Below are 288,358 nucleotides of genomic sequence, written 5' to 3'. Positions count from 1 at the left end.
CCCCTTCCTAACAATCCCTAACAGTCCCTGTTGCATTGGTTTTTTCCCTTGGTGGCAGAAATTGAAATACAACACCAAAAAGAGCAGTTCAAGCACAGTTCATACACAACAGTCATCTTGTCTTCAAGGTATTTTGTATAGCAGTCATGGCATCTGAGCATTCATCGGACTATGAGGTAGAAACCCAAAGTGACTCTCCCTTGGAAGAACAGGCACCCCGGAGGCCTCATAAGAGTGGCAGACATGTTAGAGAAGAACCGACCACCCTTACAGAATTGCAGGCCTGCCCTCTTGCTATGTCTTGTTTTCAGCATCAGTCATGCTATGAGTTTTGTCAAAAGGTGGCTAGTGTCCAATTTCATCATGAGTTGGCTCGTCTTTTTGTGCTGCACTTGCACGGAGATCAAGCTATCTTGGCTGGTGGCACCTTCACACTTACACCAGAATCGTCTCAGTAGCAACCAGTATACCGAACATTGGTGAACCATGGCACAAGAAACAGAAGATTGACCGGCAGCATTATGAGCCATACATCAAAACCAGTTTCTTAAGGCAGCTCAAGAGAGTGTTCCCGTTCCGATATCTGAAGGATGAATATGCTCCACTAATGAGATTGATCATGAAATATTTCAGCTGTGAGGGACGGTTCTCTCATCTTTATGCTTACCACATCAGGTTGCTCATGCATTTCACCAGGGTACGGATGATGAACATTCCGTATTTCATTTGCCAGAACATAGAGAGGATGACCACCTTTATACAGTGCAAAACACCTCAGTAGCAACTTAACAGTGTCTATCATTTTGCTCTTATTAAGATTTTGGTGGTTCATCAGCTTGGATTGCAGGGCATCACTTGGGATGATTTCATCTCGCGTGATTTCTTCAGAGCTTCACGGGGAGTATCAGAGGTTAAGCATGAGGGTGAACCTTCTCATCGGTATGAGCGCCATGAGACTACTAGTGTGTCGGTTTTCATCACATATCAGAAAGGCACCAGACGTTTGTTTGCAGCGGCAAAGCGAGTGTTATCTCCACCCGGGGTGGAAGGGGCCTCGCTTCCTCCGTCAGCATCACAGGAACAGGACAAAGGCAAGGAGCCAATGCAAGATGAGGGGCCTTCAGGTGAGTCATCAGGTGAACAAGAGACCGACTTCATTCTCCTTCATGATGATGATACAGATACAGGTCCACAAAACGCCAAACTTAGAGAGATCATCCAAGAGCAACAATCAGATATCGAAGCCTTATCCCTTGACCTGGAGAGGGCTAATTGGAACATGAAATATCTGGAGGAAAGGAACAAACAGTTTGAGGATTAGCAGGCAATCATGGAGCTACAAAACATTCGTGAGAATCGCCAAGCTGCGCAAAGGAGAAGAGTTGAGCTCACGTCATTGGAGCAAGAGATTAATGAGGATCGGGAGGCCAATCTCGAGAGAGTTAACATGCACTTAGAGAGGCTGCTGGACAAGGCCGACAAGGACCATGCATTGCTGAGACACATGGCGTTCCACTACATGGCAAAGATTATTTATTGTATTAAGAGTCATTTTGTAAAGGGTTGGAATTTCTAGGAAACTGTGCGAGAGAAACCCAGTCACTCACTGTACATTTTGACAAAGAATTGATGAAAGATTGCAGCTCTGGTTCATGAGATTCCTGTGGCGTGATTTTAGCAAATGTATCTTCTTTATGTTTCATATGTATTTCGTTATGTTTCGTATTTCCATTCATATTCATTTCCATTGAAATCTTTCTAAGTAAAAAAGGTAGAATTCAGTGTACTACTCGGCCTTGGGATAGTTTTCACGTTCTATGTTTTCTTCTGTTGAAAAGGATTCATGTATTTATGCCCTTTTCACACTCTTAAACAATCTCTCCACTTCATATTATTTCGAATCTAATTGCTAGACTTTCCGCCTGTCTTGCCTCACGAAATAATCTGCGTCTTTGAGTTAAATTCTCTGCTCATGTTGTTCCTTGGCCCCACACATCCCAGAAAACTCAATCATTCTTCAAAATACCTCCATCATATTTGTTTACCTAGCCTAAAATCAGTATCCATTTTTGCGTCATCTCAGACCCTATTGTTTATTTTCCTGAGCGTGACCCGGAGAGAGCCCTCTCCTGTTCTGGTAGGGCTAGCTACCAGACTGAGCGTGGTTTGTGGTTACCCTGAATTTTGCCTTCCTTCAGCCTAAGGCAGATTTAGGCCCTAACATAGTGGCGACTCCACTGGGGAACGAAATTCTTTGTTTGTTAGTCTTCTCCGTTGCGTAAACGGCAGGCTTAACCTACAAACACCCCATACTTCTGATAATTCTAAGCTTCCGGATGATAAGTTTAGGATTTGATAGGCTGAGTAAGTTGTTCATGTCCTTCTGATTTTTTGAAAATAGCACGCTGGCTTCAAGAAGATATACCAGAGCCAATCCAGATCCTGACCCTCCTCATATCTACGAAAACCCCAATTTGATTCCAAGACTCCTTTGTCAAGAGAGCACTATAACTCCCGTGTTCATATCCCATTCATGTCTTGACATTTTTTAGTATCTTGAAGAACTTGAGTTTGATGAGCGGTTTGAAATATCATTGTTCGAGACCAAATCCGAAAGGGTTGTTGACTCTACTGTCCTCGATCCATAGTTTCTTGTAGACCTAGAAACTGAAAGGGCTAACCGGTCAATTGATAATTATATTGCGACACAGCTTCAAACTCAAATTGTTAATTCCCTACAAACTACACACACCCATCCAACACCTCCAAGACCAAACCCACCAAGAGTGATGGCTGCCCGTTTTGCACCTCTTGTGCTGCCTCAAGTTCTAGATGACATGCCTGCAGATTATCAAAGCAAAATCCCTTTGTTTGATGGCGCTCCTAACAGCATTACCACTCAGCAACATGTGGACAGAATGGCAGATTTCTGTGACCTTCATGAGATTGATGCAGAGAATGTGACAATGAGACTCTTTGTACAGACATTTGCCGGTGAAGTTAGGAAATGGTTCAGAGGTTTGTCGGCTGCACGTATCGCTACCTTGGCCGAACTGCAAAGACAATTTTTAGACCGCTGGGAAGTAAAAAAGAATCCTCTTCAAATTCTGGCTGAATATGAGCAGATCAAACGAAATGCTGGTGAGTCGGTCCAAGACTACTGCATTAGATTCAATTCCGTTTATAATGAAATTCCTGATCATCTAAGGCCACCTGTGGGACTAGCCATGATGAAATTCCCGGATGGTTTTGATGCTGACATGGCTTATCAACTGAGAGAGAGAGAGAGCCGACCACAATGGAAGACATGCAGAAAATCGCGGTCAGCGTTGAAGCAAATCTACTGTCCAAGAGGTCTAGAGCAAAAGCAGAAAAGAAGGTCACAGTCAAGGAAGAGTCTTCCTCGATGGATCAATTACTCAGGAAGGTAGCGCAGATGCTTGAAAGGGTGAAACTTGACAAACGTGAGCCACAATTTAGAAATTCTAACTTCCGTGGCCAGCAGCAACCACAATATAGGATAAGGCAGAGAGATCAGCGAGCCCAAGATCAGATAGCACAGCAGCCAGTACAACCACCTCTGCAGCAAAATTTTGTGAATGGACCGAAGTCTGATGAGGAAGGGAAGGTAATAGGGGAAGAGAACCACTTCTTTACTCTGGATGATTTGCCTACTTACATTACTGAAGAGGAGGAGTATGTGGAAAGTTCAGCGGCACACAAAGACGCAGATTTCATTCTAGCAAGTGACACAGTTTTAGAAGAAGAATCAGAGGAGTATCAAAGAGGCTATATGAATGCTCTATCCGCTCAGCATCGGCAATATTCACTTAGAAACAGAGATGTGCCAGTTAACACAATTCAGAAGAGGAAGGAAGTTTCGGCATCAAAGAATGATTCGTCAGTTGCACAAAAGAAAGGCAAAGAGGCACTTGGACCTGACAGCAGCAATCACCAACAGCAGAAAAATCAAATCAGCAAATTGTATCAAGAGAAAAGGAAAGGAAAGAAGTCCCAGTCAAAGAGGTAGAAAAGACTTCTGTCTTTAGTTTAGAGAATGAAATTTCTAAATTGAAGGTATCCATTCCCTTGACTGAAATAATGAAGAAAAACAGTTATAGAGGGCAGGTTTCTAAAATTTTAAACTGTGATCCAATGTCTAATATGGTGAATGTCGAAGATGATCAACCCGAAATGATTTTTGGGCCAGCATTGAATGGTGAGTCTCTAGATAATGATGTGCCACCTTTTTATATCAGTTTAAGATTGCATGATTTTGTGTTACACAATGCCATGTTCGATTCCGGAGCTTCTCACAATCTCATGCCCAAGGCTATCATGGATAAGCTGGGTTTGGACGTCACCCGGAAATACCATGATCTCTATTCGTTTGATTCCAGCAGAGTAAGATGTATCGGGCTCATCAAAGACTTGGTTGTAAGTCTGGATCAAATCCCAGTGAAGAATGTTTTGATGGATATTGTGGTAGCGGATATTCCTCCCAGGTTCGGCATGCTTCTTTCCAGGTCTTGGGCAGCAAAATTGAAAGGGACATTACAACTAGATTTCTCCTATGCAACAATTCCGGTGTTTGGTCAAATGAGAAAACTGTATCGGGAACAAAAAATGAAATACATGATCACAAGCAAGGAGAAACCCATTAATCATCCAATTAATTATGTACATACAGATCTAGAGTCTTTTGTTTTGTATTCAGATAGTTTTAATGATGTAGATAGTCAGTTAGTTGAAGCAGAAAGTATTCCAGAAATAGTAGAAAATTTCACAGAAGTTTTGAAGAAAGAAGGACGAGAACAACAAAACATCGTTGAGAAATCAGCTGAAGGTAACGGACAGCAAGCAGGAAAAACAGAGCCAGCAGAATTTCGGCACTTGGAAGAAGAGGAAGAAGGTTTGTGGACCATGGATTTTGACGGTGCAGTGGGGAATGATGGTGCTGGGATTGGTATTTGGGTACGCAGTCCTTTCTCCGCCCCGAACAAGGTGCCTAGTAATGTGTGGGTATGCTCCTACAAATTAGCTTTTGATTGTTCGAACAATGATGCTGAGTATGAAGCTCTGATTGCTGGCCTAAAGATTCTAAGAAAGTTTAATGCTAAGAGGATTGCCATATATGGTGACTCCGAATTGGTGATTAAGCAGGTCAGAGGCGAATATCAAGCAAAGCATCCTCGGATGTGGGCTTACCGGAATGCAGTCCTAGACATCCTGAAATTATTTTCAGAATATACCTTGACATGTGTGCCTCATGTTCAAAACAGCGTTGCTGATGCTCTTGCTATGGCAGCCAATAGTTTGAAGATTCCAATGAACTCCAGTAATAAATTCAAAATCCATGTCAAGCATCGTCCAACTGTCCCCGACAATCAGAGGTATTGGCAAGTTTTCCAAGATGATGAAGAGATTGATGATTTTCTGCAAAACAAAGGTAAGTTGAAAGAGACCTCAATTGATGAAGAAAATGATGATGGCAAATATGAGGTGCAGATCAATCAAATGGACGTGTTGCAGCTAAAGGATAACATTATTCCTAAAGGCTTGATACCTTTAGAAGAACTCTTTGATCAAGATGACGTAGCCCGCAAACCAACATTGCAACCAACAGAGAAGGGTGTTGAAGAGGTCAATATCAGAACAGCTGCTAATCCTAAAATGGTAAAACTGTCTAAAACATTGCCACAAAAGATGAAAGCCAAATATATCAGTTTGTTGTCTTCATTTGCTGACGTGTTTGCTTGGGAATATTCTGACTTGAAGACATACGATACCAATATAATTCAGCACACTATACCCATTAAGCCTAATCATAAACCTTTTAGACAGAAGTTGAGAAGGCTAAATCCGAAATTGTTGCCATCAATTGAAAAGGAGATAAACAAGTTGTACAAATCAGGAATCATCGTTCCCATCAGATTTTCGGATTGGATCTCCAATTTGGTGCCCGTGCGGAAGAAGACAGGTGAGATTCGCTTGTGCATCGATTTTATGAATCTCAATAAATTTTCATTGAAAGATAACTATCCACTACCCAAAATGGATCATATACTTCAGCGAGTAGTTGGGGCATCTCGTATGTCACTACTTGATGGTTATTCTGGATATAACCAAATTTCTGTCCATGAAGATGACCGAGACAAGACAGCGTTCACCACTCCATGGGGAACTTTTCATTACGCTAAAATGCCTTTTGGTTTGAAGAACGCGGGTGCCACCTTTCAGCGGAGAAGGATGTCTTTTTGGTCGTATACCTTGATGATCTGACGGTGTTTTCCAAATCTGATGAAGAACACGTGTATCATCTAAAAACTGTCTTTCAAAAGTGTAGAAAATATGGTCTATCTCTGAATCCGAAAAAGAGCTTGTTTGCCATGGAGGAGGGCAAACTACTTGGGCACATCATCTCAAAAGAAGGCATTCGTATTGACCTAGCGCATGTGCAAGCAATTCAGCAAATCGATCTGCCCCGGAATAAGAAGGAGATTCAGTCTTTCAATGGTAAAATGAATTTTTTACGCCGCTTTGTACCTAATCTTGCTGAGCACCTACGAGAGATCACAAACATGCTCAAGAAGGACAGCCAAGTGAAGTGGACGGAAGAGGTTGTAAAATCTTTCAATTTGGTCAAATTGGCTCTTTCCTCGGCTCCAGTTCTAATCAGCACGGAATACACTCGGGATTTTATATTGTTTTCATTCGCTTCGGAGCATACTATAGCAGCGTTGTTGATGCAGAAAAGAGATGATCATGAAAGACCTATTGCTTTTTTCAGCCGAATTATAAGAGATTCAGACTTAAAGTACAACATCATTGAGAAGCAAGCCCTCGCACTTGTGAAAGAATTGAAATATTTTCAGGTATACATTCTGCATTCTCATATTTTGGCTTATGTTCCTAACGCTGCTGTCAAAGATGTTTTAGTGCAGACCGATACGGAAGGAAGACGAGGCAAGTGGATCGCAGATTTGTTGGAATATGATGTGGAGATAAGGCCACAAAGCTGGTTAAAGGACAGGGATTGGCAAAGTTAATGGCCGAATCAAACTTGCACGCCTTAGACATAAATCTGATCGCTGCTATGTCTGATGAGAATGAGGAAGGTTCTTCAATTCAGGTATCTGAAATGTTTGCTCTTTCTCCGTGGTATTCAGACATCATATATGTGCTTCAAAATTTGTCACCACCACCCGGCATGACTAGAAACAAAGCTAGAACTCTCAAATTAAAGGCTGCCAAGTTTTGCATTCTAAATTCTGCACTTTATTGGAAAGATCCCGGTGGCGTTCTTTTGAATTGTTTGGTGGAAGAAGAAGCAAAGCAGGTCATGGAGGATTTCCACGAAGGAGATTGTGGTGGTCACCTTTTTTGGAAAACAACAACAAATAAAGTTCTGAGAGCGGGATACTATTGGCCAACATTGTTTGCTGATGTATATAAGGTTGTCAAGAGCTGTCATAAATGCCAGATTTTTGAAGGAAGGCAGAAATTACAGCCTTTGCCACTTAAGCCCATTGAGGTGAGTGCCCCTTTTCAGCAATGGGGGTTGGATTTCATTGGTGAAATTCATCCCGCTTCTTCCGGTCAGCATCGATGGATTCTCACGGCAACAAATTACTTCACGAAATGGATCGAAGCAATTCCCACCAGACAAGCTACAGATACAGTAATTATTTCATTCCTTGAAAATAACATCTTGTCTCGCTTTGGTTGCCCGAATAAATTAATCACTGATAACGCAGAAGCTTTCAAATTGAAAAGGATGGTAGAGTTTTGTCATAAATATCACATCATTTTGGGTCACTCAACTGCCTATCATCCACAAGGCAATGGATTGGCAGAGTCTTCTAACAAATCTTTGGTCAACATCATTAAAAAGCTGCTGGAAATCAACAAGAAGAGCTGGCATAAGAAGTTGGTCAATGCACTTTGGGCAAATCGGGTCAGTCAGAAGAAATCCATTGGTATGTCCCCCTTTGAGCTTGTGTATGGAGTTGATGCCTTGTTTCCTACCTCTCTTGCAGCCCCGGTAGTCAAACTTCTTCAGGAAGCCGGCAGTGAAGATGATCCTATGCAGAGAAGATTGAATCAAATGATCCATTTGCAGCAGACCAGAGAAGAAGTTTTCCAAAACACATCCAAGTTGCAGGAGAAGATTAAGAAAATTTATGACAGAAAAGCAAAGGCGGACAAATTTCAGCTAGATGATGTAGTGCTGAAGTGGGATGCAAGGAATGAGGAAAAGGGTAAGCACGGTAAATTCGAGAATCTCTGGAAAGGTCCCTTCAAGATTCCAGCATATCGGGGTCAGAATGCTTTTCTTCTGAAGGAAATGAACGGGGAATATTGTCTAGGAGGGACGATCAATGGTCGGCTGCTCAAGTGGTACCACTTCTGAGTTGTTTCTACTGTTTCCATTGTCACTGTAAATACCATTTTTTTTCAGTTTTGGTTTGAGTTTGTCCAGTCAGTCTTTGAGTCATTTTAAGTCCAAATTTGAGTCAATCCGAGTCAAGTTTCAGTTAATAAATGAGTCAAGCGTTGTGTGTCGTTTGTCGAAATGAGGACTCCATAGCCCAATGGATGAAGGCACTGTCTGCTCTCCCAAAGATCTGTCGTTCTTGGCACCTCCAAGGAGCTACCATCCCCCATTGGAGCCAATGTTAGAGTCGGTCTTGTCAGTCCTCCGTCAGAGATCAAAACTCTTTCTGCATTTCATTTTTAGGTGTCTCGCTCCATTCACTCAGCTACATTCCGCTAGGGGCATGCCATAATCTGACGAAAGGGCCTTATCATTCATTCCCCTCATGTCTTGTACCTGCTAACTCATGTCTTTTCATCAATGTGTATTAAAGTCCAAGACAGTCAATGTTTGATCTTTTAATGGACAAGAGTCATTTCCGTCATTAAGTCTAAGGATTAGTCATTTGGTCTTCAAACAATGTCCAATAAAGCCAGCAAGGCCAGAGGGAGGCTCTTATAAAGTTGTGATTCAAAGATTTTCATCGTCATATCGATAGATTACGACTGTTCTTAAAAACTATGTTTTGAAGAAAAGTCAATAGTTTGCCATTTGTAATAATTTTCAAAATTTTCTTAGTGAATTTCTCCAAGCGCAGCCCTGGTATCCTTAGCCAAATTCCATGTCGGCTACCCCTGCAAAAAATTGCCAAAAATTTCATCATTTTAGTCAAAGAAATCAAAAGGAAGTGTGAAAAGCAGAGTTGTATTAATTGTGAAAAAGTGCCAAAGTGAAAACATTACAAAATGGGTTTTGGAGAAAGAAAAAATCAAATCCAACTCTTGCAAGATATTTCTCCAAGTATATAAATCATTTGTACCAAGTTACATTCATGAAATCTTATAGCAAAGTCGAATTTGGAGGTTGAAGAACAAAACGCAGTTGAAAGGCCGTGACTGTGTCAAAGGTTGGAGCGCGGCGCACAAGTGGAGGAGCACGACGCACTGGGGATTTCCGCCCAGTGTTAATTTGAACGGGTGTAACGCACATAGAGGGCGCGGCGCACTGGGTTCTTGGCGCGGCGCACACAATTCAGAGCCCGAAATTGTGTCAAATCTTTTCAAATTTCTCATCCCTTGCGTGGAGTTGTCAGGTAGGGCCTTCTATTTTGACATTGCCTCAGATTTTTTGATAAGAGATGGTGGTGTAAGGGTGAATAAAGGTTGAAACAAAAATTCATACCCAACACAAACAAATTTGCTGCCAGGGTTTCAGAGCTCACAGTTTTGTCACCAAGGACTTTCCTCCTTCCCCATTCTCCCTTGTTGCCTCATTTCCTACCCCCCCACCAAGTTGATCAATCCTACATTACATTCAACATCCCAAAACCCTAGCCCTTATTACAATCTCCTCAACCCTATATAACTAATCCCAAGCCCTAAACCTTATTCCCATATATAAAATCCCCCTCCTCTCCCTAATTAAAATTATCCCAATAATTCCTCAATATTTTTTCCCCTTCCTAACAATCCCTGTTGCATTGGTTTTTTCCCTTGCTGGCAGAAATTGAAATACAACACCAAAAAGAGCAGTTCAAGCATAGTTCATACACAACAGTCATCTTGTCTTCAAGGTATTTTGTATAGCAGTCATGGCATCTGAGCATTCATCGGACTATGAGGTAGAAACCCAAAGTGACTCTCCCTTGGAAGAACAGGCACCCCAGAGGCCTCATAAGAGTGGCAGACATGTTAGAGAAGAACCGACCACCCTTAAAGAATTGTAGGGCTGCCCTCTTGCTATGTCTTGTTTTCAGCATCAGTCATGCTATGAGTTTTGTCAAAAGGTGGCTAGTGTCCAATTTCATCATGAGTTGGCTCGTCTTTTTGTGCTGCACTTGCACGGAGATCAATCTATCTTGGCTGGTGTCACCTTCACACTTACACCAGAATCTGTCTCAGTAGCAACCGGTATGTCAAACATTGGTGAACCATGGCACAAGAAACAGAAGATTGACCGGCAGCATTATGAGACATACATCAAAACCAATTTCTTAAGGCAGCTCAAGAGAGTGTTCCCGTTCCGATATCTGAAGGATGAATATGCTCCACTAATGAGATTGATCATGAAATATTTCAGTTGTGAGGGACGGTTCTCTCGTCTTTATGCTTACCACATCAGGTTGCTCATGCATTTCACCAGGGTACGGATGATGAACATTTCGTATTTCATTTGCCGGAACATAGAGAGGATGACCACCTTTATACAGCGCAAAACACCTCAGCAGCAACTTAATAGTGTCTATCAATTTGCTCTTACTAAGATTTTGGTGGTTCATCAGCTTGGATTGCAGGGCATCACTTGGGATGATTTCATCTCGCGTGATTTCTTTAGAGCTTCACGGGGAGTATCAGAGGTTAAGCATGAGGGTGAACCTTCTCATCGGTATGAGCGCCATGAGACTGCTAGTGTGCCGGTTTTCATCACATATCAGAAAGGCACCAGACGTTTGTTTGCAGTGGCAAAAAGAGTGTTATCTCCACCCGAGGTGGAAGGGGCCTCGCTTCCTCCGTCAGCATCATAGGAACAGGACAAAGGCAAGGAGCCAATGCAGGATGAGGGGCCTTCAGGTGAGCCATCAGGTGAACGAGAGACCGACTTCATTCTCCTTCATGATGATGATACAGATACAGGTCCACAAAACGCCAAACTTAGAGAGCTCATCCAAGCGTAGCAATCAGAGATCGAAGCCTTATCCCTTGACTTGGAAAGGGCTAAGTGGAACATGAAATATCTGGAGCAGAGGAACAAACAGCTTCAGGATCACCAGGCAATCATGGAGCTACAAAACATTCGCGAGAATCGCCAAGCTGCGCAAAGGAGAAGAGTTGAGCTCACGTCATTGGAGCAAGAGATTAATGAGGATCGGGAGGCCAAACTCGAGAGAGTTAACATGCACATAGAGAAGCTGCTGGATAAGGCCAACAAGGACCATGCATTGCTGAGACGCATGGCGTTCCACTACATGGCGCGAAACAAAGTGTGCAAGGCCCGAATCAGGAATTTGAAGGCGAAATTGAGGAAGGCAATCAAGAAGCAAAAGAGGGGAGCTCGATCGACTTCAGATATTGGACAAAGCCTCTTTAGCCCAGCATAACACTTGATAAGGAAGCTCAAACCCAAATTTCAAGAAATTTGGGGTAGTTTTGGTATTTTTGGAAATTTTTGTGTAAAAAACAGGGTTTTTCTCCCTGTGCGTCGCGCCACGTGGCGCGCGCTTACAATAGGAAGCTCCAAATGACAAAAGGTTTACATTTTTGGATTTTCCATGGAAAATCATGACTTTTGGTGCATGGCCAAGAAGTTTGGGCCAATTTTGAGTCCTCAGGAGGTCAAAAACACCCAAAAATGACCTCTCTGCCCCTATTTTGACACACAAGAAGCAGTCTTGGGAGATTGCAGCTTTGGAGGGGTAAATGGGCACCAAATTCAGAAATTTCACTTGGGTTGGAGAGTAGACAGGTAGGGCTTTCCAACAAGCACACTTGGGGTCAATTTGGACTTTAGAAGGTTCCTCAAAAACAGCTCCAAATTAGCGCGACGCATACAGTTTTTGGCGCGGCGCACAGAGACCCAAAGGCCAAAATCACTCCCACTTCGCGAAATTCCGATTAGAAATTTTCTCCAAGTGGGCCCGCTCATTTACAATACATTTTTCCCGGCATCAAAGGCAAAGTTTAAAAAACATTTTTGGCTTCTATCCAAGTGGCCAAATGAAGGCGAACAGCCACAGAAAAAAATCTACGCTCATATTTGCTTTTTTCTAATTGGTCTTCATAGAAAATTAAATGTAATTGCTGATGGTTGGCTCTTCATTTCCTGGGTTGATCGACTTTCTCATGGCAAAGCTTATTTATTGTATTGAGAGTCATTTTTTAAAGGGTTGGAATTTCTGGGAAACTGTGGGAGAGAAACCTAGTCACTCACTGTACATTTTGACAGAGAATTAATGAAAGATTGCAGCTCTGGTTCATGAGATTCCTGTGGCGTGAGTTTAGAAAATGTATATTCTTTATGTTTCATATGTATTTCGTTATGTTTCGTATTTCCATTCATATTCATTTCCAGTGAAAGCTTTCTAAGTAAAAAAGGTAGAATTCAGTGTACTACTCTGCCTTGGGATAGTTTTCACGTTTTATGTTTTCTTCTGTTGAAAAGGATTCATGTATTTATGCCCTTTTCACACTCTTAAACAATCTCTCCACTTCATATTATTTCGAATCTAATTGCTAGACTTTTCGCCTGTCTTGCCTCACGAAATAATCTGTGTCTTTGAGTTAAATTCTCTGCTCATGTTGTTCCTTGGCCCCACACATCCCAGAAAACTCAGTCATTCTTCAAAATACCTCCATCATATTTGTTTACCTAGCCTAAAATTAGTATCCATTTTTGCGTCATCTCAGACCCTATTGTTTATTTTCCTGAGCATGACCCGGAGAGAGCCCTCTCCTGTTCTGGTAGGCTAGCTACCAGACTGAGCGTGGTTTGCGGTTACCCTGAATTTTGCCTTCCTTCAACCTAAGGCAGATTTAGGCCCTAACAGATGGCATGGAAGCTAATATGAATGGCATGGACACTAAAATGGATGGCATGGATGATAAGATGGAAGAATTGAAGATAAATATGAATAAGTTGCTACAAGAAATGGTCACTAATGGTGAAAAGGTAGTAAAAGAAACTCATGATGAGAACAAAAAAAAATGTTAATCATGATTCCATAGACTCTAATGTTGGATCGAAGACCCACCATATTCCAAAAATTGATATGAGTAAGTTTGATGGCAAGGATCCCGCAACATGGATATTACAGATGGAGCAATTTTTCAATCTCAATAATGTGCAAAACACACAAAAGGTACGTATTGCAACTTTATATTTGGAACCAAATCGGTTTGTATGGTATCAATGGCTTTTCTCTCGTAAACAAATTATCTCTTAGGCAAATTTTACAGAAAAATTGACAGCACATTATGAGGATACAAAAAGCAACACTTTTTTTAGCCAATTGATAAGTCTCAAACAAAAGGGTTCAAAAATGGAGCATATTGAGGAGTTCCAAAAATTGAACATAAGGGTAAAAAATATTCCAGAGGAGCATAGGATTGATGTGTTCATGGTGACTTTAAAGGATAATATCCAACATGATGTTCGCCTTTGGGAACTTGATTCATTAGAGAAAGCATTCAGGTTAGCAAGAAAAATGGAAAGCAAAATTATGGCAACCAGGAAGCATACCAGTCACAACTATAAAGATGGAAGTGTTGTTACCCCTAGCCTTCCACAACCTATAAGGTTGACACCACAACAATTGGAAGAAAAAAGAGCAAAAGGGATTTGTTACAGTTGTGATAGCAAATACACTAAAGGTCATAAGTGTGCTGAGAAGAAATTATTCTACATAGATTGTGAAGAAGAAGAAGAAAAGGAGCAAGAAAGGTCAAAGGAATAGGATATACTCCAGTAACAAAGCCTAGATAAAGAAGAAATGAATCCGATCATATCTTGTAATGCATTGGCTGGAATTACCACTCCTCAAACCATCAAGATAGAAGGACAAATCAAGAAGAAAAAGGTAATAGTGTTGATTGATTCAGGAAGTACCCACAATTTTATTCATTGTAAGGTAGCAAAAGAATTGAATTGCTTCCTATATCCAGCACCAGAGTGTCAAGTGATGATTGCAAATGGAGGAACGATAAATTGCTCTGGAAAGTGAGATAATATCAAGCTATCCATGGGAGAATATGTATTGACTAGCCCAATGCTTTCCATTCCAATGGGAGGTGTTGATGTTGTACTAGGAGTCCAATGGTTACAATCCTTGGGTATAATAGCTTTTAATTTTCAAGAAATTTTCATGAAATTTTCTGCCAAAGGAAGGGAAGTTGAATTAAGGGGTATTGCAGGGAAACCGAGAAAGATAATCAGCTCTAACGGTATGACAAAGCTTCTAAAAAAGGAACAAAGAGATGTAATTGCTCAATTATGTTCACTAGATGTTTCCACATCAGAATCATCTATTTCTCCAGATCTCCAAAAAGTCTTGGACAATCATTCCAAGGTATTTGAGATTCCCAAATCTCTCCCACCTATTCGTGATCATGATCATGCTATTCATCTGATTCCAAGAAGTGTTCCTCCAAACATCAGGCCGTACAGATATCCCTATGCCCAAAAGAGTGAAATTGAACGTATGGTTGCAGGAATGCTAGAGGTTGGTATAATTCAACCTAGTCAAAGTTCTTTCTCTGCTCCAGTAGTATTGGTGCACAAGAAGGATGGATCATGGCGCACGTGTCCAGTTTATAGGGAGCTCAACAAGCTCACTATTAAAGATAAGTTTCCCATTCCTGTCATTGATGAATTACTGGATGAATTAGATGGATCAATTTACTTCACCAAGTTGGATCATCGTTCAGGATATCATCAAATCAGAATGAAGACTGAAGACATTCCGAATACGGCATTTAGAACTCATGAGGGTCATTATGAATTTTTGGTCATGCCTTTTGGCCTTACCAATGCACCTTCTACATTTAAAGGTTTGATGAATTCCATTTTCAAACCCTTCCTTAGAAAATTTGTGTTAGTATTTTTTGATGATATACTAATCTACAGCAAGTCTCGGAAGGATCATGTTCAACATGTTGACATGGTGCTACAATTATTGGAGGAGAAACAATTATATGCAAAAGATCCAAATGTTTCTTTGGAGTACAAGAGGTGGAATATCTGGGTCATATTGTATCTCGTGAAGGAGTTAAGGTAGACCCTAGCAAAATTAAAGCCATTAAGGAATGGAAAATCCCCACATCCATAAAGCATATGCGAGGGTTTCTCGGGTTGACAGGGTATTATCACAAGTTTGTTAAGAATTATGGGAGAATAGCAGCACCTCTAACAACATTATTGAAGAAAGATGCATTTTCATGGACTCCAGAAGCAACAAAGGCCTTTGAACATCTTAAAGAGGCAATGTGCCAAGCATTGGTCTTAGCTACACCAGACTTCACAAAAACCTTTATTGTGGAATGTGATGCTTCAGGAAATGGAATTGGTGTTGTTTTAATGCAAGATGAAAGACCTATTGCTTTTGAATGTCGTCCAATCAAGGGAAAGTTTTTACACAAAGCTATTTATGAGAAGGAAATGTTGGCAATACTACATGCATTTCAGAAATGGCGACCCTACCTAATGGGAAGACACTTCAAGGTAAAAACGGATCATGATAGCCTTAAATACTTTTTAGAACAAAGATTATCCTCTGAAGAGCAACAAAAGTGGGTCACAAAGATGTTGGGTTATGACTTTGAAATCATCTACCAAAATGGGAAGCAAAATGTGGTGGTAGATGCACTCTCAAGAAAGGATGAGGATGTGGAAGCATTGTTGTGCGCCATTTCTATTATCCAACCAGATTGGATAAACGAAGCAAGGGAGGAATGGAAGAATGATGAAGAAGTATGGGAACTTATTCGAAAGTTACAACAAGATTCTAGTACATCTGATACATTTAGCTAGCAAAATGATTCGTTATGGTACAAAGATCGCTTATACCTCTGTAAGAATTCACAACTCAAACAAAAAATTCTTATGGAATTGCACACTTCTCCCTTAGGAGGGCACTCAAGATTTTTAAAAACTTACCACAGGGTTAATAAGGAATTTTTTTGGGATGGCCTTAAATCGGATATTCAAAAGTTTGTGGCAGAATGTTTGGTTTGCTAACAAAATAAAGTTGAAACAATTAAGACCCCGGGTCTATTACAACCTTTATCCATTCCAAGCCAACGTTGGGAGGAGGTTTCAATGGATTTTATCACAGGTTTACCCACATCTGAGGGAAAGAGTGTCATCATGGTGGTAGTTGATAGACTTACCAAGTATGCAAACTTTTTTGCATTATCACATCCATTTAAAGCCAGTACAGTTTCTACTACATTTATGGAAACAATTCAAAAGCTACATGGAAACCCAAAGATTATTGTAAGTCACAGAGATCCCATTTTCAATGGAAATTTTTGGACAGAATTATTTTCTTGTCTTGGTACTCTGTTATCTCATAGCTCATCTTATCATCCTCAATCTGATGGGAAAACTAAGATAGTAAACAAATGTCTGGAAGGATATCTTCGTTGCTTTGTCTTTGATAAACAGACACAATGGGTCAAATGGTTGCCTCTAGCTGAATGGTGGTATAACACTTCCTTCCATACAGCAACAAAAATGACCCCATTTATGGCACTTTATGGATATCAGCCACCATCCATCACATCATATTTAAGAGAAAAGTCTAAGGTTCAAGCAGTGGAACATCACATCGAACATCAACAACAAGTCCTCCAACTCTTAAAGGATAACCTCGTGTCGGCATAGAATAGAGTGAAACAACTAGCAGATCAACATCGCAGCGAAAGAAGTTTTGATGTAGGTGATTGGGTATTCCTATGGCTACAACCATATAAACAAATGTCCCTCAAGCAAGCTAAGAAGGATAATAAATTATCACCAAAGTATTATGGTCCGTACAAGGTGTTGCAAAAGATTGGTACTATGGCATACAAATTGGAGCTTCCTGCAGCGTCTCGAGTGCACCTAGTTTTCCATGTTTCATGTTTAAAGAAGGTTATAGGCGACAAGCTCCCAGTTCAAACAATATTGCCAGAACTTGACGAGGAAGGAAAAATTATATTGGAACTAGAAGTAGTCACAGAAACAAGAACTCGATAGCTAGAAAATCGATCAATTTCGGAGTATCTCATCAAGTGGAAGAACTTATCCACTGAAGATTCCACATGGGAGGATGAGAATTTTATACAGAAGCATCCATAACTACTCAGGCGTTGAGGACAACACTTTTTTTTAAGGAGAGGGGCATGTTAGGTCCTTATAATACTAGTGATTACCCCATTACTATTGTAGTTGTGTCCCTTATTAATATTGTTGAGCCCCTATTGTCCCCATATTTTTATTACTATGCCCCATAGAATCCCTCTATTGTTATTTTTGTGGCTTTATATTATTATTGTTTGGTCAGCTGGGTTATATTGTGACTCCATAGACTCCTATATATAGAAAGGAGGTTTTGTCATTTGAATCATCCAAGAATTGTTCATTTGTGTAATGTAAAGGAGGTTGCCCCCTCGAAGAGGCTGAATTCTAAGACGTTGATCTCTCTTTTCTATATTTTTGTGAGCTAGTTTCATAACAGTATTGAAGAGAAAATGGATGCAGTCCTTGAAGTGAGAAAAGTATTGACAAAGAGAAATTTGATGCTACAACTAGAAAACAAATGCCAAAACCTAGAAGTTCAGATCAAGAGGTTTCATAAAAAGTTTTATGTTCTTCAGCAAAAAGGACTCCCATCATTAAGGGATTCTTGTGACAATTGGTCCAACAAGAAGATTATGAGAAGAAGTTACATGATATAGCAATAAATAACTCAAAATTTGCTAAAGTAAAAGGAAATGTTGGTGGTAAAACTTTTCTCCAAGGTTTAGAAAATGATTTATTCATTTCATATGAAGTTCACCATCTTTTTGTAACCAAGCCCACATTTGAAAAATACACTGAGGTAGATGAAACATATAGGAAAGTAATTAAATTTTCATATCTAGATGATGATAAGTGGGATAAGTTCCATGAACTTATCGAGTAAATAGAAAGCAGATTTCGAGGTAGGATTTGGGCAAAGCAACATGAGCAGAATCAACAAAATCAGATTTAAAGGAAGCAATTGGAAACTAAGTCCTCAAATAGTGTGTTGATTACACTAAATCAGTTTCAGAATTTCTATTTTGAGTTGTATTAATTAGAGTTATCCAAATTATTTTGGATAAAGCTTTATTTTTATGTAAAAGATTGTAATAAATTAGATATTTTGAGAAGAACCTATAAATACTTTGTACTTTGAGGTAAGAAGGGTTGATATTTTGATAGAACCAGAGACATTATGGAAATTTTGAAGGTAATCAAAGGCTTTTGCCTTCAGTTTCCAGCATTATTTGTGTTCATGTGAGTCTCCTTTATGTAATCATTTATTTTATTCTTCATGTATTAGAGGTAATATAGAAGTATTGTGTAAGGCTAGGTCGAGTTTTGACTTACCTGATAGCCCTTGCAAAGTTACTATCATCACTGAGATTAGATAATTAAACAGTTTATTTAATTTAGTACCTCTGCATCATTAAATTATTGCCTTTTGTCATCTATCAAATGTACAATTGTTAGCTATAAAAATATTTCAATACACCTCTGCTTTGTTTGATAATATAAATATTGCTATGCAACTAGCTCACAAAAAGATAGATCAACGACTTAAAAATTATCCTCTTCGAGGGGGAAACCTCCTTTACATTACATAAATGAACAATTCTTAGATGATTCAAATGACAAAACCTCCTTTCTATATATAGGAGTCTAATGGGTCAAAATATAATCAGAGCTTACATAACAATATTAATGTAAGGGCACAACAATAACAATAGTGGGTTTCTATGGGGCACAATAATAACAATATGGGGACTACTTGGGAAAAATATAACAATAAGGGGGCTACACTAACAATAACAATAAGGAGCTACACTAGTATTATAGGGACCTAACATACTCCTTTCCTTCAAAAAAGTGTTGTCCTCAATGCTTGAGTAGTTTTGGATGCTTCTGTATAAAATTCTCATCCGCCCATGTGGAATCTTCAGCGGGTTAGTTCTTCTACTTGATAAGATATTCTGAAATTGATCGATTTCGTAGATGTCAAGTTCTTGTTTTCGTGACTACTTCAGGTTCCAATATGATTTTTCCTTCCTCATAGGGTTCTGGAAATATTGTTTGAATTGGGAGCTTGTCACCTATAACCTTCTATAAGCATGAAACATAGAACACAGGGTGCACTCGAGAAGATGCAAGAAGCTCCAATTTCTATGCCATAATAAAAATATTTTGCAACACCTTGTAAGGACAATAATACTTTGGTGATAATTTATTATCCTTCTTAGCTTGCTTGAGGGACATTTGTTTGTATGGTTGTAGCCGTAAAAATACCGAGTCAGCTACATCAAAACTTATTTTGTTGCGATGCTGATTTGCCTATTGTTTCATTTGATTATGTGCCAGAATGAGATTATCCTTTAAGAGTTGGAGAACTTGTTGTTGATGCTCGATGTGATCTTCCACTGCTTGAACCTTAGAATTTTCTCTTAAAGATGATGTGATGGATGGTGGATGATATCCATAAAGTTCCATAAATGGGGTCATTTTTGCTACATTATGGAAGGAAGTGCTATACCACCATTCAGCTAGAGGTAACCACTTGACCCATTGTGTTTGCTTACCATATATAAAGCAACAAAGATATCCTTCTAAACATTTGTCACTATCTCAGTTTTCCCATCAAATTGAGAATGATAAGATGATCTATGAGCTAATTGAGTACCCGGGCAAGAAAATAATTTCATCCAAAAATTTCCAATGAAAATGGGATCTCTATCACTTACAATAATCTTTGGGTTTCCATGTAGCTTTTGAATTGTTTCCATAAATGCAGTAGCAACTCTATTGGCTTTAAATGGATGAGATAATCCACAAAAATGTGCATACATGGTAAGTCTATCAACTACCACCATGATGACACTCTTTCCTTTGGACTTGGGTAAACCTGTGATAAAATCCATTAAAACCTCCTCCCAACGTTGACTTTGAATGGATAAAGGTTGTAACAAACTCAGGGTCTTAATTGTATCAAATTTATTTTGTTAGCCAACCAAACATTTTTCCCCAAACTTTTGAATATCAGATTTAAGGCCATCCCAAAAAAAATTCTTCTTGACCCTGTGGTTATTTTTTAAAAATCCTAAGTGCCCTCCTAAGGGAGAGGTGTGCAATTCCAAAAGAATCTTTTGCTTGAGTTGGGAATTCTTACAAATATATAAGCGATCTTTGTACCATAATGAATCATTTTTCTAGTTAAATGTATCAGATGTACTGGGATCTTGCTGCAACTTTTGAATGAGTGTCCACACTTCTTCATCATTCCTCCATTCATCCCTTGCTTTGGTTATCCAATCTGGTTGGATAATAGAAATGGCATAAAGCAATGTTTCCACATCCTCATCCTTTCTTGAGAGTGAATTTTCAACAACATTTTGCTTCCCTTTTCTGTAGATGATTTCAAAGTCATAACCCAACATTTTTGTGACCCATTTTTTTGTTGCTCTTCTAAAGATAATCTTTGTTCTAAAAAGTATTTAAGACTATCATGATCTGTTTTTACCTTGAATTGTCTTCCCATTAGGTAAGTTCACCATTGCTTTAGTGCATGTAGTATTACCAACATTTCCTTCTCATAAATAGGTTTGTGTAAATACTTTCCTTTGATTGGATGACTTTCAAAAGTAATGGGTCTTCCTTCTTGCATTAAAACAACACCAATTCCATTTCCTGAGGCATCACATTCCACAATAAAGATTTTTGTGAAGTATGGTGTAGCTAAGACTGGCGCATGGCACATTGCCTCTCTAAGATGTTCAAAGGCCTTAGTTGCTTTGGAGTCCAAGAAAATGCATCTTTCTTTAGTAATGTTGTTAGAGGTGCTGCTATTTTCCCATAATTCTTAACAAACTTGCGATAATACCCTGTCAACTCGAGAAATCCTAGCAAATGCTTTGTGGTTGTGTGGATTTTCCATTCCTTAATGGATTTAATTTTGTTAGGGTCTACCTTAACACCCTCATGAGATACAATATGACCCAGATATTCCACCTCTTGTACTCCAAAAAAACATTTGGAAGTTTTTGCATATAATTGTTTCTCCTCCAATAGTTTGAGTGCCCTGTCAACATGATCCTTCCAAGACTTGTTGTAGATTAGTATATCATCAAAAAATACTAACACAAATTTTCTAAGGAAGGATTTGAAAATGGAATTCATTAAACCTTGAAATGTAGAATGTGCATTGGTAAGGCCAAAAGGCATGACCAAAAACTCATAATGACCTCATGAGTTCTAAATGTTGTTTTCAGAATGTCTTCAGACTTCATTCTAATTTGATGATATCCTGAATGAAGATCCAACTTGGTGAAGTAAATTGCTCCATGTAATTCATCAATGACAGTAATGAGAAATTTATCTTTAATAATGAGCTTGTTGAGCTCCCTGTAATCCAGACACATGCGCCATGATCCATCCTTATTGTGCACCAATACTACTCGAGCCAAAAAAAAAACTTTAACTAGGTTGAATTATACAAGCCTCTAGCATTTCTGCAACCATACGTTCAATTTCACTCCTTTGGGAATAGGGATATATGTAAGGCCTGATGTTTGGAGGAACACTTCCTGGAATCAAATGAATAGCATGATTATGATCAAGAATAGGTGGGAGGCTTTTGGGAGTCTCAAATACCTTGGAATGATTGTCCAAGAATTTTTTAAACTCTAGAGAAATAGATGATTTCGATGTTTGAACCTTTAGTGAGCATAATTGTGCAATTATGCCTCGTTGTTCTTTCTTTAGAAGCTTTGCCATGCCATTAGAGCTAATTATTTTTCATGGTTTCCTTGTGATACCCCTTAATTTAACTTCCTTTCCTTCCCATAAAAAATTCAAGAAAAAGTTCTTGAAAATTAAAAGTCGTCGTACCCAAATATTGTAACCATTGGACTCCTAGTATAACATCAACACCACCCATTGGAATGGAGAGCATTGGACTGTTCAATACATATTCACCCATGGTTAGCTTGATATTATGGCACTTTCTAGAGCAATTTATAGTTCCTCCATTTGCAACGATCACTTGACACTTTGGTGTTGGGTATAAGAAGCAATTCAATTCCTTGGCTATCTTATAGTGAATAAAATTATGGGTACTTCCTAAATCAATCAACACTATTACCTTTTTCTTCTTGATATGTCCTTCTATCTTGAGAGTTTGAGGAGAGGTCATTCCTGCTAATGCATTACAATATATGGCCAGATTCATTTCTTATTTCTATAGGGTTGGTTCCTTGTGTATATCCTCTTCTTTTTAATTTTCTTGTTCCTTTTCTTCTTCCTCTTCACAATCTATGTAAAATAATTTCTTCTCAGCACACTTATGACCTTTAGTGTATTTGCTATCACAACTGTAACAAATCCCTTTTGCTCTTTTTTCTTCCAATTGTTGTGGTGTCAACCTTGTAGGTTGTGGAAGGCTAGGAGAAACAACACTTCCACCCTTATAGTTGTGAGTGGTAGGCTACCTTGTTGCCATAATTTTGCTTTCAATTTTTCTTTCCAACCTCAATGCCTTCTCCAATGAATCAGGTTCCGAAATGCAAACCTCATGTTGGATGTTATCCTTTAAAATCCCTATGAAGGCATCAATCCTATGCTCCTCTGGAATATCATTTACCCTTATATTCAATTTTTGGAAGTCCTCAATGTGCTTCACCATTGAACCCTTTTATTTGAGATTTATTAATTGGCTAAAGAAGGTGTTTCTCTTTGTATCCTCATAATGTGCTATCATTTCGTCCGTAAAATTTGACCAAGTGACAAGTGTCTTACGAGAACAAAGCCATCGTTACCATACAAACTGAATGGGTTCTAAATATAAAGTTGCAATGCATACCATTTGTGTTTGTTGCACATTATGGGGATCAAAATATTACTCCATTTGTAGTATCCATGTTACCGGATCCTTGCCATCAAACTTCCTCATATCGATCTTTGGAATATGGTGGGCCTTCAATTCAACGTTAGAGTCTATGAAATCATGATTAACATTTATTTTTTTCTCATCATGAGTTTCATCTAAAACCTTTTCTCCATTAGGAAGCATTTCCTGTAGCAACTGTTGAAAATGCAACAAGAAAATCCTAATTTAATTTTGTCATTGAATTAAATTGTAATTCCACATCTCATGACAACTTGTAATAGTTACCTAAGTTAATTTGACTCAGTTGGCTCAGTTAATTCGAGTTAGGGGTCTAACTAGAGTCATATAGAGTGTCTCTTACTTCTTAGGAGCCTTGGTTGAGTTTATTTTGAGTTGTAATTACTTAATTCAGTTTAACTGAGTTAATTTCAATTAAACTAGTTCCAAGTGATGGAGCAATTAGTGGGAGATCCAGTATTGGGGTGTAACCTGCAGTAGTTGGGTGTAATCAACAGTGATCAATCAGTAAACTGAAGATTAACTCATGCATGTCAGATTAGAGAAAGACCCAGTTGAGATTAGAGTTCAGGGACAATGTACTATCAGTTGTATAATCATCTGAATTGTACAGGTGGTGCATGCAATCAGAGGAATGCCTATGAGAATTTCACAATTCATATTTTTGGAATTTCCCAATTAAATATGGGTTAATTCCCTAGGAAACTGCTGAAGTAAATAGGAGCTTGGCAGGCGGCAGAATTGGCTAGGTATTGGCTTGAGATTGTCTGAGAAGCAGTGAGATAGATAGAGATAGTGCAGAGGTTGCTCGGGCTTGAGAAAGACATTGTAATCTTTTCATGTTTCCTAATTAATGCAATATACATATAGCAGGGGTTTTTAGTTGTGGCTTTCCCCAGAAAAATATTGTCTTATCTGTGATTGAATTCTTTCTCTTTTATGCTTCGTGATTTCATCGATTGTTTATTGTTTTTGCTGATGAGTAGAGTAGATTCAAGTCAATTGTTTTAGCATATTACAGTCTGTAGTTTGAATCCAAAAGGAATATATATATGGTATCAGAGCCGAAATCACTATAGAAGAGGAGAATATGAGTTCGTCTTTTGCAAGAGAAATTGAATTTGCAATATCATACTTTAGAGGCAGCAAGATGTCATTCTATGGATTGAGACTTGAATATGCCCTTGATGGTAGTTCGAGCTATAATGCTTGGAAGGACAGGATGGAAGCAGTGTTGGAAGACAACAATCTTAAGGAATTCATAGACAAAGATATTCCTAAGCTAGTTGATGCTCAAGATTTGACAGAGTGGAGAAAATGTGTGGCAAAGGCGAGAAGGATTCTCCTAGAAGGAGTTCGAGATCATATTATCTCGAACCTCCACAGTAAGGAAACTCCAATTGTAATGTGGAAGGGCTTGACAGACCTGTTTCAAAACAACAGTGGCCACATGAAGCTGGCACTGAAGGACAAGCTTAGAAAAATCAAGATGGAGAAGGGGGATACAATACTGAAGTACTTGACCAAGTTCACCCTATGTCAAGATGATATTGGAAGTGTTGGTGTTATAGTTGTTGAAGATGATCTGGTGAGCCTAGCACTTCTAGACATTCCCACAAGCTGGCACAACTACTAGGACTCGGTTAATGGGAGGGAGAAGCTACCATAGTGGGAGCGATTGTGGTCCGACTTGGTACAAGAAGAGATTCAGCGGAACACCAGAGATGGATCCTCATCTAAGCATGATGATGAGGAGAACTGTGCATTAGTTAGAAAGGAAAAGAAAGCGAAGGGGAATTCATCCCATTCGAAATCAGATTCCAGCCAGGGTGGCAAGAAGAAGGACATGTCGAAGATTAAATGTTTTCACTGACACGAGTTGGGACACTATGCCACAAAGTATCCACACAAGAAGGTCAGTAAGAAGCCCTCAAGAGGAGTGGTAGGTGAAGCTCTTGCTTCACAATTCGAGCTAGATTTCGCCCTCATCACTTGCATGGTGACATCGATGATGGGTGTATGGTACTTGGAGAGTGGAGCCTCATTCCATATGACCGACAACAAAGAGTTTTTCAGCGACTTGGAGGAGAAGGGCCTCCAGATGCACATCAAGATGAGAGATGATGGGAGGTATAGCGCGACCGACATCGGTACTATTATCTTTTATACGGATTTTAGTTCTCCTCTCACATTAAAAGATGTCATGTATGTTCCATATTTGAAGAAGAATTTAGTTTTAGTTGCCATATTGGAGGACCGTGGCTACAATGTGATATTTAGCAAGGGAAATGTTTTCCTTCATCACATAGCCTCAGGACAAGTGAAGCAGGTCAGGGTTTGGGTGAAGAACCTCTACAAATTGGATGTATAAGATTGCACTGCTTTGAGCACAAAAGCAGAGAAGGTGCATAACCGAGACATCGGTGAGTTGTGGCATAGAAGATTGGGTCACTTGCAACATGGAGCTTTGAATATCATGAAACAATTTTATACAGGACTTCCCAAGGGTAAACTAGAGCAGAGAGACACATGAAAAGGGTGTACATTGGGGAAGTGCAATAGAGCTTCATTTCATGATAAAGACAGTCGAGTGCAAGTGATCCTTGATAGAGTTCACTCATATATGTGTGGACCGTTCTCGACAGCATCCATGACCAAGCACAGGTAATATGTAATATTTGTTGATGATTTTTCTCATAAGTGCTAGATTTTCTTCATGCAAAATAAATATCAGACGTTCACTAAATTTTGCGAATTTAAAGAACTTGTCGAGAAAGATGCTGGTAGGAAATTTAAAGCTCTCAGAAGTGATAACGGTGGAGAATATGTATCGAATGAATTCAAAAACTTATGTGCATCAGAAGGCATTTGACTGGAGTTAATAGCACCACATAACCCACAATAGAATGGGGTGGTTCAAAGGAAGAACAAAAGTATTGTGGGAGCAACACAGGCAATGTTACATGATTAAGACCTAAAATTGCACTTGTGGGATGAAGCATGCAACATAATTGTTTATTTTCATAACAAAAGCCCTCATCGAATTCTCGATATGAGTACACCAGAAGAAGCTTTTTTAGGTAAGAAACCAGATGTGGCACACTTCAGGATCTTTGGTTCATCAGTCTACTGTCATGTTACAAAGGATGCACGGAAAAATCTAGAGCCAACAGCTGAGTTGGACATATTTGTGGGGTACACTAAGACACATCAAAACTATCGGGTGTACCTGTCATCCAATAGGATGACAGTGGTTCGTAGAGATGTGAAGTTCGATGAAGATAAGGCCATGAGATGTTCCCTTGAGAGAGAGATTCATTTACAAGTAGATGAAGATCTTTTACCTCTAAACGAGGAACCTCATGATGATGTGGAGCAGCCACATGTAGAGGAGCAGAGAGTGGAAGAACCCACTCATGCGGAGACTTCCAGAGATGGAAGGAAGCACACCAAAGAGGATGACATGTTGATGCATGATGCTAGAGAGAATGTGGGATTACCCAAATCACAACACAGGTAGATGATGTCATCAGATCGGTACATTGGCTACATGGATCTGATGAGCGAGAGTGTGGAGGTTGAGCCATCCCCATTCGAGGAAGCAGTGGAACAACCAATATGGGTTGATGCCATGGTTGAGGAGTATGACTCCATTATCAGAAACAATGTTTAGGAAGTGGTGAGTTCCAGATGGTTTTACAAGGTAAAGCAAGCAGCAGATGGGAGTGTGGAGAAACACAAGGCCAGATTTGTGGCCAGAGGATTCTCTTAGGTGAAGGGAATTTATTACAATGAGACCTTTGCTCTAGTAGCAAGGTACTCTTCAAATAGATCTATTATAGCACTGATAATGCATATGGGATGGAAGATCCTTAAAATGGATGTGAAGATAGCATTCCTCAACGACATGATTGAGGAAGAGGTGTATATTGAGTAGTTGAAATGATTTGAGACCTTCAACAGAGAGTCGCATGTGTGAAGACTGAAGCGAGCGTTGTATGGACTAAAATAAGCACCTCGTGCTTGGTACACCAAGATTGACAGTTATTTCACCGGGTTGGGCTTCACCAAAAGTGAAGCAGATACGAACCTTTACCATATTGTTGTTGAAGGTAAATTTTGATTATAGTATTATATGCCAGTGATTTGATTCTAACAGGTGATGAGAAGTTGATAAAATCTTGCAAAGAGGATCTTGCAAGAGATTTCGAGATGAAGGGCCTAGGGCTCATTCATTACTTTCTTGGTATGGAAGTATGGCAAGGAGATGAGGAATTGTTTGCTTCTCAAGGAAGTTATGCCAACAATATATTGAATAAGTTCCACATGGAGAGCAGAAAACCCATGGAGAAACCTCTAGTAGGTAATTAGAGGAAGGAAGATGCTACTTCAGGTGAATTAGTGGAGGCTACTATTTATAGACAACTTGTGGGTTCACTTATGTATTTGGTGAAAGTACGACCAAACATGTTGTTAGGGCCCCACCCTAACCCCCTTATTTATGCCATGGGATCACGTCATAGTCAAGAGTCAATAAAGCCCATATTAATAATTGTAAGTGGTTAACCCGCAATTAGTGACGGGACCACAGTTAGTTGCAAATGGGCGGAAGTATTAGTTAGATGGTAAATAGGCGGTAGTATTAGATAGGTGGTATTAATAAAATCCACGATATTGGCTCGTGGTATTGCATGTATGAATCATATATAAAGGATAGAGACTCCCTGCGAGGAGTATTGTGTCTTGTTTGGTAATCGAGCTCTGCTCTATTGGAGGTTGCCCCCTCGAAGAGGCCTGTGAACATTTCTCTCTGGATAATAAAATCTTTGCTATTCTGTGCTCTGGGTATATTTTCTTCGCATATTTTGTGTCTCGGTATCTTTTCTTCGCTATTTCTATGTCTGGGTCTCGCTTTGCAGGATAAGAAGCATAACAAGTGGTATCAGAGCACTTTCCAGGGCTCGGTGGGATCGCCAAATTTTAGCAAATTTTTTTTAGGCTAGAGACGTGTTCCGGCGTCTTTAAACCACGGGATCTGTCGTTAAGCGCATAAACCTGCGGATTTGGGGAGGCATGCACGCAGGAAATACAAGAGGTGGTCACGTCTGTTGGACTCCCTTGTAACCCCTGTGGGTACCCCTTCGAGTAGTAGCGCATTAGACAGAACCGCGCACGGACTGTCTTCCACGTACCCTCTGGGTATATAGGAAGCCCCCTAGCTCCCTTGAAACCTCGCCTTAGATAATCCTTCGGCCGTCTTGTTGCTACAGTACACCGAGAACAGCACTCGGAGAGATTACTCGCCCGTACGATAGGGTAGTCGGGTTGTACGGCTAAGGGTACGGTCGATCCTCCTTAGTTAGAGCCCTGAAACATTGGGCCGAGTACTACTGTCAGACCCTTATGTATATTGCGATCTGTAGCACCTGACACTCCCCAAGACCATAGTTCCATTTTCTATTGGGGGATCACACATTATCTATTCCAGTCAGGAGCGGCAGTTGTTCAACCATTCAGATCTCTTAGATCGGATATTTCAGATCAGCAGCAGCAGTGTTCCACCATTCAGATATCTCAGATCCATCAGATCGGAGTAGTTGCGAAGGGTTCCTGTACCTGCATATGATTTTCGCAGGACTTTTGGTGGCATTGACATTTTGAGGATTTGGTGACTGCAGTATTGATCAGAAAGGAGTAAAACTCCGTTAGGAGTTTTCCAAAAAAAAAAAAAAAAAAAAAAAAAAAAAAAAAAAAAAAAAAAAAAAAAAAAAAAAAGTCTGAGATCTTCCAGGGCGCTTATTGGTAACCTAGCCCATCAGAATCGGGACGACGAGCTGAGCAAGGTGGTACCATTCAATTTTAAGTGAAATTTTTCGGCGGTCCCAAATTTTCATCAGACGGGTGTATGGTAGAAACTCGTGCTCAAGCAATGGCCAATGAAAAGATAGACCAACTAGAAGCAAAGCTGGACCACCTACACTCTACAGTGGCAACCCTCGAAAAGCATCTTAGAGGATTCGAAGGCATGATGAACGATCTGAAGGACAAGGAGCCAGCACACGATGAGGCGTATAAGGGTCATGAATACCATGAGGGGGAGTCTAGCCACTCTCCTCACCTCTGGCACACCCATCCACCACCCAATCAGAGACCTCCCAAGTTGGATATGCCTAAATTTGACGGATCTCACACGTCTGCATGGCTAGCACAAATGGAGCAGTATTTTTTTTTGAATCATATCATAGAGGAGGGGACTAAACTTATGGTGGGCACCATGTACTTGGACAGTGAACGTTGGCAATGGAAGGAATGGTATGAGCGTTGCAATGGACAATTTAAGAATTGGGGCCAATTTACCAAAGCTCTTCGAAATCGCTTTGAACAGGAAGACTCTTTTTTGGGTCGTCTCACTAAGCTCCGACAAACAGGTTCAGTGGATGAATATATTACAGCTTTTGAAGCATTAGCTTTCCGCACTAAGGGTCTCACAGATGAATTCTACATGGAATGCTTTGTCAGTGGTCTTAAAGAAGCCATCAAAGCTCAGGTTTTACTCCACCACCCCCCCACATGGAACGAGGCTTGCCAGGTAGCCCGTAAAGTGGAACGATCCTTAGCTGCTCAATCCAGCCGCCCCAACTTTCCCGCTAAAGGGCGTTCCCTACAAGCCCCCAATATGACCCAAACACTCAAGATTCAAAAGGTGACACCTGCAGAAATGGCCGAAAGAAGGAAGCAGGGACTATGTTACTACTGTGATGAAAAATATTCCCCGGGTCATAAATGCAAAGAGCACAAGTTTTTTCAAATAGATGCCACTGACTCCAGCCAAACCGAGGAAGATCCACCACTTGAGGAACCAGAGGAGACCGACGAAGATAACCAACAGGAGATGGTATCTGATGAACCCATGATTTCGCTACATGCACTGGCAGGAATTTCTTCACCTCAAACTCTCAAAATCAGGGGTTATCTTAAACATCGGCCACTAATAGTTTTGATTGATAGTGGAAGCACCCATAATTTCATCCACCAAAAGATCGCTGAAGCAGCACATTGTTATGTCCGAGCAGTTTCTAACTTTCAAGTCCAGATTGCAGATGGAGGCACAATGAAATGTGCAGGTCGCTGTGACAATGTCAAAATTCAAATGGGGGATTATCACTTGAAAACCCACTTGTTTGCAATACACATGGGGGGTTGCGACATTGTCCTAGGTGCGGAATGGCTCCGCACTCTTGGGCCAATCACAATGGATTTCAAGGAGTTATATATGAGTTTTAAGCAGAACGACTACACACATACTCTCCGTGGGCTACAAGCGGGAGACCCTTCGATCATAAGCTCACATCGTATGGAAAAATTGTTAAAAAAGGGCCATCATGGAGTAGTAGCTCAATTTAATGCCATCCAGGTGGTAGATACCATGTCTTCACCAATTCATCCAGAGATGCAACAGATTTTGAATAAACATCGGACGATCTTCGACAAACCTCATGAACTTCCACCCTCGCGAGGGGAACATGACCATAGCATCACATTGGTCCCAGGGGCCCAACCCCCAAATGTGCGGCCGTACAGACATCCGTTCACCCAAAAGAATGAAATCGAAAAAATCATCAAGGAATTGCTGGAAGCAGGTGTCATTCGTCCTAGTATTAGTCCTTACTCATCTCCAGTCGTCATGGTCCTCAAGAAAGATGGGGAGTGGCGAATGTGTCCCGACTTCAGGGCCCTCAATAAGTTAACAGTCAAGGATAAATTCCCCATTCCAGTGGTGGACGATTTGCTGGACGAACTCAATGGGGCCCAGTTCTTCACCAAATTAGATCTTCGCTCAGGCTACCACCAAATTCGCATGAAGGAAGTTGACATCCCCAAGACAGCTTTCAGAACTCATGAAGGCCATTATGAGTTCTTGGTCATGCCATTTGGTCTCTGTAATGCCCCCTCTACTTTTCAGAGCCTTATGAATCACCTCCTCAAACCATATCTCAGAAAATTTGTCCTGGTCTTCTTCGATGACATCCTCATCTATAGTGGCAATTGGGCGGCACATCTTAAGCATGTAGATATCCTCTTGCAACTGCTCAGCAAGCATAAACTATTTGTCAAAATGTCTAAGTGTGCGTTTGGCAGGGAAGACGTGGAGTATTTAGGCCACATTGTGGGCCGGGAAGGTGTCAAGGTTGATCCCAAAAAGATCCAGGCAATGCAAGAATGGCCTCAACCTAAGACCTTGAAAAGCTTGAGAGGATTTTTGGGCCTTACAGGCTACTATCGTAAATTTGTCCGCAACTATGGCCGCATAGCGAAGCCCCTGACACAACTTCTCAAGAAAAATTCCTTCTTCTGGAATGAAGCAGCACAACAGGCATTTACTGCTCTCAAAACCGCCATGTGTTCCACTCCGGTCTTAGCACTACCGGACTTCACAAAAACATTTGTCATTGAATCTGATGCTTCGGGAACAGGTATTGGAGCAGTCTTAATGCAGGAAGGGCGACCATTGGCCTTCACTAGCCAACAACTAAGTGGGAAGAACTTGGGCCTATCCACCTATGAGAAGGAAATGATGGCCATCTTACATGCAGTTGAGACCTGGCGACCTTACTTGTTGGGGCGACGCTTCCAAATCTGCACAGATCATCACAGTCTTAAATATTTTTTGGAGCAACGCCTCTCTTCCCCCCAACAAAATAGATGGTTAGCCAAAATGTTGGGTTATGATTATGAGATCATTTACAAGAAAGGGAAAGACAACAGGGTAGCAGATGCCTTGTCACGCCAATTTGAGGAGGAAAGTACTCTGCTTGCAATATCCCTCCCCATTCCAGACTGGATTGAAGAGGTTCGCAGGGAATGGTTTTCACATCCTGAGCTCTCTCAACTCATCTCTCAATTACAGGCAGATCCTAATTCCAGCAAGGGCTACTCATGGCAGAATGATATTCTTCGCTACAAGGACAGAGTGGTCATCTCACCAACATCCACCCTCAAAACTCGCATTTTGGCAGAATTGCACTCCTCTCCCATTGCAGGACATTCGGGCTTTCAGAAGACATACGCTCGCACCAGAAGATCATTTTTTTGGACTGGCATGAAACAGGACATCCTTACTTTTGTAGCAGAATGTGACGTCTGTCAACGCCACAAGGGGGAAACAGTCAACACACCAGGTACATTACAACCATTGCCCATTCCGGCGTCAATTTGGATGGAGGTCTCCATGGATTTCATTACAGGTCTTCCGAAATCTGGGAACAAATCCGTCATCATGGTGGTGGTGGACCGACTATCAAAGTATGCTCATTTCTGCGCTCTACCACAACCATTCACACCTACCTTGGTTGCTCAAACTTTCATGGATCAAATCTTCAAATTGCATGGCATGCCCACTTCGATTGTGTCCGACCGCGACCCAATCTTCACCAGTAATTTTTGGCAGGAACTCTTCAGAATACAAGGCACTCAACTCAAACTCAGTACTTCATATCATCCGCAAACAGATGGTCAAACCGAAGCCGTCAACAAATGCCTAGAAACTTACCTTAGGTGTTTCACTTCAGAAAAACAACACCTTTGGGCACAGTGGTTACCTCTAGCGGAATGGTGGTATAACACCAACTATCATGCCACCACCAAAATGACTCCCTATGAAGCAGTCTATGGACAACTTCCGCCGTCCCCTACTTCTTATCTCACGGGGTGCTCCAAAGTACAAGCAGTGGATCAACTCTTACAACACCGTGCAACCATGATGGCCCACTTGCGCGAGAATCTTCATCAAGCTCAGAACCGTATGAAGCAACAGGCTGACCAACATCGCTCAGAGCGCCAATTTCAAGAAGGGGATCAGGTCTTTTTGAAGCTGCAACCATATAAGCAAACATCACTCAAAGACAAGGGCTGTCAAAAGCTCTCTCCAAAATTCTACGGACCATATCAAGTACTGCAGCGCATTGGAGAAGTGGCTTACAAGCTGGCTTTACCACCTACAGCAAAAATCCACCCAGTTTTCCATGTATCGTGCCTCAAGAAAGTGATTGGGACCAATTGCCGAGTTCAAACCAGTCTACCTGAATTGGATGAAGAAGGAGCAATCTGGCTTCAACCTGAACAAGTTCTAGACACACGAGACAAGCACCTGCGTGGCCGCGTGATTAAGGAGGTCCTAGTCAAATGGAAAGACACCTCGCCAGAAGATGCAACTTGGGAACCAGCCGCTATTCTTCAGCAGTTTCCACAGCTTCAGCCTTGAGGACAAGGCTAGTCTTAAGGGGGAGGGCATGTTAGGGTCCCACCCTAACCCCCTTATTTATGCCATGGGATCACGTCATAGTCAAGAGTCAATAAAGCCCATATTAATAATTGTAAGTGGTTAACCCGCAATTAGTGACGGGACCACAGTTAGTTGCAAATGGGCGGAAGTATTAGTTAGATGGTAAATAGGCGGTAGTATTAGATAGGTGGTATTAATAAAATCCACGATATTGGCTCGTGGTATTGCATGTATGAATCATATATAAAGGATAGAGACTCCCTGCGAGGAGTATTGTGTCTTGTTTGGTAATCGAGCTCTGCTCTATTGGAGGTTGCCCCCTCGAAGAGGCTTGTGAACACTTCTCTCTGGATAATAAAATCTTTGCTATTCTGTGCTCTGGGTATATTTTCTTCGCATATTTTGTGTCTCGGTATCTTTTCTTCGCTATTTCTATGTCTGGGTCTCGCTTTGCAGGATAAGAAGCATAACACATGTGTTTTATGGCTAACCAACTTAGTCAAGCCATCGTTAAGTCAACCAAGTTCTATTGGAAGGTAGTTAAACATGTGTTGAGATACTTTAGAGGCACCACTTAGTTTGGTATTTGGTACAGGCGGACAGAGGTAGTGAATATTCAAGGCTTCACAGATGCAGATTGGGCAGGGAGTCCATCTAACAGAAAGAGCACATCAAGGGGAATCTTCAGTATTGGGTCAGCAACAGTTTCTTGGTACAACATGAAGCAGAGATCAGTTGCACTCAGTTTGGCAGAAGCAACGTACATGGCTGCTAGTCAAGTAGCTTGTGAGGCTGTCTGGATGAGGAAGATCCTTGTTGGGTTATTTGGTCACCAGATGGATCCTACAGTGATTTGCTATGAAAATCAAAGTTGTATCAAACTCTCTGAGAATCCTATTTTTCATGATTGGTCCAAGCACATTGACATCCGTATCACCATCTACAAGATTGTGTTTAGAGGAGAATCATGTTGCTAGAGTACATTCCTATAGAGGAGCAGGATGCAGATATTTTGGCAAAGGCATTATTAAGATGCATATTCGAGTTTCACAAAGGCAAGATCGGGGTAGCAAATAATCCCTTTCTTATTGAGAGGGAGTGTTGAAAATGCAACAATAAAATCCTAATTTAACTTTGTCCTTGAATTAAATTAGGAATTACATTGTAATTCCACATCTCATAACAACTTGTAATAGTTAACTAAGTTAATTTGACTTAGTTGGCTCATTTAATTCGAGTTGGGGGTATAAATAGAGTCATGTAGAGTGTCTCCTACTTTTTAGGAGCCCTGGTTGAGTTTATTTTGAGTTGTAATTATTTAATTCAGTTTGACTGAGTTAAATTCAGTTAAACTAGTTCCAACAAATGGAGGAATTAGTGGGAGATCCAGTAGTGGGGTGTAACCTGCAGTAGTGGGGTGTAACCAATAGTGATCAACCAATAAACTGAAGATTCACTCATAATTAACTTATGCGTGTCAGATCAGAGAAAGATTGGAGTTTAGGGACACTGTATAATCATCTAAATTGTAGAGATGGTTCATGTAATCAGAGGAAGTCCTATGAGGATTGTGAAATTCATATTTGTGGAATTTCCCAATTAAATATGAGTTAATTCCCTAGGAAACTACGCAAGGAAATATGAGCTTGGAATGTAGCAAAATTTGCTAAGTATTGGCTTGAACTTGTCTAGGAAGCGGTGAGATAAATAGAGATAGTGCAGAGGTCGCTCGAGCTTGAGAAAAACATTGTAATCTTCTCATATTTTCTTATTAATGCAATATAGAGATAACATGGGTTTTTAGTTGTGGCTTTCCCCAAAAAATTATTGTGTTATGTGTCATTGAATTCTTTCTCTTTTATGATTCGTGATTTCATCGATCATTTATTGTTTCCACTAATGAGTAGAGTAGATTCAAGTCAATTGTTTTAGCATATTATAATATGCAGTTGGAATCTACAAGGAATTTCTACATCAACTTTGTCAAACCTTCCTTCAATCCTTCCATGTCGGCTTTTAAACCATTCTTCAAATATTCCATGTTGCCTTTCTTTTTTGCTTCTATACCATTCATATTAGCTTTCATGTGATCCTTCAAACCTTTCATGCCTGATTTTAAACTATTTTTCAAACCATGCATCTTAGCTTCCATTTCATTTTTGGTTACTCTTTATGAGAGCGAAAATTTTTGCACTTGGTCTCGTAATTTTGATATATCATGTTGCATTTCTTCCTCTTCTTCATGCGTCATAGTAGAGCTTTCTGGTTTCTTACTAGGTGTTTCCATTTTCTTTCTTCAAGTCATTTTGGAATCAAATAATGATATTTATGCTTCACTATGCCTCTTGAATCGCTTCAAACTGATTTTTCAAAAAAGACTTATGCAAAATGTAAAAAAAATACACACCTTTATCTTGTTATGTAGGACCTCGATATTGAATTTGTTGTATCTTTGTAATTTTGGAGCTCCAAGGTTTGAAATTTCTTCTAATGGTAGCCCTCTGAGTTTTCTTTCTAACCCCACAAGTTTTATCGTGATTGGAATCTCAAGAAAGAGTTATACCAAATCTCCCACGATGACCTGATTATGGACTAGTTCAATAGAGCGAAGTTGTACGGGATGACACGTGTCACTGCTTCAACCTTCAGCCCTAAAATTGATACACGTGAAACTACAGTCTGTGCACTTTCAACAACTTTTTACAGAATTCAAATCTGATTCCTGAAATGAAAGTTATGATGATTTTCCCTCGATCACTTGTTTGAGACAGAATTCTAGAGCCTACAAAAACCCTAACTTCCTCAGATCATTTCTCCGAAATATAGTGAACCAAGCTCTGAAATTTGTATACGAAGTTAACCAAAATTTCAGCTCCACGTGATAAAAATTTCAACTTCTGAAGCCTCGTAGAAAAAATGTTATATTGAAAAGTCCAAGATGACATGTTTGAAGAAGCGAAACCCTAGAATCCAAAGCTCTGATACCATATGTTATGCAACCAACTCACAAAAATATGGATCAATGACTTAAAAATTATCCTCTTCGAGAGGGAAAACTCCTTTACATTATATAAATGAACAATTCTTGGATGATTAAAATGACAAAACCTCCTTTCTATATATAGGAGTCTAAGGGGTCACAATATAATCAGAGCCTACATAACAATAATAATGTAACGACACAACAATAACAATAGTGGGCTTCTATGGGGCACAATAATAACAATATGGGGACTACTTGGGAAAAACAATAACAATAATGGGTTGCACTAGTATTATAGGGACCTAACAAATATTCAGGAATAATATTTAATTATCAGATATATTCATTTTCATCTATCATAAACTTTTAAAGATTGCATGTTGTTAGTACTGGAATCAACACTTTGAGAAATATTTAAGATATTTGGGTTATGTACATGTGAATGATTTGATTCATTTATCATCCCTTTAAATCCTTATTTAGATGCTTTGACACATTCCAGGCATTTCACGAGCCTAGAAATGTCTACAAAGAAACAACGGGATTAACAATCGTAAGCCTAGTGCATGAACACTAGTAGGGAGAATGGTGGATTGGATAAGCACTAGGAACATACATTCTTAAGTCATGTATTGTAGTTGATTAGGATTGGCATCCTAAGTTGAATATATGGACTTGGTAAAGAATGGTGGATAGGACGTACTTTTCCTTTGGAATAGGAAATGGTCCTCTGAGATCATACCTTGGGAACACTTGGTTGGGGTATGTACCTCGAGGGGCAGTGGTGTCCAAATTAATGCCTCCTAGCATTGTGCTCTGATAGAGAGGAGAGATACAACGTACTTGTCAAGGCCTTGGTAGTTTGGCAATGTTGGTTATGATGATGTAATCATCATTGATGCTTATGAATCTGGATCCTTTCTTATATGAATATTCAATTTGAGAATATCTTGTTGAGTCATTATGAATACCTCCCTAGTTAAGAGCAAGTGTTGAAATTATAACTAGTGTTGGTCTTCATAATGTAAATGTATTATTAACATATTTATTATATTCATTATTATATATATATATATATATATATATAATTGTCAAAGTATGTTCTTCGTGCTCAAAGAGTCAAAAGGACTCAAAATAATTTCTGTTTGAGTCATGTCCCATTTGGAAATTTGTAAGAAAAAGGAATTTGATCTTTTTGTTTAAGTCAAAGTCCACCAAATGAGCAAGTTGGCCCTCCTTGGAACAAGTTAGCCCGGTCCTCTAGCACACACATGTTCGAGCTCCCGGAGATATATATATATATATATATATATGAGGCAGCTCAACTCATTTGAAGAATTATCCATGGACATAACAAGGAGTACATCTGAACCATACGAAGGAGAACAAAAGCAAAATTCAAATGAGAGAGAATAAAATTCAAAGAAGAAAGAAATATTCTTGCTTGACCGAATTCTTCAAAACTCGCACATGTGAAAAGGATGATTTTTTTTTTGTGCTACTATAGGCCCAAAATTTAAGCGCTGAAATTTTAGGAAGTTGACCAATTTGACGTATGTTGATTTTGACTTTAGAGGTGACTTGAAGGAATGTCGAACTTGAAGTTTTTGGTGGCAATTTTGGTCTTGTTCTTGGCCTTGGCTATATCATTTTGATTTGATTCTATAAGAGAAGGATTGTTTGGTTTCCCCCCTTGTGGGATTTTTCCATAGGTTGCAACCTAATTTTGGTGCCTCTTGTCTCTTTATTTTCCTAGTTGATTGAAAATTTGTATAATTGCTTGATGAAGAAGACATAACACATAATAAAAAGCTATCTAACATTCACGAGTAGAATCAAGCTTTAAACTACTCTACACTTGGTTTCTTAACACATGTGTCCCAATAGATCTATCTGACAACTCTCACATACCTACCCAGGTAATAAATGACCAACATGGTGTCAACTTGATGCCCCTAAGAGGAAGTTAGCTAAGATATAAGAACAAGTAATATTGTGAAATGGTGACGTAGAGGACAAAATATGACTAACCACAAAGGGTTTGGAGATACCACCTAGGTCAAACACTTTTACATAGATAACCTAAGCACAACCTAATGTAATAGCCCAATACAAAGATGGTCACATGTTTCATTAATCATGATACAATAATGAAAAAACATCGTGGTGGCATATCTTATCATGTTACTCTAAGCTCTAACATCATCAAGATATGCACAATTATTTGCTCATATAATAGGTCACACCGGGTGAAAATTATGAGGTGCGATGAATTGCATTTGAGGTGTAACACACCCAATGAAAGGGCTCAATTAGAACATCCTTTGTTGAAATGCAAACCCTCTAATTGTGGCTTATCTTTCCGTTGGTTCTTAAACGCTAATTGTTAAGGCCTGACTTGTCATATTGGTTTTGATGTTTTTAAATGAGATTCAACTAAATATCCAAATGCAAGATGCAACAAATCTATCGCTATTTTAGCTTACTTATATTATCTATCTTTCCTAGCTATGAGCACTATAAAGAATTAGATCACAAGAAATAAAAGGAGGGTATAGAGAATAAGGAGATTATCCCACCAACTAACGTTGGCACCAAACTTCGAGGCAAACTATAAGGATCAAGGATAACCTATAGATTGTTGAGAGACAATTCATTTCACATAAAAATGTTAGGCATAAAGAAAAATGAGACATCTAAAGATTAGAGAGAATAGTCCACCATCTACTATTTTCCAAAAATCTTCAGCTTTTTTTAAGGACCAAGGATAGGGTACAAGTTGTCAATAATTACAACCATCTTCTAAGAAATGTATATGATAAGTAAACCCTAGACATAGTGAGAAAGAGAGTAAACAACAAGTTTTGACATATATTTCTACAAGTGTCATGAAAGACAATGAATGGGCGAATAATCCACAACCATCCAACACTTGGAAGAATATGAGAAATTTTTTAAAGATTGTCACTCTATTCAACATCTAAATATATTTCACAATGCCAAATGAGGTAACTTTTGCAAGATTGTTTAAAATGGGCCTCATAAGAAAAAAACTTATCAATGAGTTAAAATTTTAAACCCAATAGAATTTCAAGAAATCGGGTCGCTGAGAATCATCAAGTTGGATTCAAGGATGACTATGTGTCATATTTTTATTTGGAATTTTTAACTATATATATATATATATATATATATATATATATATATATATATATATATATATATATATATATATATATATATATATATTAGCTCAATTTGTCTACTCCCCATCATTAAAGCATCTTTGTTATTGAGAGGCCACATGTTCAATTCTCTTGACACTCAGTGGCATCAGGCTTTATGGTTGAGCTGGCAAGAAGTGATCCCTTCGAGTATATCTGCCTGGTACAAATATTCCATGGATGTAATGGTTATTAATCTCCGGGGTCCATGAACTACATAGAATATATATATAGAGAGAGAGAGATATATATATATATATATATATATATATGATGTGTGTGTGTATTAGCAAAAATACACACTTGGGTTGTATCAAAAGTACAACCCAAGTTTCTTGATACAATAAGTAGCCAAAGTTATGAAAGCTAATAAATATTGTCCTTTCAAAATTTTATTACATCCTAACACTATGATCCATGTATGCCTATAAGGATACAACTTGAATAACTTGCCTAATAAAAATCCACATTTAGAAGGCTTATATCAAAATTTAAAACATAATATAACTCCTAGTCATCTATTGTGATGAAATTGCTTGCTAAAGCTGCTTGATTTAGGTAGAATTGTCCTGAACCAATTTCAATGAGTTCGCTGAAGATGTCTAAGCTCCTAAGCCTTGGACTCCTTCATACTTGGAAGCCATAACAAACTGAATTTGGGATTGAAGGCGTTGTACTTCAGTGTTGAGCTCGTGAAACTACTAATGGTGAGAAGATAGAATGTTTTTCAGTGTGCCTACCGACACACTCAACCTATCAACTTTTTTGCACATTGAACCACTATCCAAATGGAGCTCCTTCTCTATACTCATGGCTTCAAAATTTGCACCCTGGTTTTTCACCTTGGTCACCATTCCTTTAGAGTATATTGAGCCCTCACTCTGTTGTTCGTTACCCCTACAAAATAGATATTCAAATTCATCTTTCCATGCTTAGATGAAATACACTATTACCACCCTTAGTTTATCTTCCTCCCACACTATAATGGACAACCAAAAACTTAAATTATGCACATCGGGGGAAATTTCCACATAAATGCCTCTCAATCATATCAACCTTAGCACTGCCTCCCTACTCCACATCATCAATATTCCACACAGAGCTTGCACAAGGTGAATTCTAATGGATAACACAAAGTCTTGTCTTTTCCACTCCATTCGCATGGTTTAAGCCATTATCCCTCCATTAAATTCCATTTTTGTTGCAGGAATTCGAACCCGAGGCACTGCCCATGTCACAAAGATTAGGATTCTCATCATCTGTTGAATCTCCTTCATATGGTTGTGAAATCTCCCACAAGCACCGCATTTGTTATATGCAATGAGTTTACACCTTTCACTAATTAATTTCCCATGAGACTCTATTGTCATATTAGAGGCTCTATGTAGGTTCCATTGACAGTCATGGTTCCAAGGACCAACAACAATTTCTAATTTTTTAAGTAATATGTTGTACATTTGAGGTTCCAAAGAATGTCTTTGGCCTAGACATTTGGAATTGGAGATAATAATGACAAAATTCTTTTGAATAGATGATCTTGTTTTGCATCAGAGAGTTTGGTTCCTATGTTAGATGTCTTATTGTGTTGTTTGAATCACCTATAATAATGAGTGACCTAATTGACATGGGTGTGGCCAGAAGATTGCCTTGAACTAGCACATGCATCTGGGATTGATTAATTGAAGTTACTCTTATATTCCATGGAAATTCATATTCTGTTTGTCCTCATGGCCCATAGAGAACCCCCACCACACTTGTTGCCCTGATATATGATAAATATTCTTGGAATACTAAATATAAAGTATTTATATCATCATTACTTCCAATCCTTAAAAAGTAAAGCTTACATTGATTAAAATCACAATAAAGTCATCTTAAAATATTATAAACATTTTAAATCACACACACACACATATATGTGAGTGTGTGTGTGTGTGTGTTTCACACTATCATTTATATATATTTCCAGTAGGGGGGACTCTATAAATAAAACATACAATCATTACTACCACCAAGGATCACAAGAATTTGACTACTAAAGTCTATGGAGGTGTGCATATTGTTGGGCTAAAGAAATAATATCTTTTTGACAACTTGTTACTTTGCTTTCCACTTGTTTTTTGTAGAAACCCTCATGACTCACTTGTCTTTGTATCATCCTATTATCCTTCCATGGATAATAAGCCATCAGAGCTACAAAATATATAACAATGTAAAAGTCTGATATCTTTCTAGTTCTATATGTTTTACTTTATAAAATTGGGTTAATTTGTAAACGTTGCAGAAATTGACATATTTTGTAGCCCTGATGACATTCTGTAGCTACATCCAAGGTTCAAATAGACTTCGAAGTGAACAAAACAACTCAAGCACATAGGTAAGTGTCAAATAGCTCCAGTATGTTGTTCCATCTGTTGGGCGCAAGGAAAAGCTCATCAGTTGACCACAATAGCACGATCAAACACTTAGTCAACCATTGTGTGGCACATGGAACAAATATTAAGACTACTTGGTAGCAGATCAACCTCAAGCAATTGTGAATAAATCTTGAGGAAGCAAAAGATCAACAAATGAACGATGACGTGTCAAAGAAATATTTATATGATTCACTTAATCATCAACGAATCATAGGAATGATTTCTTCGATAGAAATAGGACACTTAGTCATCTTTTATCTGCTCATATTTCCAGCAATAGTTTTCTCAGTTGATTATTATAAAGACACTATAAATAGGACTTGCTGAGAAGCAAGAGAAATCATCTTTTGTATCTCTTATATTTGATCAATCCAAAACTTTATGATTATGTAAGCACTATTTTGATTTAATATCAAATATTGTCTTCCATTACCATTGTGCTTTGATGAGAAAGCTACGCGAGTGATAATCATTTTTTTCTGAGCATTTTTAAATCTCATGCACCGGCAAGAGGGCCCCTTGTTGCATACAAGAACTATAGTGTAGTTATTTCTTTTACTTTGCCTTACTTTGTTTCGTTTTGTATAACAATCACTTTGGTTTTCGCCAACTCAATTTGTAGTTTTTTCTCACTGCCTAATTTGCTTTTACAAATCTATCAAGTGCTTAAACTAAAATAAATAATACAATAACACTTATCTCTCTAACTTCTTTCATTCACATTCATCTATATTCACATTCATAGGCATATTACAATATTGTTGCATAGTGTAGTTTTTTCTCAAACAACATTTGTAGGCATATCATGGTTTTAATTTAAGAATGAATTCTAAGTTCTTAACCCACACCTTTCAAAATTGTTTCATAGTGCTTAAATTCTCAAGATCGGTTTCATTACTTCCATAGTTAGTTGTATTGCTTTCATAGATAGTTGTCATCTCTTCTTTAGATATTTGTCATTTTTTTCATAGAATAATTGTCTTTGTTTTCATAATATAAATTGTGTTTACCTTTCATGGATCAAAATTTAAATGCTTTCTTAGAATTAGTGTACCACTTTACTAGTTTAAATGGTTAGATCGTATTTACTACTTTATTGGGTTAAAGAGTATATTAGATTAAGAGTTTATTGGTTTCCTATATTAGAAGTTTATTGCTTTCTTATAATAAATTATCCTTGCTTTCACTAGTTGTAATAGTCATCTTTATTGCCTTTACTTTCACGATAAGTGTGTGTGCTCTATTTAGATTCCATCTCATAAGTAGAATTTCATTACTCTAATTACTTCTTAGATTAAGATTTGTCACTTTATTGCATTTTTTGGTCATTTGTTTCTTACTTCTAATAGAATAGAATTCTTCTTTAGCATTGAAATTGAAAAGTTAATCTCCTAACACATATAATATAGTGTACTTCACAAGTGTACAGAACTGGATTGGCATTTTAATGTAAGTGATTTAAAGCACAATTAAATTACCCAATACATACTCTGCACTTGAACCTATGACCTCTTATGAGACCATTAGGCCTGCTCAAGTTGTATATATATATATAATGTTTTTCGTTCATTAACCTATTCACTTTCTTATCTGTTTTATGAATACTTATTGGAATTTTTATTTTTAATACTCTTATACTCATATTCATTAATTAAATTATTTAGATATTTTTTGTTTAAATTTATTATTAAATATTTAAAAAAATAACAATAAATTTTTACAAGAGTCTAAATCTTTTATTATTGTTCTAAACCTCACCTCTTTACTCTACATTAACCAATTTTTGTCACAACTTTCAATAATGAAACAATATAGATTGATAATCACTATATAACACCTCTAATTTAGTGTGACATGGAATATACTTAGTGCGGTGCAAGTAAATTCTCAGTGTTGACACAAACAATTCCTCTGGCCCGAGAGAGCAGGTCTAGCCACAAACAAACAATCTATGGAAAGTCTCCTTAAGCTAGAATCAATTAAGAGGGCCTACCTCTTAGAACGCTATTCCGCTTAGTGATGATCCTGCTTCCTCACTCCGGCTATCTTTCGTTTCCTTCCTTCGAATACCTAAAACAACCAAAAAAAACAACAACAAATGTGATAGCATACAATATTATATTCAACCTACTTAATAGGTCAAGGAACATTAATCCATAAAGATGTAAAATGACACTTCATGTAGGAAATCAATCAATAGTTGCATTTATATAAATCAGAAAGAGATTACAACCGGTGCCTTCACGTTGTTGGTCTCCTCTGACATATCCGGGTTCCCACACTTCTGAAAGCACTTCATGGATAGCACCAACAACAGAAGTTTTAAGGCATCTTTTCCTCTAGTCTCAATCCAAACCAAAATCAAACTATTCCTCAAACATATACTAGAAAGCTACAAGCTATAGATGACTTGTTGGTTATTCAAACTTGCTCCAAAACTCCAACTAGCTTTTGCTTGGGAAAAATAGAGGTTTATATAGCTTGGATGGATGGGATATGGTTCCTCTCATCATGGGAGAAGGTCTCATCTCTTAAGGTTGTTCCATCCTAATAGAGGAAAGGATCCCAAACTGATTTCCTCGGCTCTATCCGGCCCAACCATCCACCAGACTTCCATTATGAAGCTTCTAGACATGGAAGCTTCACCTCCTTATTTAAAAAAACCTTCCAAAAGAGGATCGATGTGACTAGAAAATGGCTCAGTCAATCCGAACGGCGCGAGGGTTAGTTTTAATCTTTGTAAATCGGCACGAGGAGAAAACTAGTCAGTAGCGTTGGTCTTGTAAACTGGGATAAACGGAAGATTTTGGGGAAATTATGCAAAGGGGAATTATTCTGCTCATGAAGAGGGACATACTGGGAGTTTCTTCATGATGGGAAAAGATGTCGGGTACGTTGTAGAGGTCCTCCAGTATCGTAGACAGGGAGTACAAGGACAGTGACAAAATGATGTGTAATAGATGCCCCCTAAAGCATGAAGGTTGAACTAGAGTGAGGGGTGAAATGCTTTACAAGTGGAAGCGAGGAACCAGAGTCCATCATCAGAAAACCTGCAAGCAAGCATAGATACATATACATCACTGAAAACTATGAATAATGATACATGAATCGTGGTATGGACGCAGCCATCCAGAGAATGATCATGTAGATGGATCCAAGACATGGGCACAACCATCTAGTAGAAAGGATCATAACGAAACCAAGGTATGGTCGCAACCATCCAATAATGAGAAGGATCACATATAACAACTCATGGTATGATCGCAGCCATCCATCTGAAAGAGACATGTATATCAACATGACCATGTCACATCGCCTCGCAACCTGGACTTGTGTAATCGTAGCCCAGGGTCTTGAGCTCCAAACGACCTAATCAAAGTAAAATTCCTAACATGTGAATGAATGTGTTGAAGTAGAACATGCTAGGAAGTCGCTTGATTACCGGTAAATGATGTGAACCGTTAACAAGCGCAAGAGAAACCACCAATAACGACAATGGATCTCAAGGGTGTGAAGAACTTGACATTAGGGCATGCAAGCTCTAAGGTACTGGAAGGCAGTCTCTCACCCAGCTTCCTGGATAATGAGTTGAAGTCGACAGGAAGAGACCATATCAAAGGAGGGCCATGATGTATCCCACATCATCGGCACAAGACAAAGGGATGTGAATGATTTCAGATGATATAGAGAATCAGGAGTAAGTGTAATTGGAGAGGGATTGACTCTTGAACATATCGATGACATGATTTCGGAGTTTGGCAGCTGTTGGATCCATAGGATCGGTGGTCATGATGACGTGGCAGAGATCAAATGGAAGGCAAAAATGAGCAACCCAACCCAGGAAGGTCAAATGAAAAGGAGGATATCCCAACCCAACACGAAGCAAAAAGTGTCATGTTCAAGAGTGAGCTTCCGACACGACTGATAGAATTTCCAAATTTTCCCCCACCATTTCTGGCAGGTACCCCAATTATTTTTTATCGCAAGCTTGAAGGGGATAGCATATGCTTGCACTGTAAGTTCATCCTTCAGACGAATCCAACCTAGTAAGTTTAGTGAGCCCTAGGAAGGAGAAGCTCACATTCGTCATGGGAACGAATCATGGCAACGAATCCAATGTTGTTTAATGTTTTAACGAGTCCGACAGAGGGATAACTCGGTATCTTTTTCATGTTTAGAGAGTTTGAAAAAGACATGGACAAGAAAACTCCACATGGTCCCTTTTCGTACATTGGTGTCTCTCGAGCCCGAAAAGGTAGAAAACGATACTTGAGAGAACCGCTTGACCATTTTAGTCAACGAGTACCTTTTTCATAAATAGTGCATCCCAGCCCCGAAAAAGTGGCAAACGTATACTGCGTGCACGACGTTTCATAGCCTTTAACAAGTTCAAAACGATAAGAGCTCGACAATATTTTCGGGTTTAAAAAGTCGGAAAAGAGCTTGAAAGCGGACCCCCCATTTTTATTCTCTTTTACGAGTCAAAACAGGAAAAATAATTGGCGATCTTTTCATTTGAGTTTTACGAGTCGAGAAAAGAGCTGAAACATGACTCCAGTACCATCATCGACAATCTGTCAACTGTCGCTGCACAAAAAGGTAAATGCATTATCTAGTTCTGAGGCAAAATAGGTCAAAAAATACTAAAAACCCTAATATTTTACGAAAAAATGAATAAAATGGGGCAAACGTAATTATCTTTTACCATTTACCATTTTACCTTTGTATGAAGAGCTTTTTACCCACTTGTGCCCTAATTTTTCTGGAGCAGATTGTGGGAGATCCAGGAGGTCATTCGCCGAGCCATCATTTGCAGGTAAGAGCCAAGTCCTTAAGCTCCATTTTCATACTGATTTTATCTATTTTTATCCATTTTTTGGATTTCATGGGGAGATTTTGGCAAAACTTTTTCGCCCTCAGCCGGTATGATTTCCAGGCACAAAATCATGTCGATCGGGGGTTGCTAAGACTGCCAACCGTGCCGTTGGTGCCACTATTTTTAAAACAGTTGCGTCGGCACCGTGAGCAAACAATTTTCATGTTTCTTTCTCAATTCGACCGTTTGAATCCAAATTTTTTCGGCCAAAGATGATCATTGACTTGATTATATAGTTTTTGCAGGGAAAAAATCGTGAAAATGGTGAATTGGAAAGAATGCGAGCATGAGGATATTAACACTCAAGCAATAGTTGACCCAAATTGCTTGGAGGCTTTGAGGAACTGTGGGCTCCTTAAATTCTTTCTTACACCAGGTCTACAGGCTCAACCCAAGTTGCTACGGTACCTTATCAGTCTCTGGGACGTGAATCAGGAAATTTTCATCATTGGTGACCAAGAGATGGATTTGGAAACTTCAGACATTTATTTCATCACAGGACTGTCCCGGAGAGGGGAACTAGTCAATCTATATGGGTTGAGGCTGATCGGGGCAAGTGTTACCATGCTACTTGCCGTACAATGCCTAGAAGCTCTCAAATCAAAAAGTGGCAAGATCGAGATTATGACTATCCGGGATCTCGTGTTGAGAGTGTTATTGCTGACCATCAACAGAGCGGTTGGGTCCCAAGCGCCGCATGAGCAACAAGTCGAAGTTTCAGTATGCTATTGACTACATGGTGCCCACTATCTTTAACTGGGTGTAAGCTATGAAAGTCAACATGAAGCGCCAACTATCAAAAGTTAAGGCAGGAAACCTGAAGCAATATTGCTTCGAGTCTGTGCTAGGGACCTTCTTCCTGGAGTGGGTTCCACTGTTCTAATACCAGTTAACTAAGGTGGATTCGACAATGCCATGAGACCCACAGATGGTCTGTTGGAGTGAGTTGATGCCCAGGGTTACCAGGGGCCAACAGATGTCCTATAAGCCCGCCTTTTTCTCGTGGCTATGACGACAACTAATCGTAGTGGAGGATTGGCATTACAGCGGTACTGACGTCCGCGGAGATCAAGATATGCTGCTCCTAGAGGGGGAGGATTTTGATGATGGAGGTAAACAACAAACAATTTTTAATATTTTGATGTGTTTTATTGTTTTTGAGATATATGTGTTCATGAAATTTTGATTTTATGAATGCAGATGTTGGACCAGAACGCCCTACTAGGATGTCCCCGATTGCCAGGTGTGTCACTCGGCAGTTTGATGTCGCTCCTTATCAGGAGGGAAGTGAAAACGAAGAGGAGATTGCGCATAATCTTGAGGGTTTAACCCATGGGATCCCAGAGTATGCCTAGACAGGTGATGTCCCACGCCAGTACCAGAGGCATATGATGGGGGTGTCAGATCAGATCCACCGACTACTGACTCACGTAGTCCAAGCAGTTACATGCTATCACGAGCATCATTTTTTTTAATGCATAGGTATAGCATTCCACATTTTTTAGGCCTGCAATCCACGGATGTATAAGGCCTGCGAGCCACCGATGTATTTTGAACACACATATTATTTTTTGAGGTTTTGATGTATGACAAACATTACCAGCACACACACACACACAAATATATATATATATATATATATATATATATATATATATATTACTTGCTTACTATAGTAAAAATGTTTCATGTGTCTAGGAATATGATGATATGTAATGTAATCAAAATCTCTCTAGTAGATGAATACGTAGATACATTCTCAATATCTGAGGGTTTCTGACATAATATTGCCCGTTAAGTTGAAGAACAACAAGCTGTGAATCAAGGTTGACAACCAATTCTCGAATGCCAAGAGCGATAGCTTCTGACAACAATTCGATAACCACGTTATACCCAGCGATGCTATTAGTTGTTTGACCTAGACATATGCCTTGAAGATCAATCAACTCACCATGGGGGTCATAAATGGCCCATGCCATGGATGATAGATTCTGGGTACTACGGCAAGCACCATCAATGAAACCGATGTGAGGAGACACCGACATCTGCAAAGCAAGCCAAAACATAATAAGCAGGAAAGTTGCTTGTAAAATAACACACCAAACCACACTGTACAAAAATGAATAACACACTATTGTACAAAAGCAACCATGCAAGATGATCTAAGCATAGTACTTTTTTAGAGAGTCCATGCTTGGACTCGGGTAACCAATCAACATAGATGAAAACCAGAGTTTTATCGTTGACATGACGAGTAAGCATCGACTTGGCCAAATAATAGAGTAGAAATCATATAAGGCAATTCCCCCATGCCCCTTGGGCGAGGGAGGGTTACGAGTCAAATGACAACCCCATTGCAATAATGGGCAATCGGTACAAACGCGGGGAGAGAGAAAAAACCTGAATCCATGAAGAGATAAAAGTGCCCTCAGTTGAAAGATCTTGAGAATGGCAGGAGAAACTGACATGTCAATAGGCAGTGGAAAAGAGAACTTATCAAGACACATAGACATGACCATCGGGCCAAAGAAGAATGAGGAATGATGATGAGTGTCGTTCCAAGATACTTCCTCCAGGGACATTACTTCCATGATACTCTCGTCAGAAAGAAAAGTCTCGGCTAAGGGATCGGGAGATTCCGAAGAACCAAGCCACGAGGATTGAGAATACGCATCGAGAGATGTTCTCAAAACAAGATGATCAGAGGATACCGAAGGTGAAGTCGAAAAAATTTCACGTAATCAATTTCAACTAGACTTAACGGCATAACCTCACTCGATGTATCAACAAGATCCCATGAAGGAATGAACCAAGGATCAGACTTAACTGAAATCATGTTGACAGAGGCAACATGAGGAAGTGGGAGTGGAAATATGCCCATCAAGACAGGATCTTTGAAAAGTCCTGCACCCACACTCTCATAAGGAGCACTGGTGTGCTTGACATACGGAACATTTCATCCGAGGAGGAAGAAGCAAAGAAGGACAGTTGGTCGACTGTGACTATCTTCCCTTGATGGGGAAAATGAATCATGCATAAAAGGGAGGAGGCTACAGCATGCATGGCATGGGTCCATCTTCGTTTGAGTAGAAGATTGTATTTAAGATTATTGTTAACGATCTCTACTTCGACATGTATCGTCTTGCCCTCCAACGTAATGGCAAGGTTGGGAAGGACATCGTATGGTCACGAATCGCATCGTCAAAAGCTTCCAAAGTGTTAGGGGACTGGTTCAGAGTAGGAGAACCAATTGCCTTCCAACAAGCGACAGACATGATGCAGGTAGAAGCACCTTCATCGATGACGGTCCTATGAATGGTTTTCTCATTTATGATTACCTGAATGAGAAAGGCAATTTGATGAGGTAAACACGGAACGTGATTTGTAGGTCAAAACAGATGAGATTAAGGTCAGCTGGATCAAGACCTCCAATAGCCGACAGTAACGATTTCCGCTAAGAAGGACAGCTTTGAAGGACCTCGAGAGCAGACATAGCTGATGGCGCTTGAGCCAAATCTTCAACAATGTTATAATGTTGAGTGGCTCGAGCGTTAGGATTGTACGAGGACTTTCGAAGCACACCTTGAGAATGTGGTCGAATGGTGGAATCAGGATTAGATCATTCTATATAGAGAGGACTAGAACTGGATGGGGTGGAAGAAGAAGGGGTGCCTTCTTTCTCTTTCCCTGCCGACGAGGTAGGAGTTTGATAATCTTTTGACCTGGTAGCCATGTTCATTGAGGTACTCATCATGAACACTTGTGAACCCAAGGAAGCGGATGACTGAGGTTGGTCTACCATTTGAGTTTGTTGGGATGGAAAGGGCTCTTTCAGGATAGCGGGGGTCCCTTTGAGCAAACAACTAACTTCGGACCATCTAGGACAATCCTTAGTATAGTGATCCTCCTCATAGATGAGGCATGGATACTTGGGTTTCCGTTGGGAAACATCACCAGCAGATGATTTAGGAGGACCCTGTTTTTGGGCATCGACTTTACCCTTGCCTTTGCCTTTCTTCTTACCTTTAGAGGATTTATCCGTTGTGGTAGACTGGACAACATGAACCTCCGAGGTTTTACCAGGGCCAGATGCATTGCGAGAGGAATCATTGGGAGTAGTGTTGGAGATCGACTTCTGTTTAGAAGAAGATTTTGCAAGGGTCTTAGAATTGAACCAATTACTCCATCAACAGGAGGGGTAGCCGGAACTTAGATGTTTCCAAATCAGATGATGGTCTGGGTGCATCGGGTAGCACATCATATAATGTGTCGGACTGTGAATAGACAAGGTCTAGATATTGGGCATGCGTGATGGCTTGTTCCTCAGTGACGCATCCACCCATAGCAATGTCCTTAGCAATTTTGTTGACAAATGATTTGGTAAACCGCTTGGTCAATAACTGATTAGAAATTTCAAACTTAATAAGACGGCGCCTACGTCTCCATTCATGGATGTGATCAAAGATGTGAGTCGCAGTGTCTTGCTTTAGCGACATTAACAGAAGGGTGCCAATTTCACAGCGAACTGACAGCTAGAAATGTGTGAGAAAGGCCATGGCGAGAGTGTTAAAGTCATGATAGGTAGTCCGAGGTAGCTCGATATACCATTTGGTTGCAACCCCTGTAAGAGTTTGTTGGAAAAGGCGAAGACGAATGGAGTCATCAACGTAGGAATTCGAGGAGCACCAGAGGTGTTATGTCATCACGTGGGCTTGAGGATCCTCTTTCACTTTTCCTTCAAACTTTGGACAATCGCTCGGAATATTGGACGGAACTGGAGGCCAATATGGCGAATAAAGAATCGAGTCATTCATGAGTCTAGACACATTTGTCAATTCTAGCATAGCCAAGAATGGAAATCGAGTATTGAAAGGCATTTGAGGTCGATAAAGGGGCCCAACTGGTGGGGTTCATCCTTGTTGGTAAGGATTTTGTCCATAAGGCATTTGATTTTTCCCCCACTGTAGGTTACCTTGCCCGTAGGGAGGATTCTGACCTTAAAAGCCTTAAAACTGTCCGGACAGGGGTTGTTGATAAACAACATACTGGTTAAAAGGTTGTTAAGCTTGTTGACATTGGACATATGGATTTTTCACCTGATGTCCCTGAGCATAAGGGTTTTGGACCTGTTGCCCCTAGACGAACGGGTTTTGGACCTGCTGCCCTTGGATGTAAGGATTCTGCACTTGCTATCCTTGGACATAAGGATTTTGGACTTGTTGTCCTTGGACGAAAGGAGGTTTAACCTGTTGCCCTTGGACATAGGGATTTTTCTATTGTTGCTGCAGGACTTGACCCTAGCCTTGCCCTTTCAAGGGTTGACCCTGTTGATATGAGTAAAAGGGTTGCTACTACCCGGGTTGACCTTGCGAGTGTAAAGGCTATCCCTACGGCTGCAAAGGTTGACCTTGCGAAGGCATAGGCTGGGAGGATTGCGGTGCATACTACATTTGCGGCTGCATGGTTTATTGCAACTTTTCCGAGGGTTTCCCCTACGGTTGTTGTAGTTGTCCTTGTTGCGGCATGATCTAATCTTGCTGCTACATGGATGACCCTTGCTGCAACAAAGGTTTCCCTTGCTACTGCAGGAGTTGTCCTTGCTGCTGCAAAGGTACTTGAACAGTTCCCAAATGACAACTTGAAAGTTCTTGAACTGTATCTGGCCATACCCACTGGGCACGACGGATGGACCAGGCTGGACATAAGGTCCAGGCTGAGGGATGTATGACGGATTATCCATCGCTTGTGAACCATATGGAACATAAGGAGGTTGGTACTGACCTTGAGCCATATTGGGCTGCTGGTATTGGATGTGACTTGACCCAGACGGACCAACATTGGGTTGTTGGTACAATACATAACTTGACCCAGACGGACCAACATTGGGTTGTTGGTGCAGGACATAACTTGACCCAGACAGACAAACATCGGGCTGTTGGTACTGGACATTACTTGATCCAACAGGATTTGAAATGGCACTCGAAGAGGGTTGGTTCATCCCAACCATGTGAGGTTGTGAACCACTCACATTGGTTGTGTCAGACATCATAGAAACATTCGGACTCTACCCCCCAGGCATTGGGATAGCCTGCCCACTTACTAGAGGGATTGAAGAACTGACAGCCACATGACTCGAGATCATTGGTTGAACCAGACAGGTTACTTGGACCGACAAAACAAGAGGATTGGGAATGGTGGGTTGCACCGGTACTGAAGTAACTATAGAAATCGTCGTCTATTGGGGGGTCAGGTTCTGAATGAATGGACCTGTGGTAGGCATAGTGCCAAATGCCCAAATACGGTTGTGATACAATGATGAGGCAATAGGCATGCCTAAAACCAACTGAGAAAGTCACGTAATTACGTGGTAACTCAGGATGAACACTAGTCGGAAGCTTCCTATGTAAGGGAAACCTTCAAGAGGGAAGGGATATTCTTGCTCCTTGATTGTGCGTGGAGTGGAAACCTCCGAGTGAACGAGAGAGGAGACTGGGATTTCGCCTTCTGATTCCATGGGTGAAAACAGATGACGACGGACTACCGAAAATGTTTGAGGGGATAATTCTAAAGGAATACTCGGCTAATCGTACTGTACAGATGCTACGGTGATATCACAACAAGATTGAACAAAGGATTTGGAGGATAAACAACTAGTCCAAGCTGGCCTTCAAAATTCAGCGGACTCTCGGGAGTTTGGATAGGGTTATCCAGAGATTCTGGGCCAATGTCAGAAAGTGACCCAGTATTTGAGGGGGGAGGACGAGATGTCAAAGGTTGAATACTCATAACAATTCCAAGCTCAACACCTTGGTCCTCAACCATGCGGCAATTCAGGAAAAGGCTCCTTAGAAAATCTTTCAGACAAAGGAGAGGGAGAGGAACTAGGCGAACAAGTTGGTTCAACCATGATGATTTTGTCTCAAATAACCAAAAGAGAGATTGATTTCAAGGGCTTTAAAATGTATTTAAAGGTATACTCATGATGTGGTCTAAAAAAGACTAATAGGGATGTTATAAGATCATGGGCAACAATTTTTTAAGACGCAAAAACAAACTGGTGCTCTTTCATGTTTTAAGAGTCGAGAAAGAAGCAAAGGTGACTCTATCACTTTTGATTTGAAACGAGCTCGAAAGGACAAGCGCTCGGGTGATCTTTTATATTTATGGAGTCAAAAAGATCAAAATGACTACTCAGGATGATCTAGGTAAAAAGGATTACCAGGTAACCGTGAACTGTAGAATACCTCCCGGCGAACCGAGAAGTACGGGCAGGCAATCTCCCCGAATGTTGTGTTTGGTGTATCACGTTTACAAGGTGGTAGACTTGGATTCCTATGGATAAAGGATTGCAACCTAATGGGGTCTCCCTTTATATACTCGATGGTACGGGGAGCACAAGTCCGTACTAGCGTTGTCTAGTGCCGAAGCGAACGACAACTGCTAGGTTTTAAGACGCCGGAACACGTCTCTAGCCTAGACCTTCTAAGATGTGATCGTTAGGTTTCAAATGCACCTTAGGTTAATTGAGTACATTTTAGAGTTTATCTTGAAATTATATCTCGATTTTTAGGCCTTATCGATGTGACTCAAAAACACCTATATGCAGCTAAATGAGACAAGATCCTTTCAATTCGATGAATTGTCTACACTAATGAGAGTAGAAAACACACTCAAATGCAACAAAACAAGCAATTGAAAGCAAAATGACTTTTTCACTATTTTTCCTTTTGAAAACAAAATGATGAAAAAAACTCTTTCCAATTCCTAACTTTCCTATCAAATGCACTTCAAGTAGTCCTTTCACTAGTAAAGAGAATTCATTTCTTTTCCAATACAAGTGACGATGCAACTCTAGCCTTCAATGATGCTAACTAATGTAACATATTGATTCAACAAACTAGAATTATGTATTTTTCAATGAAATGACAGAATGAATCTTTCACAAACACTTCAATGAAATATTCGCAATACAATCAATCACAAGCAAACACAAAGCACAAAAGAGAATTCCTTTCAAAACTAATGAAGCAAAGATTGAACCAAAAACAAGATGGGCAATGTGATCTATGCCCAAAAAGAGACGCTCAAGCACTAAATGAAACTTTTTCAAACTTGTTAAATGGAAATCAAAGCAACAAAAGGACTAATCAAACTAAATGCAAGAAGCAAATTTGACTATCAACTTGACTTTCTAAGCAGGAAAACAAGTGAATGGGTGACAACCTATATTCCCTAGGGTTATACACCATCCAAGAACTCAAGAAACCAAGTGAACAAAATACAAATCAACCAATCATACAAACCAAGCTAAAAGAGCTTTCTAGCCAGGGAGAACACAGTCAAAACAATCTGAGAGACAGAAATTAGAAGGGCAAGACACACTGGCTATGATCTAGGGTAAACCCTGATCTTCACCTACAAGAATCGGCGCAACCGCCTAACTGACAACATGTGCTAAAAGGGGGTCGAGTGACTGTTTTTGAGAAACTCGCGCTAATCGGCGCAACTGTAAGAAAAATAAACGCGTTGATCGAGGATTCAAGGAAAAATTCAAAATTTTCAAAGGTTAAGACCAAACTTGCCACTGTAAATTTTAGACTCAAACCAATAAACCAGGGAAAGCAGAGAACACTAAAGGGAAATGGTGATACTAGAAAAGTTCACACAAAACCATAAAATGACAATCAATCAAACAGAAGGATTGGCTCCCCAATGGAGTCGCCAATTTGTGGTGCAGGTAAATTCTCAGTGTGGACACAAATAATTCCTCTAGCCCAAGAGAGCGGGTCTAGCCACAAACAAACAATCTATGGAAAATCTCCTTAAGCTAGAATCAATTAAGAGGGCCTACCTCTTAGAACGTTATTCCGCTTGGTGATGATCCTGCTTCCTCACTCCAGCTATCTTCTGTTTCCTTCCTTCGAATACCTGAAACAAGCAAACAACAACAACAACAAACATGATAGCATACAATATTGTATTCAACCTACTTAGTATGTGAAGGAACATTAAGCCATAAATATGTAAAATGACATTTCATGTAGGAAATCAATCAATAGTTGCATTTATATAAATCAGAAAGAGATTGCAACCGGTGCCTTCACGTTGCTGGTCCCCTCCGACATATCCGGGTTCCCACACTTCTGCTAGCACTTCATGGATAGCCCCAACAAAGGAAGTTTTAAGGCCTCTTTCCTTCTAGTCTCAAACCAAACCAAAATCAGACTATTCTCCCTTAAACATACACTACAAATCTACAAGCTATAGATGACTTGCTCGTTATTCAAACTTGCTCCAAAACTCCAACTAGCTTTTGCTTGGGAAAAAGAGAGGTTTATATAGCTTGGATGGATGGGAGATAGTTCCTCTCATCATGGGAGAAGGTCTTATCTCTTAAGTTTGTTCCATCCTAATAGGGGATTGGAGCGCAAACTGATTTCCTCAACTCTATTCGGCCCAACCATCTACCAGACTTCTGTTACGAAGCTTCTAGACATGGAAGCTTTGGCTCCTTATTTAAAAAACCTTCCAAAAGAGGATCGATGCGACTGGAAAAGGGCTCAGTCAATTTGAACGGCGCGAGAGTTAGTTTTAACCTTTGTAAATCGGCGTGAGGAGAAAACTAGTCAGTAGCGTTGGTCTTGTAAACTGGGATAGAAGGAAGATTTTTGGGAAATGATGCAAAGGGGAATTATTCTGCTCATGAAGATGGACATACTTGGAGTTTCTTCATGATGGGAAAGCATGTCTGGTACACTGTAGAGGTCCTCCAGGATCGTAGATGGGGAGTACAGGGACAGTGACAAAATTCTATGTAACACTTAGTGCAATGTGGCATATACTTTTACTACTTAAATATTTTTCTTAGAAGGCCTCATTTAGACCACAAATTTACTCTTAATTTATTGACCTTATGTCAATTTGACTCTTAGTCTTCCATCTTTTTGTCTTGAAATCTTTCAGGTCTTGTAGGTGGGTATCCCACAAGGCAAGCACTAGACCAAGTGACAACAATGAGGTAACGACCCACTGTCGCCATAGTCAATACCCCCTACTCTTTACGTATTTTCACCAATGGGAGGAGTCCCAATATACGGTCAACTACATGATATATTCTAGGCTTAGAGGTTCAAGGTGACACCATAGGCTTCCAAAAAATGGCTCGACTTAAGCACAAGGTTCAAACAATGATGAAGAGCAAATTCACATCCCTTAGAGAGGCCAAATTAGGGCACGCTAGACCTAGGGTTTGAATGATAACATGTAAAACGAATTATCCTAAGGTCAAGGTACCAAGGAAATGGTTTCCAACAATGAATATTAGCAATCCAATGGAATATGAAACCTTCAAAAGGTCCTAAAGTTGAAGCTTAACCAAACTAGGGTTTCTACTACGGTAAATAGCTAGGGCAAGAGAAATTATGGTGGAGAATGGATGGCTTAGCCACCAAGGAGGTTGATTTTGAAGCAACCAAGTGTGATCTCGATGCTAAATCCTTCCAACGCCAAAATTTCATCTCCCAAACGAATTCACACCAAGCCTGGGATGAGGTCACTTATCCTTAAGAGGGCCAAAATTAAAGAAAAGAGGAGAGAAAAATTCAATTTATGGATAAAGTAAGTCTTGAATATCACTAAGACATTAGGTTGATGGAGTCTAAGGATGTTAAATATTAGCTAAATCTTGCAAAGGATTAAGGATATTTTGATGCCTTAGCACCAAAACTCTAGCTATTATACTTGTGAGGGATCAAGGATACTTGGGAGAGATATAACAAGAGTTCACCAAGGAGATTACCATTCACATTCCATATTGTGGTGAAGTAAAATTATGAGTGCAGACACAAACAATTCCTCTAGCCCGATAGTGGGTCTAGCCACAACCGATACATTATATGGAAGATTTCCTTAGGTTAGAACCAATTAATAGGGCCTATCTCTTAGTATGCTTATCTTGTTTGATGATGACCTTGCTTGATCGCTCCAGCTATCTCTCGTTTCCTTCTTCAAACAGCTGAAACAAGTAAACAACAACAAACAACAACGATGATAATAGACAAATTATAATTCAACCTACTTAACAAGTTAAGAAACATTAAGCCATAAACATGTAAGATGACACATTATGTAGGAAATCAATCGATAGTTGCATATATATTGAATCAAGAAGAGATTACAACCATTGCCTTGACGTTGTTTTTCTCCTCCAACAAAACCAGGTTCCCACAAACTTCCGTTAGCATTCCATGGTGACCTCAACAATGATAGTTTTAAGGCTCTTCCCTTTAGGCTTCACACTAAACCAAATTCACACTTCTCCCTCACACAACTAGAGAGCTACAACTATGAATAGCTTGTTGTTTACTCCAAATTTAATTAGCAGTAGCACACCAACATTAACACTAGCTTGTGCTTGGGAAAAATGGAGGTTTAGATAGCATGAATGGATGGGAGATGGATCCTCTTCTCATGGGAGAAGGTCTTATCTCTTGAGGTAGTTCCATCCTTATTGGGGAAAGCAGCCCAAATTGACATCCTCGACCCCATCTAGCCAAACCATTTACCAGACTTCCGTTACGAAGCTTCTAGAGTCGGAAGCTTCGGCTCCTTATTTAAAAAAAATTCCAAAAGAGGATCGGCGCGACTGAAAAAAAGCTCAGTTGCTCTGGTCTGCACTAGGGACAATGTTAATCCCTACATATCAGCACGAGGAGGACAAGGGTCATTAGTGTCAATCTTGTAAACTGGGAAAAACAGAAGATTTTGGGGAAATGGTGCAAAAGGGAATTGTTCTGCTCATGAAGAGGGACACAATGGGAGTTTCTTCATGAAGGGAAAGCATGTAGGGTTCATTGTAGAGGTCCTCCAGGATCAAGGAACGGGGAGTACAGGGACAGTGACAAAATGATGTGTAACAGATGCCCCCTAAAGCGTGAAGGTCGAACTAGAGTGAGGGATGAAATGCTTTATGAATCAGTGCAGGGAACCAGAGTCTGTCGTTGGAAAACCTGCAAGCAAGTACAGATACATATACATAACTGAAAATTCTGTCAAATGATACATGAATCGTGGTATGGATGTAGCCATTCAGAGAATGATCATGTAAATGGATCCAGGCATGGGCGCAGCCATCCTATAAAGAGGATCATATCAAAACCAAGGTATGGTCGCAGCCATCCAATAATGAGAAGGATCACATATGATAACTCATGGTATGGTCACAGCCATCCATTTGAAAGAGACATGTATATCAACATAACCATGTCACATCACTTCGCAACCTGGACTTTTGTGATCTAAGCCCAGGGTCTTGTGCTCCAACACGACCCAATCAAAGTACAAATTCTAACATGTGAATAGATGTGTTGACATTGAACATGCTAGAAAGTCACTTGATTACCAGTCAATGATGTAAACTGTTAACAAGCGGAGTGAAACCACCAATAATGACAATGCTCCTCAAGGTACTATCAGCACAATCCACGAAATGTGAATAGAGGAATTGAAGTCGAACACCCGTGAAATCACTCGATCGAAAGCCAATGATGTGAACTTGTCGTCGAGTGAGAAGAACTTGCGATTAGGGCATGCAAGATCTAAGGTACTGGAAGGGAGTCTCTTAGTCAACTTCCCAGATAATGAGTTGAAGTCGACAGAAAGCGACCATGTCGAAGGAGGGCCATAATGTATCACACATCATCGACACGAGACAAAAGGATGAAAAATGATTTTGGATGATACAGAGAATCAGGGGTAAGTGTAACTGTAGAAGGACAACTCTTGAACATATCGGCGACACGACTAGAAGTTTGGCAACTATTGGATCCATAGGATCGGTGATCATGATGATGTGGTAGCAATTAAATGTAAGGCAAAAAGGAATGGCCCAACCCAGGAAGGTCAACGATAAAAAGGAGGATATCCCATCCCGACACGAAGTAGAAAGTGTCATGTTTAAGAGTGAGCTTCCGACACAACTTATTAGATTTCCAAATTCCCCCCCCACCATTTTCAGCAGGTACCCCAATTATTTTTTAATCGCAAGCTTGAAGGGGATAACATATGCTTGCACTGTAAGTTCATCCTTCGGACGAATCCGACCTAGTAATTTTAATGAGCCCTAGGAAGGAGAAGCTCATGTTCATCATGGTGACAAATCTGATGTCGTTTAATATTTTAACGAGTCCGACAAAGGTGTAACTTGACATCTTTTTCATGTTTAGAGAGTTTGAAAAAGACACAGGAAAGAAAACTCCACATAGTCCCTTTTTGTACATTTGTGTCTCTCAAGCCCGAAAAGGTAGAAAACAATACTTGAGAGAACCGCTTGACCATTTCAGTCAAGGAGTACCTTTTTCGTAAATAGTGCATCCCAGCCCAAAAAAGGGGTAAACTTATACTGGGCGCATGATGTTTCGCATACGTTAATGAGTTCGAAACGACAAGGGCTCGACTATATTTTCGTTTTTAAAGGGTCAGAAAAGAGCTTGAAAGCAGACCCCCCATTTTATTCTCTTTTACTCGAGTCAAAACATTTACAAAACCTAATATTTCATGAAACTGAATAAAAGGGAGGAAAAGTAAATATTTTTACCATTTACTATTTTACCTTGTTGTGAAAGGCTTTTTACTCACTTTTGCCCTAATTGTTTCGGAGCAGATTGCGGGAGATCTGGGAGGTCATTTGTCGAGCCGCCAGTTACAGGTAAGAGCCAAAGCCCTAAGCTTCATTTTCATACCATTTATTTTTGTTTTTAACCATTTTTTGGATTTCTAAGGGAGCATTTGTCAAAAGTTTTTCGCCCTCGGACGACGCAACTTTCAGGAACAGAATCACGCCGGCCGAGGGTAATTAAAATAGCATATCGCGTCGTTGACGCAACTATTTTTGAAACAAGCGTGTCGGTGCCGTGAACAGGGAAAAAACCAATTTCCCCTCAAAACCACCGTTGGAATTTGAAATTTATGTGCCAAAAATGATTATTGACTTAAATATATGGTTTTTGCAGGAAAGAATCGTCGAAAATGGTAGACTGGAAAGAACATGAGCACGAGGATGTGGACACTCAAGCACTGAATGGTCCAAATTGCTTGAACACTTTGAGGGACTATGGGCTCCTCAAGTTCTTTCTTACACTAGGGATGTGGGCCCAACCTGATCTGCTTCAATACCTTATTAGTCTCTAGGACATAAATTGGGAAATATTCGTCATTGGTGACCAGGAGCTGGAGTTAGAAACTTCAGACATATATTTCATCATAGGACTGTCCCAGAGAGGGGAACCAGTCAACTTATATGGGCCACGACCGATTGGGGCAAGCATATCCATGTTGCTTGCCGAACATTGCCCTGAAGCCCTCAAATCCAAGAGTGGCAAGATTGAGATTGCCACTGTTCGAGATCTGACACTGAGAGTGCTATTGTTGACTATCAACAGAGTGGTGGGGTCCTAGGCAGTGCATGAGACTAACAAGTCAAAATTCCTATATGCCATCGACTGCACAGCATCGACGATCTTCAATTGGGCGGAAGCCATGAAGATCAACATAAAACGCCAGCTAACAAAAGCTAAGGCGGGGAATCTGAAGCAATTTTGCTTCGGATCCGTACTAGTGACCTTTTTCTTGGAACGGTTGCCGATGTTCCAGTACCAGTTGACTGAGATAGGTCCTCCCATGCCACGCGACCCGCGGATGGCCCGCTGGAGTCGTTTGATGCCTAGGATCATTGGGGGCCAGCACATGTCGTACAAGCTTGCCTTATTTTCATGGATACGAAGACAACTGATCGTCGTGGAGGACTGGCCATACAGTGGCACCAAATTTTGCGGAGATCCAGACATGCCGCCGCCAAATGGAGAGGATTTTGACGATGAAGGTAAAAAATCAAATTTTTAATTTTGTGATTTTTTAATTATTTTTTATATGTATGTTTTTATAACATTTCGTTTTGTTAATGCAGATGTTGGACCAGAGCGTCCTGCTGGGATGTCCCCAATAGCCAGGCATATCGCCCACTAGTTTGATGTTTTCACTCCTTATCAGGAGGGGAGTGATAACAAGGAGGAGATCGCGAGGAACTTGAGGGGTTGACTGGTGGTATCTCAAAGTATGCTCGGGTGGGAGACATTCCTCGCCAATACCCGAGACACACGGTGGGAGTATCGGATCGGATCCGCCGATTACTGACTCGTGTTATACAAGTTGTATTATGCTACCACGATCACCATGCTGATTAGTTCTTAGGACTAGCATTTTACATTTTTGAGGCCTACGTGCCACGGATATATGAGGTCTGCGAGCCGCCGATGTTATTTTGGACACACCTATTATTTTTTTGGGGTTTTGATGTATCAAACATTATCACCATATATATATATATATATATGCCATCTTTTATTGCTTTCTATGATACAAATGATTTGTTTTATCTTTTCACATGTTTCCTAAATGTTTATCCAACACATAATTAGCTAATGCATCTGTCAATATATTCATACGTCTAGGAATATGATGATATGTAATGTAATCAAAATGCCTTTCCAATAGATGAATACGGAGATACATTCTCAATATCTAAGGGTTTCTGACAGAATATTGCCCATTGAGTTGAAGGACGACACGCTGTGAATCCAGGTTGACAACCAACTCTCGAATGTCAATAGTAATGGCTTCTGACAACAGTTCGATGACCACACTGTATTCAACAATGTTGTTAGTTGTGCGACCTAAACAAATACCTTGAAGATCAATCAACTCACTGTGAGGGTAATAAATAGCCCACGTCGCGGATGATAGGTTCCGGGTATTACAACAAGCACCATCAGCAAAACCGATGTGGGTAGTCACAGACATCTGCAAAACAGGGAAAACATAGTAAACAAGAAAGTTGTTTGAAAACTAACTGTTAAAACTGGAAACTAGGGCCAAACTTCATGTGGGTAATCTTATTCGTGGATGATGATATTTTTATTAGATTCCTCTCGTTGAGAGGTGTAGGATTGATCTAAAGATCATCCGATTCCGATAAGTATTTATGGAGATATGAATTTATTTTGATTATGGACTAATTGTCAAAGTCGGCCAACAACTTATGTAGGCTCAGAAGCCCAACAGTCACATCTATTCAACCCCAACGTTTTGCATATAAATACAAGGAGTATTCTCCTCATTTGCACACTTCACTCTCATCACATCTCTCTCTCTCCTGTGCAGAAAAGAGTCTCTTCTCTCTCCTACGCAGAAAAGACTCTTCTCTCACACGTATGGAAGGAAGGACGCAGATTTTAGGGATACAATTGCAAATCGGAAGTTTGACGAGCGTTGACCATCTTTCTCTCTCTCTGGACTGCGCAGTAGGTGAACCTAACTCTCTTTGGAAGGCCGCATTTTTTGGTGAAGGAATCAAGGTGATCCAACGGTCGGTTTGCAAGATATTGATCTGGAAAGAAAGGAATCTTCGTGGGCTATAGTGAAAATACTAAGGGCTATAGAATCTATGTAGCTGGTCAAAGGGAAGTCATGATTAGTCATGATGTCACCTTTGACGAAGATATGGCTCTCAGCAGGGTGGACAATCTTCCTACTGTGAGGAGCTCTCAAGGAGCTGACATCAGGGAACCGAAAGAAAAAGATGATGAAACAATGCCCGATGTGGAAGAACTCATGGATCCTATTGATCCTCCTCCACCTGAGCCTTCCTCTTCTAGGAAGAGGCCTTCATGGCTTAAGGGGACACTTGATGATGCTAAAGGATATGTTGCACCTGAGGAACCTTCCGTGAAAGTAAGAAACCAAATAGGTATCAGGGATACCTGACCATCATGAGCACGATCATTCAAAATGAGCCTTCATCATTCTCAGATGCTGTCAAGCATCAAGTATGGAAGGATGCTATGACCGAAGAATATGAGTCTATTATGAAGAATGATGTCTGGGAAGTCGTTCCCAGACCCCTGGACAAGACAATTGTCACTTCTAAATGGCTATACAAGATAAGGCTTGTTTTGTCGCTCGTGGCTTCTCCCAGAAGGAAGGTATAGACTATGATGAGATATTTGCACCTGTTGCCAGATATACCACCATCCGCTCCATCATAGCCTTTACAGCTTCACAAGGATGGAAACTACATCAGATGGATGTTAAGACCGTGTTCTTGCATGGTTCAATCAAAGAAGAGGTCTACATGGAGCAACCCGAAGGATTTGAGATTTATGATCGAAAATCTCATGTGTGCAGGTTGAAGAAGGCCCTCTATGGGCTGAAACAAGCACCCCGAGCATGGTATGAGAGGATCGATAGCTACTTGATGAAGCTGGTATTCACTAGGAGTGAAGTCGATCCCAACCTTTACTTCAAGGTTGAAGATGACAAACCTCTCATACTGGTGTTATATGATGATGGCCTCCTTCTAACAGGTGCAGACCCTCTCATTCATAAATGTAAGAGGGGGTTGGCTTCTGAATTTGAAATGAAGGACCTAGGACTGATGCATTATTTCCTAGGACTCGAAGTTTGGTAGAAGCCAGGGGAAATTTTCCTATCTCAAGGAAAATATGTGGTCAAGATATTGGAAAGATTTGGTATGGTGGACTGCTAGCCCATAACTACCCCGATGTAGCTTGACTTCAAAAAGTTAAGTGGTAGTGTTGCTGGACCTGTTTTACGAAATGCCACTGAGTATCGTCAACTCGTCGGAGCATTAATGTTCTTAGCGAACTCCCATCCAAACATATGCTTTGTAGTCAACACGTTGAGTCAACATATGGTTGAACCTCACCACATACATTGGATTGATGCCAAGAATTTGCTGAGATATCTTCGTGGCACAATTACTTATGGGTTAAGATACACTGCCAGAGATGTGAGACTACTTGGATATACTGATGTGGATTGGGCAGGCAGTGTGGTGGACCGTAAGAGCACTTTCGGGTGCTATTTCTCCTTGGGATCTACTTTGATATCCTGGATGAGCAGGAAGCAGAAGTCGGTGGCTTTGAGCACCACTGAGGCAGAGTATATTGCTGCTATCATGGCCTCCTATGAGGCAGTCTGGTTGCAAAAGCTCTTCAGCGAGCTATTTGGATTTACATTGGATACCACCGTGATTCTATGTGACAACCAGAGCAGGATCTGTTTATCAGAAAATCTTGTATTTCATGATCGCTCCAAGCATATCGATATCAAGTACCACTATATTCGAGATATGGTGCAACAAGGAGTAATAAGGCTCCAACATATCAGTATAGATGAACAGGTCGCCGACATTCTGACAAAGCCCCGAGGAAAGGTCAAATTCTCGACTTTCCTAAAACGACTTGGTGTCGTTCAGAGACCCTCTGATGAGGGTCAAGTATGATGTACTAAGCTCTGGGAGCTTTAGGGGGGGGACGAGGTACTTCTTGGAGCAACATATGACCATAGAGCGACTCACCATCCCCTGTTGGTGCACTTGGTACAAGGTAAAAGGTTCAACCTTCCCCTGTGACACCCCGTGGTGACTATGGAATAGGATGATTAGTTCTCCTGTGGGCCTGGATGATGTGTTCTCCATGGCGATTTTGGATAGGATGATTTGCTCTCCTGTGGACAGGATGATTCGCTCTTCTGTGGACAAGGTGATTCTCTCTCCTGTGGACAGGATGATTCATTCTCGTGTGGACAGGATGATTCGCTCTCCTGTGGACAGGATGATTCGCGCTCCTGTGGACAAGATGATTCTCTCTCGTGTGGACAAGATTATTCACTCTCTTGTGGGACAGGATGATTCACTCTCCCGTGGACAGGATGATTCGCTCTCCTGTGGACAAGATGATTCGCTTGCTTGTGGCACAGGATGATTCGCTCTCCTGTGGACAGGATGATTAGTTCTCCTGTCGAGGCATCCTACCAATGCCGTCTGGGACTCATGGGAAGTACCTCTCATCTGATCAATAAGCAGGGAAATGAGGATAAGTACCATAGTAGTATCGATGGATGCATCGTTGTATCTAACGTACTCCCTATGCTAGGATGACCTTCATTGATCTGGGACCAATGAGACTGGTCTAGGACCAGTGGGAGTGGTACACACTCTGACACTGACTTCGGGTCAGTGGAGGATGGTATGATACATCCTCGATCATTTCTTCTTCTTCATAATTTGATCAAAGCAGAGCAGAGCAAAAAGGGTCAAGCCATATAGGTCAGTGCATTTGATGGATGGACAACAGTGATGGTCCGACAGATTGCAAATGAAGTTCTCCCTATTTGAGAGGGAGTGTTAAAATTGGCAACTAGAGCCAAACTTCATGTGGGTCATCTTATTCATGGATGATGATATTTTTATTAGATTCCTCTCGTTGAGAGGTGTAGGATTGATCTAAAGATCATCTAATTCCAATAAGTATTTATGGAGATATGAATTTATTTTGGTTATGGACTAATTGTCAAAGTCGGCCAGCAACTTATGTAGGCTCAGAAGCCCAACAGTCACATCTATTCAACCCCAACGTTTTGCATATAAATACAAGGAGTATTCTCCTCAGTTTCACACTTCACTCGCATCACATCTCTCTCTCCTGCGTAGAAAAGAGTCTCTTCTCTCTCCTGCGCAAAAAAGACTCTTCTCTCACATGTGTGGAAGGAAGGACACAGATTTTAGGGCTGCAACTGCAGATCAGAAGTTTGGCCAGCGTTGACCATCTTTCTCTCTCTTTGGAATGCACAGTAGATGAACCTGACTCTCTTTGGAAGGCCACATTTTTTGGTGAAGGAATCAAGGCGATCCAACGGTCGGTTTGCAAGATATTGACTGCCCTAGTTTAGGGCTGATCTAGGGTTTGTTGCTGCTGATGTAAATCAATTTTTTGTACTATTCTCTCTACTGAATTATTGAAGATAAAAGAAGATTTGATCAAAGGGTTTCCCACATTGGGGTTTGTCCCTGGCTAACCGCCACATCTTGTATCTCTTGTCTTGGCTTGTTTTCTATCGATCATTTAATGTTCTATCTGCACTTTACTTAATGTACATGTGATTGCTAATCTGTGGATAATAATAAGAAAGATAAGTGAACTGCTCTAAGCATAGAACATACCATAATTTAACACTGACACACCAAACCATACTACACAAAAATGAATGACACACTAATGTACATAGGTAACCATGCAAGATGAACTAAGCATAGTACTTCTTGAGGTAAAGCCCGTTTTTAGGCTTGTCCATAGGATTGCCTTCATAATCAATAAGCTCATATGCCCCTTTTTGCAAAACATGTTTCACAATGTAGGGCCCATGCCACATGGGCTCGAACTTGCCTGCCCCCAGCTTATCATTAGCTTGTTCGTATAGTAAAACCAAATCACCCTCAGAGAATGCGCGGGGGGAGACCGACTGATCAAAATGGGACTTGACTCGTTTCTTTTGTGCTTCGATAACCAGAGCAGCGAGACAACAAGTCTCATCCAATCATTCTAAATATAAAAGGCTCTCTTTCTGAGGTGACGTTTCGAGGAGAAGTTCGACAACTAGCTTGAGTGAAGGAATCTCGCATTCAATCGACAATGTTGCTTCCAGACTGTAGACCAGTTAGAATGGTGTGAAACCAGTGGCATCTTTGGTCGAGGTTCAGTAAGCCCACAGAGCTTAAAAGAGCATGAGATGCCAATTTGACTTGCGCATCCCAATAGTACGATCAATCATTGTAACCAAAACCTTATTCACAGATTCAACTTGGCCATTGGCCTGTGGGTAAGACAGGGTTGAACCATCGTGGCGCAAACCTAGTGCAGAAGTTAGCTCAGTCATCATGTAATCTTTGTAATGGGAGCCATGGTCAATGACAATGGCTTGAGGTACGCCGAACCTGGAAATAACATGATTGAAAAGGAATTGATCCGCCATTTTACCGTCTGCAGAGTATATAGGCATCGCTTTGACCCATTTGGTGAAATAATCCACAACAACGATAATATAACCATACCCCCCAGCCGAACGAAGGTACATGTCATATAGTCGATGCCCCATTTGGCAAAAGGACCAACGGTAATGATGGGGTGTAGGTGAGCGGGTGGGGCGCGCATCTTGTGTTGGTAAATTTGGCATTCATGGCACTTGCGAACAGCAAGGATGTAATCCTTAAAAATGGACGGCTAGAAATAACCAGCGCGAAGGATTTGTTGAGCAGTAGCATAGCTAGACATATGACCGCCACATGCCCCAGAGTGGCAGTCATTAAGAACTCTCTCAGCCTCCTCGAGAGTAAGGCATCGGTGAAGAACTGAATCAACACTGACACGGTATAAATCGCCAATAATATAGTAGGGTTGGGAGTGATGCCGGATCCGTTGACGATCATCCTTAGTCAATGCAAACCAGAACGTGGACGTCTGGAGATACACGATGATATCACAGTACCACGAATCAAGGGTGTTGCTCAGGAAAAGAGTCTCATCTGGAAATTGTTCATTTGCACCAGTAGGGAGAGACGTAGAAGGAAGGGAACAAATCAACTCGGCGAAAACTAGTGACTTCTTGGATTTGGTAGTAGTAAATACTAGATAAAATTCTTGCAGGATGACAATCCATTTAGAATATTTGCCCCCCAACAACTAATGAGTTACGATGTAGGTCATGGGGTTGCATTCAGAAATCACAGTAGTAGTGCATAAGAGGATGTAGTGTCGAAAGCGTTGAACAGCCTGGATGACAACCAAAGCCAACTTCTCGACATGGGCATAACATGTTTCAGTGTCGAGGAGATTACGACTAAGGTAGTAGATAACATGTTCGTTGCCTTAGTCGTCGTCTTGGACCAAGACCATAGCAATGGTGGTAGGGGCTACAATGAGGTAAAGGAAGTAATCTCAATGATAATCTGGGGGATGCAACAAAGGAGCATTTGCGAGGACAGCCTTGAGATCATCAAAAGATTTTTGGGCAACCTCATCCCAGGCAAAGGGTGTTCCTTGTTTAAGCAAACGGGTAAATCCCGTAGCTAGCCCAGAAAAATTGGGTATAAAACGACAAAGAAAATTTGTCTTTCCTTGTAGGCTCTGAAGTTGGTGCAATGAAGATGGAGGGGGTAAATTTACAATGGCCTCGACTTTAAGCAGATCAAGGCGAATACTGTCCTTGGAAACGATAAAGCCGAGGAGTCATCCGGATTCCTACGTAGAAAGCACATTTATGCGGGTTTAACCGAATGTTGTAGTGTCTACAGCGAAGAAAAATCTGCCGAAGATGGTCAGGGTGATCTTGGCGCTTACAAGAATGAGTGAGAAAGTCATCCAAGCAAGGCTGAACGATATTGCGAATACCATGAAACACATAGGACATCGTCCGCTGAAATGTAGCCCCAACATTTTTGAGGCCGAATGGGAGGTTTTTGTACGCGAAAGTACCCCGTCGATAGATAAAAGCTACCTTTTATTTGTTGGCATTATGATGCATATGTTGTACTTGATGGCAACCCACTCGTAGAAGAACAACTCACTTATATATAACTAGATGAATCTACAGAAGAGATATCAGATGTGACAAAATACATGGGATGCAGGACAGCTCAAAGGAATCAGATGACAGTTCTCAGTATGACAAGTTAGCTTTGCCATCAAGTCCAAAGGGGGAGATTGTTAGCATTATGATACAAGTGTTGTCCTTGATGGCAAGATGACAAATTATAGTGCAGCAGGTTAGTAGAAAACAATTGATGATCAGACTACAAAGAATGAAGAAAGAAGAGTATATACGCAGGTTCACTATATACCAAGTAGGGTATACACACAGGTATACGCAGGTTCACTATATACCAAGTCGCGTATAGGCAAGTTCCCTATATACCAAGTAGGGTATACACACACTTTCATGCACGGAAAAGCACGTATATGTTGGAGAACTTACTTTTGGTCCGTGGTAGTTAGTCCTCGGTATTTGAACCTATGGTTTTGGACCATATTATCTCGCCAGACGTGTTGATCCCAAGTATTGGGTACTTGGTATTGTTTATTATGGTTTGGACCATGGTATTGTGAAAGGACTAAGACTATAAAAGAGAAGAAGATCATTAGGAAAGAGGTATCTGAAAAGTCTTGAATATCTGAGGAAGGATAAGATCCAGTATGAAAGTTATGGGTTGATGATGCATTGCTTGATCTAAGCTAAGGAGGGATCTCACTGGTTGATGGAGAACAAGATCTAAGGAGAGATCGGGATCAAATGGTTTGAAATGAACTATCTTTATATGGTTGATTATGCTTATTCTAGATCTGCATGCTGACGCAAGTAATGTTCTATAAACATTATGAGTATCATGACTGATGTTTGGTACAGCTGCAAAGTTATAAGAAAATATTTTTAGATCTGTACGCGGGCTGGCCTTTGAAAAAGCGCGTATGTACGCAGGTTTGATTCATCGTAGTAGCGTATACATTGTAAAGTATGATATTTGAAGTTGCAGTTGGGTCTGATTGTTATTGCAGAGTTCTGTGTCTACTCTGTGTTCTGGTAATTGTGTTGTTAACAGGGTTTCAGTGTTTCAGTGATTCAGAAATTGATGATGCTAGTATTGATTGTTTTGTGCTTCAATGATATTTATGGGTCCAGTATGAAAATTTGATGAAACGTGGCCTTCAGATTATAGTGTTGTGCTTCAGGAGTATCCAGTCTGAAAATGTATGAAATGTGGTCCTTGGAGGGTGAAAGGAGATTGTAGGTCGGCGCCTACGTACTAGTACATCAACTAGTACAAGAGCAAAGGGGGTAGTAGCTCCCTTCTGGTAGCAGCTGGAGAACGAGTGAAGATTGGAGCATTCAGTAGGCAGGCACCTACATACTAGTAAATGGATTAGCTAGTACGAGAGCTAAGGGGGTTGTAGCTCCCATCCAGGAGAGTCTGGAAAATGAGAGAGGGTTGTAGCCCTTTGCAGGTAGAAGCCTGCGTACTGGTAAAGGATTGCACCAGTACAAAATATTGTAAAATGAAGTATCTTATTGAAAGAAGATAGAGACGACTTGCAGCAGGTGGTTTTCACCCACATTGGGTTTCCACCTTATATCATGGTGTTCATGTGTGCTTCTTGTGTGTGATGATCTGTTTTGTTTTACTACACCTGCTTACTGTTCATATGGTTAATGAAGTTCTGATACACTAACTAAAGATCAACATTTAATGGATTAAACTGAATCATAAGTATTTTGGATATACACTAGTTGCTTTAGACACAGTTGCGTATACACGTGGGTTCCCTTGAATGAAGTAGCGTATATGTATCTAAGTATGGAAATGAAAAGTTTTTATTGATTTGATAATACTGATTCACCCCCCCCCCTCTCAGTATTATTTTCAACATTCTTGATCGGTCGATGCCATGTTAATCTGGTTGTAACGAGAAAAACCATCCATAAAGGAAAAAAATTCGCTCCCAACACATTCATCAATGATCTAATCAATGAAGGGAGTGGGGTAGTTATCCTTAGGACAAGCATGATTGAGATCACGATAATCAACGTAAACAGGGATTGTGCCTTGGTTTTTCGTCACCAGGACAATATTTGACACCCAATCTATAACAGGGATCGGATAGATGAATCCAGCTTTGAGAAGTTTTTCAACTTCACCCTTGATAGCAACGGCCTTCCTAGGGTACACTAGGCGGAGCCGTTGGCGAACGGGCTTCGCGTGAGGATAAGTTGGTATTTCGTACACAATAATGCTAGGATCAATGCTAGGCATTTCTTCGTAGGACCATGCAAACACAGAACGAAATTCTTGAAACAGACGAGTATAGGTCTTGATCTCATCTGAAGAACAAGTTACCCCGACAGAAATATCAATCGGCATCATTTGGGTAATATTACCCAAATTTCCTTCCAACCATACTTCATCAGTCATGATTGATGGCAGAAGCAGGAGGGAAGGAAACAAAGAAGAGAACTCTTCGAGACCAGTAGACATGATTTTTGGGCGAGGCAGGAACGAGGAACGATGATGCATATCGTTACAAGGTGGTTCATCGAGAGACATTACTTCCATGATACCTTCGTCAGCAAGAAAAGTCTTGGCTAAGGGATCAAGAGATTCCAAAGCGCCAAGCCATGGGGATTGAGAATACGTATCGAGAGAGGTCTTCAAAACAGAAGAATCAGAGGATGCAGAACTTGAGGCCAAAACAATCTCCATGTAATTGATTTCAGCAGGACTAAGTGGCATAACCTCGCCCTAGGTATCAACAAGATCTATTGAAGGTATGAACCAAGGGTCAGATTTGACCGAGATCATGTTGACAGAGGCAACATGAGGAGGTGGGAGCAGAAAAATTCCCATTAAGGCAGAATCTTTAAAAGCCCTGCCCCCACACTCTCATAGGGATCACCAGTGTGCTTGACGTACGGAACATTGCCATCCGAGGAGGAAGAGGAAAAGAAGGATAGCTAGTCGACAATGATAATCTTCCCTTGATGGGGAAAACGAATCACGTGAAATAGGGAGGAAGCTACAGCATGCATGGCATGGGTCCAGCTCTGGCTGAGTAGAATATTATAATTGAGATTAGCATCAACAATCTCTACCTCGACTTATATTGTCTTGCCCTCTAGAGTAATGGCAAGGTTAAGTAAGATATCGAAGGGTCGTGAATCACGCCCATCGAAAGCTTCCAAAGTGTTCGGGGATTGGTTCAAAGTAGGACAATCAATGGCCTTCTAGCATGTGATTGACATGATGTAGGTGGAAGCACCTTCATCGATGATAGTCCTATGGATGGTCTTCTCATTGATGATTACCTTAATGAGAAAGGTAATCTGATGAGGCAGGCGCGAAACATGGTTCTCTAGATCAAAACATATCAATTTGGAATCGATAAGATCAATAACCCCCAATAGCCGACAGCAAAGATTCCGCTGTGATGGGTAGATTTGGAGCACCTTGAGAGCCGACATAGTTGACGGCGCCTGAGCCAAATCCTCAGTGCTGAGTATTTCCTTAGCACACCTCGAGAGGGTGGCCGTATAGAGGAATCAGGGTTAGGGCGATCAATATGAAGAGGGCTAGAACTCAGGGCAAAAGAAGAAGGGGTGGCTTCTTTCTCTTTCCCGGTTGTCGGAGCAGCAGTTTGGTAATCTTTCGATCTAGTAGCCACATAAATAGGCGTACTCATCATGAACACTTGAGATCCTGAGGAAGCAGATGATTGAGGTTGGTCTACCATTTGGGTCTACTGAGATGGAAATGGTTATTTTAGGACAACTGAGGTCCCTTTGAGCAAACGACTAACTTTAGATCGTCGGGGACAATACTTGGTATAGTGATCCTCCTCGCAAATGATGCATGGATACTTAGGTTTCAGTTGTGAAGTATCACCAACAGACGACTTAGGAGGACCCTGTTTTGGGGCATTGAATCTACTTTTGCCTTTTCCTTTCTTCTTACCTTTCGAGGATTAGTCCGCTGGGGTAGATTGGACAACGTGGACCTCTGAGGTTTTACCAGGGTCAGGTGGATTTTGGGAGGAACTATTAGAAGCAGTGTTTGAGATCGACTTCTGTTTGGAAGAAGATTTAGCAGGGGTCTGGGACACTGAACCAATGACTCCATCAACAGGGGGTGTAGCCTGCAACTTCGATGCCGTGGGATCGGATGATGGCCGCGGAGCATCGGGTAATAACTCATACAAAGTGCTAGACTGAGAGTAAACTAGATCTAAGTATTGGGCACGAGCAATGGCTTGTTCTTCAGTAACGCACCCACCCATAGCTATATCACAAGCAATTGGAGCCACAAATGACTTAGTGAACCATTTGGTGAGCAACTAATCAACAATCTCAAATTTGATCAGGTGACGTCTACGTCTCCATTCATCAATGTGATCGGAGATGTGTGTCGTAGTATCTTGCTTAAGCGATGTGAGAAAATAGGTGCTAGTTCATAGCGAACCGGCAACTGGAAATGCGTGAGGAAAGCCATGGCTAAAGAGTTATAGTCATGGTAAGTACTTCGAGGAAGCTCGATGTACCACTTAGTTGTAGCACCTGTGAGGGTTCATTGGAAAAGACAGAGATGAATAGAATCATCAACGTAAGAATTCGAAGAGCACCAGAGGTGATATGTCATCACGTGGGCTTGAGGATCTTCTTTTGCTTTCCCATCGAACTTAGGAAAATCGCTCGGGATCTTGGATAGAACAGGAGGCTAGTATGGTGAATGAAGAATTGGATCATTCATAAGGCGAGATACATCTGGCAACTCTGGTGTGGCCAAGAATGGCAATTGGGTATTAAAAAGCATTGGAGGTCGATAAGCGGGTCCAATCGGAGGATCCCATCCTTGCTGGTAAGGATTTTGGCCCCATGGTGGGGGGATTTTGGCCATATGGCATTTGATTTTGGCCCCATAGTGGGGGGATTTTGGCCATATGGCATTTGATTTTGCCCCCATTGTGGGTTACCTTGGCCATAGGGAGGGTTTTGACCTTGAGTACATTGGAACTATCCAGTCATAGGTAGCTTATAAGCAACGTACGGGTTAAGAGGTTGTTGAGCTTGTTGACCTTAGACATATAGATATTGTACCTGTTGCCCCTGAACAAGAGGATTTTGGACCTACTACCCTTGGTCATAAGGATTGTACACTTGTTGCCCTTGGACATAGGGATTTTGTACCTACTTCCCTTGGCCAAAATGATTATGGACCTGTTGACCTAGGACATTAGGGTTATGTACCTACTGCCTTTGGCCAAAAGGAGTTTGGACCTGTTGACCTAAGACATTAGGATTTTCGGCCTGCTGCTGTAGGACTTGACCCTAGCCTTGCCCTTGCAAGGGTTGACCCTGCTGATATGTATATAAGGGTTGCTGTTGCCCGGGTTGGTTTTGCTGCTACAAGGGTCGGCCTTGCGACTGCAAAAAATGTCCCTGGGGCTGTAGAGGTTGGCCCTGCGAAGACATGGGCTAGGAGGTTTGCGGAGCATACTGCATCTACTGTTGCACGGTTTGCTGCAACTATTGCGAGGGTTTCCCCTGCGGTTGTTGTAGTTCACCTTGTTGCAAGATCATTTGCCCTTGTTGTTGTGTGGATAGCCCTTGTTGCTGTAGAGGCTGTCCTTGTTTTTGCAAGGGTACTTGAACAGTGCCTGGAAAATTTCCGAACTGAATCTGGCCATAGCCACCCTGGAAAGTTGATGAGCCAGGCTGAAGGGCGTAAGGTGGATTAACCATTCCTTGAGAACCATATGGAATGTAAGGAGTTTAGTATTGAACTTAAGCCTCATAAGGCTGTTGATATTGAAAATTGCTTGACCCAGACAGACCAACGGGATTTTGAACTTGTGGTACTGGACATTACTTGATCCAACAGGACTAGCAGGGTTTTGAATAGCACCAGAAGAAGGCTAGTTCATACCAAGCATGTGAGCATTTGAGCTACTCACATTGGTGGTGCTTGATACCATAGAAAAATTCAGATTCTACCCCCCAGGCGGTGGCACAACTTGGCCACTGACCGGAGGGATTGAGGAACTGATAGAGACCGTCGGTTGAACTGGATGGGTAACTGGGATGAACGATACAAGAGGGTTCAGAATGGTGGGTTACACAGGACTGGGGTAACGGCCTGTTGGGAGGTCAAGTTCGCAATGAAGGAACCTGTAGCAGGCATGGCACCAGACACCTAAACAAGGTTATGATAAAGTGATGAGGCACTAGGTGTACCTGCAACCAATTGTGCCAAGGATACATAATTAGGCGGCTATTCCCAATGCACACTAACGAAATGCTCCCTGTATAGGGGAAATCTTTAGGAGGAAAAGGGTGTTCTTCCTCCTTGACAGTGTGTGGAGTAGAAACTTCTGACTCATCCGGAGAGGTGACTAGAGCATCGCTTTCGGGTTCCATATCTAGGAACAAACGACGACGAACAACTGAAGAGGTACGAGGGGATAATTCCAAAGGAACACCTGACTGATCGTACGAACTGTACGAACGATGCATTGATATCAGAACAGGGTCGAACAAAGGATTCAGAGGATAGATAACCAGTCCAAACTAACCGTCAGTGGTCGGCGAACTCTCAGGAGTTTGAACGGGATTGTCTGGAAATTCTGGGGTAAAATCAGCAGGTGACCCAGTATCTGAAGTAGGTGGAGGATGAGATGACAAAGGTTGAATGCTCAGAACAATTTCAAGTTCAACACCTTAGTCCTAGAGTGACTCTGGTAATTCAGGAAACGACGCCTCAGGCAATCTTTTAGACAGAGAAGAGGAAGAGGAACTAGGTGAACCAGATGGTTCATCCACGATGACCTTGTCTTAGTTAATAGGAAAAGAGAGAGATAAACTTCAAGGCTTTAAAATGTTCTTCAAGAGAAACTCACGATTTGGTCTAGAAAAGACTAATACGATGTTATAAGATCGCGGGAAATCAATTTATTAAGACGCATAAAGAGACTGGTGCTCTTTCATGTTTTAAGAGTCGAGAAAGGAACAAAGATGACTCTATCACTTTTGATTGGAAACGAGCTTGAAAGGACAAGCGCTCAAATGATCTTTTAAGTTTAATGAGTCAAAAATATAAAATGACTGCTCTAGATGGTCTAGGTAAAAAGGATTACCAGGCAACCCTGAACTGCATAATACCTCCTGGCGAACCGAGAAGTACGGGCAGACAATCTCCCCGAATGCTATGTTCGGTGTATCATGTTTGCAAGGCGGCCAACTCAGCTTCCTATGGATAAAGGATTGTAGCCTATAGGGGTATCTCATTATATACTCGACGATACGGGGAGCACAAGTCCGTACTAGCGCTTTCTAGTGCCGAAGCTAACGACAACTGCTAGGTTTAAAGATGCTGGAACACATCTCTAGCCTAGACCTTCTAGATGTAATTGTTAGATTTCAAATGCGCCTTAGGTTAATTGAGTTCGTTTTAAAGTTTATCTTGAGTTCTGTCTCAGTTTTCAGGCCTTAGCGATGTGACTCGAAAAACCCTAAATGCAACTAAATGAGACGAGACCCTTTCAATTCGATGAATTGTCTACACTAGAGAGGGTAGAAAACACAATCAAATGCAAATAACCAAGCAACTGAAAGCAAAAATGATCTTTCACTACTTCACTTTTTGAGAAAATAAACTAATGAAAAATAAATTCCAATTCCTAATTTCCTGACAAGTACATTTCTAAAAGTCCTTTCAAAAGAAAAGAGAGTTCTTTTTCTTTTCAAATGCCAATGCAATCCTAGTCTTCAATGATGCTAACTACTGTAGCATAATAATGCAACAAACTAGAATTTTATACTTTTTTATGAAACGATGAAATGAATTTTCCTCATACAACACTTCAATGAAAAAGTTTTCGAGACAATTAACTCTTCAAGCAAATGAAAACACGAAAATAGAATCTCTTTCAAACTAATGAAACACCGACTTTACCAAAAAACAAGACAAGCAATGTGATCCATGCCAGAAAAGAAACGTTTAGACAAGCAAACGAAAACTTTTCAAACTTGTGTAATGGAGGTCAAAGTCGTAGAAGGACCGCAAACGAAATGCAAGGAGTAAATGCACCAACAACTCGACTCACTGAGTTCACAATCAGCTGAATGGATGACAATCTAGATGTCCTAGTGCCACTAACCATCCAATGACCCAAGAAATCAAGTAGAAAGATGAAAAATCAACAAGAAAACAAACCAAACGAAAAGCAACTTTCTAGTCAGGGAGAAGACAGTCTAAAAGGCTTATAGGGGCAAAATCATGAGAGCAAAACACACTGGCCAAGATTTAGGGCAAACCCTAATCTTCACTTACAGGCATCAGCGCGACTGCCTAACTGACAACAAGCACTAGAAGGGGGTCGGCGCGACTGTTTCTCAGCATATCGCGCTGATCGGTGCGACTGTTTATCAGCATATCGCACTGATCTGCGCGACTATTAGCGAATTAAGCGTGCTGAGCGAGGAAGAAAAAAAAAGGTTGGGACTAGACTTTCTACTATGAATTTCAAACTCAAACCAGTAAGCAAAGGAAAACAAATAGAACCAAAGGGAAACATCAGAACTATAAAAGTTCACACAAAACCATGAAATTCCAAGCAAACAAACAGAAGGATTGGACTCCCCAGCGGAGTCACCAATTTGTGGTGAAGTAAAATTATGAGTGCAGACACAAACAATTCCTCTAGCCCGATAATGGGTCTAGCCACAACCGATACATTCTATGGAAGATTTCCTTAGGTTAGAACCAATTAAGAGGGCTTACCTCTTAGTACACTTATCCCATTTAATGATGACCCTGCTTGCTCGCTCCAGCTATCTCTCGTTTCCTTCTTCAAACACCTGAAACAAGTAAACAACAACGAACAACAACCATGATAATAGACAAATTGTAATTCAGCCTACTTAACAAGTCAAGAAACATTATTCCATAAACATGTAAGATGACACATTATGTAGGAAATCAATCGATAATTGCATATATATTGAATCAAGAAGGGATTACAACCATTGTCTTGACGTTACTGTTCTCCTCCAGCAAAACCAGGTTCCCACACACTTTCGTTAGCTTTCCATGATGACCTCAACAATGATAGTTTTAAGGCTCTTCCCTTTAGGCTTCACACTAAACCAAATTCACACTTCTCCCTCACACAACTAGAGAGCTACAACTATGAATAGCTTGTTGTTTACTCCAAACTTAATTAGCACTAGCACACCAACATTAACACTAGCTTGTGCTTGGGAAAAATGGAGGTTTATATAGCATGAATGGATGGGAGATGGATCCTCTTCTCATGGGAGAAGGTCTTATCTCTTGAGGTAGTTCCATCCTTATAGGGGAAAGGAGCCCAAACTGACATCCTTGACCCCATTCGGCCAAACCATTTACCAGACTTCCGTTACAAAGCTTCTAGAGCTGGAAGCTTCGGCTCCTTATTTAAAAAACTTTCCAAAAGAGGATCGACGTGACTGAAACAAAGCTCAATCACTCCGGTCGGTGCTAGGGACAATGTTAATCCTTGCATATTGACGTGAGGAGGACTAGGGTCATTAACGTCGATCTTGTAAACTGGGGAAAACAAAAGATTTTGTGGAAATGGTGCAAAAGGGAATTGTTCTGCTCATGAAGAGGGACACAATGGGAGTTTCTTCATGAAGGGAAAGCATGTAGGGTTCACTGTAGAGGTCCTCCAGGATCAAGGAACGAGGAGTACAAGGACAATGACAAAATGTTGTGTCACACATATATGAATAATGCATACAATGAGGATATCTATATTCTATACAACTTATCTTCAATAATCAATAATGCGATAGAAAAATCCTAGATAACCATTACATTCCATAGATTAAACATTAAATAAAAAAACCTTCAATAACAAAGCTCATTTACAAGATGAAATGCATGATATTTATCCAAGATAACTTCTCCAAGAAAAGCAAGTAACTCCAATATGCAAAGTACTCACATCTCTCCAAATATAGAAGAGGCCAAAAATCTCCTAAGGAGGGTTGAATAGTCCAAGTGATGATGATCCAAATGAAATGATCCTCTCCTCTATTTATATGAGGAGGACAATCTCTAATATTAGCATAAAGGCCCCTGAATACAAGTTTAATCACTAAACATTCTTGGGTTATAAGCCAACCCACTAGCTCCCATCATAAATGCTCAAACAATCCCACACGTGTGAGCCGCTAGACTTCTAGGGCTGACATCATGCTTAAAATGGCCTCCAAATGCCATGTCTAAGTGCTAGAAGGTGCCAAATGTGATGTAGAACCATTTAAAAATCATTATTTGAGGGTTTTCACTCAAATCCACCTCAATGGTTGCTTATGGTCCCATAATACAGCTGAGGCACCACAAAGTAGTCTCTATGGGTCTCCAACTGCCAAAAGTGTCCATCTTTGCTCCAACGTTGAGGGCTTTCCAGGTGCTACTAGCCCATCCAAGTCTTAGAAGGTGAGATCATCCTCATTTCGGCCCTAAATCAACTACCATACCTCAATTGGTGCTAAGGTCGACCTAGGGGCATGCTGGGTCCAGGTGTGTCATCCTGAAGTATCATCAAATCCAATGCAAAGAGGCACAATGTCGTAAATATAATGAGTGCTTTGGTAAATGTGTGATATGTTGGTGCTACTAGGAGGTCCAAGAGTCTCAACACTTCACTTGATAGTGTCAATATGCCTCTCTAATGGCCTGGGTACTTGTGGGTAAGGTTCCCAAAACATGGGTTGTTGAACCACCTAACAATTACAACACAACTTCGAGTGAAAACAACCCATCATTAGGGACAAAAATCATTATTGCATCTAAGTGAACCAAACTTGAGTTTCATGGGCTATTTAATAGTTTAAATAAAGATACCTTTCCAAAATTAGGGCCTTGAACTCGTAGTGGTGTTTTCTCCCTAGGTAGGAGTGATTAAAAGACAACCATATTAGGTGTTTCCATCCCCTAAGGGGAGGTAACATTTCCTTGGCCCTCCCTTCAATTGATAGGCGTAAGCGAATAATAATGATGATATAGAGGGGATAAGGCTTCATGGCTAAGTGTCATGGTCAAAGGGATCGATTGATGGGGATCGACATCCTGAATGTATAGATTTGAGGAGGGAGCAACCATGGATGCATGAGGTACCAACTTGGGCTTTTTTTTCTACCCCTCTTGTGAACCTTTTACTTTTTCTTGATTTTTATTTGTATTATTGCTCATAGCTCAAGGGTTAGAGCTTGCTTTGAATTATAGAATAGTTGTATTACCCCTTAATGATGAATCATTTCATCATTGATCAAGTTTGGGACATGCAAGGGTTCCTTTTTATGATGTAATGGAGCAACACGTGCTCAGGAATCAGGTGATGGCCATAATGAGTTAGGGAAAGCTCATGTTAGGCTTTTGGCCACGTGTTAATGTGTATGTCCTTGCCCATCTTTTGCATTTTGATATTATTTATTTTGATTTTATTATGGTCATGATATGCTCCTATTTACTTTAGCTTCATCAACCTCATGGGGCAAATTTTTCGGGCCCTACCCAGGTATGAGGATGCATGGATGCCAAATCCTAAAGAGCCAATGGTCAATTGAACCGAAAGAATGGATGTGAGATAAGGGATTATAATTTATGCTTGAAAGTGTTAAGTATGACACAGGGATAGATGGAACTACGCTATCTCAATCAGGGCTACCCAAGTAGTTCCCATCCTATACCCATTGGGCCATTAGGGGAGGTCCCACTCGGCTAGGATTGAAAATTAACCCCTCATTTAAGGTGAAAGAACAATATCATAATAAAAACCCATCATTCTTCCAGATCATCGCATATTCCATGTCAAATGCCTAAATTCAAACAAGCATAATCACTCGATTGCGAAATGATTAAAGTACATTTTGAGAGGAAGCCCACCTTTGTTAATGTGATCATGATAGATGGGTGAGAAGCATATCGTTGATGCAAGTGAGGAAGATAAAATGGCATATCATCAACTAGTGGTGGCTGCCAGGGGCTGTTAGCTATGTGACTAGTGGGTTGATTGTCAAGGATAGGAGAAATTTTTTCTCTTATAGGGTTACCCATTTTGGTGGGTAACACATGGCTCCAACTCGGGGACATGAGCTCACTGTAGAGCACATAATCCATATGCTTGAACGAGTAGTTCATGAGAACTCCAACAATCCTTGCGCTTGTAGACCTATATCTTGCACATCACAATCAACTTGTTTGGGAGCAAGTGCACTGGGTGTAGGGGTATCACCCATGATCTATATGTAGAGAATAAATCCATACATAAAATAAAATCTTATCTAGATGTAATCTACTCTAGCATGAAACATGATATGAATGATGTTAAAATGCTCACACAATATGCAATGCAACTAACTACACTATGATAGCATACAATGCATGATCTAAGTATAATCATACAACCAATGAAACCAACATATTATTATATCACTGGTGGGCCCCAGTATTGTAGCAATAATGCTACAACTCCTGGAACTCCCTTCTTTAGTTTTATCAACCCGGTAGTTCGTAACAAACTTGGAAGCGACGGTGCTGTATGCACAAGTACTAGCTCTTGCTGCAGCTGTCACTTGGTCAGCTGGCACAAGTCCGCTAGGGGCTTAAGCCAACCTCTATGAGCTCTTAGAAGAAGCTTTTTAAATGATGGATGAAAGCTAACTCAAAGGAAGCTAATCTACTTGCGGAAAGAAACTGAAAGCCAAAAAGAAACACAAACCCTAGCAAACCCTAATTCTACCAACTAGTCCTACTGACACCAAGGAGAGCATGCAAACTACTGAAAGAGATGCCATTACTTCTATGAAGGTAAAATACATGTGTCTAGACTACCTCTATCTGAAGAAAACATATTTTTGTATTTTTGTTCAAGTTATTAGAATTATCATGCATGTGCTTTTAACTGGCTTTTCACTGTGCAGGGGTGGATCAAGGAGGAGAAATGCTTGGAAAAGGTTGGGATGGTATAGAGAGGGCCTAAGGGGTCCCTAACACCCTTCCAGAGAGTTTCATAGAGTTTGGCTATCAAGAAACCTCATTCGTGAGCTTCTAAAGGAAGTCTGCAGGGGTTTTACAGGATGTTTAGGATTTCTACAGGATGTTCTGTAATTTTTCTACAGGATGTTTAAAAATTGGATTTTGGAGGATGGGTGAGTGAGGTAAGGTGCATGAATGGATAGGGAGGCAGGGTAGGGGCCTGAAATGACCCAAGGACTGATGGATAGAGCTGAGGAGAAGGTGGGGATGGCTGGACTTGTTCCAAGAAGACTGAAGTAATGCTGCACAAAAGGTAGGGTTATGAGGGCAGTATGGCAACGTGAGGCAAGAAACCAAGTTAGGAGACGGAGAAGATGGGTTTGAGGGAGTCTGGGTAGACAAAGAAGTGGTACAGGTGCTCTGCAATTTGTGTTTCCAACTGAACCAACAAAGACATGCAAGAAAACAAAGATCTAGTTATGCTACCCTAATATGATCTAGCTAACAGTAACAAGAATGGACAACAGCTTTATTTGCAAGGAAACCATGTATATTAACTATGCAATGAAGAATTCAAAGATCTGAACATGTAACCAACTTCTGCAAATGAAAACCAAACACTAATGATTGCATGGCAAAGCAAAGTCAGTGTTTTTGTGGGCAGCAAAGTCATCCTAGTCACAGCTCCTGATCCCACTGAGGGAGAGGTGAAACCACAGATTTTTGTTGGCCCTTTTCTTGAAGCTTTTTCTGTTAACAACCTATCAACTAAATCTGAGCATGAAAAGCTATTTTACTCATCAAAAAAACAAACTAAATAGCAAAACAAGATTTAGATCTAAATAGCAGATTTTATTCTAAGAATGCAGCAAAAACACATAAAGATAATCAAAGGAGGTATTGGGCGCTTGAGATGGGCCCAACCCCAAGAGCTATAGCCTCCTAAGAGAGATTTAGAGCTGGTGCAAAGCTGGATTCATCTTTATTGAGCAAGAAAAGAAGAGTTACATCAAAACTGTCCACAAGGAGAACTTGAAAATGAGCTGAAAGCAAAGCTAATCTATTGCCTAAAAATCGAAATACAAACTAGCTAACTTCTGCCTACAAAATGACTAACAATTGGCTACAAAATGACTAACCACCAGCTAACCAAAATCAGGCCCTAAGCCTTCTTATTTATACAAATTGAGGACCCCAACAGTCCTCCTAAACTTTAGGGACTCGGCTGCCCAAAACTTGTAGTTAACAACAGTCCTACTTGACTTGCTTGGCTGCCCTTGTGTTAATTGATTTGGTGGCCCTTGAACTCCAAGCTGATGGTGGAGAATTCGAGGTAAGGGCCCATAAATGAAGGGGACACCTTCCTACAAATCCTCTCCCTTGTTCTCCCACGAATTTGGCTGCCAAGTGCTCATTAAAACCTTCAATTTTGTCTCCAAATTGACCAAAAAGGCTACACAAAGCACCCATTAGACTTGTTGGCATAATGACTAACCCAATTCACTCTATTAGCATAAATATAATTAAAAACATGCAATAAAATAATGAGAATGGTGGATTAAGTCGAATTAGGAGGTTGAATGAGCCCAAATAATTATCCATTTTTGGGGCTCATCAATCACTATCACACCTCTTACGCCTATGACTAATCATGGGATAAGACCAGGAATAATTACAATAATTATAATACTCACATGTCAGATCACAAGGGTGGGAGGTGAGAAAATAATTAACCCATGGATCATGAAGAGGAGTTATGGATGAAGAGGGGAAAGAGGAAACCAACTTGCACCATTAGATCCTTTCTTGCAATATGAAAATATAGAAATCAATGATCAAGCTCAATATTTTTTGCTCAAGAGCTTTCTTAGTCATACAATTGTCACTGATGTCCTTAGGGACATGTTGTGAGTAATAGGAGGAGACAGATGGTTGGAGGAAAAGATCTCGACACCGAGGCTAATCATCACAATAATTAAGTTCAAGAGGGTCAACTAATGCTAGTGCATCATGTTCACAATTTATGCACCCTGAATATGATCAAGGGACGACAACATGAAGATCCAAGGGTCTCTCAAATACATCAACAATTATGTATTCCTGATTATATGGAATGTAAGGCAAGACAAGGTCATTGTTATCATCATTTATCATCATCATCAATATCATAGATGGGATCCTTGTCAAAATGATAACTACTCATATCTCACTTCCCTTCTTCTATATGTAGGAAATCACAAACGTTAACCTCCAGGGAATTGATGGGATCACCTTTTTCAAGGATTTTAGGAACTATATCATCAAGATCAATATCCATGAAAAGGGAAGGGATCGCCTTAACTTCACTTGCCAAAGTGTCATCTTCATCATCACTATGCTCCCTTTCAGGACCATCTTCAAGATCATTTTCAATGTATTCATCTCAATGGTCCGATAAGGATGCTTCCTTTTGCTCATGGTATTCTTTTTCATCACAACCCTGATTTCTTTCATCAAAAGAATGGTTGGGATCTTCTTTAATATGGTTTACTTGATAATCAAGGGTGATGATTTATTTAGGATGGCAATGATCTTCTTCAACTTTTTTCAACATTGTAGGAGGCCCTCTTCTTGGAGAGAAACAATAAAGTATTGAAGGACAACTTCAAAGTGACACATTGGTCCCCAATACTAAAGAATATTCAATCAATACCTCGATAGAAGGGATGTTGTTGGGTTTGCAATTATGCTTAAACCAGTCTTTTTGATCATCCCCAAAGGAATTATTGAAGAATCTCATGAGTGCATCCTCATGAACCATGTTGATCTCTAAAGTATATTTTATAAATTTAACAACATGATTCACAACTAAATAAGGATCACCATCAAATTTTAGGACATTCATAATATAATTTGTATCCCATTGATTTGGATATCCAGGAATATCCTTAATGTCGAAAGCAGGGTATATGTTGTCTAGATCCCAAGGAGCCATTGCCTTGACTTTTGCATAGCAACCAAATGTGGAGTCGCCAAGGTGAAATATAAAATGCCTTAAAAGAGGCTTGCTTCACCCTACAAGCATTGAAACATTGAAGTTCAACAAAAAACTAGGCCTTTGTTCTTCTAATGCAGTCGCCAGATGTGCAGATTTACCCTTCTCTACGAGATAAGCTCCACAAAGAAAATGATCCTAAAGCTTCGGATAACGAAGAGCTTGACTAAATTCCTCCTTGACAGTAATGCAAAAATGTTGCCTTAAAATCAAGTAGATATTGTAGAGGGGCACCCACAAGGAAAGCACTAGACCAAGTGATAATCTTGTATATAACATTGTAGAGAACAATGGGTCTGCAACCATTAGTATATTCCACTTTTTCTTTCTTTGGGACCAATGTTATGAAAGTAACATTTGAATATTTGAGGATGGAATGAGTATTCCGAGATTCTTGCACCACTTGCCATATTTCTTGCCCTATAGTGGCCTAATAGACTTGAAAGAATTATATTGTAAAATTGTTTAGGCTTGGAGCCTTATTGCTTGGCATCTCTTTGACAATCCTCTCCACTTTCTTAGGGGTGATTTCCTAGAGCAGGGCTTTGTTTTGTTCAATAGTAATTAGACATGGAATATTCTCAATGATGCATTGTATCACCCTTGACCTGCTGTTAGAGGGTTTAGTTAGGATGGCTTGACAAAAGTGGATAAGCTCTTGACTGATGCTTTGGTAGTCCATTAATTTTCTCCCGCAAGTTCTTGATAAAAGGCATACTGTTATGGTGCATGTGCTGGAGCATAGAATTATGGACAAATTGAGTGTTTCTCTCCCCTTCTTTAATCCAACGAACCCTCAATTTCTTCCACCACAGGAATTCCTTTTGTTTCCTGCACTCTTCAATATTACTAAGGGTAATAGGTTCTTCTCTATTTAGTTCTTCATATCAAGAGGATGGATTCTTGTTGTATGGCTCCCATTTTTTGTTCCATCTTGTGTTTTTCTTCTAGGATATTGCCAAATTTGGTCTTGTTCCAACCTTTAAGCTACTATTTGGTATATTTCATTTTTTTTTAAAGCTTGTACATAGAAGAACCTCTTAATTTTGGTAACTCTCCCCACCATTACTTTATATTTTCCTAGAAGTCTGGGTGTTGTAACTGGAAATTCTTAAAACAAAAAGGCCTATTACAAGGTCTAGATTGAATATCCACATGTAGACTAATAGGCCAATGGTAGGAGCTGTGACTCAGGAGGATTGAAGCTTCCATAAATATGTCCCAACCCATGATAGATTCCAAAACTAGGAAGTGATCAAGTTTGGATGCCACCTGTTGAGCCCCTCCTCTTTCATTTTTCTAGGTACAGGTGCCATTTGATAGTGTCCAAATCAATTAGGTGCAAGTTTGCCATTGTGTCTTGGAAAAGAGTTGAATATGCGTTAAGTTGTTTGATGCCTCCCTGCTTCTCTTCCAACAATTTGATGAGATTAAAATCATTGCCCAGATTTAAAGGGCGAGGGAAAGGAGGTTACGCATTTGAGCAATATATTGAAGTAAAAGAGGCTCATCTTTAGGATAGGATGGGTCGTATACATTAGAGAGGAAATAGGTCTCCGTGGAACCAATTAGCCTAAATTGTATTATAATAATGTGGAAAACGGAAAACATATTTACAATTTGTATCTCTTAATGATTCTACATGATGGCAAGGCCTCCCGACTAACCTTAATCATCTATAACAACCACACAACAATATCTACGTCATTTACTTATGATAATTGAAATGGCCTCACTAGAAGTTTAGTCTCATAAATCATCATAACTGTGGGGTTTTCTAACTGGCATTTATATTTTAATAATTTCTACTTGCGTCTATAGTTGAGGAATTTGATACTTCATGAGAGAATCTTCATTTTGGGGGTATGTTAGAAGTGGAGAAACAATATGTAATCATCCTTAAACACATTTGAATATACCAACATACCCCCTAATTCCTCTAGAAGTTGAACATTTATTTTCCGACCTCTTCTTTTCTCCTCTCCGTGCGATCTTGATGCATCCTTTGGGGGTAGGGATTGGCCTCCTAGTGACCTAATATTGGATTGGCCAGAGGTGGTTTTGACACTGACTTGGTGCAATTTGAAGTATGCCTTGCCTAACAGAAAAACTAACGCCCAAGAAGGGAAAATGGGTCCTTCCCTTTCCAAGCTTTTGCCAGGTTTCACAGGTCGAGGAATTTGAGCTCCATCTCATCAATGAGGTCGAGGGTAAAATTAGGGTTTACATGAGGGAGGGTCGAGGCACGAGGGTTGGACTGGCAGGGGAAGCGGGGGGTCGACGAAGGAAGTAGACTGCTCAATAGAGGAGGTTGGGGGTTGGACGTGATTTGACATCATAACAATGGAGGGTAGGGGTTGAACAAGATGAGACATAATGATTTCTGAGGCCTTCAAGGTTGGGGGAGGGTTGACGACATTTAAGGATGAAAGGGGAGTGAAGGGATTGTTTGTCGGTGGCCTATTGTTAGAGGACGAGGGGTGGGAGCCAAAATATTTAGGGTTGGAACATTTGTCGTTCACTTTGGTAAAACCATCCTTGTAATGAGAAGGGGGCGCTTTAGAGATGGAATTAGCTGCAAGTAAAGGAAATTTGTGGTAAAGATGGCCATATTCGTGGCATCTTCGACACTTGAATTGGGTTTGTGGGTGGCCTATTGTTAGAGGATTATGGGTGGGAGCCAGAAGATTCAGGGTTGGAGCGTTTTCCATTCACTTTGGTAAAACCATCCTTGTCATGAGAAGGGGGCACTTTAGAGCTAGAATAAGCTGCAAGTAAAGGAAAATGGTGGTAAAGATGGCCATACTCGTGGCATCTTTGATACTTGAATTAGATATGTGCATAATCAATAGTTTGCTTCCATAGCTCATATTGATAATAAATATCAATAGACTCTAGAAGCGACTCACAAATGTTCATGTAAACACATATTAAGGCGTATGAGATATACCTAGCTGTTGAGAAATGGCAACAAGAAATTCCAGTTTAAATTTGTCCTTGAATTTTAAACTGAGAATTAAAATAGAATTATATTCTCATAACAACTTATAAATAGTTAATTAAGTTTAACTGGCTTAATTAGCTTAGGAATTTCGAGTTGGAAGTATTTTGGAGGTCATGTAAGTGTTTTCCCTAAATTTTAGGGGTCCAATATGAGTTCAGATTGAGTTGTAATTAAATAACTCAGTTTACTGGGTTATAGACAGTGAAACTAGTTTTAACTGTTTGTTGAACTAATAGAGGATTAACAGTCAGTTAGTGCACTGGTGCATCCACAGGTGCTACTCCAGATAACTGAAGATTCACTCATTGGAAACTCATGCATGTCAGTTCCGAGAAAGACCTAGTTGAGACTAGAGTGTAGGGACAATGTACTATCAGTTGTATGATTTACTGAGTTGTACAAATCATGCATGCAATCAGGAAGAGGACCTAGATTGGATTGCGTAGTTTTGGAAGCACTGGATTCCCTTTAATATGGGCTATTTAGCCTAGGAATTACGTAAGGAAATAAGGCCTTGACAGGCTGTGGAAATTAGCTAAGTGTTGGCTAAGAGCGGGCTTGTGAGGTAGAGAGTTGAGCATACTTGTGTGGAATTGTTCTAGTGAGAACAAGCTTTGTATCTTCACTCATATTTCTGAATAATGCAATATAGATAAGCGGGGTTTTGAGCAATGGCTTTCCCCATAAAAACTTATTGTGTTATGTGCCATTGATTTGTCTTTTTCTTGTTCATATTGTTTTCATCAATCTATTGGCTTCCGTTCATTGAAAGTAGAAGTAGATTCTTGTCTCTTGTTTTAGTAGATTACATGAGCTTGTGAATCTACAGGAAAATCTACACTAGCATATTTAGTAGCCTTCAATATTTGACATAATGACCAAGCACTTTGCCAATGCCTGCTCGGGTTTCTACGTCCCAAAATTATAGTGGTAATGAGTACATTCTAATCCACACGGGGGCAATTGTGAAGTCCTCCTTGGCTAGCATAAACATTGCATCCAAAAACAAAAATATAACCCTACTAAATTGAAAAAATACGACCTGTTCTCGAATACTCTGGTTCGGTCCTCAAGATTGGTGAAGATGATATTGAAAAAGACTTTCACGCCCAATTCTAATTTTATTTGCCCCTTCAGGTTTGATTTGAGATGGATCCATTGAGAATTTTATTATTATTATTTATTTATTTTTATTTTATTTTAATTTTTTTTTTTTTTTTTTTTGAAGGCCAAATATCGATAAACTTCCCGATTAAGGCATGATCCCACATATATTGTATATAGTCCCCGACGTGGGTGGACTAGACTTCAAATTTTGGGTCTATGGCTGCCTTTGAAAGACAACTTCCGGGATGCCATTTTCCTAAAGAGGAGGGTGAGTGCTAAGATTGTTGTTAATTGCCTTCAGGGTTTTTTCGTGGGCTAATGGGGTTTGGGCAAAAGTTTGTCCTTTCTTGTCATAACTAGCACCAACCTTGTTGTAGGATGTGGATTCACTCCCTCCACTAGCATTTTCCATGGGAAGAGTAGCAAGGAAGACATTAAGGTTTCAACAACTATGGTTTGGTTACATGAAAAATCACATATATCAATGCAATACAAGAATGAAATTATATCTTTAAAGAAATAAGAAGATAACATATATCAATATCTTAATATAAATGTGAGAACTATTAAATTTAACTTATACATTGATGTGTGCAAGTGCAATTAGTTGAGACCCATCTTAACCTCATATTTATCAAGCATGGAGATAGATCAAATGCTTTTATGTCGTTAAAAAAGTTTGAACTTCAAGAAATTTGATCTCACTCAACAATTATTAAAGAGGCTAAGATGAATATAAGCTAATGGACCAAAAACCACTATGGCTCACTTCCTTTTGTTCTTATAATCAATTTCCTTGGGGTTGGTTGGGCATCATTAATCATGTTATTATTAAGTTTTCTTTTGTATGATGATGTGTGAAAAGACATCAAGTATGATATGAAGATTGACCAAAAGAAGAAAAAAGTAGTAACACACTTTTTGGAATTTTTTTTGCTTCCTTGAGAGAGTTAGAAATAACACCACATATGCATATTTGATTTCACATATATATATATATATATATATATATTTTTTTTTTTTTAAGGTCTTATTTCTCAAATTATTCAAATTGAAAATATTAACCCCTTAAGGGCTTTGTAAAATGATGGATGTCTCCGAGTGGAAAGTGTTTGCTAATTAACATTGGGTCCATCCAAATTTGAAACTCAATTAATTATACTTATGAGAAAGATTGAGTTAGACTAAAAAATAGAAAGACAATCCCTTTGACTCAATCCCAAACTTTCTTAATGATAAATGACAAATCTACCATTCTCTTAACAATTTTTTTTAATAAAAAATATATATAAAAAAATAACTTAAATTATCAAAATATTTTTATCTCATACTTTAAAATTATGTTTTAGGAGAATTGAACCTCTCTCGCTATTTGATAGCTAAAATTAAAATGGATTTAAATTAATAAACTAAACAACTTGTTTTAGTTCATTTTTTCTAAACAATTTCCTTCTATTTCATTATCTATTAATAATGACAAGGCCATTTTAAATATGACTGCCACTAAACACACTTCTTGTAATTAAAAAACAAAATACATCATTCTGAATAATATAAACCATTTTTGTGATTAAAAAAATATAATATATCATTCTGAATAATAATTAACCAGATTTTTTTTCTTCAATTAAATCTTTATCTCTATGTACAAGCAAGCTTCCGACATGTTCACATATGCCGTTCCTTTCCCCGGGCCGTGCCACGCCTGCGAGTCCTCGACCAACGCCAAAGTGAACGCCAACGCATACGCATGTTTGTAGTTGGTAAAATAAATACTTTGTTGTTTTTGTCTGTTGTATATGAATTCCCAGCCCTTCAGACGACATATCTGCTGCTACCGGCCTTGAATCAGAAGCTCCCTGTATTTCATTAGGGTTTGCAAATCCCGGGCATTACCAGAAGCCTAAGACAGGCTTGGAATTCGTGGAAATCACCAACTCGTAGATCTTGCCCAAATTCAACGATGGAGGATGACTGGGGTAAGTGTCTTTCACTGCGTATTTATTCTTATCCTCCCGGTCTTAGTCTGATGTGCGGCAGCGGTGGGCTTTATATACAAAATTTTACAGAGACGAAATGCCAAACATGAGATTCTAGCCATGGTTATTATTTCAATTTTCTATGATTTACCCTGTTACTTTATTGGGTCAATAATAAGTAGCCAGAGACCTTAGAAGCACCGTGCCACGAAGCCTAGACCTTTCAGAGTGATTGTCAGAGGTTATGATCCTCTGACCTTTTTGCAACAGCTGCTTGGTTCTACTAGCATTGTTTACATGTTATATTTATTAAGAAAATGCACATCAAAAAGTCACCTCATCAATCTGGATTCTGGCGTGTGATTGAAGTACAAGTTGTTCACATCGCCACGTTACCATTTTATTTTTTTTATTTTTATTTTTATTTTTGTGTTGTGGGTTTGGTTTAGCATTTGTTTGCATCAAACTGAAGCTATAGCCAGCATTGTCTATAGCTTCCCTGACACTATTTCATTTCTCATTGTTGGGAAATTGCGTTTGTGATGGGCAAGTCCATCCAGGCACCAAGTCAGGTTTATTTTATTTTGTTAGATGTGAATGGATTATTCTACTTACGTATTATACAATCTCATGTACCTTAGCATATTGACACTTAGTAAAGACATGCATCTCTTATGCTAGCATTGCAGGAGAGGTTTTGTTATATTGTCTCACTCTGTCTTGAATTTTGAACAGGGAAGATAATTTTAGATCTTGAATTGGTCAAATTAGGCAAAACACGTGGTGTGAGACCATGAAAAAATCACTTATAACCTTAAATTGCCCTCGCAACCTATTTGATAATAAACCTGAAGTAAAGCCTCTTCAGTGGACTCTATGAAAATGACTCTTCAAGATTAAAAACTGTCAAATGTATTTCACGAGCTCAGCAAATTTTAAGCTTTACCCAAGAAATTTAAAATCTGAAGAGTCACAATTTCTCAATGGTTACACCTACCCATAAAAACACGGATCAAGTATAACTGTGGGATGTTGATTTTTGTAGCTCAGGCAGATACTTCTGCACAAGCCTAGGTGTCCAGGCGCGTAGAAGTCAAACAGAGTCTCCTCAGATACTTGCTCTAGTGCGAGCAAGTTGTTTTGTAACTTAGCCTAGGTTAGACTTATGAAAAACACATAAGTATTATGTTGGTTTATTGAGCTAAAGTGAACTTAGGAAAAGTAAAGTAAATTACTTTAGTGATTATGTTTTAATTTCAGTGCTTGATGTGAAGTGAGGTGAGATCTAATCTCAACCGTCAATCACTTTGGAGATTAGGGTTAGGAATTTAACTCAATGTAAAGTTATAAAAACAAAGCTAGGGAGAAGGAGAAGACACACCATACAACAACATAAGATTGTGAGAGGCATCTAGTGAATGTGTTGGGTCTGAGGAAGGGGCAGCAAGGAGATTTAGATCAGCCAAGGAGGGTTTTGATCAGCTGGGTAAAATCCAATGTTGTATGTAATTCCTTCGTTGGGCCATTTTCCCGGGAAGGGAGCCTAAGTAATTTCAAAACCTAATGAAGAACTTTGATCGAGCAGAATTTGTTGTGTCATTTATGTGATTGAGATTGTTACTGTTTGCTTTCCGCTGAATTTATTTTGGTTAATACCTTAGTCGGTGCTTTTATTCAATAGACATAAATCTACTTGGGATTAATCACTAGTTTGCTAGGGTTAGAAAAACTAAATAGTATAAGAGTGTAAACTCTAAAGAGTACTAATATGTAAATCACAAGTGCCGGGTTTGTACTGGATCGTTGGGGCTAGGTTTGGCTGCAATCGTACGAGCATAATTTTTTATTTTAGGGGGAGGCTGAAGAAATTGGTTGTACAACCTAGTTTCTATTTGAAGCATTTTTTTTGAACAAGTGGAGGCTTTTTTTGTTTTGTTTAAATTTTAATTTAATTTATTTCAATAAGGGACGATTTAAAAAAAATAAAGAAAGAAGGCGGTGGCTGACAAGACTGTTAGTCACCTAGCTACCGGTCGAGTAAGGGAACCTGTGGGGTTTTCCTAGTTCGATCTAATTAGCAGCGGTGAAGATAAATTTTTTGGAGCTTTGCTAGTGAGGCAAGCAATTTATGTAATTTCTCAGTAGCAAATTCGTTGAAGATCTTCCCCACAGTGGGGTTTATCTAAGGACATTTGTCCAAAAATATTTGTGTTATTTGTGTGATTGGTTTCTTGTCTGTTTCGCTACAAATATTATTTGTTGAATGGTGTTGTTCATGTTTTTATTCATTACTTTCTAGTTTCAAGTGATAAATTAATTTTGTTGTGTATATAATTGGAATAATTAACTGGGTTAATAACACCTTCTGGGTAGCAGAAATTTCACATGGTATCAGAGTTATCTACAACGCTGGGGTGTTTCTTTATCTGAGTGCGAGGGTTTTGAAGGAGAAACCAAGGGTTTCATCACATGGGTTGATTCTCTTCAGATTTATCGGGGTTTATTGCTCAATCGTTTCAAAAATGGTTTTAGCTGGTTTGAGGGATCAAGATAGACTTGACGGTGCATCAAACTTTGGTATTTGGAAATCCAGGATACTTTTGTTGCTAGAGGAGCACAGGGTGAAGGAGTATGCAACATCTGTTGTTGTCGTATCAACAGATCCAATGCAGTTGATGACCTACCGCATGGAGGATGCTAAAGCTAGATGTCTTATCCAACATGGGTCAAAGATCACATCGTACCCCACATTGTAAAGTTGGATACATGTAAGAAGATGTGGGATGCCATCTTAACTCTGTTCCATATTGCAATTGTTAACATAAAGTTGGTTCTCAAAGAGAATTTGCGAAACATCAGACGGAACAGAGAAAGCATTGTCAGTTACTTTACTAGGGTCAAACAAGTCAGAGATGAGTTAACAACTATTGGAGAAAAAGTGGAAGACGAAGACCTCGTGATAATTGTGCTTAAAGCAGTGGGACGTCTTTGTCCAGGTGATTAATGGACGACAAAACATTCTTGGCTGGGATCGTCTTTGGAGTGATTTCACTTAGGAGGAGCTTAGGAAGAGCTATGTCAACGCTAGTAGCAATAGTAGCCAAACAAGTGAGGATGACGAGAACATTGTTCTTGTGGGAAAGTGCAAACTCAAGAAAGGCTCAAGTAAAGGGTCTAACTCCAAGGGAGAGAAGAAAAAAGAAAGAATCGAGTAAAATCAAGTGTTTTGGCTATCATCAACTGGGACCCTATGTCAGTCAATGTCCGAACAAAAATAAGGGTGAAAAGAAGAAGAAGCAACAGGCAACAACTTCTGCAGACATTGATGAACTGTTTACAAGAATTGAAGATGAGTTCGCTCTCATTGCATGTCTATCTAACTCGACCACCACAGGCGTTTGGTATATCGATAGTGGGGTGTCATGTCACATGACAGGAGTTAAGAGTATTTCTCTAGCTACAAAGCAGAGGAGATAGGCTTCTAGGTACGAATGGAAAACAAGTCTTAAGTGTGCTCCAGTTGGGAGAGGTATAGTCACATTTCAGAGGGAGTCAGGCAAGATCATCTAGATTACATATGTGTTGCATGTGCTAGGTATGCGAATGAATCTAATTTCAGTATCTGCTCTTTAGGATAAGGGGTACAATGTACTCTTTCGAGGACAAAAGGTGTATTTGAAACACCAGGATTTGAAGATCTAAAGGCAACAGATTGGGGTTAAGAGCAACAAGTTATATAAGTTGCAGTTTGAAGATCCAAAGGCACTGGTTAGCAGCAACAGTAGCAGAGATATGAGAGAGCTATGGTATAGGAGGATGGGTCATATCCATCATGGAGCACTTTAAGATGCTCAGGGAGATGGTGAGAGGTATTCCAGAGGTGAGTATAGAACATGATGATGTATGCAGAGTGTGCGTACTAGGAAAGTTTTCAAAAGCAACATTTCCAAGGAGTGATAATAGAACCAAAGGTGTTTTAGATTTGATACCTTCTAATATTCGTGGTCCATTATCCACACGATCTCTTAGGGGTTATGAATATTTTGTGACTTCCATTGATGATTTCTCTAAGAAGACCTAGTTATACTTCTTGAAGACGAGAGATGAATTCTTTAGTCACTTCCAAGAGTTTAAGGCTCTTGTGGAGAGTTCGATGAGAAAGAAGATAAAGGTACTTTTGATAGACAATGGGGCTGAGTATATTCAGAAAGCCTTCAAGGAGTTATGTGCCAAGGAGGGAATCAAGAGGGAGTGGACAAGTCCATACAACCCGCAACATAATGGGGTTGCAGAGCACAAGAATTGAGCCATAGATGGAGTAGCGAGGGCCATGCTATATGATCAAGATATACCTAGATATCTTTGGGCATAAGCATGTAACGCAACAATTTACATTCAGAATAGGGTCCCACATAAGGTGTTAGGAAAGATGACACCCTAGTAGGCATTTATAGGGAAGAAGCTAGGATTTTTGGCAGTATTGCTTAATGTCACGTTCCTGCCAAAAAGCGCACCAAGCTAGATTTCGTTGGTTACAATGAAACATCCAAGGCATACAGGATCTATATTCCAAAGACTCGAAAATCATCATGAGATGGGATGTTGAGTTTCAGGAGGGGAAAGCCTTCAAGAGATCTTGCAAGTTGCCAGTATTTGATTAGACTCATTAGAGTCAATAAGTTGAAGCTCCAAGGGATGAAAAACAATCTTAGGTGTAGGGCACAAGTACAAGTGCAGTGACTAGTACAGGTACAAGTGTAGAGGAGAGTTCGCAAAATAAGGAGCAGGAGTATGATGAGGAGCTTGAAACTCCACCCACGTCAGTTGGCAGGAGGAACTGCGAGGTGCTTCAGACATTGAGAGATGCATAGGAGTTTGTAGGAGCTCCTAGATCAAGCAATAGGGACAGGAGGCCACCAAAGAGATTCAGGTTACAAGGTGTTGATGAGTTAGCTAATTGACAGTGAGCCTTCCAACTATGAAGAGGTTGCATATCACGAGGTGTGCTACGCTGGAGTACAACTCCATCATGCTAAACGACATTTGGGAGGTGGTGCATAGACCGTTGGATAGGACATTGGTTGGTTCTCTTTGGATCTTTAAGATCAAGAACGCTGCATATGCAGCGTTGAAAAATTCAAAGTCAGGTTCATGGCCAGGGTTTCTCTTAGGAAAAGGGAATAGATTATGAGGAGGCATTTGCTCTCATGGCCAGGTATACTTCCATTAGGGTTGTGATCTCACTTGCAACATAGATGGAATGGGAGAGTCATTAGATGTATGTCAAGATGACATTCCTGAATGGAGTCATAGAAGAGGAGGTGTATATCGAACAACTGGAGAGCTTTGAGACGCATGGGAGGGAAACCCACATATGCAGGTTGAAGAGAGTGCTACATAGATTCAAGCAAGCTCTCAGAGAATGGTATGGTCATATTGACAACTACTTGTAGGAGATGGGCTTTGTGAAGAGTGAGGTAGATTCAAACCTCTACTATCTTATGGTTGGAGGTGAACCACTCATTCTCGTTTTGTATGTGGATGATCTATTTTTGATTGGGTCACCAGGGCTCATAGAAGACTGCAAGAGGGACTTAGTAACAAATTTCGAGATGGACTTAGGGTTGATGCACTATTTTCTAGGACTCGAGGTGTGGCAGACAGATGGGGAAATCTTCCTTGGTCAAGGGAGATATGCTTTGGAGATCTTGAAGAAATTTAGGATGTTGGACTGTAGACCCATGTCTACACCTATGATAACCAATTGGAGGAAGATTGATGCATCGAAGTAGGAGGCAGTGGACCCCACCTTATATAGACAACTTATTGGCTCTCTTATGTATCTGGTCAACACAAGGCTGAACATTTGCTTTGCAGTCAACACTCTTAGTCAGTTCATGGTGGAACCAAAGAGAGTGCATTAGACATCAACAAAGCATGTGTTGCGATATCTACAAGGTACAATTCAATATGGGTTGAAATATATTGAAGGTGATGGTGTAAGGTTGATTGACTACATTGATGCAGATTGGACAAGTAATGCAGTGGACTGGAAAATCACTTCAGGGTGTTGCTTTAGCATGGTAATATGGGTTGTCTCTTGGTACAACAGGAAGCAAAAGTCTATTGCATTAAGCTTTGCAGAAGCAGGGTACAAGGCAACGAGCAATGGAGCATGTGAGGCCATATGGCTTCGAAAGTTGCTAGTGGCACTGTTTGGTTAGAGGATAGAGTCAACCATCATTCACTGTGATAATCAGAGTTGCATCAAGCTATCTGAGAATCCAATATTTCATGATCAGTCAAAACATATGAACATATGATACCATTTCATCAGGGATTATGTATAGTGTGGATTAGTTTGATTACAGTGTTGTGCCTACAGGTCACTAGGTGGCAGAGATTCTGACGAAGACCTTGAATAAAGGAAAGTTTGTTTTCTTCAGGGATAAGTTGGGTGTTGTGTAGAACACCTTCCTCGCTAAGAGGGTGTTAAATATTGTAGCTCGGACATGTGTTCTAGCCTTGAGAGGTGTCACTAAGGCTAGGAACATAGAGGAATTAATTATCTCCAAGCCCATGTAATTTTTCTTAAGTTTCACCTAGGGAAAATGTCTTAATTAAGTCAATTAGTGATTTTTTAAATATTTCCTAAGTTAAAACTTAGGGAAAGTGGTTAATTAATTGACATTAGTTGAGATAAGATCGATTTACCTCTAGAAGCTTGTAGAAAGTTTCTAAGATGATCTTAGCCATTGATTGGGACAAGATAACTTCTAATCTTGGTTGTTCATTTGTGAATGAAAAATTATAATGGGAGGTTGATGGGCAGTGTTACAACTCAAACTAGCAAGGGACCTAAAGTGGATACCTAAAGGGTAAATGCTAGACCAATGGCAACAAATGGAGACTTAGCCCATTGTCACCTCAGCTAAGGCTCCCTTCTATTTATAGAATTTCACCGATGGGAGGAGACTCGGTATATTATGGAGTCACCAATGAAGGATAAATCACCTTCTAGAAGAGGTTGAAGAATAAAGCTTGCTTGCTTTCTAAGCAAGGTACAATGTCTTCTAAGAGAAGGATGGGAGGATTTGAGGGTTAGGTTTATGGGATATGACTTGTGAAGGAGTTTCCTAATCCCTAAAATCCTTGTTGAAATTGGTATCCCGGATGGTTCTTGAAGAATTGTCTTTCAAAGGAACGGGACCACATGGGACCAAGTGGACTCGGTCTAGGCCAGGAGGAAGGGGTTTAACAACCAATGGTGTCCTTAGCCTAGACAAGGTAGGGGAAATGATCAAAGAAAGGATATTCACCTAAATATGTTGAATTGATCCAATAAGGTACTAGCCTTTGGGGATGTTAGGGCAAAGTTTGATCTCGGAGCTAAGGCTCGACTTTTCTCACAACTCCACCGTCGGAATGGCCTCAAATTTTGAGGAGGTCTTGAGGAAACACCAATGCAGGAGGGGCTAGGAGAACGAACTTTTTGGAGGGCTAGTTCATCAGGAAAATGATGCCCTAGGTGACCCAACTTGGCTAGACCTAGGAAAAGGTGAAAGAAGTTGTCTTAAGGTGACCACCTTTTGGTAGATCAGTGGCTTTAGTCTTGGGATAATGGAGTCTATGATGAATATGAGTGAGGACCTTTGGTTTTTGGTCAAGGAGGCCTCAAGACTACTTCGCTAGCCTTCTAGGTCAAAGAGAAGCAATCTTAAATTTTTTATACTTCGATATGAAAAAGGTGATGGCTTATCAAGATCAATTCGTCTATAGAATTATCCCTAGGAGATTTCGTTCAGATTACATAGCCCGTACATTGAGAGATGCTATAATAGAGACAACATTTCACAATTTAAAGCAGTAAATGCATGCAACAATTAGTCCTAAGAATAGGGAAAATTTTAGTCCAATGTATATGACAAAGTAAAACGAGAATAACATTAAAAGCATGTACTTACATGTAATAGAATATATCCAACCATCCACAATTTGACAAGAGAGAAGCTCCAAGATAAGATAGACCAAATCCACACATCAAAATTCATCCATAAAGCTCCAATTCATCCACTAAGAAAAAGTGTGAAATTCTTAAGAGAGAGAAGAGATCCAATCCAAAGTGATGATGAGATAATGAACTCATCTCACTTGTATTTATACACTAATGAGGAGTTCGAATTAGCCTCCTTGGCCTACATAAGCCCCAAAAATAAAATAATGTTCTAATAATCTAACTTTTGGTGACAAACCCACCAAACTAGCTCATAAATGAAAGAATAAGCCTCTCAAGAGGTCAAATAATAATCTATGCATGTCGTAGGGCCCTCTAAGAGGCCTAATGAGGTCCATGGGTGCCATAATGAAGAGTAGGACCCTCAAAAGTGATGGACAAAGGGTTGGTCCATTGTTATCCAAACAATAGACCTGTGGTGCTCCCAATGAGTGTGGGGGCACAACAATAACCTCATGGGTCTCCACTTGAGTTGAAGATGCCTGATGGTCTGTAAGGGCTCTAATGATGATGTAGGGAATGCCACATTGTCCTACAAGTCTTGGGTCAACTGCCAAGTGCATGATAAATTTGTGGGGCCGACTAGGCAAAAATGAACCAGGTGCATCTTTCTCATCCAATGGAAGTATCTCGAGCATGACCATCCTCGGGGATCCATGGAGTGCTGTCTACTGCTGTGGAGGCCCATGGCTCTCAACACACAACCTACATGTGCCAATGTAGCCCTCAAGAGGATTAAGACTCCGTATAGGGAGACCAAACCCAATATGGACGCCATCTGCAATCTTGCATAAGATCCAATGCGTCCCCTAGCCTTCCAATACAACAAGTCATTAGAGAAATCGAGTAAATGAGCTTACTAATCATTGAACACAGGTGGGGACTTCATAATGGCCTGCCCTTCTATTGAGTCTTGAAAATGTCATTCATTTCCATTACACTTTCACTATTATGTCTATTATATCACCTCCATTTCACTACTATGTCACCACATTCATCCCACTTTCATTATCATTGGGCCACATTTATGTTTTTCTAATCTTTATTAATTCTAAGCCTTTTAAGTGAATTTGTGGTTAAAAATTAGAAAATAATGTGCATATGCTTATACCTAACAAATGGGTTGAGATTGTTGACATGTGTAGGTTGAAAGGAGGCTTCTAGAAGACACTTATGTGGCACTCTAAGGCCAAATTCGAATTTGAGTGGAAAGAATCATGGGATCATGAGGATATGTGTCACATCTCCTAATTGTATTGTAACTCTAAGAAGACATGTGTCTTATCAGTTCCTATTTTGATTAGGATTCTAGAGGTAGAGGGAGAGATTCATGGACTCTCATTAATGAGATGGCTTCTCATCTTTTTGTATAAATAGGAGATCTCTCTCCTTCATTTGTTAGTCTTTTAGCTTGTGAGTTCTTTAGCTTGGAGTTTGTAGTTCTTCCTTGATGGCTTTTGAAAGCTTTGGATAACTTTGTTGTACTTTGTAATTTTGAAGAATTTGAATAAAGCTTTGATGTTCTCAACATGGAAGGAGATGTGAAGTAGATGTCATGGAGCATATTAGAATGTAAGGTAGAGTAGATTTCATTTTGTAAATTTTGCTTTGATTTCATTATGTCATTTGGTTGCTGTCAAGTTTGATAGATTAGATTTTTCATTCATGCAATTTTAATTCATGCAAGTGTGTTCAACTGGTTGATTGTAGATTAGTAATACACATAGCTTTTTAATGACTAATGACATGATGGAATCATCTTGTCCTTCTGCTGATTTATTTTCTTAGTTCTAATTCCAACACTGTTTATTTATTTCAGTTTTGTTTTGTTCATTTACTTTTCTGCAAGATAGATATTAGATTGCTCATGTCATTTTCAGTTATCTCCTATAGTCAGAGCGACTCAAATGGTGAGGGATTGAAGTATGAATGCGTAGTTTGATATTAGTTTATTTTTCTGCAAGTTAGTTATTGAATTGCTCATGTCATTTTCAGTTACCTCCTATAGCCAGAGCGACTCAAATGGTGAGGGATTGAAGTATGAATGCGTAGTTTGATATTAGTTTATTTTCTGCAAGTTAGTTATTGAATTGCTTATGTCATTTTCAGTTACCTCCTATAGCCAGAGCGACTCAAATGGTGAGGGATTGAAGTATTAATGCGTAGTTTGATATTAGTTTATTTTTTTGCAAGTTAGTTATTGAATTGCTCATGTCATTTTCAGTTACCTCCTATAGCCAGAGCGAGTCGAATGTTGAGGGATTGAATTATGAATGTGTAGTTTAATATTAGTTTTATTTTATGCAAATTAGATATTAGATTGCCCAATTTGTTTATGATTACCTCCTATAGCCAGAGCGAGTCGAATGGTGAGGGGTCAGAATATGAGTTGATGTAATATGATTTAGTTTACTTTGCTTACAGTTTTTGAATTTCTTTAAGTTCAGTTTTCTTTTTATACAGCAGCAAGGATACTGGGTTTCATAGTCACTAGCTCATTGTTTGGTTGTTGCATTCTATTTTGATTGAAGTAGCTGCATATTTACACTTTTGTTTAAGTACTAATTCCATCAATAACATGTTTTAAGATCTTTTGAAGTGCTAAGTTTTGGAAGTTACCATTAGGGACATAGACTTTGTCTTGAAATCTACATCCATACTTGTCCTTTAAAAGTATTCTTAAGACCTTAGAATAGGATTTCCATTTGCATTAGACACTTTAGGAAACCAACAAAAACAAAACCCCAAAACAAAATAAAATCTATAAAACAACGAAGTAAGAAAAAGGTTAACTAAGCACATATGGTGCACCACACTTCATCAGTTTACGATACCCGGATTGATAATTTATGTAGAGCAATTTAAGACGTTAAATTGACTAGACATTTTGGCGCCGTTGCTGGGGAAGTGTAATTAGGAGACCTTATTTCTTACATCTGAATTTTTTTTTAATAATTCTTGAGTATGCTCTCCTCCTGCACTTCGTGTGATCTGGAGGATCAGAAAAAGGATTGTTAAGTAAAAACAATTATTAATAATTCTTGAGTATGCTCTCCTCCTGCACTTTGTGTGATCTGGAGGATCAGAAAAAGGATTGTTATGTAAAAAAAGAAAAAAGAAAAAAAAAAGGGAGACAAAATAAACTTCATCATTTCAATTGATTAAAAAAAAAAAAAACAAACAAAAACAACCAACCATTGTTTTGTTTAATGACATATATATATATATATATTTGAAAATATAACATATAATTTTATTAACAAAACTATCTAAAAAAAATAAAATTACGTTTCATACAATAAAACAATCTTTGCATTTCTTGAAATTAAGCATCAAAATCTCCAGACCTTGATCTCTTAGTGCGCTCTTGTTTTCTGCTCATGCTAGCTGTAATTCGTCAAATCTGCGCAGGCTCAAGCAACAAACATGAAATTTGAATGCATTCATTTAGTGAGCTTAACATATTTGTAAAAATCCTTGTTTCCAGTTTCTTATATAATGCTTCAGCAAGGGATGAAATAATATTGTCTGAGAGTTGCTTACATCCCTGCGCTTGTCCTTCAGCCATGGCCAGTTTTCTAGCTCGGAGTAGCTTTGATGTGCCTGAAACCACAACCATCTGAACTTCTTCATGAAAATAGAACTTCAATAATGGAACAAGCTCATCGAAATTCACTGATTCATATGCTGTGAGTACATCTCAAAACAATTTTTCTCTCCGAAATCAATTTCACAGCTGAAAAGCAGCAACTCAGGAAAAACGTAAAACACAGAAAAACGTCTAACTTCAAATGCACGATTTGCCCAAACGGAGGCGAATTTGAAGAAAAGAAAACATGGGTTTTTTCGCCAGCTGGGTCAATTAGATAACCCAGAAACCGTTTGAAGAAATTTGTGGCGGTCTGGGAGAAATCCTCGGTTCTTTGGAGCCCATTTTTGCCTGCCGCGTGTAAAAAAACGGATTTTCAAATTAGATGAACAAATTGTGATTTAATTCGGTTCTGTGCTGGCACCTACTCTACCTCTACCACGTCTTCCATCCTTTGCCACCACGTCTTCCGCCCTTAATGCCACCCGTTTGCAATTCATTAACGCATGTTAACAACAGTTCCAATTTAAGACGGCTCTCCATTACGTGATCTGGTTAGATACGGCTCTTCACAGCCGATTGATAGACGTGGCATGGAGTAGCATTCAATCTTGATTTTAATGCATAACGACCTCATGATTAATCCTTGGGTTTAACTCGTATTCGACTGCACTTTTACACTCCACCTATAATCATGGGGAGTGACCGATTTCATTACGGCTCCTCTCCACTGCATAATTTTCGCAACCATTTCATAAACGTGTTTACATCTCCTCTGCAGCCGTTTAGTTTAAAGTTCTGTCGGGTTCACTTCATATCTCCACGGTTCTATTGAAGCACAGTTGCATTTCCACTTTGTTCATATCAGTCTCCTCTCCATTTCGTGAATGCACCTCGGTTGCCTGTCTTCTGTTTTCCGCTGACAGTCCCTGAATCTTGTTCACTCACGCTACCTATTATCCGGTTTACATTTTCAGTCACTGTTGTCTTCTCCATAAACCCTGTAACCCAGCCATCTTACCTCTGTTAAACCCTCACACGCAGACAAATTTTAAACCGAAGGAAGGATGGGTCGGTTATTAAGGGCAGAACCGGAAGGGCCTAAGTTTATGGAAGGGCCAAATGGTTATGGTCATGGTTATAGGCTGTTTATCAAACTATAAGTCCATTACTAAAACTGTTTTGCTCCATTAACAGAGTTTTTACATGTAGACAATAATTTTTTTTTTCAAAACTGATGGTTGACTGTTTCAGCCACTTTCCGCAGCTGGTTCAACTTTTCGCAGCTGTTTTGTTAAACTCTAGGTTGCAGGTGTCATCAAGCAAAATAATCCACATGGGTAGCTGGGGGAATGTCAGTACATGGATGATGTCCTATTCATTTGGTCAAATTCGATGAAAAAGACCTCGGTCAAAGGGAAGTCAAGTTGTGTGTTATCACTAAGTCGCCACACTGAGTCGCCACACTAAGTCGCTGCATGTCAAGAAAAAAAATAATAATTTTCAATCAATGAAATGAATAAGTTATTTGCTCACTTTTCTGAAGGTATTGATTAATTTTGGATTGATGATGAAAGATGAATGGCTAACTTTTTATTTAAAATTTTTAGCTACAGAAACTGTGCACATTCCGCAGCTGAAGTCCAATTCCGCAGCCAGAAAAACCTCATTGTTCAAATCAGCCTAACTTTCTCATACAAAATCAGATTTTGATGATTTAAGTATCGTTGGAAAGATCTCAACAATATCTACGCAATGAGAAATCTATCATTAGAGTTTGAAATGGCAAATAATGAAATAAATTGTTGAAAAGAAGCAACATTCAACTTGGAGCACCAATTCCAAAGCAGGTATAAATTCTTTTGATTTTTTCCTTTGAAGACTTGTTTCATTAATACAAATTCTTAGTTTTGTGTGTAAATATCATAATTAAAGAGATTGATCACCTCTCTCATTTGATAATCTTACATTCCATTGCAGAAGAAGTATTAGTTTTTTTGCAGGTTCCAGGAGGAAGAACAAATGACTACAAGAGAATGGTGTCTCTCTAAGAGACCAATTTGTTTCATAAGAGGATTATCAGCAACAAAGAGGAAATATGCTGATGCAAAATCAGATCCAAACACTTGAAAAACTTTCAGATACTATTGTCTCCATCACATCCATACTTCATAATAAACCATTCATCTCATTTTCCTCCATATTTTCCATTTACATTCACATGCACTTTCCATCTCTTTTTGTCCATTCATAACCCACAAATAAAAGCAAGAGGCTCATTCACATGCTTATTGCCCATTGCCATTTCTACTCTCCATTGCCATTTTCCATTTTCATTTTCCATTCATTGTCATTTTCATTCCGCAAATAAGCCCTGCTTTAATGCAAATTATTGAGTCCATAGTCCTTTGAGTCTAAGTTCTTTGTAAAAACACCTTGAAGCTTGCATGCCTTAATGGCAAGTCCTCATGCTGACAAACAATGAGAATATATAAATGTCCCTTGTTGTTAGATCTTCTAGGTGACTCGACATCGACAAATTCATTCGTGCCTAGCAAGATGTGTTTGGGCATCTTGACTCTCATTGTCATCAATGGTGAGAGTTCTCGTGTTGACTAGTGGCACCCATTAATGGCCACTAAGACAACAATTTCCTACTATGTTCGACATCAGAACATCTTTTCACATAGTAGGAATTGTGCCAGTGAGTTTTGAAGACATGAAGACTATTATTTTCAGCATTTTGGAGCAGATTCAGCAAGTTTTAGTAGAAGCAATAAAAAATCATCTTATCTCTCTATCCATGACTCCTCTTGTTCAGCCACTTGAAGAAGAATATGATCAGAAATTTTTAGCCACTACACATACAACTCATCCATTCCAAAGGGTAAGTGAAGGTACGTCATTTTCTAACTTTTGACCATAGAATTCCATAAAAAGCTAGAATGATAATTGTTGGAAAAACATTTTTCTTCCTTATTTCATAAAATTGCCAATACCATCAGTTGGGGGGAATACATTCATATTCATATCTTGCCATGTCCATATCATATTCAGGAGCCCACATACTTCCAACATATATTAATTATTAGATTGCTATTATGAGCATACAATGGCTTTTGAAAAAATGCTTAAAGGATAAATTGGATACAAACAAAATCATGGTTGTCACACAAGAACCAACCATCATGCAATCCAATAAAGATATACTTTGCAACAATAATCAAAATATCATTATGCAAAGTTCAAAGATCAAAATAGAAGGCAACAACAAAAAAAAATGGTTGTAACACAAGAACCAACCATGTTGCAATTCAAGTAAAACACTTTGCAGAAATATGAAGTTATCAAATGATATCATGCAAAGTTAAGCCAAAGCTCAAGGATCAAAAGAGTTAATGTAATATATATTGTATGAGGACATGCAATAGCTTCAGTTGGGGGGTATGTTATGTCCATTATATCACCTCCATTTCGCTACTATGTCACCACATTCATCCCACTTTCATTATCATTGGGCTACGTCTATGTTTTTCCAATCTTTATTAATTCTAAGCCTTTTAAGTGAATTTGTGGTTAAAAATTAGAAAATAATGTGCATATGCTTATACCTAACAAATGGGTTGAGATTGTTGACATGTGTAGGTTGAAAGGAGGCTTCTAGAAGACCCTTATGTGGCACTCTAAGGCCAAATTCGAATTTGAGTGGAAAGAATCATGTGATCATGAGGATATGTGTCACATCTCCTAATTGTATTGTAACTCTGAGAAGACATGTGTTTTATCAGTTCCTATTTTGATTAGGACTCTAGAGGTAGAGGGAGAGATTCATGGACTCTCATTAATGAGATGGCTTCTCATCTTTTTGTATAAATAGGAGATCTCTCTCCTTCATTTGTTAGTCTTTTAGCTTGTGAGTTCTTTAGCTTGGAGTTTGTAGTTCTTCCTTGATGGCTTTTGAAAGCTTTGGAGAACTTTGTTGTACTTTGTAATTTTGAAGAATTTGAATAAAGCTTTGATGTTCTCAACATAGAAGGAGATGTGAAGTAGATGTCATGGAGCATATTAGAATGTAAGGTAGAGTAGATTTCATTTTGTAAATTTTGCTTTGATTTCATTATGTCATTTGATTGCTTTCAAGTTTGATAGATTAGATTTTTCATTCATGCAATTTTAATTCATGCAAGTGTGTTCAACCAGTTGATTGTAGATTAGTAATGCACATAGCTTTTTAATGACTAATGACATGATGGAATCATCTTGTCCTTCCGCTGATTTATTTTCTTAGTTCTAATTCCAGCACCGTTTATTTCTTTCAGTTTTGTTTTGTTCATTTACTTTTTTGCAAGATAGATATTAGATTGCTCATGTCATTTTCAGTTACCTCCTATAGCTAGAGTGACTCAAATGGTGAGGGATTGAAGTATGATTGCGTAGTTTGATATTAATTTATTTTTCTGCAAGTTAGTTATTGAATTGCTCATGTCGTTTTCAGTTACCTCCTATAACCAAAGCGACTCAAATGGTGAGGGATTGAAGTATGAATGCGTAGTTTGATATTAGTTTATTTTTCTGCAAGTTAGTTATTGAATTGCTTATGTCATTTTCAGTTACCTCCTATAGCCAGAGCGATTCAAATGGTGAGGGATTGAAGTATGAATGCGTAGTTTGATATTAATTTATTTTTCTGCAAGTTAGTTATTGAATTGCTCATGTCATTTTCAGTTACCTCCTATAGCCAGAGCGAGTTGAATGGTGAGGGATTGAAGTATGAATGTGTAATTTAATATTAGTTTCATTTTATGCAAATTAGATATCAGATTGCTCAATTTGTTTATGATTACCTCCTATAGTCAGAGCGAGTCGAATGGTGAGGGGTCAGAATATGAGTTGATGTAATATGATTTAGTTTACTTTGCTTACAGTTTTTGAATTGCTTTAAGTTCAATTTTCTTTTTATACAACAGCAAGGATACTGGGTTTCATATTCACTAGCTCATTGTTTGGTTGTTGCATTCTATTTTGATTGAAGTAGCTGCATATTACACTTTTGTTTAAGTACTAATTCCATCAATAACATGTTTTAAGATCTTTTGAAGTGCTAAGTTTTGGAAGTTACCATTAGCGACATAGACTTTGTCTTGAAATCTACATCCATACTTGTCCTTTAAAAGTATTCTTAAGACCTTAGAATAGGATTTCCATTTGCATTAGACACTTTAGGAAACCAACAAAAAAAAACTCCAAAACAAAATAAAATCTATAAAACAACGAAGTAAGAAAAAGGTTAACTAAGCAAATATGGTGCACCACACTTCATCAGTTTACGATACCCGGATTGATAATTTATGTAGAGCAATTTAAGACGTTAAATTGACTAGACACCTTCCATAATGGGTTTCGGGATGTGCCAATGTCTCCTAAACTCCAAACGGGGTTAACCAAGTACCCTATTAGGTGGTTTCTACTTCTAAAGGGGATAATATGTTCAAGGTACATTCTTCAAAAGGTGGTGGCATGTGACATATAGGTGAATGAAATAGGGGATGAGAAGGGGTGGCCCTGGGCCACATGTTGGGGTACAAGGGTAGCTAATGAAAGGGAAGCCCATACTTGGGATTATAATGTATTTCGTGGGGTTTTCCATGAAATACCATTCCTAAAGCCAAATGGTCAGTAAAAGAGATCCCATGGGACTAGAATGCAAGGTTAATACCCAAAAGGGGTCTAGGGAACAAGGGCACAGACCTAACGCATTCTTTCCGCCGAATCCCCCCATTAATCCATGCCCAGAAGTGTCCATGATAAGCAAACTACAATACTCAATTACTAAATGACAAGGCATACCTTTAGGTTTGGGAGGCCCACCTTCAAACATACGATCATGGCAGATGGGTTAGAGACTACATGGTTGGCTTAGGTGGTGGAGAAATGGCACAATGAGCTAGCTGGTGGCTACAAGGGGCTGCTGGCTTAGGACCATTATGGAGAAAAAAATTCTTCTAGGGATATCACCCACAAAATGGTGGGTAACATCTGGCTCCAGCAGGGACGTGATCTCTCTCGAAGTGGGCGAAGCTACTCGAACGAGAGGTCGTGAGAACTCCAACAATCTCTTGGTTATCGTATATCTGTCATCTGCACATATAATAGATGGAAAAACATAGGGCAACATGCTTTCGCGACGTCTCATGATCGCACATGCTAAATGTCAGGCCATAAAATCAACAAAAAAAAAAAATGCAGATATGCATCTATTTACCACGAGAAATATCATATGATGTTATTTCTAATGCAAAGATCATCATGCAATGCATTCTACTCTACCATGCATATGATACAGTGTCAAGTATCAAGGAAGGAGGTGATATGCCTTAATTTGACAGGCTCAGGCCAAAGTTTGTCGTTAAGTTTGGGAATGTAGTAATAGTCATCTCCAGCGTTTCCATGAATCCTGACAAGTATGGGAGGTGAGGGGTCTTTGTCCTTTTCCTTTCGGGAATATTGGACCCCTTTGAATCTTCCCTAGCCATCAGAGTTAAGAATGGATTCTTCCATTTCTTCTTTAAGGGTGACCTCACTAATGGGAGGATGTGTATATGATCCCCCCAGCAAAATGTTGAAGATTTCAGATTCTACAAGATTGGCTTGCTCATTAGTTTGTTCATCCTCACTTTCCTCCCCCTCACTTTCCTCATCCTCAAATGAAGAGTCTGGCTCAACGACATTAGTTGGAGCCAAAGTGTTTGGGATTTGAGAAGAGCTTGGCCTATTCACTTTGCTTTTTGGGAAAAGGCTTTCCTTTAAGGATATAACTTGATTTTTGGGCCCTTTCTAAGGCGATGATTTTGTTCATGATAACCCTGTCACGTGCATTGGCTTCTTTAGTGAACTTTTCCATCCTTTTGAGAATGGAAAGGAGAGTTTCCTCATGTTGATCTTTGGACTTCTCCTTCTTGATTTCAACTTTAGCTCTAGGGTGGTCATTGATATCAACCTTTGAGATTCGTATATTTTCTTCAACTTCCATTGCCATTTCTTTAGCCTCGGCCAAAGTGGAAGGTTTCTTATCCCTTAACACATAGGTGAGGTGGCCACCCACTGCCTTTGTGAATTTATCAAGGATGTTGGCTTTAGAGGGCTTTAAATGATTAGGTATATCTTCGACTACCCCATCAAACTTTTGAATGAACTCTTGCACATCTTCCCTTCCCTTGGTTATTTGGTAGATTTTTTCAATGTTGAAGGTCCCTTGGGCATTGCATGACCACCTTTTCATGAACACGTCTTCAAATTCATCGGTGCCTTGTATGCATGCAGGGGGAAGGCTAAGGTACCAATCTCTTGCTTGTCCCTTAAGTGATAAGGCAAAAAGCATCATGAGCCTATCTTCATCAAAGATCATCCCGGGGGACATCTGCCTTCTTCAATAAAACCATGGGCAGTCCAAGTTGCATCCCCTTTGAAATGGGATAACCATCGGTTATATTTTTCAGGTAGTGGCTTGGGATCATTACTCAATTTCAAAGGGGAAAAGACACTAACCAAGTGTCTTTCACTCTTGGTCATCTTGGGTTGATCTTTTTTGGGGTCAATGTTTGAACTAGATGGTATTTTTGGAGATGGATCACTGACCTTCTCAAATTCAGGGAGAAGAGCGGTTACAACAGGTGATGGGGTTCGCTCTCACCTTTTTGCAACAACCCTAGTTAAAGAAGGAATGTTATCACCTTTAAGTAAACTAGGGGATTGGACAATGAGTGGAGTTGGCATAGGAATATTTTATAAATGTCGTTAGTGAATCAATTCCTCAATGATTCACTAGGGAGGTAGACCTGCTTCCTCCCTGGCAACGACGCAAAAATGTTACCGCTCAAACTAACAGGAGACCTAAAGGGGATCCCTAAAGGGTAAATGCTAGACCAAGGGCAACAAATGGAGACTTAACCCACTGTCACCTCGGCTAAGGCTCCCTTTTATTTACGAAATTTCATCGATGGGAGGAGACCCTGTATATTATGGAGTCACCAAAGAAGGATAAATCAATAAGTGGATATGGAGTGACCCAAATAATCCCTTTCTAGAAGAGGTTGAAGAATAGAGCTTGCTTGCTTTCTAAGCAAGGTACAATGTCTTCTAGGAGAAGGATGGGAGGATTTGAGGGTTGTTTTATGGGATATGACTTGTGAAGGAGTTTCCTAATCTCTAAAATCCTTGTTGAAATTAGTATCCTGGATGATTCTTGAAGAATTGTCTTTCAAAGGAACGGGACCACATGAGACCAAGTGGACCCGGTCTAGGTCAGGAGGAAGGGGTTAAGCAACCAATGGTGTCCTTAGCCTAGACAAGGTAGGGGAAAGGATCAAAGAAAGAATATTCACCTAAAGGTGTTGAATTGATCTAATAAGGTACTAGCTTTTGGGGATGCTAGGGCAAAGTTTGATCTCGGAGCTAGGGCTCGACTTTTCTCACAACTCCACTGTCGGAAAGGTCTCAAATTTGGAGGAGGTCTTGAGGAAACACTAGCGTAGGAGGGGCTAGGAGATCGAACTTTTTGGATGGCTAGTTCATTAGGAAAATGATGCCCTAGGTGACCCAACTTGGCTAGACCTAGGAAAAGGTGAAAGAAGTTGTTTTAAGGTGACCACCTTTTGGTAGATCAGTGCTTTTAGTCTTGGGAGAATGGAGTCTATGATGAATATGAGTGAGGACCTTTGGTTCTTGGTTAAGGAGACCTCAAGGCTACTTTGCTAGCCTTCTAGGTCAAAGAGAAACAATCTTGAAACTTTTATACTTCAATGTGCAAAAGGTGATGGCTTATCAAGATCAATTCGTCTATAGAATTATCCCTAGGAGATTTCGTTCACACTACAGGGCCTGTACATTGAGAGACACTATAATAGAGACACAGTTTCACAATTTAAAGCAGTAAATGCATGCAACAATTAGCCCTAAGAATAGCGAAAATCCCAGTCCAATGTATATGACAAAGTAAAACAAGAATAACATTAAAAGCATGTACTTACATGTAATAGAATATATCCAACCATCCACAATTTGACAAGAGAGAAGCTCCAAGATAAGATAGACCAAATCCACACATCAAAATTCATCCATAAAGTTTTAATTCATCCACTAAGAAAAAGTGCGAAATTCTCAAGAGAGAGAAGAGATCCAATCCAAAGTGATGATGAGATAATGAACTCATATCACTTGTATTTATACACTAATGAGGAGTTCGAATTAGCCTCCTTGGCCTACATAAGCCCCAAAAATAAAATAATGTTCTAATAATCTAACTTTTGGTGACAAGCCCAACTGACTAGCTCATAAATGAAAGAATAAGCCTCTCAAGAGGTCGAATTATAATCTATGTATGTTGTAGGGCCCTCTAAGAGGCCTAATGAGGTCCATGGGTGCCATAATGAAGAGTAGGACCCTCAAAAGTGATGGACAAGGGGTTGGCCCATTGTTCTCCAAACAATAACCTGTGGTGCTCCCAATGGGTATGGGGGCACAACAATAACCTCATGGGTCTCCAAATGAGTCGAAGATGCCTATAGATCATCTGCAAAGGCTCTGATGATGATTTAGGGGATGCCACATCGTCCTACAAGTCTTGGGTCAGTTGCTAAGTGCATGATACATCTATGGGGCCAGCTAGGAAAAAATGAACCAGGGGCATCTTCCTCATCCAATGGGAGTATCTCGATCATCTTTGACCATCCCCGGGGATCCATGGAGTGTTGTTTACTGCTGTGGAGGCCCATGGCTCTCACACACACCCTACATGTGCCAATGTAGCCCTCTAGAGGATTAAGGCCCAACATAGGGAGACCAAACCCAAGATGGAGGCCATCTGCAATCTTGCATAAGACCCAATGCGTCCCTTAGCCTTCCATTACAACAAGTCATTAGAGAAATCAAGTAAATGAGTTTACTAATCATGGACCACAGGTGGGGACTTCATGATGGCCTACCCTTCCATACCCTATTAGGTGGTTTCTACTTCTAAAGGGGATAATATGTTCAAGGTACACCCTTCAAAAGCTGGTGGCATGTGACATATAGGTGAATGAAATAGGGGATGAGAAGGGGTAGCCTTGGGCCACATGTTGGGGGGTACAAGGGTAACTAATGAAAGGGAAGCCCACACTTGGGTTTATAATGTATAGGAGGGAGCAATCGTGGTACATGAGGTGCCCCAACCTTGATTTTTCCATCCTTCTTTATATGCCTTTTGCCTTTTTATGATTTTGTTTGATTAACTGTTCGGGGATCAAAGGGGTAAGAGCATGATGCATAAGATATAGCAGTGAGTACCCCCTTTTAAGGTAGAGCGTTTCATTGCCCACCAGGAGTTGGGACAATCATGGGTTCCTATATGATGAATGAAGCTCATAGAATTTGTAGGAACCAGGGTGATGGCCATGATGATGGGGTAGAGCTCATGTATTGGCTTTTGCCGACATGCTAAATGTGTTTGTCCCGACCATCTTTTGCATTTTGTGTTACATTTTCCTGTTGAATGTGGCCAAATATGCTTTTATCTTTCCTTTTAGCTGCATCAACCTTCGGGCTTCATTCTAGGCTGTGACCCAAGGTGCGGGCAAGGGGAAGGGGCAAGCTAACTCTATGTGGACCCACGTGGGAGAAATGATGAATGGGGTAATAATGAGTGGAAAGAGGGCAATATAAGCGGATAAGGGAGTGGGACCATGCAATCAAAATCAGGGTTTCCCATGAAATACCACCCCTAAATCCAAATGGTCAGTAAAAGAGATCCCATGGGACTAGAATGCAAGGTTAATATCTAAAAGGGGTCTAGGGGACAAGGGCACATACCTAACCCATTCTTTCCACTGAATCCTCCCTTTAATCCATGCCCAAAAGTCTCCATGATAAGCAAACTACAATACTCATTACTAAATGACAAAGTATACCATTAGGTTCAGGAGGCCCACCTTCAAACTTATTATCATTGTAGATGGGCAAGGTATCACATGGCTGGCTCAGGTGGCAGAGAAATGGAACAATGAGCTCGCTGGTGGCTACAAGGGGCTGCCGACTGAGGACTATCTTGGAGAAAATATTTCTCCTAGGGATATCACCCACAAAATGGTGGGTAATGGGCAACATTGGAGATCATTGAGTTGAGTAGAGTTGGGCGAGTTTTTAGAGAGACACTAAGAGGGTTTCAATAGCAATTAAGGAAGAGTTTTGCAGGGTTTATTCTTCGTTCGAGAAGACTTCCAGCTTCTGAGTTTCGGAGGGAGTTTTGTTGGCGAGATTATTGTCTCTAGATAGTCCGAGTTAATTTTCTGGAGGTAGTGCGAGCTTTCTAGAGACAGTGGGAATTTCCAAAATCGCCAGTGTGAGTTGTCAATGTGAGTTTCAGAGGCCATGAGAGTTTTCTAGGAGGCCATGTGAGTTTGCTAGGAGGCGGTGCGAATAGTTGGGAAGGCTGTACGAGTTCCAGGGAGGCTGTGTGATTTGTAGAAGGGAAGCCGTGGGTTTTTCCTAGTTTGATTTGATCAGCAATGGTGAAGATAAATTTGTTGGAGCTTTGCTAGTGAGAGGCAAGCAGTTTATGTAATTTCTCAATAGCAGATTTGCTGAAGATTAATAATAAAACCCTCGATCTATAAATTGGTTTTCCCCAAACCGGGGATTTTCCAGGGACATTTGTACAAAAATGTGTTAAACATGTGATTGGTTTCTCGTGTATTCTGCTGCAAATATTATTGGGTGAATGGTGCTATTCATGTTTTTATTCATTACTTTCAGTGGATAAATTAATTTTGTTGTATATAAGTAATCAAAATAATTAACTGGGTTAATAACATCTTCTGGGTAGCAAAAATTTCACAGGCTGTATGATATCAATGTTGTAAAGTGAATTAATTTTAACTTTATTCATATATTAAAATTCTGGCCAATGTCATAACTTACATTTGTTTATATATTAAAAGCCTTAATTCTAATCCTACATATATATACGTGTTTTTTTATTTTTTATTTTTTTTATTTTTTCCGAGGAAAAAGGTTGGTAATTTTATTATATAAAGATAAAATTACATCTATAAATGCTTTGGCATTCCTGTTGGCCTTTTAGGCCCAAGTATGATACTATCCCCTACATAACAAAAATAATATCAGGGTCCCTGAAAAGGATAAATCTGTCCATAAAACAATGCTGTGTATGCATCATCTATTTCTCAAAAAAGATCCTTGTTTGGATATCCTTGAAATTTGTGGAAATCTTCAGACAAAAACTGCTTGCATATTTTTAGTAGCTGACAAAAAATAGTGTACTTAATTAGAGGGTCATGAAAATATTCTCTTTGAATGCCTGCTTGAGATGTTGTAACTCTCCATGTGCTAGGGTCCAAACTTGTTTTGGATTCTTGGTCTGCTTCTCATTTTTTGTCCCCATAAACATGTGCGAAGGTGAGATGAGAAAAAGAAGAAACCATTTGTTGAATGTTTTGATAGAGGGTCTGTAGTGAATGGATTTGGAGCCTGGAAGAGCCTGTCATCCAACCTACTACAAGTTGAGAATCATCATATATGTGGAGGCAATGTTGCATGAAGCGGGGACGAAATGGGGACGCGGAAACGTCATTTTCCAAAAATCTAGGAAGCGAAGCGTCTAATATAGATATATATATTATATTTTTTTGCATTTATATTAAAAAAACATCCAAAATACCAAATTAGTTGTAGAAGACATGAAGACATGCATATTTTTACACAAATCAAGATAGATATGGCATCCATTGTATATCAATGATTAATTATTCCAACATCAACCATCTACAATCTAGATTCCTCTTCTCTTGTCTAGCCTTTGCCTCTATGTCAATTTTATAGGGATTTTAGTCAACATTGCCTAATTTTGATCAAACAGCTTAATCGAAGCCTTATAATATGGTAGAGAAAGCTTAACATGCCTGATCAATGATTTTGACTTGAGTGAAGGGTACATAATTGCTAAGGCCATGACAAAGGAGTTCAATAATTAATAACACCAACACTGGGGTACATATAGGGCTTGTTGCTCTTGATTAAATGCCAATCACATGCACTCATACATGATATAATCCAATGAAACGCCACAATCCCATTGATCTTGAAAACTGTTAAGTTTGTTGAATTTTGAATGGGATATGAAATTCTATTTTCTCCGTAATGAAGTTTGATGAGGTTGGAACCATTGTCAAACATCGTGAGTCATTTCATGGTAATGTTAAAAATTTAAGTAAAAGGATGGAAATGAAAGATCAAGTAGAATGTTACTTTTACTTTAAGAATTTAACATTACCGTTAGGGAGCATCTAGGAAGCGTCTAGGGAAGCATCAAGGGGCACCTTGGGAGTATTCAGAAAGTGTAGTTCCTCACAGAACAGTTTGAAATTTCGAAAAACAAAAGAAGCCCTATGGAACTGCCCACCTTTTCTCGGATCCGCTCGCGATCTGTGGTGGATACACGCCCGAACCTCCACAGATCCGCACCCGATCCTTTCCGGATGCGCAGATCGGGAATTAGGAACCGTGGATCGAGCAGTGGGAGCCGCGGATCGGGCCCCCATGAATCCAATTTTGCAGGAATCGCCAAAAAAAGGAGGAACCGCAAATCTGATTTTCCGATCCGCGGTTCCGTCGAAGGATCGGTGGCGGATCCGTATGGGACGCGGATCTGCCTTTGGATCCTTGGCGGGGGATGGTTCCTGCAACACTGTGTGGAGCTGGGATATATTTTGTTCCTGAGTAATGAGGAGTATAAGCTTTAAAGTCATAAGCTTTGCTGAGTTGTTTGTGGAGGGATCCAGGTCTTCTCAGAAATAGATATAGTGAGATGCTGTAATATAAATAATCCCTCCAGTCCCTCCTTTAGGGGGGCTCCCTTGAGTAGCTCCATCAAAGAAAGCCCACAGATGATCGACTTCAATTTGTGTTTCAGGTCTGGGAGGATTCTACTGAGACTTGTCCCTAGAATGGAAAGCTTCCATAATGGCTAAGCTTTGAGTGGCAATTTTTAGTGATGATGGCTTCTTATTTCCAAGGATAGCTTTGGTGCGATCAAGCTAGACTCCCCACACTACTGTGAGTGGAAGTGCTTTATGTTGCTTTTCGTGTGTTAATTTTAGTTAACAATGGTATGTTCTATGCTTTTAGCAAAATTACTTTAATGTTCCAGGGAAACACCTCAATGTGGGGAAAACCCTTTGATCAATTCTTCTTATTATTATATCAAAATGTTCAGCAAAGAGAGTACAAAAGTCAAATTGACTTGCCAATTCAAAGTCAAAACAACCCTGTCAAAATTTGCAGTCCACTGCAGTCAAATCAACCCTAACCAGAAAGTCTAAGATGGTCAAAGCAACTGTCAAACTTGCCTCCTTGAGCTTGGTCAGCCACCGTCAAACTCGGCCTCCCTTGTAGGACAAAATCAACCCAAAATAGTGTAGTCAAATTCGGTCAAAGGAGAGAGAAAACTACTGTAATTTTTTGCAGTCAAACCTGAAGTCAACGCTAGTCAAATTGCTCAGATTCCCTCGATTTCTGTGCCTAGAAATGTGCCCTGGAAAGACAAATAACCCTCCAAAAATTGTAGTCAAAGATGGTCAAAGAACCCTTGGTCAACGTTAGTCAAACTTGGTCTGCTTAAATTTTCGGCCTTGCAACTCCACCCAGAAATTCGTCCTTCTTGTTCCACACTTGTGAGAGAGAGAGAATGCCTAATGTTGTATGAACCAATGAGAGACGGAGAGAGAATGTGTGAGTGATGATGATGCCAAATGAGGTGAAAGATCACTTGTATTTATGCAAGTCGTTGAGGGTGAAAAGTCATGTCCATTGGGCTTCATGAGCCTACATGATGATGTGGCTGACCTGAACAATTTGCACCTTTGTGGGCAGAAATTCAAAATCACACTTCTGCTTGTCCAAATGAGATGATTTTTATATCAATTTTGGTCCTCTCGAAAAGAGGAATTTAATGCAATCATCATCTCCATCAAATGAGTTGTCCCAAGGTGGAATTTGGCCCTAGTTGCCAATTTTAACACTCCCTCTCAACTAGGGAGAATTCCACCTGTCAATCATCGATCATCATGCCATCCTGTCGTCATGTACCATCTTTGTGTCTCATCTCATCTCTGCTCTGTTGAACACTGATATGAATAATGAAGAAGAATCGATCGAGAGTGAGTCACAAGACCTTACCACTCTCCATTGACAAAAGTCAGTCTTGATCCTAAATCAAGTTGTTGAACACCATGCATCCTAGACATAGGGAGTATGACAGTACACGATGCGTCCATCGGTAGTGCTATGGTCCCTATCCACGTTTCCCAACTCATTGGCCAGATGAAAGGTACTTCCCATGAGTCCCAGACTACATGGGTAGGATGTATGCTGGGGCATCAATAGGAGAAGGTGAACCACTCATCCTGCTCATATGCCATATTAGAAGGTGAACCATTCATCCAATGCTTATGTTAATCGTAGGGAAGGTGAACCACTCACCCTACACACAGTCAACCATCATGGGGTATCACAAGGGAAGGTGAACCACTCACTCTGTACACAACGCACCAATAGGGGAAGGTCAACCACTCACCCTATGGTTTCTCACAGCTCCAAGAAGTACCCCAAGTCCCCAGGAGCTCCCAGAGCTCAGTGTCCAACTCAAGCGGGACCCTCATAAGAGGGTCTTTCCACGACTCCAAGTCTCTCTCGGAAGGCTAAGAATTTGACCTCCCTTTGTGAGGATGTCTGCGACCTACTCATCAGTCCTCATGTGTTGGAGCCTTATTGCTCCCCACTGTATCATATCCCGGATGAAGTGATTCCTGATATCAATGTGCTTGGAGCGGTCGTGGAACATGGGATTCTCTGAAAGGCGAATCCCACTTTGGTTGTCGTAGAAGATCACGGTGGTATCCAGCACGTGCTCAAATAGTTCACTAAAGAGCTTCCTCAACCAAACAGCTTCACAACAGGCCATACTAGCTGCAATGTATTCGGCCTTGATAGTGCTTAGAGCAACCGATTTTTGCTTCCTGCTCATCCAAGAAATTGAAGCAGACCCCAATGAGAAGCAAAATCTAGACATGCTCTTACAATCCACCACATTGCTAGCCCAATCAACATCATATATCCATGTAGCCTCAAATTCCCGGCAGTGTATCTCAATCCGTAGTTGATTGTGCCACGAAGATATCTCAAGAAATTCTTAGAAGCAATCCAATGTATGTGATGAGGCTCGACCATAAATTGACTCAACGTATTCACAACGAAGCATATGTCAGGACGAGAGTTTGCCAAGAACATCAGGGCCCCCACAAGTTGTCTATATTTGGAAGGATTTGCCAATTCGGGCCCAACAACACTTCCATATAGCGTCTTGTAGTTGAATTCCATCGGAGTAGACACAAACTTGCAATCCACCATCCCACATCTCTCGAGCAACTTCACAATGTATTTTCTTTGAGAAAGAAAAATCTCACTTGGCTTTTTCCAGACCTCTAGGCCTAAGAAGTAGTGCATCAAACCTAGGTCTTTCGTCTCGAACTCGGAAGCCAACTCCTTCTTGCATTGATAAATGAGAGGGTCTGCAACTGTCAGAAAGAGATCATCCACATAAAGGACCAAAATGAGAGGCATGCCTTTTTCGGCCTTGAAGTATAGGTTAGGATCCGCTTCGCTCCTTGTAAATCCTAGCTTCATAAGAAGTTACCAATCCTCTCATACTAAGCCCTAAGGGTTTGCTTCAACCCATAAAGGGCTTTCTTCAACCTACATACATGTGTCCTTTGATCTTGTACTTCAAACCCTTCAGGTTGTTCTATGTAGACTTCTTCTTTAAGCGAGCCATCTAAGAAAGCAATCTTAACGTTCAGGGCCCCCACAAGTTGTCTATATTTGGAAGGATTTGCCAATTCGGGCCCAACAACACTTCCATATAGCGTCTTGTAGTTGAATTCCATCGGAGTAGACACAAACTTGCAATCCACCATCCCAGATCTCTCGAGCAACTTCACAATGTATTTTCTTTGAGAAAGAAAAATCTCACTTGGCTTTTTCGAGACCTCTAGGCCTAAGAAGTAGTGCATCAAACCTAGGTCCTTCGTCTCGAACTCGGAAGCCAACTCCTTCTTGCATTGATAAATGAGAGGGTCTGCAACTGTCAGAAAGAGATCATCCACATAAAGGACCAAAATGAGAGGCATGTCTTTTTCGGCCTTGAAGTATAGGTTAGGATCCGCTTCGCTCCTTGTAAATCCCAACTTCATAAGGAGTTACCAATCCTCTCATACTAAGCCCTAAGGGTTTGCTTCAACCCATAAAGGGCTTTCTTCAACCTACATACATGTGTCCTTTGATCTTGTACTTCAAACCCTTCAGGTTGTTCTATGTAGACTTCTTCTTTAAGCGAGCCATCTAAGAAAGCAATCTTAACGTCCATTTGGTGTAGGCTCCATCCTTGAGAGGCAGCGAGAGCACTAATAGATCGGATATTGGTATATCGGGCAACTGGTGCAAATATCTAGTCATAGTCCACTCCTTCCTTTTGAGAGAAGCCTCGAGCGACGAACTTGGCCTTAATATTTTTGAGCACTCCCATCAACTCCATGTTTAATTTTGTATAACCATTTTGAGGTGACTACAAACTTTTCCTTTGGTTTAGGCACCACATCCTAGACATCATTTTTCATGATATATTCATATTCCTCATTCATTGCATCCTTCCAAACATGGTGTTTTACGGCTTCTTCGAACGTACATGTCTCAGATTGAACAATAGTACTCATATCAACTAAGTACCCTTGATACCTATTCGACTTCTTGCTTTCACGAAATGTCCCTCTTGGAGCAATATGTCTCTTAGCATCTTCGAGAGTATCTTTGAGCCACAAAGGTCTTTTGCTTTAGGTAGAGGGATCACTAGGTGGTGGACCAATGAGATCCATCAGGCCTTCAACATTAGGCATAGGTTCATCTGAGGGAGGTTCATCCTGTTTTTACGCAGCATTGTCATTATTATCATTTGTTGGAATGGGGAGATTTCGGGCCTTCCCAAGGGCAGTATCTTCATCGTAGGTGACATCATGGCTAACTTCCACATCTCTTTGTCCAGGCACATAAATTCTATATGCCTTTGAATTTTCACTGTAGCCCACAAATATACCTTTCTTCCCAGATGCTTCCAACTTGTTTTTTTTTCTCTTTAGGCACATGAAAATACATGGGACAACCAAATATTCTAAGATGAGAAACATTAGGTTTCTTACCAGTGAAAACTTCTTCGGGTTTCTTGAAATCCAATGCTTGATGCGGGCTCTTATTTTGAACGTCCACGACAGTGTTGGCAGCTTCTCCCCATAAGAACTTTGGTAGACCTTGATCATGGAGCATGGCACGGGTGGCTTTCATGACTGTTTGATTCTTTCTTTTAGCAACACCATTTTGCTGAGGAGTGTATGGAATGGTTGTCTCCCTCTTAATGCCAGCTTCTCTGCAAAAGTCATTGAATTCATTTGATTCATATTTGGTTCCATTGTCGGTCCTCAATATCTTGATCTTCTTCCCTGTTTGATTTTCCACCAAGGCTTTGAAAGAATGAAACCATTTGAACACTTCATCCTTCTTCTTCAAGAAATAGATCCACATTTTGCGCGAGAAGTCATCCACAAAAATTGCATAGTATAAGTATCCCCCCAATGATGTTATGGGCAACATACCAGATAGATTAGAATGGACCAATTAAAGAATGTCGGTAGTTGGACTTTCACTTGAAGGGAATGGTCCCCTTGTAAGTTTCCTAGTTGCACAAGCCTGACAAATTCCTTGATCATTCATGTTGAACTTAGGCATACCTGTGACCATCTTCCTTACCCCAGGTAAGGCTTTGTAATGAAGGTAAGCAAATCTTCGGTGCCATATTCAGATTGAAGAGAAGTATCATAAGTCAAGTCTCCCAAAGGACTTCCTCCAACTTGATAGAGACCTTAAACCCTAAATCCAAGTGTAAAGGCATCTTTAGGGTTTCTTTACCAAATACGTACCTTTCTATCAATGAATGCTACCTTGAAGCCCTTGTCTTCCATCGTAGAAATAGACACCAGGTTCTTCTTCAAATTGGGCACATACAACACTTCTTGTAGATGAATGGTTTGACCTTGATTCAAGTGAAGAGTGACAATACCTATTCCTTTCACAGGATAGGTGGCATTATCTCCAAGTATGATTTCCAAATTAGTCTTCCTTTCAACAAAATTTGAGAGGGTCTCATTGTACCCAGTGAAGTGCCTTGAGGCTCCACTATCAATCAACCAATGATCCAAAGTATCCGGAGGAGTGGCAATAAATAAAGTGGAAATAAGATAAAATTCTTTTTGTTTTCCTACAACATTACTTTCCTCATACCTGGTATTTCTTGTCCTTTTGGGAGGTCGACCATTTCCATCTCAAGCAACGACAGCATTCCTCTTCCCTTTATTGTTGAACCTGTTGTTCCTTTGATTGCCATTGCCTTTGTAGTTGTTGTTGTCATCATCCCTTGGAGTATCCTTCTTGTGAGGACACTCTCTAGCATAATGGCCAAACCTTTTGCAATTGTACCACCTTCCTTTCTTCCTTCTTTGAATCCCTGCTTGAATCCTTGACCTTGTCTCTTTGGACCAACATTGTTCTTCCTCTTAGCATAAGCGGAGAAAGTAGTAAGTTCATTTCCATTTGAAGGCTTGTCTCTCTCCATCATTCTCGTCTCTTCTTGAGTGCATCTAGCAAATAACTCATCGAAACTAGGAATCTTGTCATTGTTGAGAATGGTGGTGTTAACACATCCCATGCCCTTGTAAGACCTCCGAGAGCGATGAGAGTGAGCTCCTTGTTAGCAACAACTTATCCAATAGATAGAAGGTCATTCTTGATTTTTGTAATGCTCATGAAGTAGGATTGTATAGACTCCTCTTTATCCATTTTGATATCCTTCAACTTGTTTTTGAGAAAGAGGATTTGATTTGGATTGTTCACTTTGAACATCCCAACCAACTTATCATACATCTCCTTAGATGTTCCTAAAACAAAAATATAAGCAGCCAAATGCTTTTGAGTTGAGTCTATAATAATTCTTTTAACTTTGACCTCATCTTTCTTGTATTTTGTCTTTGCAGCAGCAGGTGCATTTGAAATAGGCTCCACCACTCTTTCCTTCACATAGTCCAAGGCATCATGCTTTTCCAAAGTCAAGTCCAAATTCATCTTCCATGCATGATAGTCGGATTTGCCCTTGAGCTTATCCTCAGATTTGAAGTAAGATGTAGTAGCCATTGAAGCTAGACCAATGTTCTGTCTAACAACTCTTTCTTAGTGATTGCTTTTCTCTCTCTTGCTTGGGATTTGTCTTCACCTTGGCTCTAAAACCATGTTAATTTTAGTTAACAATGGTATGTTCTATGCTTAGTACAATTACTTCAATGTTCCTTTAGCAGCCCGATGACAATTTCAATTTAGTTTTCCAATAGCAATCACATTAACCATTAATCACATCGATAGTAAAAGAAGATAGAACATGAAACAATAGGCAAAAGACAAGGCAAGACAAGGAGAACGCCAGATTTTGCGGATGTCAGGGAAAAACCCCAATGTGGGGAAAACCCTTTGATCACTTCTTCTTATTATTATATCAAAATGTTCAGCAGAGAGAGAGAGTACAAAAGTCAAATTGACTTGCCAAATTCAAAGTCAAAACAACCCTGTCAAAAGTTGCAGTCAATTACAATCAAATCAGCCCTAATCAGAAAGTCAAAGTTGGTTAATGTAGCAGTCAAACTTGCCTCCTTAAGCTCGGTCAACCACAGTGAAACTCAACCTTCCTTGTAGGTCAAAATCAGCCCAAAACATTCCAGTCAAATTTGGTCAAAGGAGACAGAAAATTGCTGTAATTATCTGCAGTCAGAATTGCAGTCAACCTTGAAGTCAGCGCTGGTCAAACTGCTCATATTCCCTCAATTCCTGTGCCCAGAAATGCGGCCTAAAAAGACAGAAATAATCCTCCAAAAATCGCAGTCAAAGTTGGTCAAAGAACCCTTGGTCAACGCTGGTCAAACTTGGTCTGCTTCTTGAAATTTTCGGCCCTGCAACTCAGCCCAAAAATTCGTCCTTGTTCCACACGTGAGAGAGAGAGAATGCCAAATGTTGTACGAGCCAGTGAGAGAAGGAGAGAGAATATGTGAGTGATGATGATGCCAAATGAGGTGAAAGGTCACTTGTATTTATACAAGTCGTTGAGGGTGAAAAGTCATGTCCATTGGGCTTCATGAGCCTACATGATGATGTGGCCGACTTGAACAATTTGCATCTGTGTGGGCATAAATTCAAATTCACACTTCTGCTTGTCCAAATGAGATGATCTTTATATCAATTTTGGTCCTTTCAAAATGAGGAATTTAATGCAATCATCATCTCCATCAAATGAGCTGTCCCAAGGTGGAATTTGGCCCTAGTTGCCAATTTTAACATGGTCTTATGAGGCGAACCAATTTAAAGGCCCATTCTCAATAATATCTTCTTCCCAAATATGTCTTAGACGTTGGGCATGATGAATCTCAGCCCAAACAGGATGCATAAAAGGGAATTGAAGGTAAAGGTGGCAGGTAGATTCCAAATCTTGACGACATAAGAAACACATGCTGGGACCTTGGAAGGTTCTTTTTTAGAGTCCAAAGTTGGGGCCTTGTTCTTGATTAGGAGCCACATGAATAACTTTGCCTTAGCCGAGCATTTTAATTCCCACAAATTTTCCCTAACCATGAGATGGGATTTTGCTGGGGTGCTTGGGCCAAATACATGTAGCTAGTTTTTGGAGTGTAAACTCGAGAAGGATTGTGTGCCCAGTTCAACTGATATCGCTGATCAGACAAATCAACAAAGATTGGAGAAGGGATTGCGTATACATACCCCAGGCCGTGGCCTGTTCACCTTCAATATGCAATTGAAGGCTTGAGGCCCAACATTGGGAGACATGTGATATACCCTTGTGAGATACCTGTCTAAGAAGGAAAAAACTTTCCCTATTGAGTTTACAGATAAGTTGATTAGGAAGGATGTGATTAGTTTAGCTTTTGATCCAAGGATCTTTCCCTATCAGAACTTGAGTGCCATCACCAATTTTCCACTGAAAACCATGACCATTGTGTTGATGTGAGTGGTAGCTTCAAAAGTTCTTCTATATGGGCTTGGTGTCTTAACATGTGGAAGACATTATTTGCCTCTTCTAGTGATTTATGTCTTCCTTCCGAAGTCTAACTTAGGAAAAGTACAATAATTGAGTTATTTTATAAGGATAAATAATTTAATTATTTAAACGACTTAGAAATAATCTCAATTGTTGATCTCCAAGATGGTTCTATAAGGGAGATTGGGATTTGGGGTTTGGACTTAATGAAGATTATAGAGGAAGCCCAGTGAGGAGGTGAAGACATGCGAAGAACACAAGTTGTGTGAGTGAGTCATCATTCAGAGAAAACAATTTTCTCCAAGTGCAAGTGGCACAGTGGACCAATGCGCAAAGAAGAAGTGTGAATGGGTTTGTGCGAATCTAGGAGGGCTGAGTAGGAGGAGATTGTAGGGTCGAGTTACAGGAGGGAGATTTAATTTATCTGGAGGAGGATGAGTTGCTGGAGGGTTATGTTTTCTCTAATGCGCATCAGTGGCAAGCAAGGAGGGCATAGGTCGAGTTGCTGGCAAAGTCTTTGGGCCAAGTTACCTTCGGCCATGTTACAACTCAAACCAACAGGGGACTTAAAAGGGGTTCCTAAGAAGGCAACTGCTAGGTTAAGGGCAACGGTGGAGGCTTAACCCACTGTCACCACAGCTAAGTCTCCCTGCTCTTTACGGATTTTCACCAATGGGAGGAGTTCCGGTAGTGTAGGGATCACTTGTAAAGTATATGTCAATGGATAGGTGAGAAGTGACCCTGGAAACCATTTCCCAAGAATGGAGTGAAAAATGGAACTTACTTGCTCTTTAAGCAAGGGACTTGGTCGATCAGGGGTAAGGGGTGAGGATTGGAGGGTTGAGGGAGAAGGAATAGGCTTATAGGCAAGGTTCTCAATCCCTATAATCCTTGGGGAACTTGGATTCCCAAATGGTCCTTAACAAATAATCTTTATTGGGAAGTGGGACCATATGGGGCCAAGTGGACCCAATCCAGTTTCAGGGATGGAATGTAGCAACCAATGATGTTCCTATCCTGGAAAAGGTGAAATGAAAGGACCAAACAAGAATATTTACTTCGAAAGGTTGAAATGATCCTTTTGAGGTCTAGCATTGGGGATGCCTAGGAAAAATTTGATCCTAGAGCTAGGGCTTGGGATTCCCAGAGATTCCAATGTTAGAATTGCCTCAAATTTGGAGGAGAGGGAGGAGACCCACCAACGCAGTAGCCTGTAGGAGATCAAAGTTTTTCCTTGGGTCAATTCCCGGAGAATTGATGCCCTAGGTGACCTAATGGGGCTAGACTTGGGGAAAAAGGGGAAAATGGTAAAAAGAGTGTTAAATTAATCACCCCTTTCAAGGGAGTAGTGCCTAATTCTCTTGGGGATATGGAGGCAAGGATGGTGATGAGTAAGAACTTGGTTTCTTGATCAAGGAGGCCTAGAAAGTCAGCTTCATCCAATGTTGAGAGAAATAAAAGAAAAGTGACCTTCAAGCATTTATACTTCAAAACAAACGACGCAGGCTTATTGAGACAAATAATCTCTAGGACATGTCATTCATATAACATTGGCCCATACATTAAATTAGCTAAAACATGCTGAATTCCACATTTTGACTATGGAGCAACTAGCCCTAATTTTAGCAGTATGCTGCAACAAGAATAATAACATCAAAATTTACTTACAGCGTTATAGAGTATATCCAACCAACATTTATTTTACAAGACAAAGCTCAAAGACAAGATAAATAGCCCAAATCCATATGTCAAAATTCATCCATCTCCAAAAAATATCCTCCAAGGAAAAAATGCGAAGTTCTCTATGATTAGAGAGATCCTAAGTCAAGTGATGATCCAAATGAATGTATCTAACATCAATATATAGCCTCCTAAGGAGTTCGAATTAGCCTATGGGCCTACATTAGCCCCTAATGATAAAATAATGTGCAAATAAAACCCCTATTGGTGACAAGCCCACCAAACTAGCTCACAAGTGGAAAAATAAGCCTCACAAGGGGCCAAATAATAATATGTACATGTCGTGGGGCCCTCCAAAGGCCTAATAATGTCCTGAAGTGCCATACTAAGGAATAAATTCCTCAGAATATGATGGACAAGGGCGTGGCCCTTTATTCTCCAAGTAGTACACCTGTGGTGCTCCCAGTGGGTCTGAGGGCACATAAATGACCCCATGGGTCTCCATATGAATCAAAGATGCCTTTAGATCCTCTGCAATGGTACGAGTGGTGGAGTGAATGTTGTCATGACATCATACAAGTCCTGGGACACTTGCCAAGTGTGTGGGGCCCCTGTGGGGACCTGCTAGGCATAATGTACCAAGCATATCACTATCATCCCAAAAGTGGATCGCTAGTAGTCTCTGAGCATAGATGAAGATCCATGGAGTGCTGTTCGCTGCTTTGGAGGCCAATGGCTCTCGATGCACACCTTATATGTGCCAATGTAGACCTTTGGGGGTTAGAATCCCGTATAGGAAACCCAAATGGAAACCCCCTGTAATCTTGCATAAGATCCAATGCTTCCCCTAGGCTTCCTGTACAACCAGTCATTAAAATAATCGGGTAAAAGAGTTTACAAATCATGGATAACAAAGTGGGCACTTTATAATGGCATGCCCTTCCATAGTGGGCTTTGGCATGTGTTAGTGTCTCCAAGCTCCAAAGGGTGTTAACCAAGTACCTTATTAGGTGGTTTCAACCCTTAAAGGGGATAGTATGTCCAAGGTACATCCCTTTAATGGCGGTAGCAAGTGATAAATAAGTGGAATGAAGTAGGGAATGAGAGGGGCAATCCTGGGCGACATATTGGGGCATAGGGGTAGCTAGATAAGGGGAAGCCTACACTTGGGTATGTAATGTGTAGGAGGGAGAAATCATGGTACATTAGGTCTCTTGACTTTGATTTTTCCACCTTTCTTTATATGCCCTTTGCATTTTATGATTTTTCTTTAATTAACTGCTCGAGGCTCAAAGGACAAGAGCATGACGTGTAAGATATAATAGTGATTACCTCTTTTAAGTAGGGCGGTTCATTGCCCTCCAGGGGTTGGGACAATCATGGGTTCTTGAATGATAAAGGAGGCTCATCTAGGGCCTATGGAACTAGGGTGATGACCATGGGTTGGGGTAGAGCTCATGTATTGGCTTTTGCCCATGTGCTAATTATTTTGTCTCGGCCATCTTTTGCATTTTGTGGTACAATTTCCTGTTAAATGTGGCCAATTATGCTTTTTTCTTTTTCTTTTAACTACTTCAACCTCCGGGGCATCATTTCAGGCTTGACCTAAGGTGGGGGCAAGGGGATAGGGAGGCTGACCCTATGTGGACCCATAATGGAAATGTGGACCCAGGTGGGAGAAATGATGAACGACCTATAGTGAGTGGAAAGGGAATAATATATGCGGGTAAAGGAGCAGGACTACACACCCAAAGTCGTGGTTTCCCAAGTAGTACCACCCTAGAACCAAATGGTCAATAAATGAGATCCCACTGGACTAAGATCCAAGGGTAACAACCAAAAGAGATCAAGGGGACAAGAGCACAAAGTAAGCTCACCCTTTCTACCAAATCCCCCCATCAATCCATACCTGGAAGTATCCATGATAAGTAAACCCAATACTCAATTACCAAATTACAAGACATACCTTTAGATTCGAGAGGCCCACCTTCAAACATACAATCAATACAGGTGGGTGAGGGACCACATGGCTGGCTCAGGTGGCAGAGAAATGGCACAACGAGCTAGTAGGACGCTGCAAGGGGTTGCTGGCATGGAGAACAATTTCTCCTGGGGATATCACCCACGAAGTGGTGGGTAACATCTGGCTCGAACTGGGACGTGATCTCTCGAAGAAGTGGAAAAGGTTGCTCGAACGGGAGGTCACGAGAACTCCAACAATCTCTTGGTCACTGTAGACCTGTTATCTGCACATGTCGAAGATCAAAGCCATGGGGCAACATGTTTTTTCACGGTGTCTTATGATCACCCATGCTTAATGTTAGCCCATAAACTAACAAGAAATAAAATATGCAATTTTTCTTTTCAACCTAAATCTAATCTATCATGAGAAACATCATATGCGGTTAGTTCTAATGAGGAAAATCAGCATGCAATGCATCCTACCCTAACATGCATATATTAATATTAATACTAAGTGTAATCATAAAGCCAATGCAACCGACATATCATCACATCAATATACATATGCTTGCCAGTATGATTACTCATGTAGCGAATACCAAAGTGAATGCAAACCCAAACACATGGAAGATGCTGTGGGCGAGGGGTGGGAAAATATGATGTCCACACATGGATGATTATGTGAGAAGAGGTGAGAAAATGATGTGATCTAGTCTGTGAGATCTTCTCCTGCAACCAAAATATAGAGATGTCAACAACCAAGCTCATAAACTTTTAATGGATGGCAACCTCTGGCATATCAATTCCACCATTATCCTTTATTATTTACGTCATGGCTTATGGCCTTTATTGGGTTATGATTAGTGGGAAAGGGAGGCCAACAAGATGGAGAAACACAAGTAGGTTGCACATGATGATTGCAGTGGAGAGGGGAGACTATGGAGTGATCAAAACCCTGAAGGTGCATCCAAGGAGGAAAAGTATAATCGATGAGTGGCTTTTCCTTGATACTATACTCGGGCGGGGGGAAGGGCTCACAGTTACTTGACATCATATGACCAGGGGTGAGGGAATCACTTGACGAAGACTCAAGATGATGACCAATAGGAAAAAGGGAGAAAGAAATATTGCATTCAACGGGTTGCGCTTTCCCAAAATCATAATCTAAAGGCTCAAGTGATTTGAACATTGAATAATACTTAGGAGAGGTGGGAGCCTTACCAATTTCCTTAATATCCAAGTTCGGGTCTCTCCTAAAAGGAAAATTGATCACTTCCAACTGCCCCTATTTATGCAAAGGAAAATGGAGATTCTCCTTCCCAGGGGTATCAATGGGTATGTCATCATAAATAGTGCTTGCGAGGAATGAAAGACCAATCTCATCCTCATCCTCCTTGTCGGTGTCGTAAATGGGAGCACAATCAAATTGAGGACCAACAATTTCCCATTTCTCCTTTTCAATGTGGAAATAATCTTCAATGTCATCTTTCAAGGGGCTAATGGGATCATCTCTCTCAAGGTTTTCAAAAGAGGAATCATCAGGAGTAATATCCTTGAGCAAGGTAGGGTTGGTTTCAATTTGACTTCCCATAAATTCATCCTTCCCAGCACACGTGTCCTCAAAATCATCATTTTCATCATTTGGACCCAAGGAGGAGTCGTCTTCTTGTTCATTACCTAGATTCCTAATGTCTTGATGATGATTGATGAAAGCTTCCTCTTGGATGCTTAATGCAGGGTGTACTTGAAAATGTCTAAGAAAGCCCTCAACGAACTTTTGAATACATGAAATGCTCCTAGGCTCATGATCTTGCAACCATGAGTTATGACCACCGAGCGACCCCATGAACAACAACATAAGGACATCTTGGTGGACAACTTTTTCTCTTGAAGTATGTGTATTAAATCTTTCAATGTGGTCAATTACGGAGAGTGGATCACAATCGAAGACGGGCACTCAACGTAACATCCTTCCCGCGACATGATTAGGATGTCTAGGGATGCTAGCATTGTCCAAAGCTGGGCATTTATGAAAGAATGACAACCTATTTTAGGTATACATGAACCATATGTGGGAGTCGCCAGGGTGAAATTAAAGATGCCTAGAAACATGCTTGCTTCACCCTACAAGCATCGACCTTAAAGTTCAATGAAGAACTAGGGCTTCGTTCTTTCAATGGAGTCGCCAAGAATGATATGTCAATATGTCGTATGGGGAACAAAACAGACGTTTCGGTCCCCAACAACGACACTAGAAATGTAACCACTGAGCACTCAAACAAGCAAGGGACCTAAAAGGGGTTCCTAAGAGGGCAATTGTTAGGTTAAGGGCAATGGTGGAAGCTTAGCCCACTGTCACCACAACTAAGTCTCCCTGCTCTTTATAGACTTTCACCGGTAGTGTAGGGATCACTTGTAAAGTATATGTCAATGGATAGGTGAGAAGTGACCTTGGAAACCCTTTCCCAAGGATGGAGTGAAGAATGGAACTTTCTTGCTCTTTAAGCAAGAGACTTGGTCCACCGGGGGTAAGGGGTGAGGATTGGAGGGTTGAGGGAGAAGGAATAGGATTATAGGTGAGGTTCTCAATCCCTATAATCCTTGGGGAACTTGGGTTCTCAAATGGTCCTTGACAAATAATCTTTATTGGGAAGTGGAACCATACAGGGCCAAGTGGACCCAGTCCAATATCGGGGATGGAATGTAGCAACCAATGATGTTCCTATCTTGGACAAGGTGAAAGGAAAGGACCAAACAAGAATATTTACTTCAAAAGGTTGAAATGATCTTGTCGAGGTCTAGCATTGGGGATGCCTAGAGAAAATTCAATCCTAGAAATAGGGCTGGGGATTCCCGGAGATTCCACTGTTAGAATTGCCTCAAATTTGGAGGAGAGGGAGGGAACCCACCAACGCAATAGCCTGTAGGAGATCGAAGTTTTTCGTTGGGTTAATTCCCTTGAAATTGATGCCCTAGGTGACCTAATGGGGCTAGCCTTAGGGAAAAAGGGGAAAATGGTAAAAAGAGGGTTAAAATGATCACTCGTTTTAAGGGACCAGTGCTTAATTCACTTGGGGATATGGAGGCAAGGATGTTGATGAGTAAGAACTTGGTTTCTTGATCAAGGAGGACTAGAAAGTCAGCTTCATCCAATGTTGAGAGAAAGAAAAGAAAAGTGACCTTCAAGCATTTATACTTCAAAGCAAATGATGCAGACTTATCGAGACAAATAATCTCTTGGACATTTCATTCATATAACATTGGTCCATACATTAAATTAGCTAAAACATTCTCAATTCCACATTTCGATTATGCAACAACTAGCCCTAATTTTAGCAGTATGCAACAACAAGAATAATAACATCAAAATTTACTTACAATGTTATAGAGTATATCCAACCAACATTTCGTTTACAAGACAAAGCTCCAAGACAAGATAAATAGCCCAAATCCATATGTCAAAATTCATCCATCTCCAAAAAATATCCTCCAAGGAAAAAATGCGAAGTTCTCTATGATTAGAGAGATCCCAAGTCAAGTGATGATCCAAATGAATGTATCTAACATCAATATATATCCTCCTAAAATTAGCCTATGGGCTTGCATTAGCCCCTAATGATAAAATAATGTGCAAATAAAACGCTTATTGGTGACAAGCCCACCAAACTAGTTCACAAGTGGAAAAGTAAGCCTCACAAGGGGCCAAATAATAATATGTACATGTTGTGGGGCCCTCCAAAGGCCTAATAATGTCCTGAAGTGCCATACCGAGGAATAAATTCCTCAGAATATGATGGACAGGGGGGTGGCCCCTTGTTCTCCAAGTAGAAGACTTGTGGTTCTCCTAATGAGTCTCAGGGTACATAAATGACCCCCTGGGTCTCCATATGAATCGAAGATGCATGTAGATCCTCTGCAAGGGTCCGAGTGGTGGAATGAATGCCGTCATGACATCGTACAAGTCCTGGGACAACTGCCAAGTGTGTGGGGCTCTTGTGGGGGCCTGCTGGGCATAGTGTACCAAGCATATCACCATCATCCCAAAAGTGGATCACTAGTAGTCTCTGAGCATCGATGAAGATTAGTGGAATGTTGTCCACTGTTGTGGAGGCCAATGCCCCTCGATGCACACCCTATATGTGCCAATGTAGACCTCTGGGGGTTAGGATCCCGTATAGGGAGACCAAACCCAAATGGAAACTACCTGTAATCCTGCATAAGATCCAATGCTTCCCATAGGCTTCCAGTACAACCAGTCATTAAAATAATCGGGTAAAAGAGTTTACAAATCATGGATAACAAAGTGGGCACTTCATAATGGCATGCCCTTTTGTAGTGGGCTTTGGCATGTGCTAGTGTCTCCAAGCTCCAAAGGGGGTTAACCAAGTACCTTATTAGGTGGTTTCAGCCCTTAAAGGAGATAGTATGTCCAAGGGGGTAGCAAGTGATAAATAAGTGGAATGAAGTAGGGAATGAGAGGGGCAATCCTAGGCCACATATTGGGGCATAGGGGTAGTTAGATAAGGGGAAGACCACACCTGGGTATGTAATGTGTAGGAGGGAGCAATCGTGGTACATGAGGTCCCTCGGCCTTGATTTTTCCACCCTTCTTTATATGCCTTTTTCCTTTTATGACTTTTCTTTATTTAACTGCTCGGGGCTCAAAGGACAAGAGCATGATGTGTAAGATATAACAATGATTACCCCTTTTAAGTAGGGCGGTTTATTGCCCTCTAGGGGTTGGGACAATCATGGGTTCCTGAATGATATAGGAGGCTCATTTAGGGCCTATGGAACTAGGGTGATGGCCATGGATTGGGGTAGAGCTCATGTATTGACTTTTGCCCACGTGCTAATTATTTTGTCCCGACCATCTTTTGTATTTTGTGGTACAATTTCCTATTAAATGTGGCCAATTATGCTTTTTTATCTTTTTCTTTTATCTGTGTCAACCTTTGGGGCATCATTCCAGGCTTGACCCAAGGTGGGGGCAAGGGGATAGGGAGGCTGGCCCTATGTGGACCCATAATGGAAATGTGGACCCAGGTGGGAGAAATGATGAATGGGGTATAGTGAACGGTGTTAACGCTCCTTAGTTTCCCAAGGTTGAGAAAGGAAACTAAAGAGGTAACCATAGACCAACTTTTAACTTGGTAGTTAGCCCTGCCAAATCAGAGAGGGCTCTCTCTAAAATCAACCTCACAACCATTGAAAGTGACTGGAGAACATTAGGGTTTTAGGCTAGTTATTAGCTCAGTAGGGTTTTGATTAGGGTTTGTTGGATAAGAAGCACAGGGTCTAGGAACTAGGCCAAGTAGGTCAAAAGATTAGTCACAGATATAGAATGAGGCAAGGTAGGTATAATCAGCGATAGAAATGGTTTGTCATTGTAGTATGGTAATGCGGAAAGAAGGAGCAAAATGAGCATACATGTATGAATTCATTTGTTTCAGAGGATGAAAACACTTATATGAAAATCTCAGACAAAAAATAGAGCATTCTAGATAATGTATTCTGTTTAACAACTTAAGAGATAATCATGAGAAGAAACAAAGATGGTTGCCAAAAACATTTAAAATCAAATGCATAAGAAACACTGGAGAAAACTGTGCCACTAACCACAACACATGGATCCCATAATAATAGCTACAACTGTATGTTATTTCTCTGCAAAGGTCAAGTACACTAGTTCAACACTATATGAGCTTCAAGTATCCAACCTTGTCTTTTACTTAATTGTGACTACATATAGATGAAAAACAACATTTCCCCTCTAAGGGGTCGAATCCTCCTTCATAGGAACTGATTACTTGATACTCTCTAACCACAACCAAAAACTAGGGGAGTTAGAAACCACTTCCCCTTTTAAACTAACTGATTCTCAAAGCATTTAATTACAATATTCTTCACTACAATAACCCCTAAAAAGCTCTTTTACATCAGATAAGTTCATAAAGAAACTTTTTACATTAACCTAATTGACCTTTACCAATTTACATGCAGTGAAATTCTTCATTGACAGAAGCGCAACAAATTGCACAGAAGCGCAACAAACTTCAATAGAAGCGCAACAAAACTTTGGAGGATGATTTGGAGGCCTTCCCGGATGAGTTTTTTGCTGCAAAAGATATGGATGGAAAGCTGAAGATGTCCTCTACACAATGGAGTCACTAAGACCTGAAAAAACTTGCTTCAAACCCCTTAAAAATTTACTTGAAGTTAGACTGTCCAAAAGTGCAACGAGTGCCCTGAAAAGGTGGCAAAAAGGTGAAAAATAGGCACTATTTGGTGATTTTATGAAAATTTATGACTCTTCATGCATCATAAGGTACTTTTCTGACATCTTTATGTCTTAAGCTGTCTGCACATGCTTGAAATTATGCATTTGGACATCCTGAGGAAAAGTGCAACAACTACTCGCTGCGTTTCTGTAGACTAGTTTTCCTGTGTGCACAAAAAACTTCAAAATTTTCAAAATTTTGCAAAAATTTGTCTCCTTTCCTTGCTTTCTGTCATGCCTTCAGACAACTAGTGATGCATCAGCTAAGAGGTCAAGGTTATCCCTCTTCTTAAGCTTCCTTAGGGTTCTCTTGAGTTTCTTCTTCATGTTCTTAACCCTAACTTTACACACCATGTTCCTTGCATAGTAGTGTCTTGCCATATTTCTCTGCATGGAAATATCCTTGTTTGCCTTATTCAAAAGCTTCTCTAGGTGCACATTCACTTTCTCAAACCAAAACTCCTTGTCTTCTTCAATTTCAGTAGCTAAGGAGTCATCTAAGGTTTTTAGGGTTTGAGGAGGAGAGGGATTTTCTGCTTGCTGTCCCTTCTTGGCCATGGCTCTGGTTGTAGGTCTCCTTGGCTATACCTGAATGTTCTCCTCCAGTTGTTCTACATCAATGATGGCCTTACCTTTATCCTTTGCTGCTTTGCTTTGCTGCACTAGGGTTTGCTTCAATTGTTTGTTCTCTTGCTGTAAGAAAGCCACCATGTAGTTGGCTTTAGCTAGGTCATCCTTTAGTTCCCTAATCTGTGCCTCTTTCTCCTTGATTATGTCTTCTGCTGCCTTATCTCCATGTTGTTTTGCTAGGTCAACCATCTCTATTTCAGGAGGTACCTCTTGATGATGTTGAAAGGGAGAATCATCTCTATCTCTAGGTGATTCTTCTCTCATTGTTTCAACCTGAATTGTTTCTTCACCCACAAGCTCCCTAGGTAGTCTTTTTTCTTGAGACCTAGTTCTAGGTTTAGGTCTAGGCATCTCCTCTTCTATTTCAGGAGAAAAAACCAACCTCTTACCTCTCTTGTAGGTCTTTGAAATCTCTGCTCTAGGCTGAGTTTTTGTCACTGATGGCATGCTTGATGATCCAACTCCTTGTGGCCTGGAGGATGATGAAGGAGTGGGCTAACTCTTGGGCTAACTTGAGACAGGTAGAAGAGCATCTGCCTCCAAGAAAGTCTCCCATGGCATGTTGATCTGCGCTAGCGGGTGGAGGACTATTAGCTTTACTAAGGCATGATGAAAACGACTAGCTTGATGGTTTCTTCCCTTTGACTGCACCTTCTCTGTCATCTTTACCAAGCTTCTAAACCTCCCCCGAGGTAGCTTTTAGGGCTTTTGAGAAGTGAAATGCATCAACAACCTGATGTGATACTGATATAGCCTACTAAACCTCCCCCACAAATGAAGTACTTCATGATAATCTTCATCAAAGGGTTGTACTTGTCCAAAAACTGTCTGCTAGGAAAAATGTGAGAAGGAGACTCCTTGTATTGTGGTTTCAAGAACATTTTATAGTGCTCAAGGTCCAAGTCCATCCCCTTGAACCAAATCTCACCTTCATTAGGGATAGTAGTGGCTGATGCTATGACTTCTGCTGACATTGAAAAGTTAACCCTTGCTATAGTGACATGATCTTTCCTGAAATTCATGGCAAATAGGCTTGTTAAACCTTGATGATAACCTACCTCTTGCACCTGTAGACAAAACCCAAGGTAGCCTGCCTGCTCAAATGATCTTCTTATGAATTCTGATCCATTGACCTCTTGCATATGAGTTGGCTCATATCTTGAGATCTGTCCTCCCTTAAACTTCCTTTTCTCACTGGTCTTTTCCATGATTTGACTTCACTTTTGACAAAAAACCCTAATTTCACACAAGAATGGGCAAGGGGACTGAGCTGCAAAACAGGGGTAAAAGCGCAACAACTTGAGGTGAGGGAATGAAGGGGAAGGAGGATAGAATAATTTGTGAAAAAATTATGGGGGGTAGGGATATGTGTGAGGAAGGAAATGGAAGTGGAATTTCTCCAATGAGTGAGGAAAGGGGTGAAGAATGGAAAACACAGTCCTACACCAGAAGTGCAATAACTAGCTAGGGTTGTGAGGGAAAATGATAAAATGAGTGAGTTTGAGTGTGGGGAATGGTGGGAAGTGCTTGATGAGGGTAATTAGGGATGTGTGAGCTTAGAAACAAAAGGATTTCTCTGTCAAGTGAAGCAAAAGCCCATAAAAATGAAAAGCGCAGCAAAACCCTAGGCAAGGATTTTAATCATCTTTTTGAGGAAATTGATTGCATCAAGGGTTTGTGAAGGCTCCACTTACTTGTTTAGAGATGCTTTGAAACATTGAGATGAATATTGAACTTGTTCTTTCCTCCTTATGGCCTCCAAATGAAAAAGCGCAACGACTACCTCTAGAAATGCAGCAGAAACACAACAGACTGATGAAACAACAATTGGTTGTGAAATTCGAAATTCTGATGGTTGTGGCATGTGTCACAACGGCAGAAAGGAGCTCTTGGAGCTTTTGGAAGGATAGAATGAAGTTCAAAATGCTTTGATGCTCCTTTGTAACTCAAAAACTCTATTTTTTGGCTTGACGATAAAATGACATCATGTGTACTTTTTGATAAAATGACTATTGATTGATTTGACTGCAGCATTATTTCTTCAAAAGGAAATGTTACTTTGATTCTTTTATTTCCTAATTGCCAACTCCCATGATGATGACCAAAATGGATGACATGACTCCCTAAATGGATATTGATGAGTAATACAATGATGACCATCAAATACATACTCTAGACCACGACCTATTTGGTGACCCACTAGCTCATATGATGACCTATGACAGGAAATGGTGACATGACCATGATGGCTTTTTGTGACCTTGAATACACTGGAGGGAGTAGCAATGACAAGTAGACCATGACTTAGGACCATTTGACAACCAAGAGATGTCAAATTTTATTTGAAAATATAATAATTTGACCTAAGACTCTATAAACAACATGAAAGAGTAAATTTGATCACTGTGACTAATGGACACTAACAAGTTGAAAGGGAATGATATATGCGGGTGAAGGAGCGGGACCACGCACCCAAAGTTGGGGTTTCCCAAGTAGTACCACCCTAGAACCAAATGGCCAATAAAGGAGATCCCACGAGACTAAGATCCAAGGGTAACAACCAAAAAGGGTCAAGGGGACAGTAGCACAAACTAAGCCCACCCTTTCAGCCAAATCCCCCATCAATCCATACCCAGAAGTATCCATGATAAGTAAACCCAATACTCAATTACCAAATGACAAGACATACCTTTAGATTCGGGAGGTCCACCTTCAAACATACAATCAATACAGGTGGGTGAGGGACCACATGGCTGGCTCAGGTGGCAGAGAAATGGCACAACGAGCTAGTAGGACGCTGCAAGGGGCTGCTGGCTGCCGACTGAGGTTCATCATGGAGAAAAAATTCTCCTGGGGATATCACCCACGAAGTGGTGGGTAATAGGCCAAATTCATTCTGAGGGACCCTGGTTGCAGGTTGCAGGTTTTGTATTTTTCCTCATATCTCTATGGGTTAAAAAACCCAAATTTTCTAGATAATTAAATGACAGAGAATTGTTGTGGGTGATTTATTTTGCAATGTGTGATTGATCTCTCTAGCTTATTTTCGTTGCATGTATTTAATTCTAGATGTTAAAATACCAGTTATTTTACTTTTCAGTGATTTTGTAATTATTTGAGTAAATAAATAAATTGATGGGGATAAAATAAATTGCCATGAGAAAATAAATGTGGCTGGTATTAGAAATTTAACATGATATTAGAGCTATCTAGAAGACACTAAAAGGGAGATCTGAGATCATGAGGGTTTGTGACAACGAGTTTTCCTTTTTTGCAGCAGTAGAATTATTTCTTCAAATTTTGCCACTGGGTTTTGTGGTCGCGGTTGATTTGTGGTAGTGGCATCATTGAGAAGTTTGAGATATGAAGACAGGTTGGACGAGGTATCAAATTTCAGTCCTTGGAAGGAGCGAATTACCTGGATTCTGAAGATGAATGGTCTCTATAATTTAGTGAGTAGAGATGTGCAGGGTCCTTTAGATCCGAATCTTGTAGCAAAGCATAAGGCCAAGGATATGAAAGCGAGCTGCATAATTTTGGATGGTGTGAGGGATCATATAATTCCTCACATATTCGGGAAGGACATCAAAAGAGAGATGTGGGTAGCTCTGATTGATCTTTATTAGAGTATAAACGAGAACAAAAAATTGGTGCTGCGAAAAAAGTAAACAATATTAAAATGAACAGATTTGAGATTGTGACATCTTGTCTCATGAGGGTCCAATAGGCTTGTGATGAGCTCGCAATTGTTGGGGAAATTGTGCATGATTTAGAGGTGGTCAAAGTTTCTCTGAAGGGGTGTGTAAAATAGTGGTCCACTTTAGTGGATGGGATTCTTGCTCGTCTATAGCTTCCTGATTGGAGTTGGTTATGGGATGACTTCACCTAGAAGGAAATCTGGGAAAACTCATTAACCGGAGGACAACGAATGGGCGGAGAAGAGAAAGATGAGCTTGCTTTGGCTACATAAGCAAAAAAGGGGAAAGCGAAGGCCAAGCAAAATCTGGGTGGAGGAGCATTTTCACAGAACACGAAGGAAAAGGACATGAGCAAAGTAAAATGCTTTGCTTGTCATAAGTTTGGGCATTTTGCTAGTCAGTGTCCTAACAAAAGGAAGCGCAAGGGTAAGACTGCTGCAACAACTACTGTGCAGATGGAAGAGATGACAAAGAAGTTTGAGAAAAGCTTTGCCTTAGTATTTTTTCTTTATGGAACTGTCACGAGAGGTGTCTGGTTTGTGGACAGTGGAGTGTCTTATCATATGACGAGATCTCGAAACTTCTTCACCAACATGGGCAGGAGGCCTAAAGATGTAAATGTGGAGCTTGATGACAAGGCCAAGTATGTAGTTGAGGGCACTGGGAGTATCGAGTTCCAGATGGACTAGGTGGTATCATGGAGGTGAACAAGGTATTATATGTACCGGGGTTGGAGAAAAATCTCCTTTCAGTTTCGGCCATAGAAGATAGAGGATTGGAGGTCAACTTTTCAGGAGGTGAAGTCGTTGTTGGGTCGAAAGGGGACCGATTTCAGCAAGAAGCGGGTGATTGGTAGAAGGGAGGGATCTCTATCTATTGAGTGGACAATTGGTGAAAGCTCTCATTCATGAGGGTGACAACCAAAGCGAGATTGACATATGAGGATGGGGCACCTACACTACAAAGCTCTTCCGATGGTGCAAATGATGGTTAATGGGTTTCAAGAGATCCAGGTGGAGCAGGATTGAGTGTGTAAAGGGTGTGTGCTTGGCAAACAAGTCAAAGTGGCTTATCCTCATAGCAAGACCAGGTCAAAGGGCTTGTTAGACTTAGTGCATTATGATATATGTGGTCATTTTGTCACAGAATCTAGCAAGGCATAAACTAGACCAAGAAGCAATAATGGGGTAGTGGCCCACTGTCACCACAACCAAGACCCCCCCTGCTCTTTACAGATTTTCACTGATGGGGGGAGTCCCGCTAGGAAATAGATCCCTTATGATAGATGTTCTAAGGTTAATGTGTGAAATGATCTCACTAGGAGCTCTTCAAGAAAGGCGCAATTTAGGTTCAAGGCTCCACAAGGAGACAACTCGCTTTCTATGAGGAGACCTAGGAAAGAAGGCACAAGACCTAGGGTTTGATAATTTTGAAGGGTGTTGGAGTCTCCAAAGGTCAAGGCTAAGGTAAAAGTTTTCCAACGATGTGTACTAGCAGTGCCAAGGCTCATGAAACCTTTGAGAAACCCCTTAAGTTGAAGCAAGGCAAAACTAGGGTTTCCCTCTTAGGCAAACAACTAGGCCAAGAAAGGTTATGGATAAAATTGAATTGGATGCCCACCAAAAGGATATATTTTGAGGTAAATACTATCCCCTTGATGTCTAGGTTCTCATACTACCAAAACCCTACTTGCTTAGGGATTCGCACCAAGCTTCGATTTCCAAGCTTGGCGTTGAAAGGGCCAAATTAGGAGAGAGAAAATATGAATAAGAATAGAGTATGATCACCATCCGACTAGACCAGTTCCTTATTCCTTGGGAATATGGAGTCTAGGATGAGATAGATTAGCCAAAAATGTTCCTAAGGAGGCCAAAATTTGATGCCCTAGCAATAAGATTTCAAGCATTTACCTGTGCAATGGAAAAATGGATTTTCATGGGAGAGCTTCAAGGAGTTCACCACTAGGATAATTCATTACATGTTATGTATGAGTAATGCATGCAACATTTATATAGATAGCAATTCAATTGATCTTCAACAAATTAGGGCACAATTTAGCATAACCTAGAATCAATCATTCCATACATTAGACATTACGAAGTAAATTTTCAACAATTAATTCACTTACAAGAGAACATGCAAGATTTCCATCCATTAGACCAAAGAATAGCTCCAAAGAATATCCAAGATCGACTCCAAATATCAAAATGCATCGAAGATCTCCAATACATCCACAAGAGAAGAAGTCTGAATTTCTCTAATGAGGCCAAAAATCCAAGGGTGTGATGATGAGAAGTTACAATGAATGTCTCTTCTATTTATATGAGGAATAAAGAGACTTAATTTAGCTTACAAGCCCCTCTAATCATAAAATAATGTGCAAATAATAGCCTAGGTCATAAGTCGACCTAGTATCTTTTGTGAAATAAAATAAACCTCCATAAGTGCAAATCAAAGTGCTGACATCATGCTAGTGTAGGCTTCTTTAAGGCTGACGTTGAGGGCTTCAAGTGCCATGTTGAGTGTAAAGGCCCTCTAAAATTACGTTCTAGGGGTTGGCCCCTAGATCTCTAATTGAATCCTCGGTGGGTCCCAATTTTGGGCTCGGGTACAAAAATGGGTCTCATGGGTCTCCAAGTGGTGAATATGCTTGGCTTTGCTCCAGTGTTGAGGGCGCTGAAGATGGTGCTTGCCATCCCATGTCTCAAGGCATAAGACAAGCCTCATTTGGGCCCTGTATCAATTGCCCGACCTTGTAGTACTACTAAGCCGACTAGGGGCATCCTGGTCTAGGTGCATCATCCCATGAATGATATAGGGCAAAGTGCAGGAGCTTTGTGGGTGATGAAGATGCTCATGGATATAAATGATGCTCTACAACTGTCAGGAGTCCCATAGCTCTCAACGCATCACCTGTGGTTGTCAATATTCCCCTCTAGAGGACCTGAACCCTAGTTAAGTTGCCCAAACTTGTAGACGGAACAACTTTCCAATTACACACAATATCTAGTGCTGCAACTTTCACCATTAGGTACGTTAATCAATATTGCATCTAAGTGAACCAAGCTTGAAAGGAATGGGCAAATTAACACTCCATACGAGGCTTCTCTTCCGAAATTGGGGCCTTAGTCACGTAATGGTGTTACCTCCCAAGGTAGGAGTGTTTAATAGACGTTCCTATTAGGTGTTCTCAACCCCCAAGGGGAAGTGACATGTCTTTGGTCCACCCTTCAATCGATAGGTTCCATGTGAATAATGATGGAACGAAGGGGAAAAGACTTCATGGCCAAGTGCCATGGTCAAAGGGACCAACTATAATGGAGTACCTCATCCTGGGTGTATGTATAAATGTGAGGAGGGAGCAGTGGTGGATGCATGAGTTACCTTGGCCTTTGTTTTTCCACCAATCCTCTAAATGCCTTTTACTTTTTCTTTATTCTTCTTTTTCTTACTGTTCACAACTCAAGGAATGAGAGCTTGCTTTGTACAATGTATAATAGTTATTACCTTCTTTAGGACGAGACACTTCATTGCCCATCAGGGATTGGGACATGCAAGGGTTCCTTGTCTTCTATGAAATGGGGCAACATTGGCCCAAAAACCGGGTGATGGCCTTATGAGTGAGGTAGAGCTCATGCTTGGCTTTTGCCCACATGCTAATTTGTCAGTCCCAACCATCTTTTGCATTTTGATTCTTCTTTTGTTTTTCTTCTGGCCATCATATGCTCTTTCTATTTATTTTAGCTGCATCAACCTCCCAGGGTACATTTCCAGGCCTACCAAGGTATGAGGATGTGTGGGTGCTAAATACCAATAAACCAATGGTCAGTTGAACCCGAAGAATGGAGGTGGAATAGGGGCTTGTAATATAAGATGGAAAGTGGTAAGTACGGAATAGGGAGAGATGGAGCTACGCTATCTCAATCATGCCTTTCCAAGTAATGCCTCTCCTATACCTGTCTGGCCATTAGTGGAGGTCCCATTGGATTAGGATTGAAAATTAACCCCCCATTTAAGTTGAGGGAACAAGATCACGACCAAGACCCTTCTTTCTTCCAAGTTACCCCATAATTTATGTCAAATGCCCAAATACAAACAAGCATAAGCACCTGATTGCAAAATGAATAAAGTACCTTTTGATCAGAATCCCACCTTCCAACATGTGCTCTTGGAAAATGGGCGAGGAAATATATCATTGATGCAGGTGGATGAGATATGAATGGCATGTCACATCGACTACTTGGGGCTCTCAGGGGTTGCCGATTGCAAGAGATGGATAGGAGAAAGTTTCTCCTAGGAGCCGCCCATTTTTGGTGGGTAACAGAGCCTATGTTTATGACATCGATCACATGGTCCTTAATACTTCGCGACATTTATAGATGATTATTCTAGCAAAACTTGGATCTACTTCTTGAAGACCAAGGATGAGGTCTTCGATCGATATTAGGAGTTCAAGGCTCTTGTGGAGAACTAGACTTGAAGGAAAGTCAAGGTGTCGAGATTGGATAATGGGGGCGAGTATACCTCCAATGGGTTCCAGTATTTTTGCAGGGAGGCAGGAATTAAGAAGGAACTCATAGTACCTTACAGCCCTTAGAAGAATGGGGTTGTTGAGAGGAAAAATAGGACCATCATGGAGGCAGTGAAGGCAATGATATATGATTAGGAGTTGCTTATGTTTTTGTGGGCGGAGGCCTGCAATACAACTGTGACACACATAACAAGAGTCCTCACAGGGTATTGTAGGACGTTTCTCCCGAGGAGCTATTTTCAGGAGTAAAGCCGGGTGTGAGTCGATTGTGCATATTTAGTAGTCTAGTTTATGTTCATGTTCCTGCAGAGAAAAGGACAAAGTTGGAGCCCTTATCTGAAAGCGACATGTTGGTTGGCTACAACGACGTCTCAAAGGCCTACCGAGTCTATATTCCAGGACAAAGAAAGGTGATCTTGAGTCGGGATGTCAGATTTGATGTGGGTAGGACCCTTAGGAGATCTCATGAGAGGGAGCCAGCAGTAGTAGAGGAGTGAGAGCGAGAGGCTCTTAAGGATGAGTAGGGACCAACAACACCAATAGGGACGCAACTAGAAAATTCAGAGGATGAGCTGGATATTCCTTCGAGCTCTACATTGAGGGACATTGAGGAGCATGTGTAGGCTCCTAGTAGCACTTTCAGGAAGAGCAGACCATCGACCAAATATTCCAGTTATTTGGCACCGATGAACAACGTCAATGAGTTTGAGTCTTCCACTTTTGAGGAGGTTATGGATAGTTGAATTTCCACGATCTTGGGTCTAGGTTAGAATCTTAAAATCTCTGATGCTACCAAACCAAGAATCTCAACAAGAACTACTTTGCACAACGGAAAATATAAAGCAGTAAATTGCATATGCACAAGTATACACATTTTTTAACAAATATCGTACAATAATGTACAACCCAATCTTCATTATATGAAACCAAATCTGAATAATACAACAGTCTATGGTATACAAGATACAATGGCAAACTTCGTTGCAACTTCTATGTTGTATCTTGTCTTGTCGGTCCTTCGCTCCCTTGCTGCTCACTAACTGCCCTTAGTCCTTCAAATGACAAAACATTGAGACTCTAGGAGGGATACCACCTAAAACTGCTGCAAGTCACTTCTGATGCATGTACATAGGCTAATCCAATCTGCTCTCTAGGCTGGCCAATACTTGAGCTCCAATCTGTCTTCTACTAGCCTCTTTCATCCATCAAAGAGCTACTCATAAGGCTGCAAACTTCACCCAATCTTTAGCTATCTTCATCACTTCAAGACTGCTAGTCTAGGGCTACTTTGGGTAGCCAACACACTGCCCTCCACCAGAGCAATGGCGCCCGATCCTTCATTGTGAAATCTGCTCTTCGGATAGGCTTTCATCCACCAAGATAAGCCCTCCAAATGGCTCCCATAGGATGCAACTATAAATGATCCAAAACTGGTCAACACGCTGACCCAACACAAGACACAAATTGCTGCTCCAAGTCTGCTTTGCTGTTGTTATGATAGTGACTGGTTAGGGCACCTCAGACTGCTACAATAGCCCTCAAACAGTCACCCAAACGACCCTTAAATGCCGCTGCCTACCCTAGTGTGAATCCTCTGCCTCCACGCTGAATATTAGGGCACAATACAACCCCAAAACAACCCACGCTATCACCTTGCTGTGATGGTATGGCCTGCGGCCTACCACACAACCTTGTTGTAGCTTACGACCCCTTCTAAACAGTCTCCAGCCCACAAACAAACCCAAAACAACCTTGAAACTAACCTCTCTACCTCAACCCTCTAGGAAGGTACCTCGACCCTCCTTCCAGCACTTCAAACCTCTGCAATGTGACCCTAAAACAATCCTCCTCCATGTTGGTCTGTCCCTTTTCTTGCTGCGGCCAAATCAGAGAGTTATCTCCTCCAACGAGCTGCATATGTGTTTTGGATGAGGAAATGTCCTCCATCTCATCTCCTATATATACACATAAGGAGGGCTCCTTAAAACATCATCCATGGGCTTTGACAACTCTCACATGCCTTATTTACTCCAAGCCGACCTAGACATACATGTGCAAAACCCAATTATAAACTTCAAAAATTCATATCTCTATTTCTACAACTCGGAATCAGATGATTCTCGTTGTGTTAGATTTGTCTCGTCGAGCACTATCATCCTTATCCATCACATGTCAAAATGTGTTCATGGTTTTGGCCCAAATCCTGATGGGTGCAAAACCCCTACCTTGGGTTCCAAGCCCACAAGTGACTCTTGTGGCGTTTTGTCCTCCAATCCCTAAACCCTAGGGCTTGGAGTACCTCCCAAGCTACTAAAAAATCAACACTCCCTCTTAGAGAGACTAGGAAGCATCTCATCATCATCATCACTACTCGCAACACTCGCCCAACTCTTGGCGCTCACAATTGCAGCAATCCCTGTTCCGTGAACTACGCCTCTCTCGGAAGTGTCGCTATCACTGCTGGAAGCACCCTGCTTCTTCTTCTTTTCCTATAATGCCTTCCATTCTCTCCGTGATTCCTTCTTGGTAGCTATAGGAGCACCGTTGCTCCCCGCTGACCACACGCTCTTCTTGGACTGCAAAGTCTCCCTCTGAATCTGCAAGCTCCTTCTAGAACTCGACTCCCTTTGAGTCTCTGGAATCTGGACCTTCTTCTCGGGAAGGTGAACCACCTTCTTAGGACCTGTACTTGCTCCTTTGAAGCCTGCACCTACACCTGCACCTGCTCCACCTGATCCATAGGCTTGCCCGTCAACCTATATAGACCATGCTCTCTAACTCCAAGCACGATACCAACGGAGCTAGAGCCTCTAGAACTGAGTCTTGCCTTCCCATCCTAGAACAAGACCTCAAACCCCTTCTTCTAGATCATCGATATAGATATCATGCTATATCTGAGTCCTGGTACAGATAGTACATCCTGGACCAGCATCACTTGTCCTGTCTCCATCTTGAATGACACAACTCCTGATCCTCGGATCTCCTTCTGACTCTTGTCACCCAACACCATGTGCAACTTCGAGTCCCATTTATCTAGAGTCTCGAAACTCTCCTGTGACCCTATCATATGTTTTGTCGCACCACTGTCCACGTACCATCCATCCTCATCGATAGTACCCTGCGAGAAATGAGAGATCATAGCAAAGTCCTCCTCCTACTCCAATCTCTTGGTAAGATCATCTATCTCAACAAAAGTGGCAACACCGACGACCTGCTTTCCTTTCTTCTTCTCGTCATTTCCCTTCTTCTTCATTAGACATCTCGACGAAAAATGACCCAGCTCGCCACAGTTGAAACACTTGACCTTACTCAAGTCCTTCTGCTTTCCCTTCATTTGCATTGCAAGTGCCACATCATCATCAAAAGTCTTCTTCTTTGGATGAAGATCCTTGTCTTGCAACTCTTCTTGAATGAAGTCGTCCCATAGCCTATTCCAGTCTGACAACTTTTCTCTGGCAACAATCCCTTTTATGAAGGGCTTCCATTACTTGGTGAACACTTTCAAGGCAATCCTCACCATATCTCCATCTGAAATAGTCACACCGATGGCAACAAGCTCATCTTTGACTTGAGACAATCTCGTCAGGTATGAAGTCACGCCTTCAACTTTTATCATCTTGGTGGACTTCAACTTATCCTCCAATACCAATACCCGGTTCTCATTCTTATTCTGGAACAAATTCTGAAGAGCCATCCACATCTCATGTGCGGTGTTCTTCCCGGACAAATGAGGTATTAGGGCATCCTTCACACCATCTAGGATGATCAATCTCGCCCTCGTATCCAAATCCTCGTACACTTCCAGCTCCTTTGGGTCAGTTGGCTTCTTTATGGCTTTCTCGGCGAACTCCTCCATCCTGTTGACTTGCAAGATCAACGTGATCCTTTCCTTCCATGGACTATAGTTGGACAACACCTCCAACCTGTCCTCATACCGGATACCAGCGCGCAACTTCGACATTGTCACCTATAATGTGACCAACTCCCTCTTAAGCTCTACTTCGTTGTGCACAACTCTGATTCACTGACTTCCAAAGTAGCTCAAACATGCTCTGATACCATGTTGAATTTCCACGATCTTGGGTCTAGGTTAGAATCTTAAAATCTATGACGCTACCAAACCAAGAATCTCAACAAGAACTACTTTGCACAAGTATACACAATTTTTAACAAATATAAAGCAGTAAATCACATATGCACAAGTATACACAATGTTTAACAAATATTGTATAATAATGTACAACCCAGTCTTCGTGATATTAAACCAAATTTAAATAATACAACAGTCTATGGTATACAAGATACAATGACAAACTTTGTTGCAACTTCTATGTCGTATCTTGTCCTGCTGGTCCTTCGCTCCCGTACTGCTCACTAGCTACCCCTTAGTCCTTCAAAGGACAACACATCGAGACTCCAGGAGGGCTACCACCTAACACTACTGCAAGTCACTTCTGTTGCAAGTCACCTCTGCTGTGTGTACACGGGCTGATCCAATTTGTTCTCTAGGCTGGCCAATACCTGAGCTCCAATTTGCCTTTTAGTAGCCTCTTTCATCCATCAAAGAGCTACTCATAAGGCTCCAAACTTCACCCAATCTTCAACTATCTTCGTCACTTCAAGACTGCTAGTCTAGGGCTACTTTGGGTAGCCAACACACTGCCCTCCACCAGATCAATGGCACCCAATCCTTCACTGTGAAATTTGCTCCTAGGATAGGCTTTCATCCACCAAGATAAGCCCTCCAAATGGCTCCCACAGGATGGAACTATAAATGATCCAAAACTGGTCAACACATTGACCCAACACAAGACACAAACTGCTGTTCCAAGTCTGCTTTGCTGTTGTTATGATAGTGATTGGTTAAGATACCTTAGACTGCTGCAACAACCTTCAAACAATCACCCAAACAACCCTTAAATGCTACGGCCTACCCTAGTGTGAACCCTCTGCTTCCATGCTGAAGATTAGGGCACAATACATCCCCAAAACAACCCACACTATCACCTTGCTATGGTGGTATGGCATGCGGCCTACCACACAGCCTTGTTGTAGCTTACAACCCCTTCTAAACAGAGTCTCCAACCCACAAACAAACCCAAAACAACCTTGAAACTAACCTCCTTTGCCTTGACCGTCTAGGAAGGTACCTCGACCCTCCTTCCAACACTTCAAACCTCTGCAATGTGACCCCAAAATAGTCCTCCTCCACGCTGGTTTGTCCCTTTTCTTGTTGCGGCCAAATCAGAGAGTTATCTTCTCCAACAAGCTCCTTATGTTGCACTTTTGGATGAGGAAATGTCCTCCATATCACCTATATATACACATAAGGTGGGCGTCTTAAAATGTCATCCATGGGCTTTGACAACTGTCACATGCCTTCTTAACTCCAAGCCGACCTAGAGATACATGTGCAAAACCCAATTATAAACTTAAAAAATTCATATCTCCATTTCTACAACTCGGAATCGGATGATTCTCGTTGCGTTAGATTCGTCTCGCCGAGAGCTATCATCCTTATCCATCACATGTCAAAATGTACTCATGGTTTTGGCCCAAATCCCGATGGGTGCAAAACCCCTACCTTGGGTTCCAAGCCCACAAGTGACTCTTGTGGCATTTTGTCCTCCAATCCCTGAACCCTAGGGCTTGGAGTACCTCCCAAGCTACTCAAAAATCAACATGGATGAGTAGATCTGGAGAGATGCCATGATAGAGGAGTATAGCACCATCATGAGCAATGATGTATTGGACATCATGTCAAGACTAGAAGGAAAGTCTGTGGTCTCTTCTCGAAGGATCTACAAGATAAAACATACCACTGATGGCAGTATCGAGAAGTATAAAATGAGGTTCGTGGCGAGAGGGTTCACCTAGAAGGAGGGAGTAGACTATGAGGACACATTCACACTTGTTTCTAGATATGTATCTATTAGAGCATCTATATCAATTGCTTCTGAGATGGGGTGGAGGATACATCAAATGGATGTGAAGACTGCTTTCCTCAACAGGGTTGTTGAGTAGGAGGTGTATATTGAGCAACCTCATGGGTTTGAGGTATATGGGAGAGCTTGCCATGTACGTAGGTTGAAGAAGGCCCTTTATGGGTTGAAGTAGGCTTTGCGCACATGGTATGCTAGGATCGATGGATATCTTCTTGGTTTCGGCTTCACCAAGAGTGAGGCAGATCCCAACTTGTACTATGTACTCGTTGAGGGTGAATCACTCGTATTGGTATTATATGTGGATGATATCTTATTGACAGGATCAAAGAAGCTCGTAGGGATATGCGAGGAAGATCTTGCTTTTGAATTCGACATGAAGGACATTTGCTTGGTGCATTACTTTTTAGGATAAGAGGTGTGGTAGCAGCCAGGATAGATTTTCCTTGTCTAGGGCAAGTAGGCAATGGAGATCTTGAATTCAGGATGGAGGATTGCAGGCCTATGTCTACACCTATGATCCCTAATTTGAAAGAGCTAAGCGCTTTTGAAGGTGAAATAGTGGATCCCACACTATATAGGCAACTGATAGGTTCCTTGATGTATTTGGTCAACACTAGCTTGAATATATGTTTTGTCGTGAACACACAAAACTAGTTTATGGTGGAGTCGAGGTTCATTGGATGGTAGCGAAGCATGTGCTGAGATACCTGCAAGGGGTAGTAGACTTTGGATTGAGGTATGTCAGAGTTGGAGGATTGGAGCTGCAGAGGTACATAGATTCTGATTGGGCAGGGAGTGTGGTGGACAAAATGTCCACATTTGGATGTTATTTCAGCGTGCGATCAGCCATGATCTCATGGTTCAACAGGAAGCAACAGTGAATGGCACTCAATTCAGTAGAAGTAGAGTACATGGCAGTGAGTATGGTGAGTTGTGAGGCAGTATGGCTTCGCAAGATGCTTGCGAGATTATTTGATTTGCAGATGGGGCCAACAATGAACCACTGTGATAATCAGAGTTGCATTATGCTCTCTAAAAATCATGTGTTTCATGATCAGTCCTAGCACATCGAAGATCAAATATCACTTCATTAGAGACGGGATCCAGAGGGGTGCTGCGAGATTGCAATACATTTATATAGAGGAGCAGGTGGTAGATGTTCTCATTAAGCCTCTAGTGAAAGGGAAGTTTGTGAAGTACCGAGATAAGTTGGGGGTGGTGGAGAATCCCTTCCTTGCTAGGAGGGAGTGTTGATGTGAGTGGTAGCTTCGGAAGGTTTTCTACATAGGCTTGGTGTCTTAGCATGTGGAAGACATTATTTGCCTCTTCTAGTGATTTATGTCTTTTTTTCTAAGCCTAACTTAGGAAAAGTACAATAATTACAGTAAATTAATTATTGTTGACTATTGAGTAATTTCCTAAGGATAAATAATTTAATTATTTAAGTGACTTAGAAATAATCTCAACCATTGATCTCCAAGATGATTCTAGAAGGGAGATTGGGGTTAGGGATTTGGACTCAGTGAATATTATAAAGGAAGCCTAGCAAGGAGGTGAAGGCACACGAAGAACACAAGTTGTGTGAGTGAGTCATCATTCAGATAAAGCTATTTACTCTAAGTGCGAGTGGCTCAGTGGACCAGTGCATAGAGGAGAAGTACGAGTGGGTTTGTGCGAATCCAGGAGGACCAAGTAGGAGGAGATTGCAGGGGTGAGTTGCAAGAGGGAGATTAAATTTATTTGGAGGAGGCCAAATTTCCTTAGTGTGCACCAATGGCACGCAAGGAGGGCGCATGTCAAGTTGCTGGTAGAGTATTTGGGTCGAGTTCTCCAGGCCGATTTCTTCCGAAGGCTAATTTCCTTGAGGCTGAGTTAGCTTGGGCTGAATTCAGTTTGAGGGAGCCGTGTTACAAGTTCTAGGGTTTTGTATTTTTCCTTATATCTCTGTGTCGAAAAACCCAGATTTTCTAGATAATTAAATGACGGACAATTGTTGTGGGTGATTTATTTTGCAATGTGTCATTGATAACTTTGGCTTATTTCCGCTGCATATATTTAATTCTAGAAGTTAAAAATACCAGTACTTTTATTTTTTGATGATTCAGTAATTATTTGAGTAAATAAATAAATTGCTGGGGATAAAATAAATTGTCGTGAGAAAATAAATATGGCTGGTATTAGAAATTTAAGACAATGAGAGGGAAGGTTTGAATTATAGCTTTCCACATTATGGAGCCATTTTGATGTGATTTTGCTGGATCTCTGATCCAATCCGTGATGGATGATGGACTGATATATTTGTAGTGCATGACTCTTGCCCATAATCCTTCACCCTGAACGAGGCTCCTTACACTATTGGCAGCCAGAGCTTTGGAGAACAGAAGGATATTTTTCAGCCCCCATCCACCAAGGGCTTTTGGTACAGCAATTTATTTCCAGGGGTCCTGTACTAAGTGTTTTCTTTTCTCCTTACTAGACCAAAGGAACTGAAGCGAGGGCTTTCTAATTTTTTCCAGAATACCTTTAGGTTCCATGCCAATGAAGAACAATAGACCGGGATAGCTTCAATAACAGATTTTACCAGGACAATTCTGCCTGCCCAAGAAATCCATCTATTGCACCAAACATGAATCCTTTTCTTGATCTTTGCCAAAAGCCAGCCCTAGTCTGATCATGTAGCTGTTTGGTTTGAGAATGAATCCATTATCCAAGGTATTTGAAGACTGAACCGATTGACTCTGTCTGGATATTTAGAAGGTTGGAATTCTTCTGAATTTCTTCTCTGCATAATCCCCATATATACATGGAAGATTTTGAACTATTAATGATCATACCAATAGCCTGGCAGAAAACAAAGAGTAGGGCTTCTAATTGCTCAAGATGTCTCATGTTACCTTCATAGAAAATCAGGATGTCATATACAAAGATTAAGTGAGATAGAATGCAGTTTTGATGTATAACAATGCCCTGAAAAGAACTCCTGGTTTGTGCCTCTATTATAAGTTTGCTTAGCACTTTGGCAACCAGGAGGAAAAGAAGCGCAGAAAGTGGGCACCCCTGCCTCAGACCAAGGCCTGCTTTGAAAAAAGGAGATACAGCACCATTAATTGTAATCTGATATATATTAAATATATTAATATTCATATATTAAAAACCTATCTATAACACTATATCTATAAATTTAATATATACAAAATTTATACCATATTAAAAAGTTATACACATTTTTTATCAAATTTAATGACTAGTTTTATCAATTTTTTTCTTTGAATATTTTTTTCCAGATTACGTTGTGGCTAAATTCAAACACGAAGATGAACTAGGGGACTTTACTTTGAACTGTTTGTGATTTTGATTATATTACAGAATGTTATATGTAATTGACCTTGTTGAATAGAAGATGGTAGGTGTAGGTTTATAATCTGATGAAAAGGTGGAGCTATTTTACATATCAGTATTTATAAAAATAGTTAAGTGTGAAGCAGGGAAATGATGAACACAAAGCTGGAGTAAATATTCTTTGTACATTGAATGCTGTATTTATTTATACAAATTACTTACAAGTTGTTCTTTCATGAATAACTTGATTCGTGATTTCACTCCTTTCAGAATGTGTTTGAAGAAGAGTTTGCATTGATTTGAATGAACCTGTTCATGTTTTAGTTTTAAATGGATGGTTTTCAATCAGCAGGGGCTTGGATCCTTGGAAGGAAATATGTCAACCATGAATTCACAAACCTCCAACTCATGGGAATGCACTCTTTAGTGGAAGTCATTAGAGGTTTTATGGGCTTGCAAAACTACAATATGACCATTGCAGGGATTTTGATTTTAATAACCATGACCTTAGATTGAGTTCAAACATTGTTAAGGTGAAAGGTCATTTTGGGTATCTGTGGCATCAAAAGATGAAATATTGGAAGAAGTAACAGATTAAAACTGCAAACTCTTCTGAAAATTCTGGTGTTTACTTAACATGTATGCGACGAAGTCCAGGAAGAATCATGAATGGAGCTGAGAAAATCTTCCATAATTGATATATTATTGAGATTGTACTTTGTATTGTGGTTTTCTTTTTATGTGATGGTATCTAGTGATATCAGTATGGTATATCCCTTATATTAATCGTAGGATGCTAAATGTTTTCTTCATGTTTGCATACGAAGAAAGTTTTCTGGTTAAAACGAAATCAATTTTGTTTTTAATATTACATAAGTGGTCTGCCAAACTTGATTATCTGCCACAACTTCAAGAAGTTTTCAACATTTATGCAATTCTTTCAGGGTCTCTTGCAAGTATTCATTAGCCAAAAATGTTGATATTATGCAAAACAATTATGCAAATGATAAATACAAATACCATGATGGCGGTAACTTTGCATGACTTGGTAGGATTGATTTTTATTGTTACTTATTAATCTTGTAGAAGTATCTGTTTTCACCTGTCATGGGAACAAAATATTTTGATACTCTTCTAGGTGTTAATATGTATCTTCCAAGATATTGGTACGTCTAATAATGTATGACTTACATTATACTGGATTAACAAGGAACAACCATACATTTGGTTAAGAACTCACATATGTTCACCAGATTCCTTAGTAGAAAAACAGGTTTTTACAATACTAATTCATTTCAAAGATGTGGACAGACAAATTGTATATCTAACTCTGTTAAGATCATTACAAGGGAGCTACTATATCTTTTGCTAGTATCTCATATAACTTACATTTTTTTCCTATAATCATTTTTTGAAAGCACTATTTTGTAGGATTTCTTGTATCAATAAGGATTTCTGAGTTTCTGTCAATGGTCACATATCTTCTTGGTTGGCATATGTGTCTGTTGTTTTTATCCTTGACTTGCCAGCTGTTCTTTATTTGTATGCGCTTATAGGTAGGCCAATATGTGCTCTTATAATGGGTTATGTTCGAAATCGCAGAAGCTGAGGATTTTGTGCCAGTACCTCCAGTCATTGCCAAGGAGAAACCAAAAGGCACATGGGATGACGAAGATGCTTCAGATGAAGATGTTAAAGAGTCTTGGGAGGATGAAGAAGCTATTGTAGTAAGTAGTCCTTTCCTTGCCTACATAAATTAAATATATGGAGGAGGCTTATGAGTGAGCCATTGATTTTAGATTAATGTTTTTTTTTTTTAAATTTTTCTAAATACCGCATAATGATCCAAGTGTTTATTTTTCTAAATACTGCATAATGGTCCAAGTTTTTTTTTTTCCTAATTACTGCATAATGGTCCAAGTTCTTTGGGCAACAGCTATTGACCAATCTTCTGATATGATTTGTGTCATGAGCACATAATTCGTTCTTGTTTGCCTACTTTTTCTTGTTTTCCCTTCTGAAAAAATCTTCTACTAGTTCGTTACTGAAAATAAAAAATAGATCAATAATTTTACATAATGGAGCCAAATCGTAAGCATATAGTTTACCCTTCCCTAAATAGACATGAAGAGCTAGCATGCCAGCTTTGGCTCTGATTAAAAGATAGTCAACATTTTACCTGAAAATGCCAGTCCTGGCTGAAATTTGAATAGCTAACTCTAATATAAAATATATGACTTCTCCCAAGTGAAATTAATTAGTTGCTCCATTATAGGTTGCACGACATCACTCCTTTTACAAATGAAATAATGGCAATCAATTTGATGATGCCTAGAACGTTCCTGCATGCTGTTAGACCATCCATTTGCTGGAAGAAAGTATCCTTTTTCTCAATCTATGTGAAAGAGAGGTGTGTTCAACATCAACCCATCTTGAAGGCTCTGGCAAGTTTGCAACTCCACATAACATGCTTAATAGTTTCTTATTTTTGGAAAATCATGCAACAACCATCTATAAGGTCAGAGTGATGAGCCCTATCTTTAACTGCTAAACAATTATTAATGACCAACCACCCATGCACTTGTCCTAAAGGAAGGAAGATTAGGATTTCTAAATATCTTGACACCTCTCAAGCTACTCTAGTTTTGAAGGAAGAAGGGAATTTCCAAATGCCTTGACGCCTCCTAAGTCATCTTATTTTCAATGTTCCACCAAGTTTCTGGGACAGGGGGATGTGGGAATGGGGAGACATGTGGGAGCACCCCACAATTTTTTGGGGAATGTCGGGGTATATATATATATATACATATATATATATAAACATAATTCAAAGTCAAATTCAATACTGAAATAGATTGGTTCATACATCATAAACGAATCAATGAAATAGAAATAGTAAAATATTGTATACATTGATTTAAATATATCATTCATCATTCTAGAATCTACATTGATTTAAATTCATTATTCATTATTTTAGAATCTGATGAGTACTTAGCAAATTAGTAGATACTAAAGTTTGAAGACCGGATTAAAAAATCAAAGTTACTCAAACTCAAAAATAGTAAAAAGTTACGAGTCAAAGACTTGGTCTGATGTCATCAGTGTCTAGACTCAAGACTCAAAAGTTAAAACTAAAAATGAACAATGGAGAATGAACCAATCATAGCAAAACCAGACTGGTCATCGAAATGGTCAACCCCATATCAAAACCAGACTGGGCATCGAACCGGTCAACCCCAAAACCAAGAACCGAAAACAAACGGTTTGACCAAAAAATACATAGATATTCAAATTTTGAAAAAAATACATAAATATTCATGTACATCCATATGAATCCAAACCATTATACACAAATATGCAAATTTTCTCATATATATATCAAAGGTGCCTATAATTAAAATAACATCGAGTGCAATCCATCTTTGAACCAAAAATACATCAACAAAGAGGCTCTAGATGGCCTCTATAGTCCAAAAAAATCATCCTACAACAAATATCTACATATCATCAAAACCATTGCCTATATTGGGATACTCATTATGAATATCATCCTATAAGCATTCAAATAAGATAGAAAAAAAGCTTAACATGTCAAATCAAGATATTTTGAGTGATGGGCACTGTTGCCACACAATCTAGTAGGGCACTGGGATGGGAACCTATGGGAGAACTACTATACCAAGTGACAACAATGGGACAAAGACCCACTGTCACCTCAGTCAATGTCCCGTGCTTTTTACGGACTTTCACTGATGGGAGGAGTCTTGGTAGGAAAGGAATCGCTCTAAAAGGGAAGGATCAATATTTGTATGAGTGAAGTGATTCTACTAAGCCCATTCAAGGAGAGGCACAACACTAGTTCAGTGCTTTGAGGAAGCTAAAGGCTTTCCAAGAAAACCCAGGACAAAGATAGATCAAGACCTAGGGCTTAAAATTTGCAAAGATGATAGGTATGCCTAGAATCAAGATTCCAAGAGTGAAATAGGACCTCAAAGGAAGCTAGCGAAATGATTTGATGCTTCAAATAGGCTCTTCGCTCCCTTGAGGGACCTAGAAAGAGCTTATGCTAGACCTAGGGTTTAGGAATAATCGTGCGTGAAGTTGCTCCAAGCTATTCTCTAGGTCAAGGTAAGACAAAGATAAGGGTCTCTTATGATTTATTCTATCGAGTACTAGGTTCATATGACCCTCAAGGAAGCCACCTTATCCAAGGAAATTCAAGCTAGGTTTCCCTTCTAGGGCACACCTAGGGCACAAAGATCTATGGAGAATTCACTGTGGGAAGTCAACCAAAATTGGAGATCACCAAGAGAAAACACAAAGAAAGAGTTCTATTCGAATAAAATCCCTAAATTCTCACTCCAGTAGAATTCACCGGATGCCCTAGTTAGTTGTCCTATGGAGAGCGGCCAAAATTTTTAGGAGAAGAAAAGAGATGGAAAAGAGAGGGTGATCACCAATGTTCTTGGACTAGTGCGTATTTCCCTTGGCTATGGAGTCTAAGATGATTCGAGATTTCCAAAAACGTCTTAAAGGAGGCTAAAGATGGATGCCCTAACAACCAAGCTTTAACGATTACCCACCCAAGATGTATGGATTTTCATGGAAGAAAAACAAAATTCATCTACTAGGAACATTCATCTATTGTCATGCATTGAGTAGCATATGTAATTGCCAACCAAAATAACCTTTTACAATGATATTCAATAAACTAGGGCAGAATAGCATTAATTAGTTGCAACAATTCCATACATTAGACATCATTTCAAAAAGAAAATATTCATCAAAGAACACTTACAAGATGACAATGAGATATATCCAACCACAAATCAAGAAGTAGTTCCATGAAAGATCGAAATTCTAGCTTCCAAAGATATTGAATTGCATCAAAGAATCTCCATTTCGTCGAAGAGAAAAAAAATGTGAATGGCTTTTACAAGAGAAATCCAAGAGATGATGATGCTTTTACAATGAAAGCTAGTTCTATTTTTATGAGACCTTTGGAGGTTGAAATCCTATTCTAAAAGCCCCTAACATTATTTTAATCTTCAAAAATAATGTCTTGGTGACAAGCCCACCAAGTAGCTCAAAAAATTATGAATACACCATCCAATAGTAGGCCGAAATGATGATGTCATGATGAAATGAGGCCGTTGGAAGGTCGAGTTGAGTCTTCTAAGTGTTGAGATGAGAGAGAGGGCTCCATAAATGATGCATAAGGGGATGGTCCCTATTGCCCACCATTTTGTGGGTAATATCCCTAGGAGAAATTTTTTCTCCAAGAGGGTCCTTAGCCAGCAGCCCCTTGCAGACATCAACTAGCTCATTGTGCCATTTCTCCGCCACCTGAGCCAGTTATGTGGTCCCTTGCCCATATGCCATGATTGTATGCTTGAAGGTGGGCCTCTCGAATCTAAAGGTATGCCTTGTCATTTGGACATTGAGTATTGTGGTTTTCTTATCATGGACACTCCTGGGTATGGATTAATGTGGGGATTTGACGGAAAGAGTGGGCTAGGTCTGTGCTTCTATCCCCTAGACCACTTTTAGGAATTAACCTTGGAACCTAGTCCCATGGGATTTCTTTTACTGACCATTTGGTTCGAAGGATGATATTTCACGGGAAACCCTTATTTTGGTTGCGTGGTCCTGCTCCCTTATCTACTCATATTACCCTCTTTCCATTCATTACTACCCCATCCATCATTTCTCCCACCTGGGTCCACATTCCTCCATCGGGTCCACATAGGGTCAGCTCGCCCCTTCTTCTTGCCCACACCTTGGGTCATGGCCTGGAATGAAGCCCAGAGGTTGATGCAGTTGAAAAGAAAGTTAAAAGCATATATGGCCACATTCAACAAGAAAAGTACCACAAAATGCAAAAGATGGCCGGGACAAAAACATTTAGCACGTGGGAAAAAGCCAATACATGGAGTGCTACCACCCCCATCATCATGGTCATCACCCTGTTTCCTTCAGGTTCTATGAGTCTTCTTCATCATATAGGAACCCATGATTGTCTCAACCCCTGGTGGGTAATGAACCACCTCACCTTAAAAGGGGGAATTCACTTCCATATCTTGTACATCATGCTCTAACACCTTAAGCTCCGAGCAGTTGATCAAAGAAAATCATAAAAAGGCAAAAGGCATATAAAGAAGGGTGGAAAAACCAAGGACAAAGCACCTCATGTACCACGATTGCTCCCTCCTGCACATTATAAACCCAAGTGTGGGCTTCCCTTTTATTAGCTACCCTTGTACCCCAGCATGTGACCCAGAGCTGCCTCTTCTCATCCCCTATTCCATTCACTTGTCTGTCACATGGCACCGCATTTTGAAGGATGTACCTTAACTATATTATCCCCTTTAGAAGCGGAAACCATCTAATAGGGTACTTGGTTAACCCCATTGGGAGTTTAGGAGACATTGGCACATCTTGAAGCCCATTATGCAAGGGTAGACCTTTATGAAGTGCCCACCCGTGGTCCATGATTAAGTAAACTCATTTGCTCGATTTCTCTAATGACTTGTTGTACTGGAAGCCTAGGGGACGCATTGGATCTTATGCAAGATTGCAAATGGTTTCCATTTGGGGTTTGGTCTCCCTATACAGGGTCCTAATCCTCCAGAGGGCTACATTGGCACATGTAGGGTGAGCGTTGAGAGCCATGGGCCTCCACAACAACAGATTGCACTTCATGGATCCCCACAACCATTCAGAGATTGCTTATGGTTCACTTATTGGACGAGGAGGATGCACCTGATCCATCATGCCCAGCTGGCCCCAGATCTACACCATACACTTGGAAGATGATCCAAGACTTCTACGATGATGTGGCATCTCCTACATTATCATCCTAGCCCTTGAGGGCAACCTACAGGCATCTTCGATTTGTTTGGAGACCCATGAGGACACTTGTGTGCCCCCACAGTCATTTGGAGCACCACAGGTTATTACAAGGGGCCAACCCCTTGTCCACTGCTTTTGAGGGTCCTATTCTTCATTGTGGCACCCATGGACCTCATTAGGCCTCTTAGAGGGCCCTACGACATGCATAGATTATTATTTGACCTCTTGAGAGGCTTACTTTTTCATTTGAGAGGTAGTTTGGTGGGCTTGTCACCAAAAGGTTGTATTATTAGCATATTATTTTATTTTTGGGGCTTATGTAAGCCAAGGAGGCTAATTCAAACTCCTTAGATGTGTATAAATACAAGTGAGGTGCGATCATTTCTCATCAGCACTGTGGATTGGATCTCTCTCTTCTTTAGAGAATTTCACGATCTTTTTAGAGGATGAATTGGAGCATTTATGGATTAATTTTGATGTATGGTTATTGGTCTATCTTCTCTTGGAGCTTCTTTATTGTCATTTGTGAATGGTTGGATACACTCTACTGCATGTAAGTACAAATTTTTGATGTTATTCTTGTTACTTTTGTCGCATATGCTGGATGGGATTTTTGTTGTTTTGAGGTTAATTGCTGCATGCAAATTGTTGCTTAATATTGTGGGATTGTCTCTATTATAACGTTCTCTCCATGTATTGGCCCATGTAGTATGAGCGAAATCTCCTAGGGGTAAATATGACCTTGATAAGCCATTCCTCTTGTACATTTGAAGTATAAAAGATGCAAGATTGCTTTCACTTGACCTAGAGGGGTTTGTGAAGTAATTTTGAGGCCTCCTTGACTGGGAACCAAGAAATCTTACACATAATCAACATAGACTCCATTCTCCCAAGGATTAAGGCACTGATCTACCAAGGGTGGTCACCAAAACACTTATTCTTTCACCTTCTCCCAAGTCTAGCCACATTGGGGTGCTTAGGGCATCAATTTCCTGACAAGTAAGCCACTACAAAAGTTTGATCTCCGAGGGTCTCCTGTGTTGGTCTTTCCTTTAGCCCTCCTCCAAATTTTAAGACATTTCGACAGTGGAGTTGGGAGAAAAGCCAAGCGCTAGCTCCAAGACCAAAACTTGCCTTGCCTTCCCCAAGGCTAGTACTTCCCAGGGTCAAAGCAACATCATTGAGTGAAATACTTACTTTGATCCTTCCCACCTTGTCTAGGGTAAGAAAATCATTGATTATATCATACCTTCCTCGTACCCTAGATCGGGTCCACTTGGTCCCGTGTGGTCTCGCTCCTTTAAAGGACCATTCTTCAAGAACCATCCGAGATACCAACTTTAACAAGGATTTAGGGTGTGGTGGAACTCCTTTCAAAGCCTATGCTCATACACCTAATCCCCAAAATCCTCTTCCTTTCCCTAGAAGCACATTGTATCTTGCTTAGAAAGCAAGCAAGCTCCATCCTTCAAAGACTTCTCGGAAAGTGTCTGGGTCACTCATATCCATTGACTAATCATTCATTAGTGACTCCATACATATCGGGTTGTTAAATTTGGACAACTAGGTCCAAATTCCATGTTCTGATGCTCAGATTAAGAGGCTAATATTTTTGTTGGATTCCTCTTTCTGAGAGGTGTAAAATCCATATAAAAATAGTCTTAATCCGATGAGCAGAACTTATATTGTGAATTTATTATTCTTAATAAATTATATGTGCAAGGTCAGCCAGTTTTGTAATGTAGGCTCACATGCCCAACAGATGTGTCACACACCCTCATTGATGGATATATATACAGGAAAAGTTGGAGAGAATTTTATTACAACTCAACTCACATCTTCCTCTCTCATCTTAGAGAGTACGCTACCTGGAGGACGAATTTCAGCCACACGTGGGAAGGACGAAGAGGACAGACCGTACAGATTTTCTGCTGCTAGGGTTTCGCAGAAAGTTTGACCAGCGTTGACTTTGGTCAACGCTTGGTCCAATCAAGCTGAAAATTGGTGGAAAGTTCGATTTTTGAAGGCCGTACTATCTGGCACAAAAATCGAGGTCAAAGGGTTGACCGTTTTGCTGCTGCGTTGACTTTTAGCTTGCTGCCCCTGCGTTGACTTTTCAGGACAACGTTGACTTTTTGTAGAATTGACTTGGGTTGACTCATCTACTAGTTGGAGGGATCTTGTGACACATCTGGGCTGGCTGACCAAAGGAGACTTTGCTGGTTGAAGCATCCTGTTGACCGCCGAAACGAACACACACATTTTTCTTGTTTCTGATTTGTCTTCTGTAAGATCTGCTTATATGTTCTATCTGCATTTTGCTTAACTACTTGTATGATTGCTGTGAGAAAAGTGAAATTGCTCTTAGCATAGAACATCTACAAAACTTTACATGGTATCAGAGCTGAGGTGAAGACAAACTCTATCTATAGCAATCATCATCGAAATAATCATGCCCTAATCGAAGTCAATGGATGCCTTTGTGTCGCTGTACATAGAGGATTATATACGCTATCAATGATATACGTTGTAACGGAAAGATATACAGCGTAGCTGTAGAGGATATGTTTAGGCAGTAAAGGAAGCCGCAGTCATAAGGACATGAGGCTGCAGTCATGAAGAGTCAAGTCGTAGTGATGAAGAGGTATCTGCAGGCTTAAGGCTCTGGCCAAAGTGCGAAGAGGAGTATTTCTGTGTCTTTTGTTTATGATCTGATTGGCCAAGTAAGGAAGGAGGCTAGCTGAGCTTGTAAAGAGGAGTTCTGAGCATAAATGCAAGGGTTATTCTCTATGCACAGGCCGTTGAGTGATTTTGAGTTTTACAATGGGACAAAAGTCTGTTTTGAGAGGGCCGAGAGGCCCAGCAAGGAGCAGGAAGAAGGCCGCAGTACCCTTGACCATCAACGTAGGAATTAAAGAGGTTTGAAGGCTGTATAGTGGGCTGTCGTAGAAGCCACAGAAAGCCCTAACCAGGGCCGAAATTTCAGGGTCCTGTGCATTGGTCTAAATGTAGTTGTGGACAGAAATATGACGTCTATCACAGGTATGTGCTTGTCTTTTATAATGATGAATTTGCCAGATACTATGGTCCAGATTAGACAGTTTGCAATTCTGGTATAATGGGCTGTAAGAAGATGCTTGGTAAAGCTCCAAGTATAGTCCCTTGAGAAGGACAACAAGGGCTGTTAGAAGGTAGATGATTTGGAGTCTTAAAAATGGATATATGGAAGAGCTTAAGGGTAGTCAAGTGGGCTTATTATCAGACCCCATCTTCTGTACGTATGACAGTGAAATATGACAATATGACAGAGTTTTTGACAGTGATCTTCTGCACTCATTGTAGTGTCACTTACTCTTATAACAGTTATGCATAGCAGTGATATTGTTCTCTTGACAAATGGAGATGATATATGGAAGAGATATTTGTTCCTATGACAATAATGTTTGGGCAGCGACTTTAGTGATATTTGGACAATGTTTCTTGATGTATGGAAGTGATTCTTGTATGACAGTGATTTATATGGTTGTGATGTGACAATGATATATAGGACAGCATGATGATGATGCATAGGCAGCATTATAAGATCATGAACATGAAGGGCTGCCTGATTTTGAAAATAATCATAAAGGTGTATGTAAGGGCTGAAGGAAAACATACAAGGGGACCTTTCCCCTCAAGTGTCACAAAGACATCTGAGATATTGCAACTGGTCCATTCTGATCTTTCTGGTATGTTGCCTGTAACATCCCTGGGGGGATGTTCTTACTATATGACATTTACTGATGACTTCTCTCGCAAAACCTGGATATACTTCTTGAAAAAGAAGGATGAGGCTTTCATGTGGTTCCGTACCTTCAAAGCCTTGGTGGAAAATATGACCGGAAAGAAGATCAAGATTTTGAGGACTGACAATGGCACTGAATATGAGTCAAATGAGTTCAAAGACTTCTGCAGAGAAGCTGGCATTAAGAGGGAGACTACCACTGCACTCTCTCCACGTGTTTGGGTTTTGTGGACAGAGAGATCTAGAGGAGAATCCGCAGTTCTAAAAAGCCCTCATACGCTGTCCCAAGAGGCCCTTACACACTAAGAATAGGAGCCCTAAATCTGCAGTATATTGGGCCCTAATTCTCTGTTTTATTGGGTGCAGGTAAGGGCATTTCCAGTGAAGGAAGAGGGGACGTTTAGGTCACTCCTATGACTGTTTTGGAGTGAAAATTAACCAGCAGAAAGGCCTCAATAAAGGAGACAAAATTCTGGGTTGATTTGAATATTATGTGCGGGCTGGAAACTCTGTTTCAGCAGGCCGTGGGTACAGGAAGCCACCTGTGGTAGGCCGCAGGCCCTTACCCCACTGAAAAGGCATTGCGTGGGACTGTTTTGGGGCTAGATTGAGCCCTAATCAACAACGTGGATGCAGAGGACTTATACAAGGGTAGCACGTAGTTTTTGAAGGCTGTTTGGTGACTTGGTTAAGGGCTGTTGCAGCATATGGATGCCCTAACCAGTCACAATTAGGAGCAGCAGCGAAAACAGATTGGAACAACAATTTATGCCTTGTGTTGGGTCAAGGAATTTGATCAGTTTTGGATCAGATGGTTGGGCAACCTGTGGGAGCAAATTTGGAGGCTTGATTGGGTGATCGTAAGCCTCAATTAGTGCAGATCTGACTGTGTTGTAGTGTTGCAACGTGATGATGCAAAGGCAGCATGGGTAGCATGCAGCGTGATGATGCATAGACATCAAAGAAGATATGAATCTCCACTAGGAGTATATTACAATGAAAAGACCAGATCTGTCATTCTTGTTGATTTGGGGTAGCAATGTGATGCTGTATAATGAGAGCAACATTACAGTCATTGAGGTGCAGATCCATGATGATTGAGAATTGACTATGACGATATATTTGCACCTGTGGCTCGATATACCACCATCCGATCCATCATAACCCTTGCTGCTACGCAAGGATGGAGTCTTCATCAGATGGATGTCAAGACCGCTTTTCTGCATGGTGCAATAAAGGAAGAGGTGTATGTAGAACAACCTCTGGGATTTGAAGTTCAAGATCGAGACACTTATGTCTGCAGGTTGAAGAAAGCCCTCTATGGGTTAAAGCAAGCACCCAGAGCTTGGTATGAGAGGATGGATAGTTACTTGATGAAGCTGGGCTTCACTCGAAGCAATGCTGATCCAAACCTTTACTTTAAGGTTGTGGAAGGAAAGCCTCTCATTCTAGTGCTGTATGTGGACGACCTCTTCCTGACAGGTGGTGACCCTCTCATTCATCAATGTAAGAGGGAGCTTGCTGCTGAGTTCGAGATGAAAGACCTAGGATTGATGCTCTATTTCCTAGGCCTAGAGGTCTGGCAGAGACCTGGAGAGATTTTCCTTTCTCAAGGAAAGTATATTGTGAAGCTTCTGGAAAGATTTGGGATGGTGGACTGTAAGTCCGTGTCGACACCAATGGAACTCAACTTTAAGAAGTTGAGTGGCAGCGCTGCAGGGCCTATCTTGGCCAATCCTACTGAGTATCGTCAACTCATAGGAGCTTTGATGTTCTTAGTGAACACCCGTCCGGACATATGTTTTGTAGTGAATACTTTGAGCCAACAGATGGTTGAGCCTCATCATTTTCACTGGGTTGGTGCCAAGAATCTTTTGAGATATCTTCAGGGCACGATAAACCATGGGCTGAGATACACTGCCGGGAGTGTGATACTTCGGGATATACTGATGCCGATTGGGCTGGCAGTGTGGTGGATCGTAAGAGCACATCCGGATGCTGTTTCAATCTTGGTTCTGCTTCGATCTCATGGATGAGCAGGAAGCAGAAGTCGGTGGCTTTGAGCACCGCGGAGGCCGAATACATTGCTGCTAGTATGGCCTGTTGTGAAGCAGTTTGGTTGAGGAAGCTCTTTAGTGAGCTGTTCCAACATGTGCTAGATACCACTGTAATACTCTGTGATAATCAGAGTGGGATTCGTATGACTGAGAATCCTGTGTTCCACGACCGATCCAAGCATATTGATCAGGTACCACTTTATCCGGGATATGGTACAGCGAGGCGCCGTAAGGCTCGATCATATAGGAACTGATGAGCAGGTCGCGGATATTCTCACTAAGCCCCTGGGGAAGGTCAAGTTCCTAACCTTCTGTGAGAGTCTTGGTGTCGTGGAAAGACCCTATGATGTGGGTCCTGTTGGACGATGAGCTCTGGGAGCTCTGGGGGGCTTTGGGGATAGCTTCTCGAAGCTATAAGCACTCATAATGCTTCTGCCCCACCCTTGTGATTATTGAGCTGGTTCGCCACTCATTTAATCTGTGCCCCGTATGCATCCTACCCATTGAGTTCAGGGCTCATGGGAAGTACCTCTCATTTGGCCAATGAGGTGTGGAAAAGCTAGAGACTATTAGCAAAGACTGATGGACGCATCAGAGATTGCCGTACTCTCTATCTAGGATGGCATGGTCCAACCTCTTGATCTGGGATCAAGATTTGTGAGGTCTGGGACCTCTGGACTGATTATGTCAGTCGGGGAATGATGTCTTTGTGACTGACCCACTTCTGTTCTGAAATAAAGAAGCCAGCAAAGCAAGTTTCGGCGGGATGACTCACGATGTTGATTGCACTAATAAATGGAGTTCTCCCTAGTTGAGAGGGAGTGTTAAATTTGGACAACTAGGTCCAAACTCCATGTTCTGATGCTCAGATTAAGAGGCTAATATTTTTGTTGGATTCCTCTTTCTGAGAGGTGTAAAATCCATATAAAAATAGTCTTAATCCGATGAGCAGAACTTATATTGTGAATTTATTATTCTTAATAAATTATATGTGCAAGGTCAGCCAGTTTTGTAATGTAGGCTCACATGCCCAACAGATGTGTCACACCCTCATTGATGGATATATATACAGGAAAAGTTGGAGAGAATTTTATTACAACTCAACTCACATCTTCCTCTCTCATCTTAGAGAGTACGCTACCTGGAGGACGAATTTCAGCCACACGTGGAAAGGACGAAGAGGACAGACCGTACAAATTTTCTGCTGCTAGGGTTTCGCAGAAAGTTTGACCAGCGTTGACTTTGGTCAACGCTTGGTCCAATCAAGTTGAAAATTGGTGGAAAGTTCGATTTTTGAAGGCCGTACTATCTGGCACAAAAATCGAGGTCAAAGGGTTGACCGTTTTGCTGCTGCGTTGACTTTTAGCTTGCTACCCCTGCGTTGACTTTTCAGGACAGCGTTGACTTTTTGTAGAATTGACTTGGGTTGACTCATCTACTAGTTGGAGGGATCTTGTGACACATCTGGGCTGGCTGACCAAAGGAGACTTTGCTGGTTGAAGCATCCTGTTGACCGCCGAAACGAACACGCACATTTTTCTTGTTTCTGATTTGTCTTCTGTAAGATCTGCTTATATGTTCTATCTGCATTTTGCTTAACTACTTGTATGATTGCTGTGAGAAAAGTGAAATTGCTCTTAGCATAGAACATCTACAAAACTTTACACGGGTCTCCTCCAATAGGTGAAAGTCCGTAAATAGAAGGGAACCTTAGCTGAGGTGATAGTGGGCTAAGACTCCATTTGTTGCCCTTGGCCTAGCATTTTCCCTTTAGAGATTCCCCTTAGGTCCCCTACTAGATTGAGCGGTAACAACCCCTTAATGTCCATGTAAGTCATCATGTGGTGCTCCAAACTCTGCGGCACAAATATTGGTCTCATGGGTCTCTTGGTGAAAGATAAGTCTGCAGGATGCTCCAAATGAGGGCACTGATGATGGTGCTTGCCCTCCCATGCCTCAAGGATGAGACAAACCTCCTCTGGGCCTTGGATCAACTGCCAAACCATGTTAACACTGCTAAGCCGGCTGGGGCAATGCTGGTGGAAGTGCATCATCTCGCAAATAATGTGGGGCAACAAACAAGCTGCTGAAGGTGCTGAGGGTGCTCATGTAAAAATCTCTGTTTTCCCACCCCGGTTTTCAGTTTCACCTTATTTCTCCCATGTAGTTAAATGCCCATTCCCATAGCCATACATTTAACAGACTGAAAAAATAAATATTGCTGAAAACACAAATTCTGGAAATTTTTCAGAGTGCTGGAAATTGCAGAAATAAAAATCAGCAATTAAAAACAGCCATTAAAACACATTAAAACACTGATATTTTTGGTCAACTTGACCCTGGAAAAACCCCCTACAACTCTTGGGGAAGACCAGTTTGAGAGCTCTTCTTTATTTCTGGAAAATGCCTTTTTACAGAGAAAATTTTCAGCAAATAAATTTCAGCAAAAACAGAAATTTCCAGCAAGCAAAACTTATCTGTTTTCAGCCCAACAGACAATCTGAAAAGTGCTGTACGAGATGTACGGACCGTACGGATGTACGGACTGTACGGACGTACGGATGTACGGACCGTACAGACTGTACGGACGACCGTACGGACTTGTACGGACAGCCCTCGAAAAATGTGCAGAAAATCGCCTCCTCGATATTCGTGCTGAAAATTAATTTTTCCACTATTTTGCTCACAAAAACTGCCTTTTTCTGCTTGTTCTTTATGCTGTTCGGGTTTGCTTAAGTGCTGCCTGTATGTGTGCCAAACTGCTGCCTCTTTCTCCTCCTTGTCCAGAAATCTCCCTTGCTCTCTTGCTCTCCTTCTCGCAATCTGCTCATGAAAGAATGATGATCTTTTCCTCCTTTTCCTCCCTTAACCCAACCCTAAATGACTTTTGGGTGATCCCTAAATCCAATGGCTGAAATAGATTTGGATCAATGGCTGAGATTAAATGCTCATTTAAATCTCACTTTCTATTTTTTAATTCACCCCACTTTAATAAAGACCCACTTAGTCATTTATTTCCAAAGTCACTTTTCCTTTCTAATTTTTCATTGACTTTATAAAAGTCACTTTAAAATTAGACTTAGTAACTTTATCACTTAAAGTCACTTTCAAATTAGATTTAACTTTATAAAAAATTATAAAGTTACTTTAGGAGAAAAATTAAATTCTTTTGGACACTTTTCCCTAGGCCAAAGATCAAAGCCTTAGGGAACCACCTGTCTTCTGGTACCAAATTTCAACACTCCCTCTTACCGAGGAAGGTGTTCCTCACCACACCCATCTTGTCTCTGAAGTAGACATGCTTGCCCCGTGGTAAGGCTTTGGTAAGAATATCTGCAACCTGCTCATCAGTGGAAATATACTCAAGCTTCACAGCTCCTTCTGAACATAGTCTTTGATGAAATGATATCTGATCCCGATATGCTTTGACCTGTCATGAAATACTGGATTCTCCGTGAGTTTAATGCAACTCTGATTATCACAGTAAATCACTGAAGGTCTCAACGGCTGACCAAATAAGCCAAACAACATCTTGCGAAGCCAGATGGCCTCACAACTAGCTAGACTGGCTGCCATATACTCTGCTTCCGCTGAACTCAGTGCTACTGACTGCTGCTTCCGGCTGAACCATGACACTACTGCTGAACCCAACCCAAAACAACACCCTGAAGTGCTCTTCCTATCAGAAGCACAACCTGCCCAATCAGAATCAGTGTATCCTGCCAATCTCACTCCATCTCCCTGCCTGTAGTCCAGACCATAATCCACTGTCCCCTGCAAGTACCGCAAAATGTGTTTTGCAACCACCCAATGAACCTTCCTAGGCTCACACATAAACTGACTCATCGTGTTGACTGCAAAAAAGATATCTGGTCTAGTGTTGACCAAATACATCAAGGAACCAATCAGCTGCCTGTACAATGTGGGATCCACCAACTCGGAATCCGAAGCATGAAGCTTCTTCCAGTTGGTGATCATCGGTGTCGACATGGGTCTACAATCCTCCATGTGGAATCTGCTAAGGATGTCCACAATATACTTTCCCTGCCCCAGGAAGAAATGCCCCTCCTCCTGCCACACCTCCAAACCCAAAAAGTAATGCATCAAGCCGATGTCCTTCATCTCAAACTCCGCCGCAAGATCTCTCTTGCAGTGCTCTATGAGTCTCTCTGCACCTGTAATGATCAAGTCATCCACATACATCACCAGAATGAGAGGCTCCTCACCAATCACAATAAAGTAAAGGTTCGGATCTGCCTCACTCTTTGTGAAACCCATCCCCTGCAAGTATGCATCTATCCTGGAGTACCAAGCTCTGGGAGCTTGCTTCAGGCCATAAAGGGCCTTCTTCAATCTGCACACATGGGACTCCTTCCCATGCACCTCAAAGCCCTGTGGCTGCTCAATGTACACCTCCTCCTGTATGAAGCCATTGAGAAATGCGGTCTTCACATCCATCTGGTGGATCTTCCAACCCATCTCTGCTGCTATCGATATAATGGAGCGGATCGAAGTATATCGAGCCACGGGAGCGAAGGTCTCCTCATAATCAACTCCCTCTACCTGGGAGAACCCTCTAGCCACAAACCTCGCTTTGAATTTCTCAATGCTGCCATCTGCAGCATGCTTTACCTTGTAAAGCCATCTGGAAGTAACCACGGATTTGCCCTCAGGCCTTGGCACCACCTCCCAAACATCATTCTTCATGATAGAAGAATACTCCTCCTGCATGGCCTCTCTCCAGACCTGCTGGCTAGCTGCCTCCTCATAGCTAGAAGGCTCAGAGTCAAGGATGCTGGTAACCATCGCCATATAACTACAAAACCTCTCAGGTGGTCTACTCTCTCTGACCGGCCTCTTCGGCTCAGCAACAGATGTGGCATCTCTCAAGGTGTCCTGAAGCCACTTGGGCTTCCTCTTCCCTGAGCATGCTTCTCCCATAGGAGAATGAAACTCCTCCTCCTCATCACCATCAGTAGCCTGAACTCCTGACTGTCTGTCTGCTGTCCTCCTGCCTGCACCTGAACCTGTAGAAGCTGAGGTACCGTGTGAACTGTCCATCAGTGGACTCCCTAGTGAACTGCTTTGTGAACTGCTCTGCATGCTGCCCGGAGCACCACCCCTCTGGCTCGGCGAGCCACTGCTCACTGATGGACCTGACATCCTCATAGATGTACCTCCGGATCCTCCTGATCCCTGCCCACTGGATCCCTGCGACTGACTCAACTGCTGCTGAGGGTCTGGCTGATCCAGATACTCTAACTCCCGTGACCTCCTAAAGGCCCTGTCCTCCTCGAACTTCACATCCCGTCTGACAACAACTCTCCTCTGTGCAGGAATGTAAATCCGAAAGGCCTTTGAGGTCTCACTGTAGCCCACAAAGATACCCTTCTCTGCGGTGGGCTCTAGTTTGGTCCTCTTCTCCTTGGGTATATAGGAGTATGTAATGCATCCAAAGATATGAAGATGACCAAGATCAGGCTTCTTCCCAGAGAAAGCCTCCTCCGGAGTCATGTGCCCCAAGGCACGATGCGGACTCCTGTTCTGCAAGTAAACAGCTGTGTTGCAGGCCTCTGCCCACAAGAACAATGGCAACCCCTGATCATGTAACATGGCTTTGGCAGCCCCTATGATGGATCTGTTCTTCCTCTCCGCAACCCCGTTCTGCTGGGGGTTGTAAGGAACAGTGAACTCCCTCCTAATGCCTGCCTCCGCACAATAGTCAACAAACTCTCCAAGGGTGTACTCTCCTCCATTGTCCGACCTCAGGGACTTGATTTTTCGACCTGTCTGAGTCTCCACAAGAGCTCTGAACTCCTGAAACCGCTTGAAGACCTCACTCTTGGTCTTCAAGAAATAAATCCAGGTCCTCCTGGAGTGATCATCAATGAATAAAACATAATACTCATATCCACTCAAGGAAACATGAGACATCCGACCGCTCACATCGGAATGAATCAAATCAAGTATCCCCGTCGCTCTGCTGTCACTGCTGGGAAAAGGGGATTTGGCAAACTTGCCCATCGCACAACCTCTGCAAGTATCAAAGTGATCAGTACTGAAATCTGGCACACCTGTAGTGATCTCCCGCAATGTCCTCAAGGCTCCATGATACATGTGTCCCATCCTGCGGTGCCAAATCTCACACAGCTCAGAACTGCTAGCTCTGCTGTCGGTACTACTGCTCAATGCCAAAAGGGGCTGGAATGCAAACTTGTACACCTTTGCATGGCGTACACCTATCACTCTAGTTGAATCAGCTGGAGTGCCCCTGGGATACATCAACACCTGTCCTCCCCTGAACAGTACCTCATATCCTCTGTCCTCCAAAGCTGAGACAGATATGAGGTTCTTCCTCATCCCTGGCACATAAAGAACATTTGACACTTTCAAGGGAGGTCTGGACTCCCTCTGAAATGTCAGTGTACCCACCCCGACTGCTCTAACAACTCTGTCATCACCGAGTACTACCTCAATATCAGTGCCACTCTCTGAAAGCTCTGAGAAGTACTCCCGGACTCCTGTCATGTGACGTGAAGCCCCACTGTCCACATACCAGATACCTGTAGATGCCCCGCTAATCGAGGGAAAAGCATGCTCCCTCTGAACCTGTGTGGCAGGTGATCCTGCACTAGAGGACTCACATGTAGTGAACGCAAACTCCCGGTCAAAACGACCTGCAAAGTCCTCAATCTCAGCTGAAGCTGCCACATCCTGGTTCTTCCCCTTCTTCTTCTTCTTCTCCGGACACACAACTGCATAGTGTCCGATCTTCTGACAATTCCAACACTTCACTTTGGAATAGTCCTTCTGTGAGTTACCCTGTTTACCTTTACCTTTGCCTTTGCCTCCACCACCGCTTGTGGAAGCCTGCTTCTTCCCTTTGCCTTTCTTGCCTCCTGCCACCAGTGCTACGTCCTCATCCTGCTCAACTGGCTTGGCTGCCCCAAGCTGTCCTTTCCTGATCTCTGTCTGAATACAATCATCCCAAAACCTCTCCCATGTGGGAAGGGTCTCACGTGCACAAACCCCATCAGCAAAGTTCAACCATGAACGGGGGAGGCCATTCACTGTAATACGCACCAACTCAGTGGATGGAATGGCCTCTCCAATCGCTGCCAACTCATCTCTCACATTGGTAATCTTTGTGAGATATCCAGCTGCACTATCATTCCCCATCTTAATGTTCTTCAGCTTCTCCTTCAGGACCATCTTCCGGTTCTCATTGGTACTCTGGTAGAAATTGGACAATGCTGTCCACATCTCATGGGCATTGCTCTTTCCTCTCACATGAGGAATGCAATGGTCTTTGATTCCGTCTAGAATCAGCCTCTTACCCTTGTTGTTCTTTCTATTATAAGCTGCCAACTGAGTAGCATCAGTAGGCACAACAACAGGGTGCTGTGCTGTATGCACCATGATATCCCAGACTTCTGCCTCCTCAAAGATACTCTGCATTCTCTCCTTCCAAACGCTGTAATTTGTATGCCCATCCAACCTATCCTCCACCCTCAATCCCAATGACATCTTGCTGTCCTAAAACTGAAAAATAACACTGCTGTGGTAAAGATAAAACTGCTGTTTATGAAAAATCAGCTTGCTGGAATTTTCTGAGTGAAAAAATCAGTAGCTGTATTTTTTCCTTTTGCTGTCCCAAACTGCCCTTCAGCACTCAAACTCTGATACCATGTAAAAATCTCTGTTTTCCCACCCCGGTTTTCAGTTTCACCTTATTTCTCCCATGTAGTTAAATGCCCATTCCCATAGCCATACATTTAACAGACTGAAAAAATAAATATTGCTGAAAACACAAATTCTGGAAATTTTTCAGAGTGCTGGAAATTGCAGAAATAAAAATCAGCAATTAAAAACAGCCATTAAAACACATTAAAACACTGATATTTTTGGTCAACTTGACCCTGGAAAAACCCCCTACAACTCTTGGGGAAAACCAGTTTGAGAGCTCTTCTTTATTTATGGAAAATGCCTTTTTACAGAGAAAATTTTCAGCAAATAAATTTCAGCAAAAACAGAAATTTCCAGCAAGCAAAACTTATCTGTTTTCAGCCCAACAGACAATCTGAAAAGTGCTGTACGAGATGTACGGACCGTACGAATGTACGGACTGTACGGACGTACGGACCGTACGGACTGTACGGACGACCGTACAGACTTGTACAGACAGCCCTCGAAAAATGTGCAGAAAATCGCCTCCTCGATATTCGTGCTGAAAATTAATTTTTCCACTGTTTTGCTCACAAAAACTGCCTTTTTCTGCTTGTTCTTTATGCTGTTCGGATTTGCTGAAGTGCTGCCTGTATGTGTGCCAAACTGCTGCCTCTTTCTCCTCCTTGTCCAGAAATCTCCCTTGCTCTCTTGCTCTCCTTCTCCCAATCTGCTCATGAAAGAATGATGATCTTTTCCTCCTTTTCCTCCCTTAACCCAACCCTAAATGACTTTTGGGTGATCCCTAAATCCAATGGCTGAAATAGATTTAGATCAATGGCTGAGATTAAATGCTCATTTAAATCTCACTTTCTATTTTTTAATTCACCCCACTTTAATAAAGACCCACTTAGTCATTTATTTCCAAAGTCACTTTTCTTTTCTAATTTTTCATTGACTTTATAAAAGTCACTTTAAAATTAGACTTAGTAACTTTATCACTTAAAGTCACTTTCAAATTAGATTTAACTTTATAAAAAATTATAAAGTTACTTTAGGAGAAAAATTAAATTCTTTTGGACACTTTTCCCTAGGCCAAAGATCAAAGCCTTAGGGAACCACCTGTCCTCCGGTACCAAATTTCAACAGCTCATGAGATGAAATAATGCTCTATCACATGACAGAGTCCCATGGCTCTCAATGCATCCCCTACAAGTGTTAATGTGATTCTTTGGTGGGCTTGAGCCCCAGTTAAGTTGCCCAACTGATGATGAAACCTCTTGCCAATTACGTATAAGATCCAATGCATCTCCTCTCCATTAGGTACAATAATTCATTAGTGCATTTAAGTGAACCAAGCTTGTTAGTGAAGGGCACAAATGAGACTTCATAATGGGCTTCCCTTCCAAACTTGGGGCTTTGAGCATGTAATAGTGTTACCTCTCTAGGTAGGAGTGACTAATGAAGAACCCTAGGTAGGAATGACTAATGAAAAACCCTTACATCCTTCAAGTGATAGGGGTCATGTGGATGATGATGAGGTGGATCGCGACACAGGGGTCTCAAGGCCAAATGGCATGGGTTAAAGGGTGGTAATGATGAGGGATGTCCACTCATTTGGGTGTATAGATGTAGGAAGGAGCAATTGTGGTACATGAGTTGCCCTGGCATTTGTTTTCCCACCCTTCTTCATTTTCCCTTTGCCTTTTCTTGATTTTTCTTTTATTATACTGCTTGGGACTCCAAGAGATGAGAGCATGCTGTGTATGATATAAGCAATGATTACACCCTTAAGGTGGGGCAGTGCATCGCCCACCAGAGGTTGGGACATGCATGGGTTCCTTAATGATGCAGGGGCACTCAAGGGGCCCTAGGAACCAGGGTGATGGTCATAATGAAGGGGTAGAGCTGATGTTTGACTTTTGCCCATGCGCTAATATATTGTCCCAACCATCTTTTGCATTTTGCGATATTATGTTCTTTTGTATGTGGCCATGATATGATTTTAATCTCTTTTTTTAGCTACATCAACGTTCAGGGCAATGTTCCAGATTCAACCCACACATGTGGACTAGGGGGGGGAGTACTAGAGCCTTGTGGACCTAGTGGTCATGTGGACCCAAAGAGGGAAGATGATGAAATAGGGCATGTAATGTGTGGAGGGGAGTGAAAAATGTGGAACAGGAAAATGGGACCGCGCTATCAAAATCATGGTTTCCCAAGTAGTGCCCATCCTGAAGCTATAAGCCGATAGGGGAGATCTCATGGGGCTAGGATTGAGGACTAACCTCCCCATTTAAGGTGAGGGAACAAGCGTACTGTCAAACCATTCCTCCTTCCATGTCACTCAATAATCCATTCCCAATGTGCCCAAGGAAAACCAAGCATAAGTGCCCGATTGCACAATGAAAGAAATACCTTTAGGATTGGATGAACCACCTTCAAACATACGCTCTCCATAGATGGGCGAGGGGCCATATGACTGGCTTAGGGAGTGGAGATCAACTTGGCACAATATATCGACTACACTGGTGGCTATTAGGGGATATTGGTTGTCGGCTGAAGACAAATCTAGGAGAAAAATTATTCTATGGGGTCACCCACTGGTGGTGGGTAACATATGGCTCCAATTGGGACATGAGCTCTCTGTGGAGTGCACGAATCATGTACTCAAACGAGAGGTCATGAGAACACTAGCAATCCTCTGGGACCATAGATTTGTATTCCTGCACATCACAAGCAATGTTGGAAGCATCTGTCATGGGCATTACTTTTATTGTCTATGTTTTCATCAAATAATAATAAAAAACATACAATAGAATAAAATCTATTCTAAGATGCAGGTTTAATCTGAATGCACCTATTTTAGCATGAGAACATGACATGATGATGTTAGCTATGCAAGAAACGATATGCAATGCAACCTACTCTAACATGCATATAATATACAATGTCAAGGACCTTTGGGAACGTACTATTTGAGGAGTTTCCCATTCACAGGGAGGAGAATGGACTCTCCACTAAGAGTTTGCAAATGATAGGAATTTATACTGGCTATATCAGATATCTTATAGGGACTTGTCCATAGATTGTCTAACTTTTTATGCATACCATGTTTTTCTCTTCTCTTATCCCATAAGAGGACTAATGTTCCCAGTTTGAAGGTTTTATTCTTGAAATGTTTGTCAAGGGTAGTTTTCATCTTTTCATGACTTCGACCAGGTTGATCGAGGGATTTCGTTCTAACTTCATCAGCCTCTATGAGTTGGTCAATTCACGCTTGTATGGTATATTGTTGATTGGGGAATGCCTTCAAACATTCGAGGATAGGTAATTGGAGTTGGATAGGTAACTTAGCCTCAACTCCATAGACTAATTGAAACAAGCTATATCCAATTGAGGCCTTTATAGTGGTACAATGAGCCCAAAGGGCATACTTGATCTTACTATCCTAATTTCATTTGTTTTCTCCTACTGTTCGCTTAATGATCTTTATGAGGTTCTTGTTGCTCAATTCAACTTGGCCATTTCCTTGAGGTAAGTAGTTAGATGAATGTGATAGCATTATCCCATATTTATTGCACATTGATGTTAGTGCCATGGAGTCAAATGCTTTAGCATTATTAGTTACAGTCTTGGCAGGCACACCAAATCTAGTAATAATTCTTTCCTCAAAGAAGTCCATGACAACTTGGTTGATCGCCTTCTTTGTGGGTATGGTCTCCACCCATTTAATGAAGTAATCAATGGCCGTAAGTATCCACCTATGCCCGTTGCTTGAATTATCTTTGAATTCCCCAATGAAATCTAAACCCCATTCTTGAAAAAGTGCCTCGATTATGACATTTTTCAAAGGCATAGTAGTAAGTTGTTGCTTTCCTGCAAACAATTGGCATGGTTGGCATCTTTTAACAAAGTTTAGGGTATCAACAAAATTGGATGGCCAATAATATCTTGCCCTTAATATTTTATGCGCAGTAGTTCTAGCGACATAATGTCCCCCACAAAACCTAACATGAAATTCCTTTACAAGGTCTTGGGCTTCATTTTTACGTACACATCGAAGACAACTCCATTTGGGCTTATCCAACTGAGACCTTCTGGGGTCAGGCAATATTGTGCGGCCTTCAATCTAAGAGCTCTCCTTTTATGATCCACTAACCCAGGAGGGCAGTCAAGTTGTGCAAATAGTAGATGATGTCAGGATACCATTCATCGTTTTCTAGTTCAATGACAGTGGCGCACACTTGCTCATTCTCCCCTTCTTGGATGGCCTCATTGTTATTTGGGCCACACCTCGTCCCTTGAAAATCTTTTTGGGGCAAATTTCTAAACCATACTCTTGTATTTTTTTCGCCCACTTTCCTCGACCCAAGGCAATCAATTTGTGATAGAAAATCTTTGATGGCCGGGTATGGGACGTAGGCATATATTATGTTGTAGCCCACATATGCCCGGAAATATTTGAGTGATTTAACAAGGGCATAAGCGTGCATTTCGGTAATATTATATCGGGTGTTAACATCTCTTAATGGTTTGCTCATGAATGCTATAGGTTGGTCGTTGCCTTCATCATCTTTCTGCATGAGCATACCAACAATCGTATCTTTTGAAGCAAAGGAATAGATGATGAAATCTTTAGAATAATTAGGACTACTAAGAACAGGGGTAGAAGCAATCCTTTCCTTAATTTCTTCAAAATATTTTTCCTTAACACTATCCCACACATAAGGTGCATCCTTCTTTAGCAAGCCATTCACAGGTTTAACAATTTCGACAAAATTTGATATAAATCTTCTTACAAAATTAATTTTGCCAAAGAATGACCTCAAGGCTCCCTTATCCTTGGGTGTGGAAATTCTCTTGATTACTTCAATCCTTTTAGGGTCAATGCTAATTCCTTCCTTAGAGACAACATGGCCTAACAACTTACTTTGTTCAACCCCAAAAATAGAATTTTTCGAACTGAGGGATATATTATACTACCTACACTTCTTGAATACCTTCCTTATATGCTTGCAATGATCCTTTCTTTCCTTAGATGCCACAGTCAAATCATCTTGGTATATTTCCATGATCTTTCCTCTAAGGTCTCTAAAGGTAAAGTCCATGGCTCTTTGGAAAGTTGAACCGACGTTTAGTAAACCAAATCGCATCCCGAGATACATGTAGGTTCCCCAAGCGCTGGTAAAGGTAGTTTTTGGTTGGTCTTCTTCTTTTACCACAACTTGGTTATCTCCCGAGAAACCATCAAGGAATGACATCATCTGTAGTTAGTTATTCTTTGCAAGAGTTTCTCCATGTTAGGCAATGGGTAATTATCCTTTAAGCATACTTGGTTGATATCCCTAATATCGATGCACATCCTAATATTTTCCGTCTTTTTCCAAGTATGCACATGGTTTGAAATCCATGAAGATATTCGATTGGGGGCAATGATACTGGCATCCACCATCTTTTGAAGCTCTTAGTTGACCAAGGGAGCAAGCTTGGGGTTCATTCTTCTTAATTTTTGCCTTACAGGCTTCGCCTCTTCCTGGAGAGGGATCATATGTTGTATAATTTGCAGACTATATGCTTTTAAATTCTGATAAGACCAAACAAACACATCCTTAAATTCTCTCAACAGTTTTTCAAGTTCATTCGCTTCATGACTAGACAATCCTTTTCCGATTTTGACAATTTGAGGAGAAGTTCCTAAATTGAGCTCTATGGTATCAGGTGAGTCTACGACTTCGGATTTGGTTATGTTTTTTTGTTGTTAAATGTAACTAGGTTCGGTCTTCATAATGCCATGTAACTATGACTTTTGTAAACTATGTAAAGAAAGAAAATAAAATTATTATTGTAAGACTTGCTTCATGGGTTTAATGAGCAACGGATTTTATTTTAGATCGCTCCCATTATGAACCCTTAGGAATTGTCATAGAGTTAGTGTCATGTATGAATAGCCCTTCTTGGGCACGTGTCAAATGTATAAGTCTATAAAGGTGTCTAGAAGCCCTCCAAAAGACAAGCAAAACACTCCTCTTCCTATGTCAGCCTCAAGATGAACAAAGGAACTCATGTCGGCTCACCCTATGAAGACACACCTATTAGAAGTGATATGTCGGCTTATTTATATGCACCAACAATTATAAATAGGCGTGAAGGGTCCTCACATTAGGACATTCCATAACTCGCACATACTTCTGAGATTTTCGGATGGATGTAACAGTGATAAGTTCGAACCTCCATTACAGTCATCAAGTAAGTTCGGACCTCTGTTTTGGGTGGATAGATACGACAAGAAGGTACGGTGAATAGTTTGGACAAAATCACAGTTAAGGGAATTCAGATCCCTCTGAATTTTGGGTAGATGGGTACAGTGACTAGTTTGGATCTCCTTGATCAACAGTTCGAATGGAATGCAAAAGACTGTCTCAGTAAAAAGGTTCGGTCAAGGGTACAAGCTGACAGAGATAAGCCTGGTGAAGAGTCTCTCTGTCTCGGTGCACATCAAGTGCAAAAAGACAATATTGATGATACAACAATTCGTTGCAAACACAGTTCATTGATGATACTACTGTGTTGAGTTTGCATTTCAGAGAAAAGGGCTCGGTGAAGGAATCAGTGAAGTCAAGATGGTAATGAAGATCTCGGTATCAAGGCAATGATGAAGATCTCAGTGGAAGAGGAGTCAAGAAGAGGATTGACTAGAGAACTTGTGTCTTGGTCTTGGAGTGACTACTAGGTCAGGGGTCTTGGTCTTGGTATTTTAATTGGAATCTCTATAAGAAGAATTTGTGCGGGTTTTCCTCTCAAAGAGTGAGAGGTTTTGGCCTTGGCTCATAGCCTACATTCTGTGTCTCTTGTCTATTTATGTTTATGCATTGGTAGCTGTTTGATGAAGAAGAACACTAATAACTTAATCATAAGTGAAGATCCTAAGGTAATGAAGTAAAAGATACTCACAAGCAATTGCTAATCGAGAGAATTCACCTAAGTCTAATGCCCTAGATTTCTCAACATGGTATCAGAGCATGCAATCAAAGAGACACTCAAGGATCAAGTTTCAAGAATGGCATCAAAACAAGTTGAAGGACATCAAAGCGAAAGTTCAAAGATCTACATTGAAGAATCAAACCCTAGATCAAAGAAGAAGGTCTACTTCAGAAGACTTATTTCTACTCAAGGCAAATAGATCTACAAATCAAAGCAGTGATAAGTCTACACTAGCAAAAGTGTTGGATCCTATAGTCATCATCGAAAGACCCTCATCAAGTTATCTACAAAGCAAGGTAGATCGAAGTACTTTAAAGACGAAGATCACATGATCTTGGGGAAAGTTGAAACCCCAGAAGCATTTCTGATCTGCACTCATTCACTACCATAGAATTCGAAGTATCTTGAAGGCGAGAAGGCATTATCATCATCTTCAAAAGCTCCCTATCATTGCAGCAAGGATCCCCGCCTTATCCTTGAAGAAGATCATCCGAGGAAGCATCAAAACATCCTCATCAATCACCATCAACAAAGGAAACTAGATCTAAAGGCGTGGACATCATAAAAGGAGCAGTCTCCTTTATTGACAAATGGCTTTTCATTTGGAAGAAGATCATCCAAAACAAGCACCAATACATCTTCAACCACCATCAAAAGTGATCAAATTGAAGATTTCATCTTAATTTGTCAAGTAAGTATCTTTCATTCTATAATCAAATTTGGTAAAATGACTTTGTTTTGCAAGGAGATCTATAAGCTGGTTGGGACATCGAAATTCCTTGCATGGGAAAGGAGGATAGACATAATCCTCGAAGAAAGTGAAGTCATTCAACATATCAATGAAAAGGTATCCTTTGAATACATGGAAAGGGACTCTTATGAAATGTCCCCGTTTATAGTAGTATGTAATGTCCCCATTTTTATTTTTCTCCATAGTACACCAGGCTGGATTTCTATCAAGGGTCTCGATGGAGTTTTGAGGAGTTTGTATGGGGTCTGATGGCATTCGCTTGGCATATTCATCATCATGAGCAGTTCCGCACATCTTGTTTTTGGTTCGATGACTTTCTTATAATTCCCATAGAACGAGGTTATTATTGGGCATAACATAAATAATTAGCTCAAGGTGGCATTCTGAGAGGAATATTTGATAGAACACCTTAGTGTAATAGCTCGTTGGAACTAGAATGAGAATATCTACAGGATGGGGTGCTGAGAAGTGATTTCTAGTGGCCAGAGAGAGTATGGTGGTTGATTTACCATTTTCCTTGATTAAAAATGACTTTAATTAGTCATTTAATTAAGGAAAAATAATTAATTGGAGGAAATGGGCCAAAAGTGACTTAAGTGAAATAAAATAAAATTAAAAGGTTACTTAAGATAAAGTCAATGGAGGAGCTTCTAGAATAATAATAAAATAATAAAAAAGATGCTTCTAGAGGCTTGGAGATCTATCCATCAGATCTATAAAAGAGGAGGAGGTCATTTGGAGACATCTGGGATTTGTGTTTTCTTTTTGTGGAGGTTTGAGAAGTCGATTATCTACTTCAACAATAGCCCTAGGATGGAAACCCTTGGGTGATTCATTGAGGTTGGGCGAGTACCCACCTTACCTTGGTGAGTTCATTCAAAATTCACAGGAGAGCTTAGCAGTGTGGTTTAGATCAATTTGGAGGGCCAACATAGCAGTGTAGTAGATTATCTTGGAGGCCAACTTTTCATTTCAACTATTTTGGTTGTATGTGCATGTAACCCCAATTTATATATTATAATAAAAATTGAGAATTTTCCTATTCATTGTGTTATTGCATTGCAATGCTCTATTTGTTTATTTTTACATTGCGATCTTTTGTTTATGAAAAGAAATTTATTTTTGAGTTAAAATTTCAAGGAAACCCCAAATTGTTTCATTTGGGACATTACAGTGGTATCATAGCCTTGATTTTGTCTCAACCGTGGGTTATCTTGAAAGGCCAAGTGCGAGGGTTTATTTTGAATGTGCCAAATTCTATTGCCGGAGTCAATATTTATTTGTAGATCAACTCGAGGGCTATTTTTTAAGAATCGAGAGTTAAAATTGAAAAGGCCAAAATATTTTAAAGCCATGAAATTATTATTTCCAAAAAACAAAGGGGCAAAGGATAAGCTGAGGCTGATTTCTGGATTCACGTGGGATCTAATTGCTCGGCTGATTTGGGGGCAAGGCCGAGTCATCACATCAAGGAGTTGATTGTTGTTTCAAGGGCAGTGAGTCCTTTTCAAAAAGTTGGCCGGATTATCAAAGGGGCCAAATCATATTATGAATATTTGAAGGGCCACTAGTGAAAATTATACAACGAATCAAAGCCAAAAGGTCGAATTTTTAAAAGGAGTCGTCCATATTATTAAAGGATGGATTATTGCAGGGAGACGTTGTCTTTGAGGGAGATCAAAGATGGGCAAATCATCTGAGAGACAGAGAAAACTCTGGGGCAAATTTGCTGTTTGATCCCGTCACCCACATGAGGGATGAGAACCCGGGTGACAGACTGAGCGGATTTTCAAGAAATCGAATTCAAAGCCAAATTTCTCAAGTCAATTTGATTGGTATCCGAATTTCATATTCCGGGTGGATTTTTTTTTCTCCCATAGTCAAGTCAAATTCTTCCACTCTGCTTCGTTCGACGACTGCCGCCACCGTTTGAATAACCACGTCGACCAAAGCCTTCGGCATAGTATAATCAGTGAACGAGAGTGTTGACGAGGTGTTGGGTCAACAACTGCCAACGAAATTGAGGGGCCACAATTTTATGATATTCAAAGGTTGTCGACTTGGTTGCATTTTCTTGAAGAAGTTGAGCCGAAATTATTTATTTACTTGGAAGAAATTTCTGGCATGTTGAGTTCGTGGTAGCTCTGTGCGTGTTCATTTCTCTCACTCAGAGGATGAGACAATTCTTAGGAGTTGAGTTCATTGTCAATTTCCAGGTGGCCACGTTAGCATTCATTACTGGCGCAGAGTCAATTGGGGTATGTTCGGTCGATTTTGCAGCGTCAAACATTGTGGGCAAGCGCTTGATTGCAGATCATGCGGATTCAATCGGGTGAGCCACAGGCAAAAAATCGGTGATCGGGTTCTTCACTAAAGTCGCGCCCCTTATCTGATTGACAACGAAGCATATGCGACATACTGTGTGGTTGATTCATGTGGAATTGCAGACATGTTTTGTGTGATTTGATGCAGGATGTTGATTTTGATCTGTTCATTGGGTGCATGCCTACAAAATGACGTGGAAGTCATGCCAACTTGTTAAGAAGGGACATCTGTGTGCACTAAAGGGGATCTACAGTGTGGTTGTTGTAGGGGCCGTTAAGGGGCTGCCAAGATTCACCATGTCGGGCCAAGGTGAGACGATCATTCATTTGTAAATTCTTTGAGGGAGCTGCCAAGCCCAAAAAATTCCTTTTTAGAGGGCTGAGATAAATCTTCAAAGGGGAGGACTGAACTTCAAGTGCCAGAGGTCGAATCTGCCAGTTTTATTTGATTATATCAAGTGCAGGAAACTGTCAATTATATTCTCACAGGAAGCCGTCGCCCATTTTTTTTCTTAAAGGGCCATATTCTTATTTGGGAGGCCGAGTCTGTTGTTGTCAAGGGAATTGTGCAACGAATTTAAAAATCTATTTTTTCTTTGTAAATTGGAGCCATGAGAAATGAAAAGGTTGTCCGATTGATTTTATAAGGGGCCGCAGTCAGATGCACCAACTTGTTAATTAATAGAGGATCATTCCAAATTTCGACTACCTTGGCTTCATTAAAAAATACACCAGTGATTTCTTGAAAGTTAATGGGAGTAGCAGATCGTGGTCATTAGAGAAATCTGGCTACTGATGCGAAGTGTTAAAGTCACGTTCAAACGAGTTGTTGATTGGTCGTCTTGAAGCAATATTCCCTGTGATCGAAGCTGCTGCCAGACATGGGTTGGTTATCAATTCTCTGGAGTCGTTCTATTGGGGAACGAGGCCACTGAAAGGGCCAAGTTCCTATTGCGAAGAAATCACACTTACCTTTGCCACAAGCTACACAATGTTCATATTATCTCTGCAACAGACCACTCACTAGTTTGGGGTTTCGAACTCAACGTGAATAAGAGTTGTATCGAGGAAACTGAGCAGTATTTGCATGTGACCATGGGCTAGATTACATCCTGAAATCGCATCCTCCAGCAAATGGGAAGTACGAGCTTATATTTCTTCCAGAGCATCATTACCAGGTTTCTTCTCATAAATTAATAGTTATCTCTTGCTGGTATATTTATGCTATTGTCATGAACCTTAATTGAGGTGACAGTGGGCTAAGTCTCCATTTGTTGCCCTTGGTCTAGCATTTTCCTTTTAGGGATCCCCTTTAGGTCCACTGCTAGTTTGAGCGGTAACAAGGTGCTCTGGTATAAGCTAAGGAAGTAGCTTATGAAATGGCTTACCAATCCGACTCTTCTGATGAAAATTCTTCAGTTTGAGAATGTCCAAGTACCTTGTATGAATTATGAATACCTCCCTAGTTAAGATGGAGTGTTGAAATAGGTAGCTAGGTTCGGTCTTCATAATGACAAATGTAATCGCGATTTTATGTATTTGATGTAAAGAGAAAAATAAATTTATTATTGTCATTCTTGAGGCATGGCTTTCATGCTCAAGGGAAATTTATTTTATAGGTCAAGCACCCATTGAGTGCTTCTAGGGCTTGTCATTTAGTCAACAAGTCATAAGAGTCATTTTCATGTATGGAAGACCCTTTTGGGCATGTTACATATTGTAAAGAAAAAATTATTTGAGTCAAATTAGAGTCAAAGACCCTCCAAGACCTTCTTGTCATGGTGAATCAAGCAAGTCAGCCTACATGAAAGATCAAGTCGACCTCAAGGAAGCAATTCAGACCCCTGGAAAGCCTATATATAAGAAGGAACTCGACCTCATTTGGACATACAACAAGCAAGTTCGATATCCTCAAGTAAGAAGTTGGAAGAGGATGAAAATCAAGGATAAAAAGAAGAAAAACAAGATCAAAGTTTTTAGATCTCTCTTTCTCTCTCTTGTGTTAGGGTTTGTAAAGTTTCTGGGCAAAGTCGAGTTGTTGGGAAAGTTTATGGGCAAGTCGAAGTGCTGGAAAGTTGCTAGGCAAGTCGAAGTTGCCGGGTAAATCGAAGAGCTGGAAAGTTGTTGGGCAAATCGAAGAGTTCGAAAGTTGCTGGGCAAATCGAGTTGTTGGGTAAGTCAAAATTGCTAGAAAGTTGCTGGGGTCAAAGTTGCAAATGAGATTACTGGTGTCGATGTTGTAGAAGAAACTGCTAGGATTGAAGTTGTTGAAGAAGTTGGTGGGGTCGAAATTGCTTGAAAGAAAGCTCATCAAGGAGAAAGGGTGACTTGGTCTTGGAAGGGTCTTTTTCAAGGGTCTTAGGTCTTGGAATTTGTCATTTGAAGATTCTATAAGAAGAGAAGATTTCTTGTGGGTTTTCCTCTCAAGAGGAGAGATTTTGGCCGTGGCTAACAACCTACATTTTGTGTCCTCTCGTTTCTTTGATTTTCATTGTTTGGTAGATGTTTGATGATAGAATACACAATAATAATCAAGTTAAAGAAGAAGCTAATCAAGTTAAGTAACAAACATCACAAGAAGTTATCAAAGTAAGAGATATTTTCATCTCGCTGCCCTAGATTTCTTAACATATATATAGAGAGCAGTTCGACCTCATTTGAGCATCAATTTCTGAGCCAAGAAAAGAGAAAGAAAAACAACGAAAGACAAGAAGAAGAGCGAAAGTCAAAGGAGAAATAGTGAAGGTCAAAGAAGGAAATGTTTGTGTTCTTGTGCCCTAATTCTGTCACACGTGCAAAGTTTTGGATCTGCATCAAGGCTGAAAATTTCAGAACTGCTACTAGAGCTGAAAATTCAGAGTTTGATCAGATTTGAAGAGTGTTGACCAGTGTTGAGTTTGTTGGATTTGACTTGGTTGAGAAAGGTTTGAAGGAGGGTTGACTTGGTTCTTGTGGGAAGTCTTGGTCGTGGTTTTTTGGTCTTGGATATCTCACTTTGATATGATTCTATAAGAAGAGGAATTGTTTGGGTTTTCTCCCTTGTGGGGTTTTGCGCTGGCTTGGAGCTTACATCTTTGTGTTCTTTGTTTCTTGTTGTCTTTATTTTTCATATGTTTTGGTAATTGTTTGATGAAAAGAACATAATAAAAGAAATACGAAGCCAACAAACATTCACAAGCAATTATCAAGTAAGAGAAATCAACCCTAATTTTCTAGCATACTGGTTTCTCAACAAGTTCTGTGACATCATATCTCTGTAACTTATATGAGTTCTGTGGCATCATATCTCTGTAACTTATGCGAGTTCTGTGGCATCATATCTCTGTGGCATATGCGAGTTCTCTGGCACCATCTTTCTGTGGATTATGCATTGTCTGTGACTATGGTCAAAGCAAATTTCAGACCTAATTGAAGGGATCCTTGTATTGACATTGGAGGTCTGGCTTGATACTTGTGGGAGGTCATTTTACTGGTCAGTATTTGTTTATATAATCTTGTCAAAGATACGCTATTTTGATTGATGTACAAATTGGATTAAATTGAAGATTCTCTCATAAGGAAAGCTTGCTGGTTTTTCCCTCTTGTGGGGTTTTTCCTTGGTCATTGGCCAAAATTTTGGTTTCTCTTGTCTTACTGATTTATTGTGATTTCTATTACTCTATTGAAGAAGTTAATGGTTAAAATTTTTCATGTATAGCTGCTTAATGATTGTAATGCTCTAAAAGAAGTCAAATTGTATCATTGGAAGAAGTTATCAGTTTGAAAAATTGTACTAGTCTTGATTGCACTAGAAAATCAACATGGTATCAGAGCTATGGTAAAGAAAGGAGCACTGAGATCACCTTTTTGAGGAAGCCCTAAGTAGGCCTAAGGCTGAAAAAGCCTTAGTTCAATTTGCAAAAGAACAAAAAACTTGTTTGTGTAAGTCTGAAATCCTATACCACAGTTTGCAAGAAGGTCGAGGACTAAATATATTGCATTCATTGCATCAAGATTGTTGACCATGTTAAGCTCAAGGTCAAATCTTGACTTCTATGCTGAAAGTTTTTGTTTGTCAATTGCATGCTTTCTATATATGTGGATGGTGACCAAGTCTGAAATAATCTCTGTGGAAATCCGAACCTCTTTATCTTTGTGAGAAGGTGACCTGTTCGAGATCCTTCATCTCTGTGGAATGGACAAGTCCGAGCCTCTTCTTTCTGTGAAACAAGGTCTGAAGGTAATCAAGTCTGAGCCTATAATTTCTGTGGAACAATCATCAAGTTAGAGCTTTATCCTGTGAATAGAAACTACAAGTTTATTACCTGAAGTGATCAAAGTATCCAAAAGTTTAGAAGTCTACGTTGACATCGCTGTGAAAAAGGACAAGAGGTTCAAACACTATTATCTCTATGAAAGAAATCAAGAGTCTGAACTCTGCTCCTGTGGTAGTAGTCTGAGTTACTGACTTCAGATCGAAGAAAATATAAATGCTGATCTGAGAAAATCGAAGCCCTAGTTGGAGATCTAATTCGTAAATCTCAGGAGGTCGAATGTGGTTGTTGAAGACCTCAGTTTTGTCTTAGAGCCTCAAAAATCTAAGCATGCATCATGGATTGAGAATACTTCTGTTTGTCTTGAGATAGGCTTCAAGACCAAGTCTAAATAGGTATGTATGAAAGAAGTTCTTGTTTGCAAGAAGAATATCATTTATCTCTATTTTTGAAGTGAGATCGAAGCCCTAAGCCTCAGGACCCTTTTCTCAAGGAGACTGAAGATCTTTAAGGATTAAAAGGGATAGTCTCTGTCCCAGCATTAAAAGACAAAGAGACCACAGAAGATCCGAATCACCTAAGATAATGGAAGCTTCTGACTACAATTTTTAAATACATCACTTTGTCACAGTAAGAAGGAGGTACTGAGTTCATAAGCATCTACAGTAACACGAGAAAAGTCTCATATTTGGTTCTGGAGGTCAAAACTCTTGAAGGCACTGTTCAAGAGGATGCACAAATTTGTTTTCATGCATGGCAAGTCTGCAAATATGAGGAATATATCAAATACAAATTTGCTAACCTTGTGCTTTCAGTCTAAGTATTGTCAAAGGAGATCAAGACTGTGCATATGAAGTCAATTGAAGATATTCCTACCCTTTAATACTGATCTCCACTTTGTTATATCCAATGAGGCCGACCTATTGTCTTCAAACAAATAGAAGATGCTAATGCTCATTGCCAAGGAAGAATTCTTCTCAGAAATCAAAGTTACTTGGTCTACTACAAGGCGGTAAAAAGTCCTAAGACCGTGAATAGGTTCAGTCAAGTTTAAAAGGTATACATTATTTCAGAAGTTTTGTTCTTTTTGAAAGTGTATTTTTGCGTCAAATCTCAAGTACAAGCAATTTAGAATGGGACTGTTATGTAATTTGGGAAATCATCTGAAAATATGAAGACCTTGTGAAGATTTCTAACAATATTCACTGAATACTTTGTGTGAATGAACCAGTTTGCATTTGTGCCAAGAATACTTGGCATTCTGAAGTCGAGTTGAATTAGAAGATATCTCTTTGATATAAGTAAGTAGTATTTAAGGTTCCTTTCTCAGCCAAAGGTAGTATCCTTATGCCAAGGCACTTGTGTGCCTATTATTAAAGAGGCAGAGCTCCTCTTTAAGACTAAAGTCGTCATTTGCAGAACAAAGTTCCTAGCCCCTGCAAAGCATATTCAATGTAAGATGTTCAAGAGCGAAAGTTGATGAATTCTAGGCCCTTTGGAAAGGGAGATGCATTATATGAGGATACTGAACTAGTAAGATATGAGCTGTGCAGGTACAAATGTCTCATATTATTTTGTTGTGAGAAGTAAAAGCAACACACAACACTGAACATTTGAAGATGGCAGATTGAATTTTTTTTATGATATGACCATCAGACCTGAAGTCTATTCTCTAGGATTCGGATTCTATGTTGGACTTGAAAGGAGAATCTAGGGTTTGAAAAAGAAAACATTCTAAAGTTTTAGGATAACTAGGGATTTGAACAACAATACCCTAGGATTGGACATTTCCATTGAAAAGATGAAACCCTAACCTTTGCAAGGAAGAACGACATTATAATGATGATGTGGATGAAGCCAACAGATTTGCTGATGGAAGCAAGAAATCTAAGATTAAGAGGGAGCTGATATCCTCTCAAATGATAAGTATTTTATATCTCCCTTTCTTGTTTTTTACTACTGTTGTTGTTTCTGTTAGTCTCTTGTCTTTGTATATCTTGCTTGGTTGTAATTATTCTTCTATGCCCTCCTAGTGAGGATCACTGGTACATGATGAATTCTGCCAGAACTGTAGCGCCAGATGTAAAGAATGGAAGAATAAAGCAAAGATAATGACAAGAAGACTCGTGTTGAGCTATGGACTTAGAGGGAGCGAATTTGATCTATGCTGAAAAGAAGTCAGGTGTGACTTCCAAGAGGAAGATGTCTAAAAGTACCAAGCATAGGATTACCTTAGTAAGAGGGAGAAGAATATGAAGTCAGGAATCTCGTGTATGGTACTCTAAGATTAATAGCTATCTAAAATGATGTTGATCCTTTGTTGAAGATGAACCCTTGATTTTTCTGGTATATGTTGATGATATGTTTCTGACAAGGGTTGAAGACCCCTTTGTCCAGTGTAAGAGGGAGCTGATTGAAGGATCTTGGTCTAATGCATTACTACCTGAGATTGAAAGTGTGGCATAACCTTGTTGAAATATTCTTTTTTGAGATCCTTCATAAATCTGGCATGATGGACTATGGGTCCATGGACACCTCCATGATAACAATTTTGAAGAAGTTGTAAGATTGTGATTTTGATTTGGTTGATCCCTCTATTATCATAAATTGATTGGTTCATTGAACTATTTGGTGAACACCATACCTAATATTTGCTATGTTGTGAACACATTGAGCCAATTCTTGGTTGAGCCCCGCCATGTGCATTGGGTTGCAACAAAACATATATTGAGATATCTACATGGCACCATTGATTATGGTTTGAGATATGTTTCTAGTGGAGAATGCCAACTGCATGATTTTACTAATGCTGATTGCGCTGGATGCACTAAAGATAGAAAGAGCACTTCTGTTTTTTTTTAGCTTGGGCTCTGCTATGATTTCATGGTCAAGTAGGATGCAACCTTCTGTTCCTCTTAGCACAACTAAAGCTAAGTATATAGTTGCTTGTTTAGCCTGTTGTGAAGTTGTGTGGCTTCGAAAATTGTTTTCTAGTGCTAGAATCAACCATGATGTATTGAAAGCTATGTGAAGCTTTCTGAGAATCTACCTTTTTCATGACAGGTCGAAGCACATTAAGATCAAGTATCCATGATGTTGTCCTAATAAAAGTTGTGGGGCTCAAATACGTGTCTACTGATGAGCAAATTGCTGATGTTTTAACAAAGTCACTATTCCGGATGAATTTTATTTGCTTCTGTGAGAAACTTGAGAATTCCTCTTGGAGAGAGAGAGCATTGATTGTATAGCATCATGAATCTTCCTTGGGCTTGGATGAGAAACCATGGTTTATCGTTGGGAAGTTGTTCTGGATACTCCCTTAGGTCATTGAGTTTGACCGAAAAAACTTGTGGTTGGGGGGGTTGGTTCTGAGGCCTGGTGATCCCTTAAGTCTTTGTGTTTGACTGAGAGACCCGTGTGTTTGGTCGGGGACACTGATTTTGAGTATTCTCCCTTGGGTCATTGCATTTGACTGAGAGACCGTATGGTCAGGGAGATTGACCCTTTTGACATAGAGATCAAGATTCCTCCCTTGGGTCATGGATTGAGAAACTATAAAATCCATGAGTTTGATATTGAGATAGGGATTCCTGCCTTATGTCATTGAGCTTGACTGAGAAACCCTTGTTTATGGTCCGAGAGATGAACCCTATGTACTCTCTTCGGTCATTGGGTTTGACCGAGAGACCATTGGTATGGTCAGAGAGATTGATCCTGATTACTCCCTTGAGTCATTGTGTTTGACTGAGAGACCAATAGGCTGGTCGGGGAGCTTGATCTTGAGTTTTCTCTCTTGGGTCATTGATTTTTACTGATAGACCTGTGGGATGGTCGGAGAGATTGACTTTGATTGACTTTGATCCCATGGTTAGTTGGGTACGACCTTGATGCCATTAATTTTGGCTTGTGGGATGAACTTGATGCGATGAACCTTTCCTTATGATGAGATTTGTACATCTGATTTCTCCCTTAGGTCATTACTGAGAGACCAGTGGATTGGTTTGGGAGATTGATCTTGAGAGAGAATGAAAAATACCTCCCTAGCTAAGAGGGAGTGTAGAAAAATGGTAACTGTGGTCAGTATTTTCATTAGCAAAATCAAAATTTGAATTTGAATTTATAATTTTTGGTTTATTACTGCACAAAGTGTCCAAGTTGGCCCTCCTAGATCAAGTCGGCCTGACTCCTTGGAGGCGCCTGTTCGACCCCTCTTAGAGACTATATATATGTGCATCTCACCTCCACCAAAAGGCACTCGGATAATCTCATTGTCTTTGTTGATAATCGAATATCTGTTGTGGATATAAGCGGAAGTCTGGGCTCATCATCTTTATCACATATGCAAGTTCTATGGCATCGTATCTCTGTAACATATGCGAGTTCTCTGGCATCATATCTCTATAACATATGCGAGTTTTGTGGCATGATATCTCTGTAACTTATGCGAGTTCTGTGGCATCATATCTTTGTGACATATGCGAGTTCTATGGGATCATATCTCTGTAACTTATGCGAGTTCTGTGGAATCATATCTTTGTGGCATATGTGAGTTCTGTGGCACCATCTTTTTGTGGATTATGCAAGGTCTGTGGCTGTGGCCAAAACAAAATTTGGATCTAATTGAAGGGATCCTTGTATTGACATTAGAGGGCTAGATTGGCACTTGTGGGGTGGTCATCTTGCTCGTTAGTATTTGTCTATATAATCTTGTCAAAGTATGCTATTTTGATTGATGTACAAATTGGATTAAATTGAACACTCTCATAAGGAAAGCTTGCTGGGTTTTCCCCTTTGTGGGGTTTTTCCCTGGTCATTGACCAAAATTTTGTGTCTCTTGTCTTACTGTTTTAATGTGATCTTTATTGCTCTATTGAAGAAGTTAATGGTTGAAATTTTTCACGTGCATTGCTTAATGATTGGAATGCTCTAAAAGAAGTCAAATTGTATCATTGTAAGTAGTTATCAGTTTGAAAAAATTATACTAGTCATGAATGCACTAGAAAATCAACACATCTTACATTGTGCATATGAGCAATGTTGCGATAATCACGATCGAGATTAAATTGGCGAGAGTCTGAAAAAAAGAAAAAATCATGATAAAATAGGTAAAAATCAGCGAAAAATCGGCAAAATAAAAAAATACAAAAAAATGAAAAAAATAAAAATAAAATGAAAAAATTAAAAAAATATGAAAATCAAGATATTTTGGGGAAAAAATCGCCAATTTAATCGTTTCAGGCAAACAATCACGGTTTTCGCAACACTAGATATGAGTCTTAAGTATAGGGGCTTTCACTTAGAAATATAAACCCCATAAATATTTGGAAACTGAAACTATTAACACCTCTATTTTTTTTTTTAGTCTACATATCCACTTATGTGTCTTGTCATCAGTGTTGCACCCTTGATCATGACAGTTGAACAGTTGTATACAGATCAATGTGGAATGGATCAAGTCTCTTTGTATTCATCTCGATCTTCCATAAGGTGTACTTCCCTTGCATTTTTGAAATAAATCATCGATTTTTATTGCAGGGCTTGGATGTTCCACAAACACCAATCTCCATCATGCCATCCTCTTCAATAAGGATTGTTCCATGAAAGTGAGATGTCTCCATTAAAAAAAAATATGGCAGACCCTCAACATACTCTATTATTGCTCTTATATTGGCAGTAAATTATGGACTTGAAAAATTTAAGACAATAGTTAGAAACAATAGAATCTAATGAGTGTAGACTCTGTCTTGTCCTTAGATTTGTCCATCCATTTAGGCTGCTTAGCTAGCAACAATAGATTCTAATGAGTGTAGACTCTGTCTTGTCCTTAGATTTGTCCATCCATTTAGGCTACTTGGTTGTAGCCAGAACATATCCTTAATCAGCTCTACTTGTGGCTAGATTAGGCCTTACCTGATCTCTTTGGCACCCTGTTTGCGTCCTTAATCTTGTCCATACTCTGAAGTCTTTCGGCCTTGTTTTACCTGCGGTCCTCCTCAAACAGGCTTTGGCCTACTCCTGAGGTCTTTTGGCCTTGAGACTAGGGCTTCGACTCTCTTCCATAATCACAATTAGGCTAGGCCAAAGCACATATAGAAGACAAATCTCGACCTCTATTGGGATATACTTGTCCTTTCAATTATAGTCAAAGTTTACACTGGGGTTTCCAATCTTGAATAGAACTTCACCAGGGTGATCTTCAAATTCTAAGAAGAGCTAATGTCAGCTGTGAGAGAACAAGCCCTAGAGGATAACTTGAAACAAGGTAGCTTTTTTAAGGCTGCACTTTTACCCACACTCTGATTCCATGTTGATTTTTCATGATTTCCTAGACTGATAATTGCTTCCAATGATTACTTCATTAATTTATCTTGTATCACATTCATCATTAAGTAATTACAAATAGAAAATATCAATGATAAAACAATAAAGACGATAGGATATGTTGAAGAATGTAACTAGTATATGTCTTCATAATTTTATTTTGCTCATGACATGATGTAATTATTATTCTACTTGTCAAAAGAGAGAAAAATAAAATTTATTTGTAAAAGAAAAATTTATTAAAGCATGGGTTTCATGCTCAATGTATTTGGTCATAGGTCAAGGCACCCATTGAGTGCTCTAGGGTTTGTGTCTTGAGTCAAAATCATTTGTCATAATGTAAAAGACCCAATTAGGCATTTCTATCAAGATTTTTTTTTTTAAACGATTCTAGAGAACCTCCAAGATCAAGTCGGCCTACCATTTTCAAGTCGGTCTAGAGAGGCCCTTCTAGCCCATGCAAAGACTATATAGAGAAGGGGATTTCAACCTCTTGGGAGCAGGTCATAGTTTTAAAAACCGGAATCAGTGACCGGACCGGTCCACCTAAGGAACCGGGTTTCAAACCGAAACCGGTCAAACCGGGACTGGTTAGGGCTAAATGAACCAGTCTTTAAAAAAATACATTAAATAATTAATTTTTAATGAAAAAAACTATTTTTAAGATTTAAAACCATGATTCCAAACCAACAGACACAAAATATGCAAAGTTTGTTCATATATATACCATGTAAAGGTGAATATCTCAAAATGGCACCAAGTGCAATACATATCAACAACAAAATATATAATCAATGAGGCTCTAGATGGCCTCTAGAGTGCAAAAACAAAGCCTACAACCTATGGGGCCACTGGTCTACTACATGTCTACATATATGATAATAGTGATCAACATTATCATTTGAAACTTCTCGTGAGTCATCATGATCAAACAAAGTTGGTTGAGTCTCGACTCCCAAACTTTGCAATTGCTTGAGTCACAAACTTCTCAATTGGTCCAGTGACTTGAGTCTCAAACTTCTGAAGGTATTCTGCTGTAATATGCCTTATTAGTTCATTTGGTGCTCCTATCCCAGCCAAGTGTTGCTTGAACTTGTCAATACCCCCTCCATTAGATTTTTGGCAATATTTGCAGATCATTTTGTCATCAATCATATCATAATGAGCCCATGTAGTATCCTTAGCTTTTGGAGGCATGATGACTACTAAGCCCAAACTCTTTGCTGTTCCACTACTCCAACAAAAACTCAACGCTCTCCAAGCTCCCAATAAAACTCTCAAAAACTCAAAATGAGATGTGTGAGGAAAATGAGGGGGGTGCGCTCCTTTTAAAGGCATGGAGAGGGTGTTTTTGGAGGGAAACAACCCTTATTTTCCCTCTAAAACACCCTGGAACCTTCCTAAACTGCGCTGTGTGGGTCCTCTGTGACCTTGGCAGTGAACCGACCGATTTGACCATAAACCGGTCGGTTCCTTCCTAAACCGGCCAGTTAGCACTGGTTTATGTGAATTTTTGGCCAAGAGGCGGGTTAAACTCGGTTTTTCTGCTGGTTTGACCCAGTCGGCTAATGAACCAATCAGTTTGACCAGTTACCGGTTCAAACCGACCGGTTTTTAAAACATTGGAGCAAATGGACACAACCACATCTTGGTTTTGATCTGCGATAGAAATAGAAGACCGAGAGCCTTAGAAGACAAGGAATAATCCAACAAAGGAAGAGCGTATGTCTTGTTTAGCGCACGTGAATACCTTGCCGTCTTTAGGGTTTCTACAGGTCCGAAAAGTACAAGGATGGTTGCAGACCTTATTTGAAGAATGAAACTTCTGCTTTGAAGGATATTTCCCTATTGACATTGAAGAAGATTTGTTTCGTGGATGGCTTGATCTTGGAGGGAATCTTGTTTTTGGGTCTTAGGTTTTGGAAGTCTCCTTTGAAGTTGTTTCTGTAAGAATAGAAGTTCTTTTGCGTTTCCCCTTTTGAGGGGTTTTGCCCTAGCTTGGAGCCTATCTTTGGTATTCTTTCTTGTCTTTGTGATCTTCTTTGTATTGGCATTTATTTGATGATGAACACATAAGAATAAGAAGATAAATAATATCACAAATACTTGTCAACGAAAAGAGAAATCTGATTGCAATAGACCCTAATTAAGCTGCCCTAGATTTCTCAACAGGGTCATGAAGAGACAACCAAACATAGGAAACACAAAATTTATCCTATGAAAACGCCAAACCTGGGTAAAAACCCAATAACCCTTTCTTATAGAAATTGTCCAGTTCAATAAGGAATGCAATTTGAAATTTCCAATCAAATCAAATCAATTTGATCAGTAACAAAATCCAGGTCAAACTGCCCTCGGATTAGTCAAGCTATTTCCCAAAAGTTTAAAGAATCGGTCAACTTAGGTTGACTAGGCTGAATTTCAGCCTCCTGTACTTCCACTAAAATTTGGTCTGCTTGCTCAAAGAGTTCATTCTTTTCTACCTCAGATCATGCCTTAGATTTGATTTGCTAGATCAAAGAATTCGTCCTTTTCTTCCTCATATTCAACATATGTTGCACGAAACTTCAAAGAACCAGGCGTTTCGGGCTGTACTCGTACCTGAAACTCCGAAACTTGGCCGAAACTCGACCATTGTGTAATCATCTATTAGAGTTAATATAGACTTGTTTTTCCTTTCAAATTGTCATCTATGGGTCTTATTCCCTTTTTTCTTGCAAGATAAGGTGTTATTCACTTATTTATTTATATATATGTTTTTATATATACATATATGACGTTTCGGCCAACGTTTCCATTTTTGGGGGGTGACGTTTCTAAACGCACCCGTTTTAGAAACTCCAAATTGTTCCGACATTTCGTGCAACTTAGTTAATTCAACCTTTTCATGCCTCAGAGAACTCCCACGTGTGAACATAAGTGATCATAATTGGTACCCAGAGGAGGAGGTTGAATGGCCTTTATATAGTGATCAAAAGACCCTGAAATGTTGTGTCTATTGGGCTGAGCCGACTTGATCTTCTTGGAGGGCCGATTTGACATTATGGAGACATAAAATTTGAATTTCAAAAATCGAATTTCCCTCTTTTGAAGCCGACTAGGAATTATCATTCATATTTATCATTTAGAGGTCTAAAACTAAATTATGAAGACTGAGCATAACTACAAAATTTCAACAACGTCATCATCCCATGTCATATCTGGATTCAGGTCTTTTTCTTGTGGTTTGTTCTAATTTTTTTGGATACATCCGAATTTGGATAAGGTGCTCAACCAACGAGTCAACCTTCTAGGAGTTCGGAAGCAGAACTTTCCAGATGTTTGGATGAAGACTCTTACCGCTCAAACTAGCAGGGGACCTAAAGGGGATTCCTAAAGGGTCAAATTCTAGACCAAGGGCAACAAATGGAGAGTTAGTCCACTGTCACCTTAGCTAAGGCTTCCTACTATTTACAGACTTTCACCGATGGGAGGAGACTCGGTATATATGGAGTCACAAATGAAGTATTAATCAACAAGTGGATATAAAGTGACCCAAATAATCCCTTTCCAGAAGAGTGTCAAGAATGGAGCTTACTTGCTTTCTAAGCAAGGTACAATGTCTTCTAGGAGAAGGATGTGGGGATTTGAGGGTAAGGTTTATAGTGAAAGAGTTTCCCAATCCCTAAAATCCTTATTGAAATTGGTATCCCAAATGATTCTTGAAGAATTTTCTTATCAAAGGAGTGGGACCACGCGGGACCAAGTCGACCCATCCTAGGTCAAGGGACAAGGATTTAGAAACCAATGATGTTCTTAAACTGATCAAGGAAGGGGAAAGGATCAAAGTAAGAATTTTCACTTAAAGATGTTGAATTGATCCTATGAGGCACTGGCCTTGGGGATACTAGGGCAAAGTTTGATCCTAGAGCTAGGGCTTGGATTTTCTCACAACTCCACCATCAGAATAGCTTCAAAATTGGAGGAGGCCTTGAGGACATACCAATGCAAGGGAGGCTAGAAGATCGAAATTTTTGGAGGGTTACTCTATCGAGAAAATGATGCCCTAGGTGACGCAACTTGGCTAGACCTAGAAAAAGGTTAAAAGGAGTTGAATTTTGATTGACCACCTCTTGGTAGATCAGTGCCTTAGCCTTGGGAGAATGGAGTCTATGATAAATATGAATGAGGACCTTGTTTCTTAGTCAAGGAGGCCTTAAGACTACCTCGCTAGCCTTTTAGGGCAAAGGGAAGCAACCTTACAACTTTTATACTTCGACTTGCAAAAGGTGATGGCTTATCAAGATGAATTCGTTGATAGAATTATCCCTAGGAAATTTCACTAAATATTACATGGCACATACATTGAGAGATGCTATATAGAGAGAAAATTCCACAATTTAAGCAGCAAATGCATGCAACAATTAGCCCTAAAAATAACGAAATTCCCAATCCAATGTATATGACAAAGTAAAACAAGAATAACATTAAAAGCATGTACTTACATGTAATAGAACATATCCAACCATCCACAATTTGACAATAGAGAAGCTCCAAGATAAGATAAACCAAATCCAAACATCAAAATTCATCCATAAAGTTCCAATTCATCCTCCAAGAAAAAGTTCGAAATTATCAAGAGAGAGAAGAGATCCAATCCAAAGTGATGATGATCAAATGAACTCATCTCACTTGTATTTATACACTAATGAGGAGTTTGAATTAGTCTCCTAGGCCTACATAAGCCCCAAAAATAAAATAATGTGCTAATAACCTAATTTTTGGTGACAAGCCTACCAAACTAGCTCACAAATGAAATAATAAGCCTCTTAAGAGGTCAGATGATGAATAATACATGTCGTAGGGCCCTCCAAGAGGCCTGATGAGGTCCATAGGTGCTATAATGAAGAATAAGACCCTCAAAAGTGATGGACAGGCCCCTTGATCTTCAAACAATAAACTTGTGGTGCTCCCTGTGGGTGTTGGGGCACAATAATAACCTCATGGGTCTCCAAATGAGTCGAAGATGCCTATAGATGACCTGAAAGGGCTTTGATGATGGTGTAGGTGATGCCACATCATCCTACAAGTACTGGGTCAACTGCCAAGTACATGGTACATCTGTGGGGCCGACTGGGCAAAGGTGAACTAGGTGAATCTTCCTCGTCTAATAGGTGAATCTCGAACAATCTCTAAACTTCCTCGGGGATCCATGGCATTGTCTACTGCTGTGGAGGCCCATGGCTCTCAATACACACCCTACATGTGCCAATGTAGCCCTCTGGAGGATTAGGACCCCATATAGGGAGACCAAACCCAAGATGGAAACCATTTGCAATCCTGCATAAGATCCAATGCGTCCCCTAGCATTCTAGTACAACAAGTCATTAGAGAAATCGAGTAAATGAGCTTACCAACCATGGACCACAGGTGGGGACTTCATAATGGCCTGCCCTTCCATAATGGGCTTCAAGATGTGCCAATGTCTCCCAAACTCTAAATGGGGTTAACCAAGTATTCTTTTAGGTGGTTTCTACTTCTAAAGGGGATAATATGTTCAAGGTACATCCTTTGAAAGGTGGTGGTATGTGATAGATAGGTGAATGAAGTAGGGGATGAGAAGGGGCAACTTTGGGCCACATGCTGGGGTGCAAGGGTAACTAATAAAAGGGAAACCCACTCTTGGGTTTATAATGTAGAGGAGGGAGCAATCGTGGTACATGAGGTGCCTCAACCTTGATTTTTCCACCCTTCTTTATATGTCTTTTGCCTTTTTATTATTTTTTGTGGATTAACTGCGTCGGGCTCAAGGGGTAAGAGCATGATGTATGAGATATAGTAGTGAATACCCCTTTTTGGGTAGGGCGGTTCATTGCCTACCAGGGGTTGGGACAATCATGGGTTCCTATATGATGAAGGAGGCTCATAGAACTTATAGGTACTAGGGTGATGGCCATGATGATGGGGTAGAGCTCATGTGTTGGCTTTTGCCCACGTGCTAAATGTGGTTGTCCCGACCATCTTTTGCATTTTGTGGTACATTTTCTTGTTGAATATGGCCAAATATGCTTTTACCTTTCGTTTTAGCTGCATTAACATTTGGGGCATCATTCCAGGCTTAAACGAAGGTGTGGGCATGGGGAAGGGGTGAGCTAGCCCTATGTGGACCCAGGTGGGAGAAATGATGAATGGGGAAGTAATGAGTGGAAAGAGGGTAATATATATGCGGATAAGGGAGTGGGACCACGTAACCAAAATCAGGGTTTCTCGTGAAATACCATCCCTAAAGCCAAATGGTCAGTGAAAGAGATCCCACGGGACTAGAACTCAAGGTCAATGTCCAAAAGGGGTCTAGGGGACAAGAGCACAAACCTAGCCCATTCTTTACGCTGAATCCCCCCATTAATCCATGTCGAGAAGTGTCAATGATAAGCAAACTACAATACTCAATTACCAAATGACAAGGCATACTTTTAGGTTCAGGAGGCCCACCTTCAAACATACGATCATGGCAGATGAGTGAGAGACCAGATGGCTAGCTTAGGTGTTGGAGAAATGGCACAATGAGTTAGCTGGTGGCTACAAGGGGCTGCTCGTTGCCGACTGAGGACCATCTTGGAGAAAAAATAATTCTCGTTGGGATATCACCCAAAAAATTGTGGGTAACATCTGGCTCCAACTGGGAAGTGATCTCTCGAAGAAGTGGGTGAAGCTACTCGAACGGGAGGTCATGAGAGCTCCAATAATCTCTTGGTTATCGTAGACCTGTTACTTGCACATATAATAGATGAAGAACGTGGGGCAACATGCTTTCGCGACATCTCATGATCGCACATGCTAAATGTTAGGGCATAAAATCAACAAAAAAATAAAATATGCCAAGATGCACCTATCTACCATGAGAAATATCATATACTGTTAATTCTAATGCTAAAATCATCATGCAATGCAATGTACTCTACCATGCATATGATACAATGTCAAGTCTCAAGGAAAGAGGTAATACGTCTTAATTTGACTGACTCAGGCCAAAGTTCGTCGCTAAGTTAGGCAATGTAGTAATGATGCTCCCCAACCTTTCCATTAATCCTAATAGGTATTGGATCTCTATGAACCAAGACTAAATCCCCAACCAACCAAGACTAAATCCCAAACCTTATATTCTTTTCTAGGCTTCCACCTTTTGCTCGTTTTAGAGATTGGCCTCTTGAGGATATAAAATTCTTGAGCCGAGAGAATAGGAGAAGGTTTCTCAATTTCATATGATTCATAGTATGGTCCAGGCTTGATCAGATGAGGTAAATAGGTAGGTTCCCTATAAAGTATAAAAGGGGTGCCATCAGATTGCGGGATGGTGGCATATGTTAAGTCCATTTGAACATGACCCCCAACGGTAGTTCCCCACTTCCTAGATAATAACATCCCCCATACATCAGGAATATCAATGACAATAACATCCATGAGGAGGGATATATCGACATTCCTAGCCAAAGAAACCTTAAGGTGCTTGATGAGACCTTTCACCTCCACAAGTTTGGAGTTAAAACCACACACCATTTTATACGATCGGTGATGCTGAGACCCAATTGCTTCATATCAGTTAAAGGCATGATATTTGCGGAAGCCCCCGAGTCTAACATACAATTGTGTAAGAAGAGGTCATTGATAGCCAAAGTAAGCAAGAATGGTTCATGCCTAGGGTTTTAGTCAGGAATGTGGATGTTTTGCAATTGTTCAGGTAAATCTTCTTCCTGAATCCCCAGGGACTTCTTGATTTGTTGTTGTTGCTCAAAAAGCTTAGCAATCTCTTTCAAAGGAACGGGTATAGTCATTCTTCCTACAAGAGCTCCTATGTCGATGTCAAGTTTAACCTCTTTCCCCTTTTCCTTCTTCTTGATGTTTCCTTTCCTTGGAGGGTCCTTTTTCAGATTGGCTTTTGTTGGAGGATCCTTCTTGGGAGGAATTTCAGGGGGAGATTCTTTGGGAAGGGCTTGCTTAGGTGATGGATCTTCTTTAAATGGTTCCTTAGGAGTTATGAGATCTTTGCTGTTTTCCTTTCGTGAGTATTGGACCCCTTTGAACGTTCCCATGCTATCAAAGTTAAGGATGGATTCTTCCTTTTCCTTTTTAAGGGTGACCTCACTAATGGGAGGATGTGTATACGACCCCCCAAGCAAAATGTTGAAGATATCAGATTCCACAAGGTTGGCCTGCTCATTAGTTTGTTCATCCTCACTCTCTTCCCCTTCACTTTCCTCATCCTTAGATGAAGAGCCTTGCTCAACAACATTAGTTGGAGCCAAAGTGTTTGGGATTTGAGAACAACTTGGCCTATCTTCTTCACTTTTCCTTTCGGGATATAACTAGATTTTTGGGCCCTTTCCAAGGTGGTGATTTTGTTCATGATAACCTTGTCACGTGCATTGGCTTCTTCGATGAACTTCTCCATCTTTTTGAGGATGTCAAGGAGGGTTCTTCATGTTGATCTTTGGACTTCTCCTTCTTGGCCTCAACTCTAGCTCTAGAGTGGTCATTGTTATCAACCTTCAAGATTCGTATGTTTTCTTCAATTTCCATTGCTATCTCTTTAGCTTCAACCAAAGTGGAAGGCTTCTTATCCCTTAACACATGGGTGAAGTGTCCACCCACCACTTTTATGAAGCTATCAAGAATATTGGCTTTGGATGGCTTCAAATGATCAAGTATATCTTTGACTACCCTATCAAATTTTTGAATGAATTCTCGTACATCTCCCTTCCCTTGGTTCTCTGTTAGAATTTTTCGATGTTGAAAGTCCCTTGGGCATTGCATGATCACCTCTTCATGAATAGGTCTTCAAATTCATGGGAATATTGTATGCATCCAGGGGGAAGGCTAAGGTACCAATTTCTTTCTTGTCCGTCAAGTGACAGATCAAAAAGCATCATGAGCCTATCTTCATCAAAGATCATTCTAGGGGACATTTTCCAATAGAATTGTTCAATAAAACCATGGGCAGTCCAAGTAGCATCCCCTTTGAATTTGGGCAACCATCAGTTATACTTTTCAGGTAATGGTTTGGGATCATCACTCAATTTCAAAGGGGCAAAGACACTAACCGAGTGCCTTTCACTATTGGTCATCTTGGGTTGATCTTGCTTGGGGACAATGTTAGATCTATATGGCATTTTAGGAGATGGATCACCAACCTTTTCAAATTCAGAGAAAGGAGCAGTTCCAACAGGTGATGGAGTTTGCTCTCCCCTTTTTGTAGCAACCCTAGTTAAAGAAGGAATGTTGTCGCCTTGAAGTTAACTAGGGGTTTGGACAATGAGTGGAGTCACTAGAGGAATGCTTTATACATGTCGTTAATCAATCAATTCCTCAATGATTCATTAGGGAGGCAGACCTGCTTCCTCCCCGGTAATGATGCCAAAATTTTACCGCTCAAACTAGCAAGGGACCTAAGGGGGATTCCTAAAGGGTCAAATGCTAGACCAAGGGCAACAAATGAAGACTTAGCCCACTGTCACCTCAGCTAAGGCTCCCTACTATTTACAGACTTTCACTGATGCGAGGAGACTCGGTATATATGGATTCACAAATGAAGTATAAATCAACAAGTGGATATAAAGTTTGACCCAAATAATCCCTTTCCAGAAGAGGGTCAAGAATGGAGCTTGCTTGCTTTCTAAGCAAGGTACAATGTCTTCTAGGAGAAGGATGGGAGGATTTGAGGGTTAGGTTTATAGTGAAAGTGTTTCCCAATCCCTAAAATCCTTATTGAAATAGGTATCCCAGATGATTCTTGAAGAATTATCTTATCAAAGGAGTGGGACCACACAGGACCAGGTGGACCTAGCCTAGGTCAAGGGACAAGGATTTAGCAACCAATGATGTTCTTAACCCAGACAAGGAAGGGGAAAGGATCAAAGTAAGAATTTTCACTTAAAGGTGTTGAATTGATCCTATGAGGCACTAGCCTTGGGGATACTAGGGCAAAGTTTGATCTCAGAGCTAGGGCTTGGCTTTTCTCACAAATCCATTGTCATAATAGCTTCAAAATTGGAGGAGGCCTTGAGGACACACCAATGCAGGAGAGGCTAGGAGATCGAACTTTTTGGAGGGCTACTTTGTCGGGAAAATGATGCCCTAGGTGACCCAACTTGGTTAGACCTAGAAAAAGGTGAAAAAGGAGTTGAATTTTGAGTGACCACCTATTGGTAGATCAATGCCTTAATCTTGGGAGAATGGAGTCTATGATAAATGTGAACGAGGATCTTGTTTCTTAGTCAAGGAGGCCTTAAGATTAACTCACTAGCCTTTTAGGGCAAAGGGAAACAACCTTCAACTTTTATACTTAGACTCGCAAAAGGTGATGGCTTATCAAGATGAATTTGTTGATAGAATTATCCCTAGGAAATTTCATTCAAATTTACATGGCCCATACATTGAGAGATGCTATATAGAGAGAAAATTTCACAATTTAAGCAGTAAATGCATGTAGGAATTAGCCCTAAAAATAACGAAATTCCCAACCCAATGTATATGACAAAGAAAAACAAGAATAACATTAAAAGCATGTACTTATATGTAATAGAACATATCTAACCATCCATAATTTGACGATAGAGAAGCTCCAAAATAAGATAAACCAAATCCAAACATCAAAATTCATCCATAAAGTTCCAATTCATCCTCCAAGAAAAAGTGCGAAATTTTCAAGAGAGAGAAGAGATCCAATCCAAAGTGATGATGATCAAATGAACTCATATCACTTGTATTTATACACTAATGAGGAGTTCGAATTAGTCTCCTAGGCCTACATGAGCCCCAAAAATAAAATAATGTGCTAATAACCTAACTTTTGGTGACAAGCCCACCAAACTAGCTCACAAATGAAATAATAAGCCTCTTAAGAGGTCAGATGATGAATACTACATGTTGTAGGGCCCTCTAAGAGGCCTGATGAGGTCCATAGGTGCCATAATGAAGAATAGGACCCTCAAAAGTGATGGACAAGGGGTTGGCCCCTTGTTCTCCAAACAATAAACCTGTGGTGCTCCCAATGGGTGTGGGGGTACAATAATAACCTCATTGGTCTCCAAATGAGTTGAAGATGCCTATAGATCATGTGCAAGGGATTTGATGATGGTGTAGGTGATGCTACATCATCATATAAGTCCTGGGCCAGCTGCCAAGTACATGGTACATTTGTGGGGCCGACTGGGCAAAGGTGAACCAGGTGCATCTTCCTCGTCCAATAGGTGAATCTCGATCAATCTCTGAACATCCTCAGGGATCCATGGTGCTGTCTACTGCTGTGGAGGCCCATGGCTCTCAACACACACCCTGCATGTGCCAATGTAGCCCTTTGGAAGATTAGGACCCCGTATAAGGAGACCAAACCCAAGATGGAGACCATCTGCAATTTTGCATAAGATCCAATGCGTCTCCTAGCCTTCTAGTACAACAAGCCATTAGAGAAATCGAGTAAATGAGCTTACCAACCATGGACCACAGGTGGGGACTTCATAATGGCCTGCCCTTCCATAATGGGCTTCGAGATGTGTCAATGTGTCTCAAACTCCAAATGAGGTTAACCAAGTATCCTATTAGGTGGTTTTTAGTTCTAAAGGGGATAATATGTTCAAGGTACATCCTTTAAAAGGTGGTGGTATGTGATAGGTAGGTGAATGAATTAGGGGATGAGAAGGGGCGGCCCCGGGCCACATGCTAGGGTGCAATGGTAGCTAATAAAAGCGAAGCCCACTCTTGGGTTTATAATGTATAGGAGGGAGCAATCGTGCTACATGAGGTGCCCCGACCTTGATTTTTCTTCCCTTCTTTATATGCCTTTTTTTTTTATTATTATTTTTTGATTAACTGCTCAAGGCTCAAGGGGTAAGAGCATGATGTATGAGATATATTAGTGAATACCCCCTTTTGGGTAGGCCGGTTCATTGCCCACCAGGGGTTGGGACAATCATGGGTTTCTATATGATGAAGGGGTCTCATAGAACCTGTAGGAACCACGCTGATGGCCATGATGATGGTGTAGAGCTCATGTATTGGCTTTTGCCCACATGCTAAATGTGTTTGTGTCGACCATCTTTTGTGTTTTGTGGTACATTTTTCCGTTGAATGTGGCCAAATATGCTTTTACTTTACTTTTTAGTTGCATCAACCTCCGAGGCATCATTCCAGGCTTGACCCAAGGTGTGGGCAAAGGGAAGGGGTGAGCTAGCCTTATGTGGACCCAGTGGAGGAATGTGGACCCAGGTGGGAGAAATGATGAATGGGCAAGTAACGAGTGGAAAAGGGGTAATATATGCAGATAAGGGAGTTGGACCACACAACCAAAATCAGGGTTTACCGTGAAATACCATCCCTAAAGCCAAATGGTTAGTAAAAGAGATCCCATGGGACTAGAACCCAAGGATAATGTCCAAAAGGGGTCTAGGGGACAAGAGCACAGACCTAGCCCATTCTTTCTGCGAAATCCCCCCATTAATCCATGCCCGGAAGTGTCCATGATAAGTAAACTAAAATACTCAATTACCAAATGACAAGGCATACCTTTAGGTTCGGGAGGCCCACCTTCAAACATATGATCATGGCAGATGGGTGAGGAACCACATGGCTGGCTCAGGTGGCGGAGAAACGACACAATGAGCTAGATAGTGGTTGCAAGGGGCTGAAACGACACGATGAGCTAGCTGGTGGTTGCAAGGGGCTGTTCGCTGTTGACTGAGGACCATCTTGGAGAAAAAAAATTCTCTTTGGGATGTCACCCACACAATGGTGGGTAACATAGACATTTTGAAAAAGTTCCCTTTTATGAAAAAGTTGGATTTTCAGATTTCTCCACTCAGTCCATTCCATGTCATCTCTACCACAATGACTACCACTAGTCTCAACCTCTACATTGTCAGATCTTCATGTCACCTCAACATCATGAATGTGGGTCAAACAGTTTGCAAATATCTCAATAACAACCTGATTTTATTGCAAAATCATGATTTTTTGTCCTAGCTGATATTTGCTCATTTTTACCGATATTTTGGTGGTATCTTAATTTTGCCGATGTTTCGATGTTTTCTGATTTTTACTTATATTTTCTCTATTTTTATGATTTTTTGGTTTTCCTGAATCCAAACCCTTGCCAATTTTTTCGCGATGCCGATGTTTGCAACATTGGGTTCAAACTCTCTGATATTCAGACTTCTAGATATCAGGAACATCTAGATTTGGAAAAACATAAAAGTTAATTTTTAGAATCTTCCAAATTGCCGAACTCCATGTCACTCGCCACAACATCTGCCGCATCAATTGCCATGTTGGCTTTCTTACATCTTTGTGCTACATTCTCTTGAGTTGCCCTCCTTGCCATGTCAGTATGACATGCCATCCTAGCATGTTGACCTATCGTGTCAGCACTTGCTCATCTGTGCAGCTTGGGCTTTTCCAACTTGGACTCCATTTGATCCCCACACAATCTGCCCTGCCAGCATCCAGATTTGGGTGTTTCCAAAAGATGCAATTTAAAGAAATTTTGTTCTCTTGGATCCTCAAGGTTTCACCTTTAGTTTTTGATCAAACGTTTAATGGAGAAAACTCCCCAGTTTTGGCATTTTTGGCCTCAAATTGTGCATTCTATTGGAAAAAGGTAGGTTTCAGCCTCTGGACCTTGTTTACAAGTATTTGGTTAATTTTTCAATATTCAAACTTTTGAGTTTCTAGCATTTGGATCTGAAACTTTTGCTAATCCCCAGATTAACATAATTCTTGGATTTTAGATCATCTGGATATCCAGATTCTATCTAAAGATGAGAAAGAATCCCAACAACCGGAAAAAAGGCTGAGTTGCCAGTTTCCAGATCTTATGGGTATCCGGAATTTGTCAATTGATGGGGAAGATTCTCAGTAATCGATGAAAAGAAAATTGCTGGATTTTGCTCTTTAGCCCCTCATGCCCATATGACTAGGGGCTAAAGCCAAAACTTCCGCTAACATGCGCTGTACGTTCACAACAATGAAATTTGGAAAAATGCACGAGTTTGCACTTTAACAGAGATTGGTTGCATTTTCTAATGGAAGACTCCCTATCCAAAGAGAATGAGGGTTCAAAGCCAGCTTTCAAACAATGTTATCATAAAATCACATGGAAAGAGACCTATGATGATGTACTAGAAACCCTTACTCTATTTCTTCTATTCCACAGGGAATATAGAGAATGAAATACATTATTACAACATATGCGTTTCTTTTAACAAAGTGCATTAAATTTTACAGCTTCAACAATTCAAAAGAGAGTTTATGGAGTACAAATTCCTGTTTAATTAGCCATTGCACATTTAGAATTTGTAATTTGAATGATGTAAAGGATTAATAGGAAAAAAGATAGAAAACTTATCTGATTCCAATGAAGATGACTAGCGAAACCAAGCAGACCAAGCGATTTCCACCCAACCGTAAGTAGTTTGCTATAGAATTCCACCTTGTAGCCAGGCTATGATACCACTAGGTTGAAGTAGAAAATGAGTTCTGGGTTCAGCTTATAAGGAATTCAACCAGGGTAATTTTCACTGCCAAGTTTGCAAAGGATAGAGCAGCTCTAGGTGCCCACATTACTTGCCTCTCACAATGCAAGGAACACTTTCTTGCTTCTCATTCCCTCAGAAGTCTCTCTTTCTCGTGCTTTTCAATGAGGATGCAGAAAGGTCCAGTGGATGTCAAAAAGCTTCTTGCAGATTTTCTTGGTTTCCTAGCTCTTTCAACAAGTATGTCTGCTGATTTTCATGGCTGGTCTGATCGACATGATCATGGCACTGTGTTTTCTGCTTTTCTAGTCTCGAAAACTTTTCCTTTCTTCCTTTTCTGTCAGCCTCCTCCTTTCCTCTGAATTTTCCCATGCATCCCTCTCTAACAAGAAGTTCCTCCCACTACTTTTGTTCCAAGAATGTAGGGGAGACATCTCACTGAAGTATAGGAGCGATGGCTTAACTCTAAGAATTGGTTTTATCCACTACTCATAGCTTAAATAAGGTGAATTTGATAAGGTAGGATAGAAAGAAGGAACAATAAAGAAATCCCTTAGACACCATTGCATTTCCCACTTGTGGTGTGATAGCCCTTGTAGGCACTCATGTCTGCTAGTCTTGGTTATCATCATTTTATTAGCTGCAAAAGTCAAAATATGTATGATGTTTACGACACCTTGGTATATCTACCGTATGGTGATCAGCATAGCAGAAAAATAAAATACCCATGCATAGTTTAAAACAAATTTAATTACAATTTTTCCAAGGAGAAAAAATGGGATATTACAAGAAGCATAGGACAGCAGTCATCTAGGGGCTGGAAACTTTACAGAAAATACTTGATGGTATTCTCTCTAAAATAAGTATGAACCAAAAACTGTTAATAAGGGACAAGAAAAGATTGGATGTGAGTTTGAAGACAAAACGTCAAACAATGAAACCAGATTGACATCCTCGTTACGAAGAAAGTTTGCAAACAAGAACAAACCATATACTGACACCCAGATTTTCAATGTGAAGCAAATAGCAGGATCTTGGATACATGTGCAATCGAAAAGATGACTATATGACAAGATACTGTCAACAACTGAAAGCTAAAACACAATGACAAGGCTTTAAACTTTTAAAGATACAAGGAATCAAAACTAGTGTAACCGTATGTAGATAGATTACCAAAAATTGACTCCAGTAAGAATTTCTTATGTACGGATAGAATAACTATTCAACGCCAACTTAGAACGATCATATATATGGGTTTCATCTTATGCTTTGACTATGTAGCATCCCTATGAGGGAATGATATGTTATGAGTCAAAACATAATCACAACGAGTTATAGAAAAAACAAAAGAAAATAGAATCTAGTTGAATTGCATGTTAGAGCCAAAACCCTTTGGTTGGTTTTCTCTTAAGAATCTAATTCTTAGTGTCTTCGTCAAGAATGAGTTGCTACAACAAAATTGCCTTGCAGCATGTGCCTGCCAATTTTTACACAGACAAACATAGACATGGATACAGATGAGAGTGAGAGAGTGGTTTGTTTCACTGTTAAGTGATGCAATGTCTCATTACATAGTAGGAGAGAGAGGAGTGTTATATAACCTTTGCATTCCTAATTTTTTAGCGACTACATTAATTGATGATTAGTTGATTACATCACTTTATTATAGACACTATCTAAGACTTTATTATACATCTAATGTACATGTTAGTCCTAATAATGGTAATATTACTTGAAAATTACTTGTTTGTTAATAAAAATGTATCACTGGATAAGTAGGATGTTTACATCCCTCCCCAAGATAAGTTCCTCAATCAACAATTGGAGGTGAATTGTATCCAACAAAGTTGATGAAATACAGATTGTGTCTCCATCCTGCTGTCTGATTAGTACTCCATCAATTGGATGAGAGCCAATGTTGGCTGAATAGTTAGCCTTTCTACCAGTGACATAGAGCTTGGTTTGTTAATTTGAACTTACCTTGTCCACATTTGGAGTTAAACATATGAAAATTTTGTGTTTGCTTCTTTGAAGAAGTACCATTCTGTTTCACTGCTTCATCTTTACCCTCCTTAAGGGTCTTCCTCTCTTCCTGAAACTCAATAGATAAGGAATTATGAATCTGGTGCTTACCTTCTTGTTTCTTGAAGTTCTCTCTTGTAGGTTTGACTATGTGATATTCCCACTTAGCAATTTTGCTAAGGGAAATATCAATCTTGCCCAATTTTGTCTTATTTCATGTTTGCACTTAGGTGATGTGGGTTCAAAGGTCCCACATGAATTTTGGATTAAGTGGGGGCCCAAACATTAGGAAGGAAGGGAAATATTGTGGCTCTAGTGGAGCGTGGGGGCCACCCCATGGAGAATTACGAGTCACGACCCACATGTGGAAGACACTCCCATTGAAGCGAAGCTGGTGGGGAAAGTCGAGCTGGGCCCACATGGGCATCTTGGAGGTTCTTTGATAAATAGAGCAAGAGGCACTCATTTTTGCCATTCATTCATATATTTAGAAATTGTGTCTTTGACATAGCACGATTGGGCAGAAGCCAAGTCTACAGTGTTGTTTAGCACACGAATGTCTCCGAGCGGAGATCTCAACCCTTGCTTCAGTGGACTTCGAGTGCCAGCCCAAGGAGGGAGTCCCACCTATACCAGTTTGTACCAGCAGCAGGGAGTGCGAGTTTGTGGAGAGAATTGGCAGCAACAATATAGGGACTGCACAACGCTTGGAGGAGGCACACGTGGAAGTTGTGGAGTGAAGGGAGTTAGGGGCTGAAGATTGAGGTGGAGTCCAAGGAAGTGTTTTGGGGGTTTTTCCAGCATTTTGGTGAAGCAATAAACACAACATTTGTTATAGGTTACATCTTCTGCTTGTGGAGGAGGGCCAAGTATTTGGGGGTCAATTTTGGAGCATCAAAACTAGGACAAACCCTTTCTAGGTTTTTCTGGGTTTATTGAGGATGCCAAGTTTAATTTGGCAGATTTTTTTGGGCAGATATGAGGGGTCAAATCGCGGTTCCAACTCAGCCAGCAGCGAGAGGAGTTAGGGGAAAATTGGGCCGAAATTCCAAGGTCAACAGTTGGCCAATTCCTTTGTGGGTTTTTGTGGGTTATTGGTGGAGATCCCAGGATTAATTGCTCGGAATTTTCTAAGCACCCGAGGCTGCCCTAGCAATAGTTCTTTGCAGCTAGCAACATATTTTCTGGGTACTTTCAACACAAAGCCAGGAGAGAGAAACAATAAATTTGACGAGGGATTCCTTATTGTTCATTTGGGCTTAGCTAGCTTGCCTTGAGCAAGCCCAGGTCCACTCTTTCTAGGACCTCATTGTACTCTCTTCTTATTATAATAAAATGGCTCAACAACATAGATTCTGGTGAAATTTCATGGTCTAACTCATGTGTTTGATTTTCGTGATTTTATGTCTATGTTTGCTTTGTTCTTTATTGTAAAAATTCCCTAGGAATATTATAGTGGTATTAGAGCCATAATCTTAGCTCAACCTGTGGGAAACTCTTCGTTCTATGACAAGACCAGAATAAAAAGCTAAGAAATCATGGGACTCAAAGAAAGATTAGAATCAAACAACATGGTAGTAACCTTGAAGGAGGTGATTAGGATGCAACAAATGATGATTGATGTGGGGGAGAAGTTGATTCATTCCGCAATTGGGAAGCATGGCATGATTGCAATTGACGTGGAGTTATTGGAAGGAAATTGGAGGGCATACCAATCATTGGGTCATGGCATTCAATCATCCCTCTCTTTTTGGGAGTTTTGTGAACTAAGAGGCATGCACAAACCAATGGGGATTCAATGGAATTATGCTGGGATGATGAGGAGGATTAAGGAAGAAGATGAGATGAGAGAGAACATACCCATGGAGGAGGGAGTTCATCTAGATACGTTCCAGCCAGTTGAGCATGAGGCTAATGGCACACAGGAGGATCACGAGGATACAACTAGTGTGACGCAGGGGTCACCCTTGTTGGAGTTTCCTTTGGTAGCCCTAGTAGACAGATTGGAGGAGGCAGTTGAGCACACATCCATTGATGAGGCATCCCGGTCTATGACAGAGCTTCAGAACGACAACCACCTACAGTTGACTGATGAGCATGTCTTGCATGTTAGGTTGTCTATGGAGGAGCATTTGGAGGCTCATGTCGAGCCCATGATGGAGGAGTATGTGCAACCATCCTTTGGGCTAGACATTGATGAGGGGCAACATAGAGACCACACGTTGGGATTCCAACACAATTCTCTTCAGAGGCGCACTGACAAGATCTATAGCGTTAGCAACCCACCCCTACGCATTGGATTGAGAGAGAAAGAGCTACCTAGTCAGATCTCATGTGTTGACCTAGATAGCGGGATGAGATGATCAAATTTGCACAAGGTGAACCATCCGCATGTCAGAGTTGTTCTATGTGCGGGAGTTCGTGCATTTGATCCCTCTCTTAGGGTTGGATGGCGAGAGATTCTGAGTTGGTACCCTGTGGAGTGGGCTATGGAGATGGTGGTGGAATCGAGTGTAGCTCAGCAGGAGCTTCCAGACACTGGGGATACCAGATGCGCAGACTAGCATTGGGTTCCGGGTGGGACTACCTATCATTTCCCAGGTATGCTAGTTGACTACAACCTGGATGGTACAGTTGACCTAGTAATTGAGCATTCACATTTGCTAGGGGAGTCTTGGTCAACACCAATGGCCAACCCGTTTATGGACAGACTCCTTTGGTTGTCTTGGTATGACGTCTGTACGCGGGATCACGAGGTGATTAACATACTCTGGCAGGAGTTTGTCAGAAGAGGTGGCATTGGCAGGCCACCAGATGGTGCCTTGTATGGAGTTGGGGACTCTTCACTTTTTTGTGGGGCACAAAGGATGAAGAGGAGCATCGCAGTGGTAGCATCATTGCTGACACCTAGGGAGATTCACTTCGCGGATCCCTTAAGGGGGATTTGTAGTGAAGATTCATTCATCGATTGGTATAGTGATGCGATGGTGGAGGTGATGATACCAATCAGGTGTTGGTCGACACACCGAGACATAGCGCTAGGCCATCACATCTAGGGATGTGTGGGAGCATCTAGTATTGAGTAGTGGACTATAGGTGGACATGGAGATGCATGGTGGTGTATTGTAGTGTGTTGGATCGCGTTGTGGAGTAGGAGTGCCTTACATCACATTGAGTACACACGGGGAGTGACTAGTGCCTTGACGCAGACAAGACGTAGGACGGTACATGATGGTATAGCCTTAGCGGGGGGTATCCAGTGGTGTATAGGGACAAATTACAGCTTACAGTGGCATGTCGAGGAGTACAACAATACTTGGTGGTATGAGGTGACACATGATGCAGCGCAACGAACTCTTGGAGCATTGCCTCCAAAGAGACTTATGGAATGGGGTGTTGAAATTTCAAAGTATTACCCGTTAGAAATTTTATCTGTATTCTCTGGTTTATTTCTCCTACTTGTTAATTATGAACAAGTTATTTAAACATATAAATACTGAAATAAACACAATACAGTCTCAACCATCTACAGATCAACAACTGAAAGAAATAGCAAACACACAAGTGACACCGTTATTTTTGGACAACTCGTCCCCGGAAAAACCCAACTTGGGAAAACCGGTGTAGCAATTCTGAGGGTTATTTTATTATGCAGTCTATCCTTGAGTACAACTGGGTGCCAAACTGACTCACCCAACAGAGAAAATAATCCGGCAGTAATACCTCTCTATTCAGAAACAAATATTCAGAAAATCTTTCCCACGAAACCCTCTCCAGCAACCTATGAAGCTCAACGTCAGCCCGAAACCCTCTGTGTCAGCCTTTTGAGGCACTACGCAACCTCTACGACCCTTTGCGTCACTCCTGCAGCCTCTGCGTGGATGACGTAGGCCCTTTTGGCCTCTGCGCTATCTCTACTTGGCTCTGCGTGTTTCCTCTAGCTTAGCGTCTGCCTCTCTCTGCTTTTGCGCTGGTCTCTCGACACTATCTCTGCCTCTCTGTCTCGTACACTGATTCGACTTTTCTTAGCAAACCCCGCTCTAGAAAATCGAATGACTGCACTCTGGTGTATTCTCCCGCTAACCCTCAAGCCTCCTCTTATACCTTTCCAGTTGGTCCCTCAACGACCGAGATTACATCTCTCATCAATGACTAAGATTAGATTTGGCTTGATCCATGTCATTTAGAACCTTCTAACCCAGTTTTATATTAATACCCATTAATATTTTATTTTTCTTAAGTTTAGACTTAGGAACTCCATTAAAAATATTAATTATTTTAATATCTCCTTAACCGGGTAGAATCTGCCCAAACCATTTCTGGGTCTTGGAGATCTCATGCGCTTTAGCCTCTCCACCAATTTTCATGGCTATAGCACATCCGATGCTACCCCAAATCAACACTTCCTCTTAGCGAGGACTGTACTCTAGTAATACTCCACACTGAGCATCACTTTGATTATATGACACCAGTACCTGTGCTGATGCTAGGCCTCCCCGCCCAACATCCTCTGCACTACTGCATCCTGTACTGCTGCCCATGGCTTTGCCACTGCCACTGCTGCGTCCGTGCTGCTACTGGTCCTTTCTCCCAACACTGCATTTGCACTGCAACACCCTCTCATCATGCTGCATCGTGCAACTGCTCACTGCTACTGCACTGCAACTCAGTTACTAAGAAGTAAGTAACTGAGCCACCCAACTACTGACATCCCTGTTAGGCTAGAAACACTCCCAATGCTGAAGCTCTCTTTGTCGCTATCTCGTGCTCCATCTACTGCCTTGCGCAGCTACAACAATTCCCTGCCTCTCTCACTGTTGCAAACCTCTTTGTGCCATCCTTCACTGTTGCAACCTCCTCTGTGCCTCTCGCACTGCTGCAGTCTGCTAGCTCTGCGCTGCCCGGGACTACTGCACTGTAGCACTCTCTGTCGCTTCATCCGCATCCGTTTCTATCGACATTCGCCAGACCTGCTACTTCTCACTTCGAGGCTCCCGTAGCAAGGTATAATCCAAGAGTTTGGGTATCTCAAGGATCTTGCCCCTAATTGCCTGTAGTCTCCTTGACTATAACTCGATGTCTCCCCACCTCTTCTCTAGAGGTACATGAGCACTCATGGCACAATCATCATCCTCCTCTACCTCCTTTTTCGCCTTCGCTGGTGCTGCCTTGGAGTCAGATGCCTCTCCCTTAGTCTTCTTCATGGGACACTGGTTCGCATAATGCCCCAGTTCCCCACAGTTGAAGCACTTAACCTTGGAGAGGTCCTTTTTCTTCCTCTTCTCCTGCTTCCTTGTAGATGCCAGGGCTGCATCCTCTTCCTCTTCCTTCTTGATCCAGACTCCTTTGCTGCTACTTCTCGTCTTGGACAACTGTCTGGTCTCTTCTTGGCGAAGGGTTGCCCACAATTCTTCCCAATGTGGAAGATTCGCCCTGCCCAGAATGCTCTGGACAAATGCCTCTCACTCCTCGGAGATTGCGTTTAGGGCGGTCCTCACCATCAACTCCTGATTCGGCATGGCCCCTATGGAAGTCAGTTGGTCTTGGATCTCCTTCAATCTACCGAGGAAGTGATCTATCTGTTCCCCCTTTTGCATCTGGTATGACTGCAATTGATTCTCAATTTCTCATTTAACATCTTCCTCTGCACGGAAGTATGCCGGTAGTAGGTACAACGTCTTCAAGGTGTCCCACATTTCCTTTTCCATCTCCTTCTCGGCAATATGTTGGATCACATGATCCTTGACACCAAGGATGATGCATTTCGCTTGGGCCATTGCCTCCTCGTACTTCTCATTATCGGACGGGTCAACTAGGATAGACACTATTCTCAAGGTGAAGGCCTTGATGCAATGTCTATCTAGAATGGACAAGATCCTGGCCTTCTAGACCACAAAGTTGGACGCCCCGTCCAACCTGTCCTTATCTCTCAATCCATTCATGGCCATCTCTTTGCTCTTCCTTTTGATTCTTTCAAGTCTTTACTTCCCTCTGGAAGTTCTCTCTTCGACTCCCTTTGAGTCACTACTTCCCGTCTGGAAGTTCTCTGCTAGACTCCCTCTGAGTCTCGATTTCCCTCTTGGAAATCCGTCTGCCAACCATCGAGTTGCACCTCTCCGATCTCCTATGCACTTGCAACATTGATCCAGATTCCTTGGCTAGAAATCCGCCTCGGTAGTGACTCCCTCTACCTTGGTTTTGTACTGTTCTATTTCGTCCGCAACAACACCCCACTAGCTTCACTCCCCATAATCTACCCATAGCTTCCTATGCCCCAGCAGCTGAAGGACTGAGCTTCTAGGCCCTGTGCAATCCTGGCACTGGCTGAAATGCTCCCCTAGCCAATTGCGTCAACCCTCCTGGCCTTTGCGTGGCTCTTCGTGAGCCTTTTTTGTCCTCCTCAGCCTATGAGCTGGCATCTCTCTGGCCCGAACTAATGACATAGTCCCTCTGTGTCAACCCTTCTTATGCCGCTGTCTGCAAGGAACAACTTCTGTCACTTGGGACAACTGTTTCTGCTGCAAATGCTCTGCTTCAGCTGGTGCCTTTAGCTCTTCTGTGATCTGCAACCACGCTCTGATACCATGTTGAAATTTCTAAGTATTACTCGTTACAAATTTTCTCTGTATTCTTTGGTTTATTTCTCATACTTGTTAATCACGAACAAGTTATTTAAACATATAAATACCGAAATAAACACAATATAGTGTCAACCATCTATAGATCAACAACTGAAAGAAATAGCAAACACACAAGTGACACTATTATTTATGGACAACTCGTCCTCGGAAAAACCCAACTTGGGAAAACCGGTGCAACAATTCTGAGGGTTATTTTATTATGCAGTCTATCCTTGAGTACAACTGGGTGCCAAACTAGCTCACCCAACAAAGAAAATAATCCGACAGTAATACCTCTCTATTCGGAAGCAGATATTCAGAAAATCTACCCCAGCAAACCCTCTTTGGCAAACTCTGAAGCTCAGCGTCAGCCCACCTAGCCTCAGCGTCAGCCCGAAACCCTCTACATCAGCCTTCTGAGGCACTGCGTAGCCTCTACGGCCCTTTGCGTCACTCTTGCAGCCTCTGCGTGGATGACGCAGGCCCTTCTGGCCTCTGCGCTGTCTTTGCTGGGCTCTGCGTGTTCCCTTTGGCTCAACGTCTGCCTCTCTCTGCTTTTGCACTGGTCTCTCGGCACTATCTCTGCCTCTCTGTCTCGTACTCACTGCCCCTCGCTGCAACTGATCACTAATTCGACTTTTCTTAGCAAACCCCGCTCTAGAAAATCGAATGACTGATCACTCTGGTGTATTCTCCAACTGACCCTCAAGCCTCCTCTTATACTTTTCCTGTTGGTCCTTCAACGGTCGAGATTACATCTCTAATCAACGGCTAAGATTAGATTTGGCTTGATCCATGTCATTTAGAACCTTCTAACCCAGTTTTATATTAATACCCATTAATATTTTATTTTTCCTAAGTTTAGACTTAGGAACTCCATTAAAAATATTAATTATTTTAATATCTCCTTAACCGGGTAGAATCTGCCCAAACCATTTCTGGGTCTTGGAGATCTCATGTGCTTTAGCCTCTTCACCAATTTTCATGGCTAGAGCACATCTGATTCTACCCGAAATCAACACGGGGCATTGGGTGTACCATTGGATGCAGCTCACCTAGGATCGATGAGGACATTGTTGAGCAACTGGGGACACTATGTTTAGCGAAGACAGGGATTCGAGGGAGTTATCAACAGATCCGAGGTGGAGAGAGTGTCGTCTGTAGGATCACTCTTGAGCATTTCGGTAGACTTTGATCATACCCTTTGGGACATACCCTCCCATCATCCTCCAGTGTTGCTTACAGTGACAGAGTGTTTGATTGTTCCCCTTGACACTCTCTATTTAGGCAACAGGGGCATGGGAGGCTCACCTTAGACAATTGGATGAGATACCGTGTGTCACGAGCTGGGAGGAGACTCTCCAGTTGAGATCCTTGGTAGGTGCGCGATTTGTCGGATACATGCTTAGGGATGGTGTGGTTGATCGCTGAGGTAGCATATGTGCCACTCTTGAGTTCCCACTTGAGGGACGGTGGATGGTAGACTTCATCTTCGGGAGGGTACCTTGACTTCGTGCACTGCCTAGGTGTATTGTCAGGAGTTGGGATAATAGATTTCACTGCGTGGTTTGGCAAGATCAGGGCAGGTTCGCATGCGTGGCACATACTCCTGATACTTGGGGTCCACCTAAAGGATACATACAGGGGTCAAAGATGAGGGCCAAATCGGTCCTAGCAGATAACAATTCTACACAATGACATACTGTGAGGAGAGGGAGTTATGAGCTCCCCGTATGTTTGGGGGATCCAGGGACTCAGTTGGCGGGTGGATCACTCCCCTTTGTGATGAGCAGGATCATGGTAGAGGGTTATTTAGTTCACTTTGGGTTTGACACATGGGGTATCACTGAGACCTCCATGGCATGGCAAGGCAAACTTATCTTGTTATGGCATAGGGTCGAGATTGGAAGTGGAGGGGGTAGATAATGGCATCATCGGGATGTCCGGGCAGGGTGAGCTTGGCTCTCACAGATCTTTCGCCACTAGGCCTCATGAGAGGAGGATACGGTCTGCACATGGTGGGGAGTATGTCATAATCAAAGTAGCACAACTTTAGCATGGTGGCACCACTCTGAGATTAGTAGGGGACTTGATCATCACTGCTCTTCACAACTCGATAACCTTTAGGGATGAGCTGGCTACTATAGGGGAGATCATGCAGATCTTCTATTGTGCTTTAGCGAGTCACCGATGGCGTGGGTACTTCATTAGCATGGAAGGTGGGCCAGCAGGATGATATTAAGAGAGGCCTACGTGAGCAAGACGCTATCTCTGCAAGGATTGGGTGGTATCTTCGAGAGTATACTCTTGGAGTGCATGGGATGGCCTACATGGTAGGACAACTTCACGAGTAGTTAGGCGTAGTGCCACATTATCATGATCCCTTACTCATTGATGGTATAACCGTATACAAGAGACTTCTGGTACTTACACCAGGTAGGATAGTGAGTGGTGCAAGGGGAGCTTCAAGTGGGACAGGATGGTTTGGGATCCTGGTATTGAGGGATTCTTTCATGTCAGGACGGTGCAGAGGTCAGGGACGAATCAATGGCGCCTCTGGGACCCTGGCACTTTTTGTAGTGACAATGGTGAGCAACAACTTGAAAGAGCGTTGCTAGGCAGTTACTTGAGGACAAACAACGGTTTGGTGCGGAGGACTATGATATTCCCACTTAGCAATATTGCTAAGGGAAATATCAACCTTGCCCAATTTTGTCTTATTTCATGTTTGCACTTAGGAGATGTGGGTTCAGAGGTCCCACATGATTTTTGGGATTAAGTGGGGGCCCAAACATTAGGAAGGAAGGGAAATATTGCGGCTCTAATGGAGCGTGGGGGCCACCCCATGGAGAATTACGGCCCACATGTGGAAGACTCTCATTGAAGCGAAGTTGGTGGGGAAAGTAGAGCTGGGCCCATGGCCATCTTGGAGGCTCTTTGATAAATAGAGCAAGAGGCACTCATTTTGGTCATTCATTCATCTATTCAGAAATTGTGTCTTTGACATAGCACGCTTGAGTAGAAGCCAAGTCTGCAGAGCTGTTTAGCACACAAGTGTATCTGAGTGGAGATCTCAACCCTTGCTTCGGTGGACTTCGAGTGCGAACCTAAGGAGGGAGTCCTACCTATACCAGTTTGTACCAGCTGCAGGGAGTGCGAGTTTGTGGAGATAATTGGCAGCAACAATACAGAGATTGCGCAGCTCTTGGAGGAGGCACACTTGGAAGTTGTGGAGTGAAGGGAGTTAGGTTTTGAAGATTGAGGTGTAGTTTAGGGAAGTGTTTTGGGGGTTTTTCCAGCATTTTGGTGGAGCAGTAAACACAACATTTGCTACAGGTTACATCTTTTGCTTGTGGAGGAGGGCCAAACATTTGGGGGTCAATTTTGGAGCTTCAAAACTAGGACGAACCCTTTCTGGGTTTTTCTGGGTTTATTGAGGAGAGGCCAAGGTTAATTTTGCAGAATTTTCTGTGCAGATTTGAGGGGCCAAACCGGCGTCCCAACTCAACCAGCAGCTAGAGAGCTAGGGGAAAATTGGGCCGAAATTCCAAGGTCAACATTTGGCCAATTCTTTCATGGGTTTTTGTGGGTTATTGGTGGAGATCCCGGGGTTAATTTCCCGGAATTTTCTGAGCACCCGAGGAGGCCCTAGCAGCAGTTCTTTGCGGCCAACAACATGTTTTCTCGGTAGTTTCAGCGCAAAGCCAGGACAGAGAAGCAACAGATTTGATGAGGGATTTCTTATTGTTCATTTGGGGCCCAGGTGCACTCTTTCCAACACCTCATTGTACCCTCTTCTTATTATAATAAAATAGCTCAGCAGCACATATTTTGGTGAAATTTCATGGTCTGACTCGTGTTTGATTTTCGTGATTTTATGTCTATGTTTGCTTTGTTAATTACTGTAACATTCCCTAGGAATATTGCAGATTTCTCTTCACCATCTGCTAGTTGAAACAAACACTCTTCTTCCACAGCGATAGCAATTGTCTTTTTTCTCTTTTTGTCAACAATAAAACATTTATTATTATTGAAAGTATATGTGTGGGCTGTGCTTCATAATTTAACTAATGGAAAGTGATTTTTTTTTGCAAACCAGGGATATAGTAGACATCCCTAAATCACACCTCTAATCTCTCATATGAAGTTACACACTTCCCTTGCCTTCAACTCTATATTCTTCCTCACCACTCGAGACAACTTAATCATAGTCGGATCTTTCCCCGACAAAATGAAAATAGCAATCTTTTTGATTAGTAAAATGCTGTGATGTACTTGAATTAATGTACTGATCTGTTTTCTTCCTAAGGGCTCCTTTATTGCTTATAACAAACGCAGATTATTCTTCCTCTTTACATTCAACGACATTGTCTTGTTTCTTCTCACACTTATCTTCCAAAGAAGGCCCTTTGTTGTGTTTTTTGTCTCAACCATTTCCTGAAAAATTTGGACTTGTGCTCTAGCTTGCCACAATAAAAACTTTATTCCTTTTGCATGTTTTTGAGTATCTGAATCAGCACTCTTGCTGCCATCTTCATGATTGTCTTTGCCATTGAATTGTGCTTTCAAGGTTATTTTTGACATTCAATTTACAATACTGCTACTGAACTGTTACCGCGATCCACAACTTTTAAAACTTCTATTTCAATGGCCCAATTCTTACTCAATCCATTGGAAGTGTTGTTACCTTCTGCTACATGTCCACCTTGACAGTGTTTGACTAGTACAGGCTATTGCTCAGAACATTACGGGCTGCAAACCTTAAATCTTGATCCCCTTCTCTAGCAGCACATATTTTCCTTCATACCCTCCAATTCTCACAAATGGCAATGCTTCTCCACCAATTCGCCCTGTCAACCTCTCCAGACTGGTTGCAGACCTTCACAAAAAACTCAACCTTTTCCACAGTTCTGACTCTCTCCAGAATTTTCAAATTTTTTTTCTTCTAAAATGTAGCCTACAAATATTAATTAGTCCTACCCAATATTCAATTCAAGTTGGCCTCATAGCTTATCTTATTTTCTGGTTGACTTGCTCTCTTTTAATATTTGTCTAACATCTTCTCATGTGTTTATATAATCCCTGAGTCTGTCTTTGATGCATTAGTCCCTAAGCCCTTCACCTGCTTCCTCAGCTGCCTCTCACCATGGTTCTGATACCATGTCAGGTTTTACTCCTACAAGTGTAGACAGGAATTCCCATGAGAATAAAAGAGAATGGATTGATTCATTATTGACTGATGCTTCTACTTTAGGACACAGAGTAATTACGTAAGTCTCTAATATGCAATTTTTTAATGACTACATGAACTCATGATTGCATCACTTTTATAGAGACACTAACTAAGACTTTATTATATGTGTAATGTATGCTTTAGTTCCAACTATAACCATTATATCTTACAGTACCTAGGATTCTTCTGTACAAAAGTCAATGCTTGTGTTCGATTAGAAGTTGTGTAAAGTAATGGAAGTTGCTATTGTGCAAATATTCCCTGTGAGAACATGTGCTTTCATGTACTCTAATGGAGGGTGTCTTCATTGTGGAAGTAATTAGTGGAGCCCACTGGTTTCTAGAGCATTTGGAAATGATTGGTTACTATTCTGTTGGAGGCACTTCTATGATCATAAATATTTCTAATGTTTGAGCATTTCATTCTTTGTGCATTGACTTTGTCTTTTCTTGGTGGGCAATCTTGTTGTAAATGCATATAGCGATTGTAGAAATCCATGTGCACCAACAATTAAAGAGAGCATATGACTGAGTTGCATTAATTTTTTCGAATTACATTATATGAGAGTAAAGGCAAGGTGACTCTTCGTATTCCAGTATGACTCTTCATCTTCCACTTAACTAAAGCCTAGTAAAAAATGACTTACACTAATCTAACTCATGCTATAACAATTATGTACGATGTACTAACATGTACTTTATTAACATAGGTGACTAAAATACATCATAGAGGTTGGCGATTGCACATACATCATACTCCTTTAAAGTTTAATGGTTATATGTTAGAAATTATACCAAACTTCTTTCTAATATATACAAACTTCTCTGGACTGAGGCTCAGGAAATATATCTGCAGTCTACTCCCAAGTAATACAGTATTGCAACTTTATTTGCTTGTTATCCACCAATTGTCAGATGAAGTGGTAATGCAGGTCCTCATGCTTTTGGTATATTCACGAATCACATGATTTTTTGCCAATTTTAGTATGCCCTGATCGTCACAGCAGAGTGTTGTAGAATCCATTGTTGCAAATCTCATTACGGGGAATATATCATGAAGGGTCCATACAGAAACTTATTGGAAATATTGGCATAGCATAAACTTGGAAAACGTAGAGAAACTAACAAACATCAGCAACCTGAAAAACTTGGAGAAAAAATGGGAGATTTGCAACACTGAAATCAGCTTGTGTGACTTGCAAATCAAGTATCCTTCTGGACCAAATTATTTCTTGAGCTGCACTAATTGCTACCCTGTACTCTAGTGGAGGAAAGTGACACTGCATGCTGATTCTTATGCAGCCATGAAACTGCACTGGTACAAATGCTGAAAATATATCCTATGTTGTATTTCTTATCAACAACTGATCCTATCCAGTCTGAACCTGTATATACTGGAGTCAGGAATCCTTACTTCTACCATACATGATGCTACACTCTAAGGTACTCTTCACATACCGTACAATACAATTAGCTGCAATCTAAAGATTAACCTCATAAATCTAGATATACAGTTGTCTGCAAAGCTTAATATCTGGCATGGTGTCTGTGAGGTAGATCCAGCTTCCCACTAGTTGTCTATACACCGGCTGATTTGCCAATTTTGAGTCAGATGTGGCAGATAATTTCAGAGGAACCTACAGAGGATTAGTTGCTAATTTACAAGTTTTTTGCATGCTTTGTAATTAGCATGAGTTTTTCAAAATTCTACACCTAGCCAATAGTGGAGGCCAAAATCAATAATGTCAACCACTAAACACAAGTCACAGTTTACCTTTTGAATTGTGCTGACCTCACTCCTTGTGATGCTTATGTCATCTATGTAAACCACTATGATCACGACATCATCATGGATGCTTCTGACGTAAAGAATTGGGTCAGAAGGGGCTTCCTCTGAATCCAGATTACGTAAGGTATTTGTCTATTCAAATATCCAGGTAACTGAATTGTTTAGCTGATATGGGGAGCAAAATCTTGTGATTTGCATATGTCATAGTTGTGTTTTCTATTTTTACTTGTTATTTTGATTTGAGAACTTGCAGTTTTCAGGTTGAAGCGTGAATGGCCATACCTATCAGCACAATACGTATTTTTTATTATGTTAATATGCAATTTTCAGGAACCAACGCCTGCATCAAAACCTGAACCAAAGCCTGAGAAAAAGAAAGTGAGTGAAAGCATTGTAAAGACTACAAATGTTCAGGGTGAAAAGCTTCCAGATCCAGTAGCAGAGAAACTGCGTCAGCAAAGGTGTGTTTTTCAGTGATTTGTTCTATAATATCTGTATATCTTTCAGTTGAAGTGTCACTTATGACACATTGAATGAGTGTTGTCTGTGGCAATAGGCTTGTAGAGGAAGCAGACTACCAGTCAACGACGGAATTGTTTGGTAAGAGCGACAGTGACAAGTCACTGGACAGCTTCATCCCTAAATCAGAGGAGGATTTTATGGAGTATGCTGAACTTGTTGCACATAAACTGAGACCATTTGAGGTATGTCATGTTCTTTTTTTGTGTCTTTTACGTTGCAATTTAATGAGTCATCATAGAGCTATTGTTTATTGCAACGGATTCATGAGAGACAGTAGCTTTCATATTTCTGGATAGAAAGGTTGTGTTTTTAGATTACAGAGTCCACATTTTCTGTTTGTTTCTCAACAGTTATTTTTTCTAAATTTTGTAACTCCTTTCAGAAGAGCTTTCATTACGTCACTCTGTTGAAAGCTGTGATGCGGCATGCCATGACGTCGCTGAAAGCTGCAGATGCTAAAGATGTAGCATCATCAGTGACAGTCATTGCCAATGAAAAAATTAAAGCTGAAAAAGAAGCTAATGCTGGAAAAAAGAAGTCCGGTAAGTTCTACATTGGAGATGCTTTAGTTCCGCCAATAAAGGGAAGTTACTGCCTACTGTTATATTTACATGGCATAGCAAAATGCAAATGCGAATTTTCTTTTATTCTTTACGCTAATATAGCCAAATGTCACGTCTAGATCAATCTTCTCGTTGAAGTTGCCGTTGTTGTCATGTTGATCAGTCACATTGCACTGATAGACAAGTTGGTATTCACAGGAACCAAAAAGAAACAGCTCCATGTTGACAGGCCAGATGATGATGCTTTGGTTGGAACCTATGCTGACATAGATGACTATGACTTCATGTGAATTATGCCATATATTGCCGTTGACATTATATCTGGTTAATTGATGATCCTAGACCTTAATTTGTAAGATGGGCCTGCAGCTTCATGTTGAGTGCTTTTACATGAATTGCCTTCCGCAGTGTTTCTTGCTTCAGTGTTCTTGTCAATTGAGTATCAAAAGGGGATATTCATATGCGCTTAATTATTTGCTATAATCTACTACCATTGGACATTGAATTTGATCAAATATAATTGTAGCAGTTTGCATTCAGTCTTTAGTTTATCAATCTCCTCTTTGTCGGACAGGGCTGCAAGCAATTTTAAATGGTGTGGGAATCACAACTTGAGGGTGGGGCTGCCTGAAATTGTAAAATGCTCTGGTGATTGAAAATCAAGGGCAGGGTGGCTAGCCATTGTAATTGATGTCATTAATGTGTGTGTGTCAATATGCTGAGTGATTGTTCTTTCTAGCAGTTTTGTTAAACATTTGCAGCTGTAGCCATCACATGATTTGATAAAGGCAGGGCTGCTAGAGCTGTAAATGTCCTAGTTATATTTTTCATGTAGCCATAAATAGCCCGGATTGGCCAAATGTGTGCAACTATAGCTGTAGTATGATTCGAGATCAGGATTTGTTGTGGTTTATGACAAACAATGAATAGTTTGATGTCATATCAGTTATAGACATGTTTAGTGGAGATCCTAAAGTTGGTAAATTGATCTTGACATTTATTTCTCACAACAAAGTATTGTTCAATCATAGACATGTCTGCTCAAGATCGTGCCATCCCAGAACTTGTCCAATCAGTGATCAAACTCATTGGATTATTCAATTAATCTAAAGCATCGCTTCTGCTGTTCACACTGGCAACAATGATTTCCTATTTAAGTTGTCCTAGGGTTAGCTAGTGTCGGTATGAAGGTTGGTCATCGTTTTGGTATCTGACAATACTCATTTGTTATTTTATCATTAGCTGTGAGGCTATATACCATGTAAATTTCCATTCAATTAAATTAAATTTAAGTTGGATTCCTTGTATTTTTTGTTTCATAGAAAAGATATTTTCTAACTTTAGCTGAGATGTTAATTGCAAATAATGGCATTTTGTGCCATACACAGAGTGGTTATGCAAATCTTGTAAGCTAGAGTTGCTGTCTTCTTTTAAAGGCACATGATTTATCAATTTCAAACCTTTAATATGTATGAACCATAACTGTGTGCATCACCTGGCTCATCTAAGGTACTTGAATATATGCAATGAAAAAACAACTTTGCCTGTTGAGACCTCATGATTCTGTATTGCCAAGGCTGATTATTTTTAACTCATTAATGTGATAAACCGAGGGTCGTTGCAAGCAGTGGGTCTGTATAATGTGATAAACCAAAGGCCACTGCAAGCGATGGGTCTGTATACATTAATTGCGTTATTTTGTAAGCTGTTTGGAAGAGAATAAACATATCTAATAATAAATCACCCGTATACATTAATTGGGTTATTTTGTAAGCTGTTTGGAAGAGAATAAACATATCTAATAATAAATCACCCAAAAAGGGAAAGGGCAGGATAAATAGTTATTATCAAATTTCAGTGGTGTGAAACAACCATCTTATACTACCTAATGGCTCATAGTGACATAGTTAGTATCAAAATTTAGCTCATATTTATCTCATTAATATGAGCTTGATCACTCGCACCAGGTATGCTATAATCAGGATTACTTAAATAACCGCTAATTAACATATTTAAATTGGACAATGCATGCTGAAATCATTTAGTGAAATGATATCTGAAAAGTTTTTAAATTTTCTGGGACATATTTTGTTTTGATTCCATTTGCAGTTGCTCATTGTTTTCACTTTTTATAATTGGGAATTGTGTCATAATGGTGTTCACGTACTCCACCAAAATATGGAAGAGTAACTATGCAAGAATCTAAAGCAATTCTCTGAAATTGGAATTTCATAAAGTTTGTCACAAAGAAAATATGAGTCACTATCAAATGTGAACTAAGGATTGTGGGTAGAAGACATTTAAACTAGATTCAATGCAAGAATCTAAAGCAATTCTCTGAGATTGGAATTTCGTAAAGTTTGTCACAAAGAAGAATTGTGTCATAATGGTGTTCACGTACTCCACCAAAATATGGAAGAGTAACTATGCAAGAATCTAAAGCAATTCTCTGAAATTGGAATTTCATAAAGTTTGTCACAAAGAAAATATGAGTCACTATCAAATGTGAACTAAGGATTGTGGGTAGAAGACATTTAAACTAGATTCAATGCAAGAATCTAAAGCAATTCTCTGAGATTGGAATTTCGTAAAGTTTGTCGCAAAGAAAATATGAATCACTATCAAATGTGAACTAAGGTTTGTGGGTAGAAGAGATATAAACTAGATTCAAAGTTAATGAAAGTTAATGTAGATTATTAGTAATTAAGATGTGTTATTGTATTTTTGCAAGTAACACTAAGGTTTCTGGATGGAAGACATTTAAACTAGATTCAAAGTTAATGTAGACTATTAGTAATTAAGATGTGTTATTGTCTTTTCGAGTAACACTATTATTTGAAGTAATTTACATATAATCTTTTCCCATAAAAAATTGTGACAATGTGTTTTGTTCATTCTTATTTTCTTTGCTCAAACATGGAATTGATTCAAAACATGTTTGGAGTTTGTGAAATGAAAAAAATGGAGCGGATTAGAAAAGAGATCAAAGGAGATTGAGATCCAAATTGGAAATTTACATCCATGGTACATACATAAAATGATGTCATTAAATACTAGTAATTAAAAGGCAGTTTTTTTTAAGGAAATAATAAAGATTTAAGTGTTCTTAGGTGAGAACCTTAGAGGGGAAAAGTGAAATTAAAGTGTAATAGTTGGAAGGTTCATGAATTTGAAAGTACACAAAGTTGAACGTTGAGGATTCAAGATGTGGAATAGGTGTTATAACATCTCTTGACACTCTTGTTCATCATATGCTCTTGATTGGCAAGAGTAGATCATTTTTTCCTTGCAAATTTGTCCTCATCTTAAAAAAACAAATTTCAAAATATATATGCACCTTTCCACTAGTAAAATCGGGTTTGTACACTTTCCCGTGTACATTTTTTAAAATTGAAAAAATATATAAAATACTTATTTCTTGAGTCAGATTGGAAAACCAACTACAAGAACTTGTTGCCTAACCTAATTAACTGGATTTTGGTGGTATAAATACACCCTATGGGTTGGCCTAATAGGCATCGTAATGATTGCCATCTTTACTTTGTCAAATTATCCCCAAATTAGGGTTGTGTTATCTTGTGCTCTTTACACTTCCCAGTGTCTAGGAAACCTTTGTTTCCATGCATAGATGTTGAGCCCTATTTATCTCACATCATATTTCTTTTGTTGGAGACGAGGTCATCGTTGGTTGGGGTAGGAAGGGTCCGGAGGAAGGTTTTGTTGGTGCCAACAACCAAGATCAAGTTGTAACATAACCACCTCTTCTGCCATCATTTCAATAAAGAAACTCATGTTTCATTTCAATTTGTATTGTTTTACTTTGTGAATGTGGATTTGTAATGGATATTCTTATGATCTGACTTATTTATATGCATATGGACTTTGAATACCATGATCTGATGGTGTCTTCTTGTCCATCTTGCAAGTTTGCAACTTCAGGAGGAAAAGTTAGGGTTTGGACCCTGATGGATTGTCAACAAACTTAATGTTGAATTTCGTAGCTATGGTCGGTCTTCAAAATTAATATTTTAGCCTTAGAAATATATGTAATGATAATTAGAAGACATGTTCTTCATGTCCTTTTCAAAAGAAAAATTTTGAATTTTTAACTTTAAGTTTTTGGCTCCAGTAAAGTCAAGTTGACCCTTAAAGAGTCCAAGTTGGCCTAGTTGAAGTGGCACCTATTTTACCTCCCAGAAGACTATATAAAGACATTCGTCCACCATTATTTGGGCACACATTTAGATTGCACACATAAACAAGTATCTTTTTGTTCATCAAGTGAATACGAAGAAAATATAAGGGATGAAGTTCTCTGGTCTCTCTTGTTTTCTCTCACACGTGTGTCTCTCTCTACTGTTGATCTCACATGTGGGGAATGAGACTAAACTTTTGGGCAGATTATTTGGATAGATCAAGGTTTATGAGTGCAGAAGAAGGCTGAAATTCGGCTCTAGCAGAGTATATCAGACCAAGTTTATTAGGCAACATTTCGACTTCTTATGAAGATAGTTTGACCTGGAACAAATTGTTGGTCAATTTGACTTTGCATTTGACTCTAATATTTAGATGTATCTCTTGTTGAACTGAAGAATTTCTCTAAGGAAAAGGTTGCTGGTTTTCCCAGGGTAAAAATCTTGTGTTTCTTTTTTGGCTGTCTCTTTATGATCCTACTGGCGTTTTTTTTAATGTTGAGATCTTCTATGTAATTGCTTTACGATGAATATGAATGCAAGAAACGATTAACCTAAGAAATCATAAGAAATAATTATCAATTTAGAAGATCCCATGAAAAATCAACATGGGATCATAGTAGACTTGTTTTAGAACTGTAACCCTAGATCAACAAGAGAAGTAAAAAATGTTTTGACCAAGTTAAAGAGAGATCAAAGTTCTGATCTGATGGTATAAATGAAGTTTTTGAAGAGGTTGAAATTAACCTCAGTGCCAATTGCGGAGAGAGACCTCAGTCCAAGTTCAGAAGGCTGAAAAAGTCTCAAGGCCTGTTATGGAGGACCAAGAGCCTTAGGAAGTAGACGAAACAACCTCAAAAAATTGTTTTAGAAGGCCAAAGATGCCTTAGTTTTGTTGTAGAGGGCAGAAGGGCTCAAGATTAATGGCAGAAGGCTGAGAGGTCTTGATCAAAAAATGATCCTACATGAATTTTCACTCAAAAATGAAAGTCAAAGGATACTTTTGAAAATAGTCCCATTGCGTAGATCTTTTCACTCTGAATCTACTGCAATTTGAATGGGCTAAAATGGACTTCGGATGAAGAAGTTATCGCAGAAAGAAGTTTGCCATGGTCTTTTGAAAAGGAGGCAAAATCTTATGAAAATGGGCTTAACGCCTTATACGGGAAAATTGCATCGGAAGGGTTATTATTAACCTTATGCGCTAAAAACCTTTATTAAGCGCTAAACCTTTATAAATTGCGTTTCGCATTGAAATTTGGATAAAGCACGTGCGTAGTAGCGGCCAGACGGACCCAAAACATTTATGGAAAATAAACTAAACCTTTTGAGTTCGGAAGAAGGGCAGTGAGCGGTATTTCGGGCGGGCTTCAAGTAGTAAGCGGTATTGGATGGGCTCCGCCCGATTCCATACATTGACTGACGCGTGGCACGACGGAGGAGAGAGGAAACCGCTTTTTCGGGTGGTTAATCCCTGTGTAAGTTATGCGCCCAAAATGGACTGTCAGCCATCGGATTAAATGTCACTGAATAAACGGTTAGGATCTGATCGGCGGATCGACGGATTGACGATCGACATGACCAAAGGAAAGAACCCCCGGGCCGTTACCAATGCGATATGCAATATCGACCGTCCGATCGAGGAGTCAGATCAACGATCAAGATTTAATCGGCGATTGGGAGATCAGCGAATCCCCGATACCAAAGGGCCGTTACAAATGCGATATGCGATATCGACCATCCGATCGAGGAGCAAGATCAACGGTCCAGATTTGATCGGTGATCGATGATTGGTGATCCCCGATACAAAGGCCAATGCACCATGCGATTTGCGATAGCGATATGCCGATAGAAGGCGGACCCGATAGGGATTATGGACGCGATTTCATAATATTTGAAATCCGGAAATGCGGGATTTCTTTGTATTTCCTATGTATTGGGTTTTTGACCATTACCCCATGTGATAGCGATTTGCGATAGAATGGCGGACCCGATGGGTTTATAGATGCGATTCTATATTATTTGAAGTCCGGGCTAAAGGCCCATGATGTGTTTTGCATGCGTTTTCCTGTGTATTTCCATTATTTGGCTATTTCGCCCAGAGCAAGGCAAAACGATCGGGTTTCCTACGCCAACAGTTCATTTCCATTGTAAACGGATTCTTGTGGTAAACAGTGGGGTTTTCCATGATGGAGGACTATAACCAACGTGTTACAAATGCATAAAGCGCACAATTGTAGAACAGGGAGACGTCGCTGGAAGGTTGCTGAGAGTCACTTGGAGGTCGAGCGAAATACAAAGGCACGTAGAGGTCGAGAGAAGCTCAGAGAGAGCCAGAGCCAGAGCCAGAGAGCTAGAGCCAGAGTGAGAGCCAAGAGCGAGAGCCAGAGTGACAGCCAAGAGCGAGAGCCAGAGTGAGAGCCAAGAGCGAGAGCCAGAGCCAAAAAGCTCACAACAGACTTCTAAGAGCCATGGAGCCATAATGAAGCTACAGAACAACAAAGAGATCAAATGATCCAGATGTCGTTGGTGTCCAGAATGTGCTGAAGATAGAAGAAGGCATTCCAGAGATAGTTAGAGAATTCTGAGGGAGTTGGTGCAAACTAGAGTAAGATCGTTCAGAGCGCTGATTGAAGGAATCTAGTCCAGAGAAGCCTAGATCTATTTGCAGAGTGAGGACAACCAGTGGGGTAAGATGACATTCTAAACCCATAGGTTCCGTGTAAACCAATGGAGTTGAGCATGGAGCTTGTAAAAAGATTTCAGCCATAATCCCAAAGAGCCTAGTCGAGTTGACTAGAGCTCAAGGAGACATAGCCCAAGATATCAGGGTGAACTCCATATTATATTGTTGTCTTATGTGTTTGCTCGTTCGCTGCTTTATTCACTGTTATTTGTGTTTAAATATCAACATAAGCAAATGTATATAAGCACTTGAACAGTCTAAAATTAAACACAAGCATACACCTATTTCAAGCATTATTAATTCCGCAATTGGTTAATCATAAGGTCTTGGAAATATTTAAGCTTTGGAAGTGGGAGAGGTTCTTATAAGATGACAAGAAGCCTTTAGTGCCCCATTTTCAAATCAGGTGGTATCGGAGCTTAAGTTTGATTAACCCCACCTTCAAAGAAGGTGATATCAAAGTTGGTTATACCAGAGCAAGTGGTATCATATCAGAATGATTGATTGACAGAGCAAAGATTGATTGTCTGAAAGGTGTTTAAACAGTGAGAGGTTGATTGTATGCTTGTTTGCAGATTGACTATTGTTTCAGTTTTCAGAGGTGAAAGGAAAGCTATTGATAGCTTAGTCCAAGAGAGGACAAGAAAGAAGAAGGGCTAAAGGCATTCTTCTTATCCCAAAGGACCTCAAAGCAATCCTTGAAGCACAAGAGGTTTGTTGCAAAAGTTTGCTGAATAAGCTCTTTATTAATCTTGTTTGAAGTTCTTTTGTTTGGTATAATGGAAACTTCTACAAGTGAGTCCTCAAATTCTTCTTTCTTCACAAGAGTCTTTGATGAAGACATGAAGCAAGACTTGTCCACCATGATGGATATGGTGAGAGAAATGTATGAGGATGGAAAGAAGAGCAGCGTACTTAGAGAGCTGTTGAATTCCGTGGAGGAAGAGAAGCAATTGCTTTCTGACAAATTGCAGGAAATGGAGAGGCAACTTCATATTGCAAATATAAACTTGAAAAGGATGCATGAGTTGGAGACACAACTCTTTGTTGCCAAGGAAGATTTAGTCAAGTATTAACTTGAAGAAGAGGTAAATGATTCCTGTTTGTCTTCAATTTTCTTTAAGAATGTTTATATTGGTTCTTTTGAAAAACATACCAGAGGCATAGGTTCCAAGTTAATGTCTAAGATGGGTTATGAAGGAAAAGGCTTGGGCAAACATGCATAGGGTATTGTTGAGCCAATAATAGTTGAGGAAATGCCTAAGTATTTGAGTCTTGACTATGGACAATCTTATGGAGAAAGTTCCAAAGCTACCATGAAGACCATTGGAACAACTCCAAGAAGGGGTTTCATTGTAGGTATTCTACCTCAAGAGTGTAAAGATTGTATTCATGGAGAATGCAATAGCTTGAAACATCATTTGCAGGATGCAGGTGTTCATAAGCATGCACTTCAACCAGAGAGTTGTGGAAATTTTGACAGCCTTGAAGAGGTTGATGGTGTTCCAAAGGGAGCCACTTCTTCATTCAATTCACCTCCTCATGAAGGTAATAAAGGTGAAAGAGAAATGTATAAATCTGGTTCTTATCATATTCCTTTTGATTATGTTCAGCATGATAAATTTCCATATAAGTATGGGAAAATAATTGCATGTTCCTTTTGTGGTTTGGATAACCATAAAGTTTCTAGATGTTGGAAGAGAATGGCTACATACAGGAAATTTTTGAAGGAAAGGAAACAAGAAGCCAAAGGTCCATTGGACAAGGCAAATCATGCTGTCAAGAGGATGCACATGTGTTGCACCTATTGCCATAAGCAAGGACATGTTGCTGCAAAATGTTGGACTCTGAATCCAATAATGCTTCCATGAAACTTGAAGAAGGTGGAAAGAGAAAATGGCAGGAATGAAAAGGAAGATTCCATGGATGGTGTGTTTCAGGATGATTCACATGTTGATGCTGATGTGCAGACAAAGATAGCACCTTTGAAATGTATTGGTATAAAATGGTTAGAATTCTTATCCAATTAATATTGCATGTCTATTGATGCATCTATCTGCATTTCTTTGTTAATGGAATGCAAGTTGCAGGATTTTACCAAGAAGGTGAATGGAAAAGTTGAGTAGGAGACTCACTTTGTTGCTGCAACGCTATGTTCATTTAAGCTTCGAAAGTACAATGTGCTTAAGCGAAAGTTGAAGGATGAAATGCATGCATAAGCATGATGTGCATGAACACAAGGATGTTGATGATTTCCTTGTATTTAAACATGTATGTGTAATTAACTTGAAGGGTTGATTGCTTTGGCATGCATGTAATGCTATATTGACTTGAGAGAAGTCGATTTGGTCTCAAATATGGAGATAATGATGAAGTTTCATCTTTTGAAAAGAATCCTTGAGATCTTTTCTACATGCTTGACTTGAAGGGTCATTTGTTTTAAATGCATGTTTTGTGGGCTTGTTATCTAGTCTATCATTTGTATGAAAATGTAAGACATGGAGGTATTCACAAGATGTGAAAATCTATTTCTTTTGTTGAAGCAGGTGTTTAGGCCATCCAGTTGTTGTCTGTATTTTTGTTGTTGTTAACAGTTGTTGTTGACAGCATGTCAAACATGTACAAATGAAAATTTTGTGAAACATATGTAACTTCACATTTTTTTGAGCCACTTTGGATCAATGATCAAGGCAGAGAAGTTCAAACTACCATCTGTGACCATCGCAGTAGGAGTTCTGCATGAAATCAAGGAGGAAAACAGTTCTTCCTAAGAGGACCAGCACATCCAAGAAGGAGAGTGGTCAAAGGCTTTGGTTCAGAGGAATTATGCAAGGCAAGTGTATGGAAGCTGAAAGAAGAGGGTGATGTTACACTCATTTACTGTTCAGATCAGTATGTCAGTCTTTTGGAGAACAAAAGCTTTTTAGTGGGAAGGCGTGATCAGAAAATGATCCTAGATGACTTTTCACTCAAAAATGAAAGTCAAAGGATGCTTCTGAAAATAGTCCCATTGCGTAGATCTTTTCACTCTGAATCTACTACAATTTGATTGGGTTAAAATGGACTTCAGATGAAGAAGTTATCGCAGAAAGAATTTTTCCATGGTCCTTTGAAAAGGAGGCAAAATCTTATGAAAATGGGCTTAAGGCCTTATATGGGAAAATCACATCGGAAGGGTTAATATTAGCCTTATGCGCTAAAAACCTTTGTTAAGCACTAAACCTTTATAAAGCGTGTTTTGCATTGAAATTCAGATAAATTACGTGGGCAGTAGCGGCTAGACAAACCCGAAACATTTATGGAAAATAGACTAAACCTTTTGAGTTCCAGAAAAAGGGCAGTAAGCGGTATTTCGGGTGGGCTTCAAGCAATAAGCGGTATTGGACAGGCTTCGCTTGATTCCATACATTGACTGACACATGGCACGACAGAGAAGAGAGGAAACCGCTTTTTTCGGGTGGTTAATCCCCATGTAAGTTATGCGCCCGAAATGGACTGTCAACTGTCAGATTAAAGGTCGCGGATCAATGGTTAAGATCTGATCGGCGGATCGACGATCGGCATGACCAAAGGAAAGAACCCCCGAGCCATTACCAATGCGATATGCCGATAGCGATATGCGATATCGACCGTTCGATCGAGGAGTCAGATCAACGGTCCAGATTTAATCGGCGATCGGGAGATCGGTGAATCCCCAATACCAAAGGGCCATTACCAATGCGATATGCCGATAGCGATATGCGATATCGACCGTCCGATCGAGGAGCAAGATCAACGGTCCATATTTGATTGGCGATCGACGATTAGTGATCCTCGATACAAAGGCCAATGCACCATGCGATTTGTGATAGCGATATGCTGATAGAAGGCGGACCCGATAGGGATTATGGACGCGATTTCATAATATTTGAAATCCAGAAATGTGGGATTTCTTTGTATTTCCTGTGTATTGGGTTTTTGACCATTACGCCATGCAATAACGATTTGCGATAGAATGGTGGACCCGATGGGTTTATAGATGCGATTCTATATTATTTGAAGTCCGGGCTAAAGGCCCATGATGTGTTTTGTGTGCGTTTTCCTGTGTATTGCCGTTATTTGGCTACTTCGGCCAGAGGAAGGTAAAACGATCGGGTTTCCCATGCTGATGGTTCCTTTCCATTGTAAACAGATTCTTGTGGTAAACAGTGGGGTTTCCATGATGGAGGACTGTAACTGACGTGTTACAAATGCACAAAGTGCACAATTGCAGAACAGGGAGAGGTCGCTGGAAGGTTGCCGAGAGTCACTTGGAGGTCGAGCGAACTACAAAGGCACGCAGAGGCCGAGAGAAGCTCAGAGAGAGCCAGAGCCGGAGTCAGAACCAGAGCCAAGAGCCAGAGCGAGAGCCAAAGAGCTCACAATAGACTTCTAAGAGCCATGGAGCTGTAGTGAAGTTGAAGAACAACAAAGAGATCAAATGATCCAGCTGTTGTTGGGGTCCAGAGTGTGCTGAATATAGAAGAAGGCATTCCAGATACAGTTAGAGAATTCTGAGGGAGTTGGTGCAAGCTAGAGCGAGATCGCTCAGAGCGCTGATTGAAGGAATCTAGTCCAGAGAAGCCTAGATCTGTCTGCAGAGTGAGGACATCCAGTGGGGTAAGATGGCATTCTAAACCCATAGGTTCCATGTAAACCAATGGAGTTGAGCGTGGAGCTTGTAAAGATATTTCAGCCATAATCCCAAAGAGCCTAGTCGTGTTGACTAGAGCTCAAGGAGACGTAGCCCAAGATATCAAGGTGAACTCCATATTATATTGTTGTCTTATGTTTTTGCTGGTTTTCTGCTTTATTTACTGTTATGTGTGTTTAAATATCAGCATAAGCAAATGTACATAAGCACTTGAATAGTCTAAAATTAAACACAAGCATACACCTATTTCAAGCATTATTAATTCTGCAATTGGTTAATCATAAGGTCTTGGAAATATTTAAGCTTTGGAAGTGGGAGAAGTTCTTGTAAGCTGACAAGAAGCCTTGTGTGCCCCATTTTCAGATCAGGTCTCATAGAGGACCTCAGAAAATTTGAAATGTCTCATATTATGGAAATTGCTAGCCTGCAATTTTGTTTTCGTTTGGAACCTTTTTGTGGTACATACAGGTCACAAATTTCACTGATCATGTCATCAAGGAGGCAGGTTACAACCGTGATCATTGGAGCATACCCTGTTTGTCTAATATCTTCAACTCATCAACAAAGAGAAGCTATGTTAATATGAGCATAAACTTGTGATGGAAGATGTTTTGTCTTGAAATGACATGATCATGAATGTACTAGAAATCCCTCTATCACTAAGGAGGAGTATCAAGAAACAACCAAGAGAAGTTGAAAATATCTTGTCTAAGGATAGGCCAACAAAGTCATCTCTTGTGTATAAGATTTACAAAAGTTTGTTTCAATATTTTGTTTTTGGAAGACATTGTGCATAGAAGAATGGCTGATACTTTAATATCAATGGCAAGGGTGACATATTTCATGTAACTCATGATTAGTTCTCCTTGAATATTTGTTCTAAGATTGATAAAATATTCAAGGCACATTGCTTGAAGGACTTTGTTGCATGAGGTTTTCTTGCAAAGCACATCACAGTGATGGGATGTTCAATGAAAAATACGAGGACTAATAGTAGAAACATATAAAGAGACCAACAAAGTGGTTCGATGTTTGGAATGAAAGAAGGCACACCTTGATGGAGCAAGTTCACTTTTTTACAAACTTACAATGAAGAAGAAGCTGAGCCCCCTTCAAGTTTGGAGACCAAAATCCTCTCAAGAAAGATAAGTCATGTGCAAACCTTGATGTGTCCTTATTATCACCATTATGATGAAGTACAAGCTACTTCATTGAAAGGGTCAAAACCAATGTTTAGGTGAGAATACATGGTTGCTAGAATATCATTGCTAGTGATGCCAAAGTAGCCAAATCTATTGTGGGTATGTCATTTTTAACGAAGACATCTCATTGGAAGATCCCTAATCTTGACACGTTTTCCTAGTATGATATCAGGATGGAATGTCCTTGATTAGTTTCTAAAGCATTGGGAATATTATGGTTTTTGGACATTTGGATATGAACAGGAGAATTTACACATTACAAAGTATGTTGGACTTGCACGAGGTGTAAAAATGAAAAACTAGGGCTTATCCTAGAAGACTAAAAGTCTTGGATGTAAAAATACTAGTGTTTGCATATAAAACCATAGATCTGGACCTAAATTAACATTTCCACTGAAAGAAGAAACCCTAGCTCAATTTGCAAGTTGGAAGCAAGAAGGCTAAGATCAAGAGGGAGTTGACATTTTCTTATAATCCTCAAAACATAAGCAACTTATATCTCTTTTCCTTGATTATTATTGTTATTAGATTACTATTAATTAGCCTCTTGTCTTTGTATCCTTTGCTTGGTTATAATTGTTCTTCCATGGCCTCCTAGTGATGATTACAGGTACATAGCAAAGGTTGCTAAGGCTCTGGCAACAAATGGAAGTAGTGGAAAAACAAAACAAAGCTTGTAACAAGAGGACTCTCCCATAATCAATGATTTGTGTTGGAAGATATTGTACTAGATGAGATCTGATCTCAAAGGGAACAGACAGATCAACGAGATTGAAGTATACCTTGATGAAGAAAACTATGTTGAAAAGAAGTCAGTGGTGACTTCGAAGATGAAGTATGCAATAGATGTCAACTTAAGAGAAGTACAAAGCAAATGATTACCCTAGTAAGAGGGAGAATACTATGAAGATACATTTTGTCAGGTACACTTATTTTAAAATCATTACCTTTATGATTTTTATTGAAAGTTACATCAGATGGATGTAAAGACCATTTTCCTCAATGAAAGTTGAAGTGTACATAGGAGCTATCTCAAACTTTTGATGTACATGAAAAAGTCTCTTGCTTGCAAGCAGAGAATGATTTGTACAAACTTCATATACTTGGATTATTAAGGTCAATTTTGTTAATAACAAGAGCAAAAGGACTCAAGTGATAGAAGGTGATGCAAGAGCATTCAACTCAGCAATATCATTGTATTTTAGTAGACATAGGGGGTCTTGTGTTTTCAAGGAAGTTGGATTATTATGTGTCAAATTAATGTAATTATTAAGGTTTTAAGTGATTTTAATGAGAGAAGCTAGAATAGGGATTAATTAAGTATTGTGAGGCATATTTGTAAATGTTCTCGCATGTTGGAGAACATGAGAGAGTTAGGATAGTTGAGAGATTGAGAATTAATTGTAAAGCTTAGATTAGGAATTAGTTGATGATTTGTGGATTAGAGAGGATCCTTAGAGATAAAGAATAGATTTTAGGATTTTGTTGAGAAGGTTATGGATCTAAACCAGGAATTGGTTGCATAATCCTTTTATATAAGTGTAAGCCTTAAAGGCATGGAAAAGGGTTAGCTAACTAGTATTAGTTCGAGAGTTAGATAGGTTTGATTGTAAGCCTATGGGCAGGAAAGGGAAAAGGCCACTGATAAGAAATTAGGCCAGAGAGAGACAGAGACTCATGATGTAATTATTTGTTTATATATACACAGAGTTTTCGATTCTTGAGTGTGTGATGTGCATGGATTTACTAGTGATTTACAGATTATGTATGAATCAGAGTAAAATTGTGTAACAGAGTGTTGCAGGTATAAGATCAGTGAGAAGGAAGTATTGGAGAAAATATAATACACAAAATAACAGAGAGAGGACAGTGCACAGAGTGGGAGTACAACAATTGTAAGTGATTGAACAAGTCGAGGAAGGATAAACACACAAAGAATGATATAGGCGAGTGCCGGGTGAATAAATCAGAACACTGGAAAAGTCGCATAAAGATGAAGTAAAGGGAAGGATGAAGAAATGAAGTAACCTTGCACAGGAATCGTTGGATTGGTCAGATCAACGGACGTGGTTGTGTGAGATAGACAGATAAGATTTTATCGCTCAAATAAAGTCAAGCAGTTGAGCAGCAGAGATTAAGCCACGTGTTAACAAAATGGAAAGGCGGTTTTCATAGGTGGAACGGGTTTCTCACGCGGAAAACCGTAAGCGGTGAAATATTTCATGTAACTCATGATTAGTTCTCCTTGAAGATTTGTTCTAAGATTGATAAAAGATTCAAGGCACATTGCTTGAAGGACTTTGTTGCATGAGTTTTTCTTGCAAAGCACATCACGGTGATGGGATGTTCAATGAAAAATACGAGGACTGATAGTCGAAACATATAAAGAGACCAACAAAGCGGTTCGATGTTTGGAATGAAAGAAGGCACACCTTGATGGAGCAAGTTCACTTTTTTACAAACTTACAATGAAGAAGAAGCTGAACCCCCTTCAAGTTTGGAGACCAAAATCCTGTCAAGAAAGATAAGTCATGTGCAAACCTTGATGTGTCCTTATTATCACCATTATGATGAAGTACAAGCTACTTCATTGAAAGGGTCAAAACCAATGTTTAGCTGAGAATACATGGTTGCTAGAATATCATTGCTAATGATGCCAGAGTAGCCAAATCTGTTCTGGGTATGTCATTTTTAACGAAGACATCTCATTGGAAGATCCCTAATCTTGACACGTTTTCCTAGTATGATATCAGGATGGAATGTCCTTGATTAATTTCTAAAGCTTTGGGAATATTATGGTTTTTGGACATTTGGATATGAACAGGAGAATTTACACATTACAAAGTATGTTGGACTTGCACGAGTTGTCAAAATGAAAAACTAGGGCTTATCCTAGAAGACTAAAAGTCTTGGATGTAAAAATACTAGTGTTTGCATATAAAACCATAGATTTGGACCTAAATTAACATTTCCACTAAAAGAAGAAACCCTAGCTCAATTTGCAAGTTGGAAGCAAGAAGGCTAAGATCAAGAGGGAGTTGACATTTTCCTATAATCCTCAGAACATAAGCAACTTATATCTCTTTTCCTTCATTATTATTGTTATTACATTACTATTAATTAGCCTCTTGTCTTTGTATCCTTTGCTTGGTTATAATTGTGTTTCCATGGCCTCCTAGTGATGATTGCAGGTACATAGCAAAGGCTGCTAAGGCTCTGGCAACAAATGGAAGTAGTGGAAAAACAAAACAAAGCTTGTAACAAGAGGACTCTCCCATAATCAATGATTTGTGTTGGAAGATATTGTACTAGATGAGATCCGATCTCAAAGGGAGCAGACAGATCAACTTGATTGAAGTATGCCTTGATGAAGAAAACTATGTTGAAAAGAAGTCAGTGGTGACTTCGAAGATGAAGTATGCAATAGATGGCAACTTAAGAGGTACAAAGAAAATGATTACCCTAGTAAGAGGGAGTAGACTATGAAGATACATTTTGTCAGGTACACTTATTTTAAAATCATTACCTTTATGATTTTTATTGAAAGTTACATTAGATGGATGTAAAGACCATTTTCCTCAAAGAAAGTTGAAGTGTACATAGGAGCTATCTCAAACTTTTGAGGTACATGAAAAAGTCTCTTGCTTGCAAGCAGAGAAGGCTTTGTACAAACTTCATATACTTGGATTATTAAGGTCAATTTTGTTAATAACAAGAGCAAAAGGACTCAAGTGATAGAAGGTGATGCAAGAGCATTCAACTCAGCAATATCATTGTATTTTAGTAGACATAGGGGGTCTTGTGTTTTCAAGGAAGTTGGATTCCTATGTGTCAAATTAATGTAATTATTAAGGTTTTAAGTGATTTTAATGAGAGAAGCTAGAATAGGGATTAATTAAGTATTGTGAGGCATATTTGTAAATGTTCTCGCATGTTGGAGAACATGAGAGAATTAGTATAGTTGAGAGATTGAGAATTAATTGTAAAGCTTAGATTAGGAATTAGTTGATGATTTGTGGATTAAAGAGGATCCTTAGATATAAAGAATAGATTTTAGGATTTTGTTGAGAAGGTTATGGATCTAAACCAGGAATTGGTTGCAGAATCCTTTTATATAAATGTAAGCCTAAAAGGCATGGAAAAGGGTTAGCTAACTAGTATTAGTTCGAGAGTTAGATAGGTTTGATTGTAAGCCTACGGGCAGGAAAGGGAAAAGGCCATTGATAAGAAATTAGGCCAGAGAGAGACAGAGACTCATGATGTAATTATTTGTTTATATATACACAAAGTTTTCGATTCTTGAGTGTGTGATGTGCATTGATTGACTAGTGATTTACAGATTAAGTATGAATCAGAGTAAAATTGTGTAACAGAGTGTTGCAGGTATAAGATCAGTGAGAAGACAATATTGGAGAACATCTAATACACAAAATAACAGAGAGAGGACAATGCACATAGTGGGAGTAAAACAATTGTAAGTGATTGAACAAGTCCGGGAAGGATAAACACACAAAGAATGATATAGGTGAGTGCCGGGTGAATAAATCAGAACACTGGAAAAGTCGCATAAAGATGAAGTAAAGGGAAGGATGAAGAAATGAAGTAACCTTGCACAGGAATCGTTGGATTGGTCAGATCAACGGACGTGGTTGTGTGAGATAGACAGATAAGATTTTATCGCGCAAATAAAGTCAAGCAGTTGAGCAGCAGAGATTAAGCCACGTGTTAACAAAATGGAAAGGCGGTTTTCATAGGTGGAACGGGTTTCTCACGCGGAAAACCGTAAGCGGTGACATATTTCATGTAACTCATGATTAGTTCTCCTTGAAGATTTGTTCTAAGATTGATAAAAGATTCAAGGCACATTGCTTGAAGGACTTTGTTGCATGAGGTTTTCTTGCAAAGCACATCACAGTGATGGGATGTTCAATGAAAAATACGAGGACTGATAGTATAAACATATAAAGAGACCAACAAAGCGGTTCGATGTTTGGAATGAAAGAAGGCACACCTTGATGGAGCAAGTTCACTTTTTTACAAACTTACAATGAAGAAGAAGCTGAGCCCCCTTCAAGTTTGGAGACCAAAATCCTGTCAAGAAAGATAAGTCATGTGCAAACCTTGATGTGTCCTTATTATCACCATTATGATGAAGTACAAGCTACTTCATTGAAAAAGTCAAAACCAATGTTTAGCTAAGAATACATGGTTGCTAGAATATCATTGCTAATGATGCCAGAGTAGCCAAATCTGTTCTGGGTATGTCATTTTTAACGAAGATATCTCATTGGAAGATCCCTAATCTTGACACGTTTTCCTAGTATGATATCAGGATGGAATGTCCTTGATTAATTTCTAAAGCTTTGGGAATATTATGGTTTTTGGACATTTGGATATGAACAGGAGAATTTACACATTACAAAGTATGTTGGACTTGCACGAGGTGTAAAAATGAAAAACTAGGGCTTATCCTAGAAGACTAAAAGTCTTGGATGTAAAAATACTAGTGTTTGCATATAAAACCATAGATTTGGACCTAAATTAACATTTCCACTAAAAGAAGAAACCCTAGCTCAATTTGCAAGTTGGAAGCAAGAAGGCTAAGATCAAGAGGGAGTTGACATTTTCCTATAATCCTCAGAACATAAGCAACTTATATCTCTTTTCCTTGATTATTATTGTTATTACATTACTATTAATTAGCCTCTTGTCTTTGTATCCTTTGCTTGGTTATAATTGTGTTTCCTTGGCCTCCTAGTGATGATTGCAGGTACATAGCAAAGGCTGCTAAGGCTCTGGCAACAAATGGAAGTAGTGGAAAAACAAAACAAAGCTTGTAACGAGAGGACTCTCCCATAATCAATGATTTGTGTTGGAAGATATTGTACTAGATGAGATCCGATCTCAAAGGGAGCAGAAAGATCAACGAGATTGAAGTATGCCTTGATGAAGAAAACTATGTTGAAAAGAAGTAAGTGGTGACTTCGAAGATGAAGTATGCAATAGATGGCAACTTAAGAGAAGTACAAAGAAAATGATTACCCTAGTAAGAGGGAGAAGACTATGAAGATACATTTTGTCAGGTACACTTATTTTAAAATCATTACCTTTATGATTTTTATTGAAAGTTACATTAGATGGATGTAAAGACCATTTTCCTCAAAGAAAGTTGAAGTGTACATAGGAGCTATCTCAAACTTTTGAGGTACATGAAAAAGTCTCTTGCTTGCAAGCAGAGAAGGCTTTGTACAAACTTCATATACTTGGATTATTAAGGTCAATTTTGTTAATAACAAGAGCAAAATGACTCAAGTGATAGAAGGTGATGCAAGAGCATTCAACTCAGCAATATCATTGTATTTTAGTAGACATAGGGGGTCTTGTGTTTTCAAGGAAGTTGGATTCCTATGTGTCAAATTAATGTAATTATTAAGGTTTTAAGTGATTTTAATGAGAGAAGCTAGAATAGGGATTAATTAAGTATTGTGAGGCATATTTGTAAATGTTCTCGCATGTTGGAGAACATGAGAGAATTAGTATAGTTGAGAGATTGAGAATTAATTGTAAAGCTTAGATTAGGAATTAGTTGATGATTTGTGGATTAGAGAGGATCCTTAGAGATAAAGAATAGATTTTAGGATTTTGTTGAGAAGGTTATGGATCTAAACCAGGAATTGGTTGCAGAATCCTTTTATATAAATGTAAGCCTAAAAGGCATGGAAAAGGGTTAGCTAACTAGTATTAGTTCGAGAGTTAGATAGGTTTGATTGTAAGCCTACGGGCAGGAAAGGGAAAAGGCCATTGATAAGAAATTAGGCCAGAGAGAGACAGAGACTCATGATGTAATTATTTGTTTATATATACACAAAGTTTTCGATTCTTGAGTGTGTGATGTGCATTGATTGACTAGTGATTTACAGATTATGTATGAATCAGAGTAAAATTGTGTAACAGAGTGTTGCAGGTATAAGATCAGTGAGAAGACAATATTGGAGAACATCTAATACACAAAATAACAGAGAGAGGACAGTGCAGATAGTGGGAGTAAAACAATTGTAAGTGATTGAACAAGTCCGGGAAGGATAAACACACAAAGAATGATATAGGTGAGTGCCGGGTGAATAAATCAGAACACTGGAAAAGTCGCATAAAGATGAAGTAAAGGGAAGGATGAAGAAATGAAGTAACCTTGCACGTTGGATTGGTCAGATCAACGGACGTGGTTGTGTGAGATAGACAGATAAGATCTTATCGCGCAAATAAAGTCAAGAAGTTGAGCAGCAGAGATTAAGCCACGTGTTAAACAGAATGGAAAGGCGGTTTTCGTAGGTGGAACGAGTTTCTCACGCGGAAAACCATAAGCGGTGACATATTTCATGTAACTCATGATTAGTTCTCCTTGAAGATTTGTTCTAATATTGATAAAATATTCAAGGCACATTGCTTGAAGGGCTTTGTTGCATGAGGTTTTCTTGCAAAGCACATCACAGTGATGGGATGTTCAATGAAAAATACGAGGACTGATAGTAGAAACATATAAAGAGACCAACAAAGCTGTTCGATGTTTGGAATGAAAGAAGGCACACCTTGTTGGAGCAAGTTCACTTTTTTACAAACTTACAATGAAGAAGAAGATGAGTCCCCTTCAAGTTTGGAGACCAAAATCCTCTCAAGAAAGATAAGTCATGTGCAAACCTTGATGTGTCCTTATTATCACCATTATGATGAAGTACAAGCTACTTCATTGAAAGGGTCAAAACCAATGTTTAGGTGAGAATACATGGTTGCTAGAATATCATTGATAGTGATGCCAGAGTAGCCAAATCTGTTGTGGGTATGTCATTTTTAACGAAGACATCTCATTGGAAGATCCCTAATCTTGACACGTTTTCCTAGTATGATATCAGGATGGAATGTCCTTGATTAGTTTCTAAAGCTTTGGGAATATTATGGTTTTTGGACATTTGGATATGAACAGGAGAATTTACACATTACAAAGTATGTTGGACTTGCACGAGGTGTAAAAATGAAAAACTAGGGCTTATCCTAGAAGACTAAAAGTCTTGGATGTAAAAATACTAGTGTTTGCATATAAAACCATAGATTTGGACCTAAATTAACATTTCCACTAAAAGAAGAAACCCTAGCTCAATTTGCAAGTTGGAAGCAAGAAGGCTAAGATCAAGAGGGAGTTGACATTTTCCTATAATCCTCAAAACATAAGCAACTTATATCTCTTTTCCTTGATTATTATTGTTATTACATTACTATTAATTAGCCTCTTGTCTTTGTATCCTTTGCTTTGTTATAATTGTTCTTCCATGGCCTCCTAGTGATGATTGCAGGTACATAGCAAAGGATGCTAAGGCTCTGGCAACAAATGGAAGTAGTGGAAAAACAAAACAAAGCTTGTAACAAGAGGACTCTCCCATAATCAATGATTTGTGTTGGAAGATATTGTACTAGATGAGATCCGATCTCAAAGGGAGCAGACAGATCAACGAGATTGAAGTATGCCTTGATGAAGAAAACTATGTTGAAAAGAAGTCAGTGGTGACTTCGAAGATGAAGTATGCAATAGATGGCAACTTAAGAGAAGTACAAAGCAAATGATTACCCTAGTAAGAGGGAGAAGACTATGAAGATACATTTTTTCAGGTACACTTATTTTAAAATCATTACCTTTATGATTTTTATTTGAAGTTACATCAGATGGATGTAAAGACCATTTTCCTCAAAGAAAGTTGAAGTGTACATAGGAGCTATCTCAAACTTTTGAGGTACATGAAAAAGTCTCTTGCTTGCAAGCAGAGAAGGATTTGTACAAACTTCATATACTTGGATTATTAAGGTCAATTTTGTTAATAACAAGAGCAAACGGACTCAAGTGAAAGAAGGTGATGCAAGAGCATTCAACTCAGCAATATCATTGTATTTTAGTAGACATAGGGGGTCTTGTGTTTTCAAGGAAGTTGGATTCCTATGTCAAATTAATGTAATTATTAAGGTTTTAAGTGATTTTAATGAGAGAAGCTAGAATAGGGATTAATTAAGTATTGTGAGGCATATTTGTAAATGTTCTCACATGTTGGAGAACATGAGAGAATTAGGATAGTTGAGAGATTGAGAATTAATTATAAAGCTTAGATTAGGAATTAGTTGATGATTTGTGGATTAGAGAGGATCCTTAGAGATAAAGAATAGATTTTAGGATTTTGTTGAGAAGGTTATGGATCTAAACCAGGAATTGGTTGCAGAATCCTTTTATATAAATGTAAGCATAAATGGCATGGAAAAGGGTTAGCTAACTAGTATTAGTTCGAGAGTTAGATAGGTTTGATTGTAAGCCTACGGGCAGGAAAGGGAAAAGGCCATTGATAAGAAATTAGGCCAGAGAGAGACAGAGACTCATGATGTAATTATTTGTTTATATATACACAAAGTTTTCGATTCTTGAGTGTGTGATGTGCATTGATTGACTAGTGATTTACAGATTATGTATGAATCAGAGTAAAATTGTGTAACAGAGTGTTGCAGGTATAAGATCAGTGAGAAGACAATATTGGAGAACATCTAATACACAAAATAACAGAGAGAGGACAATGCAGATAGTGGGAGTAAAACAATTGTAAGTGATTGAACAAGTCCGGGAAGGATAAACACACAAAGAATGATATAGGTGAGTGCCGGGTGAATAAATCAGAACACTGGAAAAGTCGCATAAAGATGAAGTAAAGGGAAGGATGAAGAAATGAAGTAACCTTGCACGTTGGATTGGTCAGATCAACGGACGTGGTTGTGTGAGATAGACAGATAAGATCTTATCGCGCAAATAAAGTCAAGAAGTTGAGCAGCAGAGATTAAGCCACGTGTTAAACAGAATGGAAAGGCGGTTTTCGTAGGTGGAACGGGTTTCTCACGCGGAAAACCATAAGCGGTGACATATTTCATGTAACTCATGATTAGTTCTCCTTGAAGATTTTTTCTAATATTGATAAAATATTCAAGGCACATTGCTTGAAGGGCTTTGTTGCATGAGGTTTTCTTGCAAAGCACATCACAGTGATGGGATGTTCAATGAAAAATACGAGGACTGATAGTAGAAACATATAAAGAGACCAACAAAGCGGTTCGATGTTTGGAATGAAAGAAGGCACACCTTGATGGAGCAAGTTCACTTTTTTACAAACTTACAATGAAGAAGAAGATGAGTCCCCTTCAAGTTTGGAGACCAAAATCCTCTCAAGAAAGATAAGTCATGTGCAAACCTTGATGTGTCCTTATTATCACCATTATGATGAAGTACAAGCTACTTCATTGAAAGGGTCAAAACCAATGTTTAGGTGAGAATACATGGTTGCTAGAATATCATTGATAGTGATGCCAGAGTAGCCAAATCTGTTGTGGGTATGTCATTTTTAACGAAGACATCTCATTGGAAGATCCCTAATCTTGACACGTTTTCCTAGTATGATATCAGGATGGAATGTCCTTGATTAGTTTCTAAAGCTTTGGGAATATTATGGTTTTTGGACATTTGGATATGAACAGGAGAATTTACACATTACAAAGTATGTTGGACTTGCACGAGGTGTAAAAATGAAAAACTAGGGCTTATCCTAGAAGACTAAAAGTCTTGGATGTAAAAATACTAGTGTTTGCATATAAAACCATAGATTTGGACCTAAATTAACATTTCCACTAAAAGAAGAAACCCTAGCTCAATTTGCAAGTTGGAAGCAAGAAGGCTAAGATCAAGAGGGAGTTGACATTTTCCTATAATCCTCAAAACATAAGCAACTTATATCTCTTTTCCTTGATTATTATTGTTATTACATTACTATTAATTAGCCTCTTGTCTTTGTATCCTTTGCTTTGTTATAATTGTTCTTCCATGGCCTCCTAGTGATGATTGCAGGTACATAGCAAAGGATGCTAAGGCTCTGGCAACAAATGGAAGTAGTGGAAAAACAAAACAAAGCTTGTAACAAGAGGACTCTCCCATAATCAATGATTTGTGTTGGAAGATATTGTACTAGATGAGATCCGATCTCAAAGGGAGCAGACAGATCAACGAGATTGAAGTATGCCTTGATGAAGAAAACTATGTTGAAAAGAAGTCAATGGTGACTTCGAAGATGAAGTATACAATAGATGGCAACTTAAGAGAAGTACAAAGCAAATGATTACCCTAGTAAGAGGGAGAAGACTATGAAGATACATTTTTTCAGGTACACTTATTTTAAAATCATTACCTTTATGATTTTTATTGGAAGTTACATCAGATGGATGTAAAGACCATTTTCCTCAAAGAAAGTTGAAGTGTACATAGGAGCTATCTCAAACTTTTGAGGTACATGAAGAAGTCTCTTGCTTGCAAGCAGAGAAGGATTTGTACAAACTTCATATACTTGGATTATTAAGGTCAATTTTGTTAATAACAAGAGCAAAAGGACTCAAGTGAAAGAAGGTGATGCAAGAGCATTCAACTCAACAATATCATTGTATTTTAGTAGACATAGGGGGTCTTGTGTTTTCAAGGAAGTTGGATTCCTATGTCAAATTAATGTAATTATTAAGGTTTTAAGTGATTTTAATGAGAGAAGCTAGAATAGGGATTAATTAAGTATTGTGAGGCATATTTGTAAATGTTCTCGCATGTTGGAGAACATGAGAGAATTAGGATAGTTGAGAGATTGAGAATTAATTATAAAGCTTAGATTAGGAATTAGTTGATGATTTGTGGATTAGAGAGGATCCTTAGAGATAAAGAATAGATTTTAGGATTTTGTTGAGAAGGTTATGGATCTAAACCAGGAATTGGTTGTAGAATCCTTTTATATAAATGTAAGCATAAAAGGCATGGAAAAGGGTTAGCTAACTAGTATTAGTTCGAGAGTTAGATAGGTTTGATTGTAAGGCTACGGGCAGGAAAGGGAAAAGGCCATTGATAAGAAATTAGGCCAGAGAGAGACAGAGACTCATGATGTAATTATTTGTTTATATATACACAAAGTTTTCGATTCTTGAGTGTGTGATGTGCATTGATTGACTAGTGATTTACAGATTATGTATGAATCAGAGTAAAATTGTGTAACAGAGTGTTGCAGGTATAAGATCAGTGAGAAGACAATATTGGAGAACATCTAATACACAAAATAACAGAGAGAGGACAGTGCAGATAGTGGGAGTAAAACAATTGTAAGTGATTGAACAAGTCCGGGAAGGATAAACACACAAAGAATGATATAGGTGAGTGCCGGGTGAATAAATCAGAACACTGGAAAAGTCGCATAAAGATGAAGTAAAGGGAAGGATGAAGAAATGAAGTAACCTTGCACGTTGGATTGGTCAGATCAACGGACGTGGTTGTGTGAGATAGACAGATAAGATCTTATCGCGCAAATAAAGTCAAGAAGTTGAGCAGCAGAGATTAAGCCACGTGTTAAACAGAATGGAAAGGCGGTTTTCGTAGGTGGAACGGGTTTCTCACGCGGAAAACCATAAGCAGTGACATATTTCATGTAACTCATGATTAGTTCTCCTTGAAGATTTGTTCTAAGATTGATAAAATATTCAAGGCACATTGCTTGAAGGGCTTTGTTGCATGAGGTTTTCTTGCAAAGCACATCACAGTGATGGGATGTTCAATGAAAAATACGAGGACTGATAGTAGAAACATATAAAGAGACCAACAAAGCGGTTTGATGTTTGGAATGAAAGAAGGCACACCTTGATGGAGCAAGTTCACTTTTTTACAAACTTACAATGAAGAAGAAGATGAGTCCCCTTCAAGTTTGGAGACCAAAATCCTCTCAAGAAAGATAAGTCATGTGCAAACCTTGATGTGTCCTTATTATCACCATTATGATGAAGTACAAGCTACTTCATTGAAAGGGTCAAAACCAATGTTTAGGTGAGAATACATGGTTGCTAGAATATCATTGATAGTGATGCCAGAGTAGCCAAATCTGTTGTGGGTATGTCATTTTTAACGAAGACATCTCATTGGAAGATCCCTAATCTTGACACGTTTTCCTAGTATGATATCAGGATGGAATGTCCTTGATTAGTTTCTAAAGCTTTGGGAATATTATGGTTTTTGGACATTTGGATATGAACAGGAGAATTTACACATTACAAAGTATGTTGGACTTGCACGAGGTGTAAAAATGAAAAACTAGGGCTTATCCTAGAAGACTAAAAGTCTTGGATGTAAAAATACTAGTGTTTGCATATAAAACCATATATTTGGACCTAAATTAACATTTCCACTAAAAGAAGAAACCCTAGCTCAATTTGCAAGTTGGAAGCAAGAAGGCTAAGATCAAGAGGGAGTTGACATTTTCCTATAATACTCAAAACATAAGCAACTTATATCTCTTTTCCTTGATTATTATTGTTATTACATTACTATTAATTAGCCTCTTGTCTTTGTATCCTTTGCTTTGTTATAATTGTTCTTCCATGGCCTCCTAGTGATGATTGCAGGTACATAGCAAAGGATGCTAAGGCTCTGGCAACAAATGGAAGTAGTGGAAAAACAAAACAAAGCTTGTAACAAGAGGACTCTCCCATAATCAATGATTTGTGTTGGAAGATATTGTACTAGATGAGATCCGATCTCAAAGGGAGCAGACAGATCAACGAGATTGAAGTATGCCTTGATGAAGAAAACTATGTTGAAAAGAAGTCAATGGTGACTTCGAAGATGAAGTATACAATAGATGGCAACTTAAGAGAAGTACAAAGCAAATGATTACCCTAGTAAGAGGGAGAAGACTATGAAGATACATTTTTTCAGGTACACTTATTTTAAAATCATTACCTTTATGATTTTTATTGGAAGTTACATCAGATGGATGTAAAGACCATTTTCCTCAAAGAAAGTTGAAGTGTACATAGGAGCTATCTCAAACTTTTGAGGTACATGAAGAAGTCTCTTGCTTGCAAGCAGAGAAGGATTTGTACAAACTTCATATACTTGGATTATTAAGGTCAATTTTGTTAATAACAAGAGCAAAAGGACTCAAGTGAAAGAAGGTGATGCAAGAGCATTCAACTCAACAATATCATTGTATTTTAGTAGACATAGGGGGTCTTGTGTTTTCAAGGAAGTTGGATTCCTATGTCAAATTAATGTAATTATTAAGGTTTTAAGTGATTTTAATGAGAGAAGCTAGAATAGGGATTAATTAAGTATTGTGAGGCATATTTGTAAATGTTCTCGCATGTTGGAGAACATGAGAGAATTAGGATAGTTGAGAGATTGAGAATTAATTATAAAGCTTAGATTAGGAATTAGTTGATGATTTGTGGATTAGAGAGGATCCTTAGAGATAAAGAATAGATTTTAGGATTTTGTTGAGAAGGTTATGGATCTAAACCAGGAATTGGTTGTAGAATCCTTTTATATAAATGTAAGCATAAAAGGCATGGAAAAGGGTTAGCTAACTAGTATTAGTTCGAGAGTTAGATAGGTTTGATTGTAAGGCTACGGGCAGGAAAGGGAAAAGGCCATTGATAAGAAATTAGGCCAGAGAGAGACAGAGACTCATGATGTAATTATTTGTTTATATATACACAAAGTTTTCGATTCTTGAGTGTGTGATGTGCATTGATTGACTAGTGATTTACAGATTATGTATGAATCAGAGTAAAATTGTGTAACAGAGTGTTGCAGGTATAAGATCAGTGAGAAGACAGTATTGGAGAACATCTAATACACAAAATAATAGAGAGAGGACAATGCACAGAGTGGGAGTAAAACAATTGTAAGTGATTGAACAAGTCCAGGAAGGATAAACACACAAAGAATGATATAGGCGAGTGCCGGGTGAATAAATCAGAACACTGGAAAAGTCGCATAAAGATGAAGTAAAGGGAAGGATGAAGAAATGAAGTAACCTTGCATAGGAATCGTTGGATTGGTCAGATCAATGGATGTGGTTGTGTGAGATAGACAGATAAGATCTTATCACGCAAATAAAGTCAAGAAGTTGAGCAGCAAAGATTAAGCCACGTGTTAAACAGAATGGAAAGGCGGTTTTCGTAGGTGGGACGGGTTTCTCACGCAGCAAACCGTAAGCGGTAATTAAAAAACAGACTCGAGAAAGTTATACACTATGATATAATCTAGTTGAAGTCCAAATAGATCACAGCCATCCGTTGGGTGATTGTTCAGACAAATATCGCGTCGGAAAATGAATGGAGTTTAATCTAGAAATCAGATGCGATGAGGAATTATACAACAGGGTTAAATCCTCGTTGAGTTCCGATCATCTGGACCATCCGTTGGTTGGTGGATCGGATGGTAATCACATGCGAATAAGTGCGTGGATTAACACGCTGGGCGGACCCGATGGATTATTTAAAAGAAGTTTAACTTCTTTGAGTTTTGGCGGGTGAACAGGTTAAGGTTGGAGATCGCACGACAACCGTTGATCTAGAGGAGTGAAATCGATGGTAGAGGTTGAGCGTGATAAAGGGAGCATCGATAAATGTGCAAAGATCGTGGAATGGTGGAAAGGTAAGGGTTAAGTGAGTTTTATGTGTATTTCTATTATATGAGGGTTATAATAGAAAAGAAGCAGAGTATATATATTATGTATTAAGGTGGGTTTTAACCAAGGACTATGATATGGTTAATATGCACGGGGAGTTAAGAGTTAACCAAAGATTAAGAAAGAACCAAGTATAAGGTTCCGCTCAAAGGGTTATTAAGGTTTAGACTTTGGGAAAGTCACATGAAACGTTTCCACTTAAGAGTTTAATTAAGAGCTTAAACCTTTAGTTGTAAAGGCTTCCATAAGTATGGAATTTTAGAATTCTCAGGACATGTATACGACATGTGATTGAATTTGCATAATGTGGGTATTTTGAGCTTAGGCTGGCATCAAAAGGAGCAGTGAAGCCTTAAGGGAGTTGGCCTTTGAGTTTGAGATGAAGAATCTAGATTTGATACCTTACTTCCTTAGTCAAGGGAAGTATACTATCCAGATCCTACAAATGATGGACTACAAGAGACAGGAGGTCTCTAAGATCAGTATGCCTTTTATGAGTGGATCATGCCAGACAATAAATATGCTTTAGTGACTATAAAGCAAATGTAACATAGGGAGTCACTGAGATTACCACAACATGACATGTTTCAGTATTAGAATAAGTTCCCAATCATGGTGACAGGAAAACAATTTTGGTGATGAATCCAGTGTAGGAAGAAAATATTTTATGGTTGAGCCAAAGCATGTGGCTTAACATGTGTTGAAGTACCAACATTGTACAATTGGTCATGGCACAATTAGTTATAGTTTGAGATATGACTCAATAGTGAAGTACAATTGCAAGGATACATAGACTTAGATTAGGCAGAGAGTGAAAAAGACATGAAGAGTTCATTGGGATATTGCTTTAGTTTGGGTTTCGTTATGATTTCTTAGATGAGAGGGAAGCATACATTTGTTGCACTTAGTACTGCAGAGGCCGAATATATATTACAACTTGGTTGGCAGGTTGAGAAGTAGTATGGCTTTAGAAACTACTTGTAGGATTTTTTGATCAAGTGCAGGTGATGACCATGATGACAGGTCAAATCACAGTAAGATCTAGTACTAAGACATGGCACATAAGGAAGCACTGTGGCTCTTGTACTATTATATAGGAAAGTAATTGCTGGAAAATCCTTTGTACCAGGGTGAAGTTTGTATACTTCAGAGATAAGCTTAGATTGGTTGTGAATGCTCCTCTCAATCAGAGGGAGTGTTGATGTTGTTGCATCAAGGGGAATGCATTCTCCCTAGGTCAGAATATAGATAGGTCAAAGTATTGCCCAGGGGCCACAAAATGTGGCCGGGGAGAATGGTCCAAAGAGCATCAATGCCTGGAGTGTTCCCCAGGTGGGCGAGTGAGTGCCTTTAGCATCGGGCAGGAGAGTTACCATTGGTAGGAATGGTAATAGCCCAGGGTTTCACCATAGGTCACATGTATTGACTAGGTTCCAAGTGACGACATTTATAATTGGTGAACTGCTCCAAGCGAGGACTTATTGAGCATGATGCTAATGTAGGACGCTTTCCATAGGTAGTGGATTGACACATTAAAATAGCTAGCTCATTCAAAGACAAACATTCTTCCTGTGTCAAGTATGTTTACCAGAATAAGGAAGAATGGTCCTAGAGGCCCAGATACTTAGTTGAGTGGATGCCTTTCAACATCAATCTCAGAGTACCCTCTAGATAGGTTTAATCCCATTTGGAATTATGGCCTAGAGTGAGGCATTTTGATTTGGGATCGGAGTACTCAAATGGATTGAGTGTGTCCCTAGGGTTTCACCACAAGTCAAAGAGATTGACTAGGACGATGGTGAACCAGGAGTAGTCAGTATACCATGGGTTAGAGGCATTGGTTAGAGTTATGGTGACTAGTTGATGTTGTTGATTTACCATGGGTTAGAGTTGTTGACCAAGACTCTGGTAGTTGAATGAATGGTGATGATTATGAACTGTTATAACCTTTTATTAGAGAAATTTGTCAACAAGAGAACACCTGGATAGTCATTATGAATACCTTCCTAGGTAAGAGGGAGTGTTGAATTTCGTAGCTATGGTTGGTCTTCATAATTAATATTTTATCCTTGGAAATATATGTAACAATAAATATAAGGCATGTTCTTCATGTCCTTTTCAAAACAAATTTTTGAATTTTTAAATTTAAGTTTTTGGCTCCAATAAAGTCGACTCGGTGTAGGGTAAGTGGCACCTATTCATCCTCCTAGAAGGCTATATAAAGATAATTGTACTCCATTATTTGGGAACACATTCAGATCACACACAAGCATCTTTCTGTTCATCAAGTGGAGAAGAAGAAAAGATAAGGGTTGAAGTTTTCCAGTCCCTCTCTTGTTTGATCTCACGCATGTGTCTCTCTCTACTGTTAATCTTGCACATGTGAATAAGACTAAACTTTTGGGCAAATTATTTGGACACATCGAGTTTTATGAGTGCAGAAGAAGGCCAAAATTTGGCCCTAACAAAACAGATCAGGCCAAGTCTATTGGGAAGAATTTTGACTTTGTTATGAAGACAACTTGACCAGGGCCAAATTGTTGATCGGTTTGAATTTTAATTTGACTAGAAGATTTAGATGTATCTCTTTTTGAACTGAAGAATTTCTCTAAGGAAAAAGTTGTTGGGTTTTTCCCCCAAGTGGGTTTTCTCAGGGTAAAAATCTTGTGTTTCTTGCTTGGATGTCTTTTTATGGTCTTATTGGCATTTTGTTTTTATTGTTGAGATCTTCTGTGTAGTTTCTTTACAATGAATATTAATGCAAGAAAAGATTAATCTAAGAAATCATAAGAAGTAACTATCAATCTAGAAGATCCTATGAAAAATCAACATGTAGGACCGACATGTTGTTGGAAATAATACTGAGAGGGGGGGTGAATCAGTATTATCTAACTCTTTTAATAAATCTTCTTTATTTGTTTTTTGAATTATTTTTGCATGTCAGTACCATAAAATAATGAGCATGAACAAAAGAAAACAGATAGTCACACAAAAGAACACAAGATGTAAGGTGGAAACCCAATGTGGGTGAAAACCACCTGCTGCAATATGTCTCTATCTTCTTTCAAATTAGAAACTCCTTTTACAATGGTTTTGTACTGGTGCAGTCCTTTACTAGTACGCAGGCTGCAACCTGCAGAGAGCTACAACTCTCTCTCTCGTTTTCCAGTCTCTCCTGGAAGGGAGCTACAACCCCCTACTTCTTTTCTTACAAGGACCACTTTTCATAAATTTTCAAACTGGATCCATAAGCATCAAATGATCATCAAGTATAAGAGAATCACCCAATCAATTGTAGTAACCAGATCAACAATAATAGGACCAAACCCAGAACACAACAATGATAAACAAAGATCTTAAGAGAAGTAAGCACCCTGCTCAACTGCTCGCCTGCTTACGTAAGCACCCTGCTCAACTACTGGCCTGCTTACTGTACTCACCCTACTCAACTGCTTGCCTGCTTACAGTACGCACCCTGCTCAACTGCTAGCCTGCTTATGTACGCACCCTGCTCAACTGCTAGCCTGCGTACCTCGCTCTGAGTCCATTGAACTGCCTGCGGACCTCCGCACCTGCAACCCTTCTGTGCCTGCGTATGTACGCACCTGCAACCCTTCTGTGCCTGCGTATGTACGCACCTGCAGCCCTTCTGTGCCTGCGTACCTCCGCACCTTCAACCCTTCTGTGCCTGCGTACCTCCGTACCTGCAACCCTTCTGTGCCTACGTACCGGCGCACCTGAAACGCTTCGTTCCTGCGTACATACGCACTTTTCTTTCACTGTACCTGCGTACCTTCGGGCATAGATGATTTCAAGATTTCAGAAATAACCCAGACAGTCAGATCTACAGATCTGAACATGCGCCGAAGAGATCTCAGTCCATCAATAAATAGATTCGCCTTATTTAGATCTAGACCAGATCTAGCCCACGTAAGATATTCAACCCAGAACATGCTCAAGCCAAATGATCTCCTTTGCTTTATATAGGAAAGCTCTTCCTTAAAACATGGATCAATACCACGAGATGACACCATAAAACCCAATACCGTCGGCTAAATACCAAGAGTAAAACATAAGAAAACCCCACATGTGAATTTCTTTGCCTTGAAATGTGTGCATTGGGGGTACGCACCTCCTGAATGGGATAACTGCGGGTATGTACGCACTTTATGTAACACTGACCTGCATGTACGCACCTTATGTAAGGTGTACCTGCGTACCCCTTATTTTCTTCAATATTTGATAGCTGATCATCAATCTCTGCTGCTGACTTGAAGTACAGTGATCTATCACCTGAATGGGTTGCCATCAAGGACAACACTTTAGCCATAATGCCAACAATCTCCCCCTTTGGACTTGATGGCAACACTTGATGGCAACCTCAAAACTTCAGCTTCATTCTCCCCCTTTGACATCAAGGGCAAAGGGTTATGCTCCCCCTAAGAACATGCTCCCCATGAATATGAATCAGATCTGCAACGAAGAACCATAATCCATCATGAAAGAGATAGAGACATATTGCAGCTACTTCCAAGATCTCCTTCTGCACATCCTCCATAATGCCAACAATGCATTATATGCTCCCCCTGAACCTGTACCATCAATGAGAAGAGGTTCAGCAATAAGATGATGCATCAACAACCCCCAGCTTTTGCCTGAGGTATTCAAAAGTGTCCCTGGGCAATGGTTTGGTGAGAATATCAGCAACTTGTTCCTTAGAAGCAACATACTCCAACTTGACCTTCTGTTCAAGCACTTGTTCCCGGAGAAAATGATACTTGATTGGTATGTGCTTGGTTTTTGAATGCATAACCGGATTCTTTGAGATGCTGATTGCACTTGTGTTATCACATAAGATGGGGACAGGTGGTGTACAAGTGATTTGAAAATCCTGCAAATTCTGCATCATCCAAAGGAGTTGAGTGCAGCAAGATGCAGCAACAACATATTCCGCTTCAGCTGTAGACAAGGCAATTGAACTCTGTTTCTTACTGAACCAAGATACCAGTCTGGAACCCATAAAGAACGCACCACCACTTGTGCTTTTCCTGTCATCCACGCTTCCGGCCCAATCTGCATCTGTATAAGCATGAAGTGTAAGATCTGTATCTCTAGGATACCATAAGCCATAATTTTGAGTCCCTTGAAGATATTTGAAAATTCTCTTCACTGCCTGAAGATGAGTCTCCTTCGGATTTGCCTGAAATCTTCCAACTATTCCAACTGCATGCATGATGTCCGGTTGGGTACCTGTCAAATAAAGTAAACTTCCAATCATAGATCTGTAGGTTGGTTGATGTACTGCTGCAGATTCATCATTTGCACTGAGGCTACATCCTGTGACCATGGGTGTACATACTGGTTTTGCATCTTCCATACCATATTTCTTCAAAATCTGTTTGAGATACTTGGTTTGAGACAAAAAGATTCCTCCTTCTTTTTGTTGGATTTGCAAACCAAGGAAATATGTCAGTTCTCCTAGCAAGGACATTCAAATTCTTTCTGCATGACCAAGGCAAAACTTTGACTCATAGCTTCTTCATTGCTCCCAAAAATAATGTCATCTACATACACAACAAGTATTAGCAATTTGTCATTTTCAACTTTTATATAAAGATTGCTATCTGCTGATCCTTTTGAAAAGCCTTGTTGATGAAGATATTTGTCCAAGCGGTAGTACCAAGCCCTTGGAGCTTGTTTGAGACCATAGAGAGCCTTCTTCAATCTGCATACAAGATTTGGATCATTTCCAAGAATGAACCCATCTGGCTGTTCAATGTACACTTCTTCTTCCAAGTCTCCATTCAGAAAGGCTGATTTCACGTCCATTTGAAATACTTTGAAGTTTTGAAAACTTGAGAGAGCAAGGAACATTCGGATGGCCTCAAGTCTTGCAACAGGAGCAAAGGTTTCTTCAAAGTCTATTCCTTCTTGCTGCGCATACCCTTTACAAACAAGTCTGGCTTTGTTTCTAATTACTTCTCCATTTTCATTCAATTTATTTTTGAAGACCCATTTTGTTCCGATAACATTCTTATCTTTTGGTCTAGGAACCAGCTCCCAAGTGTTGTTCTTTTCGATCTGCTCAAGTTCTTCATCCATTGCTTTCACCCAACATTCATCTTCGCATGCCTCTTTCACATTTTGTGGTTCAGTAGAGGAGAGTAATGCCAAATAGCTTGAAGCTTCTGCAACTATTCTTCTTGTTTGTACACCTGCTTCTTTCTGCCCCATAATCTGAGATTCTGGATGATTCTTCTGAACATATCTGGATGGAGTATTTTCTTCTATTCTTGTTTGCTCCTCTGGTTCTTCTTGAGGTTCTTCTTCTTCATCATTTTGTCGTTGAGGGTAGCCTTCATCTTCTTCGATGTCTTCATGATGTACTTGCCTAGGAATGTATCCCTTCTCATCAACCACTACATCAATGCTGTCAACAATTCTGCCAAGTCTTTTATTGTAGCATTTGTATGCTTTGCTATGTGGAGAGTAACCAAGAAGAATGCCTTTATCTGCTCTAGGTTCAAGTTTTCCGAGCTGCTCATCAGTATTCTTGATATAGCATTTGCTCCCAAAGATTGTGAAGTGCTTTACTGAAGGAGTCCTACCACTCCAGAGCTCATGAGGAGTTTGAGTGCTGTTCACCTGGACATTTGTTTTGTTGAGAATAACAACTGCAGCATGTGTAGCTTCACCCCAGAAAGTTGCGGGAGTTCCTGACTCATCAAGCATAGCACGAGCCATTTGTTGGACTGTTTTGTTCATTCTTTCCACAACTCCATTTTGCTGAGGAGTTCTTGCTGTAGAGAATTCTCTTCTTATCCCATGTTCTTCACAGAAATCGAAAAATTCATTTGAAGTAAATTCCCCACCTCTGTCGGATCTGAGGCACTTAATTTTGTGACCTGATTCATTTTCAACCAAGGCTTTGAAGGATTTGAATTTTTCGAATGCTTCATCTTTGTGCTTCATAAGTCCTAACCAGACAAACCTGGAGAAATCGTCAATGAATAATATCAAGTATTCTTCTCCTTGAGGTGTTCTTTTCCTGAAAGGACTGCATGTATCTGTATGTACTAGCTCAAGAGGCATGCTACCTGATCCTTCTTTCTCTGGAAAGTTAGTTCTGGTTTGTTTTCCAAACTGACATGATTTGCATATGGTGTTGTCAGGAATTTTGATATCTGGAAGATCACGAACTGCCTGATATTTGCATGCTTTCCTTATTTGTGAAAGCTTAGATGTCCCAACCTCCGATGCCATAACCAGTGCTCATCATCCTTGCTCAGATAGCATTGTTGTTGTCCTTCTTCAAATATGTACAGATTATTTGGAGTTCTTTTGCCTTTGATCACTGTTTTACCTGTGTCAAGATCACGAACAAGACATCCATTTGATCTGAATATAACCTCGGTTCTTTGATCACACATCTGGCTGACACTTAGAAGATTATGCTTCAATCCATCAACATACAAAACATTTCCAGCCTTGACCTTTTCTTTTAACTGAGCAATGCCTTTTCCTTTTATAGTTGCAGGAGTATCATTTCCAAAAGAGACTTTCTTTCCCTTTTCTAGAGTAGAATAAGACTCAAGTTTTCTTTATCACCTGTCATATGCTTCGAACATCCACTGTCAATGTACCATAGATTTTCCTGTCCTTCTGCATAAAATGCTATCCCACATCTTTCTGTTTGAGGTTCCTTTATTCTCCATGTTTTGGTGCTTGAGGCTTGTTCCTTTTTTCTGCTGAAACCTGCTCCTGCATTCAGAGTCTTCATGACCAAAGTTATTGCAAATAGAACATTCAACTTCATTTTCAAGAACCGAAAAGTTGTTATAGGTCCTTTTTGTAATCCCCGTCATACTTCTTTGTTTTTGAGCTTCCCTAGTCATGATCGTTTTATATGCAACACATTGAGCTGCTTTGTGACCAAAGTTATGGCAAGAAAAGCATTGTCCATTGAAGAAACTTCTGCGGTTATCGAATCTACCAGCCAATTGATTGTAATTTCTATTGTCATCTATTCTTGAACCAAATTGAGAAGATTTTACCTGTGGCTGGTGTTATCACAAAACCAGTACTAGGGGCTGCAACCAAGCAAGGTTTCATGTAACTGTTTCAGACCAGACTTTAGACTAGGAATTAGCCTTCCTAATCAGAGAGGGCTCTCTCACAGGCTTTTGATAGAAAATTAATCACAACAACAGAGGGCTAACTCTTCACACATTTATAAAAATATAGCTGGCTGGACATACATCAAATTAGTCTTCATTGGGCTATGGAGTCTCTCACAGTTAATAAACAAAATCACAGTCATCTCATGGAAGTCAAGGCTCTTTGCATCATCAGATGTTCAAACATAATTTACCTAAATCAAAGCTTGCTAAACATACAGGAAGTCAGAGCATTAAAAATGAATTCTGAGTGATGTTCAAACATGCTTCACCAAAACCCACAGCTTGCCAAACACACAGGAAGTCAGAGCATATAATATGAATTCTGAGGGATTGTGCTATAACAAGGCTGTAAAAAGAACATTAAGAAACTAAACCATCATCACATTTGAACACAGTGATCCATTGAGAATCTTGAGAAGAAACAACCTGTTTTACCATTACTGTAACCGTCTTTACATATGCTCAAAAAAAACTCTCTTTTTGTATATACAGTCCAACCCCTATTACATTCTAATTTTCACCATATATAGGAATACATTTCCTCCCTCTAGAATGAGTTCGAATCTCCTATTAACTACTCCTACATGCCTTTAACTAACTGCATTAATTACATACATGCTAAACTATAATTACATAAAGTCCTAATCAAACTAAAACAATAATTCTTTTCTCCTCGTAGACTTGATGCTTTCTTGAATGCTTTGACAGCTGTCCTCCTCCAATTAATCTGATATGGCTGAGCTACAGGTGCAATGGATGCTGATTTAGGATGCTTAAGAGCGCTGATGGCTCATTAATTGACCAGAAGAGATGCTCCTATCTTAACGGTCTCTGTCTCCCAACATTCTCCTAAAGTATAGCAGCATGTTCCCAAATCTTTTAATAACTCCAGGTATGGAATGATGCCAGGTTTCTGATGTGCTGTAGGTGGTCTTGATAAACAGCTGTTCCTTTTCCTCAACTCCTGCTCACCGTGTCAGACTAGCTGCTCACAGTATAACACTAGCTGCCCTGCGCTTTAAATCATCACCTACAGCAGTTTCGTAGCGCGCTACGAAACTGCTGTGTGATTTCAAAAAATACACTCTTCCTCTCTGGTTTTCTAAATAATCATCAGTGTTCATGGCTTAAGCACTTGATTGTTTTGAAAAGGTTTGCTTGCAACAAATATCTCTCCTGAGGAAAAACTTGTCTCCTCTGTTAAAGGACTCTTGGAACCTCCCACAACATCCATGTAAGGTAATTTACTGCGTACTGGACCGTCCACAGAAGATGAGTAATAATGTCTTGATCCTTCTGTTGGTATAACCTTTTGCTCAAGATACTCCTCACACCTGAAGGAGATAGATTTGTCACATACCACAAATAAATTAAGCCTTCATAAATCCCAACTGGAACGTAAAGTCAGTGTAGTATTCCTTGCTGTCTTCAAATCTTCAAATGAGGTGATCCTTTTTAAAGTACAGATCTTAAAGTTGGAAGAATTCAACACTTGGACATTAAGCTCCTTAAGATTATCATACCAAACTATCTCACCCTTCTGTACCAATTTGACTAGGTCTACATATATCAACTTTGGCTTGTCTGTCAGCATCAGCTGCATCTTTTTGTTGTAAAGTTTCCGAATTTTCTTAACCAATGAAACCATCACAATGAACTCCCCTGGATCTAGAAATTTCTCCCATTTAGAGTCAAAAGCATCGATAGTATAAAATTTAGCCTTGTGCTCCTTATTCTCTACTGCCACTGATGATGAGGCCAACTCTTTCTCTTTGGGAGGTGCTTCATCATTAGTAGAACCATATCCAGCATGTGAAAGAAACCACCCAGCATCTTCAGCTTCATCTTCCTTGTCAACAGTTAATGGTGGGGCTAACTTTGGAGCCAGCATACCCCTAACATTATCCCAGTCAACTCTCTTGAAGAAAGGATGACTCTTGAGAGAAGCATACCCTTCAGGGCCAGAAGCCAATCTTTTAGATGGGTCCATATCCAGCAAACAATCAATAAGGTGCCGTGCTTCATAAGAAAAATATTCAGGAAATTTGAAACCTTTATCCATGATCCTTTGGAATGTGAGCCACTCACTGCCATCTTTAAAAGGTGATATGTCAGACAGCATCTGATACAAAGTGCAACCCAGTGCCCATAGATCGTTTCCAGTTTGTTTGAGTTTTCCATCCTCATACCATTTAGCGCAGCTAAGGCCTTCGACTTACTGTATACAAAATAGCCCTTTCCAACTCTAAAAATCATCTTCACCTGAAACTGTAATATGAATTTAAATAAAAAGAATCATAACTGGCGCAGAAAGGAAAACATTTAAAGAGTATATTCCGGTCACCACTATTTGGCAAAGTGCTCCAGTTTCTCTGATATAAATTGCACAGCCTCTGACTATTCGTGCAGCACCATGGCATTCAACTGCTGGATGTATGAATTCTCCCAGGAACAAGGTATTGTAAGTAACAGAGGAAATATAGTTCTTCATGGGCAAACTTATATTCTGCCTCTTGAGACTCTGTTTTTTTAGGCCATGAAGAACTTGGTTAATTTAATTCTCAAATTTCAGAGCTGTGATATGAACCGGTGAATTAAGTAAAGCCGAGGATCCATCTGTTTCTTCTGGAAGCAACCTAGATCTTCTCTGTAATATATTATGAACAAATGAACTCCCTTTTTGAGAAAACACATCAGATAAAGTATTTACTGCTTGGAAGATATCATGAGGTTAGGCACGAGTTGCAAACGAACCGCCAGATGGAGATTCACTGGTTTTGTTGTCTGCTACTTGAATTCTCCGCCATCCAATTGTCTCGATTCTGTAGGCTCCAGAGAAATAAATTGTAGGCCCTTTCTTATGTGCCCCTTAACATCATTCACGGTCATGAGGATTCGATTTAGCATGATACCGAGGACGTGGACGTATATAGATCGGCCAAAAGGCTAAACCTAACTCCTTCAGCGCCATCTGTATTATGATTCACGTCGGTGCCAAACCAATGACCTGAAATTTCGTTCTTGTTTAAAAGTGCATTATGTCCACATTAAATTACATTTAACTTTTATCCTAAGATTGCTCAGATAGTTTACGAGGATAGAACGGAAGTCTTGAACGAAAAGAACCCTGTTCGGATGGCGCAGGTGTATATAGTAACATCTTCATTACCTTTCGAAGAACTTTTAACCTTGCTACTTGGTCTGCCAATGACAATTCACCACGAACCAATCCCATCAACGAGAAAAGATCAATGCTCTCGAAGTTTACTAAATCTCCATTTATTTCTATCAGGGATTTTCCTTAAGGCACCATGCGCTAATTGGTAATAATTTCATCTTTGATTAACTGATTAAGCTTCATTCGAGACAAAACGAAACCAAATTTGGAAAATTTTGGTTTATTTCTCGCACAGAATGCAATGGACCAGAAACCAGAACAATCCTCTGAGCTGTTTGATGTCCTAGATCTTTCAGTTCCCATATATCTTTTTCTGTGCAGCAGTGACTTTACAAAGTGTAAGGTATCCATTGGAAAAAGACCGAGCACAATATATAGGAAAAACATTTAACCTTGGGTACCATATTTTGCAGTGAAACAGAAACAAGGAATTCAAGAGTTCCAAGGCTTTGTCTTTTAAGAAAAGTAGCGCATCTTTGGAAACATCTTCCAATGCAACGACAAAACGGTCAAACCTCTGCTTTAGACAATCTTCCTTAGAGGTCACTTATGACCGAAAAATCAATCATCCTCAGATTGAAAAGCCGAAGTATCCTTATCTTTATCCTTGAACAAGGTGTGAATATGAACTTTATCATAAATATTTTTCAAATCTTTCAATCCATTGTGGCGCCCTGTTTTGTGAAAGAAGTTACAGATTGTGAAAAGACAATCCCAAATATCAAACACTCTATGATTTATGGAATTTAATAGATTCTTTGTCTGGAGGATTCAACACAAAATCTCCTGCAAGTCTCCCACATTAGTATGTACATCTTTCACAATCACCCATGAACCAGACTTCAGAGATAACTCCCTTAATGTACTTGATGCCAAACCCACAATAGCTGCATCATCATAGGGTGCCTCCTTGGACACACTGTCACTGCCCTCATCAACATCCCTGGAGGGAAGCAAAACTCTATACAATAGGCATGCTAGGATTTAGACCTTCGCTGAAAACTTGAACCAATTCCCAATTTCGTAGCACGCTACGAAACCACGCAAACAGGTAGCGCTGCGAAACTGCTAAAAATAATTCAAGCGCTGCGAAAACACCCACTCTTTAAGCTAGACCAAAAATTTTGACAACAGCATTTTCAGTGATAACAGCTGGTTGTAGCTTTTGTTTACCCTTAAGATGGATTGCCCTTGATAGTTTCTGTTTGTAATTCGTCCCTGCTTTACCTGATGATCTTCATTGTGCTTTTGCTCATTTCTTCTTGCTGCATCAAGATAACTTTTTGAGGTGGATGCTTGAGAAGTTTCTCCATTATAGCCCAGACCTGTCTTGTTTAGTGGAGACCGCTGCACATTGATAATCTCATCCAAAGTTTCAGATCCTTTGACAAACTTGAGATTAATAGCTTTTGTTTTCTCAATCTCTTTTCTAAGACCAACAATTTCACCTTCTAATTTTTCAAGATGTTTTTCCTTTTCATCAATTTGAAATTGTAGAGTATCAATGATCATGTTCTTTTCTTCTATACATCTCTTGAGTCTAGTAATTTCATCGTAAAGGTTATCCACATTTATAGCATCCATATAATCATCATCTTCAAATGCCATTAACAACTTATATTCATTACCTTGTTCATCTTCATCACTGTTTGATAGACCATCACTATCTTCATGAGTGTAGTAGCTTTTCTTATTTGCATTTTGTTTCTTGTTCCATCTAGCAGGTTCCTTTCCTTTATCCTTATAAGGACATTTTGCAGCATAATGACCTACTCTTCCACAAGCAAAGCATTTAAAAGGTAACTTACCTCTAAACCTTCCAGAACCCCTTTGAAGATTTCTGACAAAATTTGATTCTTCTTCCTCTTCTTCTGGGACGTGGCTTGCTTCATAATAATCTCCTTTGCCTGATGCCTTGAAAGCAACTTCTCTTCTGTCTGATGGACCTCCCTTTCTCATTTCATAAGCAGTTAGAATTCCATGTAGCTGAGACATAGTAAGAATTCGTAGATTTTCCTTTTCTTCTATTGCAGATACTTTAGATTCAAACTTGGGGGACAATGATCTTAGAACCTTTTCAACTACAATAGCCTCTTTTATTTCTTCACCCAAATTTTTCATACAGTTAACAACCTCATCTACCCGAAGAAAATAGTTATCCACACTTTCATCATTATACATTTTGAGAGTCTCATACTGAATTCTGAGAGTTTGAAGTTTAACACGCTTTACCTGTTCATCTCCTTCATAGCTCGTGACAATTTTGTCCCATATCTCTTTTGCGGATTTATAGTGCATTACCTTCATGAATTCTGATTGAGATATACATCCTAATAGAGTACTGACTTCTTTCGCATTTGTTTCATACTTCTTTTTCTCGGCTGCATCTGTAGGAGTAGCTGAAGGAAAAGCGTAGCCTGTCTCTACAATGTCCCAAACATCTGTACCAAGAGATTGAAGATTGGCAGTAACTCTTACCTTCCAATAATTGAAGTTTGTCCCATCAAAAACTGGTGGCCTGATTGATGCTTCTCTCTCGTAGATGCTCATGATGAACGATCTACCTTCAAGCGATCAAGCTTCTCTGAAGGACCTGCTCTGATACCAATTGTTGGAACTAATACTGAGAGGGGGGGTGAATCAGTATTATCTAACTCTTTTAATAAATCTTCTTTATTTGTTTTTTGAATTATTTTTGCATGTCAGTACCATAAAATAATGAGCATGAACAAAAGAAAACAGATAGTCACACAAAAGAACACGAGATGTAAGGTGGAAACCCAATGTGGGTGAAAACCACCTGCTGCAATATGTCTCTATCTTCTTTCAAATTAGAAACTCCTTTTACAATGGTTTTGTACTGGTGCAGTCCTTTACTAGTACGCAGGCTGCAACCTGCAGAGAGCTACAACTCTCTCTCTCGTTTTCTAGTCTCTCCTGGAAGGGAGCTACAACCCCCTACTTCTTTTCTTACAAGGACCACTTTTCATAAATTTTCAAACTGGATCCATAAGCATCAAATGATCATCAAGTATAAGAGAATCACCCAATCAATTGTAGTAACCAGATCAACAATAATAGGACCAAACCCAGAACACAACAATGATAAACAAAGATCTTGAAAGAAGTAAGCACCCTGCTCAACTGCTCGCCTGATTACGTAAGAACCCTGCTCAACTGCTGGCCTGCTTACTGTACTCACCCTACTCAACTGCTTGCCTGCTTACAGTACGCACCCTGCTCAACTGCTAGCCTGCTTATGTACGCACCCTGCTCAACTGCTAGCCTGCGTACCTCGCTCTGAGTCCATTGAACTGCCTGCGGACCTCCGCACCTGCAACCCTTCTGTGCCTGCGTATGTACGCACCTCCAACCCTTCTGTGCCTGCGTATGTACGCACCTGCAGCCCTTCTGTGCCTGCGTACCTCCGCACCTTCAACCCTTCTGTGCCTGCGTACCTCCGCACCTGCAACCCTTCTGTGCCTGCGTACCGGCGCACCTGAAACGCTTCGTTCCTGCGTACATACGCACTTTTCTTTCACTGTACCTGCGTACCTTCGGGCATAGATGATTTCAAGATTTCAGAAATAACCCAGATAGTCAGATCTACAGATCTGAACATGCGCCGAAGAGATCTCAGTCCATCAATAGATTCGCCTTATTTAGATCTAGACCAGATCTAGCCCACGTAAGATATTCAACCCAGAACATGCTCAAGCCAAATGATCTCCTTTGCTTTATATAGGAAAGCTCTTCCTTAAAACATGGATCAATACCATGAGCTGACACCATAATAACCCAATACCGTCGGCTAAATACCAAGAGTAAAACATAAGAAAACCCCACATGTGAATTTCTTTGCCTTCAGATGTGTGCACTGGGGGTACGCACCTCCTGAACGGGATAACTGCGGGTATGTACGCACTTTATGTAACACTGACCTACGTGTACGCACCTTATGTAAGGTGTACCTGCATACCCCTTATTTTCTTCAATATTTGATAGCTGATCATCAATCTCTGCTGCTGACTTGAAGTACAGTGATCTATCACCTGAATGGGTTGCCATCAAGGACAACACTTTAGCCATAATGCCAACACATGTATGCCTTCTTTGCCTACATTTATCAAATCATGTAGTGTGGATGTCTGATTGAGTTTTCTTGATTGAATTTTCTGTCTGCTATGTTGGGGATTTAAACCCTATCCCTAGGGAATATTTCCCTAAAAAAGAATTGTCGACTCTGCTGGGGAAATACTTTCTAGTATTTTCCTTAAGGGTTGTCCAGATTGATATGGGTGTTTGGGAAATCTTCTATCAAACTTTTCAATCTTTTGGTATCTTAGTGGACTAGATCTTCTAGCTCAATATTTTGGATTTGGGCTTGTTTTTATTTTTATTTTTCTCAGTTTTCTATTTATATGCACATCCCATTAGCAACAAACACATATAACGCAAGTTGGCTGAAAACATATCACATATATGTGAGTTGTTTTTGTAAGAGTCATGTACGTACACAATTTTTTTTCTAGACAATCACATATATTTATGGAAAGTGAAAAGTTTTCACTTGGCTGAGTGCTCAGGAAGGTTGAGTATTATGTCTTCTGGTCTTTGATACTTCTTGAGGGTTGAAAAATTTGGTTTTGAGAAAATTTTATTTTATACTTTGGCTTGTATGAAAGAGTGCTTTAGTATCTATCTAGGGTTTCTTGGTTTCCAAGAGCTATAGGGTTTGAGTTGGGTTCATGGTCTTCTTTCTGAGGTTTTGGATTGTTTCTGATCTCCGAAACAACTTTTGTGTCAACCTTTGATTGATTTATAGCCCATCTCTTTCCTTTTTCTTTTGTTTGGCCTGAAGGTTAGTTTTTTACATTAGTTTATTTCATTGTTATAAAGAGCTTGAGTTTCTAGAATCTCATTCATTGGAGGCTTTTAAATCTCATTTTGGTGAAACTCTTGTATCTCTTTTTTTGAAGCATTTTGATCTTGTTTACTCTTTCTTGATTTAAACCTTGAGTTTCTTGTACTTGAAATTCTTGGTTTGTTTGGATTGAGTATTTTGCATTTCTTGTTTCTTTGAGATGCTTAGTTTGTTTCTTGTTTGAAGTTTTGGGTTTCGTTTTCAAAAAGAAAAATAAAAAATGCTTATGTTTTTCTTTTTTCACTTCGTTCTTTCACATTTCATTCGATTTTGAATTTGAGCAAAATTCTTTTAGTATTCTTGACTTGGGTTCATTGCTGGTTCATTGAATATTTCTTACTTCAATAGTTGTGATTTGCATAATTCATTTTTTCACTTGTTGGCTTGTCTTGTTTGCTAGTTGTTGCCTTTGTTGATTTTTTTCCTTCTGACTTGTTGATATGTCCTAGAATCTTGCATTGCATATAAGTTTTCATTAGGGTTAATTGCATTGACACAAAAATTTGATCCTTTTGGTTGATTTTGAATGTGTGAGTGGCTATAAAAGGAAAAGAAAAAGGTTTTTTCTTATTAGATTCTTGTAGAACCCTATAGAAATCATTTTTCATCGAAGAAAAAGCATTGCACTGTATGTAGATTACGTTTTCTTATTGGTTTATTTTGCGTCAAAGCATCACCAATTGCACTTCCATTTCCTCTTTACCTAAATAATAGACAATAAAATGCACACACAATTAAAATAAACTAGACATTTCTTTTGTCATAGAACACCAACAACTCTAGGGCGTATTTAGGGCCTTAGAATAGGTGTGTGGAGAGTGAACTCTCCAAGGCTACCAAAACAAAAGTATAGAAGTTGATTAAATAGTGGAAATCTAGTTTTGTATAGGTTGTCGGGGAAGCTCCTCTCACATAGGAGTCAAACACTAGGCCGTGTAATGATAAGGAAAGAGACATAACCCCTCTCGTACTTGTTGGAGCACCTGCCCATGACTGTCCCCCTCAAATTCTGATTACAAGCTGGTAACCCTAGTTTCCTTTCCTAAGTACCATCTAGGTGATTGCACGGGTGGGGGGCTGGGGGTATACCCATGGTACCCGAGACAAATGTTGCATCATTGTCACAGTACTTCTAGAGGGTGCCCCTCGAAGTGATGGTACTTGCACTGTTTAGGATATTTTCAGGGGGGTCAATGTAACTGTTTCTATTACCTTTTATGGTAGGAACTAGGCCCTAATAATCCTAAGCTTACCTTCAAAAGGCCCTTTATCTGCTTTCTTGTATTTTGGTGTCTGGTCCTAATCACCCGGAGTGGAAATACCTGAAGGTTGTTTGCTTGTCTGTATCTCTAGGACTTTTAAGTGAGTGCTTCGTGTTCCTATATCGCCTTAGATGATTTGAGTCATTTATTTTTATTTATGAAAGGTAGTTGATTGGTTCATATGTTTGTCTAGGGGGCTTCACAGGCTTTCACCTACAAGGGATGCGCCTTCATCACAAAGGAGTAGGTGAGAATTTGCTAATTCATTTGAGCTACCTTAGGCTAACGGAACAGAGGTTAATACTTCACTAAAGGTTTATACTCTAGAGGAGCTTCTCGAAGAGTAGGGTTTCCTTCATGACTTAGACATAAATGTTTCGTTCCCTTCTAGGGTTCTATTTCAGTTAGAAGATCAGGTAGAGGTAGAATATATCCCAAAGCCTTATGGGAATCCTTCATATCCTCTTCCATCGAACACTCCCTACGTTATATCATACGTGGGTACCCCAGTTTAGAGCATTCCTTCAAACTCTCCTTCTTTCAAAATATCCAATGTAAGCATCTCTTGTACAACTACCGATTTTGCTAGTGTGCATATGCCTACTTCAATAGTGGGTGGGGGAACCTTTTCCTTTCCTATCACATCCACTTCTACACCCAACATAGTAGTTTTTGGATCTACCTCTACTTCTGGTTCGAGTGGGGGCTTCCAACCTTTTTCTCCTTTCACCAGTGCTTTCTATTTTTGGATGCCATCTGTAGTGATTCCTACAATCCCTTCCTCTTAATTGTGTACCATTCCTTCTACTATGCCTTCTATGGATAATGGTTCAACCCACTTATAGGGCTTCACTTTTGGAAGTGGACATGTTCCTCCTCCCAATATCTTCTTAGGAAGTGGATCTCTTCCATTTCGAGGTTTCTCTCAGTATACCAATCCTGCTCAAGAACAAGGAGGCTAGGGTATGATATATCTTGCATTGAGTAGTTTAGTGTCTAACATCCTTTATTAGATGTTTTGTTAGCACAAGAGTATTCCCTTCCCTACTAGCAGTATGTCGATATGATTTTCGCCCTTAGTTAACATTTGGAGCCCTTACCAAGGGGTTTCTCCTTCTTTTAATGTATAAATAGGAGGTAATACCTATTTTGCTCACAATTCTGCGATGAGTGGATGATATCCTTCGTATATTCCTAGACAACACTGTTTATATTATAATCCAGGACTTTCCGCGAGTAATCCCTCACAACCTGGTGCCTGTCAAAATACAAACTATTATTTTCCGAACTATGGTTGTTCTGGAAGTCTTCATTCTGGGGGGTGGAATCCCATATCTTCTCCATGATTATTGTTATTGGAAGCTAATAATTTTCCATATTTTTCAAAGTTAACCAATGACTCAGTTAGGTATGATCTGAGTTGGTCCCAAGTCCCTACCAAACTTCCTTTGGACATCCCTAAGTTCGAAGGAAAGTCGGTTGAGGATCCTATAAATCATATAACCACATTTTTCTTATGGTGTTCATTGAACTCTTTGATTGAAAATTCGATTAGGTTGAGGCTTTTTCAACGCACCTTAAATGGGAATGTAGCTAAGTGGTATATTGAACTGAAAGGGGGATCGTTCTCAATATTTAATGATTTGGCCACGATGTTTCTTAACCACATTCAATTTATTTTTTGATGTAACACCATGATTGATATCTTGGCCAATTTCAAGCAGAACAAGACCACTCACATCTATGACCACATCCAAGAATGACGGAGAAGAAAGAGAATGACCAAAGAAAAAATACTTGATGAATTTTTGCTGGAGTTGAAGTCACTACAGACAACCATCTCTAAAGATGTGCACTTTCTAAAGCATTCAAAAAAGAATATGCTATATTTAGGGCCCAACAATTGGATCTCATTTATTCTCAGTCAGGTGTCCTTTATGAAAAAATTTCCTGATGTGCTGAGATCCCAGACAGAATCTACCAAATTGAAACTGGAGCCCCATGCTGATGGGGTGAAAAAATCGATCGATTTGAATATGGCTAGTTTGTTGTGAACCAATTGTAGCAAAAAACTTTGCATTCTTCTTCTGTTGGATAATTTATGATGTTTGTCTCTCCTCCTTCACAATATACTATGGTCAATGTGGTCCAATATTCGAATCCCAAAGGAAACCAACAATCTATAGGGAAGAAGGAAGGACTTGGTAAAAATAAGAATAAGGAAGATAAGGAGAGTGTGACTAAACCTAGCGATAATACTGGTGAGAACAAGGAGCAAAAAAAATAAAGTGAAATTCCCTTGCAAGCTATGCAAGGGAGATCATCTTACTCATATGTGCCCTAAGATTCAAGATGCTTAGTGTTTGTTATCTTAATAAGTTCCTTCTAGTTCCCAGGCTGTACTTAACAACCCTTTCCCCCAAAGGGAAGTAATTACTTGTTGGTGTGATTGTTAATATTAGACCCCACTTAAGGGGCACCCAATTTGAGGGGGAATCTCCGTCAAATATCTATATGGTTAACACCCAAGTTGATTTATCAACTAGGGCACACGATTATGAAGACTCTAATTCTTCCAAGGTGAAATCTACTTTCGATTCAAAAGAACCTCTACACATTGAGCGACCTATTATTGAATGTATGCCTCAAATATTGAAAGGCTCTTTGAAACACTTGAATTTTAATCCAAACACTGGGGCTGCTCAAAACTATTCCATGGTTGAAGATTTAGCTTAGACTCCTAGCACTATGTCAATGTTGGAGGTGCTCCAATCGTGTCATACATAAAGGAGCACGTTACTCACTACAATCAGAGTAGTAGACCTGAGAAATTCTCAGGTGATTATGTTTGATACTACGTGTTTAAAACCTAGAATCCCTCATCTTGTAGATTTTCAAATTAAAGCAATATACCAAAAGAAGAATATCTTCCAAACTGTTGTTGATGAAGGAGCTTCCACTTCCGTCTTGTTGATATCATGTTGGAAAGCGATAGGGTCTCCAGATTTGGTTCCATCTCCAACTCTTTTAGCTGCATTCGATGGACATTCTCATAGGCTGCATGGGATTATGCCAACCTTCTCGGTTGGAGTAGGGGGAAAAGTAGCTAATTTGAAGGTAAATTTAGTTGATGCCAAGCTAGAGTATAATATTTTGTTGAGACGTTATAGGGTTTACACAATGCAAGCTATCGTTTCAAATTTATTCCACATACTATGTTCCCTCACAAAGGGAAGATTGTTCCTATAGATAAGTTGGATTATAACCAACATGATCCCAATGTTCTGTCAGATTCTATTGTCTCGTTGGTGAATAATTCTTAGAAACCTACTGAGAATATAGAGGTTGGAATGTATTCTTCATTGATGGGTACTTTCGATTTTCCACCCCCATTGATGCATTTTAATACGTTTTCTTCAACATTTATGGTGGTCCCTTAGAATCATTCTTTTCATACCAATTATTTTGAGGATCCTTGGACTTTTCCCTCTCCCATTGCCACATTAGAAGAAGGGAAGTCCTTGGAATGGATTATCCTGTGTATATAGTAGAGATTGCACATCGAACTATTGTTAATAATGTTACAAACTCCGATCTAATCTCTATTCCACCAAAAGATTTGGATGATGATATGGTTCTGGTTTGGGAAACTAACTCGACAATGGATATGGATTACCTTGATATAATCTTTCCATTTGATGAAGAAATCCTAGAAGAAATGATAGGTGTAGAACAGCCATGGGATGATTTGCATCATCATCTTTATTTCCTCTTGAATTTGCAAAAGGTTGAGTCTAGTTTGTCGTGTTCCACATCCTATGGAAATGTTCATAGGCCCTTGAACCATTTGGCCCCAATTTATATTTTTACTAAAGGGAATTGGCTAATATATTGCAAACTATGCCGATGAACATTTATAGAGATCCCAACATTATCGAAAATGTCTTTATAGGATTTGATTGTACTCTTGAAGAAGTTACAACTTATAATGATCTATTTAAAGAGTTTCATGATATATTCACATGGTCTTACAAATAAATTATTGGAATTGATCCAAGCATTATACACCATGAGATTAGGACCTAACCAGTATGCCATAAGCTTCGACCGGTAAACCCTAGGAAAGATACAACTATTAAGGTAGAGTTAGAGAAACTTCTCAAAGCAAGCTTCATCTACCCTGTTCCTCTAATTGAACGATTTCAAACCCGTTCTTGTTGATAAGAAGTGAGGGACAATCCATGTGTGCACTAACTTTAGGGATCTTAATAAAGCTTGTTTGAAAGACAATTTCCATACGTCGTTTATTGATCAGATTATTGATGAGTGGTGGGAAATGAGATTTTTTCCTCTATGGATGGATTCTTTGGATATAATAAAATAAAAATACATCCTACAGATCAACATAATACAACCCTTATTTGTCCCTAGGGTACTTTTACATATAGGAAAATGCCTTTGACCTTAAAATTTTTTGGGGCTACCTTTTATCGGGCCATGTCATATGATTTCTGTGACATCAAGCATATTTTAGAAGCGTATTTGGATGATCTAGTTGCTTGCGCTTGAAAGAGAGTGGGAAATCCAAAGCATCTTCACTTTATGAAAGATGTCATTATTATAAATTTAGGCTGAATCCTCACAAGTGCGTGTTTTCCATAACATCAGGCCGATTATTGGGATTTATCATGTCTAATGAAGGGACTAGGGTTGATCCTTTCAAGGTTGAGGAAATACTTTAGTTTCCTCCCTCATCTAATGTGTATCTAATTAAAGAAAGGAGTCCCATTTATTTGGGACGAATTTTCTCAACACTCATTCGATGCTTTGAAAAGGGCATTGACCTCCACTCCTTTACTCAATACACCTAATTATAGTAGAGACTTCCTTTTATATCTCGCAATAACATAATATACCATTGGTATGGTTCTAGTTCAGAAAGACGACGTGTTCTAGGAACATGTTATTAATTACCTCAGTAGCAGCCTAGCAGGTCATGAGCTTTGATATTCTCACATTGATAAATTGGCATTGGCAGTAGTACATGTTGTCCAATGAATCTGTTATTACATTTTGTCGAAGAAAAACATCATAGTTTCTAATGTTATTCCTTTTCAATTTTTCCTCAATAGGCGAGCCATTGGGGGAAAATTTGATAAATGGATTATGACCTTGCAAGAATTTGACCTTGAGTTTTCGTCATCAAAATCTAAGAAAGTCCTGGTTTTCATCGAATTAATCTTGGAATTTCCTTGTGAATGGGATATTAGTTATGATGAATCGTTTCCATATAAAAAAATATTCATTATCCCTTTGCAAGATCCTTGGTATGGAGACATTCTAGTATATCTCTAGACTTTGAAGTTTCCTCAGTCCTTTTCTAGGGATTATTGCCGACAACTACGTCACTTAGTTAAAAATTATCTGATTATTAGCGATACATTATACTGTCATGGAGTAGACTCAATTCTATGATGATGATTAACCTTGGAAGAGGTTAAGAAGGCACTTAATGATTTTCATAGTGGATCCTGTGGTGGTCATTTATCTTAGTTGGAAACAACCCCTAAAATTTTCTGTGCAGGGTATTTCTGGCCTTTAATTTTTAAAGATTGTATTGAAGAAATTAGGAAATTCTGCCCTTTTCAAGTTTATACTCTGAAGATGCGTGCCCATCCTACTATGCTTTTCCACGTTCTTACAATAAGTCCATTTACTAAGTGGGGAATAAACTTTATGACTTGTCACCCAACTTTGGCTAGAGGGTTTAAGCCATGCCTACCTATGATAATGACCATGACAATCACTTTCTAAATAAAATTGTGTCCGAATTAGCTTCCAAGTTAGGATTTAGACAAGAGAATTATTCTCCTTATTATCCCAAAGTGAATGGTTAGGTTGAAGCCACCAATAAGTCTTTAAAAACCATTTTGCAAAGAACTATTAATCAAGCTAAGTACAATTGGCACACCATGTTGTATCTGACTCTATGGGCATATCGAATGCTTGTCTGATCTAGGTGGATATTGGTGGCCACCTGCCTATTCCACTTGGACCCCCAACACTGTCTCTTTCAGTTTTTCAGCTTCCTTAATTATAGCATAGTTTACTATTTTTGGCAGTTTTTCCGGTCCTGAACTTCCGGAGCCGTTTTGAGGCCCTAAACGACGTTTTTAGGGAAAACAGAGAGACCAAAATTGTCTCAAATTGCATCCCTACTTGTTTATGGCCTTCTCTTTGAGATCTTCGAAACGAGGTATTATGATAGCCAAATGGAGATCGTATGCCAACGTTACGACCTCGGGAAGTTGTACCAATTTACCCAAACAAGGCCCACAATTTTGGCGCTTCATCTCCTAGGGTTAGGTTTTTGGATGTTTAGGGTTTTTTGTTGTTTCTCAATAATAAATAGGCCTTTGAGCCTCATTGTAACATATTTCAGAGGCATGTAGCCACCATATCTCTCCTCAGAGATAAGCTACCATTGCCCGAGCTATCTTATTTCCATTCTGTTTGTAAGCATAGTTCAGTTTTTTTCCATTAATGAAATGAAGTGTTTTTCTACCACATCTCTGTGTTTATGATTATATATGTAAGTTGTTGCGTTCCTGTTTAAGTTCAGATCAATGGTATTAGAGCGGTCTGCTCTTTATTTGTTTTTCTTTGCATGTCCCCAACGAGGTCAGGGTATAAGGAATTAGGGCTCGATCTGGTTGAACCATTGTAGGATCAGCCTCGCAAAACCCGACGACCTCCCATGACGGAAGAAAAGAAAGATGAGGGGGCAAGATATCCTTTCAAAATGTTGCTAGAAGAAGATCTCGAGTGAAAAAGGGACATGATGATGGATAACTTTGCCCAGATCCTTCAACGGCTACCCACAGGCGATGCATCTTCATATATCAGCCAGTCTGGAGGCACCATTCCTTTTAAGGTACAAGTTAACTTCGATATTCCCATATTTGAAGGCCTGATAGATGCAGACGTTGTAGATAAATGGTTAAATATATTGGAAGGATATTTTTCAATTCATGACTTTACCAATTCAAAGTTGCCCCACATGCCAAGGACTAGTGGGAAACCTACTTTGAACAAAAGGACGAGAGTGAACCCTTGCTGTTTTTAGTTGCACCCACTTGGAATTATTTCTGAGATGCCATCAAGGAACAATATTACCTTCTCAAGAGCTATGAAGACAAATACATAAAGGGGACCACACTACGGTAGGGAAGGGACAAAGATATGCCGGGGTTCACAAATACTTTCCATACCCTCCACACGAAGCTGGGTATCAAGGATAATGAGCGACATTTGGTGCTCAATTACCGCGACTGTCTACACAAGTACATCCAGAACGAGATGGAGTTCCTGGACACTTCCTCGCTTCGCACAACATATCTGTACACTGTAAAGATTGAGCAGAAGCTTAAACAAAATAAGCGGGACTTTGGAGCTCCAAATCTGAAGCAAGGAAAAGGCGCAAGTAAACCACAAAACAACAGACCAAGCCAAGGCAGGGCTACTTAGGACAACCCGCCGAAGCCGCAAGCAAAGAAAAACACCATGAAGATGAAGAAGAACACAGGAAAATGGTGTGAGTTCCATAAGAGCTCCACTCACAATACAAGTGAGTGTCGGGCTAAGCAGTCATTGGTGGCCGAGTTGAAGGCTTCTGAATCAGACGCGGGTTCTGACTTTGAATCAGAACCCGATAAGGGGATTGACAAAGGGAAGAAAATCATTGATGTGGAGCCTAGTGCCACTGTGGCTACCACAAAGATCCAAAAAATTGAGCCTGAAGATCCAGAGGAGGGGGAATGCCTCTTCCACTCGCAGATGTGGGTGAAGGGTTCTCCACTGTAGTTCATTGTCGATAGCGGGAGTCAAAAGAACCTCATTTTAGCAGAAGTCATGAAGCGGATAGGCCTAAAGACTACAACACATCCACATCCACATCCGTACACCATTGGGTGGCTTCACCAAGGATGAGATCTTCGTGTCAGCTGGCAGTGCCGCCTTCCCTATAGCATCAAGCCCTTCACTATGAGGTATTGTGTCACGTTTCTCCTTTTGAAGTTTCTGATGTATTGTTAGGAAAACCATACTTGTGGAAGCGACATTATGTGTATGAGCCTAGACCTCGCTATGTGATTATTACTTTGGCTAATAAGTTGTATAGGATACCGGAGGTAGCCCCGCCTACCACCATCTCTTTGATCACTGCAAATAAATGCAGTAAGATCATTTCCCAGACCAGGAAAATCATTTTCCTTATGATTCGCCCCCAAGGAAAGAAGAAGGTTGTGGCCACGGCTTCCAGGTAGGGCTCCTCTGCATAGCAGCAACATATGGACAACGTCGTGGAGGAGTATATGGACATTTTCGCCTCACCCACAGGGGTACCTCTGCACTGTCAGGTCAAGCACTTCATCGATCTAACCCCAGGCATGCCGTTGCCCAATGGACCGATCTATCAACTCTCTGTTTTGGAGAACGATGAGATCAAGAGGCAGATTTAGGAACTACTGCATTAAGAGCACATCAGGCCAAGCTCATCACAGTATGGGAGCCTGATTGTATTGGTACAAAAGAAAGATGGGACCTGGAGACTCTGTATTGACTATCGGGCACTAAACAAGATCACTGTCCAGAATAGGTACCCAACCCCGCTGATTGATGACCTTCTGGACTAGCTTAAGGGGGCCAAATATTTCAACAAGATTGACTTGAAGTCAGGTTATGACCAGGTGCCTATCGAACCCTCCGATGTGTTGAAGACTGCCTTCAAATACAAGGAGGGCCTTTACGAATGGTTGGTCATGCCATTCAGATTGACAAACGCCCCTGCAAACTTCATGAGAATGATGGACAACATCTTGCGGCCCTTCACCAATGCATTCCTGGTGGTGTATCTAGATGACATATTGATCTTCAACCAGAGTTGGGAAGAACACCTCCACCATATTCGACAAGTGCTTCAAACCCTTCAACAACACAAGCTGTGTGCTAACTTGGAGAAATGCACCTTTGGCCTGACCCAGGTTCAATATCTAGGGTACATCATTGATGAGAAGGGTGTACATGTGGACCCATCCAAGATACAAGTCATTCAAGATTGGCCAGCCCCAACCACTCTAACAGAGCTCCGCAACTTTTTGGGTCTTGCCAATTTCTACCGTAGGTTCATGTTGGGGTTCTCTCATATCGCTTGGCCTTTAAGTCAAGTCACCAAGGGTAGAGCGAAAGAAAAGTTATTTTGGTCGGATACCCAATAGTGAGTGTTCTCCAAGTTGAAGAATCGCCTTTGTTTTTCTCCAGTGCTCACATTACTAGACCTACAACAACCATTTGAGATTGAGACAGATGCCTTCGACTATGATATTGGGGCAGTTCTTACTCAACATGGGCATCCAGTGGCTTACCACAGTGAGACACTTTTAGACACAGTTCGAAATTACCCCACTTACGACAAAGAAATGTATTCCATTGTGCAAGCCTGTCTTCAACAGAAGCATTACATTCTGGGGAAGGAAACAGTCATTCACACAGACCACCAGCCTTTACAGTTCATACAAACACAAGGGAAGTTGCAGAACGATCGCCATCAGAAATGGTCCACCTATCTACAACAATTCCATTTGAACATTTAGTATAATAAGGGCAACACCAATAATGTCACTGATTGCCTCAACAAACCACTAGTCATGGCACTGATCAGTGTGCTTGACTCCTGTGGGCATGAGACATCGGGGTGGCCGCATGTTTACAAGAGCGATCCAAAATTCAACAACATATACCAGACAATCCTGGAAGGGAAGAAAGTTCCAAAATTTCACCTTCAGGATGCACTGTTATGCCACTTGGGACACATATGTGTTCCTTCAAGTGAGCATGCCAAGATGATTTGCGAGGCGCACTAGAGTCAGATAGTTGGAAATTTCAGAGTATAGAAAACAATGGCGGTATTGTAAGTATTTTTATTGGCCGAAACTTCATCAGGATGTTGGGAAGTACATTAGATTCTGCACTGCCTGTGTCATTGCCAAACCAACTATCAAGAAGCAAGGCCTATATACTCCTCTACCTACTCCTAGCCGGCCTTGGGAATATGTCGGGCCTTCCTTCTACTAAGCACGACAATGATTTTGTTTTCGTGGTCGTCGACAGATTCTCTAAGATGGCCATCATGGTAGCTTGCAAGAAGAGTATCTCAGCAGAGGCCATTGCTAAGCTCTTCTTTGAGCGAGTGTGGGTACACTTTGGGATCCCACAGTCCATTATCTCAGATCGGGACAACAGATTCCTGAGTGCATTTTGGTCAAGTCTTTGGTCGATGCTAGATACAAAACTCACTAAGTCCATGACTTTCCATCCCCAAATTGATGGCCAAATAGAGGTTGTCAACAAAATGATCATACACATTCTGCGCATGTACAACTCGAAGCATCCACGCACATGGGATGAAAGTCTCCCCTATGTCCAACACAACTACAACAAAGCTCTCCACAACTCAACATGCCACAACCCCTTTCAGGTAGGGTTGGGATTTCAACCATTATGCCCCATTGATGTGGCCATACCATTTACAGCCACTCAGGTAGATTCGGCTCACGTGCAGTCCGAAGTTGAAAGGGCTAACAACTTCATTGAGTGCATTCAACACATCTGCCAATAGGTCCATGATATATTGGACAAATCCAATGCTAAGTACAAGCAACGCCATGATCAACATCGAGTGCCACACAAGTTCTAGGTGGGCGCCAAAGTTTGGCTTCATTTGCAGAAAGAGCGCCTTGCTAGTTCCCACCGCAAGCTTCGCCCGCTCTGATATGGGCCATACATCATCACCAAGGCCATCGGTGATAATGCCTTCGAGCTTAGCATCCCACCATTCCTTGGTCTGCACTTGGTGTTCAATGTAGATAGCCTTCAACCATACTTCCCATCATTATTGGACACATATGACATTGCAGAACAACTCACACCAACAGAGCTAAACCCAGACTGCATGGAACAGACCACCACTGATCGGATCATGGACACATAGATCAAGACCACTCGCCAATAGAAGATCCAATTATGTCAGGTTTTCAAAGCTAGCCAACTCCTTCACCAAGGCAAGTGGCTCACACGGGACCAATTTCAACAGAAGTTTCCCCCTCTCATGGAGGCACTCAATGCAATGGGGACCATTGCTTCCCAAGGGGGGAGGAATGATCCAGGTGGATATTGGTGGCCACATACCTATTCCACTTGGACCCCCAACACTGTCTCTTTCAGTTTTTTGGTTTCCTTAATTGTAGCGAAATTTACTATTTTTGGCAGTTTTTAGGGTCCTGAACTTCTGGAGCCGTTTTGAGGCCCTAAACGACATTTTTAGGGAAAATAGAGAGACTAAAATCAATCTAAATTGGCTTGTCCATTTGTTTTCAGCCTTCTCTTCGACATCTTCGAAACGAGGTATTATGATACCCAAACAGAGATCGTATGCCAAAGTTATGACCCCGGGAAGCTGATGTACTAATTTACCCAAACGGGGCCCACAGTTTTGGCGCTTCATCTCCTAGGGTTAGGTTTTTGGATGTTTAGGGTTTTCCATTGTTTCTCAATAATAAATAGGCCTTTGAGCCTCATTGTAACATAGTTCAGAGGCATGTAGCCGCCACATCTCTCCTCAGAGATAACCTACCATCGCCCGAGCTATCTTATTTCCATTCTGTTTGTAAGAATAGTTCAATATTTTTCCATTAATGAAATGAAGTGTTTTTCTGCCACATCTCTGTGTTTATGATTATATCTGTAAGTTGTTGTGTCCTTGTTTAAGTTCAGATCACTGTCAAGGCTGCTATTGGATTTATTCCCTTTCAATTAGTTTATAGCATGGAGTTGATTCTCCCTATAGAATGTTAGATTCCATTTCTTAAGTTGGCAATCCAACTTCTTCTTGATACGTCGAGATTAGAAGAGCACTTTGCTCACTTAGAACATCTTTATGAGTAGTTTCGAGATGTCGCTATAATGAATGAGGCCCATAAAAAGTGAGTAAAATCTCAATATGATATATTTGCACACCCTAGGGTTTTCTCAGAAGGGGACCTTGTGTTGGTCTATGACTAAGCCAAGGATGCCCTGGGGGTAGGAAAGTTTAAACCTATGTGGTACGGTCCTTATATCATTAAACATGCCTTGAATAAGGGTGCATACGAATTGATCGATTTTGAAGGAAATGCATTAGTTGATCCCATGAATGGGCTCTATCTCAAGGAGTATTATGCTTGAGTTTGTGCTTCAGAATTTGTTTTGTTTTGTAGATATTGTACATGGTAATTTTTTTTTTTTTTTTTTTTTTTTTTTTTTTTAATACTTCGTGGTGATGTTTCTGATGGTGTTCTCGACATGCTATGGTAGGTGTCTATGGGTGATTTGATTTACTTAAGGTTTGTAGATGATGCTAGTCAGCACACCCAGAACATAACTTTTGCAATGAAAGTAATTTATTATCCATTTGGTTAATTGTTCATTTCTGGTGGAACATGTATAGGTCCCATTTCCAATAATATGGATGAATACAATGTTGTTCTTGAATTACTTTCATAGGAAATATATTATGACATTTAATTGTTAGTGGTTTATTTGGATTCCCAAAAGGTGATGTCTCAGTTGAATAACATTTATCATGTGAGATATCCTTCACTATGTCGATGATTTATAAGAGTTATATTGCCTGAACGATCATTTAATTTTGTAACTTATGTTCATATTCCATGATCAACTAATTTAGTTGCCGATTCTATTGCAAATTATGTATTTGATTGGCATATAAATCATTCATCACATTAAAAGAAATATCATAAATATAACATCAATCAATTGTACACATGGTCAAATCATCTCGAAATTGTTGTATATATAAATATAAAGTGTTCAAAATTATACAAAATGTGGACAAATGTCCTACAAAACTAGGTATCTTTTATGATAATATCATAATATGATTAGTAAAAAATATAACACTAAGGGCCCTACCCTATATGTGAGTCATGATAGTGGATGACGCTACTCGATGGAAAAAGTGCACCCAATCCCTTGATATTCATACTACATGTATCTATATAGCATATAGTAGATCCTTTATAGGTGCCATAGGAACTTGGCGAGTCAAACTCTCCATATTCCTTTGGAATTCTCAATTAAATATCTCGGAGTTTGCTGCTACTCCCTCGTGTCGTTTCCTCAATGCTTGTGCCTCGGAAATCCCTTTGGTCTCATTGGTAAAACATATGTATCATCATCATTAAATTTGGTTAGTACTTTTGTTCCATGAAAAACTACTTTAATTTCTTGAGAATCTCTTAATCATAAAAAATAAAAAAATTAAATATCTTAAAAATCATAAAAATATTACCAATATTTCCCCACACAACATCCTCAAGAGATACTAGCTCTATATCCCCACAAAAGTCTAGTCCTACGTAGGGGTAATCCTCTATACATATGACTTGTTTCTCCTACTACTGGAATAACTCATAGTAGAAGGTAGCCTGGGTAAATCAAATTTGTCCAAGTATACCCATCATCTCTTCCCACCTCACCATTCAAGGTTTTCTTGGATCACTGATGTGGGGATGTTATGCGTGGTCGTAAGGCTGGAATTCACTAAAAGAAAAATGAACATAGAACACTTCCATAACCTAAATTATTCATTTGGCCTTGTTTACATGCCATTAATTATCTCTTCATGTTATACAAGAGCATGATATAGAAATCATAGAGTATCGATCTTAGGCACTCCACTGCAAAAAATATTGCTGGTCAAGGGGCTTGGTGCAAGAAAGTTGATCCAGATACCCTAGCAACTGTGAAAAGAAAAATATTGATTGCCATATTGTTTATGCTTCCAATGGGTGTCTACGGTCCCACTTCTATGTTATGGGTACACAATATATGGCTATATAATCATCAATGTTAAGGCCTCTGCTTGCTTTACCTTTTAGGTTTACTGCTTCTATTTATTGAGATAAACCTGTAATGAAGTAGACATCCTCCACTTAAATTTGCAAAGGCATGGAATCAATCATAAAACATCCTTGCTCAGGGTCCCAACAATTCATGAGCATGTTTAATAGCTTGGTTTGGGCCCACATATTCGGCATCATAAGAAATTGAGAAATCCGCTATTTTAAGGCATCCATTCCCTCTTGGTGTCATAACACCAAGTTATCGACCTCCTTGTGTTCTTTTTCACGCCAAACATTAGAAATATTTCCAAATTTTACCAAACCAAATAATTTAATTTAAGTTTTAAAATTTAACTCCACATGTACACATTTTTTTATATGGATAGTCATGTACACACATGAATTTTCTTCTACCAAGGCTCGTGTAGGGCTTCTTATATGTACCCCAACGAAACAAAGGCCATGTATGCATAACCCGACACTTAAGATGAAATTTGGATGGCTAAAATACAATCAAATTCTTTAAAAATACAATCAAATTGAAGAGAATCAAGTTTAGAATTAATTGTCTATCACAAATCTTTGTTTTGTTGGTTAGATCTCTGAGAATCAATTGCTAAAGTTTGTGGGTAAAAGACTGCTCCAAAGTACTAAAATGCGTAAAAAAAAATGGTGAGTTTTAATTTCACTTTGAACTTATTTATATGAAATTTTAGCCCACTTTTCTATATTTTGTCCATTTTATGACATATTATATAATGTTTTAACCTAGCTATCAGTGATTTCAAGTAGCTTTTGAGGGTTATAAAGACTTTTTATCACTTAATGATTATTCTGCCATCACGTTACCACAATTGCTAACCTATCGTGGTAGGTATTTTCCCCTAAACTAGCATATAGGTTAGAAATTTACCATTGCATGTTTCATTTTGACCTTATTTTGCAGTACTTATCCACAGGGTCGACCCAATTTGTTGCGAAAATTGAACCCTTCACTTTCTCTTTTACGTAGTAACTTAGTGGTAGATCCTTCCTCACATGGGATTCATAGTTAGCACCTCACTAGAACTTTGTTAGCCACGCTACAAACTTTCTATAGTCTTGGGTGTCCTCTTTAGTACCTTCATGAATTTGTGATGAAGCCTCATTTTTTTTCCTCACTCTTATTCTGACTTTATACCCTAGAGGCTCCCACTTGTTGAGTTGTACTGCTACATTGCATATTGATTGATGGCGCTTTTGGCCTTAAGTTGGCTACAACATTGCTCTCGTGTAAGCCGCTTTTGCTGATTCTCTTTCTAAAAGTTCAAGCCATGAATTTATAGCCTTTTTGACTCGACACCATTATCCCTGGAGGGAACCTCCCCTGAGTGTCCATATTTTGCACACGTTACCTTGAATTGAGTATACATATGTTCCGATCATTGGAACTAGTTTGATTTCCCATGATAGTCATCCCCTCCACTATACTAGAATCATTATTTTATTCCTTTTTAGGCTTTTTATAATATGAAAAAGATAAAAAATCAAATATTCCAAAAAAAAGTGAATGGGAAGAGCTTCTTTCATTATCTTGGGAACATCGTCGTTTGTGTCGCCCTTGAACAAAGCACCTAGTTAAGAGCCTTTTCCCTATTGAGTTGGGATTTAGTATGAAATTTAGGAGCCGAACCTTGTTCTAGATTCAATACTCCTCCATTTGGTTACTCTTCCAATCATATGGAAATTCTATTGATGCCTCTTGTATCTCAAAATTATACAAATTTCATTATGGTCCATGCTTCTTAAGTCAAGGGGAGGAAAACTCTGTGTTGGCCATTTTGCGGTGTCTCTTGAATCATTATGTTGGCCACACCTGGTTTATCAAGTTACTCTTAATATCAGATCAATGATGAGCATAGGTATTGCAACAAGAATGCTGCAACTCCCAGGGCTACCAGCTTTACTTATCAACCCAGGGTTCGTACAAACTTGGAGGTGACAGTTCTATATGCACAAGTAAAAGTGAAGGTCCTACCTATTGTCACTGTTCATCTGGCAAGAGACCCTAGGGGTTCCAAGCCAGACTTCTATAGGGTTAGAAGAAGCTTGATTCTTTGATGGAAGAAGAGAAAATCTATTCTAAGAGAGAGCTACTCTACTGCAGTAATGAAGAAAACAACATGTAATGCTAACTCACACCATAACCTAATTAACCATTTAAATAGCTATGCTAAGCAGAATTGCTAAATCAACACTAATCTAATGCTGCTATCTAAGTTGCAGAAGTAAAGAGCATCAACCCTAAGAATGTGTAAGCAAGGAAACTAAACTAATTTGGTGGCAGCGTTTAACTAATACGCAGAACAAAGTTCAGGAAGGAGTCAAGCGGAAGAGCAGTCGGAGGACGAAATCAATGAAAGGAGGACGTAATGAAAGATGAGCAGTGGAGATCTTATCGCAAGAGATTACATAGATAGATGGGCGAATATGATTAACGAACAAGATGAGAAACATATATCTTATCACAGCCGGTTTAGTGAATATATGAACGAATAGGGTTAACGAACAAGATGAACGGTGGAGATCTTATCATAAGCGGTTTAGTGAATAGATGAACGAACAGGGTTACCAAACAGGATGAACAACAAAGATCTTATCACAGGCGGTTTAGTGAATAGATGAACGAACAGGGTTACCGAATAGGATGAATGACGAAGATCTTATCGTGGAGACTTAAGTTAATAGATGGACGGACAGGATTAATCGAAAGATGAGCGGTAGAGATAAAAACGTGCGGAATGATGGAGCGAGTTTCGTAGGCGGTAAGCAG

The 288,358-nt window shown here is 40.1% G+C and overlaps 1 protein-coding gene across 2 annotated transcripts; it reads left to right on the top strand.

Annotated features, from left to right (window-relative positions):
* The first annotated feature begins 91,241 nt into the window (after positions 1-91,241).
* On the top strand, positions 91,242-226,267 carry LOC149141431 (uncharacterized). 2 transcript variants are annotated; one of them, XM_089448315.1, is made up of 6 exons: positions 91,242-91,571; positions 155,088-155,212; positions 224,974-225,104; positions 225,200-225,347; positions 225,551-225,707; positions 225,927-226,267. In XM_089448315.1, exons 1-6 carry the CDS (start codon positions 91,556-91,558, stop codon positions 226,016-226,018), a joined length of 669 nt encoding a protein of 222 aa, XP_089304441.1. In that variant the 5' UTR covers positions 91,242-91,555; the 3' UTR covers positions 226,019-226,267. The 2 variants fall into 2 exon arrangements, with proteins under 2 accessions (XP_089304441.1, XP_089304440.1); XM_089448314.1 differs by having other exon boundaries at positions 91,245-91,571; positions 225,548-225,707.
* Positions 226,268-288,358: the final 62,091 nt, after the last annotated feature.

The sequence above is a fragment of the Pinus tabuliformis genome, chromosome X (genome assembly GCF_031772625.1).
Source record: "Pinus tabuliformis cultivar Carrire ecotype Pingquan chromosome X, CPIR1, whole genome shotgun sequence".
In the NCBI taxonomy this organism is placed as follows: Eukaryota; Viridiplantae; Streptophyta; class Pinopsida; order Pinales; family Pinaceae; genus Pinus; species Pinus tabuliformis.
This window is presented reverse-complemented; position numbering and strand designations above follow the sequence as displayed.

Coding starts and splice junctions, on each gene's coding strand:
- LOC149141431 (XM_089448314.1), top strand. Junction 155,213..224,973: donor AGGATGAAGAAGCTATTGTA/GTAAGTAGTCCT, acceptor TGCAATTTTCAG/GAACCAACGCCTGCATCAAA. Junction 225,105..225,199: donor GAGAAACTGCGTCAGCAAAG/GTGTGTTTTTCA, acceptor CTGTGGCAATAG/GCTTGTAGAGGAAGCAGACT.